Genomic DNA, 288,358 nt, shown 5'->3' with positions numbered 1-288,358 from the left:
TATAGCTGACACACACACAGCAGTCCTGAGGATGGCCTTGGTGGCTGAGGACCCTGCCTGGGATGCAATGACTTGTGCTTCATGAAAATCCCTTTTCACAAAGTCCACTTCTTTGTTTTGTCCTGTGGTGAGGAAGTGTGTGCACGTGTCACAAATTAGTTCCTTAAATAGTCTCTGAAGGAGAAATTATCTTCTTGCTCTTCCTCACTCCTTCCTGTCCCTTCAGGGGTTGAAATTCTTCTGTATCTTCCCCTTTTGGGGAGAGACTCTTCTTGTACATTTAAATTCTCAGGCCATTGCTAGGACATACAGATTCATCTCTCAGAGATGGCGCAGTGTGTCACGAGCCATGTCCTACACTGGACATCTTTAATCATTCCTTAAATTGCAAGCACAGAGGTTCAGTCAAAGAGGGGTGCTCCTTTCTCTCTCCCTGCTGTTTTGGTGCCTGCAGGTCACCTTGCTTCATCCCTTGGCTCTGTTGCTGGAGTCTGCTCCCGTCCTGGCACCGGGCTGGCAGCAGGTTCTTCCCAGCGCTTCATCACTGTCCCTGACGTGTGCCTTCTGCACTGATTCAAAGCTGTTCCTGACAGACAACCTGTGCAGAGAGAGCTCTGCTGGTTAGGAGGTCATTTGCAATTAAGAAATGCCCTTTTTTCTCTCCCCTGCCCTCCCCATCTCTTTTGTAATTTCGTATTTGGTTGTTTCTTTTACTACTTTCTCAATGCATTGCTAAAGCACCTGGAGTTTTATAGAGACCCTTTTTACTCCTAAGTGTTTTAATTTCAGACTTTTGGCATTTTGAGATACCAGGATGTTTCATCTTTCCTCTCTAGAGTTTATTTTTCCATTTAGATGAAGGTTTAATCCTAAATTTCTACTGTCACTCAATTGTTGTCAGTTGTCTCACTTTAATTTGCTGATATTAGCACAACATTCCTATGGGGCTACAAGGTGGGTGTTAGGATAGTTCTTATCTAGCTCAAGGAATTTCCCCACCTAAATTCAGAGCCTAAAATAATTCTGGATTTGTAAATTCTTCGTGTTTTGCTGTCTAGGGACATGGCTTAGTGGTGCACTTGGCAGCTTTGGGCTCATGGTTGGCTTCAGCCTGAAAGGTTGTCACAGCATACAGAGTATTTCTATGACTGGTGGTGTTTAGATTATAAATGCAAGAATTTAATTATGCATATTGCTAAAGTTCTTAATTTATATACACTGTAAGAGTACACTCTCCAGTGATTTTGAAGAGTGCTGTCCATTAGCTGGTGGTTATCTTTTGCTGCCAGTTGGCTCTTACAGTGGGATTTCCAGTGTTTGAGAAGCTTTTAAAATATATTTACATTTTAAAATTTGTGTGAAGGAAAAGACAGTTTATTCACTCTAAAAAAGGATAAAATAAGATAATAAATAAATTATAAATGAAATAAGATAAATAAAATAAGAGTTACAGTAACTAATTTAAAAATATACAGAATGAAATTATAAACCCAGCTCCTAACATCTTTGGTGGAGAGTTATTAGGTCGTATTTTTGCACCAGTCTGCAGTGAGGATGTGTTCTTTTCTAGTTACATAAAAGCTGGAAAGCTCAAATAAATGCACCTGCTATTTGGGCATAGTTACCAAGACCATTTTTGGATTTATATCTATTAAGTTGCCTATATTCTATAACTGTATTTCCTCCCCTGATAATTTAGTCTGCAGTTGGTTTGATGAACACAGGGATCACATCTAGAAATAAAACTGTGTTTTGCTGGTAAAGCTCTTGCTTTAAGTTTGCAGCAGTAATGATTTTTTTTCCCTGCTCTCTTCACAAAAATCCCAAACATTTCAGTTGGGAATGAGGAGGGCTAATGGGAAGTTAATTTTGCCTGCTGAAAAACAAGGCTATTAAAACCTGAAATGAGCAGCCTGTGTATGATATTTCTGATGGTCCTAAGCCCAACATGTAATCATGAAGAAATGGATGTCAGACAGGGCGTAAGCGCTTTTTTCTTTATGCAGCTGAACTTTCTGTATTTATATAAACATATTGATTTATTTGCAGAGTTGCAGAAGTTGACAGTGAGGTAGGTCAGTCCAGCTGTCCTTCTCCAGGGGCTCAGGTTGGTGATCTGTTGCTTCAGAAGGTTTCCTGCCAGCCTGAGCTCCCTGTGTGTATCAGTGGCTCACAGCTCAGTGTTAAGCCATGGAGGAGCCAGACCTGCTTACCTCCAGGTCATGCATTGATTTATTTATTTGCACCAGTGCATGCTGCTGAAATCCTCGGCAGCTGCGTGTGGCTCAGCCACTGTGTGTGTCTGGCTGGCTCCTAAATGTACATTTTTATGGCCCTTGAAACTTGGCACGAGCTGTGTTTGGTCGTCAACAACAACAACAAAAGATTGCTAGTGAAATTAAAACCTGGCATCACTGTTCTAGAGGTTTATCCACAATGTATTGAAATGGGATTTTCTTGCTAACATTTCCTGGCATCCATCCAAAGCCCAGCATCTCATAAATTTATATTATCTCTCTACTCAGTTGACAGGGCTGTAGCAGCTTCTCATGCAGATCACGAGAACAGCATGGAAAAATGAAACCAGAAGACTTTGAGGGGGAGTTGGTATCAGCAGGGAAATTGTAGCAGTTTTGCCAGGGAATGAGAGGGCAAAAGTCACAGAACCACTGGATGAGTCAGGTTGGAAGGGAGCACAGTGGGTCATTTGATCCCTCCTTCCTACTCAAGCAGGGTCATGCAGAGCACAGAGCAGCAGATTGCATCCAGGGAGGGCTGGGATATCTCCAGTGAGGGAGACTCCACAGCCTCTCTGGACAATCTCTTCCCCTGTGTGGCCACTGTATAGTGAAGTTCTTCCTCATTTTCAGGTGGAAATTCCTGTGCATCTTGAAGAGCTTTCAGTACTTGCCTTCAGAAACTGGACCATAGCAAAAGCAGAGCTGAGTCAGGCTGGCTGCTGCAGCTGTAGCTGTAGTGACAGGTTGGGCTTGGACTCGTGGGGCAGGGTCAGCAATTACAGCCTGCCTTGGCACAAAATTTAAATGAGGAAAATGAGGTGCTCTGTGGCATTTAAATAGTCTGCTGTCACCGTTTAGCTTGTTCAGAGGCACTTCAGTCTCAGCATAGTGATTGTGGAAAAGCATATCTTGGTTTTGTGGGACAAGTGAGCTTGCAGTGTAGTCACTGGGAGGCTTGGCCAGCTCCAGGCTTGTGAGAGGCATGCGTGGCAGCTTTGCTCTCAGGAGCTCTGGTTTGGGCTCAGTGAGGGATCTCTGTCTTCCAGGCATGCCAATTCCAAGCCTCACTCTTCCCCTCACTCTAATCCCAAATGCAACAATTTCTAAGCTGCCGTTTCATTTCTCCTCTGTGTAACTTCTAAACATTAATTAACACTGGATATTAAGAGGTCGGGTAAGTCAGGTGCACTGCTCTCTGCTGAGCTGAGGAAAAGTCATATCCACCTGCAGGAAATGTTGCAGGGGGAAACAGATGCATCTTGGTGATAGGAGATGGGAAGGGGATGTTAGGTCATTAATTACTTAGCCTTGAATAAACAAAACTTAATTTTTTGAAAAGTCTCTAATCTAAATGGAAGGAAAAATCTTTCATCTTCTGTGCTGTTTAACTACATGTCAAGTTGGGTCAATTGGGAAACTTTTGTATTCATTCCTGCTTTATGTATTGATTACTCCTCCATTAACTGTTCCAATGCAGTGAGCATTGGGCTAGTTTTAGATGGCAGAAGAGGTAAGGGGAGCTAGACTGCTAAATCCAGGATCCCTGACCCTCTGTATTCCTTCTGGTTTCTCTAGGGAGGATACAGGGCACAATTTGATTTTTCTACAGGTTAAAGCTCATTTGATGGCTGGTTGTTGGGGACTTAAGCTGGGCTTTTTAGAAATGGTATTTGCTTAGCCTGATAATTTTCTCAATTAAAAAAGAGGACTTGGTTGAAACCAAGTGTGGTGAGTAAATGTTCATGGATGTTGGTAGTTGTGTTGGTTTTAGTTTTTTTCTCTTTTAACTCTCTTCTCTCCCCTTTTTCCCTCCATATCTTGGTAAAGAATGAGAAGCTGGTAAGTCTGTTTGGCCCAAAACTAATTTAGAATGGAGCAGTTCGGTCATGGGAGATTGCAGTTCATCCCTTTTTTACAATATAAGCTATGAACTCAAATTTTACACATTGTAGTACCTTTACTCAAGCACTAGACAGCTTCCAGAGAGCAAGCAAGCATTAAATATTCATTTGTAACATCAGAGCCAGGTTCTCCTTCCAGCTGCTTGGCAATTGTGCACTTGGGGTTTTCTGTGGTATTGCTTTTTACTTTTTTAATTGGCTGGTAGTATTTATTAAACAACATACTTTGAGAAATTGCTGAAGCTCCATGCAGCAGAGCTGGGTAGTTTTTCTGGAGAGCTGAATGGTGGAGAGCAGAATTCCCACAGAGGAGGCCCTTGGCAAATATTTATCTTCATATGCTCGGTGCAAATGTAAGGCTGCTTGTGTATATTTTCTGTGAAATGTTATGAAGTTAAGAAAGATTGTTTTCCCAATACAATCTTAAAGCTGAAATACAGTTACATTCCAACATAACAAATCTGCATTTTGTGCATAAATTACTTAAATATCTAGGAGTAGTGAAAAAAAATGCTGTTAAACATGTCAAATGTGATGATTAAGTGACTGGATTGTTAGGAAGAAAGTAGTAATTTTCTGAAAAGCTAAATGAATGATTTGGCACAATGAACTGCAAACACTGCCCAAAAAAAAAAGAAAACTGAGGAAAATTTGCTAGTGGAGGACCACATTTGTAGGCAGTTGGTATTGAAAATGAGAGTGAAAATATTTCAGATTTTCTCAGCTTAATTGACAAACTCATTTATTCCCCTGCCATTATTTTACCTGCTGACAGCTGCGTGGGTGGCTTAGTACGGCTGGGGATCTCACATCACTAATACAGTGGCAGTCGCTGCTGTGAGCTGATTGCTTTGTGATACTGAGACTGTGAAATGCTTCCCAGGATAAACTGCTGCTCTGGACTGGAGCCTGAGTAACTGGACTGCAGATCAAGGAGAAAGTTCTGCCTTCTTCATTACTCGCCTGCACCTTCTATGGACACAACAAATGCTGGAGCCACTTGAGACCCATTGAATTAATGTAGACAAAGGGGTTTTTGGAACATCATTGCTGCTGCTGATGATGTGTGTAAGGAAGGGAGAGATCAGTTTGACTCGTAGCCCAGACTAAAATTTTTGAGTTAGCTATTTAAAAGAATTGTCTTATTGGTAGACTAAGCAAACGTGTCTATCAGTGTTTTTATGTTAATAAATATGTAAACCTTGTCTGCCTTTTTAGAAGCACTTTGAGAAAGACCCTTTTACCCTCTCTAGAGTACACTGTGAAACCTCAGCTAGGCCAAGGGTACTTTCCTTTGATCATTAAATGTGTTCTGAGCTGTAGTAACATGAAATAAAAAGTGAAATCAGAAGTAAAAAAAAAAGTAAAAAGCCTTCTCAATATTATTCAAACTTAAACTAAATTGTGACTTTGTTCTTGGGCTTCACGTAGAGTGCTTATTGAAGCCTTTCTCTGTATTGTTAGGTCTGTACAGAGCTGTAGTCCAACCCCTGGCCACACCAAGAAAAATAGTTTTGAGTAGCAGTTAACCCATAACTGGTTTTGCACATTGCTTTGTGCTGTAACTTGAGATGTGGTTATTCTTTCTGTGTGTTCCCTTGCTGAAATGGGTGGTCTTTGTGAGTCAATGATCAATGCAAAGCCAGCTGTATTTGGAGGGGGATGGAGGGATCTTTCCATACAGTCAGGTGTCCACAGGATGGTGATGAGAAAGGAGGGGAGAGTCCTGGTGATCATCTCTGTCCTCATGCAAAGACTGGTGTCTTGCCTAAAGCTCTGTCCTGTCCAAAGTGCTGTTGTGCTAAATCTCTGCCTTGGTGCAGCTGGGGTTGTATTATCCGAGCTGAGTCATTCCTCAGGGGTACTCAGTGCTCTGGTAGGGCAGGTAAGGGCTCTCCAAGGGCTGTTTCAAGAGTATGGTCTGTGTGGATGCCCAGCCTGGCAGAGATCAGCAGGACTTACAAAGCACACTAGAAATCCACAGCAAGCAAGCCCAGGAAGGCTTCAGCTCCTGCGCTGTCTGTGTTTTCTGTCCTTTCCTGCCCTTCCGTGCTCCCAGCCCAAAAGGAGATATCAGTGTGTTAGCAGAAACTTGAGCAAACACGGCTTGCAGAGCTGACCAGAAACCTGCCTCACATTCTCAGCTTTCCCTGCTGATTATGGCTTGTGCCACTGGAGCAAACCACATCATCATCCATCGGATTTATTCATACTCCTGAAGTTCCATAAAGCCTGTTTACCAGCCTGCCTAATTAAAAGCATTTGGCCAAAGCACTGCTGCCACATTGGTAGCAAAAGGCCCAAAAAGGAGTGGGAGGACCTGTGGCTGGAAGGCTTTGGGGGACCCAGTAACAGCAGACCCAGCTAAAACTGAGGTTTTCAGTGCTTCTGTTTGCCTCAGTCTTGAAAACATGAACACCCAGGTCTCTGTGCTTGGTGAAAGGGATCAAGGAGAACAGCTACCAGCAGCAGATGAGGGTTGAGTCAAGAGTTACTTTGAAGAACCTATGTGAGTCCCTGGGGCTGGATGGGCTGAAACCATAGGTGATCAGCAACCCCTGGGATCAAGAAGCAGAAGACAAAAGCCAGCTAACTTTTTTTCTGGTGGAGTTTGTATCTTATTTCCACAGGAGTACCAGTATCTCTGTGTTTACTGCTTGTGCTTCTTTGAAACTTCATTGCTCTGGATGAAAATTGTAGCAGAGTTGTGGTATAGGTACGTTTTGTCATTCCAGACTTATGCTCTGAGCAGCATGATGTTGACAAAGCATAAGAGGCAGCATCATGATTTGATGCAGAAATTGCATTGCAGTGTCCAAACTGTTTCTGGGGTTATTTATTGTGACTTCTTAAACATGGTCATTTTTAGATAGCTGCTTTTGTCATTTATAATTGAAAAGTCTAACTTGCTACTGAGTAGAGAAATAATATTTTGATTTGAAAGAGGTTTTCAGGCAATTCTCTGTTCTAGGGACCAGTGATATCCTTTCCCATATATACACATAAGTAAGGAAGTTTTTGTGTCGGCAGCTGTCAGGAATGTATTTTGGCTGATGAATGCAGTCTAGTTTAAAGGCAGGATCCCATAGTGGGTCAGTTAAGCTTTATTGGTCTGCCAGAGCAGATTATCATTTCATTTAACCAGAGGAGTCGTTTTCATTGTTACTTTATTGCCAAGGGTGTGTCAGCGTTTCCATTGTAAACCCCCTATTTTCAGGGATTTGAGTAGACTTGAGATTTCAGTGCTCTGGTCTAAAACGTGGGAAGCATGTTCTTCATTCACCAGCAGATATTTTCTTTATGAGATTTTAGAATGGTCAGCTGTTTCTCAAATTGTAGTGAAGGCAAGAGGGTTTTTTCCTCTTGGTTAAACAGATAGGACTATATTTTCCATCTCATTTATTGCAACTGGATTTATAAAATATAAATGCCTATTCTGCTGTTTAAAAAGGGAAGAAAGAGGGAGGAGAAAAAGGAGTAGCTTCCTTCTGCCCTGTTCTGTTTGCCATGCCTCAAACCCTTCCCTTTGGTCTGTGTTTGGTAAAGTCCCACCCACCCTCTCAGTCCCTTCTCTCCTCCTCTTTGCTTATTTCCCTGAAGTGTGTTTACACTCTCACTGCATTGAGTTGTAGGGTTTGTTCTCCTTCCTCCATTTCTCCTCTTTGCTTTCCTGTCTCGTGCTTCCAGCACTCAATTCTGATGAATATGCCTGTATTACCTTTCTCTAAAAGGCAGCTCTGAGGCACTCTTAAGTGATACAACTTACCTGTGGTAAATAGAAACTTTATACTTAACTATATATAGTAATATACTTTGCTGCTTAACTGAAGAACACGTGCGTGACTCTTAGTTGAGTACTGCAATTTTTCAACTGCAATTTTTTCTGAGAAGTTGCTGCATCTCTAGAGCAAAGTGCTTTTGCATTCCTTTTTTTTTTTTTTTTTTAAACCAAATCTTTAATGTAGACTGAAAAAAGTGAAGTGTGATCAGCACAGAACAGCACTGTGGGTTTTCATCGCTGGGTTCTTTTAGTCATTTCCTGAGAGCTTGGTGCAGAAATGTGACAGCCCAGGAAGCAATAGCAAGCTCAGCAAGGCTTCGTGTGCTGTTAGAAGTTGGTGTGCTGCAGGTGAGGGCACATCCTTCTTGTGGAGATGTAGGAACACCTGGTTCTGGGATTGGTGCTCAAGGTCTTCAGGAGGAACGTCTGCTGTTTCTCCATTCACAGCCATGAATGAAGTAACTGGGGATGTAAAATGGTGAGTGAGGAACTACAGCAACGTGACTACTAAGCAGCAAGGAATCTGAGTGAAGCGCCGGAATCCAAAGGGTGGAAAATGAGTGCTTTCAAAAAGCATCATAGTCTTTTTCCCAGGACCTTCAGAAGATCTTTGTCAGAACAAGATGCTGGCACAGCTGCCCTGAAGGACTATCATTGGTACCACCGACTGAAAAGCAAGAAGTTGAATAAACAGATGAGTTTTGACTCAGAGAAACCTCTTGCAGCATACAGATGGCAAACACATCCTTGGCCTCTCTGGAGGGTAAGCAGAAGAGAGGGGTCCTCCAGTTTGAGAGGGGAATGCAGTGACCCAAGTTTTGCCAGAAGTTCTGCGAGTGTGGGTGCTACCAGTGCTGACCATCTCCATGAAGACCCACCTGAGGCACTGTTCCCGAGGATGGGGCGGTTGCGGGTTCCCTTCAGCCGCTCTGTGTCCGAGCCCGAGGCGCGGAGCGGGAGCGCCCGCCCGTTCCTGCAAGCCGTGCGCTCGCTGGACGCCGGGCAGCAGGGCTACCTCCTCAGGGGCGTCTTCTCCTCTCGCTCAAGTGGCTTTGCAAAGATAACGAGTCCAAAAGGGGACCCTGTTAGTGAATCCATAGCTGAAGGGAAGACAGAGGACTATCAATTTCTTTTGAGTGCAGGTAATTAACTCGCTTTTGTTTTGTTCTGTTTGTGTAACAGGTGGGTGTGATAGTTCTTTAAACTGTTTCATAACTCGTTCTTATTAACATGACTCTGATGTTCTATCTTGATTTTTAAAAAGCAACTGAAAAAAGGTCCTTTCCTGATGAGGAAGTGGTATGAAATGTTTTGGTTTGTGCTTTAAAAGGTCCCTTTAAAACAAGCATCACCTGGTGGTAGCAGTAGCATTTCCTTCTCGAGTGTGTGGTACATGCAGTCCTGCAGGCACAGTATCCTCTGTGGTGGTGTGCTGTGCTGATTGAGATATCAAGCCTGCTCCTGCCAGTGAAGTACCAGGGAGAGAGAGAAATTAAGCTGTCTTTTAAACAGAGTTCCAGACAGTAGAATGGGTTTAGTTCCTCATACCAGATTCTCCATTTTGTAATCAAGCAGCTGGTTTGGTGTCTGTTCTCTGGTAGATGCCAAGAACAGCTGTGTTGCAAGAGTTTAGCCAGCTGGGATTGAGGTCAGCAAGATGCCAGTCTGAGATTTCATTTCAATCTACCCTGCTGATAACAACACTCTTAAGGCAGGGTGGGAAAAAAGAGCAGGGGGAAAAGGGATAAACTTGCCTTTTTTTTCAGGCTTTTCTGAAGCTTTTTAGTGGGCTACCCAGCCTGAACCTGGTAACTGATGATGCCAGGAAAAAAAATCCACGAAGTTTAAATTTGTAATAAAACCAAAAATAAACTTTTCTTCTCCTCAAAACCTCAGCATTTTTCAGAGTCCTCCAGATTATAATATTAAAAACCTGAAAACGTCTGGGTACAGTTAAGGCTGCTGGACAAGTCATCAGTATTCAAAAAAAAAAATCAGTAGTAGTAATGAAAGAAGAATATACTATGTCTGCAGGGTTATTCAGTCTTTCAGTCCTAGTGGAATGTCCCTGACAGTCTTGTGTTTGCTATTGGAAGCTGTCACCTTGCTTCAAAACAAAAACAAATGAGCAAAAAGAAGAAATAACTAAGAAGGACTGTATCTGTTCAAGCCTATTTATTTACAGTCACCAATTCATTTCTCCAAGACCTTTTTCAATAGAAATTTGGCTTGATGATGCTTAATAAATTGGGTTGAACACAAGGGGGAAAAAAGAAGGTAACAAAAGTGCTTTTCTTCTTTTTCTTTTGTGTTGAAGTCTTCTCATTAAGGAGTTGGTTGGGTTTTTTGTCTCCTCTTGTATTTATTCAGATTAGGAGCAAAGGTTTCTACTACAGGCTCTCACTGTTGTTGAGACCTTCTGGGAAGGTATTCTATGTGATATGAGCATTTTGGATCAAAATGCCACAATATATGAAGGGTTGAGCATCCTTCTTTCTTTTGTTCTGGCGCTCTTTGAAACCAAATGGTTGTCTCATAATTCACAAGTATTGCCAGTCTCTGTGTTACTGGGATGCTTTGCTTTTTAGTAGTGTGTAAAGTAAACAAAGGAAAAGGATAACTTGTGAGAAGGCACCACTTGGTAAATACTTCATCTTAGTTATGGGACAGTGAGGGAGCCTTTTGGCTCTTTTTTGGGCAGGCCAAACCTCTGTCTGAGCCTACCAAAATTGGTTTTGCAAAGGGAGTCACAATTCAGGAACTGAGAGAAAAACAGTGGGTCTCTAGATTAAAAGTCAAATTCTCTCGAGGGAGGAAATTGTAGCTGAGAAGGTATTTGGGGAAATAAGTTTGATGAAGTCACCTATAAAATCACTTGCAACAGCCAAGTCCTGCTTGGGCGACTTCACAGGAAAACAGAGCTTTTGGTGAGATGGACAAATGCCTCCATGGGGTTTCTCTTCACCCTTTGCCATCACAAATGTTCAATCTCTGATCCCTCAACTGGATGACTGCTTGTGTTTAACAGACCTAGTTCATCCTGTAAGAGGTGCAGCTGTGTGGAATATACAGTCAGAGGACAACTAATTTCTCTCCACTGGTTTTATTTTTCCCTAAAGACTGCTCCTGTGGCATAACTAGCTGGGGCTGCTGGGCAGAGGCTCCTGCCCAGTGCAAGACTGTGAGCTGAGACCTGCTAAAACAGTGGTAAAACTTGTGGGCTCCTGGGGTTTAGAGCTGAGGTCTGAAAAGAGGTGAGAGAAATACACATCTGTCATTCTCAACCACAATCTAGATGCTCAGAAGGGATCTCAAATCTTGTGTTCTTCCAAAAACCACATGACTTTAATTCAGAGGTTGTCACTTAATTTCCATTGACTATTTTGGTGCTTGGATGGGCAGAGGGTGTCTTTCCATGCCTGTAGTCCTGTTTACTGTTCAAGGAAAAATCCTAGAAAATGGATGTTTTCCTCTCCTCAAGAAGCAGAACTTGGTAATACTCATGTAGCTGAGATCTGTAGTTAAAAGTGCTCAGACACTCAAACTAGCAACAGTATGGTGTGAGGCATGGGGTTTCTCTAAAGTATGCAAACAGCTTTACACAAAAAAAGCTTGATCTAAAGCCCCCCAGGAAGTGTCTGTTTGGACAGAAATTCTTCTCAAAATGACTGAAACCCAAGAGACCTTCTCTGTTGTGAAATACACAGTGGGAGAGGCACACTTTGGACTTGAACCAGGAGAACCAAGGGTACACGTTCTGTCTCACTTCTGTCCATGGAGCCAAGTCCTCTACTTCCATAGCCTCACTCAATTAAAAGTATCTCCACTTTCCTCTGAAATACTTGGAGATAATCAACTTTTTTTAAAGTTTGTCTTCCTTCTAATGCTTGCCCGGCCTCTTGTGTTTTCCTTCATCTCTGTGCCAGAATGGCAGAATGGTTCCCTTCTTCAGGAAATAACTCACAAGAGGACCAGTTGTTTTTATGGCAGATGGAAGAGGGAAGTGGGATTTAAAAAGAAAAGAAAAAACAAGATCTGGATAAATATTTTCCAGTTGGTCTCACAGTCTAGGAAGCATGTTCAGACACTGTTTCATCGGTTCTTGGCTGTGGAAATCCCTCCTGATGGATTCACTCATCCTCTTAGGCGATGAAAGGATGATGAACCCCAGGAGAGCTGCATCCTTTGGCTCTGCCCAGAGCCTTGGCTGGATGCAGAGCCTCCCTGGACTGCATGGCAGGCTTGCTTTATCCCACTGCAGCGTGGGTTTGGGGAGGAAGGGCACAGATGGAGTACACAATCAGCAGGAATAGCAGAACTCTTTCCTCTGATGTTCTGCATGGGTCTTCCCAGGAGCAGCCTGGGCCAGGTTTGGGTGTGAATGAAGTGCTTTTGGTGCATATCTGCTGATTTTTAACCACTCCTAGAGCCAGGGATTTGGAACCAGCATTTCCACTGGCATGTGCAAAGCCTGAAGGTAAAAGGTCTTATACTTGCTATTATTATTGTTATTATTACTAATATTATTTACTACTTAGGAAATCTTAGAACATATTAATTTCCTGTGAATATGTTAGTGTGAGGAAGGAGAAGTGTCATTCTGTTAAACTTGTTGATTGAGAACATACCATGAAATGTATAGAAAGAAGGTAAGGAAAGAGCTATGCAGACAAAGCCTTGGATCCCAGGGTTGTGGGTGAGCAGCTGCACCTGTTCTTATTATTTCTGAGTGTTACCAGTGACCCTTTCACACTCTTGAGAATGGGTTTGTGAGAGAGTTCTCAGATAACATTTATTTCACTGTTGCTTATCTGGATCTCAGGGTGGTGTGTGTTTAATTGTAGACTGATGACAAAATAATCCTTCAGTAGAATGCCTTACCTATATCTTCCTTGGATATCTCTGTTTTGGTTTTAGGGGGTGAGGGTAAACACTGGTTTGTTTTATTTAGTGCGTGTTTAGTTTTCACAATCACTCTCTTGTTAATTATAAAGATGATTCTTCAGAATTCCTTCCTTCTCTTTCATCACCTGGATAAAGATATGTTTCTTCAGTCTTGTAATTTTGATTTCAAGCTTTCATTCATTTTATAGAGGATTTTTTGTGCCTTGAATGAGAGAATATTTTATGTCCTTGCTTTTCCAGAATTGTTTGAGGTTTTTTTATAATTCACTAAAGTAATTTGAACTCTATGTTCTCTTAAAGCTCTTTACACTGTAGGTTTATTAAATTTCATTTCTTCCATATTTCCATATAAACTTATATGGGATTTAATAGACATTTGTATTTTCCCATTTATAACTCAAACCCAAGGCAGTTCCCTCTTCAGTTTCTTTCAGCAATTCCCAAAATACAAAGCTGTTTCTTCCTGAGTAGGAATTTAGTATTTATTACTCACTGGTGCAGCTTTTCTGTATTCATGTTTTTAAAACCACTTGCTCATTTTAGAAGCCCTTCTACTGACTCATGTTCCTCCACTCCCAAATCTCTTTTGCGCTTAAGTAGTTTATTTTTGGTGAGGTTTTTATTAGGGAATTTTTACACAATTGAACTTATTAATGTGTTCCTTTAAGTGCTGTGCAAGTGCTTTGTGCTGTGAAACCTGATGTTGATGTTGAAAGGTGTAGTCTTAATGTTCAAACTCCACCTTTAATTATTGGAGCAGATTCAATATAGCTGCTTGTACAAAATCCTTTGTTGTATTAAGCTGTAGTTTTGTGTAGTTATTAATATGAAAATAACATATTGCTGCCCAGTTTCTCTCTCTTTTTTAAACTGTAGTGTGGTCTTGTGCTAGTAAATGTTGTGTTAACATGGTATATTTGAAATTACAGGGATCTGGGGATGCACAGGGAACATTTCTGGCATTTGGCAACTTTAAGTATCATTAAACATCCTCCCCACTACTTCCTTCTGCCTGGTTCATCCCAGGCATTGTAACATTTAATGTGGGCTATTAGCTATAGGCTAATACTATGCAGCTGAATATTTATGAACACAGCACAAGATAATTAGCTGTAGTATCCAAAGCCAATAAAATTATGCTTATCTGATTTTAATTCCACCTAACGGACAGTGTCTCTATGCAAGTAGTTGCAGTCATTTCAGAGTTGACTATGATTTTCATGCATTTAATCCCCAGACTGCTTTGTCAGAATCCAAAAATTCACATTCAGTGGGATGAATGAGGATGTTTATATTTGCAAGAGCTATTTTCTGACTCATGAAATCATGGCAAGTGACTGGCAGGGTGTTATGTTCCAGGTTGCTTTTTGCTGTTTTTTGTGGTCGGTGTCCGTGGGGCTGTGGGATGCTGTACTTTATGCTGCTCGTGCAGAGGAGTCTGACAGCAGGAATATTATCTGTGATTACCTTGATCATGGGAAATTATTGCATGGGAATTTTCTGAGGAGAGGATAATCGTGTCCTGGAGACGTCTTGTCTCCTGTGTTTTCTTAGCAGGAAGAGAGGGGTTTGAAGAGATGCAGCTTTCTTAGAGGCAGCCGAAGAGTGGAAGTGTGGAGATTAGGAGAAAGGGCTCCTGGTGAAGTAAAGCTCTGGGATTTTGGTGGGAAAAGCTTTTCCTTTGATAACAGGCCAGACAGGGTCGAAAAGAGGTGGCTGGAGGAGGAAAAACAGTCTTGGCTTTCCAAAGGAGAAGCTGTGTCTGGAGCAGGCAGATTTGGAGTCTGACAAAGCTCTGTGTTCCAGCTGTGGAATCTCCAGAAGGAGAAACTTGGACTGTGAGACCCAAGGGGAAGGATGTCCTGGAGGGCAGCGGGAGATGCTCACAGCCCAGGCTGTCTGCAGGATGTCAGCACCTGCCCCACAGCCCAGGAGGGGCCAGACTGGTCCTTGCCAATCCCCTTGAGGGGTCAGCAAGCCCAGGCTTGGGAAGTATGGAACTGTGTTAGACTCTCCTCAAAATTCTGTACTCTTCTTAAAGACAGGCCTAAATTGCAGCTGCCAGAAGGTACGGAAAGGGGAAGTGTAGCCAGTGGTTCAGTTCCTGCTAAGCTTATTTGACACTGGAAATGGGAGCCTTAACTCTTCCTGACACACATACATTTGGGGTCTGTAGTGAGAGGGTAACTTCTGCCATGGTAAGATTTTCTTCAGGCAAAGCTCCCTAGTTTGCATTTCCACAAATGCTGCCCGTAATGGAACTTGGTGCAGGATGAGAATTGCTGCGTGCTTACAAAACGAGCGCTTCCTAGGCACAGTGACCCTTTTTTCCTTAAAATAACAAACCCAGAGGAAAGTATTTGGGTTTTAGGCCTTTGGGTTTTTTCCAAATAACGAATGGTGCAGATTTGCAGGGCTAATAGTATGTGATTTAGGACTCAAAGCAATGGCATTTTAGAAGTAAACATGTGCAAGATTATCTCTGTACACTTATTTATCCCATTACTTTGCTATAGAGTTACTTGATTGCTTGCTTTAACTAATTAACTTGTATTATCAATTTGCCTTATGTTTTCTGTGGTGATACTTTCTCTGTGGTAGTTACTCAAGAGACTCTTTAGACTCTTCTGAAATAAATACTTCATAATCCTGTAAAACATCACTTGTTTAAAGGAAGCTGTTTATGTAAACAATAGGCTAATGCATTAAACTCTTGACATGTTAGCATTGAAACCAACTGTCCCCCACATGATTTTGTTCTTACTCTGAAGAAAGCTGAAGCTCGACATCTGGTCTTCTGTGGGTGAGAGAGCTCTTTACAAGTTACAGGATTGCTTGTTCAAGTGAAGTTAAAAAATATTTCCTACAGAGAAGGTGTCAGAAAAGAAATTACTAAAATAGCTTCTTAAAGACACTCATTTTTTAGAGAGCAGGCATTCTCTGACTTTGTGCCTTATGGGAAATAGGCTGGTCATTTTAATCTGTGCATTTGGTATAGAAGATCCTTCTCAAAACATGGGAATTTAGTAAGGGCATGTAGTGATAAGATTAGGGGTTATGATTTTAAACTGAAAAGAAGGCAGGTTTAGTTTCCATATTCAGAAGAGATTCTTCTCTGTGAGGGTGGTGAGGCTCTGGCACAGGGTGCCACAGAAGCTGTGGCTGTCCCATCCCTCAAAGATCCATGGCCAGATCAGATGGGGCTTGGAGCAGCCTGGGGTAGTCAAATGTTTCCCTGCCCATGGCAGGGCCAGGAACAGAATGATCTTTAAGGTCCCTTTCAATCCAAACCATTCTGGGGTCTGTGTTTCTCTGAAAAACCACTTGCCTGAAAACTGCTGCAGAGAGGAGCCAGATGAGTGACAGTGATGTGTGAGAACAGGAGTGAGCAAGTACAGTCAAATGCATTTATTTGTGTCAGCTGCCACTGCACATCACTATTGATACTGTCTATAGGTTTGAGACTTAGAGGATCAGAATTACATGGTTTTTTGAGGTTTGAATTCTAGTTCTTGAGATTTGTTAACTGTGCAAAGATCTCTGATTCTTTTTGCCCTTCCTTGCCACAGACAAATTCCTCTTTCTAAGAGGTGCAAGAAAGTATTCTGTCAAGTCCGATGGCAAGTTGTAAGCAGACCTGCTTACTCCTTTTATGTCTGACTTCAGCTGCTTTTGCATGTTTTACAGGTATTGAAGAGCTTTCCTGTATCCCATATTCTGACTACTCCCAAGTAAAATCTTTTGAAACTATCAGAGGTAGTCTCAGAAAACACGGATATTTCTGTGATGATGGTATGGTCAGAGTTTTAGCTGCATCTCACTCATCCTAGGATGAGTTGCTGTTAATTTTCTTCTACTTACATCTATAAATTTACAACCCATTTTCATAGAAAAAAAATAGTAGCCCTTTTGATGTAGATACTCTTAAAAGCAATTTTCCTCTAACAGTCATTTAGTGACACAGATGCTTTTGCAGGCAGGTTTGGCAGGTTTTGACAAAGTACTACAAAAAAAATCTACTGAACTTCAAACTCTTGCAGTGTGTCTCCATCTACCTTCTCTCTCCAATTAGCTCTGGCTGCACTTGTACACAAGAAGAGGTTTTGTTGGCAGCACAGATCCAGGCAGTGCCCCTGAGAGAGCTGCATGTGAGGGGAAGAAGGTGAACACATAGATCCCAAGAGCTCCCAGTTGCCTTCAGTTATCTCCACTCACGCTGTGCTTTTTTTAACAGTACTGATGGGGTATTTTGGCAGTGTCCTGTATAAATAGCCTCTCTCAGTAACCACTTCCTCTGCCAGCTTTGTGAAGCAGTGAATCCTTGCATGCCTGATGTACTGTGGTGCTGCTTTTGCAGGCTGGGCTGGTGGGTACGTGGTGCTCAGCAAGGGGAGGGTTCTGGCTGCACTGTGGTTTATTTGTAGGTTTCCTGTCAGCCCCCCTGGAGCTGATAAAAGGAGTGTGGTTCAAGCTGCTGATGTCTTGTATCTTAAATGATACTGAGACTTACTCTTACAGAAATTGGGGTGAAGTTTTTAAAAGGAGTGGGGAAGGAAGGGTAAGTGTTCAGTCTGTTGTGGCAGAGACAAATCATTGTCTCAATGTTGTTTTTCATTATTTCCAACTGTGACTTCCACCCCCACTTGTATATGCAACTGTCATATAATTTGGCTCTTCTTTATGGTAAAAGAAGTGTTAGAGCTCACTAGTGTTGGTAAAAGCCTTCCAGTCAAGAAGAGCTGGTTGGCAGCACAGGGCACATCTAGGAGAGTGTCCAGTACCCTGGCAGGGTGGCAGGTGAGGCCCTTGTGCCTTTGTGGGGTTTGGCATCAAGAGGTTTGTATGTCTTTTTATATGTCTTTTTTTGTATCATTTACTGTTACTACATAATCTCAAAAAATGACTGAGGCAGTCACCCTGGTACTTAAGCAAAATCAGTGTATGTGATTAATACTAAGGAAAGAGCAAACCAACACATGTCAGGAAAAGGTGGAGCAAAGTTTTCTGCATCTTGGCCATGCAGAGACAAATCCTGTGCGTGGACAAATCCTGAAAAATCCAAAATCAGGCTGGTGCCTCCTACATCCTGGAGTGCTAGTGAGCACAGCTGGGGAGCTGGGGCTGCTGTGGGGTCTGCTAATGATGTTGTTCCCCCTCCTCACACAGCTGACTGCTGTGTTCACTGCTTTAGCTGTGCTAACAGGGTATTTTCAGCTGCTGTGTCCACACCAGCAGGGAGGAAGTTGCCACAAAACCTGCCCGAGGAGTTTATTATAATGACACTTCCTTAGCTCCTGCTTGGATATACTCTAAAAGGGGAAGAGTTCTTTCCAGGAAATACATTTTCCCCTTCTTCATTGTGGAGTTACTTCTGAGCTTTCTGTAAACGTTTCATGCCTATAAGCAGAAGTGAAGGTCCTCAAATATAATAGCAAAATGCATTGTTATTTTTCTGGGGGGGATTATACATGTAGAACAGGAGTTTTGAGTTACTTTGACAAAAGACATGAATGGTTCAAACATACTAATTGAAAAATTTCTGTTTGCACAGGAACCAAAACAATTTATTGGGTGCATATGTAGCATCTTGTAGAGCCAGCAGCCACCAAATGCAGGAGCCTGGCTGTGCTGTGCAGCATATGTGCCCAGATTTCTGACACCTTCCTACTGTTACTGTGGAAACTATCATTTCCAACAAGGCCCTGAAAAAGGAGGTTTTTTATCTGCAAAAGGGGTCTGCAGATGAGAAACACATACTCCTGTGCAGTATGAAGCCAGCTGGGGCATTGACTGTGCTAGGTTTGCATGGTTGTGCTTGATGTGGAATTGCATGTTCAAATGGATGTTGATGTGCTTATTGTAAGTCTAATGGTAAAAATCTGGATGGGTGTGTTATAAAGGCACTGAGGCATATGGAGCTAAGGAGACCTATCTTGAGAATTAAAACTAGGGAAGGCAAAGGAAAGAAAAAACATCCTTAGAGAGTCAGACATTTCTGAATTATCAGGTACCCAGAAGGAAAAAAGTGACAGCGTAGAGCTCATTAGAGTCCCTCCCTGCCCCCAACAGGCCCGGAATGAATTAAAAACACGTACAGCAATCTCCACTCTGAATAACTTCTGCATGGCTATATAATTTCAAAGAGAAATGCTTTCAGGGTGATGATAGGTTTTGTCTACATCTGTAATGTCTCATTTGTCTTTGGATACCCAACAGCCTTCGCTTTGTTTATTCAGAGCTAAGCAAACATGAAGCTGAATGTGCTTTCCAATGATCAATGTAAATCAATGTGAAAAATGGAAATCATTATAAAACATACACACACATATATATTTAGTGAGGTTTGCTAGATTGATTGCTCCTAAACCTAGAGCTTGGCTGCTCTTACGTGCAGAGAATTCACAAAGAGACAGCCATAGCCCAGGGACAGTGAAGTGTGGTCACTGATGGATAAAATAAAATTCATGTCTGTTTGCATTTTAATGGATTTTAATCACATGAGAGTTTAGGGGGGAAAAATAGATTTTTTTTTTTTTCTTTTCATCATTGTGTCTGATTGCTTCAGGGCTAACAAAAGTGGTCCCAGGTACTGAGATACCATTTTCAGTTCTTGTCCTCTTGTTAGAAAAGGCTTTTGCAAAGACAAGGGATGTGCACAATCATCATTAGTCACTGATAGCAGGACAAATAGTACTGGTCTGTAGATGTGGCAAGGAAAGCAGAGCTTAAAGTTTTTGGCAAACTAAGTAGTGAGGAGGAAATGAACAAGATGCCATGGATGGTTTTTATCACTAGAGATTTACAAAAATAAGCTTGACATCCATCAGGGGTTGGGGAGTAGGGTACCATCCAGCTCTAACCACATGGAAGAAGCACCATCTGTCTCTGGCAAACTACAACCCTTGAAAAAAGAGATTTTTTCCTTAGTCTTTCACTCTTTGGTGCTGCCTCTCATCTGTTTGTCATTCCTGCTGTCTGTGACATGATCTTCATACGTATTTTAAATGTTCTTGCTTTGTTCTGCTGGCAGGGACCAGCTCTGCCCAGTTCACCACTCCTTCCTGCTATGCCTGCTGCCTCATCCCTGCTTTGTCAGCTGCTTCCTCTGGAACTCCATTCCTCCAGTTCCATATTGGGTGAGATTTATCCCTCAACCCCCAGAAATAATTTTTTGTTCAGGAACCATTGCTTAGGCAGCTAAGCCAGGTATTTTGTGATAATACAGTGACTAAAAAACAAAAATAAAGGGAAGGGAGGAGCAGAGTGTGTGTAAAATGCCAAGGTGTTTCATGAAGAGCATGATACAGAGAAGCTCAAGCTTTTTGCACTGCATTTTCTTTTGTTATGTCACTAAGTGGGATGTTTGTGTCTGTTTATACTCTGATTTCTTGTGTGTTTTGAAATCTCATTGTACTCAGTGGTGGAAAATTGGCTGCTTAAGTAAAGGCATGTTAAGGACAGCTCTCTACAGTAGCTGGAAGGAAATCCTTCTTGAGTGTATTGTCCAAGTTGGTTCTAGTTAATAGTCTCTTGGGTATGTGAACTTTCCTTGGCTTCTCCACCCGTCTTCTGGCAGCAAACAGAATTCTTAACATTTCAATTTAAAAATAAAATAATTAATAAAAATCTCTGCTGCCCTTCTAAATTGTTTCCCAATAGGAGTGGAATGCACTTCAGTAATAATTCATAAAATCACTTGTATGGGTTGATTATTCCAGCTGGGGAGGAGATCCCACAAAACAGCAACATAAAGCAAATCTCTTCAAAATATTATAATTATTGTGTTTCTGTAAAAATCCCCTCTCTCTTTCCCCCAGTCTGATTTGGTTTACTGTTATGAGATGCAATTGCTCAGCAGGACTGCTAATTAGATGTTACCAGGCCTGTTTCTGCAAGGTTGTGACCTATAAATTTCTGTTTAGCATTGCTGTAGGACAGACATTTTCTCTCCACTGGTTATTATTTATCCTTGCTGAGTTCATGTGTTCTCCTTCTTGGATTTTGGAGAGGAGTAGCTGTGGCTTTAAAGCTGTGGCTTTAGCCTTCAGGCAGAAGGGGGTTTGGATTTGCCCTGGGGGCTTTGTGCTGTCGGGTTCCAAAGCATACAGAAGGGAGGACATTTGGGAACAAGTGCATGTTTGTGCTTAGGCATTAGATGTAAATATAAATTAAAATATAATTTAAAATATAAATTTTTCAGTATAAGAATCTGGCTTGAAAATACAAATCAGCTAAGAAACAGTGTAGTGATGAGAATAAGGTTTGGCTTTTTTTCACAAGCTTTATATTTTACAAGTTTTGGGGAACAGAGCAGGAGTAAGGAGGAAGAAAGTGAGAAGGTGAAGGCTCCAGGGTAGTGAGTGTTTGGGGTGAGGATGTGGCCTTTATTCATCACAGTCTAAGCTACTGGAAAGAGAAGGAAACATTAAGTAGAGGGAAAATACTGCACCCTACCTCCAGATCCTTTTAATTAGCCAGCCCAAGCTCAAAGGATACATTAATCATGCTGCTTGAGATTTGCCAAAAGTGTGGGGAGCCTGCTCCACCTGTTCAGGTGGTACCTCAGGAACCTTGAGCTCAGCAGGGCAAAAATGTCCAGGCCAAGCTGGCCTGCAAGAAACATCTTTCCCCTGGCACAGGATTAGCTCAGCTGCCTGGCACTGTTACTTCTTGCTTTGTTGCCTCTTTATTTCACAGCTGGTTTCCCACAGCACAGTATCCAAAAGTGGCTGGGGTTGGGATGGGATCTTAAAGATCCTCTGGTTCAAACCTCTGCTGTGGGCAAGGACATCTTCCTCTAGGCTGGATTGCTCCAAGCCCTGTCCTGCCTGGTTTTTGAAACTTCCACACAGCTTCTCTGGGCAATATCATGCAGAGTAAGCAAGAAGAAAGAAATGACCCACTATATTCTGGAATTTTGGAACAAAATGAAGCTTGATTTGCCAATCCTGATGCTGTGTGGTAATGAGGAGCACAAAGCACTCTGAGGCAGGAGGCTGCTGAGCCTTGATGCCAGCCTGCAACTCAGTGTCCTGCTTTGACCATCTTGGTGGTGACCTCCTTATGCTTAACCAAAGGGGATTTTTCTCCTGGCTTCCCTCCCTAAATCAGGTGGAATAGCTGGATTAAATGACACAGGGAAACCAACCTCACATAACCTTTAACTGAAGGTTAAGGGTAGAGCTGATAAAAGAGGTACCACAGGTCATTGCCATACTGCATTAAATGTGGGACTCAGGTTATCTCCCACAAGACATCTCTTTGCATAAATCTAAATATGGCTCAGGATCCCCATTGCACTTTTATAAGATCCAACTTCCTTCTTTAAAGTTTTGTGTCATTATCTTTAAATATGAAAAAAGTCCCATCTTTTGTTTATTAGTGTTGATTTACTGAGATGCATGAAGACTTTTCAGATGTTAGTGAGGAAAATGCAGTGAGGAGCATTCTGGTCCTTTTGCTTTTAAGTAGGTCAAATTAACAGATTTGTGTGTAATTACCTGGTGGTTCCAGGTTCTTTTGAAAACATTTTCAACATGCAGAAGGAAGCAGAGTGGGTCTGTCTAAATAGCAGGGGGAGTACTGCAAGGCTTCTTGTACATTATATTTGAATCTCTTGAGGGGGTCCTTACTAAGTAATTTGTTTTAAGTGGTTAAAATACAAAAGCTAACTTCAGCCTGTATGCCTGAATGACCTGGTTAATATGCAAAAACATGCACATTATTGCAGCAGATTTTAGTGTCCTGTGAACTCTCCCTTTGACAAGGGAAATAAACTCCCCTATGTGAGACATCAGCAGTGCTCACAACTCCTCTTTTCCCTTTTCCCCATAGTTTGTTAAGGCTAAATAACCCAAACTCAAAAGAAGCACCTAATTGCTTGTGTGTCTACCCAGGCATCAAGAAACATTAAGGCTGAAAATAGCTAAAATTGTACAACAGCAGCCAGCTGTGTGGTGGTGGCAGGGTAAGATCATGTAAGATCTTCGTGGGGGGTCTTTTACATATTATTCTTTATTTTTCCCATATACTGTCTTGTCATAAACACCACCACACACAGGAAGGATTGTTTTGGGATAGCATAGGGTTATCTCAAAATCCTATGTTTTTGTAGAGGTGTGTTTCAGACGTGGGGAGTTCAGCAATCCTGCTGTTGCTCTGGGAAATTAAGTTTATAGGGTGGCATTAGTGGCAATGAAAATATCTGCTTTCTGGAAAGAAAGACAAAGGTGAAAGCTTCTAAAAGAGACAGACTGCATGGTGTAGTTCAGGGTGCCCTGAAAGACAGCGTGTTTGGTTTGCAGTCGTTCATCTGCAACTTGTTGTGGGCACTATCTCATCACCTGCTCCATTCCTGTGGCTCTTTCTTGTCTCCACAGAAATGCTTCCCATGCCTCCCTCCTTGATAGGAAAAAGCAGAAGGGTCCTGCTCTTTTGAAAGTGATCTGTGACGGATGAATGTCATCTAGCCAATGCCTTCTTGGCAAGGGTGGGGGTAAAACAGTGTGGTGTTGGTGCTTTTGCCAAGCTCCGTGCACTTCTTGTGCCACACATCTTTAATTTTGACCCCAAGTACACTGGTATGTGGTTTTTTTGTGTGCACCAAAAATGTGTGCAGGAACTGAACAGCTTTTGCTTTTAAATTGTTTTGTTCAGGTTTGTTTTTTTTTTTTTTCACAGCTGCCTTGGGCCAAGGTCCTTTTAAATAAAGTTCAGGACGTTTTTTCTTTTGTCCTCTTCCTGCACCGCTGCAAAAAATAAAGAATGAAGAGGGAACAGCCCACTCTGGATGCCTGCTGCTGAAGAGGCTGTGAGATGGAGATTAGGGGTTGGTGAGAGCAAGCACTGCAGAGGAGAGAACAAGGTGAAGGGCATAGAGCTGGATAAGAAAAGGACCATGCATAAATTAAGAGGAAAAACTGCAGACTTTTTTTTCTCCCACGAATAATTAACTTTTCTGCTATTCTCCATTTTCTGCTTTCTAAACCTCTCACGAAAGCCTCTCCTTGCTTAGGGGAGAAGTGTCACTTGAGAACCTTCTCAGAACTTGGCAGCTATGTAATAGGGGCATGTAATCTTTTATAATCCTCTCCACAGGTTTGTAATAACCATTTCTGTTTTGAGATTCCAAAGTGTTTTGTAGGCCAAGTGGGAATTTAACTGTGAGAGAAAAATGTACTTAATATTCAGGAGCAAAGATGAGTGGTCCTGGCCAGGGAACAAGACCTGAATAAGAAGGAAGAGAAACCTGCTTAAGCATTGAAGGAAGGGTCACAACAATGGCTTCAAGCAACTGCGGGTTATTTGAAATCTTAGTTCTCCTGGGAACCAAATTGTTATTTTACACGGACAGCAGCTTCTGTTGTGGTGATGTCATGAGATTTACGAGGCTGCACAATGAGCCGCTTGTTCGCAGGGTGAAGGGAGGCTGGGCCCAGCACGGGGCGCACCTGCGTGATTTGTGAGGTCCCCACCTTCATTGGGTTGGGATTTCTGGTTCCACTTGTTGAGCCACCAAGTGCACGGTGGTTGCCTGGCTGGAGGTTGCTGGCACTGATCCATGTGAGAAGGTGCTGATTGATGTCTCCCGACAGGCACATCTTTGATGCTGTGTCCCCTGAAGCGGGGTGGGGACAGGGACAGAGAGCAAGGCACAGCGAGGGAAGTGAGGATCAATTACCCTTTGTAAGTTTAGCATTTAGCAATCGGCTATGCAGCAAGTAAGAGGCTTAGAGGAGCTCAGTAGTATTCAAGCTAATTGGTAGCTTTAAACTGCTATTAAGAGCTCCCACACCTTTTGCTCAAAGAAGCTGCTCTGTGACAGCAAGCTGGTGCAACTTTCTGCTTTCTAGTCAGAACTACCCTGCCAGGCCAATTTGAGCTTTATGCCCAATTTTTGCCTCTGCCGTTACTCCTTTGCTCTCCTTTTTTAGGACTTTGCAAGAAAGCTTGAGACTGCTGGCACACTCAGCATCTGCTCACTAAACTAGTCGTAAGATTTTAAGACTTGCGGTTTCTTTTCTGGAACAGCTCCATAATTTTTCCTTTTGAAAATAAAATCTGGGTGAAACTGCTTGCATGGTTGTGGCCTAACTGAATTTGTGCTCTCGGGCTTCTGCAGAGCCCTTGGGTACCAGGGAACACTGAGGCCTTTTAGGAAATATCAGGGGCTGAGGGTGTCCAACCTGTTAGCACAGGCCCTGGGAAAGGTTTGGGTTTGGAATTGCATGTGTTATGGGGAAGTGAGGAGGGCAATCTTGGCTGATCTGTGCTGCAGTCTCAGCCCTGGTGTGAAAACCCCTGAGCTGTAGATAGGCACAGTGATGAGGTTGCAAGAACAGGGCAGATGTAGTGACTTGGGCCCCAGGGAAGCTGGCAGAGCTGTCTGGGGAGCTCAGCTGCTGGAGTGAGGGTGCTGTGCCTTGCTTGCTTGTACAAACAAGTCAGATCTCTCCTAGGGAAGGCATTGAAGGGGTGGGAATGATGTCAGCGAGAGATGCCGTCCTGCTGGGAGATGCCAGGCTTGTTGAACAGTAGTATTCTGTATTTTGTCTCCTGCTGGCTGCAGAGGAGACAGCCCTTGGCTGCTAAGGCATTCACTTATCGAATGGTTTATTCCTTCCCACTTAAAATTGCTCCTGAAATGTTGTCTTAGTGCAGAAAATCCATAGGAAATTTAAGAATCTGTCTGGTAGCTCTGGTAGTGGACAAAACATTGATTCTCACTCTTTGAGTTTTAAAGGTTAACCTTTCTTCCTTGGTGTTGAGGTGAGACTGCTGCATGTGAGAAATTCTGAGCTGCAAGGTGACCCTTCTCCCACCCCATCACAGATCTCAGCAAAGCTTCCCAGCAGCTGCTGGGTTAAAGCTGTGCCTTTAGCTGAGGGCAGCAGAGACACACAGTCCTCATTCAGAGGAAGTGAAAATCCTTCAAACCTCACCTGTAAGCAGTGAACAGCAGATATCTTCAGATTTCCCATCTCTAAATTTAAGAGATTCCTTGTCCCAGAGCTGACATACTGATTGTAGGGAAATGGAAGCACACACAAGCACAAAAATTGCCACAGTCTCATTTTTTTGAGGATATAGGGCATGAAAACTGCACCTGACTGAACAGTTTTTACTTTAATTTCTCTGTGACTCATGAGATTCTTCTCTGGGAAAACCAGTCTTGAGGCTGTGTCTGATCATTGCCACTCAATAAAAGAGCAGTGGAAAGTTAATAGGTTAAATTGGCAAGTTTGACCTATACTAGAAAAATTAAAGGTCTTGTGAATCTTGTGAAGAACGTGTGTTACAATGCCATATACTTTGGAATCTGAGAAAATCATGGCGCTGGTCATGGCTTCTGCCAGCTTCTAAAATACTGTTTTCACTTATTTAAACCTTTTATGACTTTATTCTGTGCAGAATGGATTTTCCAGGTAGTGCTTTGGCTGTAAGTGGTTGGCGTGAGAGCTTCTGAGATCTCTGAAACCTGATGGTTCTAGTAAGCTTTCTTTACCTCCTACCCAGGATATTAGATTCCCATATAAGAATTTGGTTATCATTGCATGCAGCTGCTGGAGGAGAGCAACTGGATTCATCTGAATTGAGGGCTGGTCATTTCATGTGTACTGAACTTTTTTGAGTGTGGCTGTTATATGCAATGGGAAGAATTCACACCAGATACTTACCTCTGTAATAACATCCTACATAAATGGCGTGCCTCTCATCCCAAAGGATCTGCTCACTCTTTCTGCACTTAACATGCCACCTGCTGCACCAGGGATCTGTTGCTGACCACTAAAATGTAGGTATCTTGTAGCTGAAATGGAGCTGTGCCACAGAGTGATTTAGAGGGGCAAGTGAGCACTGCTGGATCTCACAGTAGCTATGAGAAGCTTCCTAGAAAGGAAGCCCACGTTGTGCTTTGAAATAAAATGGCAAAATTAATGGTGGTGTTTCTAAATGTGTGCTGATCATATTTCTAAGTGTGTTGTGATTCAGAGAAAAATTAATCAACCCTGAAAGCATCATGTTTACTTTGTAGCATGGGAGTCTCTGCACTGCCACATGCAGTATGTGCTGAATTTTCCTAATATTACACCTTATTAGTCATGAGCATTGTGTTTTCTCTGTTGGGGCAGTGTGGTGGTTGTCCATACAAATTTGGAGGAGGAGTGTCCCTTCCTCTTCTGAGTGAGTTTGGGCATTGTGATAGGTTTCTCTTTGAGCAGTTGTTTTTGATAGTGTCTGTCTGCACTGGTCTTGCTTGGATCAGAAACCATTGCACGTGGCTGGGAGTTGGTTTGAGAAATGGGAAATGCAAACAAAAGCTCTGTATATCAGCATGAGAGAAAATAGAAGTCGCCTTGGTTGTGCTTTCCCCACCAGCCCCTCGGTGGCTAACCTCTCTCATCCTATGCCCTGTGCAGATGTTGAGAGATTGTCCCTCTTGCAGCTGGGCCAAGATTGCCCCAATGCCTGTGCAGATCTGCAGATCTTTACCTGAGCACCAGCAGCTGTTTGAACTAGGTGCACATACCCACCCAGCTATGTGTCACAGAGCTGCTGTTCCTGTTTATTTTCACCCACATTAGTGACTTCTTTGCATAAGTCCTGCCTTGTTTCAAGATTTGAGGGAACGGAGCATGTTGAGACACTGTGTATTTCCCTTTCTGTAACATCTTTGCCTTGAATCCCTTCAGGAGCTTTGAGGTGGTGGAAGTTTAGTGAAAGGACTTGTAGTTGTTATTTATCTTTGAAGCTTCCTGTTGGTAGTAAGGCTTGTTTCAACTTCTGCTCAACTTGCTTTATCAAGGTTGGAACTGATGAGTATTCAAACTGGACTGTGTGGTTGTGCACAGCTGGGTGGGTTGGGGTTCTGACAAGCTCTCAGATGACAGCACTCACCTAAAATGCTTTTGTCTCATCCTGTCTCTATGGTAAGTACATAAAACAGTATGGAAACATTGGCATTGGGCAAGCAGACCTGTTGTCAAAAGGTGTTAGGTCTCCAACTAATCTCTCTTCAGGGTAAAAAAAAATCTTCCCAGCGTACAAACTTGGCCACCACGTTAGTTACTCAGCTGCTTGGCAGCTCCTTGTTGGAAATACTAGGAACAGAATACAGACCCTAATAAAGTCGAGGAAAATTTGGCAAGTGCTTCAGTTAGCCCTTGATTTCACCATAGGAATAGTGCAGTTCAGAAAAAAGGCATGCCAGGGGTGCTGTTGTCATCACTGGGATGGAGGGTTATTTCTGTGTTTTTATTGATGGCAAGTAGAGAGTGCTTTTTGGCAGAGACTGAAGGCATGAATTTGCCTTTAATGTAGTTTTGTTGGCATGGTTTCTATTCTGTCCTTTTCACTAGCTCTGAGGAGAGAAGATGCCACTTTTCTGATTGTAGGAGCTCTGTTGGGGACTAAATGACACTGAAACATCCATTATCTCTTGGAAATAATTTTCTGATTCTGCCAATTGCCTGCTTTTTTGAAAATACTATCCATTCATGAATGCATTTGGAATTTTAAGGAAAATAATTGTTGCATGTTGGGAATGGAAGCTTTCAGAAATGTTTCCATCTGATAGCACTGTTCTGCTCCATAAATACCACAAAACTGCCATCAGTTTTCCTAAGATGTCTTACCCTGTCCGTGGGGATTAGCTTGGCAATGGCTGCTGCTTTCCGCATTTCCTCACCCTGCACCACTCAACACTTCTGTTGTTGATATGTGATTATGGAATCATTGCCCCTCTCTTTTTCCCCTTCTTTAAAAATAAGCTGTGTACTTCAAGAATAATAAGGTACAAGTTGTCATCTGACTGAAAGAAAGGGAGCTTTGTGGATATTTATAACATGGCTAGTGGCATTTCAGAGCCCTGAAGAAAAACAACACAGTTTCCAGTCTTCAGCAGTGTTGGATGTGGCAGGAGGCAGCAGCAGGGATGTACCAAGAGGGGGATTTTTTCCAAGCTCTTACTTAACTGATATTAGCATTTGAAGGCACATAAGACTTGACCTTTAATCCTATGTGTAGACTTGCTGATCTGCTTACTTGAATGCCTCATTGTAGTGCTGCAGAATGAAGGGATTGCATCAGACCCGAGAGAAATCTTCTGCCACCAGAATTTGCCTGTTTAGGTGTGTGGCTCCATGAGCCCATCCCTCGTGTAACATCTGCAGACTCAGAGCTTTCAGATGCACAGTCCTGATCTCTTCTCTAGCTCCTGTCTGAGGTGGCATTCAGCAGTGAGTGATCATTCATATCCAAAGCTCAAGCCTTGTTGTATGAGCTGACAGAGAGTAGCCCCAGAGTTAGAACAGTCCTGTCCTGTGGTCTTTCCTAAAAGTTTCAGAGTTCCTAGTTACACACAGACTTCTTGCAATTCACTTGTATAGCAATTCAAACCATGGCACTTAATTAGTTTTGTGGGACTTTAGTGGAAGAGGTCAGTAGGTTTTATTACATTCATGTGAAAAGTTGGAGCCAAAAATGCAAAATGAAAGCCAAAGATGAAGAGCACCGGAAGGCAGAACAGGGTTTGTGAGGCGACCAAGTGTGTATGTGATACTGCGCAAAGTCCCAAAGAGTCTTCTGTCTAAACTGGTAACATATTTCAGAATAAATTTTGAAGTCACAGCTGTTGTGAGAGGCTCCAAAGATAGCCATGCAGGAGGGTGAGCTGAGAGATAATTTAAATAGGTGGGACTGACACACCAAAGCTACACAGAGGTCTTTGTGGCCGTGAGGTTTCTGGGAACATGCATTCCCCATCCATGTAGTTTGTGATGTGCTTGCAGTGTCAGCTTGGGGAGAGGACTGGAGTTATGGGATGTGATACTCTGGAAAACCAGCTGGCTGAAGAGAGCCCTTGGTCAGGCTTGCAGGAGCGGTGGGGCTGTGCCCCGACTTGTGTTGTTCAAAAGCACAAACACAAAATGTTATCACTGTGCTGTTCTCTAGGGGTGATTGACAGCTCCAGACACTGGCATGGCATGTCACACTGCTAGCAGCCTGTGGAAAGCTGCTCTGACGTAGCCAACCCACTTGGCAGCAGAGCCATGGCTGGCTCACGGTGTCTGATGACTCAGTTGAGTCCTGGAGTTGTTATTGTGGTGGAAGAAGTCGTTCTGTTCTTTAATTCCTTTGTGCAGCCCGTAGATCAGTTGGATGGTATGCTGCCAAGGCATGTAGTTAGGAGAAATTATAACACAAAGATCTTTTGGGGCTGGGCAAATCGTGACTGTAGATTCTGCGTTGGAGCAGATGGCCCAGGAGGGTTTTCTTTTGCCATCAGAAAGTTCACCATCAGTTCCAAATACAGCTTACTTGGTTATTGCTCAGTGCAGCAGCTGGAGGCACTCTCACTGCCAGCCCACCCACATGAGCAGGACAGGGCACGCACGCCTTCATCCTTTTCTCCCCCTGCTGATTTATCATGTGCATTCCTCACCCAGGAGACCAGATCCCCAGAGCTCTCATCTTCACATTTCTGTTGCACACTTATAGCAGGAGCTCATGGCTTCATCCTTCTCACTCCTCTACTCTCTGTCATGTTTGTCATGCTTAGGCAGGGGTAGGGCTCATGTGCTGCTGTTTGGGAAGCCAGGGTTGAAGCAGGAGCAGCACTGGTTTTAGTTTACATCTGGTTTGGTTTTTGGTTGGACACAATGATAAATGTGCAATTATAAAAGTTGCAATTATGCCAGAAATCTACCTGGAGGGTTCATGTCTATGAAATGGACTAATGCATAACTTGTGGGAGAGTCTTTTGTGCTCCGGGAGTTTGCACAAATGCACTTTTGCTTCACAGAGCTTATGATGGTTTCCCTTCATTATGCTTACACTTGGAGTTTTGGGCAGTTTTGAGACGCGCAGCATTGGTTGTCACTCTCACAAACTGAGTTGTGTCTGAGAAGTAGCAGTGTGGAGCCTGATTCTGCATCTCAGCTTCCTCCCTGAATTATTTTACCTGACATTAAGGGCACAAAGGTGTGCTTCTTTGTTATTCAGAGCAGTAGGAGCCATGCAGCCCTCTCCTTTTTCTTGCTTAATGGTTGCCTATTTCAAGCACTTTCCTGAATGATCACAAAAATCCTAACGAAATATGAGGTTGAACAAGGCACTGAAAAACATCTTCCAAGTCTGGCTCTAGAAGCTGACACATCACTTGCAAAGCAGAGGCAAAGTTGCAGGAAGAGAGCATGAAGATGCTGCATGAAGATGTTTTTGATAAAAAGGGGGCACTTGGAGGGTCTGCAAAGAGGGATTCCTTAGTCCAGGTTTAACGCTGGTGTTTGGGCTGGCTCTCCCTGGAAGATGCTGGGTGATTGAGGATTCGCTGGCCTCTAGTGGTGATGCTTGGGAGGAGCTGCAAGAAGCAGCTGTGTTATCTCTGTGCATATGCTAAATGTGCTAAAAGGCAGGTAGTGCTACAAAACGTTTCAGGTTTGAACACTCAGTTTGCTCCTGAAACACTTAAAGGAGGTCCTGGATTCCTGTGCAGGAAGTCCCTTGGTTCTTGCAGTGTGTTTTAGACCCCTAGGACTTGTAGGATCTACAGTGTCTACATTGAGAATGGATGATTTTTCAATTATTGCAAGTAAACTGTACAGAACTAGAGTGCGAGATAAAAATGAAACTTAGTCTTAAAAAGCAGCCAGAACTTAATATCAAAACTTTGTAAGTTATGTTAGAATGGTTTGGGTTGGGAGGGGACCTTGCTAGTAGTGACAGGCACTATGTCATATGCGGCTCAATCATGAGAAACTTATGGGAAATTTATTTTAAAATTAATTTTAATAGATCAGGGCTGGGACCCAAACAGGTTGGGTTATGGTTTGGTTTGTGTTTTTTGGGGGGTTGTTTGGGGTTTTTTTAAAGTATGAGTATTTGTAGCTGTGTTGTCTGTGGCTAAATGAAAATGCACAATTTCATCAAATGGATTCCCCACCAAAAGGTGCTAGCAAGCCCTGCTCGATTATGCCCATCCCTTTGAATTTTTCCTTCCCTTCTTCAAGCCTGCCTTCCTTGATCCCTGTCTTCCTTCCTATATCTCTCTATCCTTACTCTCAAATAATCTACTTTATTAAGATTTAGAGTACATTCAGGGCCATACCCCTTTGAACCATGGTGGGAGAAGGGAGTGGAAGGAAGATTAAGTTTTCATAAGAGCTCTTGGTTTTTTCAATATATTTCAGCCTTTGACAAAGACATTTATATTCATCTCTGGTATTGCCATTTTTGTAAATAAATATTTGTAGCACATGGGTGCCTCCCAGGATTCCCATTTTGCCTTTGGAAGTTCTGAAACAGGCTCCACTAAGCACAGAGTCCAGTTTTGGTTCAGATCTCACTGCAGAACTCTGAAAGCAAAGAAGGTGGTTGATGCCATGTGCTAACAACATCGTGGTTTTCTGTTCCCAGATGTGAAAGGACCACCCACCCACAGACTGTCCTGCGGCCAGTCCCCCTACACTGAGATGACAACATGGGAAAGGAAATACTGCATCCTGACAGACAGCCAGCTGGTGCTGCTCAACAGGGAGAAGGAGGTGAGACAAGCTCACTGCTGCCTCAGTATTTGCCCTTTGGCTTTTATTGGTGAAAGGAGAAGGCAGGTTTCTTCATCTCCCCTTTATTTCATTCACCAATCCTTTGAAACATGTGCAAAGGGGAAAAGGGAATTTAAAAGGAATTTCTGTACTGCAGGAGTGACAAGACACTGGAGCAGCTTGCCCAGGGAGGTTGTGGATGCCCCATCCTTGTAGGAATTCAAGGCCAAGCTGGATAAGGCCTTGAGCAACCTGGTCTAGTGGGAGGTGTCCCTGTCTATGGCAGGGGGCTGGGACTAGGTGATCTTTAAGGTCCTATCCAACCTCTCACCATTCTATGAAAAGGGGAGCTAAGCTATCCTGTGTATGGATGGCATGATGCACACAATCATAATCCAGCTGGCCCAGATGCTGGTGGCATGAAAGAGGTGACAGCAGCCAGAGTGCAAACTCCCTCCTGGAGTTCTGCAGCCTGTGTTTGTGTGCCACTGTTTCTTCCTATGTTACTACTTCTTTTAATGGCAGTTAAAGCCACCACAGGTATGTAAACCTGCCTCTTTATGTCAGTGCAGACATAGAGGTGGGAAAAAGAAAGGCTTTTTATCCACGAGTTTTATTCTAATACTGTAGTTCCCTATATTTGGAGATGACCTGAATTTTTGTGGCTTTTCTTGATTCTTTTGAAGCTTCTGTATATGGCTGTTACAGACTGCTAGTGAGACCTGTTTCTGGTGTAGAACAGAATATTAGTCAGCTGTGCTCAGGTTTATTTGCAATGAAATATTGCCTTGCATAGAGGGAGTGGGAGGAAATGGTTTAGAGAAAGACTTGAGTTATTAGAAGGGAGCAGTGTTAATGCTGATGTGTGGGAGAGGTGATCAAACACAGGCAAAATGGAAGGCCCATTAAATGGTATTTGTTTACTATGTAATTCCTTTTCTAGTCTGACAGGACTGACACCTGAGGGATTGAAGCATGCACTTTAGAAACTTAAGGAGATGTGAGAATCATTCCTAAAACTGTGCTGTAGCAGCATAGCTGGACCAAAAGGATGCATCTAATTAAAGAAATGTAATTGAAAACAACAATGGCTCATATCACAAATACTTACCTAAAGGTGGTAATCATGCACTTAGGGGTTCTTTTTCTCCTACCACAGACAGCTGAAAGCATTTTGCTGGGAGTAAGATGAGTCTTTTGACTAGATCCTGAGGAGTAAATGTAGGAAGTCTGATGTATCACATCATTATATTCTGTGTTTAAATAGAGTTTTTTTTTCAGAAGCTGAGAAAATTCAATATCAGGCTATAGAGGGCCTGAGGTTTAAGTGCAGCAATAACCCAAGAAAGTAAGCAGTAGTGTAAATTCTTTCAGTGTGCTCTCAAAGGAATTTTCCTGCACTACTCAGTGAGAAATAGCTTGTTTTGGGAAATGCTGCATGCAGATGGGCCAGGCAGACATGCCTGTGGTGCAGGTGCTACTCTGCATGCTGATATGGGATTTGCTTTAGAAGCCTGTAGCCGGAGTCAGATTTGCCATTCTGATTTTCAAGTAATTTGTGACTACTTTCATTGTGAAATGAAAGGAAAAAGGGAAGTCCTTGCAGAGCCATGAGTACTCAGTAGGAAAATAAGAGGTTGGTTTAGTCTTGCTTCTGTGAGGCTACACAGCAGTGTGCACAGTCCCTTACAGAAACATACAACATGTGGAACTGCCAGTCAGGAGAGAGACACAGGGCTGATACTCTGGATTTACACCTTCTTCTAATTTTTCTGAACCAGGAGGATCCCTTTGCAGCCTTCCTGAGAAAGGGGAGGGGAGGCAATGCAGTTAAATTTTTCTTGGCAAATCATTCAGAGCTGAAAGAGGTTCTATGAAATGTGATCTAGAAACAGGAGGGCACAAAGGCCTGAGGCAGCAGTGGCATGAGATGCTTGTCAAGAGCCTAAAGATGGAAAAGTCTGTACAAGGGGCATCATAAAAAGCTCCTGGGTGGGACCACCAGTGTACAGGGAGCCTAAGCCTAAGCAAAGCCCTGGTGAACAAAAAAGAGGGAGGTCACTTTAAGAAAAAAAAGATGATTATGTTTAGAGTAAACTGGTTGGAAAGGTGATGCTGGAGGAACTGTTTAGTTGACTCAAACCAGGCAATAGGAAACAGGAGCAGGAGAGATTGCTGCTCTAAACATGGTCATTACTGATAGAGTGAGCAGATCAGAATTCCTTTGGGCTGCAGAAGAGGACCTTAAAAAAGTGTTCAGGACAGAAGGACACCCACCAGTGAGCAAGAGGGTGTGGGGGAAGAAGGAAGAGATGGCAGCAGCAGAGTGTCCTTGCAGCCCAGAGGGAGCACTTGCGTCATTGCAAGGCTGACATAACTTGGAAGGTGTAAATCTGAAACCTTTCATTTTGTTCTCTGTGCGTTTGCTTTGTTACTTCATGGAATAAAATTCAAGAAGCTTGGCCTGTGTGAGTCTGGAAGAAAATGTGTATATACACTGCTTTGTAAAATCCTTCTGCAAGTATGTGTGTCCAAGTCAGAAAATGAAAAACATATATAAAATGTAAACAGGTAAATGGAAGAGTTCTCCATTGTTTCAGTTTTGGTTTTTTTTTCAGTTAGTGCTGCTAAAATACAGCATTATGAATTGCAGATTTTTAAGACTAAGGGAACACTACAGAAATAAACAGTGTAGTAGAGAATTAATTTCTCATAGCGCCCCATCACTATGGATTTATTGTCAAGGCAGTTTGAATGAAGTATATGCATGAGAAATTTTGTGATGTGCAAGAGCAAGAGTAGGTTGAAAATCAGAGGCCTTTTGAAGTGCAACTTGATCCAAAAATACCTGTAATTACTTAGACAAAAATAGTCTGGCAGTATCATCTTGTGTAGCATAGAAAAACATTAATTACTTGACAGCTTGTCAGCTTTATAAAATGAGAATAGGTGAGACTGAAGAATGAAAATTATTAATGAAAGGAAGAGATCAATGCCCAAAAAGTAAGTAGAAAGAAAATTAATCCCTGTAGGAACGTGAGAGATGACTTAGCAAATAAGGAATCCTGAGTTACTGGAGATATGCAATTATTACAACATATCCCAGTGTGATAATATTTAATAGCATTTTCTAAGACAAGGAGAGCAGACCTAGATTGATGCCCATACAAATCAGGTATTTCTTCTACAAGGAAGAATTTCCCTATCAGGAAGGTGTAGATGTTTTTATCTGCTCTGAGAAACCTGTTTCATCACATGGGAGGAGCTGTGAGGGTACAGTAGAAGTGTCTGTAAAATCAGAGCCATTTAAAACAGGGAAAGGGAATGAGTGTTCATGAAGAGTGGTTCCAGACAGACAACACTGTGACAAATGGCTGCTCCTGGCTTTGGGCTGCTTTTAGATGGGCTTTGTCAGCAACTGCAGAATGTTTTAGTCTTGTGTCCACTTAGAAATGAAGATGAACAACACTTTTCACTGTGTTAGACTCTTCCCTCCCTGCACCCAAGCCTCACATTTCTTCTTGGATTTAGAGGTGTTTTTAATCAAGGGCAAAGGATAGCAAAGACCAACATTCCCTGTGACAAGATCTGCTGCTAACTGCTGCTGGTGGCAGAGGCCAGCAGCAGCAGCACACCTGAGATGTGTTTTCCTACTCTTCCATCTCCTGTGACTGACACCAGTAGTGGTTTGACAGTGGTGATCCCAAAGGAGCAAACACCCCTGCGTGGGGCCCTGGGGAAAGTTCTTCCCAGATCCCACTGCCCTCCTCCAAGAACTTGTCACATTGGTGGTCTTACAGCAAACATCTTTCACCTGTAAATAAGAGTTTGTCAAAGCTTGAAACCAGCCATAGGATAAGATTTGCCTCAATTCCCAAGCAAATTTAATTATTTAATTTCCAAAAGCCCAGAGAAATATTTGTTGTCAACATTTTTAAGTGGATTTCTGTGTCAAAATTTTAACTAGCTTCTAACTTTCTGAAGGAAGGTAAAAATTAAAATGAAATATTCAACTGTTTTTCAGACATTATTCCAAACTTCCTGACTGTTAGATCAGAAGAGTCTGCAAATTCTCAAGTTTATGTCTTGAACCACTCTTTCTGTTCTTGAAAAACTTATCTGCAATAAAGACTTTTTTGTCACCTGGTTTTTTTAAAAGAGACTTAGTGTGCCTATAAGAGACATTAAATGCTTAGAAAGCTCTTACTCTTGTTTATTCTGAAATCCCCTCATCATCAAGCTGCTAGAAATCCCCAATACAGACTCTTTATACTTAAAAAGTATGTTTGGTGGCAGGTGAACTGGGATGCTGTTCAAGGATTTAGAGTCTGAGCTCTGAACCTATCCTCATTAAATTGTGATACTTGTTACAGAAATGTGACTTGTGTTGAAAATGGTTAAGATTGCTGAAATGGTCAGCATCTGGACTGTCCCTATATACCTTTTTGTCACAGACTTAACACTGCTCAGATCCCAGTCCTGAACCAGCAGCTTCAACATGTCATCTCAGGGTCAGAGAATTCCCTGGTTGGTGAAGTTTCAACAGAGGAAGAAGAGGATAAAACTGAATGGGGAAGAAAACAAAAGAGCTGCAAGGCTGAATCACCATTAGAGTCCTGACTCTGCAAGGCTGTGTCATTCTCTTCAACCCTGTGCTGAACTGCTTGCTGGAGTGCCAGGGGCTGGATGAGTGTTGGGAAGGTTGCAGTTGTCTGCCTTGGTCTTCACATGGTATTTATTTGTGCACTTCCTTGTGTTTTGGTTCTTCCCAGCCATGAATCCATTTGTCCAACCACAGAGCACTTTATACAACTATTTAAAATATGTCTAGTCCCAAGAGATGCAGAGCTGCTGACCAAGCTCATTTTACATGTTCACTAAGCTGTATTTTTTTTAGAGCAGGCTGGTCTCATGCTAAGCAATAAATACTGGTCCTGCAGTCTTTGAGTTAGTTCTTTTTGTCAATACAAACTGAAGCTATGGTTTTGGAGAAGTTTTTCTGTAACAAAAACATTTTTAAGTCAGACTCAAGGGGATCTTTTTGAGTGACTTTGCTGCTTTAGTCTATCTTGTCAATTAAATTGGAAGATGTATATTCTCTGGTGTAGAGCAAGTGATATAGCATTAAAATGTTGTTCCTTTTACAGTTTATGGAATTATTGAGTGAAATAAATCATAGCAGGTTTTTCTCAAGCCACTAAACACTCAAAAAAGCAGTTTTTGCTGGTGTGGGCTGTACTGCTCTAGGACTGCACAGCTACACCAGGGGACTACTTTTAGTGTGTATCCTGAGCATGTGCTCCTGCTCTGGGCAAGTGCTTGGTCCAAAAGAGCTGAGTGACCCAGAGCTGGGAGCTGAGCCCTGCTGCTAAGGACTCAGTCCCTGCCTGATGGCCAGTCCTGGTTCTGGTGTGCAAAAGCAGGTTTCTGTTCACTGCTTACTCTACTATACAGCAGCCTGTGTGCTTCTCCCAAGGGCTCAGAGGATGTTGTGTGCAGAATCAGGCCAGTCACAGGGTCCCCATGGCTAGCCAGGCTGACATCAGGGTGACAGTAGTGGGATTTTTTTTGTGTCAGTGGATTAAAAGAATGTTCCTGTCAATCCATGTCTGAGAGCCCACAAAGGTACTGAAGTGTGCTTGGCAAGAGAGACTAAGTTCGTTTCTCAGTGGGAAAAAAAAAAAGCCTAATAGTGGGTAAATCAACCCTGCATTGACTGTATTGGTCTAGAGCAAGCAGGTAGATGTAGGTGCAGTGAGTTCACTGTGACAGGAGTGTGGCAAGGGTTTAAGGAGTGCTGAGGCAGATGAGTGGTATGACTGGTAATAGCTGATCTGGAAATAGGGCTCACAGCATCCTACCAAAAATTTGCTGAATGAAATCAGGAGAGGCAGAGGATCAGGAGAGTGTTTAGAAGGAAATAAGACTAAATGGTGCCTCCAGATGAGAACTGAAAATTTAATATGTAAATTTGATGTAACAAATGTGGCATAAACCAACAAAATTAGTCACTGTTTAACTTACTGATGTGCTTTTGCAGAGAGATTATATAGCTGTAAAATCACCAGAGAAGACAATAGTCTGGTCAGAATAAGCACCAGGGGTTTGGGAAACTTGTATTGAAAAATGGGCAGTGTTCAAAGGAGACAAATAGACCAGGATAGTAATAAATAGCATTAAAAACTGACCTTAAGGGGATGCTAAATGCTTAGAAATCAGGAAATGCCAGAACTAGTGCGCAAGAGCCCTTGTAGCGTGCAGCCTGTTTCTAAAAAATCCAGTATCTCTGAGATCTTTTATAACCTTCAGTGCAAATGAATGATAGCTTTTTGTTTGCTATGAACACTCATTTTTCAGAGTTGATTTAATATATGAAAGGATAAGCAGTGCAGGAAATAGGACAGGGGCTTCTATTCCTTTAGGTGCCAGTGTCTTATTAAAAGAAATTGCCATGCAACATGTACTGCAGTTGTAGTGTTGGAACCAAAGTCCTCATCAAAAGTACACTGAGATGTTTTGTGCCTCTCTCCAGTCCCTAGCTGCTGAATCTCCCTCATCCTTGAGGTTTCTTCCAGCTGTTGGAAAGCTCGGGGGGCCGCACCCAGCCACAGGTTCCTGGCATGGTAACAGGCATCAACAGCTGTGGTTGCCCCCAAGAGAAGCTGCGGTTGCCACCAACAGAAGGTGTGGTGACCAGTACTGCAGTTACCTGCGTGCCTGCAGTGGTGCAACTCTCTGGCTTGGAGCGACCACACATCCAGTGGTTCCCCAATCCTGAGCTCAGTTGTTACCTGACCATGCAAAGACCTGCTGGAGCATAGCCAGAAGCGCCATGCTCAGGGCTGTTCATCTTTGGAGGAGGCTCTCTGCAGCCTGGGGCAGTGTGCACAGCACCTTTGTCCACCATGTAGGTGTCGTGAGTTTTGTTTCTGCAAAGTCTTGCGTGCAGCCATCTGAGCAGCAGCCTCTGCCTGGCTTTCCCAGGTGGAAGCAGCCGTGGGTTTGGCACTGGGGAAGCACTTTGGAAAGGCAGGACTGCTTTGTTAGTTGGGATGTCAGAGGCTGCTGACACCTGCTCGTGGCCATTGCTGGCTTGAGTGTGCTCTTCACTGCCACGCTTTCCCAGGGAGCCTCAGAATTTTGTGTTCAGGCTACAAATATCAAACCATGCCTGAGAGCTATTGATTTACTAAAATAAGAGTATTGGTCTATTACTGATACTGAACTGTGACAGACAAAAGACTCTCTAACAATTTAAAGTTAGAAAGTGTATGTTTATTCAGGGCTGGGCAGCAGTGTGAGGTAACCCTCTAATACACACTGCAAAATCACAGGTGGTCACAAAGTTTATTTATTGGCAAAGGATTCAAACAAATACATATTCATAATAACAGCCCCTCCCATCCCCCGCTTGAATAGCTATTAAGCATGCATGATTGACTTCTTAAATTAAGTCTGGGGTCGTTTTTTGAAGGGAGGGGTCTTAAAAGGAAGAATTAAGGCAAGTCTTCCTCACCCTAAACTCTTGACCTTTTCTATCACTGACAATACAAATGATTTCTGGGGATAGTCCAGTTTTTCAAAGAATGGGTTTCTGGTTGCATTTCTATGTTTCTTTGGGTCTGCTTACTAGTTTTGTCTTTTCTCATTGTAAGCACAGCTGAGCAAACATAAAATGACAGACAATCAGTTATTTAAGTTTCAGCTAACTACCTCAGTACTAGAAAACTAGTTCAGTTTTCCTTTTAACTTCTAATTATTTATAGCAAGGTAACTAAAATCCTGGTTTTCTAGATCAGTGTTTAGCTCTGAGCAGATGAAGTCCCCTGTCAGGATGGCATACGAGCAGCGTGGCCGGGTGCTGAGCTAACAGCTGGCGGTGTGCTTTTCCCGCAGGTGTCTGCAGAAGCGATGCCGGAGCCGCACGATGCCTCCCGCGGGCGCTGCCTGCGCCGCACGGTCAGCGTCCCCTCCGAGGGCCAGTTCCCCGAGTACCCGGCAGAGGGGGCCGCCCAGCTGGGTAAGAGAGACCTTGGCCACGGGAAAGAAAGAAAGAAATCGCTGAGCTGCGAGCTCGCAGAGGGCAGCACCCTGCCCGAGCAGCCTGGCTGGGTGTGTAAATGCCTCCAGCAAGGTGACTCCGAACAGCAGGGTTTATCCAAATACCACAGAGATGGCTGTGGGTGCTGGAGGAGCATGGCACACAGGGAGCTCTGGAGGTGTGTTTTTAAACCCACTAGGCACCCTGGGATTTAAAGGTGAGAGCTGGTGGATGCACATCAGTGGGAATGCAGCTCTTGCACATGGCTCTAAGTGGTTCCCACTGGTTTAGAACTGTTAGGTGGTTATGTTTTACCCCACCTCTGGAATTTCCTTTGCTTCATATTTTTGCAACAAGCACCAAATAATAGGTTTTTCTCTAACTTACCTCATGCCTCAGGGTGCAGTTCCTAAAAGAAGCAGCCATCTGCTTGCTGTTTGCTGTGATTATCCATGTTGAAATTTAGGAAAAGCAAAAAAAAATATAGATATTAAAAATGACAGACAAAGGCTCTGTTGCAGTGGTTCCCCAAATCCAGGTTTGGCCCAATTCTCCCTCTTTTCCACCCTATCTGTGGCTGCATAAAAGCAGCATTCCAGCTCTTCCCAGAAAAGAAGGAAGAGGTAGCAACCACACACAAGTGAGCTCTTCCTTCTCTTCCCAGCCTGTGCAAGAAGCTTTGTTTCACATAGGCTGGTGAGACTTAGGAGCAGTCCTTCCCTGGTTCAACTGTGAAAAATGTCACTCCTGGGAGAGTGAGCTATGAGGAATAAACATGCATCTGTAAATAGTAAAGCAGCCTTGATAACTGCTATCAAAGGTAAAGAGCAGATAAGGTATTTTTCATTTCACAGCCTCAGCTGTTTTTTTTTTTTTTTTTTACTAAGGATTTTATTTTGCAAGTATACTGCACATAAGTAAGGAAAATCCCTCTCTGGTAGATAGTTAATTAACACATTTCAACTGTATTGCTTATTTATTTGTACTTGTCAATAGCACTGTTTAACTCTTCCTCATTTGAGGAAGGCAGATAAAGTTCTTTTTTTTATTTCTTAGATTTCAGATTGAAATCTGAAAATAAGCAGGGTAAAGTTGGGGATCTAGGAAGGAAAACTGCAAAATACTTTGAGATGAGTGACATGAAAAGAGCCCTGGCTGGATTTTTGGTAGCGTTTTCAAATGCACCTCTAAATGATCATCTTGTTTTGCCATATGAATAAATGTTCATTCTTGTTTGGAACTAAACCTGATATTAATCATGTTTACATAGTGTTGTAGGCAAAATACTTACTCCAGGTATATAGCTAGTGAGGTGAATGAAGAACTGTATTGCAGCCAGTCTGCACTAGGCAATGAATATTATTTACAGCTACACAAGCTACAAAGACCTTCAAAAATCTAAGGTTTAAATGCTTTCTTCCTCTATACCATGTGCAAAAAATTAGTAGATTTTCTAGACTTCACTGAGCATCTCAATAGCTGGAGATCCCAGTGTTATGTTTTTAAATGGAACCTCGTAACATTCTTGATCTTTCTTGAAGGCTGTAGAGAATAGATGACTCTGCTATTTGGTATCTGCCTTGCTGTGTATTTTGCTTCAACTTAGATGCAAGTGGCATCTTGTAGTGTGTTATTTGATATATGCCTGACAAGATGACATTAAAAGCACAAGATATCTACCTGGTCTTCTCCATGTGAGAGCTATTACTGTAGTGAATACAAATGTCACAGAGTGTGTAGGCAAAACAATTGGGCATGCAATGGGAAAAATTGAGCAATGTCCTTTCTGTGAGTATGGATGGGAGTGAGAGGGAGGGAAGGTCATATATAATCTCAGATTGCAGTGCCTTAGGCAGTTCCCTTGTTCTCACATCCCAGTTAAAAACGTCTCTTGTCATGATTACAGAGTTCCTGCTAATGAAAAAAGTGGGTTGATAGGAAGCAGTGGGAATAGCTTTATGTCAAGATGCTGAGCCAGAGGACACATTAGTGAAGGGAACCATTGCACATCTTTATGCAGAGAAAGAAACAGATGGTGGCAGCCAGGACCTATCACAAGCAGTACAGATAAAAACTGCACTAAAATAGCTTTGGAATGGACACCAAAAGCTGAAAGGCAGCAGAGGCAGCTACAGTATCTGGTAGAGAAATTGCTATGCAGAGCTGATAAGAATATCAAGCTTGTCCTAGGGAAGCATGTGGATAACATGGCAACTGCAGGCCTTACATCTGACAGTGATATCTGAAATTACTCCTTGCAGAAGAGCTCCTTAGGAATGGCTCTAGTGCAGAGGTGAAGGCATAGCAATAACATTTGCTCTTTTCCCTAAGTAAGGTTGCCATACTTCTCTTGTGATTTGCTAATTAGTAGATTTATTTATTAAAAATTAAAAAAGGGGATAAGGCCTTTTTTTATTTGTAGCAATAAAGTTATAAGTTGTCTGAGAATCTTTTTGTTAATGGAGCAAATGGAATACTGTGTGTTCTTCAAGGGCTTTGCATAATCAGCAGTAGCACTCATTCTGCAGATTTCTGTGGCATTCTTTACAGAATTATGCACACATCCGTGGAGCACCATTCCTAGGAAGTGTGTGGGAGAGAAACTACCCACGCTCCATCTGAGACATGGAAGCAAGAGCTGTGTAACTCCCCAGAGTTCAGCATTAAGTCAAGTGTGCTTCACCCAAGGGCTGCTGAAGTCGTTCTTGCTGTATCTTTCATTTCTCACCCTTGCTGCAGGGTTGGCTCAGCTGTTTGGGAGGCAGCTGCTGCACCACCATGGTTACAGTCCCATGTACTAAGATAGACACCAATTTCCACATACTTCAGTACAGCAAGCCATAATTTGTGATGGTTCAGCAGCTGCCAGAGAAGCAGCTGAGCCATCCCTTCTGTGCAGGCAGAAACCACTGTGGTCACCCTCAAACAAGGGCCAGAGGGGCAGACAGAAAAAAAACACAAGATGGAAAGTGACTTGTTTAAACACTGAAAAAACTAATAAGATAATTTAAAAACTGTAACTCCAGAGGCATTCAGCATATGCTGCTAGCTTAACAGCTTGCCCTCTGCTTTTAGGCAGTAGGAGGTTGTTGCTAATGCTGAAATTCTTAATTCCTGTCTGGAAGATAGACTGTACACTAAGTTGTGTCAGCAAGCCATCTGTTAAATATATGCCATAAAATTTCCTTGGTGCATAATTCCCATCATTGTAGTAATACCTCTATGAGTGAACAGGCATACTCTAAATATGTCATTTACTTGCTAGGATTTCATCTTGGCAGCACTTACTCAGAGGAGCCTCCATTCAAGATAGCTAAAAATGTAACTGTAATTTCTTCCTAACTCCAGCTTGACAGCCTCTAACCTTCTTTCAAGTGTTATTTGCAATGGGCCAATTCTGTTACAAAGTGTGATTCAGGCCCTGGAGACCAGCACCTAAATGTCACAGGAAGAGGAACTTGAGCTGGCCCATCTCCATTTTGCCTCTGTTTCTGCTTCAGATCCTGCTCTTTTTCTAACAGGTGTATTTTTTCCTGTTAGGGAGATTGCGTCCTTTTAAAGGATTGTTGTTTGTAATAGTTTGTTGGAATTAGCCCATTCATATAGTAAAAGCATGATTCAGATTTCCACCATTCATGCTGTTTGACAGGCTAGTAGCAGTTGCCACTTCCTTTCCCAAAATAATTGTCTTCTCTCTTGCTCTGCTTCCTTCTTGCCACCTGCTCACTCTAAATGAGAGTTGTTAAGGAGACTACACAGCAAAAGTTTGGATTCTGGCAGCTTTGTGGCATTAGTAAGAGATTTTTTTTTTGTCTGCATATGTGAATATATGAGGAGGAATTGAAAGTGATCAAAGGCTTTTTGCTGCTTTTTTTAAAGTATTAGGAAAGAGCATCATCAGGGAGGGTTTTTGAGATTCTCTGATGCTTGAAAAGGCTAGTGGTAATGCAAATAAATCTTCATTTTATATTTGGAGGTGACATCATGCAAGAAAAAGGACAGTTGAAACAAGTTAACTCGGCTTTTTCTCAGTCTTAATGTGCCTCTCTTGAAAAAAGGTTGCTGAAAGGAGGTCAGAGGTGAAGATGGCCCTTGCATATTTTAGTTTTGTCCTTACCCTGAGTCACTAGCAATGAGAATGAAGCACTGATCTGTTTTGATGCCAGGCCCAAATTGCATTGCTACCAGGTGAGCAGTTAGCTGGGCAGAAATCCTGCCTCTGTACTCTCCTAAAAGTCCAGAGGCTTTGGAATTGGAGTGAGCAACAGAAGATGAGTTAAGCAGTGTCTTGTTTCATTGCTGCATGGTGTGTACCTCTCAAAACAGTTCCTGCAAGTCTCTGCTGAGCCCTCCTGCCTGGGGAGGATTGTTCCAATACCCAGCCCATGCTCTTTCTTCAGGTAAAAACCTGGCAGGAGAGAACAGACAGGAGCTAAAAAGATTCCTGGGGTGATTTTAATAACTGCTGTTTCTAAGACAAAGTTGTTTACAACTAAAACTATCAAAGCTGAGCTTTGCTTTCTGTATATTCCAGCTGGAATGAGTATTTGTGATGAATGAAAAAATAGATTTACTCTGTGCTCACCACATAATTAAGAGCATTGTACAGTAAGAGCTAGGATAAGTAGCTGAAAAGGGTTACTAGTTTTAGAGGTGGGAGAGAAAGATAGTTTTGGAAGAAAAAGGATTGTTTTGTGACCTGCTCAGTGGAAGAACCTGCAATGCACCAGTTTTTACACTCAGTAAAGATTTTTATGTCCCACTAAGATTTATTTAGGAGATACGCAGGAATTTGATATAACGTAAGTCCTGTAACTTCTAAGAAAACTGTGTGCCAACAAGAGGGCTGTCCTTCACTCTCTACCACTCAGCTTGGCCTACAAAGATTATCTGTTAGAAAGTAGGGATGAAAAAATGCAATTCATAGCTCTTCTATGCCTCATCTGTAGGGATTTATGATATGTCTTGATGAAGTAATTTTCCCAGTAGCACTACCCACTTTTTCACCCTGCTGCCATGTGCAAAATTCCAATCTACTGTCAACTGTTATGCATGGCAGGGATACAAAACAGGGCTTGGGTTTAGCCCTCAGATTGAGGGGTGTGTTTGGCAGTATCTCTGGCAGAAAGACGGATTCAGATGTGCTGACTTGACATGTTTGCAGCTCTCTGTGTTTGCCCGACCTGGGCTTGCACGAGCGTGTTTGTGTGTACCTGTGGGAGATTCCCATCCTTCTCTGCAGACCCAGGAGAATCAGACGCCTTGCTGCCAGTTCCCTTTATCGTGTAATTTAGCAAGCCTCAGTGAATGGTTGGAGATTTACTTTTTCTTTTTACCTGTGCTTTGTAGCACAAACCTCAGTTGCAGTGCCCCCAGCAGCTGCAAGGTGATGCTGGCCTGAGGTCGGGACAGGGAGCATGGTTCTGCACCCTGTGGGATGTCACACCAAGTGGTGTTTCCACAGGCTGCAGGTGGTCCCATGCATTTTCAGCCCCATAGCTCCATCCTCTGCTTTCCTTCAGCCCAGACCTGCCAGAACTCATGTGTGGGAGCTGGGATCTGAAGCCTTTGGCTCATGTAATTACACAAACAAGGGTTTGCTGACAACCACAACCTTTGCCTGCTTCACTGTCTGGTGCCTTGGGTCATGATCTCTTAATGCTGTGACTTGGGGATGAGTAGTAGGGAGTGTAACTATGCCAAGATCAATTGAAATTCTAAAACTTTTAAGTCTTTAGATGACATTGTTTACCCATCATGTTCTATCACAAAATGCAAATGCATACAAACCATGAGTTGCCTTTTAAAAAAACCTCCTGTGAAGCCTCCTGCTCTTGGACAGGCTACACAGGGAAACATCTACTGTGTGAAAAGTGCCCTGCTATCTTTTGCATCCACAAAAGAGGTTAGGAAACTTTGGGAAAAGCCCTGAAGTAATCTGAAATTTGGACAATGTACAGTGCAATTTGCCTGCCTTGGAAGGATGAAGAGTTTAGACAACTCCACTTGAAATTAGAGCTGACTCCAGGGAGGCTGGATGTAACAAGCAGGATGCCTGGATCTCAGTGACATTCCCCTGGGCAATTGGAGTTATTTGTATACAGAAAATTGCCAAGCTGCTATCTTTCTTCTTCTATAACACAAGCGAAGCCAAAGGATTTTGGTTTGTTCTGAGTGCTGCTGAAACTTTATTCCTTTGCACACAGATCATCTGTGCTGAAAGCTGAGTTTCATCATGAAGCAAATTTTATCTGTTTAGATCTTAAACCTTTTTAGGGCAGAGATAAGGGGTAAGAACACATAATCTCAGCTTTCTAATATTGACATATAATCCATTAGGGCTTTTATTTTCCCCCTTGGAAATGTATATTACACCCCTGCCTACTGCTTCTAGAGCACACACAAAAAAATAATTTCAGTGATTTTTAAATGTTATGTTGAGAACATAAAGGACACTATAAGGAAAGCATGTTGTGCCATGTAGTAATTTCTAAGAACTGGTGGCTCTTGGGCCATCTGGGGCAGATTTGTTGCCTGTGTTCTAACCAAACCTTGGTTTATTATGGAGGACCCTATGATTTTCCTTTGTTTTCTCAAGAACAGCAATAAAAAATTATTTATTAAATTCTTTAGTGAAATCTACCTTAAATCATACATGAACTCACTGTGGATTGTTCGATTGTGTAGTTTCTCTTTTCCGGTTGTTTATCTTGTAGCAAAAAGTAATTACACTTCACCCAGCCATCAGTAATGACTGACTTTTTTCCATCAGTAATGACTGGATTAACACTTAATGGAAGATTAGCCTTCCTTCCTACTGCCTGAATTTCCTTGTCTTGTCTAGAGTTAATTTGAATTGTTGACCTAAACTTAAATGTACTGATCTGCTTCAGAGTTTGGTATTAGTTTACAGAATTAGCTGTTGATCAGTTTGTTGCTTTAGTATAAATTGATATTGATAAAAAATACAAATATTTATGAGAGTGGATTAGTTGCATCTAGTTTGAAATCTGTATGAAATTAAGTGTACAAAGCTGTCTCTGGTGTGCAGGGATGTGCACATTCCTGTCTCCCTGCTCTCCCACCCTCCTTGGTGCTGCTTTTGTTGCTTGCCAGGGGAATCAATACAACTTCACACAGTGAGGTCATGCTCACATCCTTGTTGTGTTGGTGGGCTGGCTTTGAATCTGACCTGGGAGATGTTCCAAATTGCCCCCAGTAGCAGCCTGGTGTGAGAGCAGCTTGGGTTTGATACAGAGCTGCTCTCTGTGCTGGCTTTGATGGAGCCAGTGCTCTTACAATAGCAGTGGAGCCACAGCCCAAGCACACACTGGGGATTTTATTAACCTGCTACCCTTTGTCAGTGTTCCCTCTTTCATGGCACATGGGGAGGAAAAATTAGAACTGTATTTTTATCTGCAAAGTGGGCAAAACGTTTCAGCAGCTCAGCAGAGAGAGATAATTTACTTAAAGGAAAATTAAAAAGCCACAGAGGAAAACTGGGCTATTGAACTCTACTGGAGTTCATCAGGAACTCTTCTACCAGGCACCTCTGTGCTGCAAGTTAATCCTGGATTCCCAAAAGCAGCCTTGGAGCTGGAGAGGACTGTACATTCTAGCAGTGATCAGTGCCCATTAAGATACAATTGGTGTCCAGTAAAGTGCTTTTGGCTACAGACTAATAATTCTTGATGCATGTTTGAGGCTGCTTGATCTCGTGCTGAAGGGTTTTTCTGCTTTATTTTTTTGTCTCTGTTGAAACTGCAAATATTTCCTTGACCTTTCAGTGAGCTGGATGTGGTTTAGGTGAGGATCTGGTCATTGAAAGCTGCTGTCATCTCACTTGTTCCTCCTCACCAGTAGTCTTTTCCACTATTCTGTGGCATGGACAAACTAAAGCAGTAGCACAAAAGTCCTGTTATTTGAACCAAAGTCACATAATATTGTCAGAGCTTTCTAATAATTTTTATTCAATGTCACAGTCTTTTGGAAACAGCTCTTATCCCTAGACTTTGCAAATTGCATTTCAAATTTCTGAATCTAGAATTCTGAATCTAGATTTCTAAAATAATTCCAAGTACTTGGATAATCTGCCTTTCTCACCTGTAATTTATTTACTTATTAATTGCTCCATTCACTCTTTTTATGTAAGTCATCAGCAGATATCTTTGCTTTAGTCAAACAGATTCTTCAGCATTGCAGAATTCTTTTTTTGAGGTCCATACAGCAAGTTGGAGGATTGACAAAAATAGCTACCAGGACTGAACCTTCCTGCATCACTAAAAATGGCTTCTTTGGGAGAAATAGGCAGATTATGGCCATTTTTCGGAGCTGAATCTAAAGTTTTGACCTTCTGTTAGAACCTGATTTTAAAACGGAGATTCCTAAAAGATGGGGGGAAAAAAGCAAAACATGGAAATAAATCCAGACAAATTACAAATAAATAAATGATTAAAAAGAAAGAAAGCAAGAAGTCAGGATTTGCCCATAAAAGCACAAGAACCCTTTGAAGAGATGTACAGGCTAACTTTCACATCCCAGTCCTAAATTTTTCCATCTTTTCTCTGGTGCCCTGTGGTGCACATGAATTGTGGGTGTTGCTCCACCCTCCGGAGAGATGCTTTTCTGTGGTGATGCGGATGCTGCTGGTACAGAGCTCTGGAATGAAGAGTGCTGTGTAATTACCAGAGCATTCATGGCTCTCTGCCGTGGGGTGGGCACACAGAGCTGATCATGAGTGCTTAGGAGCTGTTGCTGCTCTTCTGCAGAGTCTGGCTCCACCATGATCCCAGGTTTTCACTACTGATTCCAATAATTAGGCATTTCCAAGCAGCAGATCAAACCAATTTGTCCTTTGGAGGGACTGTATATTTTGTTATGCTGCTACTAGTGACAGATTTTTGGGGGAGAATGCCTTTTTATTTGGAGTTTCTCTGCTGTTCCAGTACTACTCTTGGTGCAGGATCCCTTGATGTAGTTAGTGATTGGCTTTAGAGGGCTAGGGGGCAGTAACAGTTTTTTATAGTTTATTTTGCAGGCAGTATTGTTTAAGCACACATTGAGTAAGTTTCTTTCCCGAGGGCTAGGCTTGCTTTTCCTGCAGATTTTCCACCTGAGCCTTGGCAGGAGGTAGGGTGACCATAGCTTCCAGGGGAAACACTGAGGTTGTGGGAAATTGTTACCAGAGATAATGTGCAGAAGTTCATTTTAAGTAACCCTGCAAGAAAAAAGGTGGTGGAAGAAAAGAACTGAATCAGAGGAGAATATGGTATTGCAACTAAACAGCAAAATTAGAGAAAATTAGGAAAAAATAGAAGAAAATTAAGAATAAACAGAGCACTCGCTCTTGGTGACAACAAAAGGTAGAAGGGAGCATGCAGCCCCTCAGTTCTTGGCGAGCAATTTTAGCCTGTTTAGCAACAGGCTGAAAAACTTCACATTCTTCTTGTGTGTGTGTTTGTGTGCTCTGGTGCCCCTGGCTGGCAGGTGGGACCTGCTGGAGGGCAGACCATGGGCTTTTAAACACGACACGCTCTTCTGTTGGGATGTCACAACGTTTAAAGAGATGGTATGTTGGCAGCAGCTACCAAACTGTGTAGGGTTTGGCTTCTGTGCCTCAAAAAGCTATAAAGAAATAAAAATGCTATGCCTGGAAGTTCAGCTCTCAGCATTTCTAAAAGAAAAAAAAAGAACAGAGCTCAGGAAAAGGCAATTAGTATCAAACTTCACCATTTCACTCCCAAAGCCACAGATCTTTGAATTTAGAGACAAAAACAAAAGGCAGTGCGGAAAACAAAGAGGGGGGAGGGAAGTTTATTGTTTGCTTAAGTGACTCTTGGGGCTTTTTTTGGTGCTGTGTATTTCCTAAGCTGTAGAAGCATTTGAAGTGGGGAAACATCTTCAAAGGTAGTGCAGTTTTTCAAACACATTGAGATGTAGTTCCTGGTCCAGCTCATGAGATATTTTCATGTAAAGCGGCTTCTTGCACTCTGGGCAGCGTATGCAGTGATATCACCCTCTTAAGTTTCCCTGTAGCTGATTTTAGCCTCGGAGTCAGCTGCTTGAAATCCCTGAATTTCCTCGGCATCAGGCGGGTTTTCAGAGGAGTGCCTCCTCCTGCCCACACCCCTCCCACCCCACCCCGAGTGCTTGCGCTGCCTCTCGGCTCCCCTGGGACAGGAGAGATGCGGTGTGTGCCCGTGCCGGGGGGAGCGGGTCGTTTTTGGGGAGCATCCCTCGCGCTGGGAGGGCAGGCGGCTCTCGGAGGGCGGCTCTGGCTCAGCCCGAGCCCAGGAGCTGCATAGGGAGGCTGGCTCTGGACGGCTCCGGCTTTTCTGCATTCCTGCCCGGCCGGGGCAGCGAGGCGGCGGGAGAGCGGAGAGCAGAGCTGCGCTGCCTTCCTGCCCGGCATCCCGGCACCACCATGCTGGAGCTGGCAGGATCCCCGCAGAATGCAGCGCACAGGTGAGCCAGACCCTCCTGACGACAGAGGACGGATTGCTGCGGGGATTCCTGCGCTGATCCCAGCCAGGCGGGGCTGGCTGGGAGGCACAGGAGTGTTCTGCTGGAGATTTAAAATTACTTGACTCAAAGCAACTAGAAACTTGCAGGGATTTTATCTACGTTGCATGTTTATTCCTTATTTCAGCTTTATGCAAAGGTCTTTAAAGAGATGTATACCTTGGTACTTTTCTGCTCGCTGGTACAGAAATTAAATGTTAGTATTAGAACAACATGAACGACAGGTTTTTGTAAGCCGCTTTCAGAGCTAAAAATCTATTTTATTACCACTTAAATCATGATATTTATTTTCTCCCTCTCACTGAAAGCCCTTACCTATGTCAGTACATTTTTAAATGACATTGAATTTCTAGGTAAGGCCAGACATCATCATTCAAGGGCACACTGTGGGAATATTTGTCAGTTCTTACTTGTGGCTGGCTTTATGTGATGTTTCCAGCACAGGAAGGATGTTTCCAACCTGACTTCCTGTCCCCCAGAAAGTGATGGTAAATCAAAGTTGTTTAGGGAATCCTACAGGTTGCACATAAACAAGATTTGTTTTCCTTTCAGTATAAAGGACACTGCCTTAGCAATGCCACTGGCTTTTCCAGCAGCTTTTGTCCTAAAATGTATTAAGTGATAGCAAGCTAGAAAGCATGTAAGTTTCCTGCCTTTTGATTTGGTTAAACATTTTCCAGTAGGTACAAAACCAATAGATGTTGTCTAAGGAACCGGGGAATGGAATCTCCTGAGTCAAATGTTTTCTACCTTGGAAACCTCCTTTAATAGGTGCTGATTATGACATTCTCCTTCCATAGACAGGGTGAATACTAATTTACTAGCTTGGAGAGAACTGTTTTTGTTAGCCTGAACCAATAGGCTTGCTCTGCAGCTTCTTTTGAATTACATGGTCTGAAAATGAAAACCTTCTGCCTTAGCTTTTTTTTTTTCAAACAAACACGTGTTTCTTTGAAAAACAAGCAAACTTTTGGCAAACTGCTCAGAAAAGTTCAAGGCACCACCAATGCCTATGCCTTCCAAATTTCATTTAGGTGATTTTGGGGTAGTTACCACGAGGTTGCCTATAGAATTTCTTGTCTCCTTTTGGGGCTCTTTCATACGATTAGCATGTTAATAGGGTAGAGAATTAAGAGTACAATACTGGGGAGTTGTGGAAGGCAGATGTGAGCAGCAACTTACATTCCTGCAAATTCTTCATGTTGTGCCCAGCTTTATCTGATACTCTGTTGGTGCTCTTGCTCTTTTTTCTCTTTAAAATCTCCAGGGAGTGGGGAAAAAAAGTGTAATTGCAATGAATACTTGTGGTGACTAGTGTCAGAAAGATCTGTCATGGTTTTCTAAAGCTCATGGGAACAAATCAGCTTCATTTGTGCATAAGCAGGAGGAAGGGACATTCTGTTACACTAAGCCTTAACCTTGCCATTTTCTGATACCTGGGAGTCAGCATAGTGTGTAATATTGGAAGTCAGAGAATCTGGGGATGCATCAAATTACAGGGTATGGATGGCATTTGTAAATGCCTTGTTGACATTAAAAGACAGATTCATTTTCCAGACTGTAGAGGTATGTACCTTTTCCAAGCTTCAACTTTCCAGAAAGGCAACACCTTCCTTTTATCTAGATTTCTTGGCTAATTGGCATCAGACAGCACAAATGTTTTTTAGGAGAGCTAATAATGATGGGATTTGAAACTGGGCCAGTGGCAGAAGGGAGACCTCATGATCCCCTTCCATTTAATTTTCTTCAGCTATGGGTGACTGCTTCTGGTAAGGGAGAGGGAATCTGTACAGGAAGTCAGCAAGCAAATGGTGTAACTACAGGCAGAGCTTATGGTTTCAGCACTATCACCTCCACATGTGAAATTGTCTACAGGCTAGGAGTATATATGTTACAGATTTAATGGTAAATGATGGTGAAGTTGTTGTGGTACACATGAAAACAAAAATTGGGTTCCAGAGTAGTAGCTGTTCTCTGAGCAGGAGGTGGCAGCTACGAATGGCTGTGGTGAGTCTGTGTGGAACCATAGAATTATTAAGGTTGGAAATTATCTCCAAGATCATCAGCTCTAACTGTTAACCTGCCACCTCCAAGGCCACCACTAAATAATATCCCTAAAAGCTGCATGCACACATTTTTTAAACACTTCCAGGTGACTCCACCACTTCCCTGGGAAGCCTGTTCCAGTACTTGACCACTGTTTCAATGAAGAAATTTTTCCTGATGCATTCGTGCCTAGCAGAACAGTGCTGATCCTTGGGCAGTGGGACTGCTGTGGTAACATATGATATTGCATTCTTCTTCTTCTGCACCTTCAGTGTGCTCAGCAGGGACATTAGGAGGGCAATGTTGTGATGTGAACACCAGAGAAGTGGAACAGCTCTGCTAACATGTTTCCTTAGAGTCATGTCTTTGGGCAACCTTCTAAAGTGGCACCAACCACAAGCATTGAAAAATCCATGTCTGGCTTAAAAAGAGGGGATTGCAACTAATTTTTTTTTTCCTATTTATTTATCCATTTTCCTAATTGTTTTGATTCATTTTGGAGTAGGCTTGTGTCAGATTTCCAAGTTTAGTCTCACTGAAACTCTGACAGACAGGTCCTTTTTCTAGAATAGATTTTGTAATTGTCTCCACATCTGTTTGGTTCCAGGGGTAATGGCTACAGAAAAATGCCAACTGTAAAAAATAAAGCATAATTCTAATGCCAGCTTTCACAGCATTCATGCTTTTAAAGCCCTGGCCTAGTATGTCTCAAGGTCATTCCAAAATGCCAGCTGTGTTTTCTCCAGAGAAACTCTCACCAGAGTGTCCAGGAGGAAGCTCTAAGATATTGCATGTTGGAAATTAAGCCCATGAGCTTAAGATGGAGGACTTGGTATGTCCTTGTAGGAATTCCTTAAATTATGCAGTCTCTTCCCTTGCCCTGCTTCCTTGCTTCACCACCAAATCTGGTCCCTAATCTGTGAACAGATTAAAAAACCCCTCCATATGTTGCCTTTCTTGCACCTATCTAGTGCTTGGCAGGGCCTTGGGCTTTGGCAGTTGCTGTATTTTGGTGCTTATGCAGAGATTAACATAGTCTTCCTATAAACACATGTGGAACTGAGTGGTAAGAGGGAGGGAGACCACATGATTCATGGGCAGGGGTAGGGAATCATATTGCTGGTCACAGCCACTCATTCTCTGGAATGCTTCTGCTTTTCTGCTGCCTGCCTGGTAAGTGCAAGCTGCCTGTTTTTGGGCTACTGCACACTAAGAGGTTTTTGGTGGTGGTTTTCTGCCTCTTTATGTGGCATTAGAAGTGCAGGTAACTTTTTTTTTTTTGTCTGTGCCAGTCATGGAGAGTTCAGCTCCCCCCTGATGGGGTTGGCAAAGCTTCGATTTCTTGATACATAAAGGGAGCAGGCAGTGACCTCAGGGTGGAGTAAAGCTCCCTGCTGGCACGGCAGCCTCAGCCCTGCTCTGCAGGAATCGCTGGTATTTAGGTTGTGCTGAAAGCAACAAGTTGAACTTGTTGTGGGAGTGCTACGTAAGGCTGTCACCTGGAACCAACCCTTGTAGGAAGAGGGTAAATAATGCTTTAGTTGATGGGGCAGTTCCTGTGTGATCTGGCCAGAAGTGCCATGGTCAGTAGATCATCACATTGATCAGGGTGAATGTAATCCCACAACACTTGGAAGCCATCCGTGTGGGTGTCAGGCATTCTGATGGAACAAGAATGTTGCAGACTGAATAAGATACTTATTTCTCTCTCATATTGAGTTCTCTGTCATGTGAACTGTTTTTCTCAAAATTCTAGTTCTCTGTTATCTATGTGATAATGTGGAGTCATAGAAGGACATGAGACCCCAAACCAATCACCACCCAAACCCCAGCCCTTGCTAACTTTTCTTTCATTTGTTTGCTTGTTGGAGATGTCATCCAAATGAGTCTAAATAAGAAAAATAATTCCTGGGTGTTTCCCTGCTCTGGTTGAGCCTGTATGCCCAAGGAAAAACAGTAGTTCAACATGAATGGTGGAAGCATGCCAACAAAACTGCCTTAATCAATTATTTTCACAAAATACATCACTTGTGAAGATATGAATTGTGCAAACTATGTGGCCTGCAAGGTGAGCAAGAAAAATTCTTGGGAAAAATGTCATCTTGTGAATGCCAGGATCAGAAATTAAGTACCCTTTACATTCTGCTTATTAAATATATAGCTGGGTCTATTCATACTTTAATACAAGATGTCTGTTGACATGAGGCATATTTCCACAGTCTGGAAAGGCACTCCAGAGTGGATGGCTCTGCAAATAATGTCTTGGCCTAATTTGGAATTAAATTTGCTTAATATTTTTGGAGTGGTCATTAATGGTTCTTATAAACTTGCTGTCATACTAGTAACTTAGCTGAATCCCTTGGCTATTCTGAAGATACCAAGGAAGTCGGATTGAGCACAAAAATGTAATTAAGTTGGTGTGAAAGTGGGAAAAAATAGTCCATGGTTGTTCATCAGTGAAGTTCTGAAAATCCAACAGTTCTGCCTGGCTGGATTACCTGTATTATTACATACGAGAGAGCTTCAAGTAGTTAGGCCCCCCTCCTGAGTAACCACTGGTTAAAGTCTCTGGTCTCAGCTGGGCTGGGAAGGCTGGTGTTGCTCACCCTGGAAGTGAGGAGAACAATTACCCAGCTAAGTGACAATATTACATCAGTGTGCAGAGGTTGTCATCTGCACCTGGGTAAGAGCTGTTGAGAGTGAGTGTAGAGATCAGTGACTGTGCTAAAATCACTTCATTAAGCAATCTGAAAGGATAAAACACTAGACGATAATGTGTATGTGTGGGCTGGCACTTCATCAGCATGGTTTCACTTTCCACAATAAATGAACTGGCTTGAAGAGACACTTGAGTGTCCTTTTTTTTTTTTTTTTTTCTGATTAAAAAGGGCTTTCTGTGTACTTTGCCATGCTCCAATGGGGCTGTCCACATCTTCTGTCTGACGAAAATCTGCTATTGATTTACACTGCAGCAGAATGATGCTGCTTGTAGCTCGTTCATAGGATCATGTCACAGCACTATACACTGCTTTTGTTCAGGTAGCTTAAGCCAAAAAGGTTACCCATGTTCCAAAATAGCTGTGAATACTTCCATCATGATCTCCTTATACTGATCGAGTTACTCAGCCTTTTCCACTGGGATCCTCTTGAACTAGATCACAGCTTGTTTAGGAGGCTGTTATATTGCAATGCTGCTCCTCAAAGCAAAATTACTTCCATTATAGATAAGCATTTAAAATTATTTAATGAAGGAAATGGAGCCTTGTGCAAATAGAATTGAAGTTTTTAAGTGTCTGGGATACTTATTTTAAGCTAGCTGCTTATTCCATACTGTGGCATTGAAAATAGGATTGGAAAGTTAGTACTGCTTTGCATTTTTCTGGGGTAAAGTGCCTCAGATAACTCCTGTTATTTCCTGATGGGCAGGTATGACGGTGAGTAGTTTTGCCTGACACATGAAATTGATCCAGGGGTTGGAGAAACAAACATTGTTTCGTATTCATTCCTAAATTATCTGTAAGACATTTTATTAAGAATGACTTGGGTGTACAATATCTAAAGTATATTGCTGTGAGGACATCATTTACTGACTAAAGCAATATCCATCAATCAGTCTGTCAGCACCTATCCCTAGTGCATGTAAGACCCATTTTTCCTCCCCTTGAAAATGCCTCATGCAGAGAACATTAATACATTATGATTTATAATACCACCATGACTATGTGCTTGCAAAGCATCTGCATCACAAGGCATCTTTTCTCTATTATTTGCATATATTATGAATTCTCATTTAGTAAAAATTCTTGTAGAAAACTCTGAGACTCGTGCTTTTGGGTAGTTTCACTGATCAAGAAAGCTAATTTTTAAATTTAAAGGACAGTAAAGCTGCTTAGCTTCACAGGTTTCAGACTCAAAGCTTTGGGAGAGTGACATTTGTCACAACTGCAGAGTTCAGTCAGTGGCTGTTATGCAGGAATTACCAGGGAGGGATGTATAGAAGTTTTAAATTATTGGGTTTTTAAGATGCTCCAAAGCAGAAGGGCTTGGTTTAATTTTCAGGCTTGACAACTCATCTGCTTTTAGAACTCAGAGGTGAGGAAGATAAACCCAAACACTTTGAACAAGTGTTCTGATATTCTCACCTGCTATGCTGTGCATCTACTGCTGCTAATTTTAGAAAGCAGTCTCTCAAGACAGGTATTATCTGCCTCTTGTCCCTGCTTTTTGATTGGTTTTTGGGTTTTTTTAATTACTACTTTGCTGACCCTTCCCACCTCTCTATATTTTCCATACTTCTACTCTGGTCAATAGAGCCATTTGTATCTGGATTTGCATTGGTTCAACAAACTCCCAGTGTAGGTAAGACCCACAGCATGAAAATGAGTTAGTCATGTTTTGAATAGTCTTCTCATGCTGATTTGCATTTTGTCTTACAATCTGGCCGTCCTGGAAAATTTTGACAAGACTTTTTAAATGGGTTTTGGAGAGCTTTAGAGCACAAGACCTCCTTTAAGACAAATTTAAGAAGCTATTCAAAGTGCTGTGACCAGCACTACATCCCTCCTGCAGCTGTGGAGCTGTGTCTCTGGCTTTCTTGCACAGCAAAAGTTTGAAAATCAAAATCAATGCTCCAGAGGAGTCTGAAGATATGTTTGAAGGGATTGTTTGAAACTAAATATTCAAAGCAGAGAGGACATTTCTGATATCAGTGTTTGACAATGGACTATCAAAGCATACAAATGTCAGCCAGAGCCCAGTGGTTGGGAGATGAGACTTGATAAATTCAGTCTTGGAACTAAGGAGCAATTTGCTAAGCAGGAGTGGAGTTAACCATTGGAACAGCTTATAGGGGATCAGACAGGCTCTTTATGTCTTTGCCATGTGTGGTGACAATTGGATGTCCCTTTCTCTGGAAGATGGGTCTTTGTTCAGAAATAATTCAGTGCATGGGTGAAGTCACTGGGTGGTATTCTAAAGGTGCTTCAAGTCAGGTTAGATGCATTTGGTGTTTTGTAATGTCAGTGGCTCTTTGACATCTTTCCTATCACTTTAAATTTCCAGGATTTCTAGGGGGACTGTGTTCACTGTGTTACTTACTTTCTTGTAATTCTTGCTTTTGTAATTCTTGCTTTTATTCAAATGTCTATCTCCACCTCCTGGCAGTCCCTTGCAGGCAGGTGACCTGCATGTTAATGTGACTTGTTAAACCACACAAAATGAAGATAAATAATAAGGATTTTTGCAGGTTTTTCCCCTCTGTGGATTTCCCCAGGAATGTTAATTCACAGGAGGAATCTGCTTATCAAAAACTTCACTGTCCTTTCAGATCCTAGTTGCATCCTCCTGCCTGAATTCTTTATCAGTTCTAGTTTCATTTTTTTACAAAGTTTTTTTTTTCTATCTTCCTGTATTTTAAAATACTCCAATAAGCCAGTTTCATATTTGATATGTAATTTACTTCCCCTGCTATCATAAACATTTTAAATTATTGGGAGAGATTAATAAAGCTAAATTATTACACAAGATAAGGCAGCCAGGGAGGAAAACAGGATCTGTATCTTATTTGTACTCCTAGAGAGGATGCAAAATTGGTAAGCATTCATAGGAACTCAATACTTATGACTCTGTTTTCTCTAGAACCTTTTATTTATAGAGCTGGTAGCTAATATTGCAAGTTTTTAATGGAAAGACACACAGGTGATTGTGAGTACAGTATTTGATTAGGGAACTAAAAGGAAGGAGTTGAAATTTCCATTTCATATTGACCAACCAGATGGACCAAAATATCTATCTAATCCTTTCTCTAAAAGTTCTTTAATTCCATTCTTATTGCAAGTAGATTTACATCATCAGTTTGCACAGTCTTAAAGAAAAGGTTCTACTTGTGGAAGTTGGATGAAATATTATCCTCCCACACACAGAGGGAAATTTGTTGGAACCATTCCTTTTGTTAAAAAAAAAAAAAAAATCAGCTCTTTTTGCATAGATGGGAAATCTATGTATTTTATATAGGATTTATAGATGTAGGGAACGTTTCTGAGTTTTCATCCCGGAGATGGGAAGCAGATGCACTTGTTCAGTGGGAACAGGAGGACAGCTCTGCTCAGTCTGGCACACTGCTGTGGTACCTTGCTCCTGAACCGCCTGTCCCATGTTCCCTCATTAACTGGGGGTTCTGTACAGCACATGCCCTGCTTGGCAGGTGTTTTATGAAAATATCTGTCCTGCACAAACAATACTTGCTACGGTTTGTCTTAGTAATTGGAATTTTCCTCCCTGCTGGGACTTGATAGCTCTTTTTTTTTTCTTCCTCATTTGTTGGTCAGTATCTAATTTTTTGCTTTGCTGATCTAATGGCTTTTTGGTGTAGCTTGGGCTTTGGTCAGTGGTCAGCAAATATCCTTGTTTGTAATAGGGATTGGCAAGTGTATAAATTATTTAAAATAAAGACAGGTTTAGAAATTGGTGAGCAAAAGGCTTCTGTCTCTTTAAAGGGTGCAGTTTGATCAGAGCATCAGCCCCAGCCCCTGAGGACAAAGGCAATTTTGATTTGTGGGGCCCAGGAGTCCCTCACTTACCAGGATTCGTCACTGCTCGTGCATGTGTAAACCTGCAAAATGCCCTTTTGTGTAGAATAAATCTTATGCTGTAAATCCTGTGCAATTAAATGTTACCCTTCATGAAGTCACAGCAAGGAGTCTTCACTGCAGGGCAAGCTCGCTGTCCAGGCAGGGCAGAATTATTTCCAATTTAGCTTTTTATTTTTTAGACAAATAACCACCCATCAGCTGATGGCTTCTTTGAGCCTCCAAGATTGCTGCTGTCTCCTTACCTGTCTCTGCTTTGCCCTGCGGCAGTGGGGGCTGAATCCAGCAGGGCTGTGCTTGTTCTGGGTGCCGAGGAAGAGGAGCAATTCCCCCTGTCCTGCTGCTGGGGAAGAGGAGCAGCTCTCTGTCTCCTGCTGCTGTTGGCAGCCAGCAGCAGATTCCATTATTGCCGATCAATGCCGCCGCCATGCAAGAGGAGGGGAGAGGGAGGGGTGGGAGCTTCCTATTCACAGATTGATCAACCTGCCATTGCATGAACAAATCCATTGCAAGGAAGGCTGGGATAATAGCTGGAGCAGGAAGGGGCTTGTAAACAGGGGAATGCAGGCTCGTCAGTAATGGGGAGGGGATTTAAATTGCCTCTGAGCTTGCTGTTTTTTCTTCTAGCATAAAGCACAATACCTGAGCCTTCAAACAAAGCCAACACTGTGAAGAATGTTAGAGCTGTATTGCACTTAGCTGATGAGCTATTGTCCTGACTTATTTGAGCTTCTTCGGCACTGATGTGTTTCTACTTTTTACTTAAGTTCATTCTGTCATAATCTCCTGCCTCTTCTGGATTTTGGGACCTCAATTTCTCCTACTTCCCCTTTTTTGCATTCTTCCTATTCCTGCTTGGACTGAAACCTGACACAAAGGGACAAGTACAAATCCCAGTTACTGCTCCCACCCATGCCTGCAGTGTCAGATGTAGGGTTGAGAGAGCAGGACGGGATCACACTCTCATGTTTGTCAGTGTAGACAATAACTGGAGTACGTGGATTCCAAGACCATCAGCTCCTCCCCATCCTTCCTACCCTGCTTCGTTCACTTTCTGTGTTCTGCATGGAAAAGTTTTCTGGCTGGAGAATAAGTCTTCTTTCTCCCGGGCATGTGGCCGAATGGCTGGATAGCAGCACGGAAGATGAGAAAAGCCTTCTCTCGTTCCTTGGTACGGTAGGGTACAAACTGTATTTTTCGGGTTTTAACACTTTAGTGGGAAGGCTTTACAACTTTGATGCTTAATTCCTTCAGTCTTTCAGTTACCTGACCTTATTTCTTTTTGAAAGCTGTTAAGTGATGTGGTTAATTAAATGTGGTTACAGCCTGTTTGAAATAGTTACAAACACACTGGGCAAAGGTTACCTTTGTAAATTGGGATGTGCCCTGCAGCAAATGAACTGAACTGGACTGACTAAACAATGTTACTTTCTGTTTTGGTTTTCTTCTCTGTGCCACTTGGCAAATTGATCACTGGGTTCAGTCCGCTTCCTCTGATTTCAGTCAGCTAACCTGACTTTTGAACTGTGTGATGGTAGCAAGGTAAATCGGGGGAGACTGCTCAAAGTTTCTCTTCTTAAGAGAAATGTGCAGATGCATTTAGAATAAAAATTCTAAAGTGGTGTCTTAACTCTAGGACCATGTTTAGGGTTCACTGACGCCTCTCGGATGTCTGCAGTACATTGGGTCTTTTCCTGTGTTGGTAACAATAATTCTCACTGCTCAGGCACAAAATCCTGCCACAGTGAGCAAGAAGTGCTGAGGCTCAGAGCAGCTTTCTGGGCCGTGGAGAGGAACAGGCAGGAGCTGTTGAGCTTTGGTGTGTTGTTTGGTGAGCCAGTGAGGCTATCCCAAAGGATTGCTTTTTAGAGAATGCCTCTATTCACAGCCCTTTTACAGACAGGAAAAAGACTGGTTTGGAAAGCTGTGGCTCAAGGCTGTTGTTTAATAACGAGAACAATAAATATTGGTATCATACTAATGTGTGTTTAAGTCATAAGCCTCTAAACAAATTAGGCTGCAAGAACAAGTTACCATGCATCAGCTGATCGATGTTAATTGTCTGTGTGCAATCTCTGCAGCAAACACAAGGTAATTTGAATTAGCAGGAGCAGTCCAAGATCATTAGGAACTAACGAGGACATCAGCATCTCCAGGTCATGGGCAGCAACTCCTTGTCTCTGCTTTTGTGTTGACACCTTTGTCCGGGCAATTTGTTTGACGGTGTGTGGAGTCAACCATTAAGGGAAGTTTTAGAGGCTGCTGCATGAGGAGGCCAAAAAGGAGCAACGATCCCAAATTTTGTACAGCCACGTACATCGGGCAGAGGATACATTGAGCAGTTTAGGGACATGCATCTGCTGCATTTCTGACCTGGTTTGCAGAGCTGGGGTATTTGTTCTGCTTCAAAGTGTGTGCATCACTCTAAGAACAGCTGATGTTGTCCTCTCTCAATGCCATGTACAGTTTCCTCCAAACTTTCTGGGAAAATAAGTTGTGGGAGTTTATACTTGAAACCCCAAAATTATTCTCTCCTATGATGTCTGTGCCCCTTCTTCCAACCTGCTCCTGTATTCATCTGGTTCACATGTTATGTCTTGTCTTTTAGACTGTAAAGTCGTTTAGGAATCAATGGCTTAAGAATCTTTTAAGTGACTGAGTATCTAATTTAGGTTGCTTTCTATGCACCTTCTATACTGGGCACTACTGCAATTACACCTTTTTTATATGCCAGCACAATGCAAGCGTCTAACAGCAACAGAATTGCCTGTCTATAAATTAAAAATCTTTTCTAGTTACCTGGATCATCTTTCAAGACTTACTTGATGCACTCAGTCCCTAGTAAAGCACAGTATTTTCTTTTCAAACGCTTGCTAATGGACTGTGAGAGTTATTGATCATAGTTTGTATCTAGCAGTTGTTTGATGCTGGAGTTCTACAGCCAGTGATCTTTGGGTTCCCTTTTCAGGCTTGGCAGCTTTTGTACACTTCAATGTCCTGAAACTTGGTTGCATTCACTCTGATGTATCTTCTTGGGACTTTTTTCCCCCTGTCTGGTTGCCTTGATAAATGTGGAAAAGCTATCTCTACAAATTTTCCATTTTTTCCTTTAAGTTATACCTTGCAGGATTTGCGTAATGTATTTTAGTCAAAATACAAACTTGGATTTCAGGACTTAAAACAGGTTGGGGGGTTTGAGTTTGCTTTTACCGTAGGTTTCTTGTACAGGCATTTAATGAAATTTTTATGACAATCTGTGAATTGGGCCTAAGTCTGAATTCTCCCCAAGTGATCAAAATGTGAGAGAATGCTTATTGCAAGATAAAACTTTAACATTTTTATTTTGATATGAGGCTTCCTATTTCACTAGCTAATACCCATTTGAAAAACACTATTGAGACACTTCTTCCTCTTCTTGTTCTTTCTTCTATATCTGCAAATAATTCCTACCTGATGTGGCTGTCCCACAAACCTGGGAGGTTTAGTATCTGCTTCTCCCACCTGGAGAAAAAGCTCTTCACAATGAAAGTACAAATTTCCACCACAGCAAATCTTTTAAGTGGCCACAACACTCAGCAATAGGAAATTTAGGTCAACCCCTAGAGCCCTGTGGTGACAAGAGGTCACTGAGGCTACACCACTGTGCAGAGAGGGTTCCTTTCAAAGGAGGGCAACCCTCACCACTACTCCATGTAGTAAGTGGCACCTGCCTTACACAAAACTTCCTCCTGGCCTAAGAACAAGCTTTGATGTTGCTGAGGGTAGAGAGTGGCTCAACAGGATGGGATAAGAGACCTACCTGCATTGTATCCTTGGGCAGTTCCCTCCTCAGGGGCATCTGCCACTGCAGAGTAATTGCCTCAGCTAATTTGAAACTGACTGTTGCTATGTAGTGTGTAAATACTTATTTGGATAAATACCTATTTAAGTAAATATTACTGTTTATCACCAAGGTATCAGGTGATAAAAGTGACCCATTGGGATGTTTACAATTTATTTGTTTGATGGTATTGAGGAAAGTGTCCCTGCCTGGATGATCTTTTAGGCCCATTCTATCCCAAACCATTGTAAGATTCTGCAATTTTTTGTTGAAGGTTGAAATGGGGAGGATCTGTCAAGTAGGTTTTCTTTCCTTTTGCCTTTTTTTTTCTCTTCTTCCCAGAAACAGAAGAGCTGAAAAGGGTTTCAGATTGTTTTGATGGATAAACAATGTGATCTATCTGTAGCCTTGGTCCCTGAGAGTGAGCAATGCAAAAAAGCAGTTGTAATTTAATACTAAGCTGATGAGAGGTGCATTGATTTTTGTAGCAGGTGAAGATTATGCAAGAGTAGCCTCAAGCATTACTAGTGGAACAGGGGAGGGAACTGTATAATTTTTTTGCCTGGTGGTGACAGTATAGATTTCTTTCATAAGACTCAGCAAAAATACTGTTCTACAGGCATCATAGCAAGTTGCTTCAGCTTTTGATTCCCAGTTAGCATATCTCGACGATTTTGTTGTATCTGGGTCTTCCTTTTCCTAGGGACTAAGCATATCTATTTGCTGTTGTTTTTTAGAAGGACAAAAGAGGGAAAGGAAGTTTTGAGTTTTTTGTTCACTGCAGGCACCTAGTGAATATTTCATTTTCCCTTCCCCATTTGGTACACTTCTGTGATGGTGTGAGAAAAGAAGAAACTCATTTTACTGATGAAATGTCAACATTTTATTTGCAGAAAAGTTGGATTGCTGCTGGGTGGATGTTGGGAAGGAGAGGGAAGGCAAAGGGAGCCAGGCACATTCCTTGTGGTAGCTTTTAAACTCTATTCAGTTTAAAGTTAAGCTCTTTCCCAAACTGCCCCTCCTGCAGAACGTGTTGTGGAAAATAGGGGGGAATTTGGGGTCGTGTTTCCATTTATGACTCAGCAAAGTTAACAGTCTGTTTTAAATTACTGGAGCAGCTTTGATATGATTTCCTGCGCTTGAGAAGCGGAGGAAGCCAAACCTATTATGTTACTCATTACTAGTCAGTGTAACATAAAAGGTGCTCACTCTATTGCTGTTCCAATGGAATATATCAATCCCATTTGCCTTTACTACATGGACATATCCTACCTAACACAGCTCTGGGCAGAGCAGTACTTACAGGTGCTGCAGAAAATAAAGTTTCCCTTCATTGAGGTCAGGGAGGCAGCTGGTGATATTAAAGTGCACTGTCAGGTAAAACTGGCAGCACTGCAAAGGCTCCTGAGCTGGTGGGACTGACTGACTCAAAAAACCTTGGGCTGGCACTGGCCCTGCTCCAAGTGCTTATTTCTCCAAAGGTGCCCTGATGGGGACTTACCCTCCAGCTCTGGAGCAGGTGGTGCTGTAGGAGAGGCGGCCTGTGCTGCTCCGGAGGAGGGCTCTCCCCACAGGGGATCTGATCTCTCCGTCACAGCTCCCCCGGCTCTGGCGGGCCGGGATGCGCTCGCTCTATGCGAGCAGGGCTCGGGCATCGCCCTCACAGCTGGCTGTGCCCTCCCAGCTGCCTGTGCCCTCCCAGCTGCCTGTGCCCTCCCTGCCGGCTGTGCCCTCCCTGCCGGCTGTGCCCTCGCAGCCGCCTGTGCCTTCCCAGCTGCCTGTGCCCTCCCTGCTGCCTGTGCCCTCCCTGCTGCCTGTGCCCTCCCAGCCGCCTGTGCCCTCCCAGCCGCCTGTGCCTTCCCAGCTGCCTGTGCCCTCCCTGCTGCCTGTGCCCTCCCAGCTGCCTGTGCCCTCCCAGCTGCCTGTGCCCTCCCAGCCGGCTGTGCCCTCCCAGCTGCCTGTGCCCTCCCAGCCGGCTGTGCCTTCCCAGCTGCCTGTGCCCTCCCAGCCGCCTGTGCCCTCCCTGCCGGCTGTGCCCTCCCTGCCGGCTGTGCCCTCCCTGCCGGCTGTGCCCTCCCAGCCGCCTGTGCCCTCCCTGCCGGCTGTGCCCTCCCAGCTGGCCGTGCCCTCACACCCGGCTGTGCCCTCCCTGCCCGATCCCCATGGAACTCACCACACCGCATGTTGTGCTCTGCCCTCTTCACAGGACTGCTCTCCCTCTTAGTCCTTTCCCCAAGCAGAAGAAGGGTCTCAGTATCAGCAGCTTGCTTTTTTTAAAAGATAATTACCTACCGAGTGAGACACTAATACTGCAGGGTCCGGATTTCTTCACCTCTCCTCCTCCTCTATGCTCCATTTTGTCAGTCTCCAAGCATCCATGGAAGAGATGTATTATAACTCTGCTGAAATAAAAATCCGGTATGCAAAGACATCACAAGTAATGTTATCCCTGAAGAAGGCTTCTCTCCTGTTTTTTTTTTTTTTTTGCTTCGGCTCTTTGGAGGAGAATGCTGCTCTCGTGGCACCAGCTGGCTGTCTCTGCCCATAAACCTTATTTTTTGCTGCTGTGAATCAGGATGCACAGGGAAATTTTCGGTAGCGGAGGGAAGCCGGCAGTTGGGCGTCTGTTAATAGCCTGAAAGTAACTAATGAGGAAGTGCAGCCGGAGCGATTGATTGAAGAGCTGCAGTCCTGTGTGCTGCTGCCTCGCTCGCTCACTCCCGCCAGCCCCGGCAGGGGAGGGCGGACGGAGACACCGGCGCTCCCTCCAGTGCGAGTCACGATCCCCAGGGCCGGGCGGCCAGGAATCGGAGTTTGAGCTGCATCTGGCTCTTGAAAGGAGAACGGCAGGAGTCAAAATGTCACTGCCTAGAGTCACGGCTTGCTCCTTTTCTTTAAGGTTCAGAAGATAACAATGGACTTTCTGCTAGGAAGTGATTTTTTCCCTCCCCATGTCGGGGGGTGTTTTATGAAGGTGGATTCCTTAAAGTCTGGCAATTGAGCTGGAGATGGGCAGCACTTGTGATAAAGGTATCCGTATGCATACATATGCATATTTAGCTCTATATAAAAATGCATATATGTGTGTTTGTGGAGAGATTTTTAATGCTGTGTGGAGTTTGTTAGCTATGATTTCAGTATTTGTACTAGTCAAAGACATCAGTGCAGCTTTTATGAATATTCGTGCTCATCAGATCAGTCTGCATGGATTTAAGATGCCAAAGTCGTGTCTTAGTAAGGTCATACTACCAGAACGAGGAGAAGTTGACCTGGTTTTTTTTTTTATCTGCAGAGATATATATGTCATATTATCCAGGCACTTCTGCTGGTTACATGCTTTGAGCAAGTAGTGGGATCATACATGACTGAACTTTGACCTTTGCCAAATTAAATTCAGCTGGGACTAAAACTGAGCTTCCCCGGGTCTTGATTATAGTTATGTTAATTACTGCACTGCTTCCGGAAAAAATTAGAGCTAAAAAAAATAGATTTAAGTTCTCTGAATACTGTCTCTCAAACAGTAACAGAATATTAAGTTTGTCCGGATATTGATCTTTGCCAGCACTTTCTATTTTAATCTCCTACAGTCAAGTCACATTTACAACCTTGTATCTGCCATTGTAGGTTAGTAAGTGAATGAGACACAGGTAAAAAGGTGGGTTAATTCAGCAGTTTAGTAATGCACTCAAAACTTTCCTTAGGCTTCTGTCCTACAAAGCACAAAGCCTGACTTTTCCCCACCCCTGGGCACCCATTCACCACCTTCTTCTTCTCTTCCTCAGAGGTCCCAGCAGAGAGATCTCCTCGCAGACGGAGCATCTCAGGGACCAGCACCTCTGAGAAAACCAACTCCATGGACGTTCCGAACACTTCTCCTTTCAGAGTACCAGTAAGTGTGCCTTCTCTGCAAAGGGGCATTTGTCTCATTGGATGGGAGGAGGAGATGAAAATATCAGTGTACAACCAGTCTGGGGGAGCCTGGGACAAAGGAATGTTTGCTTAATATTTCCAGTTGACCAAGAGGTTTTGCTATCAAGTGTCATATATTATCAATAAGATTCCTGGTAGATTCCCTAACTTGTTCCTTTTCATTGCCTTGATCTAAAGTTGCAGATTGAGAAATCAGTGTTAATGTGGGCAGTGACCTATATAAATACTTTTGAAGTCTCCTCCTGGGATTGCATTCCATATTCAATTTTGACAAGGAAACAAGTTCCTTTAGTGTGTGATAGCATTGAAATGGTTTTGTAATTTATTCAGAAGCTAATGAAGTTTCTGCAGGTGTGTTAATTCCTCTTTAACTCTTTGGGTTTTGTCCTGAGTTTGGTTGGCTGTGAGTCTGCATGAGAGTTGCTCAGCTGCAGCCTGGATTTTGCTTGGGTCAGTCTTCATGTCCAGAAGCACAAAGTCATTTTTACTATTAGACTGAGGACAAATACTACAAGTTAAAATGAGGTGCCCAGTAATTTTCAATAATATTTCTTCATGTTTTAAAATATCTTGAATATTACAAATGTTTTCAAGCCCTCCTTTACTTTTGGCAAGTAATCTGATGACTTCAGAATAAATCTTGCATCATGTCATTTTAAAAGTAAAATTAAAAAATGGCCAAAAGATTTAATGAGAGTTATTTAAATTATTTAAGGATTAAGGCTGGTCAGAGTGTATAAAATACATGGTGTTTAAAGCAGCCTTGTGAATTAATTCAGGCCCTTTTCAGAGTCATGGAATAATACAGATTGGAAGAGAGTAGATAATCTCCAGAGGTGCTTTCCCACCTGAGCTATTCTGTGTTCTATGAATGAACCTCTGTCACTTCAGAGATCTGCTTTCTCGATAGTACTTGAGAATAGAGGGCCTTGGTCTAGTTGTATGTGGCGTTGATAGAAGAATGTTCTGTTATGTCAGGTTCTGAGATTTTGATACTGAGTCCATGATCACAGAGTTCCAGAAAGGTTTCTGAACTCTGAGAACCTTCAAAAGTCTTACCCATGTCTTCATTTATAAGAAATTCTGTTTTCTTTTCCTTCATCTATAGGTAATAGCCCAAGCCTTTAGATGTATAAATCCATCATAGTAGCTTTGTCTAACAACTGCAAACTGTGTATCAGAAGTGTTTGATGACTATCTGTATTGTTTATTTTATATGCCTTCTTTTTCCCTCTTTTTGTACCATTCCTTTTAATGATGGTCCTATCTCTTAAGTAATGTTTTCATGGTTCTCTAATTCTTCTCTAATAGTTCTTTGATACTACTTAGCTCCCTTTCAAAACAAGAACCCTGCAGAATGCTTATCATTTTCCCTGGTGGTGTGTTATGCTTTTAAGATTCTGGCAAATAGGTTCAGGAAGCAGTACCTGGCTGCTTTTCTTGGGCAGAAACCAGCAGAAAGCTAGAAGCTATTTGTGCCATGTGGAGCTGGATTCTGCTGCTTTGTCTGCCTGACCACCTGTACACCCAGGAGCATAATGCACCCTCCTGTCCTCCTCATGGGGACAAGGCTTCTGGCTTTGGAGGTTTTGTTCTGAGTAACCCATTTATACCCTGTTACCCCTAAATGGGGTCTGAGATCACCCTGTTTTAAAAACATGGCAGCTTGTGAGCTGTTTAAAAGAGCAAGCTGCAATTCGAAGTCAGCTTGCATAATGATACAGATGAGCTCAAGCCAAAACTGCTGAAACCAAACACACTGTTAACTTGGTAGATTGGCACACATCTAACAGGTAGCTGAGAAGCTGGGGAGGAATCATGTTCATGCCTTTGACTGATAATAAGAATTTCCCAGCTCTCAGAAGGAGGAAAGGTGACTTGGGCGTCTCATGAAAGTCTCAGTCTTGGATCAGTGATCTGAGAAGTGCTGCAAGTGAAGGATGTAAAAGGTGCCTGTAATGGCTTCAAATCTGTGTCTTTGAGGCTGTCCCTATTTGACAGCAATTTATTTTACATATAAAGGAGATTAATAGTAAGAGAACTTGCTTTTTTGTTTTTCCACATTTTGTCACCTACGGTGCAGGTTGGAGGGCTACAGGCAGCTGCAGAATAGTGCTGTCTCAGTTATTCTTCCCTTGGCCCTGACTCTGTGCCATACCTTGTCTACTCACTGCTTGGATTTCTAACAGAAAGCAGCTTAAGGCAGGGGACAGCTTAACCTTCTTCCATCCTGATGGAAAATTATGCTGAGACTTTCATAATAAGTTGCTTTTACAGCTTTTTAAGTTTGTCTCTCAGAACAGCTATTTAAAAGCTGTCTTCTAGCATGTTCTGTGCAGGTTTTTTCCTTTCAAGCACAGGCAGTGGTTCTCAGAACAAGGCATCTGTTTTTTTAATGCTGCTAATTGGCATTGCTTTAGCATCTGGAATTTTGATTCATAACAGCATAATTGCCTTTAAGCAAACATTTCCTTGACATTTTTTAAGTAATCTATTCAGTGGTAGTGGTCAATGAGGGATTTATTTTTAAGGGCTGATATGTAAAGTTTGAGAAATTTTCCTTTTTACCTCCTGCATGGGCACTGGAGGAAAAGATATATGTTTAAATTTACTAGTGTGTGAAAAGCACAATTTCAGTTGTTACACTCTTCCCTAGATTGAACCACTACGTGGACTAGCATGTCCTACGTGTTTGTGAGGGTGCTGAGGCCCTGGCACACATTGCCAAGAAAAGCTGTTGGTGCCCCATCCCTGGTAGTGTTCAAGACCAGGTTGGTGGGGCTTGGAGCAACCTGGGACAGTGGAAGATGTCCCTGCCCATGGCAGGGGACTGGAATTAGATATCTTCCATGCCAAACCATTCTATAATTCCATGATTTATTCTGGTTATCTCCCACCAAGGGGAGTAAAGGGGATTCTGCAGATGTTGACACTGCACAATACATTCAGAGAGAAGAACTCTTGGTGCTTGTCCTTTCTTTTTCCTCCCCATTGCCCCAAATTTTCTTGTCTGCACTTGAAACTTTAGCCTCCATCTAACTTCAGCTGTGTACATTGATGTTTGACAATTGCCAGGTGTGTCAGGAAGAAATACTGAGAGAGAAGGGAAGGGCACAAAAGGTAGGAAAATGAAGATGAAGACATATGTCTACTCACATATAGACAGATATGTGCTGTTTATAGATACATATATAAGAAAAGTTCATGTTTTAATAATGGATATTATTAGACTGAACAAATAGGGAGGCAGAGGAAGCTGGCTCCAAGTAGGCACTGTGACGCATAGGTGGGCGAGGAACCAGCTTTTCCCTTCCCACACACACCAGGTCCTGGCAGTGCTTGGGCTCCGTGCATCCCGTTCCCTGCTGTGGCACTGTGGAGCCCTGGTGGCACTGCTGCAGCCTGACACATTCCCTCATTGCTCTGCTGTTGGAATTGGGTAAATATGGGACTGTCCACATCCTCAGACCTCCTACAGTGACAGGATGGAGAGGAATCTCTAAACTCACCCTTTCAGACTCTCACTGCACTCTCCAGTTTTGGCTCAGAGTTATTACAACCAATATGATTCATCCATGTCTGCTGGCTAATGGAGAAAGAAAGATGAGAAAGGGGCAAAGGAACAAGTGCTAATGAGACAGGAAAGCCAGAGCACAATCTTTGAAGTAAATAAAATGATTTTTATAGGAACCTTGATGTAGGATACTTACAGATTGCCTTCCTTGGTTTGTTTCTGGCCGAGGGTATAATTGAATCTATAGAAGTGCTGTCTGCCTCTTTGCTCTTTAAGAGTACTGCTAAATGGAACAGAAGACAATGCATCCAGCCCGAGTGAAGGTCAAAGCTTGATGAGATCTCGTGGCTGCCCAGCCTTATCTTTTATGCAGTCAGCAAGACAGTTGCTTCTCCAGAGCACTGCTCTGCTCCTGCCGTGCTGCCAGGGTGGGACAAGTCTGAGCTGTGCTGCCCGTGTGACCCCATGACATACAATACACATTTTTAATTCTGCATCAGCACCAATGCAGAGATGGAATTGTTGATTTGCGTTAGTGTGAGGCACCATAGCATCCCTCATGAAAAATGCTGTGTTCAAATCTGTCCCCTCAATAGAAATTTACGTTTTTTCTTCCACTTTCTACTCTTTACTTCTTGTGACATGTTGACATGTTTGTTTGAATCTGCTTTAGTTTTTATCACTTTCCTGTGCTGTGATGCTGAGTATTCTGTGAATTCTGTGTCAGAAAGCATGAATGGGTGACTGACTATCTCCAGGATGCTCACCACGCTTTCATCTGTATCTTTATTCTGGGGTAGTGCTGTTCATAGGCTCTGTAACTTTTACAATGTCTTGCTGCCACAGCAGATTTGTTCATTGCATCAAACTTTAGGGTTGCATCAGATGATGGAGATATCCAGGCTCTGACACTGTCTGGTGGACCTCAACAGCAGGAACATTATTCTCATGTTTGGTGTAAACCTAATTATAATTCCTTTTATTCTTTAGTTAATGCAGGGAAGCTATGAATGTACATAACTTTAAACACTGCTCACATTCCAGTTGTCCTTGGCTTAGTAGTGTTTAAATATGCGTCGACTCATTTTATTCTTCACCTCCAAATCATGACTTAGTCAAGTTATGCAAAGCTTAATTAATGCATCCTCTCTCTGCAAATGAGTCCTTCTGGCCCTTTTATCACTTTTCTTGCTCTTGTGTTTTGAATACCCTTCAATTGATTCTCCAAGTTCTGGTAGTAAAGTTCACAGGAATGTGCGTTACCAGTTTCTAATTGCTCCTAACCCTTTGTGTTATTTCTCTGTCCTCCCTGGCCCTTGCTTCACCTCCTAATTTAATATAGCTCAGTGTAATTAATGTGCTGTTTAACTTTCCTTCCGGATGATTAACAAGGATGTTAAGCAGAAGCAGTCAGGCCACTATCCCCACCACATCCCATTGGACCCTTTCTTCTACCTTGATACCTTATCACTTGTTGTAATTACTGTTTTTAGATATTCCTGCAGCCATTCCTTCAGTTTATGTTATGAGCTTTAACAAAGTTAATTTTTAATAATTTTTTGTAATTAGCACATGTGCCGCATTATCAAAAGGTGTTCTGAAGTGTTGGGCTGCTTAGTGGCTGCATGCCAGGAAAGGAGCCAGGGTCAGAAAATCATTGCCTGCCCTTCCTGACAGGCTCAGGTGACCTATTTCTGTTAATTTTTTGTCACTGCTGTTTTGTTGTTCTCCAGACAGCCTTTTTACCTTTATTCCTTAATTCCTGGATAGGAGCTTTTAAGGATGCTCATTCTATCTGCTGTTCCTGCTATGGGCAGTTCCCACAAGGGCAGCCAGGTGCTGTTCCTAGTTGTGTCCATGCTAAACACTTTGCTGAACTGGGATCTGAAAAGCTGATGTGGCCCTCTTGGCTGTCCGACAGCTCTTGCTTCTTCATTATTTTTTCAGTATAATTCCCAGTGACTTGGAAATTTGATTCCAGCAGGAATTTTGCCTGCACATCGTGCAGAGTGCATGCAATCTTACTATGCATTTTATTAACAGGTGTATTATCAATGTACCCTTGTTACAGTATCCTCTGCATTTCCTTGGCTTTCTTATCACTGTTCCTAAACTTGTTCCTCCTATTCTGCATCCCTCCTGTGGCTGTAGACCATTTTTCATTGGAAAGTTGAAATTGTTATCTAGCCAAATCTGCAGTGCTGTCCCATCAGGGGAAAAATATCTTTCCTGATCCTTGCTGTTGATCAGCTTGTGTCCTGAAGCATGATTATTGCTCATTCTTGTTATTTTTAAACCTGACTAATGCAGCTACATATGCTATTCTTCCTTATATAAACACATAATCCTTTTTTAATCTTGCTGAAAAAATTTGTCTGTATAATATCTTGTAGTGGTGAATTGGATGGGCTCATTTATAGATAGCATTGGGAAAGGTCTCCTGACAATCAGTGAAACGTGCTGCCTCTCATGTTAAATTGCCCTTTGGTTTACTTATGTAACAGGGTTCATGAGGAGCTTAGGTAATTTCCATTCTATTTGTTTTATGCATTTATAATCCCGTCTTGCCTTTGTTCCTAAAATAAATGGTTAGTCTTTAAAACATATCATTTGTAAATCCCCCTCTTGTCTACCTTTAATCAGTTTATACTTCTGGAGTTCTGTTTTGTTCTAGCTTTCTTGCTGAGATGAGAAAATCAGAAGAGTGATGCATTAGTGTGAAAGCTACGGCAGATTTACATAACACCACTCTGCTTTTATTGGGCTTTATCCTCTGTTTGTAAATTCAAACATGCTTTTTATTGTTTTGTGCCTGTGCACTAGCCACCTCTTCAGTGACATATTGCCAGGTTTTTTGACGAGTAGATGGTGGAACGTGACTGTTGTAAGTCCTTGTCTTGTTCTCTATATTACCTCCAAGGTGTATCTAGGGTTGTTTTCATCTGCTTTCCTACTGTGTGAGTGGTTGAGAGTCTTTTCAAAGGGAGTCACTGCTAATATTTTAATGCTGAGTGTTACTGGGCTCACAAGCAAACTTAACCTCCTTGCTAGTTAAACTGGCCTTCTGCTGTTGTACGGCAAGGAATAGTAAACTTCACCATTTTGCTGCTCATTCCTGGAATATCCTTCTAGTTTCATCTTTCCATTTTACCACCTGGTGACTGTTCCCTGCTTCCTTGCCTCCCCATAGCTTTACAACATTACTGGCACAGGACAGTGTTTTCACTTGGCTATGACACTATTTTTTTTCCTGATAGCTGCTTGTGAACAGCTTAAGGAATGAAATGCTTCATGTCCTCACCACACATGTTAGTGAGGAGGCAGTTCTGCTGTCATCCACAGTCACTTGAGGGTTATCTTTGTACCCATCCATTCCTTCCCCTTAGAGAAGATGAGTCTCATAGCTCTGTAAATGAAGTTACCCACCTGGTATTATTAATAATGCATTGCTGCTTCTCATCAAGAATTACAGATGTTCCAGATATGTTGCAAGACTCAAATGCTGTGTGTTTGTCCCCAGAAAGAACCAATGTAGGTAATGGCACTGTGTGTAAGATGGACCTTTTTTGTTGCCCATTTTACACTTCTTTTAGTGCTTTGAAACTCCCACTAATACCATTGTAATTTATCAATGGCTGATTTGTGTTATGGTTATACACAGTTTCATCCATTCATGGCTGAATTAACCTTTCCAAAAACAAGCCAGGACAATCATTATTTATTATGCATGGGATGCTCTCCCTGGAGTGAAGAATCATCATGTCCATAGGGAGCAGCAGTTCAGGAGTTGAGCAGCTCTTGCTTGGGCTGTCTTTGAATTTGTCAGACAGTTCCTGTGCTGCTCTGCTCAGGTTATGGACGAACAGCCAGTTGGCATCTTCAGCTCAAAGTGAGCTTTACCTAAAGCCAAAACTGCCCTCAACAACCACCACCCCTGGGGGTGAGAGTTTCTGTGCTTTCCCTGTGCAGCTATGAGGGGAAGCTTCCAACAGCCTGCTGAATTATCCCTTCTCCTGTGGAGATTGCTTCTTGGCAGAGCAGGAGAGTCGAGTAGCTTAACTTCCAAATGAGATGAATAGAATTCTCAGTGGGATTGAATTATTTTTAGATGTTGTTATCATTGGGTTTTCTTAGGCCAGTGTTTGATGCTTTTGGATGAAATGGCAAACCTGCCCAGACCTATTCCTGATGGCATGTGTGGTTGTGCACCATCGCTCTCTCCTCATCTCTCTTTTCCATTCCTGTTCCCCTAAACCTGTGATTCTGAGGGCAGCTTGTATAGAGCTCCATCTTGTTAAGTGTGAATCTCAAATCTGTTTTTCAAATTTCATCCTAGCTAGCTTATCTTACCAAATATTTTGTACTTTTTTGGTTAAGAACATAGTCTCATCAATTCAGGCACTTTGGGTTATAATTTACATCTTTTTGTCTGAGGATGTTTCTTTAAGTAGTAAAATTCCCAGTGTTTTTAAAGAAGCTCCATGAAGATTCTTAAAGCTCAGACACTCCATTACATTTAGGTGTAAGAACCGAACAAGAGTTTGTTATGTGTTGAAATAAGTATTTAGGAGCAATACCTAGACAATAAGAAAAGCAATAAAGATGTTTTTGTCTTTTTAATGGTGCAAGCTGCATTACAAATACTGGTGGGGATTTCTTGTCTATAGGAGTAAAAGGAAATAAAACTTTCGGTTAAGTAGTATTGTTGCAGATAGAAGTTTATTTTTTCATCATTACATCTTTTTTATATCGGCATTTGGTATTTAAAAGCGTTTCCTTTGGCAAATGGAAGTCGAAAAACTCTGCTCAGTTCTGGCACATGTGAATTTTTCATGCTGCTCGCAGGTTGTCCATCTGTAAGCACCAGCCCTGCATGAACTGCCAGCACAGAACAAATATTGCAAATGTTTTCAACTCTTTTGAGGATGACCAATAAGCACACCATTTGTTTGAATAATTTTTTGTCTTTAAATATGTTCTTACCCTATTAGGGGTTTTTTTTGTTTGTTTGTTTTTTATATAGTAAATTCTGGATAGCCTTATTCAACCCCAGGTAGAACATTTGTTTCATTAGGGTATAGATTATGTTCAATTAAACCAAGAGTATGTTCCATGTTAAAGCAGTACCAATTTAAAACTGTACAGGCACACAAAAATGAATATTCACAGTCCTTCTCTGAGTGGGATTGGAATTATTCAATATAAATACTTCTGGACCCCTGCTGAATTGGGTCAGCTTTGTCTTATTTGCCCTTAAGGGGAAAAAGCCATGTTATTTCATGTTTGCAATTTGAGTAGACTGGGAGGTACTGGACTGAAGCCAGAGTCCACCAGATCTGAATCCCTGTGGCTGGGTTTGTTACCTTTTATGCTGAGAGATCAGAATATACAAAAGTGCCTTTGAAAGTGCTGCACATCCTCTACTTGAATTCCAGCAATGGCCCCAAGAGAAGCCCTGGAGTATCTATTGATTACAGGGTTTTTTCAAAGGCACTTTTTCAATATCAGGACCAAGAAAAGTGCAGCATCATGGGCAGAGTGTGAGTGGTACACACAGCTGGAAACACTTCTTGCCTTTTCACAGTACCTTTTCCCCCAGCACATTGTATGCATTTGTGAGGTTTGTTTTTTGTGGGTTTTTTGTTTGTTTGTTTGTTTACTGGTGTTTTCAGGGGTTGTTTGTTTGTAGGGGGGTTTGGGGTTCTTTTATTGGGTGATCTGTTTTTTTCCAGTATTTAGATATCAGGCCTTTTCCACTTTATCAGAAGAATGTAGCACCTTTCACCCCTGAGGAGCCTCTGGCTGGCAAGAAACTGAAGAACAGTCTTAAGTGTAGCACTGCCTTCAGATGCAGAGAGCAGATTCCCCTTCCTTTGTTCCCTCTGTCTCCAGAGGTTTTCAGTACTTGGCTAGACCAAGTCAGAATTAGGCTGACCTAGTGTTGGCAGCACACTCCCATCGAGCAGGAGATGATCCCAGAGGCTCCCTCTAACTAACATGGCTTTGGGCTGTGATTGTTGGGTGAACAGTTGTAGTTTGAAGACAAATTCTTTGAAGATTTATTTTATTTTTAGATCCTAAGCAGATTTTTGAATTGAGCTTTGCTTCTTTCCAGTACTATAACTGATATCTGAAGCCACTGTTGTGTGTGAAATTTTCTATTCTGGCTAGCCAGATTATTGAAATTATGAATTATTTTAAGATGTAGCAGCTATATCTAAATTGAAAAGGAAAACCTGGCTACAGTTGTGGGCTCAATAGAAGCTTTTCATATAATACCTCTGTACTTTTAAGCTCTCCAAGAATTAAAAACATGGCATGTAGAGGGGAAATAGGAACAAACAGTGATATTGAAGATTATTCCTTATTAAATGGTAATTGTGGGGTTTTGGTCTCTTGTATAATAGTCAGAATCCATTTAAGTACCCCAGTAATGTGAATAGTGCTAATTATTGCAATTGGAGGGTCTCACCTCCTGGAACTGTCACTGACAGTCCAGCCCTGCCTTCCTTCCTGCTCAGAGGAATCCCAGTCCAGCCTATCCTGTGACTGGCATCAAACCTCTGTGTTTGGACTCAGTGACATTGCATTCATTACTGTCATCAGTTTCCCTGTTTCACTTCTGCAACTTCTCGTTTTAGGGCTTCTTCAGTAAGCGCCTGAAAGGATCCATCAAGAGGACCAAGAGTCAATCCAAACTGGACAGGAATATAAGTTTCCGTCTGCCCTCTCCCAGCAATTCCGAGGACAGGTAAGGTGGATGTGTCCGCAGAGCAAACACACAGCACGTGAGTGCACTCAGAGGAGAGCCAGCAAGGGGATTTATTGTCCAGCTGGCACGAGGAGGGGGCTGTGGGGCTGCCTCTGGCACGTCACAAGTTTAGTGTGCAGTGTACTGCTGATGCAGGATGGAAAACTGCTGCTCTTCACACCTGTCAAAAAGCTCAAGTTAAGCAGATGGACTCTGGTACCTTTTCCTGCATCTGTTTCAAAGAAGCTTCAGGCTTCCAATTTCATGATACAAAACCGTGGGATTGATCAGCTGGAGAGAAATTTGCCTTGCTGCATGCAGTGCTTGCCTGCAGGCCGGTGCTGTGGTGAGATGAGGAGTTGTGCTGGTGTGAGCAGGGTGGTTCTGCCAGCGCTGGCACAGCCCAGAGATGTGCAGTGCATTTCAGGCACACTGGGGACCCTTGCAGTGTTGGTGTTTTGGTTATTGCAGTGTTACCACAAGGAACAGATGATCTGTTTTTCAGAAAACTGGAAAACTCAGTAATTTCTGACCATCTCAGTGCTCTATTTGGTATGTCTTTGCTTGTTTAGGAGATCCAGGCTGGGAATGGGTTGTATATGAGGCAAGCAAAGGCTCTTGCACAGTGTTTCCTAACTATTTGCAAAGTCTCTTGATTGTTTTTATTTAGCATATTCTGCGTTACATTCCATGGTAGCCCAGTAGGAGAAGTAGACAGAGTGAAAAATAAGTTGGCCCGTACTCGAGGCCACGGCAGGCTTCTGTGTTTTGACATTGTTCCATGCATTTTCCCTTCTCCTTTAGCTGAGCTGAATTCATTAGTTGTATCTGTCATGCTGTGCTGCTTCAATCAATGGTGCTGCCTTTTCCATCTGAAAGGCAGACTGTAAAATCAGAGAGATAGCAAGGCTGTGGATGTTGGAGGTCTGTTAACATCAGGAGTTACAGAAAGGCCTGCTGCTTACCAGATGTGACTAACCATCTAGATGGCCTTGCTCCTGTAGTCCACCTGGGCTGCTTTGAGGCAGGTTTTCCTATAAATTTCTATTTTCAGGGTGTTGCAACATGGCTATAAAAGCTACTCAGTAAGCATAAACATCTGAAATAATGCCACTAGGTAATCAAGTACTGTTACTTTTACTGTTGTTTAAAACCAGCTTTGCTTGAATTTTTGTAATGCAAAAATTTCTTTGACATAAATAATCTGGTTGTCTTTCTTGAGCTTGGTACTCATGTTGGATACTTGCTTTTGTAGTGTCAGGGAAGCACTGTTGTTCTGGGAAAGCTAATAAATGTAGCTATAATTATTTCCTATAATCTTTGGTTTAAGACATGATGTTACACACAGCAAAGCTGCTTTCTCTTATAAAGCAGACCCCCTTCTACTCAACTAGACTCAAAATGAAATGTGAATTTTCTCTGATGGCCTGAAAGCACAAAAGCATAAAATCCTGGTTCTTAAGCACATTATGGCATTATTGAACATAGAGCTAAGTCTAAATTTACAAGAAGGAATTGCCACTCTCTCACCTTTTCTTTTCCCCCCATACTGTATAAGCCTCTCGATCTGTAGCAGTAAGAACTTTCCTGTCCTGCCCTGGTGAGTCAGCCCTTTCCTGTTTCAAGCAGGTGATTCTAGATGATGTCATGGTGTTACACAGGTTTTCAGGGCCAGGTTGACTGATAGCATCTCCCTTTTCTTGCTCTGACAAACACAAGAGCCCTGCCTTCAAAGAAAGTATTATAAAGCTTTAAAAATTAAAACCCTGCATGGATTAGAAGGAAATAGAGGCTTCTGTCATACTGTCTTTTCATGCTTTTGGGGCATTTGGGACATGTCAAGAAAGTGGAGATTTTATAGATAAATACCTCTAAAATTCTGGATAAGGAAGATTAGTTATCCTGGTGCACATCAAGATTTGGGATATTGTAACATTGCATGCTATGCTGGATGATGACAGAGGATGGATGCTGTCTGTTCAGAGTTGATTTAAAACAGAAGGGAGTCAGGAATGCTGTAGGGAGCAGGGATGGAGATGAGTTGCAGATTTTTTTGTAATCAGATTTTCTGTTTCAGCAGAAAGCAATTGGCCAGTGTACCTTTTCTGGCTTTTAACTTTATTTCAGTGCGTCTGAGTTAGTGGATAGGGAGAGAAGAGACTTCTAGTGCCCCTCTAGAAACATGGATCAGCATCCAGGTATCTTGTAGAAATAAATCCATAATTTCTCTGTCTGTAATCCACATCCCTCCTGTTACTCAGGTTGTTTGCCTGTGGTTTTTTGTACTTGAATACACGTGTTGTCTTTACAAGGCACTGATGTGGCAGGACTTAGATTGTGCTCCTTTGTGAGCCACGGCAGGTGGGAGTGAGACTCTTCAATGTGTGGTCAGTGCAGCATCTCACCAGGTTGCCAACAGTTCTCACCATGAGGTGACCTGGCACCATGTCACTGTAGCATCTTTCACAGATTTTCCAGCCTGTTTCCTCCTGCATCCTTCAAGCTTTTCAGCTCACACGTCCATCTGTAATGTTTTCTCAGTGTTCATATATAAAACACATTAAAAAAGCGTGAGAAAAGACTTAAGGAAAATTTTGTTTGAAAAGAGAGACCAAATTAATATTTCCAGTTTGCTCCAGGAGGAGCAGCAGTTCTGTTTACGGAGAGGGAGCGAAGATGATTGCACTGGCTGCATATGGTCTCGGTGACTGCAGCAAAGCTCTGCAGACAGCTGGGAGGGCTTTGCCCTGTTGGGATTTAGTGCCACGTGGGAATCCTCCTGCTTTGCTAAAAGTCATTTCATGGCATTATGAGCCAGTCCTAGCAGGGCTCGGAATGGGCTCTTGCAGGGCACGGGGAAGCAGGTAGCCATGGCTCTGGGCTTCATGGTCAAACGGTACCACTCCTCCAGCCACAGCTTCTTCTACTTTCGGTAAGTTCCTGCTCCTCCCTCCTTGCCTCTTTGCAGAGACAAAATAGCACGGGTCGTATAAATAATAGAAGCAAAACCTGCCGTGTTTTTCAGGCTCATTCTAATTTAATGTCCGTTTTCATAAAAAAGGGTGGGGGATTTTCACCCTCATTTAGCTGTCAGGATAGAAATCAGTGTTACACAATGCGCTATTAAGGCTTGACTCACTCCCAGTTTGCATTCATTCAGCATATCTATTCCTATCAACACTGGAGTGTGGGGAAAGGGGTGTGGAGTGGTTTGTTTCTGGAGGGATGCCTCACTTGTGATTTGGTGAACATATTTCTTTCAGCAGTTGTTTGCTTTTTCACTGAAAACTGAACAAGACCCCAGTGTTTGTCACAAACCTTACCCTTTGCACTGAGCTGCTCTCTCCCACCTGCAAGCTCACTTGACCCCTTTTTAAATACTTATTTCTTAATGGCTGATGCTTCTTTGCAAAGCCCAGGCTCTTCCATGTAGTATTCACCTGGAGTTTAGCAGGGAAATGAAACTGAATCAATTAAGTGTTTCTGGTCCAAAACAAACCAATTGGAAACATTAATAGGAGAGACAGAGGAGAGAGAACTCTCCTGCTGTGAAATTCAGCAGCCTGCTTGGCTGAACCCTGAGAGGTGTCTGTTAGACAAGCTGTGATCTGCAAGGAGAGCGGACACGCAGGGAAGGGCTTTGCAAATCCAGGATTCTAACAATGAGGCTTTGGGTAGGACCTTGCTAGAAAAGACCAGAATCTCAATGAAAGACTAGAATATACTCAGAAAAACCTCAGAAAAAATTGCACCTGAGTGTAACTTGCAGATAAATAAGTTACCCTAATTTTCTGATTTAAAAAAAAAAAAAGAAATTAATAATAAAACTGGTTAGACTTGTAGAATTGTTGACCAAGTAATAGGGTGTTCAGATAATTGGCAGTTGGAAAATGAAGAGGGGTGTGGTGCAAAAAAATGAGCGTTTGGACAGGGAAAAACCTGGTGCTGGAGCACGAGCAGAGCACGGGTGAATGGCAGGTGATGCTGGAGACGGTAGGGTCCTGTTCCACAGGGCTGGGAGCTGGGATAACAGCAGAAAGTTCTCTGCATTGCAGTCCAGGCTCTCTCCTGTCACTTTGCAGAGTGGCTAAGTATTGAATTCAACTTTCTGCTCTCAGGGAGTGTCTCCCAGCACATGGGGATTGCTGGAATTATTTGAAGCGTGCAGATGAACAGCTTGGTGTAACGCCAGCTGGAGACTTGGCTGTAACTGGGTGCTTGGGCTGAGTTCTTTCCTTTCACACCAGTTTGGTAAAGTTCATTTTTAAACTTTTTTTTTTTTTTTTAAATCTTTTGGATTATTGATGTCCACAGGCTTGTTTTACAAGTAATATAGTGCTCTCCTGGGTAAGCTCGGTAATTGAAAGTCTTTTGTGCCTTGTAGGTTGGCTTTTAAATAGGTCAAAATCAGCAGGAGACCTTCATAACCAGAGCAATTAGGATTTTAACGCTTTATTCTACATGCTTTATAGACAGTTGAATATAATAGAACTTTGCTAATAAGCTGCTGTGCCATGGGCAGCCACTGAAAGCCAAAGGTTTCCAGTTCTCGGCTTACAACTGAGATTTTCCTGTCATGGAAAATTACTGAATTATGGTGTGCAAGGAGAGAGGGTCAGCTTGGGGCTGGGCCAGCAAGATGGGGTGGTTGGAGAGCTCTTTTTCAGTGGCTGTCGCAGGCTACTGCCAGGTCAGTGGTTTAGGGCATTGTCTGGGCTCTGATTTACAAGGAAATGATGCAGCTCTGAAGATCAGTACTCCAAAACATTTGAAAAGAGGTGAGAAGTTTAAAATGTTCCTGACATGCTTCTCCTCTGTCTGTTTCTCCTATGGGAAAGAAGTTATGGAAAACTGTAAGAATTATTTGGTGCTTTGGTAACTGTTTGAATTCCTACGTAGTTCCTTTGCAATCTCTGTTGCTAACAGGCATAGATAGAAAAAGCAAGAGGATAAAAAGTTGATCGTGGGAGGTTAGTTGTAATTTAAAACAGGATTTGTGTTGTTAATGGAGCTGTTTAACAGAAACAGATTTGTGCAAAGAACCCTTCCCCCACTTTTTGCATGTGTGATCTTCCTGTTTACAGTAATCTGCTTCCCTGGGATTACCTCTCTGCTGACAGAGTCTGAGCAATACTCATTTTCCCAGTAGCTTCCTACCTAATACAGGAAGGACCCTGTTAATCCTGCCCCTTTGCTGGACACTGGGACATTAATTAGTGGCATCTATGCCAAAAGGAAGCCAGCAAGCAATTTTCTTGTTACAGATTCAGCATATTAGATGAGGCCTTAAAGGAGCAGAGAAGTATTATTTCTGCAAAATTATTGCCTGTATTGATTGGGATGCTGCTGATATAGGCACAAGTGAAAGATTTCTTTGCAGATCTATCAATAGATGAAATCTATACTGTGGTGCTCACAAATGTGTGTAGTTGTTTTTGTAAATGCATGTGGTTGCATCTAACCAACAGCTTTAGGATGTTCTGATGTTTATGGAAGATAAAGTGTCAATTCTAAGCCACTTAATCACTTTATTGAGCTGTTTTAAATATGGTAACTTCAAAGGAGTGCTGGAACAGCCTGACATTTGTCTGCCACGGGACCCTGAGTCAACAAAACTAGCAATGCTCTCTCCAGCTGCTCTGCAACAAACCCAGATGCTCACAGGCCACTAGTTAAAAGAGCAATAGAGCAGAAGAAATGCTCCTAAAAGGTGTGACTTGTGAGATGGGATGTGCAGGCATCTGCTGTTTGTACCTGCCTTTGCCCCTGCCTTGTTCCCAGAGGCTGTTTGGAGGCTTTCTTGGAAGATTCCTTGCTCTCTCATGTTGCCTTTAATGTCTGGATCTCCTCAAACTTGTAGGAAAGGACAAGGAGGAACTTCTCTGTCTGGGAAGGTCGCCTTAGCCACGCCTGCAGAGCAGCCTCCCCTCGCCTGCTGCCTCTGCTGGCTGCCAGCCCCCCCTAATCTCCTTAGGGGATGCTGTGCTTGGCAACCCAGGAGTATGCAGGAGCCTCTCCTGGCACCGTGGAGCCAGTGGGAGCACAGCTGACAAGGAGGGAGCTTTCCTCACCGTAGCTGTGGCTGCTCTCCTGGCCCCAGCCTATCTGCCTGGCACGGTGTTCCTCTGAAATCTGTAACCTGAGGCTTGAGGAAGAACTCCTCTTGGATTTGTTTGTGCCTTTCTTCCTCTGCAGGCAGGGTTTGTTGTCTGAGATGTAGCAGAGAGCAGGAGGTCTGGAGGGAAGGGCTGTGCCATGTGGCGCCGCTATGATCTGGGGATGCTCTGCTCAGTGGCTGTACAGTTGTTTCGTGTAGGTCTGCTTGCCTTGCCTTGCTCCAAGCGCTGCCTCTGCTTAATTGGAATTTGCAAAATATCTTTTTTTTTTTTTTTTTCTACTTTCTTCGGTAATTATTTCCCTTTTCCTCCTCTTCCCCCTCTTTGTGTTCACTCCATGCTTTCTTCCACTGACCGGGAGCTGGCTGCAGGCTCCCTGTACTTTGTAAGGACAGGAATTGCTCAGAGTTTGAGGCAGGGACAGAAGCCAAGTGACCTCAGCAGTGCTTTCTTGAGAGGAGAAATTAGAGAGGATTTTGCAGAGATGACATTAAAGTGGCGTATTGTGGTGTGTTTATTTTAGACTTGCCCTACCTTAGCTGCAGCGAGTGCTCAATTATACATGGCTGAGGTTTGGGTTTGCGTTGGTTCAGCTGCTGCTGGAACCTGTTAGAACAAAGCACAGCGCAGCCAACGCTCCTACCGGGACTGCTGCTTTGCATCTGAAATCAGTGTCTTTGGAATATTCCTTCCTTCAAAGGGTTTTGCTGCCTGAACTTAGGTCATTCAGTATATTAAATGGGAACAAAGTTTTCCCTTACTGTTTAATAAATCTTACTGTGTGTGAATCTGCTCCAATACCTTCAGTGTTTCTTTCCATACAAAAGAGCAGCCAGGTGAACTCTGCTTGTTACATTGCTTATATCCTTTGTGGTACCCAAGGTTTTGTTAAGCAGCTTTATTAAGATGCCTTTTCCAAATGTTTGGGGGGGTTTTACCTCTGAGTTCCCCTATAGAACTGCTCACAGGTAGGAGGAGTTTGATTTTGCAAAGGATAAAGAAAGTGAGGAACTTCTTTTTTTTTTTTTTTTTTTTTTTTAACATGTGAGAGAAGTATACAAAAACTAATTATTTTTCAGAATTAGGGAAGCTGATAGAGGTAGCTCTGTTTTTCTTTCCTCTATAAATAGCATTTTCTAACATTTTCCATTTGATACTGGGAATTGAATCAAAGAGGAAATACTGTGAGGATGAACACAGGAGCACTCTCTGAGTGATCTGCTGAGAGCTGATGTCTCTCTACTTCCACATCTGTTCCTTGTGCCCAGTCACACTTGCTAGATGGGCAGCCATATTTATGGACTCGGCTCCAGGGATCACTGAACACTTCAATATCCTAACAAAATCTAGACTCTGCTAAGTTGGGACTCTGTGCTTTTCCTCCTTGTTGGTCAGCTGTGAAGGATTTGACTGAATTCCTGCCACAGGAAAAATAATATGTGTCTGCACATGATGTTTACCTTGAAATGCGAGTTGTGCCTCAGGTGTTATATGACTGTTGCAGAAGCCTCTAGGGCAGGTGTCAGTTTGGAGGCAGAAGGAGCAGAGGTGAAGCCACATCACCTTTAAATTGGGCATGTTTGACAGCAGAGCTCCCCACTATGCACAAATGTTGTATTAAATTATATTGGGAGAGTACAGAAAGGGTTAAAACATTGGATAATGTCACTGTTGATTGCCAAAAGTTGTGGCATAGTGGAGGGAGGGAAATGTCTTTGAGAAGTGTTCAAGAACTGGTGGGGACAAAGAGAAAACTGCCTTGATAAAAAGATGCTGTGAATTTGGGAGATTTCAGCTCTGGTGGAGCTCAGGGATTTACAGGACAATCAGCAGGAAAGGAGAAGAATATATGTTAGTGAGAAGTTAAAAGGAAAAAAAAAGTATCAAAAAAACTGAAAATTCAAGCTGGAAGAAGCAGCTGAAATAGAAAATGCAAAAGGACTGATTTGTGCAATCGTGAAGTGGGAAGGAATTTGTGTATTTGACATTAGTGAAAAGATTTTTTATCTTAAAAATCAAGTGTATTGTGGAGGGTCATTTGCTCTAATGAGTAATCCTCATTCTGCATTGGTTACACATTTAGGATCCATATGCTCTTTGCTGCTAATACACAACATCTGTCTACTAATCTAGCTAGTAATAAGTACTTTCAGTATTACATCCAAAGCTACCTATAGGCTTTTCTTAAATTTCAGCAGCTAAGTTCTGAATTTTTTGCTGTTGTTCTTTCACTGACAACTTGGCAGCTATAATTTCTAGGTCAGTGGGAATGGACTTCCTAGGCTGGATATTCCCTTGGGAGTCTGGGGTTACTGGCCTAATGTTATTTTCATAAGGTTTGCAGACTAATTGTAGAAATTGCTCTGAATAAGCACCGAGACAAGCTGCAGCTTTCTCTGGGATCTTGCCAGCTCTTTTTGGTAATTGTGAGAAAAAAGACATTTCCTTTCCTCCTTGTCCTACAGACCACGTGAGCTGCCCAAGCTGAAGGAGTCCCGTTCCCATGAGTCTTTACTGAACCAGAGCAGTGCCGTAGAGACTCTGGACTTTACAGCAGAAGAAGGAGTCATTGTCAAACCACTTCACAGCAGCATCCTTGGACGAGACTTCTGCTTTGAGGTAGGGACAGGCTCCAAACAGGCAGCTGCCAGTCCCGCTGAGCCCTTGGAGAGCACTGCTCCAGGACTTGGGGACTGAAAAACAGAATAGCAGCTGCTTCTGTGCTGAGGTTTGGGTGGGGGCTGTTGAGCCACCATGTGACTTTTAAAGTCCTTGAGGCTAATGGCATCAGTCACTGAGCAGAGAGAAATCTTTTTCAATTACCTGGTCCTCTAATTGAAAAATCTCTTCAGTTTGATAAATGTCGAAGCATTTGTAGTGTGCATGCAAATATATGGTTGATACATACAGCACAATGGCCATGCAATAGTATGTACATTAGCTGTGTGTTCGCCCTCTCCAAATTCACCTAAAATTTAATTTAGAAAATTTACTGTAACCAAGAAATGAGATTTCCAGTCAGAGCCCCTTTCCATTAGCTCAGTGCTCTCCAGTTGCCAGAGGAGAAGCTTCAGTGGCTGTGGACGTGTCCATTGCACCGCAGAGCAGGATCCAAGGATCCCTTTGCTGTTTCAGCAGAGGCTGCAGGCTGTGGCTCCGAGATCTGCTCCCAGAACAGGCAGAAGCCGTGTGTGTAAGCACAGTCCTACCATCACAGCTCCAACAGTGCAGCCATGTGTGTTTGGGTGCAGCTGAGGCCACGTCACCTGTCATGGCAGGGGCAGGTCACTCTGTCTCCAGCAGGATTAGTCAGATGTGTTTAAACTTCTGGAACAAAGATCTGTTTACAATCTGTAAAATTCTGGCAGTAAACCTGCGTATCAGGCTCTGGTCCCTCTGGATGCATCCAGAAATTGTTCCTGTTTGCTTCAGCCTCATTCTTCTGGTTGGAAGCACTTTGCAGCTTGCTTAGGCTTGGGGAGTTGGGTGGAAAACACTGGCAACAACTTAGTTCTGAGGCTGTTGCCTCAAACTGCTTTGTAATTGTGAGCACAAATGAATGGAAAGAGTAAATGAGGCTTGTCAGGCCACATAAGAGGAGAAGAAACCAAGGTGGTTCCCTAGTAGGGGAAAGCAGAGCTGGCAGGGCTGGAGCAGAGCACAACTCCCTCAGTTTGTTTAGGCTGTTGCTGTCAAATATTTTGTATTTACAGAAGTCATCATGTCCAGTGTGTTTGCCTTATGTTAATGCATTGTCAGTTCTATCTTTTACACTGTTAGTAACCAAATCATCTGCCCCTGGGCCTTAACAGGGAAATCGGCAAGCTTTAATAGCCACAGATCAATTAACAACTGTTAAAAAATAAAGATTGACTGACTGATTAAAGCTTTGTTTAAAAGTCTTTAGGAGTAGCCTCTGGTGTTCATATTTTTACATAAATTCTTTAGTTTCTGTAGTTTTATAAAACCTCAAACTTCTTTTTCTGTCTGTGTTTTGTGGGCCTTTTATGCTCTCTGCCTTCTAGGCTGCTGTATTTTTACCTCCCTTTTTCATATTTACTTTTATTACTCAAGCACTGTTTATCTTCCTCCTTGCTTTTTGCAGCCTCTTCCATGTCTTCTAAGCTTGCCTGAACTCAGTCTGTCACTTATTTGTTCCAGGTAACCTACTCCAAGGGCAGTAAATGCTTCAGTTGTTCTTCTGCAGCAGAGAGGGACTGGTGGATGGAAAACATACGCAGACTATCGCAGCCAATGAAGGTAATAGAAACTGCAAAAATAAGATTAGTGAGGGAATGGAGGTGGTATGATTGGATTTTAGTCCAGTGTACCAGGGCTTGCCACAGATGCATCCTCAATTAATTTAGTCTGGGGAGCCGTCCGCTCATCCGTGTGTCTAAAGCTGCCATGTGCTATTCCAGGGAGGGCAGTAGGTCAAACCTTTAATGAGTAAATACACACCAGCGTGCTTCCCCATCCCTGCCCCACTGCCAGCTTGGGATGCAGGCTGGATTTCTGAAGCCATGTACCTGGGAGAGATGGGGCATGGCTTCATAAGGGTCATGTTTTAATCTAGGGGCAGAGATAGGGTGGGAACCCAAAAAAAACAACATTAAACAAATTGGAGCCAGAGTGAGACAGGGAATCAAGTTACAGATCAGCTGGAAATATCTGATAATTCACTCCACAGCTGCCATCCTACCTCCCAGGGACAGGCTAACAGTGCTCTGGGATTCCTCATCAGTCTGGCAGCTTTGGACAGGCTCTTGTGCAGAGTGTTTGTTTTTCTAAAGCATTTCAAATACAGCTTTTGAAGAAGAAAAATATTCTAGTCCCCAACACTCTTGATATACAAAAGACAGCCTTTTGTCTCTGTTTTAGAAAATGTCCAGTTTTCTAGAGATTCTGATTCTCCCTGGATCAGACAATCTGATTCTGAATTCTGACTCTGTCCTTACCTCAGACAGAAAAGGCAGCCCTTTCCTGCTGCTTTAGAAGATGAAATATTCAACTTTCAGGGGTTTTGAATCAAAACCAATATCTTTCTTCCACACAGGACAATAGCCGTCGAGCTGAAAACGTGCTTCGCCTCTGGATCATAGAGGCCAAGGACCTGACCCCCAAGAAGAAATACTTCTGTGAGCTGTGCCTTGATGACACCCTCTTTGCCCGTACCACCAGCAAAGCAAAAGCAGATAACATTTTCTGGGGAGAGCACTTTGAGTTCTACAATCTCCCACACGTTCAGAGCATCACAGTTCACATCTACAAGGACGTGGAGAAGAAAAAGAAAAAGGACAAGAACAATTACGTGGGCCTGGTCAACATTCCCACGGCCAGCGTGACCGGTCGCCACTTTGTGGAGAAATGGTACCCAGTCAGCACCCCTACAGCCAACAAAGGCAAATCAGGGGGGCCTTCCATTCGGATCAAATCCCGTTACCAGACCATCACCATCTTGCCCATGGAGCAGTACAAAGAATTTGGGGAGTATGTTACCAGCAACTACGCCCTGCTGTGCTCCGTGCTGGAACCTGTGATCAGTGTCAAGAGCAAGGAAGAGATGGCTTCTGCCTTGGTGCACATTCTTCAGAGCACTGGGAGAGCCAAGGTAAGCACAGGTGGCTCATGTTGGAATGACTGTGGCTACTGATAAGGGATTTCTGGTGGAAACTGGGGGCCCATGAGAATATGTTGTGTACAAAGTGTAAGCAGAAGGACTCTATAACTTCATGTTATTCTGAAAATTAGCACCTACATTTGAGTGTTCAGGAACCTTCCCTTGCGTTTCTAAAATCAGGACATAGGTTAAGAGATAAGGGAACAAGAGGGTGCTAAACTGGACAGTGCTTCTATAAATAAGCCTGTGATACAATGAGCAGGGAGTGCCGGCGCTGAGCCAGCACTGAGTCAGCTGATCAATTGCAGGATCGATTTGGTCAGCATTTGAACAGCCATTTGGGGGATCTATACCAAGTTAATGGTGATCCCATCTGCCCCAAGGATGCTGTTAGGACTTCTGGGTGTACACTGACTTCTTCAAATGGATTGTGGGAGAGTATCCTGCAGGTCGTGGGAAGTTCTGGGAAGCATTAGCACACATTGATCTATCTGGCTGCTGCCTGCCAGGTGCTGTGTGAGTAGTGCCATGCTGGAGGCAGCTTCTGCCAGTGAAACCAGCTAGAGCAAGCAAAGCACGAGTCAGAAGGATAGAGATGTGGAGGAATGGCTGTAAATAACACCAAGGGACAGCCTCTTCTTACTATTCCAGAAAAGGTCCTTTTTTGCTGGCATAATTGCATGCCCCTTGAAAACATCTCAGGAGGGCTGGTGCTCTGTGACTGTGTGTGACAGGAACACATTCCTTAAGTTACACAATGAGAGAAGTTGGTAGCTCAGATTATGTTGAAACCCTGCTGGTAAACAGGCTCTGGATTGCTGTAGTGCCAGCTGCAACAAGTTGATAAATCAGTGTTTTAACTGCATTCCCGGTGTGTGAAGTTTTGAACCTCTATTTACAGGAGGCACCAGGTGCCTCAGGCTGCCATAAAGCTCCTAAGAGGGTATTTCCAGCTGTACTTCTGCTGATGCGGATACAGCTGGATGTTCCTAGTTTGTGCCAGGTGAAAAGAATTCTCTCAGATTTTGTTGAAAAGAAAGCAAATAATGGATTGAAAACCAAGAGTACTAAATGTCATTGACTGACATAAAGTTAACACTTTAATAAAATAAGTAAGGAAATAAGTATTACTGTAGAATTAAGCCCATATCAAGAAATTATTCTCTGTATCAAGGCTTGCTGACAGTTCCTGCCTGGACAATTGAATAAGGTTCAAGTTAAGCCATGTAGATAACCAGCAAGTTTTATGTTAACTTCTTTTTTCCCAAATCCTAAAGCACTTTTGGTTTGTGAATTTAATTTATTATGCCATTCTTCTTATTTAAATATCATTAAGCTGTAATAAATAACTATCATCAAGCTGCATCACTTCCAATTTGGATTTTTAAATCCATGTTTGTGTGGAATATTTTTATAAAGATAAGGATAAATTTAATAGCACAGTTTCTTTCAGCAGACAAAGCCTTTGATAAACAAACTACTGAGAGATTCTGTTCTGGAGCTAAACTGAAACACAAGCTGAGCTGTAAAGGTTTTTTTTAGAGATTTTTGCTTTACCCTTTATAATTTGTGATCTCTAGCATTCTATAAGTATAATAAACCCAAGAGGACCCATAGCTTTTTCCTCACGTAGCAGCTGCACCCCTTGTCTCAGGCTGGGAAATTATTTATTATCCTGAGATATCCTTCGTTCTTGGCTTCTGCAGTTTAGCCTGGCAGGACTGAGCTGGTTAAAATCACCTTTGCCATTTGACCTTTTTTCCTCAGGACTTCTTGACAGATTTGGTGATGGCTGAGGTAGATCGTTGTGCAGAACATGATGTCTTGATCTTCAGGGAGAACACACTTGCTACCAAAGCTATTGAGGAGTACCTCAAGCTGGTAGGACAGAAGTACCTCCAGGATGCACTGGGTAAGAAACTCCCTGTCTGCCTCCTGTTTGCACGGCAAGGGCTGCCCCTGGGAATATGGGATGGGAAGGAACTTCCTCAGCACTCAAATTGTCTCATACACAGATAGCACACTGTCCTGCTCTCAATGCCCTTCCTCTATGGGGAGAAGGGTGCTCTTTCTGCCTGCAGGAGTAGCACCCAAGGCTAGGAAAGCTCGATTTGATGTAGCTGAGTCCCTCTTCAAGTTTGTATTACCACGTTCTGTTTTTCTGGGTAACTTTCTTTTGTGTCTCTAGCCTGATAAAGAGGTATAAAACTGCAATTTTTTGTGAGCAATGGTGGTTGTTTGATGTGATACACAAACAGGCTTGAAAAATGGTTTTGACACATAGACAAGGCCAGGGAGTGAGACTGCAAGGCTGCCCAAGCATCCCAGGACAGGAGATCAAGGTGCATCCTGTCTGGGAAGCCTCTTGCCAGTGTTTATCCTGAGTGCTCATTATTCACTCTCATTAAAACTGCCTGGCCATCCTGTGATCTCCTACTCCATTCTCTCCTTGGGGTCTTCATACCCACTGTTACATGTCAGGGTGGACTCTGATAATTTTGTTACTGTTCCCCCTCCAGCAAAAGGTTCTGCTCTAGTCATAAGCCAGTGGCTGGGGAATTCCTGGCCACACTAAGATAGCAGTAAAGGGGACCAAACCCAGGCTCACTGTCTTCCGCAGGCACACCACAGTCGGGTTTTAGCAAATCCCCACAATCTTCCTTACCCACAGTTGCACAATGAGCCACCCACCCCCTGTTGTTTCTGGGATGAAGAAAGCTTTGGAAATTGATGCAAGAGAAACAAGATCAGGCCAAAGCCAAGTCCCACACCACATCCTTTCACAAAAAGGAAAAAAAAAGCCAAGCAGCTTGCTTTCCCAGCAGTGTCACTTGTCCTCAGCAATCCCAGATGCTGGCAAGGCATCAAGGAGATAGCTGGCTAAATTAGTGCTCCAAGGGTCAGTGTAGTCAGCTCTGGGATTATATCCAGTTTGGCCATTTCTGAAGTGTAATGAGCCTGTTCTGGTAGTCCTACTCCCCTGGGTGGAACCACTGAGTGTAAGTCACAGTTGTAGGCTCTCACCTGGTACGAAGAAACGAGCAGCCTGGTACTTTGTGCTGTGCTTCCCAGCAGGCTGAACATCAGCTGTGGGACCAGTCCATTACAGCTAACTGCAAGCTCCTTAATGTGCAGTAATTGCACGAAATATTTTAACATTAATGACTTCTAATACATCATTTAGTGCTGAGTGATAAGATGGTAAATCATAGGCAGTAGAGATGAAAAATGCCCCTAAGGCCGTCCAGCTTGTCTAGAGCTCAGAGCAACTTTGCTCATGACAATATCTCAATCTAATTCTTTGTCAGGTTTTAAATGTCATTTTACTCAGTTGCCCTGTTTGAAAGGATTAACAACACTATGGTTAGTGTTAGCAATGTAACATATCTGTAAGGGAAGAATCTTGTATCTGATTATATCTTGTGGGCCCCAAAGAGTAAGATTCAAATGTGTTTAAGGATAAAAAACATTATCCAGTAAACAAGAGTTAAAACAGAATTGGCTCAACGAAAGTGATGCCAGCAGTTTTGCAAGAGATTTAGATGCCCTCAGCAGAAATGTTCTGGACCCCATCACCATAAAAAAAAAAAAAAAAAGAAAATGTGGTGCCTGCTTGGTTTGCAACAACACCAAGATGAGGTTTGGGAAGGGGCTGCGAGGTGTTAAAGGGTGTTTAGGAAAGCAAAGGCTAAAAACAAACACCTTTTGCACAAATAAGCCTTGTGTTAGCTCAGTACAAGTGAGATCATCTGAGGAGATGAACTTGAAAGACATTAAATCATTAAACCAATGTATAAAGGGTTTTTCCTAGTGGACATCAACAGTTTAAAAATCACTTGGAATGCCTGCATATAGAGGAGGGAAACCACTGAGTAGTTTATTCCAGTCTGTCAGACAAAGCCAACTTCATGTGGTTTGTATGTGAGCAGTTTCTGTTGTGATACCGAAAGAGTGACAGAAATGCCAAGGAGCTTGAAAGATGCAGGCCATAAAAATGCTGTAAGGTGTTGAGAAACACCTTAAGAGGTTGAGAAAATTAGCAGCATCTAGCTAGTGCTTGGGTATTACTCTTATTCAAGAGCAAGGTGACACTTTTTAAAATTTAAAAAAAAGACAGATTTAGAAATAAAATAAATACATGTCATTGCCAGCACATTTCCTGGGGAAATTAGGAAGACAAATAGCACACAGCTTCATTCCTAAGACTGTGGATAATTTCACAGTTGATAACACAGTTTGAATACCAAGTCAAATCCTCCTCTGTGGGCCATAAGGGAAGTGCCTGCAGGGTTGCTAAGCAGAGCCATTCTGTTTTTGCACCTGTGCTTGGGGACAGCAAGGGCATGGGAGGCTGAAGCATCAGAGCCGTGGCTGTGCTCTGCTGGGAAAGGGCTGGGAGGAGCCAACACCTGGGCTGGAGGCTGAACTGCAGACACCCAGAGCACGACAGTAGCTGCCAGGGAAATCATAAGCAGGATTTAAAGGTGTGTCAAGTAGGCTTTTCCTGTAACTACCGTGGTTCCTCATCCTCTTCCCTTTTTTCAGGGGAGTTTATCAAGGCTGTGTATGAGTCAGATGAAAACTGTGAAGTAGATCCCAGCAGGTGCTCACAGAGTGAATTAGCAGATCATCAGTGCAACCTGAAAATGTGTTGTGAGCTGGTCTTCTGCAAGATTATCAATTCTTACTGGTAAGGCATCTTCTTCCCTCCCTTTGTCCCCTGTTTACTCGGAGGTGCCCATTCTCCTCTGAGGGGGAGGGAGCAGCAGTGGGACAGGGAAGGAGCACAGCCCCATCCATCTTCCCAGGCTGCCTTTGTCCCCTTTCCTCACTGCCTTCCTGCATGTGACTCCCGACTGCAGGTGGAATCTGTGCCCAGACCGAGGGGTCCCAGCCCACAAACCACACCCTGGGGGCTTCTGTCCAAATCCAGAGGGAACACATACTGAGTGTGACTGCATAAGGAGAGAATAAAGTGAGAAGATAATAGCTTAGCTTGGACTTAGCATAAAAAGCTGCAAGTTTTGATGTGTACAGAAGACTTTAAGACCCTTCAGATGTGTGGAATTGAACAGGAAATCACAGAGAGGAAGCACTGGCAGAGAGATTTCTATTAATCTCTGTTTCTGAGTAGCAGTGGAAGAAGTGGGCCTTTCTGCTTTGGCATGCAGCAAAGGCACAGTACTGAGAGCTTAACAAGCAAGGTAAAACTGTCAGATATGGAGATGAGCTCAGTTTGGCTCAGTTTGTTTTCAGTATTCTAACACCTTGTTTGCTCCAGGGTAGCAATGGATAAGTAGTTCTTAGTGTGCAAATCAGCGTGTCTGGAAAAGGCTGCACTTAACACATATGAGCAAGGGGTGCTTTAAAGACTGCTTAAGTGCCACCAGATTAAATGGGGATCTATGAATAGAGGCCTAATGACATTACCTAGCCTAGAGAGAAAAAGAAAAAGCAGGGGAGGTAAAAAAAGAGCTGACGTTTTCTTACAGTTAAGTATTTTGGGTGACTGATCACCAGTTCAACTTTTTGCATCTTGTTGCCACTGGGATTTTATTTTTCTTCTTTTTTTTTTTTTTTTTGCTTTTCAGTGTGTTCCCTCGTGAGCTGAAGGAGGTGTTTGCATCTTGGAAGCAGCAGTGCCTGAACAGGGGCAAGCAGGACATCAGTGAACGGCTGATCAGTGCCTCTCTCTTCCTGCGCTTCCTGTGCCCTGCCATCATGTCCCCCAGCCTGTTCAACCTCACCCAGGAGTATCCTGATGACCAGACCTCTCGCACGCTCACCCTCATTGCTAAAGTCATCCAGAACCTCGCCAACTTTGCCAAGTAGGTGGTGCCAGGGAAACTGAAACCTGCGGTGTGCCCGATTCCTAGTTGTGCTCACAGGCAGCTGGATCTCTGGCAAACTGAAGCCAGCTTTAGGAAAGAAGGAATCTTCTCACTTAGATGTGAACACTCGAGACACCTCAGATTCTCCTTCTTACACACAGATTGGAGCTGTATTGAATTCTGTGTGGAGGACACAGCATAAAAGCAAGAAGAGTCATGCACTAGCATGTTATTGTATGTGCTGTTTCAAAGGGAAAGAAGCCCGTCCCTACCAAGGATCATGATTTTCATGCTCTATCCCTCCAGAATTTGCAGCTGAATGATAGAAAGGGCATAGCACTTCTACATGAGAGGAGAGAAAGAATATCTGTGGGAGGGAGTGGGGAGAGATGTGATTTGTAATATAAACAGTGAGGTAGTAATATTTAAGTAAGTACAACAAAGCACTGAATCTCTTAAATTGTCTGTGTGGTTTTTTAACTCCAAGACTTTAAAATCTACTGATTTTGGTGGCCTTTTTTTGTTGTTTTTTTTTTCTTAATACTTCAAATCTTCAGAAAGGCAGGTCTAAAGTGGTGTTTAAGTAATGGTCTGTAAGCACTTGTACTCTGTATATTGTTGGAGGTTATTGACTGGATTTCCCCCCACTTCCCTTTCCTGCAGATTTGGTATTAAGGAAGAGTACATGGCCTTCATGAATGAATTTTTAGAACATGAGTGGGGAGGAATGCAGCGTTTTCTGAGGGAGCTCTCTAACCCAGATACCATCTCGAACATGCCTGGATATGACGGCTACATCGACCTGGGCAAAGAGCTCTCCGTGCTGCATTCCCTCCTGTGGGAGGTTGTGTCCCAACTTGATAAGGTAAAGCTGTTTGGAGGCCCTGGAGGGCGCGTCCAGGGATGGTACCATAGCAACAGTAAACACTAGGGAATATCAAGGGAAACCAGGAGTTTTGGAGGGGAATGTTTGATAGTGCTATTTCACAACTGCTCCTTCTGTGATTTCAGATCAGGGCCTGTAGCAGGGTATGTGTGGTGATTGGGCTTAATTAGCAGTGCAGACACTCCACAGAGCCTGTAGGAAGGTCAGGTGCTGAAGGCATTGCTTGAAAGGGGACCTGAAATTTCCTGGGCAGCCGTCCTTTCTCCTAAGTGAGGCATTTGGACAGGAAAAGGCCATGTTGCTGTGCCCTTGTGGTGCTAAGGGAGGCGCTTTGCTTCACACCAGGCCCTCCCCTGGTTCTGATGGAGGAATGAGTTGGCCCTGCAGAACTGTTCTCATCAACAACCCCATCCAAAGCCTGCTGAGATGTTCTGATTTCCGTAATCTTTGATTTTGGCATACAAGGAATGCCGTGTAAAAAGCTGGATCTGCTCCGAGGGCAATCCTGTAGCAAAGCAAGCAGCACTCTGCTGTGCCCTGTGCCGAGCTCATGTGCAGTGTCCAGGTTTGGTTCTCCTGATCCCAGTGGACACCACCAACAGTGAACACTGCTTCCATTTAGCTATAGAAGGAGGAAAGGTAGAGCTTTGTTCTTCCTTAGCTATGTGGGTTTGCAGGAGCCAAAATCATTAAAATCTTAGTAGCAGAGATAGTAATAAGGCCCAGAAAAGCTGAACTGTGAGTCTTTTTCCCCAAGTGCTTGGAACTGTTCCATACTTCAATTTTTAGAGGTGCATTATTTTGTCCATGTTTCATGTATATTCTTCTTTCTTTTGAAACTGGAGAAGTAAGGTGAATAGCAGTGCACTCAATTTTTATTGCATTAGGGATTGCCAAAATAGTTATTGGCTGTGTGTCTATCTTTTCACTGTATATTATTTAAAAGGGAAAAGTCTGAGCTTGTTGCATCATGGTAAATTGAAATGCCCTTGACTCAAAAAGACAGTCTGTATACTAATCTTAGTTTGATAATAAATTTTGATCTTGTTTTTCAGTTTACCTCATACATATACACAATGTACATTCCAAATGTATGGATCTGCATGGTCCTTTCTGTAGGTTAGATGAACACATCTATCCTAGCAGGCCCTTGGGAGCTGATACAATGGTTTCCTAAAAAGAGAATTAAGGGGTAAAGTTACATGCATTATGGCTCTACTGTAGGAAATGACTGGGAAATGAGAGGAGCCACCTTGGAAATTTTAATAGCCACAGTGCTGTATGAAAGTGTCTCTAGAGAGACCTTTCTCTGGAGCCAAACTGGCTGAATACCTGCTTATGGGGAAAACAAGGGTATCTTTGAGAAGAACGTTGGTTTTGTGGCAGAATTTTAATTTTTTAATAGATCTGCAGCTCCTTCACCTTCTTCCTGCAGACCCAGGAGCCTGGAGATGCCCTGTAGCTAATCTCTCAGCAGTGGCCCAAAGGGGTGGGAAGCCAGGGCCTGGAGGAGCAGCCTTCCTTGCTGAAGGCCAGCTGCTCTTACCCTCAGCCTGGCCAGCACTGAGCTAACCTGTAATTGGAGCCACACATTTCATCCCATGCTGATGGGGTGATAGTGGGATGAGGATCACTGATGTTCTCATGCAGTTAATTTTCATGTTTGGGTAGGGAAGAATGGCTTAATTAATGGTTGATAACAGTAAGAAAGGAGATGGCATCCATGCAGCATACCAAAAATTAAAGGCTTATGAAATTAAAACCTTCCCTTTCCCCATCACCCTCAACCCCTGCAATCCTCTCATGATCCCCCTCATCTGTTGGCATGCATTTCCTTTACCATGTGACACCCTTTGCCTGGAAAGTTCCCCCCACCAGCTGAATCTTTGAATGCCCTTCAATGAGCAGATGCCGTAGTTTTCACTTTGACCTCACCCACCTGAGACTCAGTGTGCTTTGCATGATAGTTTTGCATTGGAATGGCAGTAGTTTTGTTTTATTAAGCATGATTTTTATTTTTGGGGGTCAATCCTAATTTCTTTTCTATTTCCTTTTCTTTCCTCAATGTCTGCTGCACCCCGTTTCGTCTCCTCCATCCATGTCGTCGCCGTCGTTGCGCTGCTCCATAACACTGCATTGCGATCCTGGCACACCCGCACACAACCACCCACCCTCCTTCCTTCCACTCCATCCCTCCGCCTCTGTGCATCGTTACCAAAAAAATCCAAACAAACCTGGCGGATGTCGTGGTGCTTGTATCCAATTAGGGTGAAAATTCCTTCCTACAGGCAACCGTGGCAAAACTGGGACCTCTTCCTCGTATTCTTGCGGATATCACAAAGTCCATGACCAACCCTACACCCACTCAGCAGCAGCTGAAGCGTTTGACGGAGCACAGCTCCAGCCCAAATGTTGCTGGAAGTCTCTCCTCAGGACTTCAGAAGATAACTGAGGACCCCACTGATGGGTACGTCCCAGCCAGGGCTCGAGGGCAGCTGTGGGGTTGTTAAAGCTGCAAAGAGTTGGAACGAGATGATCTTCGAGCTCTCCTTCCAGCCCAAACCATTCTGTGCTTCCAAGGGCTGAGGGCTTCATCCACCTGGCTGCCCTGCCCTGCTGTGGAATGGGGAGCTCAGGCCTCTCTCCCAGGGAATACACCATCCCAGTAAGAGGTGCACAAGGTGGCACTGGCTGCCTGGAGCTTTGGACTTACTCAGGACTCAACTACATCTCTAGAGTCAATGACCTGAGCTGATAAAAAAGGTAGTTCTGTGATTTACTGCCAGCCTGAGTGCATGGTCAGCCATCGTGTTTCCTTCTGGCCATCAGGCTGCTAATGGAAAAACTGAGCTGTAGGTAAAACTTATTACCTGTGGAACAGCAGAAATGGTCCCTCTTGTGTTTCATGCAGCTTTTCTCACACTGTAACTGCTGTTAATCTGGAGCTGTGACATGGCAGAGCTGCCAAAGGGCTTGGCTGCTGCAGGCCCAGAGCAGTACCTGTGCTGTCAGGTACAAGGGCCAGTTTTATTATGTGCAATTCTCTGCCCCCTGAGCTCACATCCAGCTCTGAAGTACCCTTCACACAACTCCTGATGAATTTTAAGACCTCCATAATACACATTCATAGAATTATTAAGGTTGGAAAAGCCATCTAAGAGTATCAAGTCCAACCATTAGCCCAGCACTGCCAAGAACACCACTAAACCATGTCCTCATGTGCTACATCTAAACACTTTCTAAGGATGGTGACTCCACAACTGCCTGGGCAGCCTGGGCCAGTGCTGACAATCCTTTGGGTGAAGAATTTTTTCCTGGTACCCAATTTAAACCATCCCTGGCACAATTTGAGGCGATTTAATTTTGTCCCATCTCTTGTTACATAATGGCAAAGGGTTAAATGGCATCTGAAGTCTTGCTAGAGACAGAAGTGACTAAGGGGGGAGGATATAGTGAGAATGGTTTAGATTTCACCTGTGAAAAAAAATGAAGATTAAGGACTTTTTGAATCAAACACAATTCTCCAAGATAAGTGGTAATTAAGGAAGAGTGTGTTCTGACTTGCATACAAAGAGCTCATAAAAGGAAGTCTGGCTCCTTGAAGCTTTCAGTGGGGGGAGGTAAAGTGAGGTAGAAAGACTTCTCTGGGACAGATCTCCTAGGGTCTTGGCTGCTTTAAAAAAAATTTACCAGATTCCTTTCCTCTCCACAGTGACATAAACAAGATGAAGTCTCCAACTCAGGAGAATGTAGATGGACATTTTAGGGGCAAGACCTTACTGCTGGTTCAGCAGGCATCCACCCAGAGCATGACCTGCTCAGATAAGGATGAGAAGGTAAGTGTCTTGCCCAACGGACGTAGCATCTCTCTCATGGACCTGCAGGACTCTCACACTGCTCACAGCGACACTGCTTCCATGATGCACGACGTGCCTTTGCGCCTGGCGGGCAGCCAGCTCTCCGTCACCCAGGTGGCCAACATCAAACAGCTGTGGGACACCCAGAGCACCCCCCAGAGCGCTCCCCAGGTCCGGAGGCCGCTGCACCCGGCATGGAACCAGCAGGGCAGCCTCCGGCCTCTGTCATTCCAGAACCCGGTTTACCAGCTCAACAACCCGAGTCCCGCCACGGCCAAGGCCTCTGAGGACTCCAGCCCCGAGAACCTGAGCTCTGCCAGCTCCCGGAGCCGCAGCAACAGCGAGGACTTCAAGCCCAGCGGGCGCAGCAACAGCAGCCTGGAGGACTCGGCCAAGCGCAGCTCGCAGAGCGAGGAGTCGGCGCGGCGCCCGGACCGGCACATGCCGCTGGTGCTGCCCCGCCAGAACAGCAGCAGCCAGGCGCAGATCCGCAGGATGGAGCAAGCCGTGCTGGGCACCAGAGCCAAAACGCTGCACACCATGGCGCACAGCCCCTCCCTGCGCAGCACGGGCAGCGTGTCCGGGGCCTCGGGGGCCGCAGGCACCGAGCCCGTCCAGAACGGCAACCGCTCCCGCCACCAGTCCTCATCCTCCAGGGAGAGCCCCGTCCCCAAGGTGCGGGCCATTCAGCGGCAGCAAACACAGCAGGTAAGGAAATCCAGGCCTCTGCTTTGGTGCTCAGCCTAGTGCTGCTTGGCCTCCAAAGCTTTCTTGACCTTGGAGTCGAGCTGAATCGAGTGTGGCAGCAATTATGCCAGTGGCCGTAGTGAGTGTAAGGAGCAGTCGAGCTTGTCACCCTCACAAGCTTGGCAAGCCACCTTACCTGTGACACTGGGATGCTTTTGTACTAAATTAAAAGAAAAAAAAAGAACTGTTTTCCATTTACTAAGGTAGCAGCAAACCTGCTGAAAGAAACCGAACTGGAAAATTTCCCTGAATACGAAGGAAAAAAGCCAGGAGCAGCTTTGTTCCAAATGATGGTTCAGATTGCCACGTGAGACTGCGTTTGCCCTGTGGTGCGAATTTAAAAGCAGAGCTACCTCAAAACAGGGAAGTGAACAAAGATAAAACATCACAGAATAGCTGCTGCCAAAATAACAAATAAGCACAGTTGTCTAAAGTGTGGAGAAATCCATATTTCACCACAATGAAGCAGTCTCTTGCTGATCCTCAAAAAAGTGCTGCTTTTTCATTAATCATCCCAAACTATGAATAATGCAAGTTTTTTCTGGAAAGGAGTGCTTATATCTACCAACTCCTAATGCACGTTATCAGTTGTTCATAAGCAACTCTAAATTAAGATTTTCCTGTCAAAAGGCCAACATTCCTTTATCTTTAAAAAAAAAAAAATTAAAATCCTGTTGTGATTTGCTGTGTATGAAAATATTTTCCTAAATTAGTTTAATTTTAAAGAGGAAGCGAGTATTTCAATGCTACAGTGAAGGCAGAAAACATGATCTGCAGGTCAGAGCTTTTGCAGGGGGAAGGCTTTGGGCTGTGAGGTGAAGCTGGCAGAACAACCTCTGCTCTGCTCTGTTTTCTTGGTGTTCCCTGACATTGGAGCTTTCTCAGGAAACTCCTGAATGTTACAGGAAAACCTGGGTGATGCTTGGGAACCCAGGAGTAATCAGGGCTTCAAAACTACTCTTGAAGTAGTTGATATCTCAACTTCATTGAAGTACAAGACCAAAAACACTGAATCACAAACCAAAGCTCAGTATACCAAGTTAGTAATACTCAAAGAAGTAATTGTTCATTATTTGAAGTGTGTGTGTTTGTGTTTGTGTCTTCCTGCAGTGTGTTTTACAATGGAGCATGGCTAGGTGAAGGGTGTTTATGGAATACAACCAGGCCTCGTGTGGTTCTGGTAGCACATTTTAGGCCAATAATAAGGATAAATGTGAAAGGGATGTGCATCCATTTATTTTCCCACTGTACTTTCTATACTAGTTGTTTCCACTGGATTCATTAGAGTACTTGCTCCTGCTTTATTCAGAGAAATCAGTTTGTTCTCTCCTTCCCCAGACCCATGAACAATGTCTTGAATGGTGCCAAATTGAGTGGCCAACATTTTTTTCAAGGCAGATTCCATTGCGTCCTTTTAATTGCAAATCTTGTGGAATTCTGTTCTTGTTTAAAAAAGAGAAAGAGAAAAGAGAATTTGGGCATGTTCTTTCTAAGCATGTTTTGTGGGCGTTGTAATTATTAGACTCTGTTCTCTACAAGTCCCATTTGTTTCTGAATATAGAGCTGGGCTCTTTGTTTGCTAGGAGAGGTCACTTTTTGCCTTCCATTTCCATTTAGGAGGTAGGTGGGAACAGAAATGTCAGTGTGTTCCTCTGGAAGAGAGGCAAAGAGGGGAATTAATCATGATCCTAGCAGACTGAATTCTTTTTTTGCCCTTTTTTAGAGAGTAACTTGTAACTCATTAGCATGTGTGGCCTGCCATCCGCGTGGTCTTTGAATTTGGCTTTCAGAATTTGGCTGCTGGAAATATTCTGTCCTACACTAGGAATGTTGTTTGGCCAGGTTTGCTGCTGCTCAGCAGTCTGGTGCAGGGCTGGGGATGTACTTTATAGTCACCTTTCTCTGAGTCCCCTGTAGCTCCAGTGGGTGGTGACAGTGTTCATCCGTTGCTGCTCCTGATTTCTCCAGCGATTCACAGCCATGAACGGTCCGTGGTCTCCTTTGCTTTGGCTGCCTGACAGCAAAAGCCGTCAAAAAAATCTGAATTAAGAAGCTTTGCCAGGCTGCCTCACTGCACCTAAGGGGCTGTTCACTTTCCTGGTGTGAAGACTTCCTTCTAGGGAAAATGCCTTTGCCTAAATCCAAGGATTTTGCCTAATTCTTATGCTTTTTATTAGCCTTTATATTTCTGCTGAGGCTTCTTCCCATGCTGGAGTGTCCATGACTGCTCAGGACAGCTGAGCTGTGGGAGCACATCCAACACCTGCCAGCCCTGTCTTCCTGAGCAGGAGAAACACAGCAGGAGGGTGACGTGATCCCTGACTCCTAAAGAAGTTGTTTCTCCCCCACGGAGAGCTCCTGGCAGAAACTGGGACTTCAGAAGCTCCAGCCAGGGAGCACAGTGCACTTGGGTGCACACTTCAGGGAGCTGAAGAGATGCCTGGGCACAAAAAGAAGCTGCAGTTGGAGAGAAATTGATCTTTTGCATTTCTCAAAAACATGAGACAATGTTGCTCTTTCAGGAGTAATTATGCTAATTCCTGCGCTTATAAACTTGCCTTTGTCAGTGAAAATTGCTTGGAATTTATAGCAAGCCATGCTTTCCCCAGTGAGGCAGAGAGTTTCTTGAGTCTTTTCTTGGCTCCCTTTTTGGATTCCTTGAAGAGGAGAGAGAGAGAGAGAGCCTCCAAAGAGGTTGGGCATTCTTCCAGTCAGCACAACTGGCCCTGGCAGGGTAGCTATGCTGCAATGGACCATCCAAACCTGACAGGCACTGCCATGATCATGTCACAGCTCCCTGCCACATTCAAGTCCTGCCATGCTGTCCTGGATCCAGGCTGTGCAGTCCCATTCTCCACTGTAGTCTGTCCCAGCCTGGCTGAGGAAGCTGCTCCCAAGTTCAGCTCTTCAGCACTCCAGGAGTGTCTTACCTGAGCATGCTGTGAGCAGAGTTTTGTCACTGTGTTTTCTCTGTGCAAGAGAAAGCCTTGCTGACAGTGGGGCAAAGGAAATAGGTGGATGTGAATAGGATTGGGAAACAAGAACTTTTTCAGAGAGAAGCCCACTTGGAGAGGAAGAAAAATTTCTAAAGTGCTTTGGTTTTAGAGGGATTCAGGTGGGTGCTACAGGTTCAAAGTCAAGGCAGCATGGAGTATCCCTGCAGGAGATGTTTTGGGGACCTTTGAGGCTGCCAGATCCACGGATATCTTTCTCCCCCAGCTGAACTGGGTTCCAGAGCTGGTTTGTGTGCAGTTTCTCTGGAGGATGCTCACAGGTGTGTCTGCCCCAGGTGCAGTCGCCGGTGGATTCAGCCACGCTGTCCCCAGTGGAGAGGACGGCTGCGTGGGTGTTCAACAACGGGCAGTACGAGGACACCAAGAGGGACACGGCTCAGAGCCTGGATGAAGCCAAGCACGCTGAGAAGGTAGATGTGATTCTGCGTGCAGCCGGCTCGGGGAGTACCACTGAGTGCTGTGCACGCCACAGCCAGTTCAGAGGGATTTCAGGCCCTGCTGTCACAGCATCAGACATTCTCACACAGGTTATGTTGGTTATAGTGATCACTCACTCCGTAAATAAAGTAAATCAGGATCGTTTTCCTGACTGAGCATAGCTTAGGACATGCACAGGGGCCATGCAGGGCTGCAGCTCAGCTTTCATCAGTAGCAGCAGTCAGATTTTGTCTTGGGCTTCTCCTGAGGCAAATGCCTGTCACCCAGGTACTGCACAGAAATCTGCATGATCTGTTTTTGAAAGTGCATGTTTTTTCAGGAGTAGATCCCATTTTTCCAAACACAGTTATAGTAATTTGTTGCTGTGGGGATGGAGTTGTTGTGTAAGAGGTTTGGTATTTTGAGAAGGCAGGGAGTGAGGAGGAGAACATTTAAGAAGCAGAAACACAGGATTGTTAGGAAAGGTGAATGAACCCAAAACAAAGGAATATATTGAGATTTGTGGTGCTGTTGCAGAAATGATTGCCTACAGAGACAAGAACAAAAGCTCAGCCAAGTAACCTGAAAGGCTCTGGTTTGCAGCGGCTGGTTTGCTCTGACCTGCCCTGATTCATTAGGTCCTGAAGAGTCCCACACAGCTCTGGGTTTCTAAGTTTGGGCAGCCCAGGCTATTTCTGCAGTTGAGCACTGTTAGCAGCATCTGCCTGAGAACTGCTGGAGTCTGGAGTAAGGCAGGATGTGACCAGTCAGGGCTGAGGAGCCATGGCAGAGCCCTCTGACTGCTTGACTTGTGCTGCAGAGTGATACCCCAAGCGTGTGAGCAGCTTGATGCCCAGTGGGAGCCCACGTGCTCCTTCTCTATGGTCGCCCCTATGTTTGCTTCTCACTTACTTCAATCACCTTATTTTTCATTTAAGAAAAACAACAACCAGCGCTCCCCTAAAGAGCAGCAGAGCATTATAATGATCTGATCTCTTCTCTTTCCTCCTTTGCTCCTGATTTCCTGCTGCCACCCTGGCCCCCCCAGTACGAGCAGGAGATCGCCAAGCTGAAGGAGCGGCTGCGGGTGTCCAGCCGCCGGCTGGAGGAGTACGAGCGGCGGCTCCTGGTGCAGGAGCAGCAGATGCAGAAGCTGCTCACAGACTACAAGTCCCGTCTGGAGGACAGTGAGGACAGGCTGCGCAGGCAGCAGGAGGAGAAGGACAGCCAGATGAAAAGTATCATCAGCAGGTGAGGCTTTGGGAAGATCGGGACTGGGTGGGACGAGCGGCTCCCCTGTGCCATTCCTTCCATCCTTATACCTGAAGGAATGGTGAGGCAGGTGTGGAAACTTGCCTGAGATTGTCAGGACAGTAAAAGAAAACATTTAGGAATTTTTAAATTAGGTCTGTGTTATACTTACTATAGGTCTTTATTTTTGTTGATATTTGGAATTTGTACATGAGATTAGTTTTTCAGAGCAGTAGCATTTTTGGCAATGTCCATTTTGAAAATAACAAGGTTGGGCAACTGGGAGTGTCAGATAGAGAGATAAGCTTTCCTGAGAGCAGCAGAATTCTTCTCTTGGGAGAGCCAGGAGAAGCAGAGAAATTGAACCAACATGCCAAAGTACCTGAAACACTTGGGAATAGTATTAAACTGTCCTAATTTGTCCCTCTCTTTTCTCATCAGACTCATGGCCGTTGAAGAGGAGCTGAAAAAGGATCACGCTGAGATGCAAGCAGTCATTGATGCAAAGCAGAAAATTATTGATGCACAGGTAGGTAAAGAGCATCTCCCAGAACCTGTGTGTAAAACCTGTTATTGGCCCCTCTCTCCTGCCCCAGCTCTGTTCTCTATCTTCCAAGCCGTATCAGCCCGCAGGGTCACACATGTCACTCTTTGCCTCTGGGAGACAACTGGGGCTTTAATTAATACTGTCTGACCTGGGCTTTGAGGCAGCCTGGCAACAAATCCCAGGACTGATCACATCTCCAAAACCTTTGCTACTTTGTGAGATCCCGAGGGAGTAAAGGAATAGCAGTGCATTGTGTAGATGTTGTACCAAGTGTGGGCCTGGGACCTCTGGGAAAGCTGTGTCTCACCCCAGCATAGTTCAGCTGCCATGTGCATGCATCTCAGCTGTGCCAGCAATAGCATGGCTTTGGACAGTGGAGTCCAGGAAAGAGAATGCTGCAATGGAGCATTGTCCTGGGAATGTCATATGTGGCATTTCACCCCACTGGCCATCCCTGGCAGCCCTGGGGAAATGCCCATTTCCCACCAACCTGCAGCTCCCACCTTGGTGGCCCTGGGCAGCTGTGGGGAGGGAACCCAGAGGGACGTGCATGTCGGTGTATCCTGTGGGGTCATTCCAGCTTTTCCTCTGTGTCTGTGCTGATCCCACAACAGAACCTGGGACTGGTTTGTATCTGCCTGCAGTCTTACGTTTGTGGTATTTGCACTTGGAGGGTCTCTTTCCTGCTTCTGGACTTTTCAGTAGTTCCAACTGGGAACTTTCTTTAATAGTTTTTTCAGGAATAACCTAGTTATTCCCTACACAAAGAGTGGTGGTGAGAGTCTCAGCTGAACATGGTTAAACATGGCATTGGGGTATTAGAAATATCTGAACTCACGTGGAACTGTAGGGAAAATAAAAGCAGCAAAGAGCTGTGTTTTTTGGAGATAGGCATAGTTAGGGCATCTTGCTGTTACAGACATGGAATGGCAGCTCATCCAGACAGCAGCCTGGATTCTGAAATGGGTGTATGCATTTTTCATCTTCCTCAAGAAGGTGGAAGAGAACTGTGCAAACATGCAAAGTGATTTTTGGAGAGAAGAGATTGTGACTGAGTAAGAAACTTGCCTGTTACCTGTGTGTGCCAGGAAGCTCTCAGCCTTGGTTGGTTATGGGCTAGCAAGGTGAAGCATGGACCACTGTGATCCCCATGTCACCAGCTGGCAGAGGGGACCATGCTGACTTGTGAGACCTTCAAACCATCATGGCTGGAAGGATGTAGTCCTTTATCACACTTCATCAAGTGATGCAGAATTTATCACTTGTGGTGGAAACTGGTGAAAAAACAGGAGCAAAACAGCAGCATTAATGATTTCTCTTTTTCTTGGTCAAGCAAGGTCACTGGCAGACCTCAGCTGCTTCACTGTTAGGCAGTGAATGGGGGAAGTGCAGTTGTCACTATCCTTCCTCAAGTACCTGAGCAGAGGAGGAACTGGTGAAAGATTCAGAACAGACTCACCAGGGGAGCCCAGGCATCTGCTGGGTTCTGTAGCAATCCCTTGAAGTCATGCTTGGAAGATTTTATTTGGTCTGATTCCTTCAGTGGCTAGAAAAGCTTTTTTTGTGTGAGATTTGTGTGGGACTGGAGCACAGCTTGTTGCACCTGGCTGAAGAGTTAAAGGCTGCCAGCAGCAGCAGTGACCTGGGATCCTGTGCTTAGGGACACCAGCCCAGGATGGTTTGAGGGGTGCAGTGCAGCTCCCAGCGCTGCCCCAATGCACAGAGACTCGAGCTGTTCTCCTGGCTCTGGAGCCTGAGCAGGGATAGGTCTGGCCAGGCTCTCTCCTCGGAATGGTGCAGCTGCAAAGAGAACTGGCCTAGTTGCTATTGCAAGTGACATCTCCACTGTGTTAAATTACAGGTCATTAATGGGGATGAGATAATTCCAACAGGCAAGTAAACCAAATCAGTTCTCTAGCTGAGCAGTACCCAGTCCTGGCCCAGCACACTGACCTCCTACCCATTCCAGCTCCTCCTGCTCCCTGTGCCCTGAGCGTGTTAGAGATGTGCCTGGTAGATCCAACTTTCCTTTCAGTGAGAAGATGCCTCTACTCACCAAGCTCGTGCTTTTAAGATTATTTTCCAAGTGTGGATTTCTAGCTGTTTGTAGATGGCTCAGTGAGTGCTCAGCAGTGTGAAAACATCCAGCCTTTCATTCTCAACTCTTTGGAAAGATTTTTTAGAAGTTTTTCAGGAAAAGTTTCAGAAGGAAAATTTTCATTTTAAATTGTATGTTCCAGGTGAAATACAGTCAGAGGAGTAGGAGTTTTGCCTGCCTAAGGAGCACATTCCTGCTCAGGCAGTTGTGTTCTGCAAGGTTCATTTCAGCATGGGAGGAAAAGGCCTGTAACTCCTCAGCTCTGTGCTCTCCCTGCTCTCCTCAGCTGGATTGGGGTGAGAGCTAAGGCAGGCCTTGTGCCTCGTGTCTTCTCCTCCTTCTCTGTTGGTTTTACACAGAGCTTGGCATCTTCAGGACTGTAACAGAAGCAGGACTTAAATTCTGCTTTGTTTTTGCACCCAAGCACTCACCCCTGTGGGGGAGCCCGCTGGGAAAAGCAGACATTGCTGATTAGTGCTGTAGCAAGCACTTATGTGCTGGGACCCGAATCCCAAGGTATGGACTCACGTGTGGTAGCATGTGAATCTCCTGAGCAGTGTGTCTGAACTGTTCTTTAAAGTTTATGCCTTCTGTGCATCATTTTTCCCTCCATTTTGTTTCTCAATGGGCTGGACTGGGAAGAGTTCCCATGTGCAACTTGTTTTGATTGAGCAAATTAGACATTTTCCCTTCTTAAAGAACAAAAGCCAAGTTACCTTCCTACTGTCTCTAGCACTGCTTTCTGCAGCTGCATTATTATTATTCTTTTGGATAAGATGGAAATTGTCATCTCTGATCATGCCAACAACTCCTTGGCTTGCCCCTCCAGTGCTGTATCCCACTGCAGATATCCCACTGTTCGCAGGCCAGGTCTGGTGATGGGTTAAGTTAAGCAGCACACAGCCCTGAGCTGTCTGCTCTGAGTGGAGGCTGGCACGCTGTGTGAGAGGACAATCAGCCAGGCACATGGATTTGTGGAGCCCAGGAGCCCCCCGAGCTGGAATGGGTCTAGGAGCAGCGTGTTCCGTGTTTGTTCTTTGTGTTCTGTCGATGGCATCTCCCCTCCACCCACAGTGCCCTCTCCCCCTCACCTCCAGTAACCCTCAGCGTTAGCTTTGGCTGCTGCTTCTCTGTGTTGCTCTTGCACCGTCACCGCAGGCTGTCATTATCTGCTTTTCTTTTTTTTTAATTAATTATTTATTTCAAGCATCCCATGAGTTTACTCTGAGCACACTTCATCCAAAACACAGAGACAATGGTCGGCAGATACCACTTGCACTTTTCTCTGCCAGATGAAACCCCCTCCCACCACTTTTATTTTCTGCTGCCTGTTTCTGTTTTTCTAATGTACTTCTAAAATATAACATCGAAATTGGCTACCATTGTTATTAACACCAACATCCTCCTACTCCCCTGTGGCAAGCCCCGCCTGGCTGGGTGGATCCCACTGCAACTCGGATTCGCCGCACAAAAAGTGGCGGAGGGGCGCAGAGGAGGCCGTGGCACCCAAAACCAGAAAGAGGCAGACAGCCCATGTGGCCAGGAGTGCTGGCCCAGCTGCCCTGCTCGTGCCTGGGCTGTGCAGCAGCTCTGACGTCCGGGCTGTCTTTGCAGGAGAAGCGGATCGTGTTCCTGGACTCGGCCAACACGCGCCTGATGAGCGCCCTGACGCAGGTAAAGGAGCGCTACACCATGCACGTCCGCAATGGCAACCCTCCCAAGCTTTCCATCACGGAGAATGGTGAATTTAAGAACAGCAGTTTCTAATTCTGCAGGTGCTGCCAACCACCTCCGTGGAGGAGCAAGACGGAGCAGAGCCAAGACCCCTCACCGTCACTGATTGTTGCACATAGGTCTTCTGTAAAAGGAAAATTGTATTGTTTGAAGATTGTATTGTTTGAAGATTGTTCTAAAATTGTTTTAGAATTGTATTTTAAAGTTGTATTTTAAATTGTTTTAAGATAGTATTGTACATTCAATAAAATTGAAAAAGCAACTCTGAAGGGTGGGCTTTAATTCCCCACTCAGGGCCAGGAGACCCAGGCTGCCTAGAATAAGTCCTTGTGGATCACTGTGTAAATAGAGGGAGCTCTTGGGTTGTGTACAGAAAATGCCAATGTAATATACCAAAAGGAAGTGAATACTGTAGATTTTTTAATTATTGCTATTTTTTTTATTATTATTATTATGTTGTTGTTGTTGCTGTTATCGTTGTTGTTGTTGTTTTTCTCTTGTTGAAAGCACTGCAGTCCTGGGAGGAGGAAGAGGGGAGTGTGTGTGCGTGTGTGTTGTGGGTGAGAGAAGTGAGCAGCGGGTGACCCGAGACAACTGGCTGATAAAACAACGTGAATAGAGTGAAATTAATTCCATAGGAAAACTCAGCAGCTGGGTTTATTCCCCTCTTCCCCAGCTGGTCTTTAGCTGAATGCAAACTTGATAGCAAACGTTTTAGCAAGAGAACTGGCTCTTTGCTGTGTCCCATACCTACTTCCAATAGGACTCTGTCATAAAACAGTCTTTCTGAAGAAGGTACAAAGTGGGAGCAGCAAGCTGGATTCCTGGAATTTGCACAGTCAGGCTTCCTGTCAGACAGAGGGAATTTGCAGGATTTTGTGGTAGGATTCTTTCTTTTTTACCCCAGTTCTAATGCAGTTTTATATTTTCTGTTTGGAGGATTTACAGACCTGTAAATAATTTTTAACAATTTCTAGCCAATCCCCACCATATGCCCCCTGCAGCAGCACCCTGAATTCCCTCTCTGCACTCCATCAGGAACAGACAGGTTAATCCTCTCGGGAAAGGGCTAACCAAATGTGCATGCCCAGCACAGGAAATTCCATATGCAAAAGTCCCTTTTTCTAGAGGATTTCTGTGTTTTAATGCTTGCTTCTTTTCACTGTTTCAGCCACTTTCTTAGCCAGTGTAGTTCCAATGAAAGGTGCTTTCTGCACCTTTGTTGAAAGATCTTCCATTTCTGCTGAAATTTTCCTTTCTCTGGATACTTTAAAGGGATGGGATTTTTTGAGTTCTGTTCACAGCAGTTTTTTCAGGAGTTTTGACTAAGCTTTCATCTTCAATTCCTTTCAGTTGTGTTTCATAGAAGTATGATTCCAGACTATGTGTGAATGGGATACCACTCCAAAGTGACCTTCTCCTGGGAGATAGTGACATTCACAACCTGTAACAGATGAACAGTAAATGGCTTGGTATTGTCAATTCTCATGATTTCATCAAGTGCCACAATATTTAATCTGAGAGAGGGTTCGCTTTTTTTTAAATCCAAGATTCTTGCATCAAGGGTGAATTTTTACTTCCAGCTTTTGCTGTGCATTTCTGGCCTTCAAACTCTCACAGCAAATGAAATTATTGCAGCATTGATTGAAATTGCTAATTACAGAAACATACAACAGCAAGTGTGATTAACCATTCATACATGCTGTGGAAATTGAAAAAGTTTACTTCAGTTTGAGACAAAACCTTGAGAGGTGCCTCAGTGTGGGATTGTCTCATGAAAAGCACAGGAGTGTCTAAGCCAGTTCCCTGCACATGAATTATTGGCAATATCGAGACCCAAACCTGGTGTCTGATCCAGGTTTGCCTGGTTTTTGGGAAGGAATGAGCCCCAGCTCTGTGGCTGATGCAGGAGGTGGCAGAGCAGTGTGTGTGCTCCGGTGTCACAATGCCGAGCTACCATCACCACCCATGTGTGTTCTGTGCATCAGTGCAGAGTCCCCTGTGCTGTGGGATGTGTATGCATCAATCCCACCCGGGCCTTCTAGAGCACAGCAGTCTGCAGTGACCTGAGGGTTGGGATTAATGCTCAGCTGCCCTGGCTCCTCAGCCAGGATTCAGTGCTGCCACACCTGGAGTTGTGCTCTGCATTGGCTCAGCAGTGGTTACTTTTCCATACTTTCTAAACTGTCTTCCAGCTCTAGATCCTTTCTGACCTCTGATATTTTATTCCTCAGACTGTGCCTTTGAGTTCCTCCTTTCTCCCTTCAGGCATCACAGCCGTAGCAACTTCTCCTGTTTGTGTTGAGCTGTCATGTGAGGGCCTCTTTTACACAAACCCTTTTTGTGGGCTGTTTCTGTGGGATCTGCATCTCCTTGTAGCCATGTACTGTAATTGCACAGCTGTAGCGTGGGGCAGCATGTTCCCATCCTTTTCAGGGTGGGCACGTGAGCTGCTGCCTTGTGGCACCCCACGGGTGATGTTGTGCTGTGACTGAGGTGTGAGCGAGTGCCCGTGGGGCTGCACTGACAGACCAAGGCGCTGTTCTAGGAGAGTTATTCCAGCATTATTTCAGGAAACACCTTTCCCCAGAGCTCCCCAGTGCTCTGGTAGTGTCTGAGCTCGCTGGCCGAGCTGCATGGTTTGATGTTGAGGGCTCTGAGGTGTCCACTTTGCTTTCTGCAATAGGGGCAACACTTCAGCCTGGATTTTTAGAGGGGAAATAATCCCTGCCCCAGTATTGGTGAGGTCTTTGGTAGTGCATCATTCCAACGCTGTATCTTCTCCTGTGTGAGCTTGTAGAATGTTTGTAGCAAAAAGCAGTGGCTGTCTCAGAGCCTGACCCCTCTCTGTGGTCTCACAGCTCCTTGCTTAGGCTGGTGTTTTTCTCTGCTCTTCCAGCTCCTCCCCTAAGGTGCCAGGTGTGCTCCTTCAGCTCCCACCACTGAGAAGTTGCTGCCTTGTGTACCCCAGAGGGATGAAAGTTCCAGAGACAGTGCTGCAGGACTGGAATTGATCTGCTGCAGCACAAAACACTGCTCCTGAGTCCTGCAGGCAGCTGTCTCTCCTAGTTTGTTGCCAAGCAGCCTTCCAGAAAAACTTTCAGCCGCCTGAAGCTGACACTATGTGAAAATGCCAGTTTCTATTTTGTCCAGACTGCTAAAATCCAAGTGGCACTAAACCACGTGTCTGTTCAGGAGCAGGAGCCCTGCCTGTGCCTGATCACGTTTGGGTTTGGACTCGTTGCCAGTGGCTTCTGCAGCAGTGAGGGAGTAAATGGTGCCATGTGTGAGTGTGATGGGGAGCGTGACAGATGCTGGCTTTGGGTTCACACTCTGAGCAAGGGCTGATGGGCTGTGTCTAATGCTGTGCAAGGAGCTGCTGCTCTCACTGGGGAACAGATGAAGTAGTGCAGGAAAAATTGGATAGCCTGGTTTAAGAACACTTGTGTTCCTCAGACTGAACAGGAAAGTCACCCCATCCTGGTTCCAGTCTGTGCTGGCCATGTTGATACCTTTCCAGGAGGGTTCTCTCCAAACCTCAAAACCCATTCCCTGGGCTTCTTGAGTGCTCAAGAAAAGCTTGCCAGCACAGTAGGGCAGGGGGATGGAGCAGCCTCCTGTGTGTGGCCTCTTGGCAGGTTGTGTGCGGTGTCTGCAATGTGCGAGGTGAGCAGGGTGACAAGGGACAGGCTTTGAGAGGACAGAGGGAGCAAGGCCTAGGGACAGCATCCTGTAAATCCCTGTTCTTTGCAACTCTAGGAATTCAGGCCTTTTTTTTATGGAAAATAGATTTCACATCTAGGAATTACCAAATGTTACTTTCCTGGTGTATCAGAAATAGGCAGCTTTTTACAAAAGCACAGATCCATACAGCTACACATTTTGTCACATTCCTTTCCAGTGGCACAACTCAGTCAGGGAATCTACAGGAGCATGGAAAGGGACATGTGTATTGTCTAGTTAGAGAATATGAGGTGTATCCACTAATAAATTATTTATCCATCTAATAAATCATCAAAGAAATGGGGTTTATTTTGTGTTCATGTAATTGCTTTGGTTTGGCTGTGAGTTTTTCCCCCATGATATGTTCATTTCATATTTTGATGCTTGCATAAACCCACCAGCTTTTAACTTGGAAGTCCATGAATTTTATAGCCATGTCCATCAAATGTGTCAGCAATACTTAACTTGTGTGGATGAATTCTGTTGTGTTCTGCAAAAATGTCTGTGTTGTTCCTGAGAACGATTCCTGTCCGAGTTGAACCATGATGTGCGTTTCCATCAGTGGTGGGCATGGTCAGCCACAGGTATCCAGCTGAGTCTGCCAGAGGAAAAAGAGTTAAATTTAGGGTGATGTTTTAAAGTGTTTCCTTCTCCACAGTAAGTTAACTCCCAGGAGAGTGAGCATGTCCTTACAGATCATGCCTGCCAGGAATCCTACCTGCAAAAATAGATTTTCTGTCTCAAGGGCCTTAATAAGAGTGTTACTACACAGAACTGTTCTACAGTGATAGCTCTAAATAATTTATTTTTTATTTCAACAAAGTACATCTTTAAAAAGGAATAAACTTGTTTTTCAAGCCGTATTTTTATGCTTGTAGCACTGGACTGTTTGGTCTATGAGATCCATTTCTGCATTTCATTGCCTGGGTTTGTTCTAAAGAAGATTTATTTTTGTTCTGTGAATAATTTTTGAAGGTTCTTGTAATATGTACAGATATAGATACATTTGAGGACTTTTATTGATATTCCTACAAAGAATACAAATAAACTTTAACTTTAAACAGTTTGGATTCTAAACTTATGCTGATTTAAAGTCCCTCTCTTTTCTGTGCTCAGGTTGTGTTTGTGTAAATGCAGAGGGTGGAGGGGAAGGAATTCTCACTGTGACAAAATGTTTGGGACAGAGCAGCTTCTGCCTGGAGCAGCCTGAGCAAACAGGATCAATTCCTGTGTCCTGGAGCTGGGAATATCTGGCAACAATTGTGGAGTGAGAGAGCGACAAGCTGTGGAGACACGGAGAACTGCTCCCTGCTTCCTTTGGCCATGGGGGTTTCACTGAGCCGTGAGAAGGAGATCCCCTCTAATAATTAATGTGGTTATTCCCCTCACCCAGGCCAGTGGATGTCATCAGCTTGGTTTTCCTGTCCAGCCCATTCCTAAATTACACATTCTCATACAGCAGCCCAAAGCTGAAGCGTTGGAGGCATGGACATGCAGAGGGATATTATTTACAGGCTCACAGCAAATGCTGGTTTCTAAGATATTTACATTAATTCTTCATATGTGTATGAAATCTTGTGTCCAGCGAATGGCAAAACCTTCCACAGTGAACTTACTGAGTTTAAAATCCGTTCTCAAGGGGGTCTTTTGGGAAAGTTTATTTTAATTTCTCAGCCCCTGTGTGTCCCACCTTGCTTCTGCCTGGGCTGCCAGAGCTGTGCCCGGGGCTGTGTCCCTGCAAAACCCACGGGTGCCCGGGGCAGGGGGGCATGGCCAGCAGGAGGAGCAGCTGTAATTCCCACAAATTCCCTTCCCACAGAGCCCCAGCTCCCCTGCCCAGAGCAGGAGGCGAGGAGAGGCTGGGGAGAGGAGGGATGGGATGGGATGGGATGGGATGGGATGGGATGGGATGGGATGGGATGGGATGGGATGGGATGGGATGGGATGGGATGGGATGGGATGGGATGGGATGGGATGGGATGGGATGGGATGGGATGGGATGGGATGGGATGGGATGGGATGGGATGGGATGGGATGGGATGGGATGCAGCTCTAGTGGGCACTGTGATCCCAGTGCCACATCTGCTGTTATGGTTTGGGGAAGGGAGGAGGGGCAGAATCACCAGGAGAGGGGTGGGAAGGAGGAAACAAGAGAAGGCTGTGCCGAGGGAAGGTGAGGTGAGGGGTGAGGTGCTGCACGAATAACAGTGAGGGTGCACTGGGATAATACAGCAACATTCTGGGCTTTTCTGTCCCAAACTCACGTGTTATATCCTGCTGAGGGCTTTGAATTCCACTTTACTCTGCTGTATAAAACTGTATGTGAATGTGCAAACTCTTCTCTCACTTCCAGCCACTCTGGACAGAGCACACAGGGCCCTGGAGCCTGTCCTATCACTCTTGCAGTTCACTTGGGAAATTCCTTGAGAGAATCTCCCCTCCAAGAGTCCTCCTGCCCTAAGGATGCAAGTATACAACCTTGACTGATTTCCAAGGATGTGTGCTGGTGCTTTATGTGAAGCAGCAGCTGCTGCTTGGATCCATTAGCAGATGGAACAGCAATTTGCTTACCCTGGGATATGAGTGTCAGGAGGAGAGAGTCCTTGGTCCTGCCAGGATCCATCTCACGTTGCTGTCCTTCACCTTTCTCCTGGTCCCACAGATTAAATATCCTCATGTCTCCTCACTGCTTTTTGTTGGGAGGGGTAGATCAAATATCCTGGTTGTAGGCATGAAACCTGGCTACCTGTCAGTTCCTCCTGCAGTCAGCATGAATTCCTTGCCCTTACTCAGCTCTGTCCTGCTGATGCAATTGGAAATGCAAGTTCTGTGGACCTGAGCCCACGTTTCAGGACCCTCCTCAGCCCAGCTCCATAGCAAAGCAGCCTGGGCTGAAATGGAAGAAATTATTGCCAATATTGCAGATTCCATGGTGGCTGCCAGGAGCAGGGCACCCAGTATTGATGTTCCCAGCACCCTCCAAGTTTTCCCAGCTTTCACACTATAATGAGACCCAAAGAGCTCTTGTATCACGAGTGGAGGGGGATCACAAGGGACAAATACCCAGTGCTGACCCCAGTGAAGGATGATACAGTGATGACAGAATCTAACTCAGAGGGAAACATAACCTGCACAGAGATGAGTGACATTTCTCACTGCCATTTCTCTGCTGTGCAGGCTTCTGTTGACAGCAGGATGCAGACAGTGGTAGCAGTTCCTGCTCTGCTTGGCAAGAAGCAAGTTCTGCCTGCAGTGAGGGGGGAGGAGGAGGAGGAAAAGTTAGAGCTGAGCTGCAGGATGCAGTTACTGAGCCCTTCCCTCCCCTCATGAGGGTTAGACGTGGAGCATCCATGCTGGACCCTACCTTAAACTCCACTGTGGATTGTTACTGTTGGAGGGGCTGTTCTGAGGATTTCCCTTCCTCCCTTAGAGGACAGGGCTTGCCCTGCCCTGTCACGCACCCTGAACATTCCACAGCTGTGCAGAACATCCTGCTGCAGAGCCAGCAGCATCTCTGAAAGGAGGAGCTGCCCTTACCAGGGACACAAACTAGGAATGTCCCTAGTCAGAACCAGCTCTCTGTAGGCTTTGAAAAGATGCTGGGTGGATTTCAGCTCTCACCAGTGAGAGAATTTAGCTGCAGTGTCTGGGAGCACAAATCCCCTTGGACATGGGGCCTTGCCCTTGGGTTTGTACCTAGAACATGTCCCTTTGCCCTGGACCTCAGGTGTGGATCTGTAGACTGTGTCCCACATTTCAAAGCTTTGTTCCCGAGTGACACGTCTGTGTGCACTGGTTCCCTCAGCACTTTAAAGGGACTTTTCCCAGGACTCAGGATTTCCCTGGTAGGAAGGATTGGTAGAGGACTGACTTCCCTTTTCCTCAGTACCAGAAGGTACTGCAAACATTTGGTTTATATTATTGGATGATTATTAGGATCAGGAAGGCCAGAAGAACTCAGGCCTGATGGAGACTGTCATAATTGGGATTAAGTAGAGACTTTTAGATTTTTGTCATTCTTTGGGAAACTGAGTGGCAGCTCCCTGTCATGCCAGGATCTGTACTCTGTTGGGGAGAATTTTGGAAGTCATTGCTGCAGCAACTAGTAAGGCTAAAAATGTGGATAAAATACTTGCCATCTCCTCTGGGGTTGACTGAAGGGCAGAGAGATTGTTGCTCCCTCAGTTACATATTTTTTGTCATGGGTTTTTGTTGGGGTTTTGTTTGGTTCGTTGGTTTTTTGTTGGAGTTTTGTTTTGGTTTTGTGTTTTTGTTTTTTTAAATAAACACTTTCCCTGTGGGCAGATTCCAGATTGTGGCTTTGGGAAAACAGGGATCTTAAAATGGAAAGTCCATCTGCCCCAACTGCTGACTTGGCAACTGTGCTGCTGGGATCAGCCTGAAGGGGAAGATGGAAAGGCTGAAGGAAGCCGTGCCCCGATCCTGCTCGCAGCTCACAGCAGCCGTGCTCTGCTCACTCACAGCTCACGAGCTGCTGGGAGAGCTCTGCCCGTGTGCTGCTGTCTGGCAGCTTCTGGGGGGTTTCCTGAGGGTGTTTGCTGTGATTATGTGCTCTGGAGAGCTGCTACCATATCCCCAGTTACTGCTCCCACTTGGCTGCAGGGTTTCTCCTGCCCTGGCCAGGGACAGAGGCTCGGGGTTATCAGGGGAGTTCACAGTGAGCAGCAGTGGTTGGTTATCCCAGAGATCAGAAATCCAGGGGAAAAGAATCATCTACTGCCAATAGTGCTGACGGTTGCTTTTCAAGTGCTTTTCAAAACTACTAAAATGAGCTCATTAGGCAGGAGCTGCTGGGCCCTTGCCTGCAGACTGCAGCCACTCCACTCCCCAGAGGAGCTGGGTGGGTCCCAGCCAGGGCTGGTGTCCTGTCCCCAGCTCTGGTGGAGCACAGCTGCTGCCCTGCCCTCAGCCCAGGGCAGGAATGGCTGCAATGCTGCGGGGCAGGAATGAGCTGCTTTGGCAGATTTCTCCTCGGAGAGCAGCTTGGATAGCCCTTGGTCAAAAATACACAGGCATCTGATTTCAGGATGATTTTAGGATCCAAGTTTTTGGCTGGTTCTGGATGTGAAGATTTCGGTGTTTCCCTGGTGTTTTGTCTCTGTTCAGCTTTCCTGGATTCACACCTTTCCTGCAGTTTGCCCAGGTGTAGGACTGTACTGGTATTGATTTATCCTCTCACTGGGCCAGGCCTGGTCTCATGCCCTTCCAGATTGGGGCTATTAATACCAACCTGGCCTGTCCCTGGCCCTAAACAGTAAAAGCAGTTTTTGCTTCAGATATGTTCACTGCACTCCTTGGCACAAGGTAAAAGGGAGGTTATTGTCCCACAGTCTGGAGCATCAGTGCCGGTACTTTGGCTGCTGACCCACCCCCCTAGACTCAAAGCAGGATGTAATCAAATAGTTTGAAAATTTTAAAACATCTGCAGTTGACTTTGATCAGGGATTTGAAGGTGAGATGTGCACCATCATATTGAGACCATCCTGGTGGGCTTGTTGGAGTGGTGGCCCAAAACTGACAGAAAACCTGGAGGAGCCCAATGACCTGGAATCTGCTTAACTTGGAGCTGGCCCAGCCCAGTTTGCAGCAGGCTGACTGCTTTCCCCGTGGGACAGGAGAAAATCCTGTGAATCAGAAGTTTTGGCATCGTTATTTCAACCTACCTGTAGTTCTTCCATGCGGGGATTGGTGATTTTACTGCCAAGGCTCCACAGGGAACCTGCAAGTTTTTCATTTCATTTTAGTCTCTTTAATAGCTGTGTGAGTGGTGGATGAGTACATACTATACTAGTGCTCAGTTTCTCCTCTTTTCTCATGTTCCTGCTGCACTTTTTTTGTCTTCTTAGGGTGGGTCACAGCTATTGGAGGGGCCTCTACTGGAGTGAGTCTGGAATGAATTTGATAAATGATTCCTACACAGGCATGACAGGAACACACTCATTGCTAGAGTGTTTCCTTAACCACTGCTCCCTTATCAGCATGAAAAACAAGTATGTGGAGTATCTTGGGCAAATACACTTGTGCAGATGCTGGGAGAGCTACAAGCCTTATCAGCAAACAGGTTCAGTGGTAACATTTGCAATTCAATCCACTTTGGAATGGCTGTCAGTAGAATGCTCATCTTTCCTGAAAGCCTGAGGCCATCCCTGCTAACCTGAGAACACATCAAAATCTGGTGCTGTGACGGTGTCCATGGAGACTTCCCACTCATGCTGCCCTCTAATTTGTGTCCCACTGAAGTAATAAGAACATAAAAAGCAGGACAAAACAGATGCTGCCCCAGCTAAACAAATCTCTCGTTCCTACCCACAGGGCTGGGCTGCTATATTTCTCTTAGAGAAGTGATATATATTAGGAAAAGTGAGCTAATGATTAATGGCTGTGCAATAATGTGCTGATGTAAATAAAAAGCCTGACATAAGAAGTGGGCATAGAGCAGTAATGACAGGCTTTGCTCATATCCATGGGGATGAGCTGGAAACCTGTGAGAATTAAAGGCCACTTCAATCCCTGTGCTCACAGAGAGCAGCACAGCCCATTTCAGCAGCAGGGCCTCATGGAGGGGAAGTTGGCTGGTAGGAACTGTGGTGAAGGATCTCTCTTGGGCTGTCAAGCAGCTGCCAGAGAATGCTGTGGTCCACTCAGAACCTGGGCTCTCAAGGAATCAGATCTTAATTCTGGCAGAGGTGACAATTATTTGTGTCTGTAGCCTCCACATTTGTATTTCTGAAGGCTCTTCACCATGGAACCTACTCCCTCATGGCAAATTGTCACCCCAACAAAAAAGGTCAAGCTTTGAGACTGAGTAAGAGCCTCATCTTTCTGTGACCAAGGGGTGGGAATAGGGAATATTTCCTGTTTGGGAGTTGGGGTCCTTTCCCCATGAGGGATATACAGCAAATCTTGCTACCTCAGCTTTGGATGGATGCTGATAAAACATGGAAAGCTGCTGTTTTAAGTGGACGTCAGATTACCACCAGACTGGGAGGTAAGAATATCTCTGGAAAGCAGGGCAGTAAATTGTCATAAATTGCAGTTCCAAGACCTTGATTAGCATTTATTGATTTTGACCTTGGGATGAGCAGCACAGATATGCTAACAAGACTGTGGAGAATGCAAATTTGGGAGCTGCCTTCAAACATGTGCGTGGTGGTGCAGCAGGAGTGCTGAGACCAGCACCTTCCCAAAGCATCTTTGCTATGAGCAGGGAGAGCTCAGGGATAACTTCTGAGGGTCCATGAAATAATGGCAGCAGGGGCTCTTTGTGTGGCATTCCTGTGGGGCTTTACTGGCCATGCACAGCATGGAACCAGGGACAAAGAACAAGGGTTAAGGGAGAGTCTGGGCATATAAAGCTGGGAGCAGAGGGTGGAGCAACAGAACCTGGGCCCAATGGGCTGAGGGAGCAGGGGCAGAGCGGGGGCAGGAAAAAGGGAAACAACCAACAGGATTCCGGGGAGCAGTGGATAGGAAGGAGGGCCAATAGGCAAGTCAGAAGCGGGGAACATTCCAGATCTGGGGAGGAAGACAGGGATGATAATTGATTAATTAACCAGTATATAGTAACTGGGTAATTAACACAAAACTGTAGAGAACTGTGGGAGAACATCACCATAACCTTTAGAGGGTTGTTTCTTCCCAGCATCCTTCACCAATTCCTGGGATGCAACACATACGAGGACCAAAGCACCTTGGAAAACTAATGGAATGGGCTGGAATAAAAAGAACAGGATTCAGGTGTGGGAAAAGGAAGGAAAGCACTGCAAGTACAGACACTTATAGTAATAATACTGTGCCTGGGTTTGTATGTAGTAAGTAATGATTCACTGTGCAGTAGAGCACGACGGAATCCCACCTGGCCTGTCAGACAGACAGACAGCAGCACAGGAACGCTGTTCCACAGGCAGCCGTGAGGACCAGAGCCATGGAGCACCTCCCAGTCTGCATCTCACTCGCTGGGATACAAGTTTGTTACATGTGTCAGGGATTTGAATTTCTCCCATGTGTCAACAAAAATCTTAAGGAGAATGAACTATAACATGGGCTGGATGCTTTGCTCACTGGAAACAGGGCTCTTTTTCACTGGAAAAAGAGACTCAGCTTTTGTGCCATCTCAGGCAGCATTTCGGAGCATGCTAACTGAACATTTAAGTGTGTTATTTCAAGAGGGCAGGATCCTCTGAGGATGGGCTTTTGTGGCTCCATCCAAAATGTGTGCTAGGCAAGCAGGACAGATCCAGCCCTGAATGAAGGAAGTTTATCTGCATGTGAGGATTTTAAGACCATGTTCCCAGCAGAGACCTTGTGCTACAACACCAACGACTTCCACCATGGAACTTGGTGTATTCACTCCCTCTTCAGGCACCCAGTTTGCCAGGAACAGAAAACCACAGAGAAGCAAAACTCAGGATTGTCTGCATTGTACACTGTGAATTGTGGAGGCAAGAACTTAGGTAAGACATGTTCCTTCCCAGTATTTCGTGCCTCTCTGGTTTTGGAGCCAGACAAGACTGCTGCAGAGCTGGAGGCAGACAGGAATAGTGCTGTAAAATCCCCTGAGCTCAGCTCTGAATGAAGCATTAGTGGTTTAAAGCACAAATTTATCACAGTCACCAGAGCATGCAGATTTGTGAGGTGACGTAAGCAAATCCAAAGGGATACTGCACTATCCCTGCCCTGTTCCTGGGACACACAGCTGTGGCTGTCAGGAGCAAAATCCTTTATGTTTGCTTCACTGTTGGAGAAGCTGTTTTGTAACATTCTCTCTGAAACACTAAACACTAAAGCCAACTCATTGCTTCTGTTTTAGAGTGGGAGAAACCCAGTCCAGGGTGCAACATAAGAAGTGTGAGCCAGGGCCTTTAATCCCTGCACACTCCCAAAACTTATCCCAGGGAGAAAAAATAGGAAGGCCAAGAAGAACTTGGAAATTGCTGCTGTTCAGAACTGGCTGTGTATATTTTCTCCTGTGCCTGCTAACGCTGGGATCTTCTGCATCAATTGCTTCTGCAAATCACACCCCAAACAGGCCTGGCCCCCTTCCATGCCGCTTTTATTTGCATTCCCTGAAACACGAGCTCTAACAATTACATCTTTTGTATTTGCATACACCTTCTGAATGCTGGTGAGATGATTGCAAAGGTCAGGCTGAGTGGTGATGTGCAGCGAATTTAAATAGATCAGTCTACCTCAGATGCTTGAAGAAGAAGAAATCACTCTGGGCTAGATACTGTCCTGATACACATCTAAGTATACTGGCACTGAATAGTGCAGTGGTCCAGAAATTTTCAGTCCTGTCTTGTCCTCTCCACACTGTAATTTTAGAAGTCACAGCACACAGTCTCAGCCACTGCAGACACCAGGTAATGCAGGCAGGAGATAAGGATCACGTAGCTACACCAGATTTTGGATGTTTATGTCTCTTCCTTAACTCATGGATCTGCAAAATAGGGATGGAAAACTTGCAAAGACTGAAATATGTGCTCTTTTTATCGCTGGTTTCAAGGTAGAATGTAGATATAGAACTGTTCAGTGAATCTAGCTCAATTATTTTTTTTCTGTTACTAAAATGGTTTCAGCATTACAAGATTTTAGCAGGGACTGCTTGGGTTTCATGCTCCCCAGTTCAGCTTTATGCTTCAGAGTGTCTGTTTTCAAAGATTATTGTTCATGCAATATCAACCAAGTCACCATCACCTCTGCTGGCATGTGGAAAGTGTCAGTGGCAGCACTTCCATCCCCTAAAGCTACACCCTTCCTGCTGCCCTGTATTCCATTATCTCCGTGCAGACATTCCTTCTGTTTACCTGCCATGTTCCTGCCCTGCAGGCTACTTCTACAGCAATTTTCCCCAACAGTGAAGCCTTCAGGTGCAACCTCAGTGCCTGTGGTAATTGTGTTTGAAGGTTAATGTTTCATAAAAATATCAAAGTGTTTCTGCCCCTCAGCCAATGATTTTGGTAGAAGCCAGAGATTTTTGTCTCATTTGTTGTGGTATAACAGTTACATGCTTGGCAGCTGGATGCTTGTTTCTATCCAGAGTTTAATCTATCTGCTAGAACTTTATTAAAATATGAGCTGTGGGTCTGGCAATCTTTTGGAAGGTGAGTAGTTCTGAAATGGCTTTTTCTCCCTGAAAATTCCCCTGAGTGCCAAAACAATATTTGGAGTTGTGTCATCAGGCTGTATTTGGCCAAAGACTTACTGAAAGGCCAGAAATTAGGGGCTTGTGCTAGTGACTAAATGGCAAACTCCAAAATATTTATCTTCTGGCTTTGCTATATGATATAGCAAAGGGAAGATTGATATAGTAACTGTTCTGGCTATAAAGTGAACCCTTTAAAAAATTTACTTGTCACGTCTCTTGCAGGTTTTGTTTTCCCTACACAGCCTGGGGGGGGGGGGCGGGGGTGGGTGGGGTGGAGAGCCCACCTTCCATAAAAATAAAAATTCCTGCTCGAAAAAAAAGACTTCCAGTTGACAAGAATCTCCTAAATCCCCAACAGCTCTACCCAAAAGGTAGGGAGATGGGCACAGATGGAGGAAGGGTTATTTCAAAGCAGAGGGTTAACAAACTCCCTTGGCACTGCGTTTGTGCTAGCAAGGGGTCATATTTTGAGAGGTTTGATGATAAAATGCTTGCTGAATTCATATGGAACAGAAGCAATCACCTTTCCTTCACCTTCCTCTGGCTGCCCAGACTGGCAGTGGTAGGTGTGTGCTAGAGCCTCCTTGCACTGGCTACTTCTCTTTCTACTGCAAGTGAAACTATAGCAGTGTTTTACTCAATGCAATGTACAATTTGTTGCTGCATATAAAACTAGTTTGATCTGGGATGAACTGGAAAATTAAATAGCTGCTATAAAATGCTGTGAAATTCTGGTTTTACAAGTTAGATTTTGCGTGGGAGAAGGAAAGATGGCTGCATTTTTTTTCATGTTGTTTGTGTATCACTTCCAAGCCTTAATTGATGAGTGTGATATGGTTAAATAGCTAAACATATCAAACCAGTCTTGTGGTGAAAATTTTATTAAAATGAAAATAAATATGGGCCTATCTACATAGGTGAGAGAGAATACACACACAAGGCAATGCTTGAAGTGAATAGGTTTGGAAGCTTTTCAGACTGGAAAAAACACCCAGCTTTGCTTACATGCGGGACACATTGGTTAAAATATATTTCAGCTTTTGCATATGTTTTTGAGTATTTAACTAAAAATGAGGCATTGCATCTAATTAGAATCTCAAAACTCACAGACAAATGCTGTAGGCTCAGTGCTTTGAAATATAAATAGAACCACAGTACACATACTGATATGGGGGCAATAAAGAGGTAAAAATGTGACATGCCTTCTGAAAAGTTGAGAAAGAGCACCTGGGGCAGGTAGGAAGGACCAGAGCAGTGATGAGAAATAGAATAGAGGGCTCTAACATTTTACACAGGATTTGAGTCTGTCTAGTCCACAACCTGCTGCCCAGAGTCACAGAAGCATTTCAGTGCCACTCCAAAGCATCCTGCATGACAGGGACACTGAGGGGGTTTTGTGGTGAGTGAAGAGATGGTATTTGCCTGAACTTGTCACAAATTTGTGCTTTAGAGCCTGAGAGTTGCTGATACAAATACAAATACAAATGTGTATTTGAGCATTAATTAGGTCAGACATGAACTATTTCATTATTGGCCAACCAAGAGAGCTGGAGCAAGCTTTGAATTTCTCGAGGTTCCTTTCATTAAAATTGCATCTTCATTTAGAGAACCATTCCCTTGAAAACTTGGGCAAGAAAAATGTTCCTTAAAAGCATCCCCAATTCTAAAAGTTATTTGCGAGAGTTATATCAGCAAGCAATGTCTCTTCAGAGAAATATGAAAAGTCGTTAAAAGGCAGGAACAGGAGTTAGGAAAGAGACATTTTACATCCTAATCGCTCCCAGAATCACTGCAGAGAGAGACAAAGTCATGGTGCTAAACCCAACAAGCTGGTTGTTTGGATGATGGTGAGTGAAATGTTCAAAATTCACAAATCCCACAGAGGATGGGTGATGGCTGGTGCATGATCTCAGAGTCACGATTAACCCCCAGTTTATGAAGGCACAGACCACAAGTGAAACGCCACTGTGGTCTGGAACAGCTCGGGCTGTAAGACGGCAATGCCCATCCAGAGGCGTCCACCTACAAACCCAGTGGTGTCCCTGCCGGGTCCCGGAGCACAAGCAGAGGGATGGTTCGGGAACAGCTCATGACCACAGGGTGGAGCTGAAGCCCTTTCAGTTCATGCCTCTCCTTTCGTAACTCGGCGCCGTGGAGGAAAGCTGCGGCTCCGGGTGTCCTCATCCCCCTTCGGAGCGCTCATTATCCCGCTGACCTCATTCTGCCGGAGGGGAGGCCAGGGAACGCGTTTCGGGGGCTGAGGGTGCTCCAACAGGGCGCATTTGTTTGGATCTCCGTGTCAGACACAGACAGGACTTGTGATGAATTTGTGGCACGGCCAGTCATGTGAAACCATCGTTGTCTCTGAGTGCCTGTAATAAAGGCTCTGACCTGGATAAGTGAAGGGAAAACACAGCTGAGAGGAACTTACCGGGGTGAAGAATGTGTATGTTAAACAATAAGTTTTCTTTGTTTTTCAGTTCGGCTTTTCTGCTCGAAATGATTTTGAGTGACAGCACTGGATCCATAAAGGACAAGACGAGAGCTTGGATCTGGGCAGGCGTAGGGAATATAGGACTTGTTTTTAAAACAAATTCCAAGCAGATGGGCAGGGCAGCGGGAGGGCGAATGCTGTTGTTCAGATCGCTTGGTGCTCATTATTTGTTCTTTGTCCCGTCCTTACTTAGGCTCCAGTTCCCTGTTTTCCACCTGCAACCAGACTCCCCTTATCTCCCTGATTCTCCTCCTCTCCACTGCCCTTTTCCCACTGCTGGCTCGGCGCAGAGCCTGATCTCCTGACGGCTCGCCATGTGATGGGGACTATTTAAGAGCCTTCTGCTCTGCCCATCCTGGCTGCCCCTGTCCTGGAGGGTGCCTGCTGTGCAGCCGAGGTGGCACTGTGGCTGTTTTATGCACCTCCTTGATGAGAGCTTCCCGAAGAGTGTATTCTGGTGGTCAGGGACCACCATTTCATGATCCCTGTTGAACATAGCTACGGTGGCTGAACATCTCCATGCCTACAGCCTTGAGAGCAAAACCATCTCCTGTGGGTAGAGCAGAATCCAGCTGGCACTGTGGCTCTGAGCTCTAGTCCTGTAAGGGTCAGCTATGCCAGGAAAAGGTGGAGGTGTAGGTCTACCACAGGTGACCAACTGTGCTTTTGTTACCTCAATTTTGTTCAGGCCATGAAAAGACGCATGGCCAACAGCTGTGACCAGTGAAGAGCTCATTTTCCTCTCGTACTTGTTACTGCTGTGCTAGTGGCAGCAGTGCCCTTTATGTCCCAGCAGCAGAGACTGTGCCCTGCCCCGCCCCAGGTGACATTTAATGTGCTGATGAAAGTGGTTACAGTTTACTCATCCAGCTTTGTCCAAAGTTTCTGGGGGTAACTCCCAGCTGGAAGGTGCTGATGGACAGCTGTGAAGCAGAAATCTTGAGCCAGCTCTGCCAGAAGTGCTGGATGTCGGTCACTGGCCTCAGAAGACTGGACAGCTAATCCAGCAGAAACACTCTTTCCCGTTGGCCACATTCTAATAGGAGTTGACACAGCTCTGCACGTACAGGTACAGCTGTGGAAATATCCCTGGTTTTCACTTTTGAAATACTCCTGGAAATTTTCAAGATGTCTGAAGTTTTCCTGTCAGTCAGTAGCTCCGTGTCAGAGCCCATTACCAGTCCCACCTCCCCTCTCCTCTTCACTTCCTCTGTGTAAACCCATGTCAGAATCAGCACACCAGGTTCTCCCCCACTCCTGATGGCTTCAGGCTCCAGCTGGCACCATTCATTGAAGGAGTCTGACTTCCCTGGTTTTGGTCCCTATTTCCTCTGTTTTGTGTTCTACTCTGGCTCACTGCTGATACAATTAGAGTAGACCAACATAATGTATCATTAGGTCATGGTATCAAATCCAAGTGTAATACAGTTTATGGATTGAAATTGAAGGAGGGATCTTCCACTACCATAAAAATGTTCAGATGTGAGGGTGGTGATGTGATTGTAATCTTTGCATCTATTCTCTGACCTAGGTGATGATGAAAAGGGATAACTATTACACTTATTAATAATTTAGGAAGCTAAGCAACAGCAGCTGGAAATTAGGTGTCAATTTTGCAGGATTTCCACAGAATGAATAAGGGTGAAAAATAGGTCAGGCACAGTTATACTTTTGTCATTTTGAAGAGAGGAAGGAAATATTTTTAGCAAGAAGAAAATGCTTTCTCTCCTGGCTCTGCAGCACAAGTAGGTGCCCATAACTGATGAGGTTTCTCACACAAGATTGCTCCAGGCCTGACAGGTCGCTGATGATCTCCCTGAGCACTCACAGGAGCTGGTCTGTGTGTTTCTGTGCTGGCAGTCTTGCTGTGAGGGTTTCAAGGGTTTCATTTTCTCTTTTTGACTTAGAGGATTTGTAGCTCCACAGGGCTGTGTTCTGCCATGGATTGGTGTCATTTCTGAGTCATTTTCCCAAGCCAGCATCTTAAAACACTATTTCTTAAAATTTATTTCTCTGAAAAAGAAAATAAGTGAGCAATACTCACATATTTTCTCTCTGTGAGACAAGAAGGGTGTGGTAGTCCTATGGAGAGCTTGGGCTGATACACAGTTGTAAAGGTTGGGAGAGATACAGAAAAGGGTTGGAGTGCTGTGCTCTGTGCTGTCCATTCTGCTGCAGCTTTTATTGGCTCTGAAATAGTTCTCTTGGTTTTTAATTCCCCCATCTCCCTTCAGGCTGGCAGTGTGAATAGTGGGTATTTAAAACTGCTTTCAACAGAGCATTTACATTGTTTATATCTAAGAGTACTTTAAAAATGCGAAGCTGAGTTGTGACATTGGGTGTGCACTTTCGGCATCTCTCAAGAGTGATCATATTAAAAAGATCAAGAGATCAAGATTAAAAAGGAAAACTTCAATTTGTAAAAATATATTACAATTCTAGCTAAGGAAAGGCCACTTTTCAAATTAAATATGCTTAAATCACACCACTCAATTATCTTCCAGTATACAGCAGTACAATATGGATGTAGCAGCCAATTAATTGCTCTGTCTTATTGTGCTATTTTTTTCCTGGGTAGCTTGAGGACCTCTGCAACTGTTCCTTTAGTGCATTGTGGCCAGTGGGGCTGTTGTGGTCAAACCATGTATTACCAAACCATTTATTACCAAAACAGAAGCCACATGCCTTCCCCACTGTGCATTCATCTCTGCACGAGCAGCACATCCATCACTGGAAAAGTAGTTGGGAGCACCTCACAAGACACTGTAGGCTCATCTTCTGATCAGTTGGATTTTTTTTTTATGCACCTCAGGTTTTGCAAGTCACTTTTCTTTTTCCAGTCCCACAACACTTCAGCAATGTGAAGCTTGTAAGTATTTAGGTGAGTGCCGGGTGAATATTTCCCCAAACACAGCTGGTGTTGGGAGTGGCATTGATGTAGTAATTTTTTACTGTTTACCTAACAGGATGGTACTGTGACTGTAACTAGAGAGCTCAAATGCAAATAAGTGTGGAGACAGAGCAGGCTAAGAAGGTAGGCCAAGTCCTATCATCTTTCCTTTCTATGCCAGGGGACAGTTTTCCTGGGTTAGAAAAGCACATCAACAGAGGGTTTTGCTCTCTATCCCATCACCGAAACCATGCGATCCATAACCACATCAGGAGTAACTTTCCCCAGCACTGATAAGCTTGGGTCACTTTGTATGTCATATTTGAGTTCATCGTATCACCTTGTGTTTCAGAAAGGTATATTCTAAGTCGTATTTCTAAAAACCCCCACTTTTTCCTGTAGCTTTGGGATTTTAATGGGGATTTACAAGGCGTTAGAAGCAGCTGTTATTTCCACAGTAGGTATGTTCTTTTCCAGCCTCGGCTCTGAGCAGCAGGAAGTGTTCTACATTATAGAAACTTCAGTTTTACCTAAAGCTGGTGGGCAGAATTCCTGCTGGATGGGTTCCAACACACGTGTTTTACAATGATAGCGATCTTAGGGTTGCTTTTTTTAAAACCATGTTGTTATTTCTGTGCTTTTGTATAAAATTAATGATTCTAAGATGCCTTTAAATTTCTAAAAAGTGAGTTGTGAGTGCAGCTTTTACAGATTGTCTGTCGAGAAGGATGTACCAGTATTACTCTTTGTCCAGAAATATCAGTATTTCCACCTGATCCTGTGAAGTAACACCCAGTACTGGCTAGTTTTATTGCAGTGAGATTATGAACATTATTTATATGTTTTATCACAGGAACAAAACTGCCATTAATTCATCTGGGCAATATCAATATTTTGTTAATAAAGTCTCATTTTAGTGTTTGGTCAACCTCACTCCTTAGGTTAACTTTCAGTGCCAGCAGTGTTTACATAATACATAAATACACTGGTACCTGAAATAATGTGGTGTTTTACTTCCTGAATTCATTATAGGCTCTTAAGCACTTAATCAAATTCCTTCGGATTATCTTGTGCATCCTCTTCTGCAGGCAGGTTTGTATATCAATTTGATCATCTTTATCTGGGGACTGCTTTTAACCTGAGCACATATGGGATGTATGTTTGTTCTGCTCTTACAAATCCTGGGGAGTTACATTTGCTCTTGGGAGGATGGCTTGCCATGCGCTCACATTTCAAAGAGAATTAGGGTTTCTTTTGTTTTAAAGTAGGCCCCAAATAATATTTTATACTCTTGATACAATTACTCTGCATTGCATTGCAGTAGTTGCATTTCAGATTTCAGTTAATTCCTGTTTGTTTTTTACATAGTTATAAAGCTTTCTCTTTTTTTACTCTTTTAATTTGTAAACACTTTAGGATACCCAGGAAAAATGTTTTTAATTATAAGTAGAACACATTTTTAATGTATTTGTTTTGGTGTTAAATTCCTTTCCAGTTTGTGAATGCAGTGCATTACTGCACATTGTTAGCTGTTGGCAGGCCTGACACTGAACCCCTTGTACTGCTTCTTATCCACGTGTGACCACTTTTTTGTGACTTCCATTGTGAAGAAAACCTTTTCCCTCTGTTTACTTACCCTTACATTCTGCCTGCATGCACTAGTATGTGTTTTTAGACAGATACACTGTCTTTCTCTTGCTTCTCATTAGATATTTTTGATTGTTCAGCTTGCCAATGCAGCAGCAGTTTCTCCTGATGTCTCTCCATGGCAGGATCAGAGCCAACAGGAAATGTGACATTGTACATGGTACTCTGAACATTCCTGGCAACTTTAACCTGTTTATTAGGAAAAGTGAAAAAGTGAATAGTTCTAAGATATGAATGTGTAAGAAACATGAATGTATGTGTTTAAATTTGCACAATACTTTGTATAAATGAGAAAAGTGGAAGAGAAAACTATCCATTTTAAAGTCTCATTACTTTCAGATAACCCATTTTATCAAATTCTCTGTCCTGTGATATTTTTGAGGTGTTAGACTTCTCTCTGTCACATAAAGGGCATGCAGCTGGCAGTTTAGACTTCTTTTATTGAGGTGGTGACTGCTGGCAGTACCTCAGGTTAGATAAACAAACATGCTCTGTTCACGTGTTTTAAAATGTAAAAAATCCAGCAAATAATTAAGACAGATTGTTGACTTCACATTAGTGAACTGATAATTTCTCTGTAGAAACAGAGACTTTTTTGGGTTATGCAGCTTTATTCTGTAATTCTGTAATCATTTTTATCTCCTGTAAGCAATGGGTCCGGATTAGAATTCATGGCAAATGCAGAACTAGCCAAGCAAATATCCTTTTCTGCAACTCAAAAATCCCATTTTTTTCCTTGAGGATCAGAACATCCTCTAATGCTATTTGTAATTTCAGCTGCATAGCAGAGTTAGAAAAGGGCTAATACCATACAGCTGGGTCAAAGCCCTTGTATTACCATGAAGGTTTAAGATCATCTAAAGGCCTAATCTTACTGTACTGTGATTTCCTTCTTTGTTGCTTTTGTTTAAAACATATTTAATTTTTTAAAAAGACTGTGCAATTAAGAAATCCTTGTGCTTCTAAGAGAGATTGCTGCTGCCAGAAGCCAGAAGATCCAACACCCATTGTGATTTTGGGCCAAGCTGTCATGGATGAAACTCCAGAGAACACCACTTTTGGATAAGGTTTAGAAGTGCTTTGATGTTTTTCTGTTTTATAGACTTCAGCTATGTGAATCAGAATTTTGTGAAGCTTTTATTTGGATTTTAAAATACAGGAGAAATAAGACAAAGAAACTTCTTCCTATTATTTATGGATGTATTTTTTTCTATAATAAGCATTGAAATCTGGATTAGACCAAACTGGAAAACACACAGGAGAGACTCATATAATATAAAATCTACTCTGCCCTTCCCTCTAAATTAAGTACACTATAGTCCCATTGTGTGGATTCTTCAAGAACTAAGTGGATCTTTGGAAATCCTTAGGAGTCAGGTGTCCGTGAAACCTGAGCCAGATGAAGCATCTGAGGGCTCAGAGTCTGGAAGGGAAAACCAGCAGCAAATTCCTTCCAAATTTGAACTATTGGCTGTGTTAGCAAACAAATTGGGCAAGGGCAAAAGGCATTGGCTGTGAGCTTCCGTGGCAAAATTCCAAGGAGTTTGAGTCTTCACTGTTGTGTGACTTGAGAATATTCATATTCCTTTTTCCTGACCATCTCGTGAAAATGTTGGAAAATTTGGTAACTTCACAAAAGTTGCAAAAGCCATCAAAGTCATGTACTATCTCCTTTCTTTCTGGTAACTCTAGAATAAGAAGGCAGGGGTTTCCAGGTGTTTTTGCACGGTTTTGGAAGGGTAATGGCCACATCCATCCTGTAGCCGGGTGCATTCTCAGCCAAGGACAGGTCAGGTCTGCTTGGGAGCCTGGCCACGCCTCCAAAGCTCGGTGTTTACTCCTTGGGAATAAAGCTGTGCCAGAGCTCCTGCACAGCAGCACAGCATTTCAGTGCAGGCCTGGCTGTTCCTCTGGCAGCCCTACGCACAGCCATGCTGCTTGGTGACACGACATCCCAGCGCGATCCCTTCACAGCCAGTGGAGCTGTTTTCGCTCCCACTGCAGCCACTGCAAGGGAGCAGGTGGGAAGTGGAGTTGGGCAGGGTTGATCCTGCCCCAAGGCCCTCAAGTATCACAGCATAAAGCCAAGCAGTTGTAAAACTGTTTGGCTGCAGAAGGATTTCCCAGGTGTAGGGGGAGCTCTGGAAAAGGCACAGCTGCGTAGACAGCTGGGAATTACCCTTATTTCTCCAACATAGGAAAGGGCAAGGAGGGAAAAGGGCATGGCTGGAACACTGCTGCGTTCTGCAGATGCCCTGCAGCTAAAACAACTTTAATTTGCTCCTTGGCTCCCATCTGCTGTCTGGGACATGAGGAATCAAGTAATCATTGAGACAGACCTATCTGTTGTGTGGGGATAGATGGGACAACATGTCAGGGCTGGGTCGTGCATGTCTAGACAAGCACACTGAGCTGTCACTGGACTTGGCGTGCTCAGGTTTTGCTCAGCAGAAAGGCTCTGCAATGCCAAAGGGTTCAGAGGTGGAAAATTCTTCCTCAATGTCCAGCCTACTCCTCTGGGCAGAGAGGAGAGTGACACTGAAGGGACAGCTCGATGGGATGCCCAATGAAATGCAGTTGCATCAGATTTGAGACACTAAATCTGACTGAGGACAATCTAAATCTGAGATCTTTAACAAGCTCAAAAACTATCAATGTTCATGGAATTGGAAAATGAATTGGGTTAACATGATGCATGATCTGTGAGATAGTTTTGCTGTTTGGAGTCCAAGTACTATTTACATTTATTTTCTGGCAAACATTATACATTGTCATGGATAATTCTTCCATTTGAGTGTTTCAAATGCGTCTGCCTCCCTTATTTGTACCATGAAATCCCTAGCTGAAAATAAAATTATTTTTAAAAAATGGTGGTGGCTTAGAGAGTGACCTGCAAACAGAACTAGGTATGTCCACATGTCTTCCAGAAGTGCTAAAACACAGACCATCAACTGCTACTCATATAAAGGTACATATAATGTATAACTAGCTAAGTGCCTTGTTCCAAACTTAAATGAAATGGATTAGATTAAACCTCATTCACTGACTATCTTATTTTACTGTATTGAATAATACAAAAAGTTACAATTATCCCTAGCAATTTTCTTATGGGAAATCCTTCTCTGCAATTATTCACCAGAATAATTATATTAAAAACAAGTTATTGAGAAAATTAGTTGGGTAATTTCCAAAAGAGTTCAGGGGAAGGAAGATTTCTTTGAATTAAAATTGCATTAATTTTGACTTCCTAAAACTATGTTGTTTTCCCTGTCCCACTTGGAGAAACTTATTTCAGACAGTCTTCTGCTCTAATGTGCAGATTTTGTCCCCTTGGTTAGAGATTCTTCATGTCCTGATCACTCCTGATACTGTTCTCAATGCTTGTTTGAAAGGTTCTGTATTTTTCTTTCCAATAGAGTTGTATAGAAATGGGTAGTCAATTAAAAATGTACATGCACTGAGTTGTATGTATGCATGCAATCCACAAGCTTAGAGTATATTTATTTTATGTTTGGTGAAAGAAGCAGTTGCACACCTCTGTTTTGCTTAGAATGCTTTTTGTTGAAGTCGTTTCTCTCTTCAGTATCGTATTAAAGCCTGTATTTCCAAACTCTTGACCTAAGTCAAAAAGCATTAGCTGTTTGTCACAGTTACCAATCTCACTCAGATGCTAGATCTAGGAACAAAAGGCCCAAACACAGCTGTGTTGAAAACAGCAAAGTGGCTTTTTCAAAGGACTTCACCTGCAAAATTGGTGTTCTTGTGACCTCTGAGATCTGGCTGCTATTTACTGAGTTCAACTCAACGTTTCTTATGTGTTCTTAAAGGGTTTTAGTAATGCAGGGCTCTGATCCTCAGTCTTGTTTCTCCTATTGCACTGTCTTACAACAGAGGCTCTGGAGAACAGGATGCCCTGGGAGGGGGAGGCCATGACCTGCAATATGACAACTGATGGCACCTGACAGACAGTTGAGGCCCCAAGTCCCTTGGGTGACTTGCTATCACTGGGGAGACTCCAGCCTCAGATTTCCTATCCAAGACCTCTTGAGTCAAAATATTGCTCACCTCATTTAATCACCAAATCACACTGCCATGCTGCTGATGTGGGAAAGAAAAAGGAGTTTATTTGTGCGTTTGGAGGTGGTTTTTTCCTAGTTTGAAGATTGTGGCATTCTTTCACAGGAATCACTAAGGGGTTTTGAGAAATAAGTTTTTAAATGCCTGTTGACATTTCAAGGATGTTTGTGCTACACTGATGCTGAGTTTCTGCTTAACATAAAACTCTGTGTTAATACCCTGTGACTTCTGTAGCGTAGTAAATCTGCCACTTAGAGAAACCATTCTATTGCTGTTCCTATCATTAGGTGTGTCATTAGGTGAGCTCAGCAGGGCGGGTGACACCGAATGGCGCTTGCTGTTTCCCGAGTGAGAACCTGATGGAACAAGATCTCAGCCAGGAGCCCCCATCAGGGCGAGCATTAGACAATGAGATGTGACAGTGCCTGTAATGCCAGGATATCCCTGTGCAGGCACAGGGAGTTGCTGGGCACTGGGCTGACAGCCCGACCTGACAAATGGTCTGTTTCCTGACAGCCTTTCTCTGCATACATAAAAAAAAAGCTTCAATGTAAATAGGCAGGAGCACAGCTTTCTCAAAAACTCTCACAAATTTTAATGTCAATGATTTTTTTCCAATCTTCTCTCACTCCTCAACAAGTTCCTGGGTTGATTTTTCTTTTGATAAATCAGAAAAGACAAGAGAGCAAAATTAATAATTAATAATTAATAATTAAAAAACCTTGAAAGTACCTTGACATTTTAAACGGAGGGAAAAGATGATTGCAAGCTGTCACCCAATTCTGAGTCCCCCTAAAAAAGCCAAAATTTTTATTTGCAAATCCAGGATATTTGGAAGCTCTGCAGATGTTGCAAAGAATGGTGAAGAAAATGGCAGTACTGTTCAGCAGGATTCTTTTACACCTTTTAATTGCCTGACATAACATGGATAGCAGACACTGCTGCTCCAGGAAGAATCTCTTCCACATCCATAGTTTCTTCCCTCTTTGCATGACTGTGTGTGGGAGGGGGGATTAGTGCATGGCCATATGGGAGGGAGCTCATGCAGAACAGTTTCTTACTGAGCCCTGCTGCAGGAGCTGTGGAGAGCAAAGGGAGCAGGAAATGATGGAGGAGGGGACAGGGCTCCAATGACACTTAAAGGAAGGGATGCAGAAATCCCCTGAGGAGCTGAGGACATGGAGGATGTGACCCTCCCATATGCCTTGCAGACCCCAATTGGAGAGGCAGCCTAAGTAATTTATCAATGTGAACTCCAGAATGTTTTTTTTTTTCAGCTTCATGGGATTTTCCACTGGACATGAAGGATAAGTATGTATATTACTTTATAGGAAACTGAAATTAAGGTTGGCTGGTTGATAGATCTTGTGTAAATCAGAAAGCTCGATCATAGATTTATGTTCATAATATATTAAAGTGGGAATCAGCTACTTTCAACAACATCAGTCCTCCTTCTTGGGTACCAAGAGCCTGCAGATTCCAAATATGAAGGGTAGGCAAGGGGTGGGCTGTGTGGGAGCAAGCCAGGACTTTATACTCTTCTTCTTTCATTTATCCAGGATCAAATCCTCTTCTACATTTCTGAGGCAGCTGCAGACTTACTGACCTTGCATTCAATCAGTGACCCATCAGTACTGCTTGGTTTAAGAAAGCTGTTCTTAAATCAGCATTCATCCTTCTTCCCTGTGGAAAAACCCCAATGCTCAAATGAGCTTTTCATCTATAGAAGGAAATCTCAGTGACAGAATTCTTCAGATTGTCTCAGATCAACAAGAGAGAGAGGTCCCGCTGAAATCTGACATATCCTCTGGGATCTGTGGGAGTCAAGGACAGTTTTCTCCAGGCAGGCAGCTTTTCCAGCCAGCTCCCTAGCTGCATGGTCTTTCTCTGAGACACTACATGGGAACTATGCAGAAGAGATAAAATGGTTCTCTGCCAATTAATTTTTCCTGGCATGTTTCCATGGGCCTGAAGAGCAGAAAACGTGAAGAAGTAGGAGGGAAGATCTGGCCCTGTGCATTTTCCTGAAAAGCTAGCTCTGCTACACACAGCTGCTAGCGGTTCTCTCCCTTTATTTTTTTTTCCTAATAAAAAGAGAAGCATGAAGTTGCTTAATTATTTTCCTAAGGATTTTTTCTGAGCTATTATGAATATTCCGTTACTGCTTTGCAAGTGCTGCCTGTTTTATCACACAGTGGCATTTTTATTCTTTTTATTCTCACAGGTTAGTAGACCAGCTAGGAAGTCAAATTGCCCTCATTCTGTTCTGCTTATGAAAGATAAGAGCTGGGAACTGGGTAATATCTTCTCAGTGTACTTCTGTAAGCATCCATCCATCCAACCTGTTGCCTTTCCTCATGGCTCATTGTGCAGCAATTGGTTTCAATACCTGTCTCCAGTTACTTAATAGAAAGAAACCAGTAGAAGAGATTTATTAAATTGAAAGGGGAAAGTCTTGAACTATGTCTCCTACCTGTAGGGATCCAAACATAAGTACTTAACTCAAATGGGATTAGAGGACACAAGGGAGAAACAGAAGACCTTTTTTCTAAGATCCTATCTTAATGTTCTTTTTCCAAATGTGCAGTAACATAAATTTCACATATGCACATGCTGGTCATAAAAACGCCAGATACTAGAACCAAGGCATAATGAACCTTAACTTTATGTAAAATAGATTAAGGAGAGAAATTTCTTTAGTAAGTGACGAGTTTATGCTGTGAAGCATCACCAACAGTAAGGCTTGCACTGTCAGTACATTATTATACATGTATGTGTCTAACCATTAAAAAAACCTTCCAAGCTCTTTGTTTCCTTTGCTGAACTATTGGTTCTCTGGCACAGTGTCCCAGAACCAAAGTACGCTGCATGAAAATGCATCTAAAGAGAGAAGAAACTGTCACTACCTGCAGATGTGTGTACCTACCAAGTGCACTGGTCTCCCAGTGTCACTACAGGATGATGATGATAATGGAGGGAAGAAATTTCTCTCTCATTCTCAGTAACATCAGTAGAACAAAGCACTTAAACACACTATTTCTAGTTTCTCTTGTTTTACAGTCTTCTCTCGTAATTCTTTTAAATTCTTCTTCATATAATCCTCTTTTATTTTTTGATATGGATTTTAAGCCAGAAGGAAAAATGCAAAATAGTGTTTAAGCTAAGGATCTATTGCTAAAAGTATTATCATATTTTTCACATTTTCTATATGCTCTGCTTAATTACATAGTACTCGTATCCTATTCAATTTTTATTGTCGTATGCCCATAATAAAGAAAAATTAAATTAAATTAATCTTCTAAAATCTGCTCCCAATACCAAATTTACATTATATCGTATTTTTCTTATGTCCATAAACCCCACCTGAACTATTGTTGAGATAGAGGTTCCCAAATTCACTTTGTTTGGACAGTATGCAGAAGTCTAGAAGAATGGAACTTGTGAAGGACTGTTGGAAAACTCTAATTTCTGACTCAAGTCCAGTATGTGCCTCTTCAATCTTATCTTCTATACTGAAAACTAAGCGTATGTTAAGATACATCTAAACACAAAGCATCGCAAAACAACGTAGCTTATTTACCCTTCTCCTCCAGGGAGAACAAGATAATAAGTTGGTCCAATTTTAGTTGCTGTTCATAATGTGCTGAAAAGTGTTCAGATTGCGTGTTGGCAAAAGCGATGTCATAGAATGGTATAGATGGTATAGAATAAACTACTCCAATCCCATGTTATGGCAGAATAATTGGTGGGGAAGTATTTTCTCCTGCAACTCCGAAAGGATAATTTATAATGAATGTCTAGTTTTTCAGGGTTTAATAATGCTCCTTTGAGTCTCAGGTATCACTTTTTCTGGTATTACATGACATACAGACGTATCTGGAGAGGACATTTTAAAGTGATGAACTTAGAGTTTAGCAGTGTTGAATGTTTACTTCTAATGTATTTGTAGAAGGTATTAACCACAAATTGTTAAAAACTCTTTACAAATAAGTTTCATGGATTAGGTTCCTTGTCTTCATGATGGATGGGTCCTCTCTTGAAAAGTAAAAGAAAACTCTGGAAACGAGGATTTCATCCTCTCACAGAGTCAGCATGTGTCTTGTTTAGGTTTTTGAGACTCAGATTTCAATATTTAAATAAATCTTTTAATCTGTCCAAGGATCTCAGTGGGAAAGGATGATATGCAGATGATTAGCTTACACATGTCAAACTGGCCATAGACTCAATCAGACCACAGTAAAACTTAAGGTGACCACCAGCTAAAGTTCAGCCATTGTATTTTTGAAATGTGCTTGCTGAGTGTACTTTGAAGCCTTTCCAGAGTATACAGGAAAAATCTCTTCAAAACTTCAGAAGTTCAGAAACCATCTCCAGCTGAGTCACATTTATAAACACTGGACCGTTTTCCAGGTCAGATGATTTTTCTCAAGAAACAGGCCTTGCCTCTGTACACACGGACTTATTTACTTTCAAAATATATTTATTGGTGTGGTTTTTTTCATCTATCAGAAGCAATTCTGATGATTGTTAAAGTGACTTTTCAGCATGGGTATTATAAGGATGTGAAAATGTCATTATTATCCTTTCTATTTAAAATGAAATTTTGAAAACTCTCTACTTTCCCCATAGTATTTGTATTGGTAAGAAAAGTCTTTCATGCCTTAAGACAGAATTTGGATCTAAAAATTTTATGGATTAATTTTATACATGGATTTTTCAGTTTGGGTAGAAAATATTGAAACCTTATGCAAGTGTTTTCCTAAATGCTGTCTTTTCCTTTTAATGTAAATTGTCTAGAACAGTGTTTGCTAAGTCCTAACATTCAGCATTTTCTCAATGTCCTGACTCTGTAACTGAACCCAATCATCCTGACAATACCAAAGATACACAGAAAAAAACGCAGTCCTTGGGGTAGCTGAGGCCTTGCCTTTTTTTGTTCATTTGAAAATGAGTGAGTATACTATAACTTTATTTTCTAACTTTCACTGAGGCAGGTATGGAGCAAAACATCATCCATCCACCTAAAAAAAACCAACATCCACCTAATTCCAGCTCCCAGAAAAGCCCTGGGGCAGGCAGCAGCACAATACCAAAGGGATTACCAGGAGCTCAGACTTACAGACAAGATGCACAGACTACAGCAGATTATGGCTTGCTGCTCTGCTTATCCCAAAGGTATTCCTAAGACAATTGTGTAAATTATTCTGAAAATGCTGGCTGTAAAACAGTGTAGTTTGTCTATCTTAGTAATTTAAGCAATGGTATTTATTAAATCTAAAGCTGAACTGCCTGATTTTCCACATCCTTCATAGCAAATCCCTCCAGTACTGCATGGCAAGGCCTTTAATGGAACTGCACCTCTTTATACCAGTAGAAATTATAGGCCTAGATTTTCAGACAAGGATTATTACCTATGGATAAAAAAACCATGGTAAATTTGCCTTGTTATGCATTATTTCTGAAAATATGTCACAATGTTCTGCAAAGAGTTCAAAAAATTCTGGTTTCCCATCTTTGCAAGCAGTAACAATTATAATGGTAAGGGATAGAAGTAGTAGAGTAAACCAACCAAAGGAGCAAAAAGACTGAAAAGCAGAGGTACCAAATCCAATTACTTTCTATGAAGTTCAAGGGAATGATGAGGTGATATCCATAACTTCTTCTATACAGGAGAAAACAACAGCCCATGAAAATAAAATAAAGTTTGACAAAACTAGAGAAGGGATGAGGCAATTTTTTAGTATGACAGTATTGTCATTGCATCAATCCTCTCCTGTAACAAAATGCTCAGTGCATCTCTAATACCTTTCAAGAGTTTCAAAGCTCCAAAGAAACATTAAGAGATGGATTAGGACTGACCATTCTATGGCTACAGAAGGTGCTGGATGCAGAGCAAAGTGCTCCCCTTAATTGATGTGGCCTACATGAGGACCAGCAGGCTGCAGTCTTGCCCAGAAGACAGAAGCACAGGATCTGTGAAATTGCTCTTCTTTGGTTCTCCTCACACTGAAAAGAGAGCAAGCTGTGGCTCTGTCCTTCCTGCTCCTCCATGTTTGGACAAGGAGAGGTAAGTACAAAGCACATCTCAAAGGAACACAACTATCAAGGCTTCCCACAGCGCAAATAAAGAATTCTAGGAAGTTTCCTTCTTTTTAAAGCAACATGCTTCCTCCTGATCTCCCCATATGAGATTACCTCTCAGTGATAATTTGACTGATTAACTGAATGGTATTTTAATCTGCTCCAAATTTATTGCACTCCATAACAAAACTATTTGAATATATGGGTACAGTGTTTCCTGTTGTACAGTGAGATGTAAAGATTCCTGAAAACTTCAGCTGAGCATCTCACTAGTAACATTCCCAACCACAGAAAACAACTGAGAGCCAAAGGGGTTATGGGCTTGGTTTTCCAGGTTTTTTTCAATTGTTAAAGATTTTGCTCAGAAATTGAAAAATACCTTTTTTCTTTTCCAGATAGTTGTTTAATCACTGCTTAAGGGTGAAAAGAAGTGCATAGGAGCAGATGGCAAGAACATAGGATTTAAGTAGGGACAGATGTAACCATATTAGGGAGCCTGGAAGATAAATCTCTTGAAATCTTGTGGCAGACGTGATCATTACTTTGTTTACATAGATGAAATATTACTTGTTTCAATTAACAGTTGCTGCTGACCATATTTGGTATCTTTCCCCTTCAGATGGTCATTAAAACCTGTTGTAAATCATCATGTTTGTGCTACTTCCATACTGTGCATAAATCATGCAGCCATCCCAGCATCTCCATCCTTTATGGAAAATGTGTAGATAGATATTTATACAACACAAAAAATGGTGCTTGCTTGCTTTTAAGCAGTTTACCAGTAGTGATGTGCTGTCTCTGGTGATGTACCAGGAAGCAGAAAAAGAAGGACATCTGCATTCAGCCTCAGTACTGCCAATCCGGGCTTTGCCTCTGGCTCCCTCCCCAGTGCTGCCAGCAGCGTCCCCGTCACAAACGGCTCAAACAGAAAGCGTGGTTCAGTTCCCTACGTCTGCAGAAAGGCAGCACAGTAAAGAACAGCATTCTTATTCTGTGGAAAAATCCATAGGTTGTGTGCGAGACAGTGAGGAAATAATGCGTTATCCGTGTGCAGCTTCCTCGCTGCTGAGACGTGTGGAAGAGCCTTTGCTGACCCTGGGAAAACAGTGTTTTACAGATGTAAAGAGGAAGTCCTCTTAAAGCGGCTGTGCGAGTATATACTCACTTTACATGCAAATATATCTATATTACATGTATGCTTGAGCGAGTTCAGAAGCTGCTGCTGCTTGGATACACCCTTTTTAAAGTCGTGATTTTTAAAATATTAAGAAAAACCCCAAGCTGGTTCAGACTGCATTTGTGTTGTTCTAATCCCAACTCCTCACTTCATCATTGCTGGAAATGAGAAACAAGCAGAGCTGAAAGCCTAAGGAGGTGTTCTAGCGTTAATCACAACACCTTTGAGAGCATATATTAGCACATCAATTGAACACAGTGAGTGAGAGTATCTACTCTTCAGCATAGCATTCTTATTAAATTTTTTCTCCTCCAGCTCTAAACTTAACACATGGAGTGTCTAGTGTGTATTTGAACCAGATTTCTCTGGTACAGACATTTTTATCAATTAAAATATTTTTTATGCTTGGTTTCAAATTTAACTGAATGGACTGAAAATTTCATTTGGTTATGATTGAAGCAGGAAGCTCATCCTCCTTATTAAGGGGTAGAAGCTAATATATGTGCATCATGTATTAAGCAAAAACATCCTCCAAAAGGAAAGAGGAAGAGGGTGATTGTTACAGCAATGTTATATTTATCCAATTCTGACTTTTATTTTCCCCTGTAACGAAGGCAAGGACATCGCAGAGGATCACAGATCAAAAAGTATGAGTATGTAGGTGTGAATGTCACAGACTGTACACCTTACTAGAACCTGGACATTAATTGCACAATTAATATTAATGGCACTGCATTTATAAAAGACCTATAATATACTTATGCTTACCTATAATATATAGGTAAGCACTCTAAAATCAGGAAATAACAGAATTATTAACAGATAATCAGGAAATAACAATTGTGCTGCAATTGTGAGAAATGATTACACAGTTTCAACAAAAATTGATCCATTTTCTTTTCATAAACTGACAACTAAATTTAGCAATATTTTGCATTTCTTTAGTGTTTCTCACCCTAATGTACTTGTGTGAATTAAGTGCAGTCAAACTCATGGAGAGGTTATATAAATAAAATATTTTCTACTATATTCTCCTTCCTTAGGGAACTATATTCTTGAGCAGACATCCAGTTGGGACATCTTATATCAAATTGATTTTAACTGATGACTTTTTATCATAATAAGTGTTTCTAGATTCAGGCAATGATAGAACTTTACTTAGTGCCAAGCAAATAGTAATTAAAGAACTAGGTACCAAAATGTAGGATATAATCTTTCAAATCATTTGTTACAAGATTAAAAAGATACTTCTTGAGTACTTTTCTGCAGTACTCAAGAAGCTAGGATGAAAGGCAGCAAAATTAATTTGATTTTATAGTAATGCATAGTTTTAATCCCAGAGCATGGTATGTCCACTCATAATAAAGTACTATTTCTCCTTTTTTCTTAAATTACAATCTGTGAATAATCTGTGTTATAATCTACACAAGTAAAGCCGATTACATTAATGTAAGGTAAATTACATTAGGAAAGTTTTATTCTAAATTGCTTGTGTTACCTTCTGTTAATGAAAAGAATATAATAAACTGTACTCTGCTGGCATTTTTATAGACTTAAAATTTACATCAACAAGTGCCCTGCACTGCAATGTCAACATTTTGTTACAGCTGCTTCTGCAAGCATATTGCAGTTTGTGTGTGGAAGCACACACATTTGGGGCTCCCTAATGGAAAAATGGTTTTCATGTGTGAAATTAAAAATAGACAGATAAATTTCCTACCTCTCCTGAGTAGATTATGTTGAAGATGCAAGATGTTGCTTTCAAAGGGAAATGTTATATCCTCTATAATTTGGGAGGGTTGGGTATGATGAAGCTGACTACAGTCTTGTAGGGAGATGCAGCTTGTTGGGCAGTCAATTATAAAAATAATAATTCCTAATAAAATCTAATTTATGTATGTCCAAAAAATAACCTCTGAGATCCATAGAAAATAATTATTGAGAAGAATATTGCAAGCTGGCCAGACAAATACCATTCCTAAATTTGCTCTCTTGGGTGAAAGTTGGTGATGGCAAGTGTGGCATCCCATGGGCTGTAAGACTTTCAGCTGTGTTTATCTGGAGCAATTCCCATGACTGTGTTGGTTCAGGTTTGGCCCTCTGCACCCATTCCCTCACAAGCTGCCAGTCACAAGGGACAGCAGTTTCCTGTCGCTTTTGACAGCAGCTTTCTTCATTATAACTGACTATTTTGCCACATATTTTCATCTAATCATTTCCTCTTTGCACTGCTTCCTGTGATTTGAATATCTAACAGCATAGCTGCAACATTCAACTAATAATATATTTTAATGGAATATTTAGGAAAATGGGGAAGATCTATACCTATAAAATAATAATAAGGAACTTCAGCTATGTGTATAGAGTTGGCAAGTGACTATTGGAAGGTGGTTTCTTGGAAAAGATTCTGGAATCATAGGTGAAATGCAGGTAAACATGGGGCTCTGATGGAAAACTTGAGTGAAATTGGGCATTTCAGTTTCACAGTCTAAAGTACATTGTCCTCTCTGCTCATTCTGTAAAACTTTTTATATGAAATTATGGCAAGACAGACAACATTTTCATGTTTTCTCATTTTGTCTCTTGATGTGTTGCATGCATGACTGTGTTCATAAACTGAGGCGAGATTTCTACTGAAGCACTGCCTGAGCATTTCTTGAATGATCTCCTTTGCTTTAGATCCCTCTGTGATGCCTAGTCAGAATTCTTTCCTCCAGTATCCACTGCATTGTACTGATGATTATTTATCAATATTGAATGGCATTATAGTTTCTTACCACACAGCTAGGTCACTCCTAGTATTTTCACAATCTGCCCCAAAATTTGGAGTAACATTGTGTCTCCTACAAATGTTGTCTCCTTCTGTACCACTTTTTTCTAGATTATTTTAAGGGCATTTACAACAAAATTAAAACCATCTTACTCTTGGATTTTCACCACAATTATGAATGACTACACATTCTCCTGTTCAATCTCTGTTAGTTTTTGGTCTATGACATTGCTTTTTTCCTCACAACCCATCAGGCAGTTTTTCTGGAAGCATTTAGTGAAATGTAAAATGTCTTTGAAAATTCATCACTTAACCCATATATACACCCCTAAGCTTGTTTTACAAGATAGTTTGTCTCCCAGTTTAGCAAAGGATAACTTACAAAAAATATCCCATTGCTTCTCCCTTCTGAGGTGTTTTTACTACTTTTCTCTTATTCCTCAATTATTTTAGAGCTCTTTTTCAACCTTAACGACTCTATGATTCTATAATGTTTTCTTATTTCTATATTACAAATTTTTGTGTTTCCAAATCTGGTGAAACATTCTTTCCATCAACTCACCTGTTGAAAACCTTGCAGCAGGATGGCATTTGGCATTTTATTTTCCTTTCATTTATTATGGTTCAGAATGAATTTGATACTGTGTCAGATTACTGTGGTAAAAAAAACAAACCCCAAAACAAGAAGAAACAGTGTTCTCTTTCTAGGCACAAAGCTTTTTTTTAAAATTGGGAAAATGGCACTGTACCTAAAAGTAATGCTTTTCTTTGCTTATTGTCAAACTTGTGCCTGTAGTTTCACAAATCCTTCCTGTCTTGTTTCCCTGCCATGGATTTAAAAGCTAGTACTCTCCAGCCTTGGACTTGTTTAATCTGGACCATGGTACCTGTATTCTCACCAGTCTGCAAGTCTATTAAAAATCAGGCATTCTGCATAGCAGGTGGCTCTGTATTTCATTAAAACCCATAGCAGGTGGCCACAGATCCAATGGCAGCAGTTCCAGTATAGGAACAAATTACCAACTCCATCTCCCACGGATGTGAAGGAAGCAGTGACTGCCTTAACTCCACAACAGGATGAAAATAAGTCAATTCAGAATTTAATGGGATTAGGCATTGCTTTCAAAGCATTCAGAATATGTATAAATGGTAGCTATTAATTATTGCAATAACTCACTGGGGCCAGAGCCTGCCTGGCTGAGGCTGTGGATGGGAAAGTGGCAATGCCGACTCCAGTCCTCACTGCCAGCTCTGCCGACTGAAGAGCAACTCTTGCAAAACCTCGTGGTTTTCCGAGGGCTTTCACTCCAGAAATGGCGCGAACACCTGGAAGGCCTCGCTTTCCCCCCATAAACTGATTAATTATTCCCTAACGACTGTGGGAGCAGAGAAGGAAATCTTAAGAGTCATTGCACTGCATCCCTTCAGAACACAATTTTTAGCAAAGTAATAGTTTTTATTTTGGGGGCACTTTCTCTCCTTGCCGTGTTTTGGCTGTTTAGGGAGCGGCGCCTCAGGAACAGCTCAGCCTGGATTAAAGGTGTTCAGAAGGGACCTTCTCGCTCCCCACAGCGCCCTGACGGGACGGTGGGCGGGGTGGGGGTCGGGCTCTGCTCCCAGGGAAAAAGGGACAGCACGAGAGGGAATGGTCCTAAGTGCGCCAGGTGAGGTTTAGGTTGGACAGCAGGAGGAATTCCTGCTGAACGGGTGAAGACGTAAACGTGAATGAACTTGGCAGTGAGGGCGCAGAGCACTGGAACAGCTGCCCAAGGAAGGCGTGGAGTCTCCCTCTTAGGAGACATTCCAAACACGCCTGGACGCGTTCCTGTGTCACCTGCTCCAGGTGACTCTGCCTGAGCAGGGAGGTGTGACTGGATAACGTCCAGAGATGCCTTCCAACCCTCACAATACCAGCTTTCTGTAATTAGACACTGGAACGGGCTACACAGGGAGGCGGTGGAGTCACCGTCCCTGCAGGTGCTTCGAGACGTGGCATCGAGTACCTGGTCCGGTTGACGCGATAGTGTCGGCCATAGATAGGTTGGACCCGCTGATTCCGGAGGTCTTTTCCAGCCTCGCTGGTCCCGTGAGGGAGCCAGCGGCAGAGCCGCCCGCCCTCAGCGCCGGGCGTGGGGCGGGAGGAGCGGCGCCGAGGCGGTGCGTGCGCAGCCCGCGCGCGGCGCAGGGAGGAGGCGGGTCGGGGGCTCTCTGCGCGCATGCTCGAGCGGGGCGGGCGCCCCCCCCGCCCGCCTCCCCCCCACCCCGTGTGTGTGTGAGTGTGTGTGAGTGAGGGACGGAGGGAGCGGGGGAGGCAGCGGGGGAGCGTGGCCGCGGCCGCCCCGCGTCTGCGGAGCCAGGGCCGCGCACGCACCCGCGAGACACCGCAGCCACTCCGGCAGCACCTCCGAGCGGCCGCCCCGCCGCCATCCACCCGCCCTCCTGCAGGTGAGCTGCGCTGTCGCGGCGGAGAGGAGGAGAAGGAGGGAGCCGGCGCCCGCCTCCGCGGGGCTTATTGTCCGGCTTCTCAGAGGAGGAGGAGGAGGAGGAGAGAAGAAAGGAGGCTTCACCCCGGCTCGCACGCCGGGCCTTGCAGGGCTGTTGCCGGCCGGGGATTGGAGGCGCTCCGTCCCCTCCCAGATCCGGGGAGGGTCCCGGCCCCCCCCCCGGGCTCCACCGCCCACCTGCCGCCCCTCTCCTCCTCCTCCTCCTCCTCCTCCTCCTCCTCCTGCTGCTGCTGCTGCTGCTCGCGCGGGGGTGGCGGGGAGCGGAGCCCCTCCCGCCGGTGTGTACGCGGCGGGGCAGCAGCCTGGCTGCGGGACGGAGGGATGCGGAGCTTGGGGAGAGATGTTCGCCCAGCCGGTGCCTGACTGCGGGGCTGAAGAGTGGGTTATAACGTGGACACCCCGCCCTTGCTGTGTGTGGAGCCCTCGGGGACGGGGCTGTTGGTGCGTGGGGCCGCGTCCGCGCGTGGGGCGCCGCGGGGGCCGGAGGGCGGCCGGGGCGGAGCGGAGGCTGTGGCGGCGAGATACCGCTATCCATCGGTCCTGCCCGAAATACGGGCCAGGCACCGGGCACGGGGGCAGGGAAGCTCGGAGGGATGGGGACACGAGCGACAGGGCATGAGGGTACGAGAGACAATAACATGGACAGTGGTTGTAAGCAGGGATGAACACCACGTCGCACCACTTTCGTGTAAACCAGGGTAATTTCAGGGCATGATACCTTCCAGTATACAGGAATCTGCGTTAGAGAATGGACAAATAGCTGCTGTTATTAGATATGGGGCATGTTTAGCAATATTTCTTTCCTGGCAGCAGATGCTGGAAAAGCGTTTCTCTAGATACATTTCAAACCATGATGGGTGGTAATGACAGGTAGTAAGTAGTTTGGAGTAACTTGCCATGTGGGTTTAGTAGTAGTTACAGGCCTGTTGAGATTCTGTGGATGTGTATATCTGTAGGTTTCCTCTATGGACACTCTTGGAGAGATCCCTCTGCTGAAAAAAGGTGCTTTTGTATAGGTCTATTCCTACAGCCCTTCATCTGTGCCTCTACTGAATTAGGAGCTTTGCAATCACAGATGGCTAGAAGAGGTGGAGTCTATTTCTTTTCAAATGGGATCGGTAGATAACCAGGCAGTCAAATGTTTGATAGGCCTTCAGCTTTTTAGATTTTCTCAGGATTGGAAAATATGGGATGCACAGTGATTATTTCCCCTTTTTCTTTTATCACCGCTTGCTTCTGCAGCTGACTTCATTTTAGCTGTACTTATGTTGGTGTTTATTTCTGAACAAATTTGTTATAACATTCTGTTTATGCCATATGTTTATGGTGGTTTGTGACACCTATTGCATGTTTTACTGGTTATGCGTATTTTATTTAATGAACTTCAACTTACTGAGTGTTTAAAACATTATTAACAGGCTTTAGAAATAATACCTGGACCAAAGCCTGAAAACTACTGATGTGTTTTTTCATGTATTACTGCACAAGCTGTACTGCCTTGGACCATGCTTTTGGGAGTTGATATGATCCACATGGGTGCCAAAACAGCTGGAGTGAGTTGGCACCATCAAGTGCCACAGCATAACATTGTGCAGAACTGGATAATTGTGATTTTTTTCCTTGCAGCATCTCTTATTACCCTGGAAAATATTTTATGTTTCTGGGCTGCACAAGTAAATCCCGATTTTTGGTTTTGGTTTTTTTTTTGGTTTTTTTTAAAGTTAATTTCTGTGGTGGTTCTTTTTTTGTTTGTTTGTTTTTTAAGGTAATTCCATGCAGAAGCAGAACTATTCCAGCTTTCCACAACCTCTGCACATCCCTGCTCATGGGTTGTCTGCAGTCCTGCTCAGAAGTTGGCTAAAGCTGGGTCACTGGAATTGAGAGGGTGCCCTCTGGTGACATCTGTATTTGGAGTTTGGGCTTCATGTAAAGGAATGCTCTGGCTAGTCTGGAATTAAATATTCCCTCCAGCACCCCATTCCCCCCAGCTGGGGGTGTGTTCTGCCCTGAGGTGCTGGTGTGGCATGGCTGAGATGGGGGACAAGCACTTGTGAATTCATGTGGAGGATGTGCAGCAGTCCCTTGGTGTGTGTGAGCCCCCTTGTGAAATACTCTACTTTGTAATTTATTTTGCTGAATTTTAATAAGAAATGTTTAACTCACCCCAATGGAGACAATGCCTCCCCCAAGAAGACCCTCTTCACGAGGTTTTTCTGTTTACTCACCAGTAGGTTTTTTTTGGTTTTTTTCAATGTTGTTGGTGTTGTTTTTTCTGTAGAAATGTGGGGGGTTTTCTGCAGAATTTTGGAGAGGTCTTTTCCTTCTCACACTTCTGTCTTGCCTGGTGACTGTAAATTAAAAATGCTAATGTTTTGATGTTTTATTGATCTTTATGCTGCTCAGCACTAAGGAGCAAGAATGAAGATACAGGGCTACCTTTAACTTAGACTATCTGTAAACTTTGATTTTTGAAATTGACTGTGTTTGTATCGAAAAGTAATGCAGTCATTGTGTGCTAATGTTCTGCCTGATGTGTTTTGAATATTCAAAGATTTGAATTGACAAGCCACACCTCCATCTTAATCAGTTTGTTCCACTTTTTTTTTTTTTTTCATTGAGATTAGGGGTTAATATTTTCCTTTATATTTGCTTGAAGCTGAGTCATTTGAGCTCCTCCTTTCATTCAATAACTAAAGATGAGTTGAAAATATTCTTTAGGGGTGGGGAGTGTAATTAGTTGTATTTTTTCAAAGTGTAAGCCACCAAAGGCATGATATATTTCTCTTCTAAGTGTTGGTTTACAGCTCATTTTAGAAAACAGACTTTGAAATGTATTTTCAAAATAATAAGGAAACTTTTCTGTTAAAAACCTTTGCATTTAAATACCTGGAAGTGCTGCAGTAGGAGTCATCTTCTAATATAAGTCTGTCTGTCATAGTTAGTGCATGAACAGGAGCTTTGTGGGCTTTATGTTTTGTCTGTTTATGAATTAATCACCTTAAAAGATTGCTGAAGTGAGTGTTTCTTAATGATGCATTTAGGCTTTTTTAGGTAGATTCTCTGTGTGCTCAGTTGCCTGGAATGTGTGGATGTTTGACTGCAACTCTTTTTCCTTTATAAAGATCCATAAAAGTCTTGTAGGATTCTAGGGAGAATGGCATTGGAGTCCTAGCTGTGGGCAAGCTGGTTGCACCTGGGCTCCTGCCCAGCAGGAAGGGGCCATCCAAGACTGGAGCTGAAGCAAGGCAGGGTGAAGTGTGGAAGGGATCCCAACGCTGGTTCTGTGCATCAGGAGGAGCTGTGTGAAGTGGAGAAGGTGGAAAACAGGGAGAGGGTGGCCCAAAGTCCCAAACAGGGAGGGTGTATCATGCATCTAGTGTTGTGAGCACTAGAGCTGTTTGCTGACTCAGAATTTAGAATGGCATGAATGATGGGCATTGTATTAGCTTGTGGCCAAGGGAGGCTGTTCCCAGTCCGTGTTTCAGTTTATAGGAGAGTTTATCTCAAAAAAAGGGACCTGTTCTGTAAATCTTACAGTATAACAAATAAAACACTGGTAAGTCTGGTGAGTCACCACAAAGTATTTTAAAATGCAGTGTTCCTGACCTGCATATAACGTTGATCTTTACACTCTTGGACTCACTGCTCTGAGGTGTGCCACTCTAGTACACTCTCAGCTGGTGTTTTCAGAACTCCCCGTGGGCTTCCAGATGGGTTGGAGACTATCATGTGGCACAAATGGTGTCTTCCTTGAACCCATGGAGATCCCCCGAGTTTGCTCATGGAGTGCTTCCTTCCTCTGCCCTGTTGTCACTGTAACTTTCTACATGTCAGTAACTTCAGCACAAAAGCAGCTCGATGCATAAGGTGTACTTTTCCATAAGGATAGGATTCCCTTTCTCTCCCCATGTCTTTGTTGTCCTACAGTCCTGACTACAAGAATGACAGTTTAGGTAAAACTGGGAAAAGATGCCGCTGTGTACCTTGCAGTGCCTGGAAGCTTTGCCCTTCTTTCTATAGGTCTGCTGTTTAGATGTGTTTTGGCTCTTTGTATCAACTGCATCAACAAGTCAAGATTTCCTGCCCCAGAAACTCCCTGGCTGTGCTGCAGTGCACATCTTTGGCTGGCACTGAGAAGTTCTAGAGCTGCTTGGTCAGGATATCAAGAAATGCTCTTATCAGTCCCTCCTGAGCATCATGCTTGTGGTTTACAAACCTGCCTATTTCTCAGTGGTAAAGAGCAGCGTCCTTTGTTAAAGATTAAGGCTGTAACATGGCAGTTGATTTGATACCAGACGTGAGAAAGCAACACATCCTGCTGCTTGATGGTGAAGGAGAAGCCTTACCCTTTTATCTTTTGCAGGCTGATGTTGCTTGCAGTCCCCTGTGATAGGATTGATCTTGATTCCAACTCTTAAGAATTGTTCTGTTATTCTGTTTCTTTGAGGTGCAGGACTTGTGGCTTGTTCTCCATGCCTGTTTTAGAATTTCATTTGTATTTAGACTTACACATACATTCTGTAGGCAAGGGAAGCTTGAGTTTGGGTGTGAACATGTGCCTGCCCTGTTTTCTCTGGTCTGTCTGAGGAGACTGTGAGTCTCTCCCTTGTATTTCAAGTGTGACCACAACAGTTAATGTAGCTCAGTGCCTCATCAGTATGTAGTTGAGATTTGAACATGGATTAGAACAAGCTGGCTGAAGTTCAATCCAGATAAAATATACATGATGATATGGATGTAATTATCAGCCTCCCTAATTGAAGGACTGCATTTGCCATTTGGTAGAAGCTTTAGTGCCCTCTGGTGACTCACGTTTATTACTTGTTCTTAGCAATCATATTGAAGCAGTAAAATCAGTTTTTTAAGTCTTTGACTGGAAGACTGTGACCTCCCCTCAGCTGATTAGACCTGGAAAATTTGACTGGAAGTTGTCTTTGCCTTTCCTCCCATGGCTTTTAGATAGTATTGCAATTCGTAGTGCAAGTAAGGAAGTATAACAAGCCTGGATCAGTTAAGGAGTTGAAACCCAAGGCATAAGCAGACCTGCCAGCGAGGGAATTTGATTGTCAAACTTGCTATGAGCTCCTCTACCAAAAAGTGGTTGGCTCAATTTATTAATTTCTTGGACCTCATGAAACTCTTGACCTACGCTGCATGTCCTGTGTGTTCGTCAGCTGTTGAGGGCTGAAGTGCTCAGAGAAGAAATAGGTAACAGGGTTTGCAGGGGAGGAGCTTGAGATGCCCTGGCTCTCATGCTGTAATTCCATTTTAAAGTGATTTGGATGCAGAATGTGGTGCAGAAGGCTTTGCTGGCTTTGGGGCTGCCTCAGTGGCGCTTAGGCTTTGGGATATGTATGTGTCACCTCGTTTCCTCTTTAATGGAGCTGTGCTATTGGCAGCATTCAATTAAGTCTGAAGTGACCTAGGTCTGGCTGTCCATGCTCTGACTATTGCTGTAGTAGTGTGGCATTAAAAGCTGTTTGATTTGTGCATCCCTCATTATTCATTAAGGGACAGCTTGGAGACTGGAATCTGCTCTCACTGGAGTGGGCTCAGATTGATTGTGCCGTGGAAGGAGATATTGATCTTTTTCAGAAGTTGAAGGTGTATTTCTTAGATAATAGTGGCTAGATAAAACTGGCAGAGATCCTGAAAAAAGTAATCTTAATGCAGTTTGTAAATTGGATTGCTTTTATCACATTATTAATGTGCCCAGGGTTTGGGGTAATTGTCTAGACTATAGCATTATATTTTCATTTAGAATTAGTGATAATATCACAGAGTGACTGGACCCAGACCAACAAGTGAATAAACAGGACTAGTACAAAACATATTTTCTGTGATGACACATCCTTTTCAGATTAATGTGTAGGCAGGCAGAAGCCTCCAGTGAAAAGCTGAAGATCTCAAATTACTGTTTTTCTTTATTAGCTTCATATATTAATTTGTCTGAGGAGGTGTGTAAGCACAGGTAGACTTGTGGGTTCTTGTGAGTGTAAAACTCAAATTTATAAACTCTGTAAATGGTTGTTTCTCATCCACTTGTTTTATTGCCAGGTTGTGTAATCTTCTAATTGCTCTGAATTTCTGTTGCTTGCTTGGTAAGTTTGGCATCCTCCACTGTTGTAACTAATCTAAGTTGCTTTGTAATTAAATTAAGTTGTGACCCCATGTGCAGTGAGGCAGCTTATTTATTGACTGCTCACTTCTCACCTGGTATTGGCAGAAATAGAGGGATAATGCAGTAGAGAGAACTGCATCAGGTAACGTACCCAGCTAAGAAATTAAGCTTTTTTCCCCGCCTCTTCCCTTCTTGCCTTGTTTGATAGTTCCCCCAAACTGTTCACTTCAGCTGTACAAAATCTTGAGCTAATGTCATGGCAGAGGAAGGAGCAGGAAAAAGCATTAGTGGTGGAGATGACTGGAGAGTATAAAATCAAGTTTTCATAAACCAGCTGAAATCAAAAGTGGATCAAATGACACTTGTATCCTTAGCTTGGTGTGCAAGTCTGGGAGCTTTTGAACAAACTTTGTTTCAGATTTTGTGCAGAAAAATTTTAGGCACTTTAGGATCCTTGTGGCACTTACGAAAATTCCTTTTGCATAGAGCTAAACTCTACCATTGTTGCATCTTCTACAGCAGGCTGGTGAAGTGAGTTGAGACTGATGATGGTATTGCTGGAAACTTGGTAATATAGCTGATCATGTCTTGAAGTCTGAAGAGTATTTTGGGAATTCCAAAAGCATCTGCAGTTAGTAGATGTGAGGTGTTAGGATGCTGGAAGCATTGTGTAGTTTTCTACGTGTTCACTGTGGATTTCAAAATGCACATTAATTTTAAGTGCCAGATTAGTAAAGGATAAAAGGGTCCAAAGATTCAAGCTGCTCACTCTCCCATTACTGCACCACTGTTTTGTGCTGTCACTAATTAGTAGCTTTAATAATATGAAGTGTATTGATAAAGCACATGGTTACATGGATGACTCATAATTGTTGTACTTCCTTTCCCACTGTCATGTAATTAACTTTCCCTGTGTGGTTGAAGGGCACCTGAACAGTGCTGCTGTTGCTGGCAGGTCCAGACCACTCTACCTGCAGCCACTTTTCCTATGTGCTTTATTGGTAAGTCTACCTGAGAAGGGGCAGCTATCTCGTTTATTTTTAGAATATTAGTCATGTACTTTTACACTGACCAGGTTGTTTAGGTATTAGTCATCAGCCTTGTCTGGTAAGTACCTCTAAATAATTTTGATACTATTATTGATCAGACTTCTACAGAAATATGCCAACAGGTATTTTGGAAAAGAATGGATAAGTGGAATCCATTGAGTTCAGTCCTTCCATGCAGTTGAAGAGATTTGCAAGTATTTACTGGAGCTCAGAATGCAAAAAGTATTAACAAGATTTCTGCTTAGATACACATGAACCCTCTGCTTCTGAAATACATGAGTCTGGTGGACAGTGAGCAGCCTGCAACTTGAGGCATTTGTTAGGGTAGGCAAAACCTGGCCCTTGCAGGTCTGCCTCAAGATAACATGAGGTTAAACATTACCTAGCTATAAGTCTTTGTTATTATTGCCTTTTAATATGTCATTCACTGATGCTGGCAGGTGTGTGGTTTCTTAGGAAACTGTTTTCTGTGTTCTTTATATAGTAGCAAATGTCCCTCTGTGGTAGAAATGTTTTTGCTACTTCATGCTTAAAAAATGCTTTGCTCACCACCTATTGCTGATTTTTTGCTATGTTGATGATACATAATTTCTTACAATTCTCCTTTGGGGATTTTTTTTTCCCTCCTAGGCTGGGCCTATTCTGGATTTATTTTGAACAGATTTTGCCAGGTAGCTCTTTGATAATAGATTTTGGTATTTGTAGTGATATGGCTTGCTAAATTTTTAATGATGCTTTAAACAAGGAGATATTGTGTTGCATTGGACAAAGGAAGGTAGCAGTACCAAATCTAATTGCAGTACGAAACTGTGATTCTTTGATTATTTGTTGTACCTTTAGATAGCTGTAGGTATGCTGGCAAAAGATGATTTTATTTGTGGAAGTTGTTCAGCTGTACTGCCAATATCTATTATTAAAGTGGTCGGGTGTCTACCTGGAATAATTTTAAAGGAATTTGGAGAGGAAAATGATGTTAACCAAACTATAGTCAGGAGATGAAATGAAAAGGCAAGCTTGATAAGTTTTCACTGTAGATGGGTGCCAGAGGCTCAGTTTTTTATAAAGCTGAAGGCACATTAAAGCAATATGAAGTGAAAAAAGCTACTTTTCAGGTACAGTATTTCTTTTTTACCTTTGAGGAATGGCAGGTAAGCTGGAGTGCTCTAGGACCTGCTTGTGAGCAGCTTCCTTAGTGCCTGCATGTAATGACTTGCCCTTGTACTTAATTAACTCGCTGGCTTTTTAAAAAATGTGGATAAGGTCTATGTGATGAGAGAACTTGAACTGTATTTCATGCTGTGACTTGCCTTTAATACTTCTGAAAAGTCAATCTTGCGATCTTGACTCTTTTGTGAAGCTGTCTTTAGTGGTAGGAAGGCTTCTTCAATTAGGACCTAGTTCATGTTTCAGATAAGGCAATTTAATTTATCTTCAAAGAGGTATTTCTATAGCTGTGAGTAAGCTGGTATTCAAGGACACAGTTTAGTTAAGAAGAGAGGTCTGAAACTGTTTGAGACCATCAGTTGGAACTATTCTAATTTCTTCTGGTTTTGGTCAGGAATGCCATATGACTGGGAGGGAGAGGGGAAAGAAATAATCCACGTATTTGTTGTTGCACATTGCTAAATTATTTTTTTGTGTGTACAGTGGAAAGTTATAAAGTATTTAAGGTGACATTATATCAGCTTATAGAAAAACTTAGCAAGTATGCAGAATGGGTATGAATTCTTAAGCATGCTGAGATTAAGAGGAGTAAACAACATGCACTGTGGATTTGAGGCTGATGTTTTTCTGTTGAATAATTCTTGATCTGAATTTTATCACTTATAAGACAGTAAAGACATTAATTGAAAGGGCATTGTTGAGGCCAAAGTCTTTTATAAAGGGTAGGTCTGGAAAATGTGAAATCTCTTGTGCAGGTCTGTATGTTGATACGATTCAGAGGTGTGCTGTGTTTGTGTTGCACTGTTGGACAGATAGAAATCCAGTTGGCAACTGTTAAGTGATACTACTAAAAAGAGAAGATAGCCTCTTGCATTATTTATCAGACAAATATAAGAGATGTCTTGATAAGCTCTTGCAACCACAAAACTTTTGTTAATTCCCTCATTTGTAAACAAAAGTATATTGTAGCAGAATTTAGACCTTTATTTCAGCTGTACCTGTTTGGTTTTTTTTAAAGGTAACTCTTACTTTCCTGACTTAGGAAATGATTTTACTTACTTCGTCTCTTTTTATGAGGTAATAATCTTAAATGAAAGACAGAACCAGGCTAGTAGTGGAGTTAAAGGAGATGGGCAGAGGTGAGATCTCCCCAGGGAGCAGGAAAAGACAAGCTTCTCTTGCTGCCTTGGGATTTGCTGGAGTTCTGTGTTACTTTCAGGTGTCAGATTTCTGTGTCTGACACTGAATGTGGTGGATCTTCTTGATTATACTTGAAGTGAGGGAGGGAAGATGAGGAGAAGTGATGGACTTTAGCAACTGAAGTTTTTGTTGCTTGTCTCTTTCCCTGGTGTCATCTTTCCCTATTACATTCCAGCCCGTTAATGGAATTGGATATCTTTTTTCCCCCAGGGCAGAAGGGTGTGTTTCTATGATCTTATCATTAGACTTGCTGATCACTGTTTCTTTGTGGCTTTTTCTGTATTTCTGGTTCTCCTAAAGTTGGTAGAAGTGCTTTGCTTATAGGAAAAAAATTGCTGTATTGTGGAATTCATAATCAGCATATTTCTGATGATGAGGAGGATGATGATTTTTAATATAATAATGCTTAAAATCAGAGACTGTATCACAGAAGAGATAAAGGAGTCTTGCCTAGGGTGGGGATTCCATTTGTGAATTGTGTTCTCTTTTGGATATGGGGCTGGGTTGAGCATGTGCTTGGGTTCCAGGGTGAACTGATGTTGAATTGGCTTCATTTGTTGGTGAGGGAGCTGGTTTATGCAGCAGTCTCTGGTAGAGCAACCCTGCTGTCTGATGTTTGCCAGCTCTGTCAGGTTAATGATGTTTATTAGCTGCACAAACTCTCCTGGAAAACTCTGCTCTGCTGTTTGTGAACAAACTAGATTCTTCTGTCAGAAAGACCCTGTAAACCCCTAAATAAATATTGCATTTAAATAGGTAGTTATGTTGCCTGTTTTTGCTTAGGTAGTTTTTGTTGGCTGTCTTGGAGGTAGTGAAAGATAAATTTGTATAGGTCATTAAAATATCTTTGCTTTTAAGTGATAAAGCTGTTTGAAAAATATCACCTGCCAAAACACACTAGCCATGTTGGGGCTGGTGACTTCAGGGTATTTCAACAGTAAAATGCTAATACCTTATTATGATGTGGCTGGTTCTCTTTTATGTTTAAATAACAGCATGAACCTCCCCTACTTGGCAAGCTGAACATGAAACTAAAAGATTAAAGTGTTTTCAAAGTGCAGCCAAGGTATTGACTTTTTCAGCCATTCTTTCAACAGGTAAGAGGCAACTTGCTTCCTGCTAGTATAGAATAGAGAAATGCATTACTAAATTGTGTTTTGCTTTGGTTTTTCAGTTTGATGATATGAATGAGCTTGACTTTAAGACAATACTGTAAGCTCTTAATTAGTTTAGTTTATACAACACATACCCCTCACATATATATTTAATGGGGTTCCCTGTCAGTCTCTCCCAGCTGAGTTTGTTTCCCAGCACAGCTTTTCCTTCACTGGGGCTTTTTTGTTGCTCAGGCAAGGCTGCTCCCTCTTTGGTGTGCAGCATCCACTCATTCTTCTAATGTTGATAGATTTCTTTGTACCTCTGGAACAAGAACAGTTTAATGACAGTAATGACAAAGCAGTATTAAATCCTTGTCCAAACTGTAACTTAGGCTACTCATTCCAAGTACTTAGAAAAAATTGCTCAGACCCTTTCTGTTCTCTGTTAGTCATGGCCATTTTTTCATGTTTTTTTCCTCCTATTCAAGGTGAATCTTGCATGAGAGCAAAAATGCTTGTCTTAGCTAAGCTACATGTTTACATGACTGCATTTTTGTATTAAGGCAGCAATACAGGACCCTGATTCAAAGAAGTGTTGTATTTTGGTTTAGATGAGGTGAAGAATTTTGTTCAGTTGGTTTGTCTAGAATGACCAATGTCTGTTGCTTTCGAAAAAGCCAGTGTTGTTGGTTATTCTGGACCAGAAGATGTCCCTTCTGCAGAAGGACGAAAAAAGGTGTTCGTGCAAAATTTAGAATTCCTGCAGGGTTTCCTGCCAGAATTTGCCAGGGGACAGGAATCCTTGCCTGGTAGATGTCTTAGGATCTGGGGATCTTTGATTTAGTTCTTCTAACCATGGTTTCCCTGAGCTTTCTGCTACTTTATTGCTGTGAAGTTTTTGGTGAACCTGGAAAGGAAAGCAAAGCATTTTTCAATCATTTTGCTAAGAGTAGAGATTTTGGCTATTAGTATTAATGAAATAGCAGATGGGGGATTCTTTTGGAAGCTTGTAATCTGTGGGCATTTTAAAGGTAAAGTTACCATCACCTCATACTCATCTGACAATGGATTTTATATCCCTATTAGTGATTACCTGCCCTATCATGCTATGTACTTTTCTTGCATTATAGCATTCTAGGTTTACTTTTTATCAGCTAAAAGATTAACAAAAAGATGAATATAATTCTCTTTTTAGTTAGATGAAATGTTAAATTGAGTTATTTCCTTTAAAGGAAAGTGTTATCTGCTGTAAATCAGTCATTTCTATTCAAAACACCATTTTCTCTCAAATCTGTCTCAACTGTATTGTGTTCAGGATACTTCTGTCATTAATCTTGGATCCAAGTTTCCAGCTTGCACATATCTGCACTTAAATCAATCTTTAATGTCTGCTTTCATTGATTTGGCAGAAATGGACCCAGCTGTGTTTCATAAGCTTAAGAATATATTTGAGTGATAATTATCCAGTCATCCACTGAATAGCTCAAATATCCAAGTAGTTGGGTAGGATATCACTTGTGAACATACTGTGCTGAATTCATAGTACTGGAATAATCTTAAAAATTCTTCTTGACAGTCTGTATCAAAGGCATGTCATTAATCTTACCCCTGCAGTGTCTTTCTTTTGGTTTTGTAACAAGTATTTAGGGCTTGCCTCTACTGCCCTTAGAGGTATACAGATTATTTTGTATAGCTGGTTCTTACTCTTTGCCAGCTGTGCTCTTCAAATTAATGCTTGTGCTGCTACATCTGATTGTATTTTTTGATGTCTTCTGGAAAGCATTGTATTCTACACCAGTTACACAAGTTCTGTAGATATTTATTATGTCATTCTCTCTTTAGGCAGATCCTTTCATCAATAATGTAGATAGATGGCTTAGAAATGGCTCCAGCAGGGCTCTCATTTATACTGCCCATTTACCTGAAATCACATTGAGATTTTTCTGGTGACTGGACTGTTGTTGTTAGTGCACAAACAGTAGATGGGTTTACCAGAATTTCAGGCCCTCAAAGTAAATTCTTGTGTCCCTTGGGTGTTTAAAGAGACACCATTGCCCTGTGGTCTACTATAAGTTTCTGTTTTGATAACAAGAAAAAATTCTGGTACCATCTTAAAAATACATGCTCCTCCTTCATGAAAATGTTCACTCTGAATTATTTCATTTGAAGCAAACATATTCTTGGTCAACAGTTTCAGGCTCTTTGGGTGGGTCACTGGTGGTCAGGTCATCTGATTGATGGAGTCCTGTATTTGAATTAACTTGGTTTCTAAGTTTCTATGTAACTTGGTTTCTGTCATGTTTTATTAGGCAGATGTTCTGGTAGTCACCAGTTGCTGACTGATCTTGGGTGGAGAAAGGTATTTAACATTAAACAATGGATGTTTGGGTCTTTATCTGTTCTCTCTTGAGTCAGCTGATTTACTGAGGCCCTTCCAAAGGGAGTTAGAAATATGGAAAAGAGGTGAATGGGATGCTCAGATGGATAAGTAACTGGTTTGTGTGTTGTTTGCTTATTAAGTTGTCTACCCTGGGCTTGCTTCCATAAATGAATGCAGGAGATAGCGACAGAGGCAGAAGATCCAGCTCTCTTCCCCAAATGTCTGTTGTAGTTTCCCATAACAGTCATCATACCAAACAGGTAATTCACAGGCTGATGGATTTTTTTCCCTGTTAGCATCATTTCTATAGCAACGGTGCATATTGATGCAGAGACCATCACTGAAATGTTGCTATCCCAGGTTTTATTGATAAAGTCTGTACTCAAATCTCTGAAAGCTGAATTTCAAACCAGACTAAGATACTGTGCATCCTCTTTGAGAAAGGTCCTTAGTGTCTATTAGTGGCTTGATAAAGAAATGCAGAAAACTGTTCTCGCAACAATATTTTCTTCTGAGTGATAAGGTCAGGCATTCAACAGGGTGGAGTTTCGTCTTCTTTTCCTTAAATGTCAATTTTTTTTGCCTTACTGTACCAAGCAAGGGTGCAGTCAAGGCTGGTGGATGTACCAAATCCTTAATTTTGTGGATTTGGAGCAACAATTGGGACTTTCTTATTTCTCTCTTGTTGAAAATATGTCCTAGGAGGATTTGATCATCTTAATTTTGGTTTGGCTGTTTGCAATTTTTACTCTAGCACTTAATGCCTATGGGAGTAGGCATGGAAATTTGAACTTTCTTTACGTGTGTGTCTGATGTGTAGGTTTACACAGAAAATTCAGTGTGGATCCTCAGGCTTAGTTTTTAACAGTTTTTTCTTACATGTGCTTTTGGCATGTGAGTGGTGGTGATTCCTGGTGTCAAGAGTTCCTGTAGTCTGTTTGCAGTAACAAAACTCAGGCTGTCAGTTGTCATTCCTGTCTCAGAACTTACAAGTGTGCCATTGTACATAAAATTATATTCAAGTATTTTTCTATTTATTTTCTTTGCCATCTTTTTACTTCTTATTCTTGAAAATAAATAGTTCCTTTAGAAATGTCTCAAGGTTATGTCTTCTCCTGTTGTATGTCTTTGGGGCAAGGAGGGATTCTCCTGGGGTTCCTCACTGAGCAAACCTGGATTTCTTCTTCAGTATGAAAACAAATTTTGCTCAAAGAGGTTAAACTTCAGGTTAGCTTTAGTTGTGGGAGGGAGGTGAGGAAGGTAGAACCTTACACTTTTGATGTACTTTCTGTACTAAAAGAATTCCCTACTGCTTACTCTTTTGGCATGTGGGAAGGAAACCAAGCTATGTCTCATAAATTGAGTTTCTCTCTTCTGGTAGCAATTGCAAGCAATAAGCAGATCCAAGGGAGTAAAGCTTTATTCTGTGCACTTTTCTCAAGAACTGCAAACAGAGGCTTCTTGGTGATCTCTGATGATTTGTAAGCAGTTTGTGAGCAGGAAGTTCTTCAGGTTTTGTGCAGTTATTGTCTTAGTGCAGCAAGATTTTGTCTTTTAACACTCAGACACTGCTGGAGAGGCCTTTTGTTAGCAGAAAACCAACCTCTTACAACCTCAGGCTAAACCTAAATAGCACGCACACATGTTCACATTTTTGGCTTACTCCATTTGTTGCCTGCAATGATTCTTTTCCTTCTGTTTGAGTCATGCCTTTGTGAGGGCCTGGATCTGCCACTGCTTGCAGCTGTGTACCCATTCTCATACTAAAATTTGTTGCCTTATGTTAGAATATATCCCAGTCAAGTCTTGGCCCTGAGTCAGTCCACTGAGGGAAGCTGCTATTGAGTGGTGGAAGTCAAAGTGGTAAGGAACTCCTTCCTATTTGTGTGTAACTAACCTGGAAGAATTTCCATTTTGAGCTGAGCTTCTTGATTGCTGTTCCAAGTTGATGACAGACTGAGATAATGGTTTGAATTTTGTAATGGGATTTGGTAAATGAGTAACTTGTGCCCTGGAGAAGGATATTCTAGCTTTCAGTTTTGGTTTTTCTTTCTTTATCTCATCCAAGGAAATGGGAGCTACAAGTTGTACCAGTTCTTGAGATTAAAAAGGAGAGCACTGGGTACTGGAGAACCATGAAGAAGAGGCTTAGATAGCTGGAAACCAAGATATGAATGAGAAAGAGCCTTGTTGTTACCTTAATATTATCTCTCTATTTTTTTCTTTCTTCCCCAGCCTCTTTCGGTTCTCAAAGTTGAGGAATGAGGTGCATAAAAGCAGCAATAGGATTTATTCAGAACAAATTATAGTGAAAGTGCTTTGTGAATAGTGTCTTCTTAAAGAATAATAATTTTACTGAATTGACAGGTAAAGCCTTTTCTAAGGTAGAAAAAGATAATCTGATTTTAAATGAAGCTTCTTTTTTTATTTAAATCTTCAGTGTCAAACCTAATGAAAGAATTTTTTGTTCCCTTTGTTGCTATTCTGTGGATTCTAATTTCATCTGTCTTGCAGCATAACCAGCTGATACTGCTATGACTATTGTGCAACAGATGCTTAGGGAAAGAATGTATGTGTGACAGAAGTGAGCTGTGTGAGCACAGAAGTGCTTTGAGTTTCCAGCAGGAGTCTGTGTCACTGGGTCAGCTGTGCTGCTCCTGCAGCAGCGTGTAACACTGTTTTCTGTCAGGAAAGAGTCCAGAATGGACTTAAGCAGCTGTGAGATATTTGCTATAAGTGGTGGTGTCTGAGAAGTGTTCAAGAACCCAATTGCTGTTATTCAGATTTCGAGCATAAATTTGCATTTTATTCTTATGGTTTATCTTCCTGATAGTTAAACCTGGCAAGTGTGTCCTCATGCAGATCTCAGTTTCACACCATAAGTAAGCTGAGGTCTCCTGGGTTCCACTTAGGAAAGAAGTTCCACTGTCTTCAGAATACCTGCAGAACACCTGCAAGCCCTTCTGTGCATGCATTTAATGGAAAAAATTCGTTGGAAACAAGGTCACCAGAACTACATAGAGTACAGCATCAGTGTCTCTTCCAATACTTTGCAAGTAGTATTGGCATATAACTAATGCAGATATCTGGGTCTCATGTGGCTACTTCATGCTTACAGCTTTAGTGGCATCATTTTCAGCTGAAATTCACAGCAGAAATTTTACAGTAGTCATGTACAGTAGTACTGTAATGATTGATTTCTTTTTTTCCCCCCATTCTACTGTCTATCACATAGTTTTATTTGTCCTGTATTATATTGCTTTCCTGTATTTCTCAATGGTTTTTGTTCTAATATTTGTAGTGGTATTGCATATTTAATAACTTAGTAATCTGTTTTTTTTTAATATTATGCTCCCCTATCTGTTTTTGTCATGTCTCTACCCAACATGTGTCTTCTTGTGTTTCTTGTCTCAGTCTTCACTAGTGGTAGATTAGGCAGTGCTTTGCCAAAATTCACATATCTGGAGATTTCATAGTGTGTGAGATTTTAGGTCTGGGATTTTATTATTTTCAGTGATAAATTTCCTGCAGGAGAATGGAGTAGTATTAAGTTGCTTGAGCTTTTTTTTAAATGTCTTTTGTGGAAGTTACTATTTTTATCAGTTTTCCTATCTTAATATCATCATGCTTACTGAAAACTGAATTAAAGTGTGGCTTTAGGTGATTTTAATTTCTTCTTTAAGGATGTGTACATATGGTCTTTATTCATACAGTGCAGTGATTTGAGTGGGCTTCTGCTTTGGTGGCTGGAATATGAAACAAGTTTAGAGTTTGGAAGGTGCAGTTTGTTTTTTCTTTTTTGTTCTTTGCCTGTTCCTTGGTGACTATACTTCATTGAGGAGCTTTTATGTTCTTTGAGTCTTGTTGCTTTGGTGTGGAGTGTGTGCTTTGCTCTTTTTTTAGTATGTTTGGTTTCTTAGGGTTTTTTGTTGTGTACTGTGTTGGTTCCTAGCAGTTGTCTCAGCTTTTACCTTTGAGACGATAAGTTTTCCTGCAGTCTCTAGTTTCCACAAGATCAGGAGCTCAGGTTCATTGTGTCTGGAACTGTTTTTTTTTGGTCCCTGAAATCTTTGGTAGTAGTTCTGGATTTATAGTTAATGATCCATGCACTTTTGTTTTCTTAATGGGGATCTGTGATCAAAACAAATGACACATTGTATTGACATTATGAATAAGAACAAAGAAGATATTGGTCATCTTGGGTCTTTAGCTTTTCCTAAAACTTCACTGTGTTTGTTTCCTCAAAGCTTTTGTACTGTTCTGGGCAGGAAGTTTCAAATGTAATTTTAGGTTTGTCTGTTAAAATGCTGTTACACAGTATTTTTGGGACCGTGTTTGACCCAAACTGAGCCAAGAACATGTGCTGTGAAAGGGAATCAGGTGTAAGTATTCTTTTAGACGTATGTGAGAGTCCAGTACTCTCTGCTCAGGTTCTTTCAGATATTCCACACATGGGGGAATTACACGTGGGGGGTGTAATGCTTAATGCTGGGTTAACCATTTGAATATAGCTGATGTTACAGAGAATTTTTGGTTAAGCAGTGTCATCGAAATACACTGAAATCGCGATACAAATGCAAGTTCAACTTAGCAAACTCCAACAATTGCACTATACAGTTGCAACACAGTAGCAGAGAGGTTGCCACTTCTGGTCTCTGGAGTAAGCTCACTGTCACGATGCTGCTGTCCCCAGTCACCAGGAAGGAATTCGTGGGTTGAAGCCAGCTGAAGCTCTCTGAAATTCCTTGGTTCCGTGTTTTGTAGAGCCACTTCTCTGCTCCTCCGTGCTGCTGTAGCTAACCCCGGGACACAGTCACTGTTAACAAAGAGCTCGGGGAGAGGCATTTACACCACCAGTTGATTCACTCAGCTGGGATGCAGTCAGTTGATCTGCTCCACTGGCAGGGCTGTTTATCTGAAACAAAGGGCACTCTGCTCCCCTCTGTGCTGAGATCAGGCCGGCTCTGCAGCAGCTGTGCTCAGGCACACCCTGCTGCTGCCTTTGCTTATCCTCCCCGAGCTGCCTTCCCTTTGAGCGGGATCTGCAGGTCAGTCGCTGAAAGGGAATGATCAGTAGCACAGCCTTGGGTGGATTTGCAGAAAAGTTCTCTGAAGGTAACAGACACTGCTTAGTTGTGCTGGCTTTGGCTGGGATAAAGTTAATTTTCTCCATCTGGTATCTGGTGTGGGCCTGTGTTTTGGATTTGTGCTGAGAGCAATGTTGATAATACAGGAATATTTTGGTTACTGCTGAGGGCTTACACAGAGTCAAGGCCTTTTCTGCTCCTCATCCCACCAGCAAGTGCTGGGGTGCATAACAAATTGGGAGGGGGTATAGCCAGGACAGCTGACCCCAACAGGGTTATTCTAGGCCATATATAATAACACAAATCTGGAGAAAGAAGGTGGGATGACATTTGGATTGCCTTTTGCCTTTCCTAGTCACTGTTACACAGGATGGAGCTGTGCTTTCCTGGGGATGGCTGAACACCTGCCTGCATGGGACACAGCAAATGAATTCTTTGCTTTACTTGAGCACATGGCTTTTGCTTTCCCTAGTGAGCTGTCTCCATCTCAACTGATGAGATTTTTCACTTTTATTCTTCTGATTCTCTCTGCCATCCACTGTGGGGGAGTGAGCGAGTGGCTGCATGGGGCTGAGTTGGTGGCTGGGGCTAAACCACAGTAATAGTCTAGGTATTTTCATTGTTTGGGTGTGATGAATATTTGTATCAGTATTTTTAGTTTGCTTTCTACTGTACAGTATGAATGGCATGAGGAGGTAGGAAGATACCACACAGTCTGTCAAGGCTTCAGTGTAATTCACTTTTGATAATTGAATATACAAGGTAGGCAGTGAACACTGACTCACTATTGCAGTGTGGTGACAGCCATTCCACAGATGCTGCTGTGCTGCTCTGAACTTCTCTGCTCTTGATCACTTTCTGATATTGCTGTTCACAGAATATTTTGGTGTTGAGCAGAGGGATGGTATAGGAAGCAAATGATTTAGGTATTCTAGTGTGAGGATTTTTTTCAATATTTGTCTCAAGTGGCACATTGACCAAAACTGTTGCTGTGACTGTTTCTGTTGTGGGAGCAGTGATACACTTTTGAAAACTGCTAGACATGAGAACATTGTCAAGGTTGCAATATATAGTTGATATATATATAGTTGATATATATATATATTTATAGCAGTTCAGTACTAATTCAGCTCCTTACTGTATCTCCACAGAGTGTGAAAAAAGTATAAATTTATTCAGACATATTCTTGTAATACAGCAATGGGCACAAAATTATCAATGTTTGGACAACTTTGTTAGGATACAGCTTGATGGTATATGTTATATTTTGTAAACTCCATTTCCTTTGTGTGGAGGGTTTTTTTTTCCAAGTGATTTCCTACTTATTAAAAAAATAAATTTAAAAAACTATGTTTGTGTGCTTCACAGAGGTCACTTCTCAGCATGGTGGCCCACACCTAACTAAGAGACAGAGTTCTCAACTCCCATGGCATTAACCAGGTAGAAAAGGAAAACCTGGATCAGCATGCAGCACTGCTGTACCTTCCAGGCAGATCCTCTGAGGTGGGAAGTCGGAAATATGAGGAGGAGGTTCCTGTGGGTGGCTGTGATTTATGTGAGAGTCATCATTGAGGAAACTGGGCTTTAATATTTGCTGATAGAGGAATTAGTTTGCTCTTGTTGGTGTGAAGCTGAGCTGCCAGCTCCATAGACTTCTATGATATGTGTAATTTTCTTTTAATTAGCACCATCCAAACACCTCAAAAAAAAAAAAAAAAAAAAAAAGGCCCCCAGAACCCAAGTTTTTCTTTTTTTTCTTTTTCCTTGCACAGCCTTTTTGGCTGCCATTAATTTAAGATTACACAATTTACTCGTACCCTCCATAATTGTATCATACAAAGCCAAAGTGTCAACTTTCCAAAAAAATTCAGTGGTTAAAAAACCACCAAATATTTAAAGAGTAGGCATTTTTTAGCAGAGGAGATTACTTTGGGATAAATGTACCATTTTAAGCATGTGGGGGGGTCTGAAACTGGTTTTGAAGATGTGATGCCTCTGTTCTCTACTGTCATTGTGTAAATGAAACTTGCAATGGATCAGAGTTTTATTTCTGTGCTTTTCCCTTCAGTAAATGAAAAAACTGTAGGACAAGGCACTGGGGAGCTGTGCATTTGGCAATATTCCATAAGAGAATCTGAAGGGTAATTCGGATGGGAAAGGACAGGACAGCAGTGACACTCAGAAGCCAGAGATGAGATTTTTTTTCTTTATGTGGTCTGTAACTTAAATCTTATATGCAGTTAATTGCACGTTTAGTGGAGGAATTGGTGTTAATTAAACCAACATGGGCGGGAAGTGTAACATTAAAGTGAAATGTAGCATCCTCTGTCCTGGGAATGAGGCGTTTCCCTCACTTTTTCCTAAACAATAAAGGGTGGAATGTGGGTGGCTGTCCTGAACTGCAGAAGCACAGCTCAGATGGGACTGGTAGTACTCAGAAATACCTGGATGCTGTAGTGTTTGACTAACATTTTCCACGTTGCCCTCTTTCATTGCTTTCCTTTCTGTATTGCATTCTTAAGGTGACACTGTAAAATTTGAGGATATTTTATTGCTTAAATATTGCTCTCTTTTTTAGGATATTTTCTTATTTAAATATTGAAATTTCTTGCTTTCCAGGCTTGTCTGTCTGACATACGTGGTTTAGGTCACTTTGAGATACAGCTTTTCAAATTATTTTATTTCATTGCTTAGAGGCATTAAATATGAACTGCTGTAATACTGTTTTGTCATGTGTAATTACCCAGTTATCTGTTGCTGTCCATTTATTTTCAGACCATGCAATAGCTGAATTAAACCGCAAACCAAAAGTGAATTTTGTAAACAGCGGCAACTTTGGAAGCAGTCATGTTGTGCTATAGACATAGATCCATGGAAACTGATTTATAGTAGTTTTCACACTAGAGGGCACTAACAGCTCATTAATTTAAGCACAAACCAGTTTTTACTCTGTAACACTCTGGGTTTGGGTATTCTTACTGTTTTTATAGTGGATGCCAAAGGCTTCCACTTCTTTGCAGCCTTTACTCCGAAAAGTCATAGTATTCATGCAAGGATGCATTAAAAGTCAGTGTGTGGAGTTTTCCTTTGTGTGTTTTTCTGTTCAGGGTTTTTTTTGCTAAGCAATAGTTTGGGTCATTTTTGAAGAAAAGTATAAATTCTAAATTCCACTTGTACTTTTAATAGCTTTCAATGTAATAATTTTTGCTTGAAGCTGGTGAAGAGTCCTGTAAGATAAGAAGTGATTGGATAGTACCTTGTTAAAATTACCTAATAGAGTTAACATCTGGAATATACTTTTTAAAGTTGGTAATAGAAGGAAAAGCATCATATGTGAACTGATGTTGCAGATTTCAGTCTTTTAGGGCTACTGCCTATATTTACATATTCCTGGCATAGAGAAAATAATAGGGGAAAATAATATGGTAAGTCAATGCTGCCAGCGACTGATGGCTCTTAATGGAACCATCAGTTGTTTATGTTGGTTTTAAGTAGGTAATTTTAAAGTACAGGTTAGGATCTAAAGTCTGGACCTCAGAGTGGTGTAGCCATTTTGGAAGTCCTTTATTTTTGTTAAGGATTTTAGGCACTGAATCTTGATTAAAAGCCCTGCAGAAAGTGGTTTCTGACACGTTTTTGCTCTTTGTAGGAATGGTTATTCGGTTGCCTTGGAGATGATCCTGCTGCTGTAAATGTAGGGCTGAAGATTAATGGTGTGGGCAGTATGGACCTAATGAACGGGCAGTCCAGCAGTGTGAATATTGCAGCTACTGCCTCAGAGGTAAGGACTGAAAACCTCAGTTACTGGGTGACTAAGTACTGCATTTTTACTTTAAGTGCACTAAAATGTAAGTTTTTCTTTTAACAGCTCTTGTCCAACAGATTCTTGTTCTTTGTGTAAGTTTCATACACCCCAGTTTAGTGTGAATGCAGTGTTAAGTCCTGAACTTGGCAAACCAAAATAGAGCATGAACTTGCATATACCATAGCCAAAGTTGCATTTTTCCATGTTCTCTTCCATCACATCTAGACAAGAAAGCTTTTCTTTTCAAGTTTTAACAAGAATAGATGCTCCTAGCATGTTAAGCTGGCTTGGCAAGGCTGGTGGGAAATGTTCTTTTCTTTGACAGGTACTTGTGTGCATGTACTGAGGAGCAGTCTGACACAGCAGCAGTGGGATAAAGCTGTTCCCTTTATCTCTTGGACTATATTCTGGCATAGGTAGGGTTCCCTCCTGCCCATCAAAGCTTCTGCCCTCTAGAAATGAACAGCTTGTGAGTTGAATGTGTGCATCAGCCAGGCAGTGGAGATTGACCTCATCTGCTGATGCCTGTTATTTTGAAGGGAATGTAGTTTTCCATTTGTCAGCTACTTGTTGAGAAATAGACTTGGGCTGAAATTGTTCAGTACAAAGTCTGTTGTGATGAGAGCCACAAAGTCCTGACTGTAGTTGCTTCCTTCCTCAAATCTCTGGATTGTACCAAAGATGTTTTGTTCATTTGCATATTTACAGATGAGTTTTGATAGCTGCTTGTGTGTGGAAATGAGGAGTACCACAAACAAGGTGAAAGGAAAACTGGGGTCTTGTACCAAAAGGAACCAAACAATCTCCACCACAATTTCACTACTATTGTCAAGAAAGCTGGCATCAGTCTCCAAGACCATTGCATGTTTTTATATAGATTATTTTACTCCCCTTATAATTGCTTCATGAATTGTTGACTATTTTCTGACATGCACCTGAAAAATTTTCTTGGATTAAAGCAACCTTTTTACCTAGCAAGATAGTCTTGAATGTTTATGTGATGTCTGATAAAATTGGCTAAAATATATTTTGGCAAAATTACATGAATTTGCTTTAAGCAAGTGGTATTTTTTTTTTAAATCTTGACTAAGAAGTAGGAAAGAGGACTTGTAACTGAAATGTTTCTGTAAGCACACTGGTTACTGAAAATGCCTATCTTGTTTGGAGTTTTTGGTGGTGTTTTCAAAGGCAGATTTTTTCAGAGAGATTGTGCTCTCACAATCTAATTAGAAGTGAACATCATTATTAAATAAGCATTTTCTTTATAGGGTGTCCTTATAACAAAAGTGCTTGAAAATCGACGTGAGTTTATTTCAACCAGCTGAATTCTCAAGGACTCATGTCCATGGCCTTGAAAGCTTGCAACATTAGCAGTAAAATATCACAGACTGTCAGAAAGAGCCTTGATTATGTGGCCACCCCAACAACCCTACCCTGTGCATCCCTGGGAGCATTGTCCAAACCCTCCTGGAGCTCTGGCACCCTTGGGGCCATGCCCATTCCCTGGGGAGCCTGGCCAGTGCCCACCACCCTCTGGGGAAGAACCTTTTCCTAATACCCAAGCCTAACCTCCTGTGCCACAACTTCAGCAATGAATAAATAGAATCTAGGTCTGCATCTATGTGCTAGAGGAAGTGATTGCACATAGCACAGGTGTACTGCTTTAATGTGAAAACTGTATATGAAACCAATATAAAGTGCTAATTTTTTGAACCACATTTGTGTTTTGCAGGGAAGCCAAATCTTTATTTTGTAGATAAATGTTCATAGAATGATATCCTAGGACCTGGTATTTTTTGCAAATATGAATTACTGTAATTTAAAAACAACACTAAAATTCCTTCTGCTAAATGTCTTCAAAAAGAACAAATGTAGCTCAGTGTAATTTTTGCAAGCTCCTAAATTTTTAAGAGAAAAAGGAAGAGACTTGATAACTATTCCTTTGGGGCAGACCTTGTCTTTTTCCTTGCCATCATGATATTTTTTCTGTTTGAAATTCAGTGTGACCGTATTACTTTTGTTGATATAGTTGCTGTTATTACCTTTCCTGTCAATAAAATTGGAATTTAATTATGCACTGAAATATAACTGTTGTGTTTTGAGCAATTCCTTTGAAGTCATGGAATTACTGGGATTGGAAGAGATGGTACAGCCCATCTAGTGCCACCCCCTGCCATGGGCAGGGACACCTTCCACTATCCCAGTCTGTTCCAAGCCCTGTCCAACCTGGCCTTGGACACTTCTAGAGGTGAGGCAGCCACAGCTTCTCTGGGCAATCTGTTCTAGGTCCTCACCCTCACTGCAAAGAACTTCTTCATAATATCTCATCTAGCCCTGCCCTCCTTCAGCTGGAAGGAAGTCCATAGAAATCCAGATGTCACTTTGAGGGTCTGATGTTTTGCAGTCCATGTGAGGAGAAAGTGTGTTCTGTGACTGAATTTGAATTGATAATTTACACAGTAGAAAAATTATGTGATCGGTGAAGTTTAAACAGAAATTTTGCTTTTGGGAGTGTAAAAAAGAGAAGACAAAAAGAAGAGGAGAGGTCTAAAATATCCTCAGTGTTGTTTTTTTTTTTTTTTTTTTTTTTTGTTTTTTTTTTGTTTTTTTTTTTTGTTTTTTTTTTTTTTTTTTTTTTTTTTGTTTTTGTGTTTTTTTTTTTGTTTTTTTTTGTTTTGTTTTTTTGTTTTTTTGTTTTTTTGTTGTTGTTTCTGCAGAAGAGCAGCAGCTCTGAGTCCTTGAGTGACAAGGGTTCAGCTGAACTGAAGAAGAGCTTTGATGCAGTGGTATTTGATGTTCTAAAGGTTACACCAGAGGAATATGCGGTAAGCAAGTCCAGGAATTCTATTTACTTTGTGTGTGAATCTCCTTTGCAGCTTTTCCTCTGCTTCTCTATTTCTGTACTTTTTTGCCTTGCTTCTGTCATGCATGGGTTTTGAAAACAGATCCTGTTCTTTAGTTCTTCCTAGTCTCTATTCTGTTTGGAATTAAGAGATCTTTTTGGGCTCTGTCCAGGTATTTTTCATACTCTTATATGTAGATAGGCAAAAGATTCTTTATTCTATGTGATGCAGCTTAATTCTGACATTCATATTTTAGTTGCAAGGCTATACTTGATTTGTATTTGGATTTTTTTTCCAGAGACATTTTAATTCTTAACTCTGCTAATTCTTGCTCTAGGAAGCTTTTCTAGTTTTCTTCTTTTGGGTGCACAGAATAATGAGATGTTTAACTAAAACATTGGGTGATTGTTTTGTTTTTACTCCCTGTAGAGGTGAGGACAGCAGATGGTCCCTCTAAGTGATTTGGGTATGTTACTAGAAAGATTGCTAAGCTCTTAATGTATTTCTAATTCAAGTAATGAGATTCATGAGGAGTTGTCCTGGGGAGGTTATTGATGTGGAGTAATATGTGTTGCAAAATATTCCAGTTTAGTTTCTTTTGGTTTGTAATTGTTCATAACTATTTCAGTTAATTATTGGCTCAATTGATTTTAATGAGAACACTGAAAATTTAAAGCAATTGGATTATGAAGTGGTACTTACACATTAAATTCTTCTTGGCTAGAGATCATAATTAATTATGGGATTTATTCCTGACTGAGGCTCAAGTCATGTGGTTTGGGCCTCTTCCTTGCACTTTTGTCAGGAACAGCTGGGCAATAAATCACCTACTTTCCATGGGAAGATTTTTTTGGGTCTGGCTATCCTTCTGGTTTTATCTTATGATTCCTGTACATAAAGTAAATCCAAATACTTAGGGAATTTGGGGCTAGGGACATGAATTCAAGTGAAATTATGCATTCAGGTCAGAATGAGTTTGTTGAATGGCTTTACTATTTACCAGTGGTAGATGCTGTTGGGCAGGAGAATAGATCAGTCAGTCTCTGTGGAGCTGCTGTCACTCACTTGGACAGCAGAATATACAGAGGTGCCTTGTCGGAGAATTACACTTCATAATCCTTTTGCTCCACCATCTAATCCTCCTCCTCTCAAATCCAGCAACCTTTGACTCTGTGTGTTCTAAATGTTACTTACTTAAGAAATCTTTGTTAGATAAAAATCTATATTGAAATTCAGTGTTTTTCCTGTTTCCATGTTATGCCTTGAAGTGGGTAGAGTTCTACTCACCAACAGGAATCTTTTAATTAAGTATTTCACATTACAGTTATGAAGCTGTGCCTGTATTTTTGGTTTCTATTACTAAGTATAATTTTGCTGTTCTCTTGGTCACTCAAAAGAAGCATCTTTACTTTTAACCCTTTTTCTTTTTAAAGTATCTAGTTCTTCATAGCAGGTTTGATTTACTGTAAATCAATATTAAACACCTTGCATGTAGAATTCTGAACTACTGAACAAAATCATCAGTATTCAGTCCTTTGGCAAGGAAATAATTAATTTAATTTCTTTTTCAATGTTTCTTTACACAGCTGCACTTCTTTGTTAATATTTGTTCCCCAGGCACAGGCATCTGCTTTTCAGCTCCTTTTTGCTTTGAGTGCTGTCTTTTTCTGATCATTCTTGCTGAAGGTTGTAGAAATAAGTAAATTTGCCAAAAACTTAGGTACCCTGGAGGAAAAGTGTCTTTGACCCTTAAGATGGTTTTCATTTTTGGCCACTTCCTTAATCTTCCTGGGTTTTGTCCTGCTATAACAAAGGTGTAAAATCTTCATCTTGGTTTCAGTGTGGATGTGAAGGCCTTCAGAGTGATGTAATAGGTCCAAGATCTTGAGGGTGCAAAAGTGTGTGAGGTTTTCTGGTGGTGGGTAGTAACTCTTGGGTTGGACATGGATATGCTGCCAGTTGCATTTTCAAGGTATGAAAGAAAGCGTCTTGTTTAGTGATAGCTCTTATGAAATGGATCCAGTGCAGGCTACAGACATGTCTCTGGAACAGCTGAGTGTATACTGTTTAAAATAACAATATTATGTATATGGTACACCATAACATGTATGATACCTCTAACAAATACCTTAAGAAAACCTTCAAACCCCCCAAAAAACCTAAAAAAAAATCCCAAAAAAGCCCCAAAATTATATATATATATATATATACACACATATATAAAATATATGTATCTCATTTTAATTTATTTTAAAGTGGTAGAAGGATGAAGTAATTTGTGGGCTACCTAAGTAGCTTATTGATTGAGAGGAAAGATAACATGAAAAAGCCAGTAAAATAGCAATAAAAGTAAGTTGCTGCACAAGAGGTAGTTAGACATCTGTCCAAATAATGGTTAGGAAACCTTGGCTCCAATGGAAAAGAGTTCCTGTACAGAGGCAGTGGAAAGGTGAGAGTTCACTGATAAAGTCAGCATAAATTGTGTGAAGTCCCATCCTGTACCTTCTGTGATTTGCTACATTTTGATCAGAATGGGTCACTGTGCACAGATGGGAGAAGTACAGTTATGCCAGAGGAGGAAGAACAAAAATCTGAAAGATAATCGTGTCTGAGATATGCTGAAAATAAGATCCACGTGATGATTTCAGTACCAATGAGAGAGACAGCTGTATTTTCAGTTCCCACTGTCTCAGAGACATCATTATTATTTCAAAACTCTATCTGTTAAGTCATTTAGTGGGTAAGAGACAAGTTGGACAACAAAAGCTATCACTTGTAATCTTGTATTTTCAAGAAGCTACTACCATGCCAAGGAGAAACCTGAGTGCAGATATTTGTGGTGATTTTATTTGTGTATTATCCCATTTGGCAGTCATCTAACACTATTCTGAGCACACAGGAGTGCTGTTTTGTGTAATGGTCCTTTGTCTCATAAGCAGCCCTTCAAGGGGGTCAATCTGAACAGCAATGGACATTCTCATTGTAACAGAGATGTAATAATCTGTTACAACTTTGTTAGCAACTGGGTGGTTTTAATTCTTCCTAAGGTTGGAGGCTGCTTTGGAAAGGGCTGAGTTACAGAAATGGGTGAGATCTTCAGGCCCTGCTGCTGCTGTTGCAAGTTTATGGTTTGCTTTATCACCTTGTGGCTTACAGAAAGCTTCCAGGGGATGTATTGAATACCTGAGTGTTGCATAGATTTTGGGGAAGAAGAACCCAGTCAATGAGTAGGAAGTGGACACATTTAAGGATTCAATGGCCAGCTTTGTAGATGGAACTACTAAGGAGACCATCTCTGATTTAAAGACCTGCTTTTAGGCTGGTCACTGCTCATTTCTTTACTGCTGGGCTGGAAGCCACAGCCAGGCTGGTGCCAGGGTTGCCCTGTGGTGTCTGGCCCTGCTGGGGAGGCCGTTGTGTGTCCAGGGTCAGCATGGCTGCAGTGAATGCTCCCCATTCTCATCCAAGGGGGCAGTGTGGTTTTGAGCACACAGGGCACAGTTCTTGGGGGAGGCATCTGTTAGTGCTGCAGTGGCAGTGGAAAGGGGAGGTTGGTGAGGCTGAAGGAAAGAAGGAGAATGCTTGGGGACATGAGCTCCAAATTAAGGTGCTGGCCAACCTCAGGTTGAGGAAATATTTATTTTTTGCTTTACAGTAAATTCTTATTTCTTAGACAGCTACTGTTTAATTATTAGACTGTTTATTACTTTTTGACTCATTTTTCCATTTTATACTTCAACTTAGCCACGGTGCTGTAAATATTTGAGGTAGAATTAAGGGAAGCACAGCTGTATAAATCCATTGCTTTTTTTTCCCACCTAGTTATCTGTGAAGGATTCTTTATTCTTTGCCCTAGTCCCTGGAAGTGCTATGGAGTAAGCTCATGCTAAGATGTATGTGTATTTCTTCTTTTTCATTCCCTTGAAGCTTTGTCAAATGGTTGTTGGAAGAAAATACTGCTTATTTTGGAAACAATGTGCAAATAGAGTATATTTAAAAATGATTTCAATGAAAAAAGGAGGAGTTCTCAGAGACCTTCTTATGATAGTGAAAATATCAGATTATCTACATCCTGTTAACTTTACTTTGCAGAATATTAGAGTAAATATGTTCCCAATGAGAGCGAGAAACAGCAACTTAATTATAGTGTGTGGAGGAACTATTAATGATACACGTTTTGGAGTGGACTTTGTGAGAAAGCAAGTAGAGCTTCAACACAGGAACTTGAATCCCCTGTTGTTCATTCTGGACAGCAGAATTATTCTTCTGCTGATGTTGTGCTTAACAGATGCTTAGGTATTTTTTCAGTGAGGAAAATATCCTGGCAGCCCAGAGAGAAAATGCTAAGCCAAGTTGGAAGGCTTAAATATAATTCCTTCTAGAAATTCAGATTAAGGAACAATTTATGAAGTGCTGCTTGAACCAACATGGCTTCAAGGAAAATCAGGTAATGGCAGTATTCTTCAATGACCAGAGTGCAGACATTTGACTTGTTCATCTCAAACAGAAGCTGAGTTTCTTTTTACACTGAGGGTTTTCTGTATGGGAGAGAGCAGTGGGGTAAGTGCCCTGACCTTAGGGTAGGTACATGGCAGGAAAACTTGTAGTACATACAGCAAGTGGCCTTATAGAAAGAGTTCATGCTTGAGAAGGACTAGGTACTAGAAAAGTGGGAATATAGCCCAGGTCCAATGAGAACTTTCATATAAAAATGTGGAGAGGAGCTTAATGCAGTGGTTGTAACTGGAACTATAAGTTCTTCAGTTACAGGTTTTTGTGGAAGGAGGGTAATCTATGTGTCCTCATAGAAAAGAGAAAGAATCAGGAAATATTTTATTTCACTAATATTTTATTTCAATAAATTTATTTCATTAAGCTTCTTCATATTCCTCAAAGAAACAGCACACAGAAATGTAGTCCTGAGTTGTTTGAATGTAAAATTTCTGACCTGGCAGACCTCCCCAAGAGAGGGGTAAAACTTCTTTATACGAAGCTATGTGGCAATAATTTTGGTATTTCGAAGCACTTAATTGTTAACAAGTCCAGCTTCTCAACACTCACAAGAGCTAAAATATTTTTACACTTGGCTATTGGAGACTTCCCAGGCAAGGTCTTCTATACATGGAAAACTCTATGGCTGTGAAGAGGTGGGGAAGTGTCTTCCAGCAGCCATTCCAGTGTGTTAATTGGAAAATTATCATGCACCACTCTTAAAAGATGATTTTGTCTTATACAGCTCTTCAAATGGTTGAGAATTGGGAAATATAATTGTGATATATTAAAAACATTCCTTTTCTACTCATATTCTAGAACCGTTATCTAGGATCTAGGGCAGACAGAAACAAAACCTCCATTCAGCTCACCCTCTGCAATTTATTATCTAGATGAACTTGGTAGAGGTACCACTTCTGGAAAGAGAAAAGACCAGGTTTTCCTATCTTTGTTTAGTCAGAATGCTTATTTAAATGGTAAGTAAGGGCAAGTTCACAGTTTTGTATTGCACATGTAATTATTTTTATTTTTCTAAAATCTGTGTAGCTGGCAGCTCCAAAACCAGAGAAGTTATGGTTGGCGTGCTTCATGTAATAAGTTGATTTGAACACTTATAATTTTTGGTTGGAATATTAAAGCATTAAACCACATTTGGGAGAGGGAAGCTTTCCAAGAATTTGTATTGGCTGGGTTCAGGAGCTGAAGCGAGAAAAGTTAAAGCATTGTATCTCTCTCACTAGCAGAAACCAAATTAGGGACTTTGTTTATTGGGTTTTAAATTTCTCTTGAGATGGTCAAGGCAGAAGGTTTTTGTTGCTGTTGAGAGTTGAGCCATGGCACATAACATAAAACTCATAAATTATTTTTGAAGCTTTGTCATTTCAAGTGCTCTGTCATTTCAAGTGTCATTTCAGTTAGACTGCCAGCATTTCAGTCTGCTTTATTTACTTAGCAGTGAATGAGCACGTTTTAAAAGAGTTAAAAATTCAGTTGTTAGACTTATAAATATACTTATAAATATGAGCAAGTTAATGTTTAAAAAAATATGCTTTGTTAAACATAGTTTTAGACTCTAATATGAGTTACACTGTCAAACTGAAATGGCATTTTAGCAATCAGCTTAGATATTCAGCTCTCAGTGGCTTGATTCCTTTGAATTATGAGCAATTTGCTAAGCCCTGGGAACTCATAATGGAAATTTCAAGCTCACTTAGAAAGGAACTGCAGTAAGGAATGTTTCTTGAACAAATGCTTCTGTGATACAGTGTTACTTAAGCTTTTAATAAAAGCAAAAATGTGTCAACCAAGCTAGGAAAAAAACGTGTCAGCTTGATATCAGCATGGTACTAGAAAATAGAGGTTTCTCTGTTAAAAGTTCCAGAGGTTTTATAATTGTCAGACTTTTTAAAATATTGTAATGTACTTGATAGCACTTTCAAATATTTTTAGTAATGAGCATTAATCCTGAACCTTGACACTTGTGTGTTTTTTCAGTGTTGAAATCTCATTTTTAATGTCTCTGTTTAAAATGTATGCATTCATTTTGATACATAAATTATGGTGTGAAGTTCTAATAATACTTTTTATTCCATAAGTATTTTTTATTGATCCCATTTTAAAGCAGTAATTTGTTTAGAAGTCACTGCTGAAGCAAGTCACATTTAGCTAAGGCAGTTCAGGCTGATGAAGAGGATGGATTCTGGAGGGCTAGCAAGAAAGACATTTATTTTAAAGTCTTCTCTCTTCAGTGTGAACAAAGAATCACTTTCCTGTCTTATTTTTGTTGTGCTGTTATTGCAATCTTGTTTTAATGAGGAGGATTTGCAGTGAAGCATTAATAACTATTGAAATGCCTGTGTCTTTTGTAAGGATCTTTTAACGTGCCTTCTATTGAATTTTATTGAAGTGCCCATTCTTTTCATTTCACCTTCCCAAACCGAACCAATTTTCCTGTTAATTTGCTTTACTGAGAGCATGATGCACCCATTCACCCACATATTCACCAAAAATACCATGTTTCTGCTTGATAGACTCAAGCACACTGGAGACTGGAGATGGAGTTCTGTGGCTGCTGTTCCAGGACTGGGTTCCTCACTTTCCAACCACTTTCATCACAGTCTGTAGCTCTGCCTGGGGCTTTTGTGATCCAAGGGCAGACCTAACTCTTGACCTTGTTGACCTTCATGCCACTGGCCATTGATCCAGCCTGTCCAGATCCCTCTGCAGAGACTTCCTGCCCTCCAGCACGTCGACATTCCAGCCCCACTTGGTGGCGTTTGGGGGAAAGAGCAGAGCCCAGGAAAGAGATTGTGTGTGTAAAAGTGGAACATTTAAAGGGCTTGTTACTTCCCTGGTGTTTTACTGCAAAATACCAGATGAATCAGGGTGTTGGTTACAAATGATATATATAATTTTTTTTAGGTTTGTCATTGACTGTCAGAATTCCTTTCTAAAAACACATTTACAGGCCAGGATGTGCTACCAAGTATAAATTTGGTTGTCTTTACATCTTGCCTCATTAGAGCAGGTATATCTCTGTACTTGCTGACTCTCACCTAGAGCATCCCAGTTAAAGTTTTCCTGCAAGGCTGGCTTTCTCTGAGGCACTGTTCTGCCATCCACAGTGGTGTCCAATGGCAGTTGCAATTTGTGAGAGTCACAAAGCTGTCAGTGTGTACTTGGAGTATATATATGGAGCACTGCTGTTTTCAAGGAAATGGGAATAAAGCTGTGCAGCTGACAGCTGAGGGAATAGAGCAAGGTCCCTGGATTCATGATTAAAAGAAAATTTGTGATACCTAACTCGGATGGTATTGGTATTTCAGGGCTACCTTTGAATGAAATGATCTTTTTTTTCTGGATACATAGGCTGTCAGCAATCCTTAAATGTGCAGGATTAATAAACTTAAAATAAGGCTCTGTGAATATATTTCAAAATGCAAAACCTGGTCTTTGACTTTACTCTTTTCAGAGCTAAGCAAACATCCCAGAATGAAAATGCTCTTATTGACTCTACCTTGCTGAAAAAAAGATGACTGTGTTTAATTTTAGCTGTTGCTGAGCAACTGAACAATTGCTTTGCTTTGGTACTCAAATGTAATTCAAGTATTGATTAAAAAGTTGTAGGGATGTTTCAGAAGAATTGTGTAGCTGGAGTGACTCTCAGAGTTTGGAGAGAAGCTACCCTTGAGCAGCTGCAGTCAGTTCCTTGTCTTCTTGGGAAGGCTCTTGTATCATGTTTCTGACTTCAAGCTCTTACTTGCCTATATAACTGCAGGATTATGCTCCTGAGAATAATTTATCATAATTTGTTTATTATTTGTGTATGTAAACCTGGGAAGCATGTGTTTCTTTGCTTTTGCAGGATGACCCTGTGATAGAAGCTGAAACCTCTGAAATTACATACAAAAAGAAAGCCAAATAAGAAAAGGAAACAGAACAATGCAGTTCTTAAGCAGCACAGCACCTAAATGGAATGCAAGGTTAATTTTGATTTTTAACTTATTTTTTTTGAAATTTTTATTCCAGGGTCAAATAACATTAATGGATGTGCCTGTATTTAAAGCAATTCAGCCAGAGGTAAGTATTTCGTTAGCTTTTCATTTTAAATAAGAAAAGTGATGCCAGTGTATAAATTGTAGAATTGCAAATTATATATCTGTAAATCTTAATTTTTGTCCCAATTCATATAGCTCTGAAGCATATGGTTTTTTAACAGAGAAATATCTGGAACTAATAGTCTGTTTTGGGACTAATGTTAGTATTTAATTCAGCTGGTGCTGGAGATGAAGCATGTGGGATTTAGTGTTTCTGAATGACAAGCATCCTGATTTGATAATTCTGATCATAATGTTATATATATCTATATATATATCTATATATATATCAATGTTATATATATCAATGTTATATAGCTTTCAGCTGCTGATACCTGTTTTAATACTTCATCCTCTCCTGTGTTTCCATAACTGCTTCACTTTTCCTTTGGCAAAATGAAAACAGTTGTGGTGGCATTCAAGATGTGTGTGATCTGTGGATACATTGGGAAAATACATTGATGATTTGTGTTCTCTTGTTTGTTTTTATGAATGTCATATTGCTTTCAGATTTAACTGACTTGAGCTCATTTCACATCTCCACAGTGACTGTAATAAATGATGAGTTTTTCTCCTCATTTCTGTACCACTGACATTTTCCTGTGGGCATTGTTTTGCACTTTTGAGGGTTTATTTTTCAGTTTATTGTCCATTTTGTCAGTACTGTGGAAGTATTTCTCAGGTCATCAGTCACTTCAGTCCATCACAAACTATTTCGCTGGCAGCAAGTTTGTTATGTCACTCTTCTGACATGCTAAAGAATATTTTGCTTCAAGTGGAGAAACCTGCTCAATCTCCTGGCTTTGATTATTGATTTCATAATTCACGTTACGTGGGAATTTTTTTGAAGGCTGCTATTTGATCTGTACTTGAAGATGCCATGATTCAACTTCCATAGTATTTCAGCAGGGTATTTCCCAGCATTTGTGGATCTGTATGTAATTTTTGGTTCATTTTTTGGTTTGGGTTTTGGAGTTTTTTGTTGGTTTATTCCTTTGGAGAGCTTTCCATTTGATCTGATTTGAATCTACATCACAGCAGTACTTAACATTAGCAAAAGTAGTACACAGACATACATACAAGGAAAACATTTAAAAGTGCAGAACACTTTAAAACTTTGGAGAAGAGCTTTTAAAAAGGAGAGATCCTATTAGAAGATCAGGATAAACATATTCTGCCAGTATTAGGCACTCCAAAGCTTTCAGAAAAAATATGAGAGTTTAGACACCTGTATTTAAAAAGTAATTATTTATAAGAAATCTCTATAAGAATAAGAAAAATTTAATAAGAAGAATTGGTGTGATGCCCTCACTAGAAAATATCCACGAGGAAGGGTGGCTGTTTGACTCTACACACAAGCAGCTGAAGGTTCTGACAGCGTGCAGGTATTACTTGTCCATCAGTGGTTCTTTGCAGTACACAGAAGCTGGTGGCTGTTGTCTCTCTAAACTGTGTTAATTCTCTGAGGAAAAGGGCTGTAAAATTCAGTTCTCACATCAGAAAAGGCTGAACAATTAAATTTCTTTTCTCCTGGTTTGCAGAAGGGAATATCAGGCGTGGAAGGTTTAGTTTACCTCAAGGCATCTTGACAGCAGGTTAATGAAGTGTTGTAGATTTCTGAGATTCCTTCCAGTTTCTGCCAGTCTCTGCCATATCCATGTCTTCAATCTACTTGTAAATCTTCATCCATCCCTTGGCATGTACACTCAAGCATTGTGGAGTCTGTAATTAGAAAACAAAACACTGTTGAGCTGGTTTCACCTATATAAAAGGGCTGAAAAACTGAATCTTCACTGGGTGACTGAAAGGCATTGGGGTTTTTTGTTCTAAATACTGATACTGAATTTCACAGCTCTTACCTGTATGCATGGTGAGAGATGATGAGCAGTATTTTTCCCCAGTGTGATTTACAAACAGGGTGTTTATTGCCATTTGTAATTCACCAGCAAATCTTCATTACATGGATTGTGAATCTCCTTTTGCTTCCAAAACTGCAGAATAGTATCTGAATGAAGTTTTCTAATCTTTAATGTGTGTTCATTTATTTTCTTAAATAAGGTTTCTGAAAGACATACTCAGAGTTGCTTAATTTTATTAATTGCTAGAGATGAATTTTCATCTTTAGTCTGTGTGAGCAGTATTCTTTAAATATCTTTTAAATTACTGTGTTACACTTTCCTCATTGTTAAAATATTTCTTAAATTATTACAAGTGGCTTTTTTTTTTTTTTTTTTAATAAAAAGCAATACCATAATTTCATCTTGGTTATCTTTAAAAAAAGTGCTGAATAACATTTTCCAAAGCAATATGTAATAGTTTTTCTTTTAGCATCAAAATCCATGAACATGCTCACACATACACATGCTCACTTATATACTTTGGCAGCTTTTTGCCTCTATTTGTGGCAAGTAAATAGAATTATTTCTGTTTACATTCAAATTTCTTAGCGATATTGTGGGTTCCCATGTCTGTTCAGGTTCCTTCACACTGCCCACTACAACTCACCATTTCATGCTTGGTGAGAAAACAGACTGGAGGCTTAGCGTTGTCCACAGAATCTGTGGTTAAGGAGAGAGATGGATCCTTTTACATTTGGGGTGAGCCAGAAGCAGGGACTTGAACCATTACCATGGTTAGATACTCTTTAGTGACACGATCCTCTGCCAGAGCTCTATGCAGGCTGTATCACTCCTGGATTCTGGACATCACCTTCATTCTTCATTAAAAGCACCTGCAAGTTACTCCTGAGAAAGGAGAAGGAATTACTGTTTGTTTGTTAATTAATAGTTAGTGGGCTGCAGTGTAATAAATAAAGATTATAAAGAGCACACCTCTCTGACATAGACATCTATGTCTATGAAAGCAGCCAATTTGCATTTTAATTTTTAGAGGGAAAAAAATACAGAGTTCCCTCAGTCAGTCATGAGATTTCCTTCTATTCCCTGGGAATGGCAAGTGTTGGTTTTTGTTCTCTCTCTCTCTCTTGTAGTTGTGGCTTTCTAGAGAGCAGTGACTGTAAAGCTCTGCTTTACTCTAAAAGAAGGGAGTCTTAGATTTGCTTGGCTGTGCTCTGGTACTTGTGTTAACATTAAGTAACAGCCACATGACCCCTTGCAGAACACATCAGGTTGCTTTTTTTTGGAAAATCGAATTACTTGCTTTACATGTTTTAGTACATCATCTGAAATTATTTGCCCATATGTGTTCATATTGAAAATCTCTACTGGGTTATTTTCTTCAGCCTTTTCGTCCCCTCCGCTCAGGCTAAGCAGAAAAAAAATCACTTACTGAGTATTCTTAATCTCTGCTTACTCTTTAAGTTGTAGAATGGTTCCATTGTTAATCTTTGCTGCTCCTCTCCTATTTTTGAAACTTTCCCTTTGACCTAGATAAAGGTTTTTGTGAGAAACACATTGTCACTCTGCTGTGTAGTACTGGCTATAATTTAAGTGTTCCCACAGTATTTTTTTAAGGAAAATTAAAATGTTATATATTCAAAAGGGAATGAAAACCAAAATGAGTTACAGAGAAAGTTCAGTTTTTGTATCTTGATCCTATGTTGTTCAGCTTTTCACATCAGTTTAAATGTACCACATTAAACAAGAAATTGCTGGTTGTAGTGATGTAGCTCCTGTTCCTGAGCTGACTGGCAGACTAAGGAAATAATCCTGGGGAATACTTCAGGTTTGAAACTTCTGGTGGAAAAAGTGGAATCCTAAAGGAACATGAAGAAATAGAGTAAGTAAGAAATAGGCAGCACAGCCTGTTTAGCAGAAAAGTGAGTCTTTTTATAGAAGGATATGAGTGGTTTCTCAGTTCTGGTGTGGTATGTGTGTCTCATTGCCATCGTGAGTGCAGTCCAATGCAGCCTTGTTGGGACTGTGTGGGACCACTCCAGGCCAAATCCAGGGAGGGCAAAAACCTTGGTGGCTGCTCTTCTGCTGTGGCATCTTTGGGCAGTGGGATGGCAGTGCCAAGGGCAGGGAGTTCACACAGACAGGTTCTAGAGAGGGGCAAGAGGATTCTGATCAGGGGGCCCCTGAGGCAGAAGGATCAAGTGGTCATGCTGGGAAACCTGACAGGCAAAGGAAAACCACTCCACTTTTAGTTTGAAGACAAGAGAAAAGGTTGGCTACATGAGAGAGAGGAGTCTTGCAAGTGGGAGGAGGAAGTGTTTCCTACACTTCCTAAAGGAAGGGGAAAATGCTTTTGGAATCTCAAAGCTCTGTTCCTCTCTTGTGTCTGTCCCTCAATGGTGGAGTGGTTGTCACCCTAAGCTGTTGAAGAATCAGAAGTGATGGTGCAGGTTCTGAGTGCCTGTGTGACTGTGCCTCAGCACCACTGGAAGATGATCTGGATGGGTGTCTTCCCAGGCAGGAGCAGGATCTTCTGTTTTGCAGTATTCTCCTATCTGTTGCCACTGATTTCTGTACCCTGTGGGCCCTTAGATGTACAGGGCCAGGGCGATGGGGAGCTTCTGCCCAGAATAATGATGAGTTTTTCACTCAGTGATGAGAATTGCAATTGAAGGACGTGGCCTGAATTTCTTACAAATTCCCATGTTTTCCCTAAACCTGAGGTGACAACTAATTTTTCCCTGCTGTTAAGGAAGGGTTATCAGATGCCAGTGGATGAATATCCTTGTGTTCCTCCTAGTGCAGAGCTGTGATTCCAGTGGAAACTAGAGATGCTGAGGGATAGAGAATGTAATTGAGTCTCTTGAATGGCTCCCTTCTCCAGTAGCCTGCTCTCCTTTGGAACAGGAGTAATTCAGGATGTGTGGTTGTCTCATGCATACTCACTGAAGTGGAGCTGTCAGTACAGGGGTGTGTGCTTTCCTGTGCTGAATATGCCGGATTTTCCAGGGTAGATTTAGGTGGTACAACTTTCTACTGAAATTTGAAGGAATTGCCCTAAATACCAAGCCAAAAATTCTGCATTCTTTCCAGTGTCTGGCCAGGAATCTTTGGGTCTTCTCTAACAAATACCAGAACACTACAAACTTCAAGTAGAAGAATTCAGGGTGCCTCTTAAGTGACCTGAGAGTCTTTAGTAGTTTTGGGACATTAGTTGGAAGGATGCTAAGAAGTTTCTGATTTTAGAAAGTTTAAAAAATTACAACTTAGACTATCCAGATACCAAATTCTTTTAAACCGTGTCTTAAATGGCACAATTATTAGTTACTTGTTGAGTCATCTTACCTAAGTTATATGGTAGCTGGATGTAGTGTGAATCTAGCTTCAGTGAGGAGTTTTCAGCATGGTGGTAAAACTGAGAGCACTTCAGAGTGGATGATCTGGAAGGAAGACATGAATAAGTGAAAAGAAAGGGCTGTATTTTGCTGTTACACCACTTGAATAATTAAGTTGTGTCTATATTGATTATTTTTCTTGGTAGTGCTGTGGAACAGGTGTTGAATGCTGTCTTTGCATCTATTCATGTGCTGTTGTATACAAATGGAAGAGCTCATTTTGGTACATTTAGTTATTTGTGATTTTAATAAAAAACATATTTGTTGAACTTGATAGTAAATAACAAGATGCAGTTTCCCAAAATAGGCTTCTTTGGAAGGGAAAACTGAAAATAGTGTTTCTTTTATTATTACTGCAAATTATGACCCTTCTTTTGGTATTTCTTTAATGCAATATGCCAAGTTAAAAATATGGGACATTTAGATTGAGTTAACTAGGTGTATTGTCTCTGAATATCTGCAGTAAGTGATTAAATACAAAAGGACATTTGGCTCTCTTGCTCAGATTCACATTTAAAGCAGCTTTTTCTGTGGCAACAAAATTAGGAAAGCTCTAATTCAGCAAATGATGAATTGTAATAATCCAGTAAACACAATTCAGAAATTATACTTGTGGAATCTCAATTTGTAGAAGGAATCAGAATAACTGTATAACTTCAATGTGTTGTTGCTCTGTTATTTTAAAACTTAAAAGATTTGTGTCTTTATATGCCTTTGGCTCTGAACATGTGTTATGCACTAATTTAAAGAAGTGAATTTTCATCCTTTTTCTCCCAGGAGCTGGCAAGCTGTGGCTGGAATAAAAAAGAGAAATACAGTTCTGCACCAAATGCTGTTGCTTTCACCAGAAGATTCAATCATGTGAGTTACTTTTTTCCAGCATTATTGCATGTACACATTTTAGAAAGTTTGTGGGATTAAGTGTTCTGGCACATCACTTTTGTTTTGGATCACAGCTGATTACTTGACAACTTAAGGAAATCCTTTTTGCAGATACTTTATCTACAGGATATGCAGAAAGACCAAACCAGTGTTGAAGAAATACTCTGTTTTAAGTAGCAGCAATCGATGAAAAGTGCATGTTTTCCCCAGAACTGCTGGCTGTCTTTTACATAGAGACAGAATCATAATTACAGGTTAAATGCCATACAGGATTTCTGGGTTAGTAATTAGATGTCATTTCCTTCTGTGTTAGTGGAGTGTCTTATGCTTCACATAGATGTTTTTGTCCCTAGAAACAGAAGCCTCTTGTCAGCATTGGTACCTTTTTAAGTTGATTCTAGGCAAACTTTTAAAAATTCCAAACAATTTTTCTGTAAAAAATTTGTTCTTTAACTCTGTATTTGGCATAATTTTTAGGTAGTATATTTGAGATTTATGTTTTTCTTACTCAACAATTTCTTTGTATAAAATCAACTACTAAAAGAAGAACAGAATTCTCCTGTTCTCCCCAATTAAAGCTAGATGAGTCCAGCTGTGTAGTTACCCAATCATTTCTCAAAACTGTGATGCTCTTTTTAAGTAATGCCATATTTTCTCTCTCAGATGAAGTAATTCTATTACTCTCATTTCTCCTCTTGTAAATGTTTTTAATCATGTCTCAAACTTACAAACTTAACCTCCATACCGGTTTCAGAGAGATCTTTGTTAATCATCTCAGACCAAACCTCTCAATTTTTCAGTGTTTTTTTTCCTATCAGTTCTTGCATACTTTCTCACTTTTCTTGATTGCTTACATTGAGGATATGATCAAGTCCTATTACTTTCACTGATGGCACTTAGGATATTTCTTAACATACTGACTGAAATGTTTGTCTGGATTTGGGTTTTGGACACTTGCCTGATTCTGCACTGGAATGAAGAGAAAATGTTACACTGCAAACTTTTTGTGACTGTACCATCTATTGAGATCTGGGGTGTTTGGCCAAAAATTTGGGAGTTCTTGGTGGGTTTTTGTTGCTGTTGTTGTTGCTGTTCTGCATTTAGTTGAAATTCTCCTGATCTAGCTTTTGAAGTTTCTTCTGTTAGAATGTATAAGCTAGTTTAAAAACACTCATGGTTTTGACTCTAATCTCAATTACACGCCACTGATTTCAACATTTGCTGCCTTGCTTATTCATGGAAGTTGACTCTTCCAAGAAATGTTTAGTTTTGCTGAATATTGTGGAATGTTTTTGTAGTAAAAACCATTTTAGACTGTATAACTTATCAAGGACTGCACTGCTCAGTTGTTGTTACATGCTTTACTGAAGAACTGCAGGAACTGCCTGAAGTCAACTTCAGACATACTAAAGAATTGTTAAAATATGCTCAGTAGCCAGAAGGAAGGAGGGGAAATTTTATCAGAGGAGTAAAGACCTATATCAGCCTTTGTTCTGGCATCAAGGAAGCCATCAGTATAGGAGCAGAGAGGGAAAAGGATAGATATTGTTTCTGTTCCATTTACCTGGGGAGTTGTAATGCTCAGTCCTAAAATAAATAATTGGGAAAGTCATAGGGACTTCATGTGGCCTTCTCAGGCAGGAATACATGTCATCAAAATTTTGTTAACCTTTGAAGTTTCACTGGGTTTAAATTAAGCATTATGCATCTGTCTCTTCCCTTTTTGCCCTCAGCTTGCCAAAGGAAAACCATGAACAGCTCTCACTTTTTGCATAAAATAATATTTAATCAATAACAGCTGCTTCACAGCAAAATGATGTGCAGGTAGCATTTTGAAAGCAGTGGTGATTCTGTGCAGCTGATTACATTCCACTGAGGATGAGGTCAGGCAGTTCCAGCAATTAGTTATGGGATAATTGAATGTGGTGTCTGTAAAAACCAATCAAGTTCAGGGAAAGGAAATCAGTTGAATCCTTCCATGCCAGGACTCTCCAGTTCTTGGAGAATTCATTGTTGAGTGGTACTCCATATAGATCTAGCTATCTAATATTAACCTTTTAAAAAATATGTAACTTTTTTATTTCACTTTACTTTACTTTACTTTACTTTACTTTGCTCTGATCTCTCATTTTTCAGATTTCTTCTGAAAGTGATTTGTATACTTGCTCTTACTGGTAAACCTGTCAGAGTGCACAATTGCAAAGTTCACTTACTAAGATCATTGTCTTACCTTTTGAAAATAAACTTTTATCATATGTTTCAAATAAACAGTTTTTTTAAGGTAACTGTTTGTGTAAAGGTCACTTTTGGTCTCTTGGTTATCAGAGTCCCTCAACTGAAAATCTGTCTTGAGCATTTTATTTAAATGGGACTGGAACTCTGCTGCCACAGAGCTTAAAATATTAGAGAAATTTGTTAGCTAGATTCAGTACATTGGAACAATTTTAAAAGAAGAGATTGCAAAACAAAAATTTTATATTTTGCTGACACTGTTTATGGGTATCTTTTGGGGTTTTTGCATCCTTTTTTTGCAGTGGATTTAACTGGGATTATTGGAAATTAAGGAATGGAGTGGTTAGTATGCATGGAAGATACCTGAAAGAAAAGTCCAGAAACTATTAAAGGGATATTCTTGAATTTGTCTGTCTTTTGATTAATACAGAAAGCAAAGATAATTTTGGAAGCAATGACTATGAACTTAAAAGCACCAGTATAACAGAATTGGAATTTCAGATAAAGCAAGCATGTGATAATTTAAAAATCCTAACTTGTGATTCAAGAGCAGATATATTCAAAGTTGACCTTAATAGAGAAGAATAAAAATATATAGTTATATGTCAAGGTTTTAAATGCTGCCTTGAACTGGTATCAAAGGTATTGATACACAAAGGCTCAGAGTCATGTAGCTGATTGATGTTGGTACAATAACATTTAAATGCAGCAAGAGAGGAATATATGGAACAAATATGTATTATTTATGTAAGGAATGAAACAGAAGAGTTAATTTATTGTTTTTTCAGTATGTGCAATGCATTAGGTTATGGTGCTCTCTAAAGATACCAGTTAATAGACAAGACCAGCCATAACGCAGTGTTTATGTCAGTAAAAACACATCAGAGAGGACTGGAAGTGGTTGAAGTGGAAGTGATTAAGTATGTTTAATTCTGTATCTCCTGCCTACTCTGTCACTGAAGGGACTGGAGGGCTCTAAGCTTTGAAGGAAATTTGTTCTGGTTTGTTTGGGTTTTTTTTCTTTTCCTGCAAGAGCTTGGAAGTGTTGAGCTGAGGTCTGTCTCGAACTGGGGCAGAAATCAGGCTTCCTTGGGCACACAGGAGCATTTGTGTGTCACAGTGTTTGTGTCTCTGTCATACCAGTGAACTTCCACAGAAGTCAGGACTTACAGAGGAAATCAGGGGCTGTTTATCCTGATGAAAATGCTGGAGTGTTGCTCTGTGTTCTGAGCAAGCGTGTCACAGTGTGGCCCATCACAGGCATTCTGTTACATCAACAGTCTGTGAACTTAAAATCAGAGATTTGAGATCTTAAGGTTGTCTTCCCCAATTGTTCGTTCTGTTGAATATTGAATGTTGTGTGTGTGTTGTCCTTACCTGATTCTTTATGATACAGAAATCTGTGCTAAAAATTTTAATTCCCTTGATCTTCAACAGGAAAGTGTCTCCTTAAAAACTCATTGATCAGTCAGGGGAAATAAGTTCTTTTTCTCAAGCTGTGTAGAGCACCAAACTGAAGTCAAGCTTTGTATGACAAAATTTTGAAGTACTGTCAAATATTTTAGGTATTCAGTACTTCTGTATTTGATAGACTCAAAGAATATCTCAAGTTGGAAGGGCACATAAGGATTGTTGAGTGCAAATCCCTGTTCCTGGCAGGACTCAGTAAGGACACCTTCAGAATATTTAAGAAAATACTCAAGAAGACCTACATATCTACAAATTTTTGTTTTCTAAACAATGAAGAAAGTGCAAGAGTTTAAATTCTCTTTTTCTCTCACTACTCCTGAGATTGTCTCAGCACTTGGAGCCCAGTCCTTAGGGGTAGATTATTCTGTAACTAAACAAAGGGAATGGCAATCTCTGTCATTTAAATACAAGTACTGTTACTATGATTGTCAGATTATTACAATTTGATGATGTACCATCAAAAATGAGACAGTTTTTTCCTATTTTCTCCTTTTAACTTTAAGCAGTGGTTTCAAAACATCTGCCATTTTTGAGCATGGCAACATGCTGAAATTTTTTAATCACATGGAACCACTTTTTGTTTGTGAGGATAGCACAGTTTGTCAGCAGATATTTTGCTTTGCAAAAAAGAAAAGAGTAAAGAAAATGAAGAAAAATGAAAGGAAATGGAAACCTGAGCTCCATGGTTAATTCTTTCCTGGCTAATACAATCTTAGACAAACAGACCAAAGGAAAGTGATTCTTATGCAAGATGCTTGTGGGGATTTTTTGTGGGTTTCTTGTCACTCTTCCATTTCTCAGTTCCAGAGAGCTGTTGTGATATAATGTCCCAGTTTTCATCAGATCTTTGGGGCTTCTCTGTCAATCTAATAATTTTGGAGGTGTGGATCTTCTTGTTCTGTTTTCTGTCTTAGGAGCCATCGTACTGTACAGAGTCTCATTTTTCTAATTGAGATTTTGGCCAGGAACCTGAATGCATACACAGCGTTTGTTTACAAAAAGTAGTTTAGCATCACTTAAAAATCAAAGCAAAATGACATGTTGCAAGGTTTTCATGTGTAAGAGTAAGCTTAGAGTAAATTTCTTCATACACCATTTTCAGTAGTTTTGTAAATACCAATCATGCTGTATCTTGATGATAATTAATTTTTTCCTGACTCTAGCGAATACATGAATAAAAGCTGCAGTATTTGTTACCTTTTGCTAGTTCTTTGCTACTGCTTTATTACAGTTATGACAGTTTTTAATTTTTATCATTCTTTGTGAGGGCAGAGGGTGGAAGGGAGCAGAGAAGAGAAAACAGTGAAGTTTATACATATTACCAGATACTTTTAAAGTACAGCCTTTATTAGACATTAATGTAAGGATAAAATGCAGCAACTATTCTTTATACTGAATTTAGCAGGGTTCTTACACAGCAGTGAAGTCAGTCCTAGAGAGCTTAACTAGGAGTATGATATTGTGCTGTACATCAGCAGGTGATTGGCATAGCCTGAAATAAGAGTATAAACTAGAAGCTAGGTTATGGCAGAGCTTCCTACCGTACATTCTTACTTTGTTCAGGGTTAATTTTTTTCCAAGATGTTGGACATGTCAGTGAATTATAGTTGAAGCTGTTCAATTCATGCAAGAGTTAAGTAATGCAGCTTTGATGTTATGGGAAAGCAAACCAATGGATATGATTCAGTGTTAGTGTTTATATTCCTTAATCTTGTAAGCTTTTCATAACATTTCTTTATGATTTTATTTTCCTTGGAGAGCACTGTTCAAAGTTTGAGCATTTTGCCATTTGCTTTATTTGTGATCTCATCCTCAAGCTTATCCTGAACTCAAGTCTGTTTCCATAGATCCTACTTCAATAAAAATAAATAAAACTTTTAAAAGTATAGTGTTGAAACTTTGTATTTTAAAAAAAGGCATCTTTTTTTATTTTAGGTAAGCTTCTGGGTTGTTAGAGAGATTCTGCATGCGCAGACTTTAAAAATACGAGCTGAGGTTTTGAGCCACTACATCAAAACTGCAAAGGTAAGAATTGGTATTTTGAAACAGGTGTGGGATTCACCATGATCAAAGGTTTTATAACCTGTTTGGTCAGTTCAAAAATATTTGTGGTGAGATAATCGTTTGATACCTGACTTAGCTGGGGTTGTTTCTGTTGACATCAGTAACTGTTTGTCTTCTGTGTTGTCACAAAATGTACAGTCAGTTTAAGCAGCATTAGTCAGAGCAGAAGTGGTTTGCTTGCTTTTACCATTGGAAGGAAAGCATCTTTTATCTCTTACTCAAGTAATGTCAACTTTTAAGATGGGGTTTGAATAACAGACTTTGATTCAGAAGACATTTTGAAGGTCTCAATCTTGCCTAAAGCCTTTTGGACTGACATTCATAAGAAAAGGGTCAGCAAATCTGGAATGACATAGAGCCCTTCAAATAGAGGGAAACTGCTTCACAATAATGGGAAGAACAGGATGTTTTTCAGGTTTCTGCTGTCAAATGGTGGCAGCCTTTTACTATAGCTGACTGCTGTGACACCCCCAGGTTACCTGCAAAAAAAAATATGTAAAATATTTGTTAATAAATTAATTTTATATTCAAGCACATTCCCTGTCTTGAAAAGCCCTTTCTATTGAAGCAATATTTTACTCCTGCGGGATTTGACTCTTAACTTTGGGCGAAGCAAGAACTGATTTTGTAGGATTCCACAGGCTTTGCTCAATGATCATGCTGTGGTCATGAAGTGTTGATGATCTCTCTTAAACATGCTTTGATATTTGATGAGTATCTTCATCTCATGTATTTTTAAACGTAAATTCTTGTGTTTTTGTTTGAAATACAAACGTAAAAAAGTTGGATTTGTGATCCGTGTCCCTCCATAGCAGAGGGAGGTTTAGCTCTGTGTGGCCATAGTGCAGAACAGATGTGGGAAGCCAGGTGGGCTCAGGACTGGTTCATACTGGGATGGGACTGGCCAGTGCTGGGTGTTGCAGGCTCAGCTTTGGGTGCAGCACCCTGAATGTGTGTGACCTCACCAGTGTCCTGCAGGCTGCAGTGCCTGCTGGAATGCTCCTGGCTTGGAGGCAATTATGTTCTCTAACAAACAGATAAATGAGCTTTGCTTACCTGTCAGCTGTAAAAATCACAGTTGCAAAAAGCAAGCTCTGTATGAGGTGTTTCTTATATCAGTTCATTTAGCTCTGTGCTTCTTACCTTGGCTTTGCTTACATATGGCTGCTGACATGAAGTTACTGCAGTGGGGGCTGTTGGAAGGAGTTATCCAGAGCTATTATCAAAGCAGCTTGGTACCAGAAGTCATACTAATTACCTCTTCTTTAGAGGAGCTTTTAATGCACTCCACAGTGAATTCCTTGTGCTGGCAACCTGTGTATAGTTGGCAGTCCTTAAATAGTATCTTATCTACAGTGCTTAATGCATGAAGTAATTAGACCTAACAGCTGCATTCCCCTGAAGTTCCCAGACTGGCCTGGTTGGTGATGACTTCTGTTTCACTGCTGGCAGCAGCTGGGAAAGCCCTTCTTTTCATTTCTGATCAGCTGCACTGTCCTTTTAGTCAGGGAATTTTATTACCTTGCTTGGGACATGTGTGTGAGGAAAAAGGGTTGTTGTGTAAGTGGAAGGACAAACTTCAGCAGGACTGCTTGGAAGGACAACAGGACTGTGGTGTATGACAAGCATCCAACCCCTTCCATCTTGCCACACAAAATACTGATTACCCTTTACACTTGGTTATTAAAGAATCCTCCCAAAAAAGGATGAGGAGAGGGAAGCACTTCAGCAGAAGGTATGGGCAAACTTCACTGTCCAAACTTCCCCAGCAGGACATGCTGGAATCATGGGGTCTGAGCGCCCAGACTGGAAATGCTACTGGGGTGCCATTTAAAGTGGCATTTCTGACTGCTACTTGAGAGGAGTTTGTTCCATAAAAAGCTGTAAGTTTCCTGGCAAGTGGGTTAAGTGGAGAGATAATAATTTGCCCTGTTCCAAAACTGTTAGCCAGAAAACCATCCTTGGTTTTGGCTTTCATCCTTCCAAATAGAGGCTCTCCTTTGATGTTCAGTATTCAGCCAGTATTCCTTTGGTTAGTTTTTTTGTCCTTTTGCCTCTTGAAGGGCTTCCTAAGCAAGAAGTAAGCTGAGTTTCAAATAGGAAAAAGGATATCCCCCATTTTTTTAATAGGAAGGGCTCCTTATTTTTTCTTGCTGGAATCCTAACCTACCTTGGTGAATATGTCAAATGAACTAAACAGGATTTTAAATACTGTGATTGAATATCATTTCTCCTTAGCAAAGTCTCTCTGTTAGGGGTAAAACCTCAATTTGGGTGCACTACACCAAAAATGAAGGTAGTTTGGATCTCTGGGAGCTCACAGTTATCAGAACAATTGATGTTGCGGAAGAGCTTCAGGAAGAGCGTTTTCCTCCAGACTATTTCTAAGCTTTCATGACAGTAGTACCAGTATTACTTAGCCAAGGCAGTGGATAGTTTTTGAGACAGAGGGAGAGGAAAAAGAAAAGGGAGAGAAATACCAAATGCACTTAACACAGTGCTTTGTAGAGAGTTTTTAAAGGAATTCTTTTACCCTAATGTTTTTGCTGTTCAATTTTGATTGGGTTGTTGCTTTCTACTAGTTAGTTGTCATATCCCAGAAATGGCCTTTCAGTGAGAGGGGTACTCCAGGTATGTGGCTTTTGAAATTTAGCTCCTTCATTTCATCCTGCTAAGATATTTTTTAGGTGCTTTGATGTAGCCTTGGTAGTTGCATAAACTTCAGGTACTGACATGATTACATCATTCACCATTGGATTGTCCTTTCTGGCATGTTATTTTAAAACACTATTGAATGCTATGAAAGGAATTTGTTGGGTTTGAATGTCAGAAAATTTCTGGCACTTCTAATATATTCCCCAATATGTGTGTCTATGTAGATAACTTTAAGGGTTCTCTCTGGGCTATGAAACAGCTAGTTAGTCTAATCCAAAACCATAGAGATGCAGTAATAAAAAATTAGGAGGTGCTGTAAAAGTGGTCTGTGTACACAGCAGTTCACTCTAACACTTCATTTTAGATCATGCAAGATTTCTGCATCTTTGTATTGTTATTTATTATGTATTCATTATTGGCAGCACTTGGAATGTTGTTGATTGTTACTATTGTTCTGGTTTTTTGTCCTCAGAAACTGTATGAGCTGAATAACCTCCATGCACTCATGGCAGTGGTGTCAGGCCTCCAGAGTGCTCCCATCTTCAGGCTGACCAAGACGTGGGCGGTAAGTGAGCAGCAGGACAAGGGCGTGGGTTCATTTGTTCTCAGGTAAATATAACATTCTGAAGCTTGTTTTCAAGGATGCAGCAGTTACTACAGAGAGCTTTAACTTTGTTCTGCTGCATACATAATGCTTGTAGTCCCTCTGAAGTCTATGGTTTCCTCTTAATTTTTTTTTTCCATTCTGCTGTAGAAATATTTTCCTCTGAAAAATAGTTCCCTGCAGATTCTGCTAAATGCAGAGGCTTCTCTTTTGGCCAGAAGCTATTTTGTATTTAGTTCCTGGAAAATTCTGAATGCCAAAGCGGGTCATACTTTAATCATTTAGGGGTTTATACTGTTGGAATTATATTTTTTTTTTAGCTATGGAGAGCAGATGTTCAGAAACTCTTTATTCAGTTTCCATAAAGAGATTTGTTGTTTCTCTGTCTGATAACTAACTTTAACATTTTTAATTATCCTTTCATAGTTACAACTCCATTAGACAGTATATTTGTAGTTCTGCCTTTGTACAGTTGTGAAAGTACAATATTCTTTGGAATAATTATTTGTCATCTGTTTTTTGACTGGTATTAATATTGTTTATCATTATATCCTCAATAAGAAGAATATTAGGAGTTACTTTTGTTCATTGATACTTCAGAACTTAGAAAACAGTCCTTATTCAGCCATATATTGTGTAGTTTCTCAGCTGTTTCAGATGAATGTGACATTCAATGTGGCAGAAAAAATGAGGTGATTGAGATGCTCCTGTGCAAGGGATACATATAAGTGGATTACTAAAAAAAGATGAAAGCTTTCACTGAACACACACCCGTGCATCCTTGCAAAAAGTGTATTTGTCTCATAACTGTATGAAGATGTTGTTCAGTTGATAAATCTTCCCAAAATTGAATATAATTCACTTCTTCAAAGATACTAATCTAGAATTCTGATCACATTTTGCAAATGCAAAATTATGTTAGACATTGCTTCCAAATACCAAAAATCTCTCTGAGGAAATCTTAGTGAAATTAACACTTCAAAATGATCTCAAGGAGAACTTCTGGTTTTTAGATTTTATGTTGAGGAATTAGTTTTATGTAACTGTGAGGATGAGTTGATTTTTAAATCTCTTTTTGTACATGGCTCAAATTAAATGTAACTATTATCATATATGAATAATAACCACATTAGTTACTACCATGATGATGCCATTCAAAACTAGGACTCCCCAGTTTCTTTTGATGCTTGTTTATGCACTAGTTTGTACTTAGAAAGTTTGTTTGCTCTTGACATACTTTATTAGTCTTTAAAGTTCATCCCTCTTCCAACCTCTGAAATTCCAGGTACCTTCTTCCACATTTCTGCAGGTGTTTGATTCCTCACACAATCCCAAGCGAGTCTGTGCTTTTCATCATCTTACATAAGCCTTTGCAAATTCAAGTTGCAGGGTAGCTCCCAGCAATGTGCACTGCAAACTGATTTAGTTGTCCTTCTCTTGGAAGTTCAGCTTATAAATTCCTGAAGATAATTCTAAGCCTTTGGCTTTCTGTGTGTTAAAAGCAAGAAAAGACACACACCAAGCCTTTATTTGAGTCATGAAGGCATCTGGGTAAGTTACACAGGAACTCTCCAAAACCTTCAACAAGGAGGAATTTCTTCTCCATTTCTGATATGGTTTGCAGCAGCCCTCAATCAACTCAATTTACAAAGTCAGGAAAATAGCTGCAAGTATATTCACTCCCCCCCAAAAAAAGCCACCTTAAATGGTTGGAATCTAGAATTGAAAGGAGCCATTAAATACTTGCTTGGTAATCTAATGTTCCTAAAAAAGATGAAATGCATGTCTTCTGACGGTATGTCTGAATTTGTCTGAAATTTGTCTCGCTCATTGCCTGCACACACTCTGAACTCTGGAGAATAATAAGTGCTGCTTTTAATGTGTGATTTGCCCCATTCAAAACTTGAGAAGAATTGTGAGCCTTTCCAAGAAAGTTCACAGAATAGAATATAGCTTCTCTCCTTTTAATGTATAGGAATTCTAGATGACCAGTGAGGGTTTAGGCAATAAAGCAAATAATCATTAAACGTGTGAAGTGGGGTGAGCCAGCATTCTGAGACCTCATCTCTTTTTGCTGGCATTTCAAGAAAGTTGTATTCAGTGCTGGCACACTATAGCTAGAAAGCCAAGAGCAATTTAGAAGGCTCCAAATCCTTCCCTGCTGCTGTAAACTGTCAGCCTTAGCTTTTATTGTCTCTGCATATGTACTGCTCTTTCCTGTTCTGTCCCAGAGACAGAAGAAGAAACACTACTTAAAAAAGAAGTGACTCCAAAACTAAGGACTAAGATAAAGGTCCTTACTTGGCCCTCACAGAAACACTTCTTATGTGCTGGGCTTCTCTGGAATTTTCATCCCTGGAGGTGGAAGCATGGCATGAATTGGCCTAGGAGCACCAGGGGAAATCATGCAGGATCAGCTCGTTATCAGATGATCCAAAGAACCGGAAAAGATAGATCAGACTTGATTAAGAGTGTGTAAATCAGCATGTTTTGAGGAAAATGCAGTTCATTTCATTCAGGTTTGAAATCAGGCCATTATTGTATCTGTTAGTCTTCTTGTACCTTTCAGTCTGCACAACTACAAAAACCTTTCAGACATTGAATGACAGCAGAATGTTTTATGATATTATTAGAAGCAAGCTGATCCAGGCTGATAAAACAGCTTTGAGAAGGTGAACTTTGAAAGATGAATGTCATGTTTGGGTGTTTGGAAAGGAGTCATGTCAGTCTGCTGCTTCCTTCTCCTGGAAGAGTCTGAAGTTCTAATGAATGGAGAGGCTGTTCATTTGAGTATTGGAACCTAACCTGAATTAAAGATGCAAATTAATTGCTGAAATTTCAGTGATGAGTATGCCTTGGGAGACCATTCACTTTCAACTAGTGGCTTTCTCCTGAAAGCCAGCAATAAGTTTGTCTTTCTTCATGAAGAGTTGGATATAGGAAATGGAAGTAAAAATAAATTATTTCAACAGTGAATTTGCAGAAGGGAGATTTCACTTCTGTCAAGCTCACCTAGGTTGATCTTTAACTGAAGTGGAAAGAGGATATGTGTAGAAATTCAATGATCTGACCCATGTAAGTGCATTCTAGGGGAAAAATTGTGACTGGGTCTTGGAACACTGTATCTCCTGCCAAAATGCTTGGTGGAAGATCACCCTTTGTTAAATACTGACTCTAAGCTGAAGTGAAGACTTTGAGGTAGTTTTGCAGGAGCAGTTCAGGAAGATGTTTGGAAAATATCTTAACTTACTTTCCCCATCCTACAAAGAGAGCCTGGTTGCTTTTAACTGTATCAAGGGAAGGAACTGGAGACGGGAGGAATGGATAATGAAGGAGAGCCATGACTTTAAGTTTTCTGTTCAAAGTGGACATTTCTGTAATATTTAAGAGCCAGTAAAATTTCCAGTTGGCAGATGAATACAAGTCCATGAGCCTTCTGTAAAAAACCATAGATAAAATCCTTACTCAAATCCAAGATATGGCCAATACTAGCCACTGTGAAGAGAATTGACTCCATCCCATCTCAAGCCAACACACTTACAGATAATCAGAGTGAAAATGTTATTGGCATGAATACTGCTGATGTGGACAGCACATGAAATTGTGATGTGTGTTAGCTAGATTTGTTTTTTGGTAGCTTGTATTGTGCCAGGATACCAATGTTTTTACTTGCTTAATTTTTAGAAGTATTTTTTAATTTAACACCCAGAATTGTTGCTTTTCTTTGTAAACTTTCCAAGTGCTCTTCTTTAAGGAAAAAAGGATGTAATTTTGAAGCAGTTAAAAAAAAAAACCAGAAAAATCCAGCACACCAATAACAGCAGCAACAATGGGGAAGTGGAAATCTGTGCTTGTAAGGGTAAAAGAGGAAATAATAATGATCAAACTTAAACTCATCTGGTTTTGCCTTCTTTTTTTCTTTGCCTAGTTACTGAGTCGGAAGGATAAAGCCACCTTTGACAAGCTGGAATATGTTATGAGTAAAGAAGATAATTACAAAAGGCTTAGAGACTATATCAGCAGCTTGAAGATGACTCCCTGTATTCCCTACTTAGGTAAGCTGTAGCCTATTTCTCCAGTAATTATGCAAGCTAAACACCAGCTTTTAAGCATTCAGGAAACTCCGAGTACTTCAGTGGAGAATCTACAGCCCAAGCTGATTCTGGACAGTCTGTATGTGGCAGGACAGAACCCCAGAAAGAAAAAACCTCTTAAATCTCACAAACACTGCAGGTTTTACATCCAGCATCAGTTTTCTGGGAAACTATTTTGCCACATGTTGTACAGATACAATGACTTCTGGAGAAGTACTTCCATTGTTATGCCTGCCAGTCCTCCTAAATACTTGACTGTTGTAGTAATGATGGCTTGTCATTTATGAGGAGCTATAAATCACAAGCCTCTGAGAGAAATATAGATCTTAGAGTTTGGAACATGGTAAAATCTGGAGATATTGCTGTATTTATTATACACCAATGTGACAAGAGAAACTGGGTTGTTATAATTGACTCAGCCTTATGGAATAATTATTAAATTAGGTTCCTGTGTATCTAAAAACTAGATAAATACTTTTAATATGTGTTGGTTTTGTTGTCATGTGAATTTAGTGTTACTTAAACTAAACAGACATTAAAATGCTAAGTGTGCTGTGTTTAATGTAGCTTTTGTTTCATGAGATGTTGATAGTCACACAAAATTAAGGAACTGTGTATCAGGTTTTTTATATTTTTGCAGATAATAAGTTGCTCTTACAATTCAAGATGAGCTCATGTGGTCATTAAGGCCTATTAAACTGTAATCTCTGTTCCTGAATTTTGATACTTCCTTTACTCTGCTGGGCTGTTAACTTTTCCAGGATTAATTGGTTGAATTTTACATGCTTCTACAGAAATAGAAAAAATGCTTCACTGTGGTGGACCAGATTTTCATGCCCTGTAGTGTTTGTCATTCAGGGCCTGAATTGAAAGGCAGAAAAAGGAAACTAACCATTATGTAATGTGATGAACCATGGAGCTTTCCCATCTTGTGTACATGGACAATATAGAGACTTGATATGTAGTTCTGAAATGCTTCTTATGCTGATGCTTTTTACCTGTATGCCATGATTTTTGAAACATGAAACCAGCATCAAATTGTTTTCTTGCGGTTGTAGAAATCCCAAGCTAAATATTGGGAAACAGTTTTTAAGTTTCATGAAATATATAATTCTTTTCTATTGAGAAAAATAGAAATGCTCTTTACTGTGACCTGCTGTAGTTAAAGCATGTGTTGTGGCCTGAATTCATATGATACCAGTTCTTACTAGTGACATAAGGAATGTCCTCAAGCGTTTTTTAATTCTCTAAAGGAATAGTGATGCACTATTAGTGCACAATTAGTGGTGCACTCCTAAAATTTGTGCAGTTTTAAAAAGTGGCAAAAAAAATTACCTTGATCTGATCATACAGTCATGATAAATCTGGATCCATTTTGGAGGATTGATAGTTGAGTCTAAGTTTTCTCATTTGATGAAAGCTTTAATCTCTGCTAAGACCTGAGTAGATTTGTTATTTCTTCAATTTCCTTCCCATGGCATTTTTACTAATACTAGAGTAATTTGGAACAGAAGTAACTTAAACTGCTTGTTTAACTTAATGTTTTAAGCTTCTCAGTTACAGGTTACAATTCCTAAAAGGAATACTTCTATAAGATTGCTATAAGATTGTTAAGGGAGTAGTGCTGCTCCTGGTAGCATGTAGGGAAGCCTACCTAGAAGTCTGCAGATGAAAATGGTGATCATGACAAGGGGATTCCACAGGAGGGCGATTCCCTCTCATGGTGAAAGGAGGAGTGGGGATTCTTCACTCCTGGTGGGGAGAGCCAGCAGCTGCCAGGCTCACTCAAAATGCTCTTTGGAAGAGTGTAGAGCATCATACTTGCCATACAACTAAATCTGGCATTGTAAATCCCCTCTAGAGAAACACTGGCGCTGGTTGTGGAGACCTCTGTTTGGAAGGTCATAGGGAAAGTGAACGTATAAAGGAATTTCAGCTGCAGTTTCAAGGATGAATGTTTCACCCTTATGCAGACAAATGATGTGGGTATAGATTTTTTCATGGCCCTCTTGGCATTATAAGATAAATCTTAAATGCTTTCTCAGTGTAGGTTTTGCAATAGAAGTGAAGCCACAGAAGTACAGATTGTTGTCTTATTTCCACAGCTCCCCCTCTGTGGGTAAGAGGATGTGCTTCCACATTTAACTGCAGAGGGGGGAAATGAAAATGTTTCTCAGCTCCTTTCAGCAGTGATTGTGGTGTGATTCCAGAATTCTAGAAATGTAGGTGGGAGCAGCACATCATCAGTGTGGACTCAACCTACTTAAATGTGAGTGTGAAAAGCTGTGCAGCACCAGTAGAGATGGCCCTTGATACATAGTATGGGATATGTCATCAGTGTTGCATCACCCAGACAACTAAAGCAGCCAGGAAAAATGGGAGCTATGTATGTATATTTCACCTTAGAATAAAACCCTGATCTTCAAGGGAGTCTTATTCCAGAGTTCTGATCCATTTGAGATTGCACAATGAAACAACTGAGCCATATCTTGAGAAGTAAGATTTTTATTTAACTAAGCAGTACTACCTTGTGAGATACTTTTCTTATAGCTGTCTTTGAGGAGTGATATCCAGAAAGAGAAAAGCTGAAAACAGGTTATTAATTATTCATCTGAGGAATATTCAGCTGCTTCAGTGATAGTGCTTGCAGTAGATTTTGGAAATAGATGTGAAATAGATGAAAATAGATGTTTCAGGTCTTGTACAAGTTTTGAACTTTCTTGAGGTCTGCCTGGTTAAATTTGGACTGATGGTAGAGGAATGGTGAAGGGTTTATCCTTCCCAGACAGACTGCTTTTGAATGCCCAGGGCAAGAAGCCTGAGGGATGCTACAACCTGTCTTGAAAATCTTTCAAAAGAAAAAGTGTGAGAGAAAACATTGAACTTTTTAAGTCATTCACCCTGCTTAGAAAATTCAGCCCAAAAGCTACAAACGAATAGAGTCACAAGCATTTGAAAGTGAATTACTGTACAGAGTATGAACCAACCTGAAAAAGACATGCTATGTTTTCATTCCTCATAATCTTAAATCTGCAGCTTAATTAACTCTTCCCTTTCAGAGCACAGTCTGAGGTTTCTGAGTGGATTTTGTAATGTTTAGTTAATGTCATCCTGCAGCTTTAAATTGGGGAAGGCTCATTTTTTAAATGTCTAATATATAAGATTCAATTGAAAGGCTGAGTGCAGGCTAATTTTACTTTAGGGTTTCTGCAAAGTACACCTTTCACTGAGTGCACTGAATAAGCAAACACTGTTTTCGTAGCAGGCAAGAGATTCTTGGGGTAAAATACACTCTCTGCCAAGGACAGGAAATCTGCCTGTTGAATGAACTAAAAGCTGTCAGAAGTGATCATTAAAGGAATGTTTTGGAGTGCATTTTCCTCTTTTTTAAGTTTACCTGAACTGCTCTTCTATCCAGCTACCATAGAGAAAAAAGGACAGACTATAGAGAGTCTGAATTTTAAGCATTTGCGTTTGCAATTAGAAAATGTTTTGCAGGATCAAATGAGACCTCAATCAATGAGGTCTGATATTTGTAACAAACAAATATTCCTTTTATGAAGAACAATTTCAGAATTGTAATCATAAACATTTGTGTCAGTTAAAATTCTTGGAATTTGGGAATGGAATATGCTGGGACTGATTCTCCACCACTGCCAACCCCAATTAAATATTGGAGGAACTCGTTTGCTTTGATCTCTGACCAAAGATTTAACTACAAGCCTTGCACCCGTACATTATCAATGAAGCTTTATCTCTACTCCAGAAAGTGTGTTCTGAAAGTAAAATGCTGTTTTTTTCTCCTCTGAATTGCATAAGAGGCTTTGCATAGTAATTGATATTGTCTAATTTAACATAACAATAATACTAGATTATTCTTATAGCTATTATGGTTTCTTACTTTAAATAGGGACAAAGTTCCTTAAAATCCTGAAGGCACATATGAGTTGCTAAACAAACACATTGGTTACAATTCAGAACAGTATATTCAGTTTTACATAATATAAAATTAAATTAGGCAACCTGTATGGCTATAAGTGCAGTTATTAAATAATTTTATATAACAGGAAGAAGGCTTTAGTTCAGAGATTCTGATACCTAAAGTGAATGTTTGGTTGTATCTTATTTTGGAAATATCTTGTTTTGAATTAGCGTGCATAGTTTTTGTTAAATGTTGGGAAAGTATTTTCTAATTAGTTTCTTAAATTACATTTTAATTCCAGTGGAAATATGGTATCTAGAAGCTAAAATTTAGTATACACAGTATCAAAAGTTATATAGGTGTAAGGAAAGGCAAATGTGTCATAAGAGCAGCCCAAGTTTGGGATGAGCACTCTCAGAGCTGATTTCTAACCTTTGTTTTACTGTGGGAGCAGAAAGCTGTGTTAGAGAAAAACTTCTAATATTCAGAGACTTATCTTGATAACTATGTGTGAATACTTGGTCAGCCCTCACCACTCCTAATTGGAGCAGGGAATTGTCAAGTCATGATTTTAATACCAGGATTTCAGTTTTCCCATTTAAGCTCTAAGTTTAATTAGAAAGCTTGAACATGGAGGTTAAAAGTTAAAAAATACCAAGTAATTTGGTTGTCTCAAGTTTATCAATAATTTCATGCAATTAATTTTCTTACATAGGTAACATTGTGCCTAAATCTTTACCGAAGGTAGGACTTGCAGATCTTAGCAGTGTAGAGAATTCCCTAAGAAATTTTATATTTAATTTGCCTCTTCATTTGAAATAATTATTTGTTGCAAAAATCTTTCTCTGCTGGCTAAGCTAAAATGTCTCCAATTTTTTATGTAGGTTCTTGGAGTAAATATCAAACAGTATGTGAAGTCAGATTTTTCATCAAAAGTAATACCAACATTTTTAAATAAATTGTTAAATAACTAATCAATTTTCACATTAAAGCAAGACAATGTAATTTCACATATTTACATTTAAGAGTTGAGCTAACCTGAAAAAGCATAAGCTTTTTGAACCAGAAAAGCTTATATCTTGTCAAATATCTGAAATTTTTTACCAGTTTTGACTGTTTTACATCAAGCATGTTGATCTTGAAAAGAAGATAAATATGCTTTGCAAGCATAAACATCTGCTTTTGTGAATGTGTGTTTAAAAAAAACAACTGTCTGTCACAGTAGAGAAGGATCCTAATAAAGGAGAAGGGAACATGATGGGGGGAAGAAGACAGGAAAACTGGAGACCTGCTTTTTGCAGGGGCAAATTGTGCAAAATAATGATTAAAAAGTAATATTTTATTTTTCTGGAGCTCAAACACTGAGAATTTTCTATGGGAGCACTGTGGGATTTTCCTCCTCAGTCTATAGGTCTGATCATCATCTGAACTGCTTTCAAGGAGTAGGAACCCCCCCGGTACTCAGCCCAAAATATTCCATCCTGGTACTTGCTCCTGTAGTGGCCCCCTCGGTACCAGACCCCGTTGAGGTTGGAGTGGGCACACGCGTTGTACCACCAGCCGCCCTTGTGGAAATGAGCACAGTTTCCTGTGGAACAGAAGGACATGGGTGAGCTTCATCTCTAGACAGTGGAAATGGAGATTTACTAAATGTTTTCATGTTGTAGCTTATTCTCAGAGGCAGCTTGGAAGTACTTCACAGCCTGTTGTGCAGTTCTTGCTAAGTTACAAATTCTGTTGTAACAGCAGCCATTGCTGGAGGGGTGGCTGTTGACATGATCTTTAATGTGACAGGAGAAAATGAAGGATAGAACTCTTCTCAGCCTGCCAGCACTGCCTGTCCATGAGCTAACACCCAAGGAACTCAGATTATGTGCTGTTTAGAAATACTCGAGCGGAAGCAGTGTGAGTTGATACAGCTCCGAGCAGCATGCGGGGCCACAGCTCCACAAAGAGTTGCTTGTAACTTGTGTTTTTACTGTTACAGCCTTGTCTAAGAGTTTGCAGGATTTGTCCAGCTTTATGGTTATTGACAGCTGAGGAAAAGTGCTCCCAGCCTTCCTGTTCCTGCAAGGGAAAAGCTGGTGGAAATGAGAAAAAGGGATCTTTAAGGAGTACAAAAACCAAGTGATGTTCCCCTTTCTTACGTATTGGTACACAACTAAACCTTTGCACACTTGCAGTTCCCTTGCAGTTCACTCTTCAAAGGCTTTAGTTCCTGGTGATTCTGTGGCAGCAGCACTGCTCAGAGATCACCTGGACAGATATTCTGATTTCAGTCACATGCAAGTGATGAACTAAACAGAAAATTGCTGGAGATTGTTGTTGGTGAGGGTAATAGATTTTGAGTTTCTGATGGGTGTAGGGGCTCAAAGGGGGACCTGCCAATGTGGTTTTTATTGTCATTGATTTGAAGTGCTTTCCAATAGGGTTATTTTATCATAATTGGTGTACTTTTTTTGTCCCGTACTGTATTTTTTGACATGGTGTCACTGGTGGAGCATACATGACTCACTTTTCACAGGCACACTGCTTTGCTTACCTGAATACATGTCCCTGTCCCTGTCCAGTGTTGTGAATTGCTTTCCATTGTGCCATATCATGGAGTCCCCGGCGTTGCCCTGGTACGTGCCCAGGCGCAGCCGGTAGAATTCACTCTCGGGCTCCAGGCGGAAGCTGCTGTACTCTGCATAGACCTTCTTGTTGCTCCAGTCCTCCAGCTCAATCAAGAGTCTGTAATTATCCTGATTGGTGAGCATGTACGTGTTTTCCAGTCCCAGCCAGTACTCTCCATCAATGTTTCCAAATCCTTTCTGTGCAGAAGAAGATCGGAAGGTGCCGTTAGCTTAGTTTTCTGTGTTTGTTAAAACACTCATAGCAGGAGTGTGATAAACCAGTGGACCTTGGGTGCTGAAAGCCTTTTAAATGTCTGAATGACTTCACCCCATGCATTTAAGTGCTTTATTTTGCTGCACTGGGAATGCTAAGCTGCAGTAATGCCAGCACCAGTAATGGTGGCAAAACAGCTCTGTTATTGCTGTCCTCCTCTTTTTAAAATGAAGGGAGGGAGAATAAGGAAACTGAAACAATATTTCTTGACAAAGCTAAGGGGATTTGTAATAGTGGGTGAATAATGGAATTTTAGGTTATAATTCCAGATTGAAAATTTATGGATCAACAGTGTCAATATTCAAGGCACATAACTTCTTGTTACTTCTATATTGCAGCTGGTAGTGTTTTTTACTGTGAATTTAATCACACTATTCTTCTGTGTTCTTTAAAGGATTTATTAGAAATTAAATATAAAGACATCTTTTCTCTCAAATCACAGACTGCCAGGACAGTAGCTGTGAAGTGATATTTTCTCTCTGCTGTCTGCTTTCCTCAAGTAAACCAGTGTTGTTAATATTTGTTGTTGCATTAGGTTCAGAATGTTTATGACTGCTTTATAAGGCACTCCATAACTGCCTTAAAACATTTTACAACATTTAACAACTCCAAAACCAACTGCTCTGAGAAGTAAACATAATTGCATAATTTGCATAATAATTTTGGGGTTTTTGTTTGATTATTGAATACTTGTTTTAATTCTTATTGATTTAGGGATTAACATTTGAATCACAAAATTCGAATAATGCACGAAGCAAAAATCCTCACGTTAATTTGTGTCCTATATGTTATTATTATTACTACTATTATTATTGTTATTACCCAAATCAAATGATCATCAAGTTTACTGTTTAGCATGTAATTACTCCAAAGCATCCTCTTGTCATCCTAGACATTCTGCCTGCTAGTGCATAATATCACAGTAACACACAGCAATGTGTTTCCTTTCATCATCCTGACATCTTTAGATTTCTAGCCTAAATTTAATAGATGGAAATAACTTCCTTTAATTCATTATTAGGACTATTTTTAAGTTGAGCCCCGAATCCAGCAAATCTCTTAGTGTGTTTGAATGAATAATTTCACTGGCTGAGTTTGCTTATTCATAAGGAAGACAAATGAAGCTTTACAAGTACTCATTGTAGTTCTTAGTTTCTTTAATAAAAATCATGTGTTCAGTTAGAGCTTTGTAATAAATTACTTCCCAGCCACTGTCTAGAATAACGTGTCTCCCAGTTGTGTTGTGCATTACAAACCCAGGGTTGTTTCAGCCAGATTGGTTCATACAAAGTTAACTGTGCATTCAGGAAAATAGGAATTCCCACTGAAATATGTTTGCCTCTGAGGGATGATCACTCTTTTCAATTATCTTTCTTTGCCCACTGATTTTATGCATTCTGGATTTTACCTTGTAACTGTCCCAGTTCCTGAAAAAGTTGACAGATCCATCTGTCCTCTTCTGGATAACTGCCCATCCACCAGGGTCCAGGCTGTTCTCACACCAGAGTTGCATTGGCTCGTTGCTGTTTTTGGGTTTGATCATGTAGATGCCACTGTTGGTGTGCCCAGCTTCCCTGGCATGTTGGCAGTCTTTGAATGGACCTGTTGGAAAAGAGATACTGTAAGCCTTCAAGCTTGGCTGTGCAGTGCCCATTGTCCAGGAATATTTTGTAATGGAAAGTCAGTAATTCAATCAAGGTATAAACCTGCCGTGGAAAACAGTGCAAAAAGTTACTGTCTGAGATTAATTATATACATAAATAAATATGTCAGTATCCTCTCTCAATACATTTTTTAACAAAAATTTCATTTTGTTAAACAAATTATAGATTTTGGTTACCAACACCTGATCTTTTTATCTGCTGTGGCAAAGATTTATACTCTGGCTTTTGATATTGAAGAACATTATGAATATTGTTTTTTTACAAAGACATCAATTTCCTTCATTTGGTGCACCAATTTGAAACTGATGTAAGTAAAAACCAAATATAGGATACCCAACCAACCCTCCCTGTTTCTGTATATTACTATACAAGTAGTTTGAGAACTGCTGTAAGAAATATTTACTGCCAGAGTCTACAGACATGGAATTTAGTCAGAGAGAATTCTTAGGCTGCATAATTTTCTGCTACTATGTACCTAGCCAGTTTGAGGATTAGGCTGTTAGCTGTGGATAGGAATATTTTTAAGTTTCATGTCATCCTGGTGTGAGATGTGTAGATAGATACTGATGAAGGAAATAAGCAAGCAATGGAGAAGGATTCTTGAGCAGCTGAAAGGACTCACATATTTGTTCTCAGGGCTGTGGTTGCACAAAATTGCTGTTGCTGTTGTGAGTGCTGCTTGAAACCTCTATTTTAGTCTATGTGAATAGTGGTTTTACAAATAACACTTAGAGAATACCATCTGGTAATTCTCAGGGAAGGATGCAGCTTATATGTCTCTGAAAATCTTGCGTAGTTTGCCTTTCAATTTTTGGTAATTTTTTTATTTTCTTCCTTTCAAAAGAAGAATTGTTTGCATGTCATTACTTCAGTTGATTTCGAGAAACTGGTAATTTCCTAATGAAAAGCAAAGTATGTTCTGATGTCTAGTTAGTGGTGGATGCCCTAAATGTATTTGAAAACTCAGCACATCTGAAAAATAAATTAGGTACAGCTTCCCTCTCCTTCCTGAGAGTTTATTTTCTCGAATATCCTTGGAAATTCAGAGACTACCCATCAGTCACAGAAACAGCTCATGTGCAAGATAGCATGGAAGACATGCTGAAAACATTTGTTGAGGTTATTCTTTAATCAAAAGTAGAGACTGAGGTAAAGGGACCTTCACTGCTGATGAAGCCTGTGTGACAAAAGCAAGCTGAAAATCACACTTTTCTTAGATTTTCAGGTAGTAGTTGCAAGTTGGACAAGTATGTAATTAGCAAGAAATCTGTAAAGCATAATTTGAATGCATGAAGCTCATGTATCTAATGAGGAGTACTTAGAGCTTGTGGCTGTGATAGGAATGTCACAGGCACTGAGCCATTGCTGTAAGTGTTGCAGCACTGTAAGGATTGGGATGACTTTGTCATTCTTCCATTGCAAGCAGTGGCACCTTAGGAAATGCATCCTGTAGCTTTTTTATATAAGTGCTTTTTTTCCCCTCTTGTTCACAATTAAAATGCCCATGTAGATTGTGAATATTGTGGGATTTGTCCAGGGGAGAGAGTATTTCCTGGACTAAGCTGGGCTCATTCCCATTCCTTGAACTGTCTGAAGTAAATTTGGGTGCTCTGTGACTGAACAGGGATGTTGTTCCAGAAGTATTTTTGTGAAACAGTTGCTGCTTTAGGAAAAGTATAAACAAGTAAGCCTTATATTTTGTAATGTTAAGCAAACATTAAGAATAGCTTAATTAGATCTGCTGTTATCTGGGTATTATCCCACGTGATTATCATTGGAGGAGGACTTGAGCACTCATTTTTCCATGAGAGACCCAAGCAGATGTTTGGGGTCATTTTAAGTAGTTTTTAAGGCAGACAGAATTGTACCAGTTAGTTTATGTAATGCTTCAATCACTTCTGGAGTTCAGCTGGCTTTAAGTTCACAGGATGCAACTCATCTGCTTTGATACTCACTTTGTCTGCATGTATTAACATAAGTTAGTGTTGTGGTAGAGGTAAGAGTCTTCTGCTCTGAATGTAAGGAAATCCAACACATCCCGTAGTTTTTGGTGTATAGTCTTGAATCTTTTTACTGAAGTAGATTCTATAATTATTTCAAGTTCACACTGTAAGAACTGATCTTGTGGAAATACTGAGGTTTGTGAAACTGAGAGATTTCTTCACAGTGCTGGTGTGGGTGGACTGATACAAAGCATGATTTTCTGTTTAAAATCTTACAGGTTTTATAAATTATGTAGGGAATTAGTATCTCATGCATATCTAGTCTTTTGTAACAGTCTATGTACACTAAGTCATTGAGACAGTGATAAGCCAGAAATACTCTGCGAAGGTGATCTGTTAAATATTTCACTTCCAAAATTGTGGCTTAGATGTATGATTTAGTGCAGATCATATTCTGTGCTAGATTAAGTGAAGTACAGAAGGAAAGAAATTACATATTTTAAGTTGAAAGCTTGATAACTTGATGGCTGATTCCCATTTTGAGATGCCAAATGTTATCTCAAGCAGATGATACAGAAGTTGTGCTTGTGCAAGCTTCGTAGATAGGGTTTTTGGAGGCATCAGTAGAAGAAAAGTAAAAAACAAAATTGGACATGTATTTAAAATAGTTATATTGTTAACCAAGAGGTATTAGGAATTATTGTATGGGGCAGGGTGTGTCTAATTTTCAAGTACTTAACTAACTTGAAGCTACTTTTTGCAAAAACAATGGCAGTAATTTTGGTGGTCACTGGTTATTGTTCCAAATAAGGGTAATTGTGACAACTACAATTCACAGGTACATTAACCTTCCTCAATTTTTAGAGCAAGTTTTGTACAAAACAACCACCATACTCAGAAAACAGAACTTCATCCTTTTGTTCCCCATGTATTTTGCATTTTTCTCTTCACTCATTATATTCAGATGCACAATGACCTTTCTGACCCATCTGCTGCATGCAAGTATTTGTGAGTAGGTCCAGGTATTTATTCTGGCATCAGTCTTTAGCAGGCCTATATCTAATTGGAACTGTCTAGTTTTCATTGGTCCTTTTTGACATCTTTATACATTATAAAAAATCTTTATCTTATAACTGTAAAGATATTTCTTCTATGGCATAGTTTTGATTCTGTGCACCATGAAATCTGTTGACCTTGATTTTAAATGTCAGGGATAGTGACTAGGCATTGCAATTCTCAACCATCCTTTTCCCAAGCATTGCAAGAAACTTAAATTTCCAACTCAAGAATCAAGTATTAAAGGAAGATGAATAATGTTACAATAAGCTTCCTAAAATTTCTTTGTATTCTCTTCCAAAAATGGATTCAAAGTCTGAACTTCTAGCGGTAGAGGGGTCAGTGAACATCAGGATAGATAATTTAGAGGATAATACTTAGTTCTGTTGCCTCATTTTGTATGTGCAGCAGGCATGTATTGAGAAAAAGATGCATTTAGAACAGAACTTGGAAGCAAGGGTTTGCTGGGAAGCAGGAAGTTGTGGTTTTTTTTAGAATTATACTTGTGCTGTCTGACCAGACATCAGTGCAATGCTTTGATATGAACTGTTTCCCTTCTGTCATGATGTGCCACTGAAATTCGCATGACATCTGGCATTTTGCTTGGGCTCATGCCTGAATTTTCTGCAGACCTTGAATAAAAATAGTTGTTCTTCAGATCAGCAGCTGGTGGGGTGTAATGCTGCAGAACAGTCACAAATGAATGTTTGGCTTCATTTTAAGGAACCAAGTTGAACTTTCAGCTATGACTAAAGGCAATTTGAAAGAAACAAAGACAAAACAGCCACCTAAACCTAAAACCCCCCACCAAAACATTTTGCTGTGCTAACAAAAGCCAAGAGCAAGCGCTCAAAGGGATGTCTGAGAAACTTGTTTTTCTGAATAGTTGAATTTCTTTTAAATAGCAATTCTGTCAACATTTCAATAGTGAGAAACATGATAGAGTTCCGGGCAGCTCAGAGGTAGTTAATTGCGTTGTCACTAATTTTGATTCCTAGTGATACATGAATTTATCTAATGACCAGAAGAGTGTAACACGTGAAGGTGGAATACACTGTCGTGAATGTATTTTCATATTTATGGCTTTAGTTTGCCATCTCGTACTGACAACAGGTTACTGGGAATGTAGTTACTGATTTTAAATTTTCAATGCTGAGTGCCTCTAATTGGATCCAGCCTTGATTCAGTTATCCTTTCAACTTACCACTCTTGAATATTTCAACTAAACACTTAGAAACTCATTGCATGACTGTGTTGGTGGGTTTAGATGTTCATTTCAGTATAAAAGGATGAAAATTCTTCTAGTAGAGTTTTCTTCTGACAAATGTTAGTATTAAGGACAAAAACTTGAAATTATGTAATTTGCTTATGATTAATTAACTCCTTTTATTCACTCTTGCCAGCTACTGTAATGTATAGCTAGGACACATCATCAAAGAAATGGGTGAATATTAGAAAGTTTATGCTAATACTGAATTTTCATATTTTTGTAACTCAAATCCAGCTGCAGAGAGAACCCCAAAAACTTTGTGTCTTGAAGGTGAGTATTGTTCAGATTGAATTTCTGAGTAGCAGACATTTCAACAAATTCATCTTTGGGAGATTTAGGCCATTTGGCAGACTAAATCTTTCCCTGGGAGGTAGAAGGGGGTGAGAAAATCAGGAGCAAGAGCAAACTATACCAGGTACTTTCAATTCTTCCTTCAGTTTCTATGGTCGGGACAGTTTCTCTCAGAAGTGGAGACAGGTTAAATAGATAGTGGCAGGTCACTAACTCACCTTCGTTAATCAAAGCCAGAGGTGGTAGTCTGAAAGGACTCTTGGTGGGAGAAGTGGCGGGGTCAGGTGGGGGCCGTACGTCTCTGTCCCGGGGGTAGCCTGGGTCTCGCTGGATCTCGTTGCCTCCCAGCAGGACGGGGGTGTAGGCCTGGCTGTTGGGGATGTGCTGCGGCACCACCTGCACCAGGGGCGGGGACCCGTGCGGGTCCTGGCGCGAGAAGATCCTCAGGCACTGCTCCTCCAGCAGCGAGATAGTCACCGACTGGTTGTTTACCAGGTTGGTTAGCGCTGCGTATTTTACCTCAAGCTCCTTGTATTTTGTTGCCATCTTCAGCATTTCTGTTGTAACATTAAGGACTTTGTTTTCCAGCTGGGAAAGCTCAAGTGAGTTGTCGCGTTTCCGAATTATCTCGTGCAGGAGTTGCATGTACAGTTGGGTCACGCGCGAGTTCATGTTCCGGCTTTCTTTCCTCAGCAGTTTGACTTCGTTCACAATGTTTCCGTCCACATCCACCACCAACTGCAAAATGTCGATCTCCCGCTTCTGCTTGGACAGCACATCCTTCAGGTTCTCGATGTCCATCCTGGTGACTTCATCTTTCCTGTTCCCAGTGCTCGGGCCATTCGTGTTCACGCAGATCGGCCCCGTGATTTTTTGTTCTGGGACCAGGAAGGTGTAACCACATTTCTTCCCTTCCTCTCCCTCATCTGCTGAACGAGGCTGCCTCTGCTGGGGCGTCTTGCTCAGCGTGGATTGTTCCGCACAGCGCCCGATGGACAGCAGCAGGAACAGCAGGACACCCAAAGTCCACTTCAGTAGCTTCATTTTAAAGCTGGTGTGATGACTGTCAGGAGCCTGTTGAACAGATAAAAGATAAAGTCATTAAATCAGAAGCACAGCTAAGGCTCCTGGACTTTTGAACTGCCTAAACTGATGGGTTTGCCATGCTTGTGTGTATGTAGCCAAGCCTTTGGAATCTCTTGCTTGGAGTTGGTTTCCATTAAATTTGCTGGCTGTTTTGAGCAGCAAACTAAAATTTAGGTACAGGATTTAGTAAAGGAGTTGTTGCAGTGGGTAAGTTTTCAGATACAATGTTGTGCTTAGATTCTGTGTTATACTCCATTATCAGTTGACTGCTCAGGTCTGTGCTCACTGCAATTACCTGCGCGAGGTTATAGAACATGGAGTGCTTTCAGAATACCTTCCTGGAAGGGAAGTAGGGCGACAAAATTATTTATATAAATGTTGGAATTTGGATTATATAAGCTTTTCTGGTCCGCCTTTGCCTTTAATATAGATACATATAATTTGTTAAATAGTATAATGCATACTGATTCATATATACACCCATTTTTCAAGTTTATATATACACATTTTCAGTAGACTTGAAAAATGGATTTTTAAGACTATTTTTGGACATGAGTGTTATGCAGAAGGCAGGAGATTAGATATTGTTGCAAACATCGAAAATTACTCTTTCAAGTGACTTTGAATTTGTAAGACAAGCTTAGAACACTGTTTGCTCTGCATACATGATCCTATTTAGTTACCTTGAGATGAATGTTTAGAATGGTTGTCACACTAATTTTGTATCTTTGAGAACATCTTTATCCAAATAATGCTGTAGTATCAGGTGTGTTGTCATTATAAATACCATACCAAAATGTTTCATTGATCCTTCAGAGAAAACTAGGAATTTCTTTTAACTCTAAAGAATTAAAGTGCAGTTATAAAGACCCAGGAGTGTTTTTTGAGACCTTGTTTTTAGCTTTAAATGTTTGGGATTATAGACAAAGGTAGCACTTAAATAAGGGAAAAAAAAAAAACAAACTTCATTTTTTTATAGTTTGTTTGCTTTTTGAAGCAGATCACTCTTCCTTTCTCAGCTATTGATCTTGTTTTCCTTTCCAGAGCCCTTTTGCAAGTCTTTGGATAGCCTTTCTACAGTGGCCTTTGGATAATTACAAAGAGAAATACAGTAAGAGTAGGGAAAGTTAATTACCCTGCGGTTCCTGCTAAGTCCAAGTTTAAGTGCATTTGGCAATCCTGACACAGTGATCCCAAAGGAGAAGCAGAGCTGTGCTGCTTCCTTTGCATTCACATTACAAATGATAAGGTGACTTTTGTGTCAGGTCCCTTTTCTGAGTTCTGTTACTGGCTTTAATATTACTATAACAAACGGTGTCTGCTCAGCCTCAGAAACCTGTCAAGTCTTTGTTTCTTAGCTTCACTAAGTCCAGTGGTTGCAAGCTTCAAACCATGATGTACATGAAGTCAGGAGCTAGAGCTAGGAATTCTGCTTAAATGTTTGGTAACTTTTTGTTTGTCTGATGGTTGTATTGCAAGCCCTGCTTCCAGAAGGGGAAGAAAACACATTTAACACGTACTAAAAATCCTTTCTTACCCTGCATAAATGGAGGGAGCACATAAGTTTGAGGATTTCTTTTTTTAAATACTTTCTTCTCTTAGTTTGCAGTAATAGATATTTTTGTGCCTACTAGTAAGTATTTTTATCTAACAGAAAGCTTAATAGTTTTATTGATATTTCTCTGCTGAAACTGCAACTTTGGTTTAAAGAGTAAAAAGAAATGTTAGGAAAAAGTATCACTTTTCTCCAGAGCTGGTTGTGTGTTTTTCTTCAGTAGTTTCAGACATATAAAATAGTAATCATTTGGACAGTGCTCAGATTTGGTAGTTCATTAGGCTAAATGTTCACATGCGTCATGGGAAGCACATGGGATACTGTTCTGTGTGTGGTTTCTAACTTGACAAGGATGAGCTGAATTAATTGTCTGAAGTTTAAAACCTCTTTGCATCTCCTAACTTACTTTTCAATACTTTTGCATTTACTATTTACAGATTGAGGGAAAGAGACTTCATGGCATGTGGTTCCATAGTACAAGTCCAGTATTTTGCTGTTTTTTCACAGTGTATAATAGGTACTTAATAGTCCAAGAAAGTGAATAACATTTTAGTTCTTGGGAATTTTAAAGACCCTACAGAGTAACTGAAATAATGAATGGCTGGGGATTTTTTCCCATGGCAGCACATTTTCCCCCTGAAATTCATATTACTTAAATGAATCTTTCAAAACTTTGAAAAGAACTTTGCAATGCAGTCTACATTGTAGCCATGTATTCTGCTGCAGTCTGTTTTCTGCATTTCTTTTAGTATTAAATGTGTTCATTTACTGTGTACTTTTTCGCTTATGTGTTAAAGTTTCAAGCTCTGTGTCTATACATGTGCTGTCAGACCATTAAATGAATTAAAGGGTCTAATACAGCACAGCCAAATCCAGCAGCTGCATAAGATTATGTCCTAGAATTTGAAATTCAGAAATACCTTGTAGTAAACTGAGACATTCAGATAAGCAAGGATGAGTTCCTTCTGAGAATCTACCTAGTGTATGTGCTTCCATGGAAATGCTGATGTTGAAAAAATTAAATGTCTTAAAGTGTTGCTTGTCAAGTTTGAGCAGCTTAATGCCTAACTTGTTATACAAGAATAGGTTTTGAGCAAGATATTTACCTGGAGTTTTAATCAGCTTAGAAGGAAATGAAAATACTGTTTCAGAAATTTCCTGATGTTCTGGGCAAGCAGCTTAAAAAAATAGGAGCTGTTTATCCAAAGTATACCAGAATGATAGCCTAATATGTAAGACCTAAATGACAAATTAAAATTAGAGTTGGGAAATAGTTCTAGGGTTTTTAGATCAGACACATTTTGTCCCGAATTCCCAGGTTTAGATGTTTAGGTAGTGGCAGAACTGTTAGGAGACAGCTGAGGCTCAGGGAGCAGCTCAGACAGAACCAAAGTCTCCAACTCTCCCTGCAGGTTTGGAGTCACCTCTGCTGAGGGGCTGCTGGTTCAGACTGTGGAAATGCAGCAAGGGAGTTTGTGATTACAGATACCATTGCTTTGAAATACATTATTTATCTCTTTATTAAATGCCGTGGTTTTTAGGTTAGAGCAAACTGTCATTTCAGTTGATTCTGTCATGTTTCTGTGCCACTCAGTTTTGGGTCTCAGATTTCTGTAGAAGTTTCATTATGTATGTTCTGGCCTGCTGATGTTTTATAGCCTCTGCAGAGGAAAATGTGCAGTTATTCACAGCAACACAAGCTTCTTCGTCAGCTTGTCAGAAACACTCAGAGCTGTGGATAGGGCTTCTGATTTCTTTCTTTTTCCAGTGATCCCTGTGCAAAAAAAAAACCCAACTTGCTTTCAAAATTACTTTTTGATTTATTACTTTTAAAAGTGTTTAAAGGTACAAAATTCCAATGTAAAAGAGCAAAATAAGCCAGTAACTACTATTTCTAACTGCTGTAACAGACTGTGTTATCCCCCTGAGAAATACTGGAATCGCAAATACAGAGTTGCATGGATCAGAATGTGGGGAAGCTGGTATATATTTGGCATTTTTTAGCTTTCTGCACAGCAAACTATTTGTTCTTTGTTGTACTGCTGTGACTCATGTTCAGCAGGATGTAAAATTTGGAAACTCACATCACAAATTGGAATCTGTTCTTCCAGAACTAACAAAGGCTCGTTCTCCCTGGGCAGTGTAGGGTGATATAGGCGAATGTAACGAAGCTGTTGCAGGTAAATGGGAATATAGGATTCCTTTTGTTTGGAAAATGCAGTATCAGTATTTACGTTTATTCCAAATATTTATTAAAAGAAATATGGTAAAGTGATAAATGTCAGCAGTGCCCTCTTAGATGTAACAGGAAGAGAAAGACTGGGTTCTTTGAGAAAGTAAATTACAATACTGAGACTAAAGATGCTCTGAACATGATACCAGCTAATCAGGGAGCTCTGTTACTGATGTTACATGGACTTCATTTTCTGTTGAGCTTTGCTTTAGCAGCTGAAATTAATAAGCCCAGCTGTGTTCTGCTATGTCTGCACACGCTACATGATATTTTTGTAGATTTTTTTTTTAGCTTAAAACTGGGTCCATGACATTAGAAGTAATACTAATGTGGAGAAAATACCCCTTCTATGGGAGAAATGTTCCCATGGATTTCAGTATATTTCTGTATTTAAGTAAGTTACTTCTCCCTACATAAACAAGTGCTTTTCCGGCAAGTCCCTCTGCCTCTGCTGAAATAACAGGATTGCTTTCAATTGTATTGACTGGGATCCAGGAATAATATGTTCTTGGGTTTTGTTTGTCAGATGCATGATGTATTGAGTCAGAATTCTGCTTCTGAGATTACCATGAATGCCTTTCCTGAAAGGAATCAGAATCTAAAAATCTTCAAGGGGTTTTGAGGTTGTCATTGAAAAGGTGCCCCTTTTAAAAATGGTAACTTCTTAGTAATTCTCAGCAGAAGAGTCTTGTTAATTTTGTCATAATAGATATTCTGAGAGCATAGCAAAATGTCATGGCATTTCCAGATTTTTTAGTGAAGCTTTTTTAGCATGGGGGTTCCTTTGCGTTTGTTGGCTGCCACTGTGTGTGTTTGCACTGTTTCAGCAGGCAGGTACAATGCAATGCTGCATTTTGTGTTTTGAAATGTGTGATTCTGGGGCTCCAGCATTCTGCCTAGAACAGATACTAAAGATATTAAGCATCTTGTTATGCTTGGAAATCGTACTTCATTCATTGGTGTATAAATTTTAAGGACTAAACCAACAGGGCACATTACAAAAAGCAAAGCCCAGTAAAACAATGAATAAAGCCTGACAGTGCCATGTAGTTAGTCCTGAAGTTTAAAGGTTGAGAATTTCCATTCTTTTTAGTAAGTTCCTTTAAAACTTCAAATAGTGTGGGTTTTTTCACTGTACTTCAGATTATTCTTTAGGCAGCAGCATAATATTAGTATTACATTTTTTTTTTAAATAAACATTTCAAAATTTGAACTCCTGATGCTGGAAGGCAGCAATGAAGAGAGAGTTAAAACCTTGTATACAGCCAGTTTATTGCTTTAAAATTATTGACTCAGCTGTTTTCATTTGTGGAAGATTTAGGAATTGTTCTAAGCAGCGTAAATCAAACCCTTGGCTGATGCTGAATGAATGGAGCCTGGTGTCCAAAGCACATTATGTGCTTCAAATGGGGGTTGTATTGTTGTTGTTTAGATGATTCTCCTCCTTATGTAAATCAGCACAAAAGGATAGTAAGGAAAAGGGCTCAAGAACCTGGAAAGGATCCATCTTTCTTGTTTATCAAGGCTGCTTCAGACTTTTTTCCTCTGGTAGCTACTAAATCTTAATTAAGTTTGTCTTCTGTAACACTTTGTCTCTCCTTTCAGCATCAGCCCCCTCCTTCTCTCTTACTGTGTCAGGCAGCTCTGAGTTTGTAAATGCAAATACATCAGTTAAGTTCATTTGCATTGTTCCTGGATTATTTACTGTATTTTAATTTCCAAGTAAGCATGAAGAAAGTTTTCTATTCTTTTCCTATGTATAAGTGACTGTTTTTTGGTTTTCATCTATACTTTTCTGTGTGTAAACAACTTTCTTCTTTTAATCATTGATTAGCAGCAGCATTCATCTCCCTCCCTTCCCCTAATGAACTGTAACAAACCCCTCAATTTTCCACTTACTGTTGTGTTGCTTTGTACACTGCATTTTGTGTTTATGAAATGGATCTTTATTTAGAAACAAACTGCAGTTCAATTGAGGTACAAATAAGGAAGGTATTAGTGTCTGTTGCAGCGATGTCTTTGGATTTTCAGCTGCACAATTGATTGTACTACAAACTCGAGTATGTTCTGAATCAGTGTGTGACTCTGGTTTCTTGGTTGGCTCTAGGACTCAGGCAATTCTACTCCTCAGAAGTACCATAAATAAGAAACGATATACAATGATTGCTACTTACAGATGTGCATTGATTTGCTTGGGACTTTTCACAGTGGTTTTATTGAGGTATCCATTTTCTAGTTCTAGTAATGCTAGGTCTATGCTCTGGTGTTGGGTGAAATCCAGCTTCCCTGAAATCAATAGGATTTTTGGCTTTTGCCTTCTGGTAGGATCAGAATTTCACATGAGTATGTTCACAGTACCCAAATTACATGCTTAGCAAAGAATCTGGTAGTGCTAATTTGCTGTAACTGAAGATAACAATACAGCTAAACAACCAAAACTTGTTCATCTCTACAACTGGAACAAGTTAGTCTGTGCTCTTATGCAGTGCCTTTTTCTTTCCAAAGTCTACCAAATGCCACAAAAATGAGTCTTAATGTTAGTTGTCAAATGTTTCTCAGGCTGAAAGAGATTTGTTTCTTCACAATTGCATGTTGAGGGAGATGTATGTAGCATTCAGAAATAGCTCAAAATCAAACTCGTAAGTAAGAATAACTTTAAAACTTACCAAGAAATAAAGTCTTCCAGCTGGTTTGCTTCTGTGGCAGATGGAAAATCCAGAGGCCAAGTTGCTTTTGCTTCCTAAATTACCCGATGGTGTGGAGTGTTAATCTGCAGCTGGAGCTGAAAACTGCTTTTGTCTTTCTCTGTTAGATCCAAGCTGTATTGAGGAATTGGGTTTCTCCATACGATAACCAAGCTAACTAATCAGTTTAAAAAAAAGAAAAAAGTAAAGCTCCAGTATGTGTTATTCCAGGAGAGAAAGAGACATGTTTTTTGAAACTGCAGTGTTTAATTCTCACATGCAGAAGTGCTCTAACCAGCTACAGCTGACCCAGATTCCATATACATCACTTTTGGACAGTGTTTTTTTAAACAAACACACGCTCGGCTCAGCCGTTCAGCCCACCTATGATGTCACCGCGAGCACTCAGAGAGCAGAAGAAACTCCTCCTTCGGATTTCCTATCCATACCCTCCAGAAAAGGAGGGGGTGGGGAGGCTGAGAAGTTAGGAACAAGGAAAGATTGTTTGCCAGTAGAAGGGAGGTACCATATGGCAACGGACTGTGCAAGAGTTCAGCAGGCAATTACAAATCAAACATTTTTACTATGCTGCCTAAAGATGCCTTTCAAGTTATTACAGTACTGGGCTTCATTTAGAAGAAAGATTCTTTCAGGCTGATAAAACTCGATTTGTGTTCCTGGGAATAAAAGGGGCAGCCTGGCTGGATACAACAGGAAAAATGAAGCATTTGTAGTCTAGAAGAATGTTCAACAGAATGTCGCATTCAATTCTTGACGTTCACTTAATATGAAACAGTTACAGTTGTTAAAGGCAGGAATTCTCCAATAGGCAGTGCCAATTGCATTTGAAAGAGAATTACCCTTGTATGCATTGAAAATTATTTTAGATTTCACAGGAATGTATCCAATAGGTTTAGAGAACTTTTCTTTACAGAAGGCTTGTTTTTGATTTAGCTTAAGGAAAAGATCAGTGCAAGTCATTCAGAGGTAATTCTACAAATACACTAGTTTATAAAATCCTGCATAATAGTGCAGGTGCCTGTTACAGTGTATTTCCTTATATATAGTTAATAAGTATGATTTACTTCCTTCGGTGGAAGACTGAGTGGGTTTGGGATTTTTAAGGCTTGTTTGGACATGGGTTAGTAAATTCAGGTTCAGGACAGCTTATGCACTCTAGGTAGCATAGCAGTTAAATGCAACTACCTGATGTTTCTGATTATCCTTTCTGGTTTTTAGCAAACTGTTTCTAGCAGAACAGAAAATTGGGAGATTTAGTAGTATATCAGGTAATGTATAATACCTTTTTATTCACTTTTTTATATGTCACCTTTCAACCACAAGTATTTTAATTTGTTTTTGTGTGTGCACACACACGTGTGTGTGTATGTGTGTTGCTTTTGGAGGGATGCCCAGAGTTTCCCAGCTCACATTTGAGGACTGTACTTGTTAGGTGCTATACAAACACAACTGCTGTTCTTGTGTGGTTGTATTAATAGTCTTCCACCTGTAAAGCCTTGTTATGATTTTAGTTGTACAAGAGGTGAAGTAAAATATAATTTAAAATTTTCCCTGTTACTGAAACGAGCTTCTTAAATGATGTTATTTAAGTTTGTGTCATTTTTTAATTGGGATATCTGTGAAAGATGCAAGGGATGCAGACCAGTTCCTTTGAACAGCAGAGTTGATCAGGATATGCTTTGCTTAGTTGAGACAAACGGGTGAAGTTCAAGAAATGGAGTTGTAGTTAGAAATAAAATAAACATTTTATCTACGTTGGTAGATAAATGCTAGTTATCCAGCATATATATATATATATATATATATGTAAGGAGGAGGATTTTCTTCTCTACATCAGGGGATTGAAGGACCAGTAAGGTTGCAAGCAGTGGGAAGAAGAAGGCAGGTAGGGAATATGAAGTGACTTATGTAGAAGGCTTTAGGATCTTGGGAGCTGTGAGTATTACAAACTGTGGGATTCATTCATTCCAGTCTGGGTGCCCATTTTCCCTAGTTAATCTTTCCCATGTTGCTGCAAGTTGAGCTTGAGTTTTTATTCAGCTTGAAGAGTTATGGGTATGATTTATCTTTCTATTGTTTATTAATTGCCACATTGGAGGAATGAAGTAGTGGACTTCTTAAACAATTAATTTTGATAGTGTATTTTAGCACTGTGTGTTTAATATGCTTCATATTTGTCAAGGGAGTAGTAAATTGGTGCTGTGGAGAAGATGAGGTTTATGAGTGGCTGTGCAGGTCCTTGTAATTACTTTTAGCTTTCTAAAATGATTGCCCGGGTAAATCAAAAATCCTATTCTGAGACAATGCTTTTGTCAACCTGCTTTAATGTTACTGCAAGCAAAAATTCTTCATAATATTCTTAATGAGGGGGTTTTTTTCTGCTTAATGAAAGTCATTAAACAAAGAAACTTTTCATTCTTATCTCATTTCAGGTATTTATCTGTCAGACTTGACATATATTGACTCTGCCTACCCTTCAACAGCAAGCATTCTGGAAAGTGAGCAAAGAACAAATTTAATGAACAACATTCTTCGAATTATCTCAGATTTGCAGCAGTCCTGTGAATATGGTAAGCTAGTGTGTAAATATCACTGTGTTAAAGAGAAGAACTTGAGAAGCTTTAATTTTTGTCTGCTGTGATGCAATTTAATTAAGGCTGGACCTGTGTGAAGGCCATTAACACCCTCCTTCATCCTCTCAGCCCAAAAGTCTGGGTTTATTCTAGTATTGATGGTTAAGAGCATCAGGGTGAGGAGACAGAAAAAAATTGCCTTTCTCTAATATCAAGCAAACTGCAGTATATATTTTCTGATGATAAATGTGTAGTAGTACATCATACTCAAGAGTAGTTTTGCTGGTATTTATGAGATGGTATCCCTGTGTTCATAATTTTATGACTGAATTCTAAAAATAGGATTGCTTTTGGAATAGTACTTCTACTGGAGATAATAAAATACATTAAGCTTGTCTTTTGGACATTGCCCTCACAGTCCTCTTACCATTCTACTAAAGTCCTAATGCTGTGTTTGTGATGGTGGAATGTGAATTAGCACAGGATTGTGGCTTTTCTGAAAGCACAGTGTAAAGAGAATGTGGGCTGGGAAGGAGCTCTCAGACAGCCATCCATGTTCCAGTTCTGGGCCTTTGGTTTGGCCAAGGATGTTGTCTCACTTTTTCCTTACATGTTGCTTTGATGAGCAACTCTGGGGTTTATATGTGTGAGGAGTGTCAGCTCAGTGCATGAGAATTGCTATGAAGTTTTAAAATTTCAGTATCATTAGGGCCTGTAGTTTGTACCTCCATCTCACATAAAAAGGCAAGAGATCTGAATGTGATCAAATAGTTTCTGGAAAAAAAAAACTTTGTTTACCAATGAGTGGCAGAGTGTAAATGAATGCTATCTGTTTTCCAGATATTCCTATGTTGCCTCATGTCCAAAAATATCTGAACTCAGTTCAGTACATAGAAGAACTACAAAAGTTTGTAGAAGATGACAATTACAAGTAAGTACAAAATGCTATAAACTGACCATAACTTACTACAAAATTACTTCCATAACTCAAAGCCTGTCACTTGTGACATTGCATTTGCACTGGGGAATTGAATTCTATTGTGTGGGTGTCCCTGATGGCAGGGGTTTGGAACTAGATGAGATTTAGAGTTCCTTCTGACCCACACCATTCTGTTATTCTATGATTATGCACCTCAGACACACCAGCTGTGAGCACCTGTGTTTCCAGCAGGATGCTGTGCTCAAGGCACTTTCCCACATGCTGAATGGCAGATCTGCTTCTTTTTCTGTGCCAGACTGCACCAAGCCCTTGCTTCAGGCTGCTTTGGTCTGCTGAGAAAGACTTTCTACACGTGGCTCACCTGTAGCACTGTTCTGTCATTAAGAGGAATCATGTGATTGGAGATGGCTTAAGTCATTCTTCATCAGAATAAAACCATCTCTGCATCCAATCCTAAGTTTTTACTGAGGTGATTTAAAGCTTTCATTTGCAGATAATACTTCATTTTATGCTTTTCTCTTTGATTAGGTTATAAAATGTGAGTAAAATGTAAGCACTTGATTTTTGAGAGGCAAGTTCCTGTTCATTTCTGTCTCTGCCTATTCCTCCCAGCCTCCCACCCAAGGTTTCTGTCTTTAATTAAAAGATTATTACTGTATTAAGTGATTTGGCATCCAGCAAAACTGGGGGATGGAATTCTCTGGCAAGAGACAGGAACTGAGGATAGGAAACACCCTAAGGCAAATCTGTTGCCTATGAAGGAAGGTTTTGTTCATTGGCTGATGTGCTCGAGGAGGTTCCCCACCCATTCCCATCCTGCCCGCCTGGGAAGTTTGTCACCTCAGAGGGCTTGAATTGGTTGCTTGTGCAGTTCCCTTAGAATGGCAGGAGGGGGATGCTTTAGGAACAGCTGTGCTTTGCCATTTAATAGCCCTTAGTTGGATTTACTAAAAGACACCAAATGGGGACCCTTCAGTTTATGTCAGAGGGCAGTTAACGAGGGCTCAGTTAACAAGGAGACCCTTGGCTTCTTTTCTGAGGTTTGTAAGTTATTCTCTGCATGTCCCTGAGGAAGCACCCAGCTTTACCTTTTTCTTGGGCTGTTCTACAGCCTGATTTGGGAAGTGTCACTTGTCTGTCACTGAGACTAAAGCTCTGGTCAAGCATTTGAGGGAAGAAAGAAAAAAAGCCAATCCAAACCCAAGCTTCTTACCTGCAGTGTCTCCTTAGTACATTGTATTCTGAATTCTGCTCTCCACCTTCCTTCACCTTCACTGTAGGACTCACTAGCAGTGGGAATTTGCTTGATGAAGGAGCTGCAGTCTCTTCATCCTGTACAGTCCATGTTTTGGTAGCAGGGCAATGACTGGAGACAATGGCACATAAATCAGAAGCATGGCTGCTGTTCACAACGTCTGGTTCTGCATTGATGGGTTTTGTACATCTCCAAGCTGAATGTTTTTATGGCCGAGGACTGTATTTGAAGAATTGTTCTTACTTAAGAACAACTGGCTCTTCTACTTTTCATCCCCTAAGGTGTCTGCCAGCAAAAAGGTTGAAGTTAGAGAACAGTGACTATGACTTGAATGCATGTGTTTTGTTCCTAAAAGATTTCATTTTAAAAAATTAAATGATAAAATTTTAATGAATCGTTGCTATACTGTCTGGGAATGGGAGGGAGAGGACCTGTCAAACTTTAAACGTTTTCTCTCCAAAATTTAATATATCCTTTTTCAGTGTTAGTAGTTTTAAAGATTTTAGTTCTGCAAACTGTGTGGACAAGATATACTTAATCTTCCTGGAATTATCTACTCCTGTAGTTTGCTTTCTTTGTGAGCCTTCTGGAAATGGCATTAAAAAGTTACAGAAAAACCTTAAATTATGTCTGAAATCAAGTTGATAATTTATTTTCCAAAACACAAAAGAGGATTTGGGCTTTTGGACCATTAAAAACAAAAGGCTTGGTGCTTGGCACACTCGTGCACTTAATATAAAAATTTAAAATATTAAGTATTCCAAGAATAAATATTTCAGCCAAGGTGGAGGGAGAAGTTCTGTATTATTTTCATTTTTATTTTTGCAGATTTTAGCTGGAGTAGCAGTTTCATATGTGTGCCAGCTACCCCGAGGCACTGGAGGTTTTGGTGGTCTGTATGAACTAAAGCAATAGGCAGGAAAAATCAAGTTTGAATATTGTGTGTGCTAAAGATAACTCTGCACTGTTTGTATTACCTTCATAGTATTTCTTGCAGTCACAGAAGCAGGCAGCTTGCAATCATAAATTTAAAAAATTCGTCTTCACAAACTTACATTTTTATTTCCTGATGAAGTAATTTTTAATGTTTCTTTAATGCAGACTTTCATTAAAGATAGAACCAGGGACCAGCACACCCCACTCTGCTGCTTCCAGAGAAGATTTAGTAGGTAAATGCTTAATAAATGTAAGAAGACCTGAGGTTGTCATGTGCATTATTTTAGAATTGCAGATGTGGAAAATATTTACCTGAGGCTATAAAGAAGTGTGAAGTTTAAACACTGCATGTTTGTAATAAAAAGTCTAAAGGTGATCTGTAAAGAAGGAGCTGAGTAATTTTTTTAGGTTCTTGTATGTATTGTGGCACTAAGTTGTTAATGTCATTTGGGGTGAAGAGCTATTAAATATTCATTCTTTGTTGTGTCTAGACAGGAGGGCCTTCATCTAAACATTTCATGGCATAATATGCTTCCAAAAATGAACATTCTTCTTGGTCAATGCCAAAAGTGGTTGAAGGCAGGAGTTTGAAAATGTAGAATCAGTGAGAAGTGCCCAGCATTGGTGTAGTGAATGCAGCCACCTTTAGGACTTGCAAAATATTTTCACTGGATAGTGTCTTTGAACTAAGTGTGTTTGGTTTTAATCCTGTGCAAAAACCCTGAAGTGCAGGGGGTTTAATTATCAATAGAACAATGAGTTTTATTGCAATTAGCACTTATAAAGGGAGTTTAGGCAGTTTTGTGCAACTTCTCCATGATTTTCTAAGAAGTGACCCTGACAGTAATTCTGAAATTACTTGGGAGTAATGTCTTTTTTTTCTTTCCAGGCTCTGAAGTTGGAGCATCTCCACAAAGTGGACGGAAAAATGTTGCAGCTGAAGGAGCTTTGCTGCCACCAACACCCCCTTCACCTCGGAACCTGATACCCCATGGACATAGGAAATGTCACAGTCTGGGATACAAGTCAGCATTTTACTTAACCTGAAAGTCCTGAGCTTTTTTTTTTTTTTTTTTTTTTTTTTTTAAGTGATGTATCATCTTTCAATACAAAAGCTTTGCTTGTAAAAAGTAGCATGACTTGTACACAGTGCTTCACTTACAGAGCTATTTGTGGCCAGGGAGCAAGCTCAGAACTATAATGCTGGTATCCCAACCAAAGAGAAATTAATCAAAATAAGAAGGCTGAAGTTTTGATAAGACTAGTCAATGAGTTAACCAGAATGGCTCTTTCTGAATGACAAAACTATCACTTTTTAGTAATTCAATGCCACCGTAGTTATTTCAAATTCAAAATTTTATCTCTACTTTATTGTTATTTTTACAGGAAGACATCCTTTTTAGACTTTCTTTGTAGACTAACTCTGTTTAGTAATGGCTTCAGGCTTTTTCCATATAAGTGTACTTCTTATAATATCTTGATGATTATCTTATTTCCCTTGTCATGTCTTTAAAATGCAGGACTGTAGCTACCCATTAATGAATAGCTTCTATTATGTAAATTCACCTTTAATGAGCTAGAATGCAATGCTGCAGATATGCTATAGAAGACAAAAATAGCATAAGATACTGAAAGTAATTGTTAATGTACTCCTGACTTCCTCTTTGTTACATGAGTTCTGTGCAGTTTTAAAACTGGCAGTTGCTATCGATAATTTATTTGTGCACAATTGCTTATGGCTTGGCCATGATTTAATTTGGCTTTAGGAGCACAGTGCGTGCAGTCCTTCAGGATGTTAAAACACCTCCTAAGAGGCACCAAAGGCAAGGTTGTAACAGCTGTGTCCTTGTTGGTTTCTAGTTTCATACACAAGATGAACACCACCGAATTCAAAAGTGCGACATTCCCCAACGCAGGACCGCGGCACCTGCTGGATGACAGCGTCATGGAGCCCCACGTCCCTTCCCGAGGGCAGGCTGAGAGCTCCACCCTCTCCAGTGGAATTTCAATAGGTAGGAGCTGCAAACACACCCAAAAGCCTGGGCTTTTAATAAAGATTTTAGCACAATTAAGTGGTGATTGTGCCTGCAGCAGTGCTGTTCTAAAATACTGTTGTAGAATGAATCTGAGAAATGTAGGGGAAGGAGAGTGACTTCATTTATACAACATTAACTGAGAAAATATGAAAAAGAAGATTCCCCCCCCCCCTATTAATGATACAGCTTCTCGTACTCCTCTTCCTCAGTGGAGGTGGAAGGAAGTGCAGGACATGATTTTCTGTTATCTCCCCACTCCCCAAATCAATTCAAGTTTAAACAGTTTTATAGTGGGATTTCTATTTAAAATGCCATATTGACTTGATAGTGTGAATTGCTGACAGTTTTAAGAGCATAATTTCTAAATGCTTCTGACTTTGACAGAAGATAGAAATCTAATTTTCAAATACTTGAAAATGTCAAAATCTAGTAAATTTTGATAAATTATTTATCTTCGTATATTTAGGGTGGTGCTTTTTTTGAGAAGTTCTGCTTCCTGAGTTTCTTCTGTGACAAGAGGTGCTCTTTTTTCCTGTTGCACATAGATCTTTTAACTGGAGGGAGGACAGGACACAAGTGCTTCTCAAATCCACCTGTTTGCAGCCAGGGCTGACAAATGCTCTCACCACAGTCACTTTTCTTAGAATTATTTGTTTGATAGAATTCAATGGTGTTCAATTTTTATGCATTTATGGTGATGAAAGACGCTTGCAGTGCTTCACATTTCTTTGGAAAATTGAATTTTTAAAAGCAGTTTTGGTTTTTAGCCTTTGTGGAAGGAAACAAGGTCACAGACTGTCAGATGATGCTGCTTTCAGGAGCTGTTCATATGTTTTCTTGAGGAGAAGGCCATATGAAATTAGACCAAAGTAGCTGGTCTAAGTGAACCTGTTCACATTAGACAGCTTCCACTATTTAATGTGCATTGCCTGTCTCTGTTCCCTGTAGGTTCTTTACTGTGGCAAAGTTTTCCTCTTCAAAGTCATCCATCAGGAATGGTGCTACTCCTCAGCATCCAGGCAGCTTCCATTCCCAGGGATTGCACAGTGCAGGAGAACCAAACTGAGATGTATCATTGTCCTTTTCTCAGGGCAATGATTTGTGGATGTTTTCTATCTAAATGCCTAAGAAATTCTCTGTAGTCAATCCTTTTTTCGCTGGTAAATTATTTCTGTACCTCCATTAGAGCCTAGCAGGGAAGGTTTGCCAGAGCTGACAGGCAGTTTTTCATAAGGTACAGCTGAGAACTAGTCACCATTTATATATTTTGGAGAGTATAGGATTTTCCTACTTTGTCTCCTCTCTGAATTTTTCAGTTCTGTTCTCTAGATCAAGCATGACCTGACAAGCTGGAACAAAATTGCCACTTTAGAAGACTTGTATAAATGACTTGGGCATTTTGTGCAAGATCAGCATTTGTGGTTAGAAATTCCCCTCTCCCATTCTCTTTCACCTCCAGCTTCCCCATACTCAGTTATATCACTGTTTTGACAGTCCAACAGTGTTGTTATTTTTGCTGCTTCTTGATGATGAAAATTTGAATGACACAAAAGGTTTGACAGAGGTTCTAGAAATACTCATGGAAGAAGAGGGTAAGGTCTGGAGGTTTGCAGTATCTATTACTGCAGAATTTTTGGAAATGTAAGTTGTCTGGCATTCTGTGCTGCTGCCTCGGCAGGATTTAAGGAAGTTGATTGAAGCTGCTGAGTTCCTCCATCGTGTTTGAAGTAGTCTGTTTACTCAGGACTTGGAATTAGTACAGTCACTGCAGCAGGGAGGAGGTTTATGGTATTCTACAACACAGCTTCAAAAGACAGTCAGGAAAATGTCTCCTGAATGTGTGCACTGAAAGGAGTGTTATTCCTCACCTTGCCCATAAAGGTGGATTTAAACCTGTTGCTCTAGAAACAGGACTACCTTTTTTACATATAAGCCTATATAGGACTTGACTTTTTCGGATAAATGATCCTTCTTCAAAGCATGGGCAGAGTTTCTGCTATGTCAGCACCTTGAATGTGCCTTTAACTGTAATGCTGCTTTTAATCAGCGTGTTTTGAGGGCTCAGAGGTGTTTAGACCTTTCCAGTCCTTTCATATTGGAGGATCTGATAGGATCTGCCTCTGTTAAATATCAAAACACCACCAGTGTAACAACACTGTCCATAGGAATCCATCAGCAAGTCTGAGCTAAATCACACATTGAAGCAATGATGGATGTTTTGGTTATGCCATGCTGAGAAGGGCTGACAGTCCATTCTGGGAATGGTGCAGAGCATGCCATGGTTTTTACATCAATGTCATTAATATTTCACGTATGAAGAATTTACTGAGTGGTTTTCATTGCAATGAATGATTCCTAAAGCAGCAGCAATGCAGAAAGTAAGACAGGTATGGGGTTTGCTCAAAATAGGCCAATCTGTGATGTGACAGCCATGGTCAGAGACCTTTATCAGATTATTTTCTTAATTTCAGCAATTGGAGGCTGATTATGTACATTCAGCTCATTCTGAAAAGAAACAAAATATAAAAATACTACCAAAGATACAGCCTCTTTTTTACTGATTTCTTGTTCTTGCGTCAAAACAGTTGTTCCTAGTGCTGTGGAACAGTGTTCCATAACTGATGATCATGTCTGTGCTGGAATCAGGGAGCTGTACCTCTGGTTCTGTTGCCATCCTCCTATAATATAAATAGGTGCTTGTTTTCTGGACAGAAGATTTTAAAAAGGTGAGAAATCTTTTTCAAGCAGTGCCAGGGCTATCCTAATAAGAAAGAAGAAACACTTGTCCAGTCCCATATACAGTGTCGGATGGGAAATGCTCTCTTGAATTCAGGAATGTAACAGGAGGAAATAATCTCTTGTAAGTTTTAGTCATTTATAATGTAGATGGCTGCATTTGAGCTGATTACAGTTGGAGCTCTTTATAATCACATAGAGAACTGAAATCCTCAAGCATATAATTCATCTCATTCTTAGGCAGGTGGCTAAAAAGAGTTTACATGGCTTGAGCCCTTAAAACCCCATTTTATTTCTGTTGATTGCAGACACTTTTGAGAGACAACACGTGAAAATACAGATGAATAGTTGTCCAAGTTTAGGACAAAACTGGGGGAAAGCCTCCAAAGGAGCCCCCCAGAGAATAAGCCCCCCTTACAATTCCTCCCCCCCACTGGGCTCGGAGAGAATTTTACTCGGGGGAAAAAGTGGAAAAAACTTGTTTATTAACAAACACAAGAAAAACACTTCCCAGCAACAGGAAAGTACAATCCCAGATGACAAAAAACGTTTTCACCAGTGTGAAAGACGGTCGCTGCTGGGAAGGGCGAGAAGCTTCTTGGGCAGGCTCCAGAGGCAGTTTCTGATGCTCAGGTCCTGTCCGGAGCCGGTACAGATCTTGGAGCTGAAGGAGAGAAGGGGGAGGGGAAGGCAGCAGCCGGGGCAGAGCCGAGGCAGTGCCAGGGCAGCAGCAGCGGGGCAGCAGCAGCGGGGCAGAAGCAAGCGAGCAGCAAGCAGCAGCCGAGCAAGCCCAGCAGCCCAGCCCCGGGGCACCACCCCCCCGGGGGGGGAAAGGGCACTGGCGGCAGCTCCATGCAGACAGAGAGGTGTGGGGGCGGGAGAGAAGCAGACACAACACCAACCCAGGACATTCCACCCCTTATCCCACATCGTGAACGTTACACACGATTGGGATATACACCCACTAACTACAACGTAAAGCTTTCATCCGACTTGCTCAAACCTTCATCACTTACACATTTCCTCTCATTTCACTTATTCAGACCTTCAACACTTACATATGTCTTTCTGTCTCATCCTACAATCAGTTCTCCCTGTGGTACACACCGTGTTGTTCCATCTTCCTGCATTATCCACCATATGCATCCTGGTCCTTGAGCAAAGACAATCCCACGAATAGGTTTGCCTGTACTCGAGGCAGGATTAACCCATACTGCCTTTCCTAACAAACCTCTGACATGGGCCACTGGGACTTTATCTCCATCCACTGTATTAAGGGAGTCAGACTGGGCAGGACCTGCTCGGTTGATGGAACCTGTGGTGTTAACTAACCAAGTAGCCTTTGCTAGATGTTGTTCCCAGTTTTTAAAGGACCCCCCACCCAATGCCTTCAAGGTGGTTTTCAGTAATCCATTGTACCTTTCCACTTTACCTGCAGCTGGTGCATGGTAAGGGATGTGGTACACCCACTCAATACCGTGTTCTCTAGCCCAGGTGTTAATGAGATTGTTCTTAAAATGAGTCCCATTGTCTGACTCGATCCTCTCAGGGGTGCCATGCCTCCACAGGACCTGCTTTTCCAGGCCCAGGATGGTGTTGCGGGCTGTAGCATGAGACACTGGGTACGTCTCTAACCATCCAGTTGTGGCTTCCACCATGGTCAGGACGTAGCGCTTGCCTTGGAGGGTCTGAGGCAGTGTGATGTAATCTATCTGCCAGGCCTCTCCCTACTTATACTTGGACCACCGCCCCCCATACCAGAGGGGCTTCACCCGCTTGGCTTGCTTAATGGCAGCGCACGTGTCACAGTCATGGATAACCTGAGAGATGCTGTCCATGGTTAGATCCACCCCTCGGTCTCGTGCCCACTTGTAGGTGGCATCTCTGCCCTGATGACCCGAGGCATCATGGACCCATCGAGCTAGGAACAACTCTCCCTTGTGCTCCCAATCTAAGTCTATCTTCGACACCCCTATCCTTGCAGCTTGATCTACTTGCTGATTATTTTGCTGCTCCTCATTGGCTCTCTTTCTGGGGACATGGGCGTCTACATGGCGAACTTTTACAGGTAGTCTCTCTAATCGAGTAGCGATGTCTTTCCACTCTTCAGCAGCCCAAACTGGTTTTCCTCTGCGCTGCCAGTTCGCCTCTTTCCACCTCTTCAACCATCCCCACAGAGCATTGGCTACCACCCAGGAATCGGTGTATAAATAGAGTTTCGGCCATTTCTCTCTCTCTGCGATGTTAAGGGCCAGTTGGACAGCTTTGAGTTCTGCGAATTGACTAGATCCACCCTCTCCTTCAGTGGCCTCTGCAACCTGTCGTGTGGGGCTCCATACAGCTGCTTTCCATCTACGATTCATCCCCACGACGCGACAGGAGCCATCAGTGAATAGAGCATAGCGTGTTTCCTCTGCCGGTAGCTCGTTGTATGGTGGAGCTTCTTCAGCCCGTGTCACTGGTTCTTGTTCTTCATCAGCGACACCGAAACTTTCACCTTCGGGCCAGTTTGTAATTATTTCTAGAATCCCAGGACGATTTAGTTTCCCGATTCTGGCACGCTGAGTGATGAGGGCTATCCACTTGCTCCACGTGGCACTGGTGGCATGGTGGGTTGAGGGAACCTTTCCGCTGAACATCCACCCCAGCACCGGTAGTCGGGGTGCCAGGAGAAGCTGTGCTTCCGTACCAATGACTTCTGAAGCGGCTTGGACTCCCTCATAGGCGGCCAAAATTTCCTTCTCCATTGGGGTGTAATTGCCTTCAGACCCTCTGTAACTTCTGCTCCAAAATCCCAGGGGTCGGCCTCGGGTCTCACCAGGCACCTTCTGCCACAGGCTCCAGGACAGGCCATGGTTCCCAGCTGCAGAGTAGAGCACATTCTTTACCTCTGGTCCCATCCTGACTGGGCCAAGGGCCACTGCATGAGCGATCTCCTGCTTGATCTGGGCAAAAGCTTGTTGTTGTTCAGGGCCCCAGTGGAAATCGTTCTTCTTGCGAGTGACCTGGTGGAGAGGGCTCACAATCTGGCTGTACTCAGGGATGTACATTCTCCAAAAGCCTATGGCACCTAGGAAAGCTTGTGTCTCCTTCTTGTTAGTAGGCGGGGACATAGCTGTAATTTTGTTAATGACATCAGTAGGAATCTGACGCCGTCCATCTTGCCACTTCACTCCCAGGAACTGGATCTCACGTGCAGGTCCCTTAACCTTACTCTTCTTGATGGCGAAGCCGGCTTCCAGGAGGATTTGAATGATTTTCTCTCCTTTCTCAAACATTTCTGCTGCTGTGTTCCCCCATTCGATGATGTCATCGACATATTGTAGATGTTCCGGAGCCTCACCCTTTTCCAGTGCAGCCTGGATCAGTCCATGACAGATGGTGGGACTGTGTTTCCACCCCTGGGGCAGTCGGTTCCAGGTGTACTGCACGCCCCTCCAGGTGAAAGCAAACTGAGGCCTGCACTTTGCGGCCAGAGGAATGGAGAAAAACGCATTGGCAATGTCAATGGTGACATACCACCTTGCTGCCTTGGACTCCAGCTCGTACTGCAGCTCCAGCATGTCCGGCATGGCAGCGCTCAGCGGTGGAGTCACTTCATTCAAGGCACGATAGTCCACAGTCAGTCTCCATTCTCCATTAGATTTTCGCACAGGCCAGATGGGGCTGTTGAAGGGTGAGTGGGTTTTGCTCACCACCCCTTGGCTCTCCAGCTCACGGATCATCTTATGGATTGGGATCACAGCATCTCGAGTTGTCCTATATTGCCGGCGATGTACTATTGAAGTGGCAATTGGTACTCGTTGCTCTTCTCCTTTCAGAAGTCCTACTGTAATGGGATTCTCAGCTAGTCCAGGCAGGGTGTTCAATTGGCGGATGTGTTCTGCCATTACAGCCGCTGTCCCGAATGCCCACTTAAGGCCTTTTGGGTCCTTAAAATACCCGCTCCGAAGGTAATCTATGCCCAAAATGCATGGGGCCTCTGGACCAGTCACACTAAGATGTTTCTTCCATTCCCTTCCAGTTAAACTCACTTCAGCTTCCACCAGGGTGAAGTCCTGCGAGCCACCTGTCACACCAGCGATAGAAACGGATTCTTCCCCCACGTATCTTGATGGAATTATCGTACATTGGGCACCTGTGTCAACTAAAGCTCTGTACTTCTGTGGTTTTGATGTGCCAGGCCACCGAATCCACACAGTCCAAAAGACACGATTTTCCCTCGCCTCACCCTGGCTAGAGGCAGGGCCCCTCTAAGCCTGTTTATCTTTCTTTCCTGGGGCATGCATCTTAGAAGTTCCTTCGAGAGGGTCAGACATGTCATTATCACTATCATATTTGGCACTTTGGGTACGGGCAACAGGAGCGGCTCTCCTTCAGATGGAACTTCCTCTTTCAATCTTGCCTTCCTTCAAATCCCTCACCTGTCATGCCAGAGCAGCCGTAGGCTTTCCATCCCACTTCCTCATGTTCTCTCCAGAATCCTGCAGGAAAAACCATAGCTCGGCCCGGGGAGTGTACCTCCTCTCCCCATCGGGAGAACATCTACGTTGAGTGCCAGGACGTCTAATTTGCACAGCTGAAATTTGGAGGAGGTCCTCCTTAATTTCCTCCCTGAGCCTCTTATGATTTTCCTCTATCTTGTCCTCTAAATTTTGCAAGCGTGTTTCCACGGCGGCGATTCTGGCATGGGTTGGGCCATGCCAGCATCCGCGTATGCCCGGAGCTTCTTCGCCATGTCCAGCACCGTTTCATAGATCTCTTCCCACTTCATTATTGCCAAAGCAGACGCGTATTCAGATGGCCCGAGTCGCACCAGCTTCCTCCACATTACAGGGGTGCATGGTACCAGGTCTGGGTTCCTAGTTGTTATATCATCTGAAAAAATAATCTCCGCCACTGCCAGCTCCCTCAGACGTTGGATCCCTTGCTCTATGGTTTTCCACTTGGTCTGCTGCATATACAGGTCATCGGCACACAGATATCTTTGTGCCACGCTGTCTAAAACACGTGCCCAGAGGCTTTGAGGGTTAGCCTCCCTCATCATACCTTGATCGATGACCGGATCATGAGACAGGGATCCCAAATGTCTCACTTCAGTGCCATCTAGGATGGTAGCCTCGCCTGCCGCATCCCAAAGCCGGACCAGCCAACTAATTATGGATTCATCAGGCTGCCTTGTATAATCCTTTCTTAAACCCCGAAGATCTTTTAGGGAAAGGGACTCATTAGTAGTCTCTGATCTCACACCCGTTGTTTTAACTCTTGATTTAATATCAGGAGGCGTTGAAGGTCCTTCTCCTGCATCCTCATCATCATCCTCCACTGGCCGATCGGTCTTCTTGGTGCACTTCCCACTCCTTGTACTGGTAGCCACAGCCATGGGTTGAAGCTTGCTTTCTAATTTCGTCCCTGTTCTCGAGCCTGGGGTGTTAACTACAGCCTGAGTAGCTGGCAGAGTAGCTATGTTATCTCCCTGTTCCCTTTCCTTTGTTTGTTGTTCTCCACTATCTAACAGGGTACGATAAGCATACGCCAGAGCCCAGCTCACTGCAGTAATCTTTTTTTCCCTAGAGCTATTGTGGCATTTCTCTTTCAAATATTTTACCACCTCAGCCGGGTTCTGAATTTGCTCATGTGAAAAGTCCCAAACCATAGGATCAGAAAATTCCTTTAACATCTGGCCCAGGTCCTGCCATTTTCCACACCACTCAGGACTCCTCACACTTTGTCCTGCTGCTAAATCAGGAGTTGCACCAGCACCTCTAGAAATCTCAGCCTTGATTTTATATAAACTGTAAACTGTGTAGAGGAAGCTTACAACATTAAACATCAGAAAGATGATCTCTTTAATACTAAAGGAGAACTGCACATATCCTAATAACAATGTAAAAAATTCAGAGGAGACAAAGGGAAGCAAAGGCTGAAAAGCCTCCTCCCCTGCTTCTCCTCTAACAAACTGGATGCATATCCATAACCAGGATCCAGAAGATATCCCTGGAACCGATTCCAGCATCTTCATAAACCTCTTACAAGCCATTGCAACCAAGCCCAGTCCAATCAATATTTTGGTCATTATCCCTCTAGTATAAAAACTACAATTAAGGGACAGTACTGGAGCTATTTCCGGGCAGGAAAATAACCCCAGAGATCAAAGAGGCATTAAAACCTCAAAAAACCCCAGTATCCAGAACCACATACTGAAATCCATTCCAAACAGCATTATATACAGTTACACAGTTTTTTCCACTTTCTTCGGTTCCCCGTACGGGCCACCAAATTATTTGTCCAAGTTTAGGACAAAACTGGGGGAAAGCCTCCAAAGGAGGCCCCCAGAGAATAAGCCCCCCTTACGATTCCTCCCCCCCACTGGGCTCGGAGAGAATTTTACTCGGGGGGAAAAGTGGAAAAAACTTGTTTATTAACAAACACAAGAAAAACACTTCCCAGCAACAGGAAAGTACAATCCCAGATGACAAAAGAAATGTTTTCACCGAAGTGAGAGACGGTCACTGCTGGGTGAGAAGCTTCTTGGGCAGGCTCCAGAGGCAGTCTCTGATGTCCAGGTCCCGTCCGGAGCCGGTACAGATCTTGGAGCTGAAGGAGAGAAGGGGGAGGGGAAGGCAGCAGCCGGGGCAGAGCCGAGGCAGTGCCAGGGCAGCAGCAGTGGGGCAGCAGCAGCCGGGCAGCAGCAGCCAGGCAGCAGCAGCAGCAAGCAGCAGCCAGGCAGCCGAGCAAGCCCAGCAGCCCAGCCCCGGGTCACCACCCCCCCGGGGGGGGGAAAGGGCACCGGCGGCAGCTCCATGCAGACAGAGAGGTGTGGGGGCGGGAGAGGAGCAGACACAACACCAACCCAGGACAATAGTGCTGAAAATGTCTGTTTTGTACAGGCAGTCCTTAATATTTCCTTTCAGTAAATTGGGACAGATGCTTTTACTTGCAGTGGAAGTTCACTGAGAACCCCCACTCACTGCTATCAGCCAGACCTAAAGCTACAACGTGGTTTTGTTCTTGGAGGGCTGTGTTTGGATGAGGTCACTGTTTTGGTGAGGTCACTGTGTACACTCTGCCCTCCTGAGGTGTGAGCACTGCTTTTAGCTGGGTTCAAGGAGCCACCTGCACACTGGTAACACCTGTTCTCTGCCTGTGTTTGCATACTGTCACCTCCTCAACTAAAAGCAGGACAAATTAAGATGTTTTTATACTCAGAAATAGCATGACATTTCCTTTACTTCTAAGATACTAAGATATTTTTCTAAATAATACATGCTTCTCTATTCATTCCCAATTTTCTTACACTTCTAAAGTATTTATAGCTTAGGTGTGCTCTTAAGTATCTTTCCTGGAATGTTCAGCTTGTTTCATTAATGTTCTCAGAAGCTTTGGATTTCTACCATTTCGTACAATTTGGCTCTGCTACATTAGTTTGTTTACAATGACAAAATATTCAAATAATTCTTAAGAAGTAAAGGGATAGTGAAAAATAGGCCCCTCTTTTATAGATTGCTTCTGTGTGACTTTTCTTCTTCTAGAGCATCTAACCTAAAGGATGGAAAGTCATTTTGCTAAGGAAGTTATTCTTTGAGAGTGCTGTCTCATGCATATCACTTAAAAATAGATGTCAAGGTATGAACACAGGAACACTGTTGAAATTAAGATTGTAACTTGAGGTGTTCAAAAATTCACAGGAAATAATTATGGATTGTGTTTGTAACAGTGTTGGATGAAAATTCTTTTTAAGCTTTTTTTTTCCCACTTACTTTTCCTAATCTACAATTATATCAATGAAAGCTCTGAAAAAACTAGTACTCTTGAGCATTTGCCTTTGTGTGTTGCAATTACTGGAGAATAGCTTTGGCCTTTGTTCTAATGCAATTGGAGGAATTAATGCTGCAGAATCAAAGAAGGGTATTTTAAATCAGTGTGAATTAATGTAAGAAAGTGTCTTTGTAAGAACAGTACATTTCCTAACCTAAACTGGCATGAAATACATATGAGAATATCAGCATTTTGATGAATTCCTCTGTTAAGTCACCACCTCAAAGTTACTGAATTCTACATGGGATTTTATTTCCCTTTAAATAAATGAAGTATAGGTGTAGGTACACAGTGTATGCATTTGCTTTCAGGGGTCTTGGCAGCCTGTAGAGTAGGGAAGACCTTCACATAGCTGGTGTTTGATTCTTTAACCTCTACTGTGCTGTTAAGGTGTGTAGGACCCTGAGTCATCCAATCAGATTTCAGATAGGGTTTCAGGCAGAAGCAATATTTATTTATATTTCCTTTATATGAGTATATGGATGATTTATTTATATATTTCCTTTATATGCTACATGGATGCCTATCTCTTGTGTTAAAACCTGGTTTTGCTATTGTGAACTATTACATCTTTAGGATGAATTTAGTAACTGTATAGTATTAGAAGTTAAAAATGCACATGAAGGTGCCTGGATTTGAGAGGAGAAGATACAGTCTAGCACTCCAGTTCTTCCCCAGTCTTTCTTGATATTGTTTGGTCCAAGGCTCATGCTCTGCTTGTGTTGAAATCAGTGTAGTTGTACAAACTCCCTGTTTCTGCCCCATCTTTATCCATTTGGTTATTTGTTTTTGCTGATTTTCACAATGAAACTCAGTGGTGGTATTAAAAGTTTCTATCAGTTCTCTGCCATGATATTGCTTGAGTCCTCTGCCAGAGTTCCTACCATCTGTATTTGGTTAATTGGGGAGCCAGGGTTAAGCTGCTTAAACTTTTCAGTAGTTAAATGGCCATGAGCTATATATAAGGATTTGTGGTGTGGTTGTGAATTGACCAAAGCTGAACAGGTCTTTCAGGGCATGGAGCCCATCTCTGTAGTGTTATCTGAGTTGTGCTGTGCTGCAGGCATTAACGTTCAAGCCTCTTGACCAGTTTTGTGTGTTTTCACAGCAGAATTTCAAGCTCTGCCGTCACCAGCTCTGGAAACACGGTGTAACCGGAGCCAAGAGAGTGTCAATGACAGATTTGGGAAGGGGAAAGAATTTTTAGCCTGAAAACTTTTTAAACTCTTTGGGGTTGGTTTGTTTATACTAACACCTGTTTAACTTTGGGGACTAACTTCTGGATAAAGAAAGCCTGTGTTAAGTGTTCAGTATCCCCAGACTTGGGGCAGTGAGTGGGTGCTGTGACCTGGGGAGTGGATGTGGGGTAGCACAGGCATTCCCTATCCTGTAACTGAGAACCTCATGCTGTTTGTGTGGCTGGAACACAGACATCTCACAGACATGCATCTGCGTGTGCATATCTGCAGATGTGAGCAGAAAATTCACATATGAATGGAGCTGCAGTGCTGGGGCTCTGCAGACAATCCTGAGCCTTCTCAGATAATCACTGGCACAGTTAACAAAAAAGCCATCTTGCCAAATGCTGTTATTCCTAAGACAGGAAAAAAAACCTTCATAGAGATTTTATTTTATTTCAATCCTGCACAAGAAATTTATTAGCAATGAAGAAAACGAAGAAGATAGTGCCTTGTATTAAAGTGGCTTCTTACATAAAGCCAAAATTTGTTTAGAGCTAACAGAAAGGGCTTATCCTACCTAGGATTTGTTATTAAGTTAACCTGAAGAACTTACTTGAGGTTGTTGGAAAATCTCAAATATTGAGTACATACTTGAGAAGAATTTAAGAAGGTGATATATTTTTAGAGTACTGAATGAATGAAATATTTCCAGTTGAGGTGACACTCAAATAGTGCACTTAATGCTTAAACAGAACTTGGCTAGACATCTAACTTTTATTAAGTTAAAACCAGTCCCTTTTACCTCTGTTTTGTTTTGGAAGGAGGGATGTCGCATATTTTCTTTTGCTTTTCAGGAAAGGGGTGTTTTTAATATCAGAACTTGTGTCTTGCAAAATATCTCCTAGAGGCTTTTAGAAACTTAAGAATCCTGTTGGAGATGTTTTTATATGGATGTTAGAGGAATAGTCAAATGCTAAAATTCAGCCTTTTCCAGGTTTCTGTTACAATTTTTACAACCCCTGTGGGCATTAATGTAAATAATAAATCAATTGTTATGTTTCGTCCAGTGTTTTTTACAAATTGATGTTCGTTTTAAGAGTAATTGGCAATTTCTGTATAGTTTTATCTTTTCAAGTGAAACTTTTGGTTTACAAAGCTCCCAAGTTCCAGTAGGTTTTCTCACTGTACTGATACTGTACCAACGATTGTCACTTTGTGACAGGTGACATTTTAGCTCTTGCTCTGGATTGCTTTGCATTTTTACAAAGCAACACTAGCTTTTAAATATTTCTGTAGGGTACTTAGCCCTGCAGTTGAGTACAACTTTATTAGCAAAGCTGATACAGTTACCATCAAAATGTCATTTCAGGTAGAATTTTAATGTATCAGCAATGCAAACAATAGCTTCATAATACTGTCTTAGCAGGGGGTTTTAATTGTGTGGATTTATCACATCTGCCTAAATTAAGCAGAGCTCTGGTCATATTAAATCTGCACTTCTTGCTAACATAAAGCTAAATCTAAGCAGTAGGAAGAAAATAAATAAGATTCTAAGAATCCCTGATGCTTTCAGTGCTGACTGGATGACTTGACAGAAGTTGCTTCATCATTTTGCAGGACAGATTGATCCAAGTAACCACAAGGAAAACTTCAATTATATGCAAGGAAAACTATTTCCATGTTGGGGTTGAACTGTACCATCCTAATTGTCATTCCAACTGCTAAAAGGATTTCAGCACCTTAAGGTCTAACTGTAAAAGATTCTAACTACAAACAGCCTTCTTCAAAGACAGTCAGCTGGGAGGTCTTACCCAAAATGCCTGCTTAAAATTATCACTGAATTGTTGCATCTGATTGTGTCTCCTCATCCGCAAACCATGCTACTTGTTGACTTGAAGAGACTTCATGTATTGCCTTACAGAGAATGCAACTGTGGTTTCATTAGGATGAAATAAATCACTGAACTTTTCACTGTAGAATTTGCTGAAAGTATTGAGTGACAGTTGTTTTTTTCCAGGAAATAATAAGTTCTTTGCAAAGACTGCTACTGTAACAGCAGACTCCACCTGGATAGGTTACTCCACTTGCTACTCCTTTTTTTCTTGGGTAGTTCATGATTTACCTGGTAGTCTTTCTGTATAGAAGTGCATGGTATAATGTGGAGTTGAACCTACACATTACCTTTTTCATGTTGAAGGTCAGGTGTAAACTGTGCTGAGCATAACTTCTGATTATTTTTATGGTCACTTCTTTGCTCACCTGCTCTGTGGCACCTGAATGTTTGCTGATAGATCCAGTCTGGGAGGGTCACTTGAAGTGCAAGCACTTACTTAGCTGTGGTATAACTGAGTCTCTTTGGTCACTTGTCCCCACACTTTAGAGGAAGTGTAAGTCAAAGGAGGAGTAACTGCTACTCTTCTGTGGATAGAGCTGCCTGCTGCTGTAACCCTTCCAGCAGCTGGATGCTTAAGGACCAATGACCTGCAAATGGAAGTACTAAAAACTTAAAGGCAGTTCTAGAGAGTAGTGCAAGTTATCTGTTGAATATTTTACCTCCCTGCTTGCAGCCCTTTATGCCTCAACTGGAACATCACTTCTGTATCTGGTAGCTCCTTCCACTGCACAAAAAGCTCTTACTGTAGTGTTGGTGTGAACCAGATTAGGACTTTCCTTTAGGAAAAATTTAGAATAAGCTGAGACCAAATTATCTAGTGTCCCATAGTGATGGTGTTAATATGTCAGTGTTGAGCTAATGTTTGCAGAACAGGCATCTCAGTTGAATTGGCTGGCAGATAAAGGGATATATTTTCTCTTAAATTTTGCACAGAGGGAACTTCAGCCCATGCTGAGATTTTCATGGCTCTTGGCTGGAATTGCCCTGCAGTGTGTAAATCTTTATTGCCTCCATCTTTACTCTGTGGATATCCAGACCTACTTTGTACACATTATTTTTCAGGGCACCACTTTTCCCTGCTGAATTTCTGTGTAAAATTACAGGGAACTGGTTCCCGTTTTCAGCTGCTGTTTCTCTGAGGGAACTCTTAAGTAAGGAGCATTGGTTCAGATTTTTTTGTTTATTTGTTTTCTGGTTTGTTTCAAAATAATAGTGAATAAATTCTTCCCTTTATATATGGGTGTTCAGGCAGCAGAGCAAGTTAGTGTGCCAAAAGGTGGCTTCAAGCATTGATTAACATTGAATTGCACTGATATTTAGGCTTTGGGATTATCTGGAGCCAAAAATGTTGGTTTGAAGTGGTGAACAAGGATAATAGCTCAGGTGGGCAGCTGGGCTGGTCCAAAAGGTGCAAGCAGCAAGACAACAGCTTGGAATTTTGTACCGAGGCTACTGACTTCTGTTAACAGCATCTCTACTGATAATTGTTTACTGATTTTTAAACTTACAGATAACACTCACCTTGTATCTATATTTAAATACTCATTTTACAGACTGATGTGATTTTACTGGAATTGTAAAGTTACTGTCTTATTTATGGGACTGCCATGAGTGGATGCATCAGACTTTTGGAGTTAGGGATTTTCCTCTGTTTTTAGTGTTGAAAATAAAGTGCTTGTGGATTAGTTTACAAAGCACAGAAGGAAATAGTATTGTTGGGATCTGATCAAGTAAGTGGGAGATCATCTTAAAAAGTTGTTTAAGGCTTCTCAAATCATATATTGGAGATTCAGCAATGAATTTGCACCTCTATGTCATGACTGTGTGTGACTTGATTAAGATTATTTAAATGAGTCATCTGTTTTTCTGAATGCAGACAAACCTGTGTTTAGGGTGTTCTTTATATTTTGAAAATATGGTCCCCATTTATTAGTGCTTCTTTTCTTCAACTTCTTGATGTGGAATGAGACCCTGTCCCTTCAATTTCCATCTCAGTTCATGTGAAATTCCTGAAGCAAATCACAGAGTGTTTTCCTTGTAGTATTTTACTGAAGTATTTTTGCGCATTTCATCTTAAATATTCTGATATTCAGAATCTCAGTTATTCTGATTTGTTCAGATGCAATTGACAGAGATGGTTTGTAGATGAAGAAATAATATATCATTTGTTGTTATATTTCTCTAGGTAGCAGTGATGGTTCTGAGCTCAGTGAAGAGACTTCTTGGCCAGCATTTGAAAGGTGAGGAAAACCTGTACTTCTCTATTCACATTGTTATTTAGAGTCTTTCACTTGGTGCTGAAAATGATGCTTTATTTTACTGCACTAGAGATCTTTTGTCTGTAAGAACACTAAAAAGCTGTAGTAAGTTCACTGGATCCATTAAAGCAGCATAGAAACACCTTATGCTCACTAATAATTAATAGGGCTTTTATCTAATTGGGTGCTTACTCAGTGCACACATCCTTTAAGGAGCTGAGCCAGAGAACCCTTAGTCCTCAAAGGTTTTACATATGTGGATATCACATGTGCTATTTGTGTTTGTCTGATTTTCATTTTCCCTGAGAGACTTCATAGTCCCTTTCTTCCCTTGTTATTGACATTGTCACCTCTTTTGTCTCTCTCATCCTCTTTTCCCTTCACTGTTACATGGGAAGACACAACAATGGCTCTTGCTAATGTCTGATTTTGTGGTCCAGAATTAACAAGCTGTTCCTTATCCAACACCTGCGAGTGCTCAGGTGGAACTGACCACTTCAACCCGTTCTCATGTTGTATTTGAGAATGTGGAAAAAGACAAACAGCTGTACTGTTTACAGTTTAACTCAGAAAAAGGGAATATTCACCTTCCCACAGCTGAGTAAGATGCACAATACAGTGCATTGCTTGCTTCTATAACACAATTTCAGGTAATCCAACAGCTTCAGAGTTGCCATGGATAACTTTTGCTACCATGCTTTTTTCATTTTTCGTAGGAATTTTTGTCAAAAAGCTTTATCTTTTTAATTGGAAACTGTTACCACAAACATATTCTGATTGAACTCATCAAAGCAGTTAATTTTGGAAAAGGTCTTTGAAAACCTCTCTGTGCCAAAGGTGGATGCCTCATGCCTTAAATATGAATACATACATGAGGAAAGGCCCTTAACAGTTTCATTAGGTTACATTCCACATGAGCAGAGAACACAAGTGGGGTCAGAAAGACAATCGCTTAACTTGCAGGCTGCATCACAAACCACATACAACATTCAAAAGGTTTTCTTTCTTTTCCTTCCCTGCTGTCTTATGGAATTGTGTATTGGTATCAAGTTGTTTCTCAAAGATAAAAAGTCATAAAGTTAGAAAAAATGGCGAACTGAGTGGTTTTACCCAGACCACCATAGGAAACTTTAGAATTTAGGTTTAAACTTACAAAAACACTCTTCAGAATTCTTGTGTGAACTTCTGAGACAAAGCAGGGGCTTTTCATCCCAGTGCTAATGAGAACTGGCAGCCCCAGGCTTCCTCAGTTAAAAGGTTTGCTCCATGTCAAACAGAAGATTCCTCCTCCAAATTCCACTTGCCTTCTGTACTTCCCTCTCTCCTGAGAGAGCTTTTGGGAACCTTGTTGGAGGTTTCATGTGTTTCAGGGTGAGTTCTCTTGCCTGCTTCCAGGGAGAGGGACAGAGTTCCTTACAGACATTCCCAACACCATGTGTGAAATTCCTAGAGATCTGTGGCACTTAAGTCTGTTTCTTGGTTTATAAGATAATGAGGCATGTTTTAAAATTGAATAAGTAATACACTGAGGTGCAAGTGTCAGATTTTAAGATAACTAGAGAAGGTCTCTCTCTGGTTTTGGTCTGTACAGTGAAGCACAGTGGTCTCCATTCTTTATAAAGACATTTAAGTGAGGGAGAGGCATTAGTTGCCTGGAATTATCAAGTCTGGCAAATCTGGGATACATCCAGTGTTAATGATTATTTTCTATGTAGTGCAAGTAGGAATTCAGTATTTCTCAGTGATTTAGGAACATCTTTGGGTAGAAAGGCTTAAATCTGCACCATATGCCTTAAGAGGAAGAAAACAATTCTTCCACACACAGATTCCCCAAGTAACAGAAAGAAATGTAAAATGTATTCTTGTTTTTCCTGGCCTTTTTGCTTGTCACTGGGGAATGCAGAAGGGATGAGAACAAGAGCCACTGATGGTTTTTAAGTGCAACAGAATCTTAGTTTGAAACTTCACAAAGAGTTTTCAGCATTGGGGTGTACCTTCAGGCCAATCAAAATTGCTAAAGGAAGGATGAAAATTCCGAGTCCTTACAGTTACATCCTGTTAAGGGTAGTGTATTAAGTGGCACTTCACTGGTTATCATCCTGAGTGTCTCTGAATAGATTTCCCTGAAATAGCAGGATTCCAAGATGGTAAACTCCTTGTTATGCAAAAAAAACCCAAGCTTAAAGGTAAGAAGAAAACATACTGGATTTGCATGCCAAAAATAAGTATACAAAAATAAACAGCTTATATTACTTTTTTTCTTTATTGTTTTATATGCCTATATCTTAAGTGTGTTCTAAAAAATAATTTATAAGTTCAAAGATATCTGTTATGTTGAGAAACAAATGATGGCAAATTGTGGAACAGGTTAGCAGATGGTAATTCATTAATATCTTTTTCATAATAAGGCTTTTATTTAACTGCCTGCTCCCACAGCATTGCTGGTCTTCAGTCTGTAAACAGAATACAAGCAACTAGAAAAATGGATTAAAAAATAGGACTTGAGAACAAGGTGCCTCAACAATGCTTATGTTGACTTAAGTGAAATTCAGTCAGTTAAGGGGATCTGATTCAGAAAAACAAGGTTCAGTGTAGCAAAGCAGTGTTCAAAAGGCAGGCCTGAGGCACAGTTCTGGAACAGGGATAACAGGAAGGATCAGGTAGATGATTTTAAGATGTGAAGCTTACAGGTAAAGTGTACAGCATAGATGAAACTGGAAAATTGAAATTTTGCTGAAGCTTGCAGTTCCTTTCAGCCCAACAGCTTGTGTGTTTTCATACTTTTAGAAGTTGAAACTGGTTTTGTAGTAACATCTAAAGTCAGATTTCAAGATAAGTTTTATCAATACATTTATTTAGTCTAAGGTAAATGCAGACTTTACTCTAAAAATGTGTTTTTCTTCAGTGCCAATAAAACACTTTAGTATTGTGAGTTCTGACAAACAAGAACATCTGATGAAATGAAAAACCATACTATTTACTTCTGCATGCATTTTTCTAAATAAAATTATTCACTTTTTCTTACATGGAAGAAGTGGCTTTCTGATATGCACAGGAAAAAAGTTCTGTGCTGTTTTAGCAGTCATGCTGTTTGTGTGAATGAAAGTATATGTAATACATCCAATTTATAATGGAATCCAACAGGAACAGGTTGTACCATTCTCTCGGTCCGGGGACAAGAGTGTCACGAAATGGCCATCGAGGCCACATGAAGGCCAGCAGGTACAATCCCACTGCACACAGAGGTGTCAAACCTTCCCTCTGCTGTTGGTGATTTGGTTTGGTTTAATATTTAAGTGGGTGTTTTCTGATGTTACCTTTCTAACTTATATGTCAAAATAAAGGTAGAGACCTTTTCCTTCAGACTCAAAACTTTTCCCTTCAATGACTTACTCAATATCAGCATAAGGACTGTTCATTCCAGTCTGCAAATCCAAATTCTGAAACACTGGATCTTTCTATCAAGGCTTAAAGATGTTTTGCCAGGGTACCTTTTGAACTGCCTGCCACTTTGGAGCAGTGCTAGTAGTTCTCATGGGGAAGCAAAGCTGCTTCTGATGCTAATGGATGGCATTCCAGATGTTTTCTTTGCTGGCAGTTCTGTACTGAATTTCTTTGCTTCTCTTCCCTGAAATCAGAGAGATACCTAAAATGAATGACACATTGAAATTGCCCCCAATTTAATATACATAATTTTTGCAAACTGACAGAGTAACATAATTCCTCATGGATACGGATTGTCTCCAGCTGTGTAACTGTAGTTGGGAAAGAAATTGCCATTAACTGTGAAACCTCTGTCATGTTAAGAAGCAAGCATTGTCTCACTGAATTAAACCCATGTTCACATCTGTCAGTGTCCAAAATTGTCTCCATATCATCATCCTCAGTAGGTGCTGCAGTGAAAGTGTTTGCCACGTTTCCAGTTTACTTGGGACATAAGATGGATGGAACAGTAAATCCTGGCTTCCTTCACAATGATTTTCGGGTGCTGTTCAATCTGTTGTCTTTTCCAGAAAGCTGCTGGGTTCAGCATTTTAGTTACCTGTTCTGATTGACATTTACTGAAATGATTCCTGTTGTAACTTTTCTCTGATTGGAAATTTTTTGAAGCCAGTCAGCTTTGTCATTTTAATCAAGCTCAGTTTTCTTTCCTCAGTGCTGTACCTGGCCTTTGTTTCAGCCCATTGCTCTCCGATCCTTCGTAGGGCAAATGGTCAGTAGAGCACCAGTTGCATTAAAACACCTTAAAGCTGTGGTTTGGGTTTCTACTCTTTATTCCTGCTCCTGCCCACTCTCCTTGCTTTCAGATATTATAAGGATTGTGCATGTTTGAGCTGTGCTTTGTTTTTGATGTGCTAATGGTTCTGGTGTTTCTAACCAAAAAATAGTCAAATCTTTCCTGTGAGGGCTGAAGGAGAGGTTTAACATGTACAGCAACTGTACCAATGTACTTCAGATGTTTGCTTTTTAAAATTAATTGTTCTTGTCTTTCAGTCGTGTTTTGAGTTTTAATTTTTTAATTAAGGATTACCTGCTTGGCTAATTAATTTTTCTGATCACTTTTGCTTGCGAGTGTTAATTCCACAACAGCAATTCCTTGTAACAGCCAAAGTCTTTTTCCACAATGAAGTCAAATAAATAAAAAGTTGACATTTTCAAATTACAATAAAGGTATTTGCATTAGTTTTTGGTAATCAATGGAAAATTACTTTAGGAAAAATATTTTTTCACACAGCTCTTCACATGCTCCTTTCAGCTCCCTAGAATCTGAAGATTTGGCTGTTCATTTGTATCCAGGAGCAGTTACTATTCAAGGTGTTCTGAGGAGGAAGACTTTGTTGAAAGAAGGCAAAAAACCTACAGTAAGATTTTTTTGTTTTAATAAATTAGTTTTCTCATTTTCTTCCTTTGCCCAGTTATAAATACAGTAAAATGGCCATTGGGCAACTAGTTCAAGTGTCTGAGATCTCCTCTGCTTTGCTGATTAAGATTTAGGGTCATTGCCAGAGTTTCCATTCTTCCATTTGGTGCATTTATTCCATTTGTAAGTCTATACACATAATCTAGGAAGTAGAAGAGAAGAGGATGCTGCATAAAATCTTTTACAGTTACTGATGACTTTAAAATTGAGAGAATCCTATTTTGTCTTCCTTAACATTAGGTAAGTCCCAGCAATCTATCAATAGATTATAACCCATAGCATTTACATTGCAAATACTTGATGATAAATTATAAATCAAATAAATATTCAGGACAATGGGTGAAACCTTATGGCAGCACCTAAGATGGAAAAGGAAAGGGACAGAGGTACTCTGACTCCATGAAGTGTTGTGTAGGGATTGTAGGAAGCATAGAGCAAGATGCAGAGCATTTTTCTCACATTAGAGAGGAAAGGCACTCGTTCTTTCTGCTTTCTGGAGTTTTCATGCATTCATAGGCCTGCATGAATAACAAACAGCAGCTTTGGAAACATGATTGATACTTGGCTGGACAGTCAGTGCTCTCATGTTCTTGCAGGATGGTGCCTCCTCTTTCACAGCTCAGTATTATGAAGCATTTCACTTATCCATTGCACTTTTGGGTTTGTTTTTTTGTTTGTTTGGCTTTTTTTCTCTCCAGGTAGCATCTTGGACAAAATACTGGGTAGCACTGTGTGGAACCCAGCTCTTCTACTACGCTGCAAAATCCCTGAAGGCTACGGAGAGAAAACATGTATGTAAACCAGGCATGTTCCAGTATCACCTGCCAAAACTAAAATGTGATTTCCTGGTGTAAACACTGAGAGTAATTCAGGCTTTGCCTGATTTCTAGTCAGCACTATGCTCTCTCCCAGTCAGTCAGTCACCTCATACGGATATACCCCAGGGAAATATCATTTACATTTATATGCTACACCAAAAACATCTGCTTTACATCTGCCATGTGTCTCTGACTTTGCTGGTTTTTTAGGAAAGAAACCATGTCATTGGTCTGTCCATTTTCGAAGGCAGAAGTTTTGTCTTTGGATGATTTGAGTCTTGCAGCATTTTTTCATGGTTTGAAATCCAAACAAGCACTGATGAGGAAAAATTGGAGTCACAAGATACAATTAAACATGTACTAATTTCATCTGTGTGGTAAAATTAGGCCATTTGATTTTTTCTGTATAATCCTGCAATCCATTGACTGCAGTGGAGTAGCAAACATTCATCTGCTCAGCAGAGAGCTGTGATGTCAGATGATGCTGGGGTTCCTTTTATTTGCTGTAGCTTGATCTGAAAGAAGCTAAAACTGCTTTGCTTATGTGGGAAGGAGCAAGAGAATTTTCTGTATCCATCCCACAGATGTTAAGATATGCATTGTTCCTGTTTCATGTCCCTGACTAATTATAATGATTCTCTTAAGAAACTGGGTAAAATTTGAGATACTTGAAGGAGAGTTCAGAATCATTACTTGGTTGCCTTGGCAGGTGTTTCAGGTTAATTTGTGACAGCTGTCACTGTAGAACATTTGCTTTGCATAGAGCTTATGGAATTTTGCAAACTGAGTTGTGCTTTTGGAATCCTTGTAAGGGGGACAAAATACCTTTTTCTTATCCTAACATTTTTTATATGCAGAGGGTAGAGATTTTGAAGCTTAACATTTCTGGTTCACAGGCTTCTGGATATTTGAAGTTGCTGTGTGGAAAGTTTGTGTATAAAGTTCTCTTAATCTAAGAGAGTATTTCCCACTTTTATTAGAAGTTCATTAGGAAACTGTATGCTAATACTTAAAGCAGCTAATAAAAGCTAGTTACTTTCAGAACTATTGATGTGGTTTCATGGCCATCCACCACTACTAGCTTTGCTGAGATAAGATTGAAACTGATCCTACTTAATTTGTCTAGCCCAGGCTAAAGGCTCATTAGCCAATCCTTCTGACTTCTGGGTGTCTTGGGAGAAGTGTGTGTATTCGGATGCATTTGTTTCTGGCTTCAGTGAAAACTTTAGGGAAGGATTCCACCTCATTAAAAGGAAAGAGCAGAACTTGCAAGCTATTCTGAGTAGAAATGCAAAGTATTGAAGAAAAGGAACTGGGAGAGAACTTGTGCTGGCATTATGTCACTCACAGCTAGTTGCCTGTTTTTTCTGGAAATACTGAGAAATGGAAAATAAATTTTTGTGGCAATGTCAGACTTTGTGTTCCTGTTACTGCTGTGATTCCTTCCTTTGACTTTGTGCCAAAATAGCATTTTGTTTTCTTTCAGAAATAGAGTATGTATTTGTAAATCTCCCTGGTTCACTGTTCTTTACAAAATTATGGAGGACTTTACCAGACTTTTATATATTAATTCAGAAGCTTTTTCACCCTTCTGTATTAGCATTTTAAAACAATCTAAATAGTATGCAGATTTAGAGAACATGAAAAAATGGCTCAGCAAATTAAAAATTAAGTACATTGAGTTCACATTGTTTACACATTTCCTTCAGAATAACAATTTCAGTAATTTAAATAGTCTTGCCCTTTATTTTTTTGCAAAAGTAAATGAAGGAAAAAGGTAAACAATCTGGTACCTGATCCTTCTGAGTCTCTGTTCCTGCAAAAGCCTTACTTTGCCTGGAAATGCAGTCACATCCATTTAGAATGCTCTTTCACACATCATTTTCTAAACCTCTTGAATTGACTTCTGATATTCCCCAAGTCACTGATATGTTGTGACACCTACAAAATCTAAACTGCTCATGAACAGAGGCTTAAGAAGCCAAAATCCACCTCACGTGCTTGTGTGCTCGTGTTTCTTTGTCCAAGGATGTTCCAGTAAAACCAATATGGAAGTTTGCAGAGAGAGGTGAGGAGGTGTTGGAGTCCAGGGTGGTTACAGGGTTTCCCATTAGGAGCCTTCCAGCCTCGTGGCTTGCAGATACTGAGAGGAGTTTAAGCAAGGAATTCCCAGGAGAAGGAGGAAGAGGAGTGGTAGTTAAAAACTATTTCTGCTGGAGAACTTTATTTTAGTAGTTGGCTCTATGAAGTTGGACTGAACTGTCCAGCACAACCTTAGATTTGGCTGTACACAGCTCATGTCTTGCTTTCAGCTTCTCAGGGCAGCAAACAGGCTGTGTTCTGTTTGTGGTTGCCAGGCCAGTCGTGGGGCTCAGTCTCTGATTTGGTTTCCCAGGTGCTGTCCAGGTTAATATATTGTAATAACTATTTACTACAGTTTGGGTTGTCATTTAGTTAAACAAATAGTTTGGAGTGAGTAGTCACAGTGAACCTCTGCTTCAGAGGTTGTTATAACACAGAGCATGACCTTTATGTTGAAATCAGGGTGGGAAACCTTGTAACTGCTGTTGAGGTTGAGGGATTGGTTGAGGGATTCCAGTTTATTAAACAGGATAATAATAGGTGCTCAGTAACTTGTTCAGCTGCTCTGCCTGTGTTGTACTTTGAGCCTGGCTATTGATGGTTTAGCTTTCCATCCATTTCACTACAGAGTTACTGTACAGAGCTTCTGCTTTGGTTCTGGAGTCTGTGGAGATGACTTGTCAAGGGTCATGCTTCAGTTCACGTTTGGTTGCATTTTCAAGAAAAGTTAATCAGGAGAGAATGAACTGCAGATGATCAATCATCCCTAGATAGCTAGAGCATGAGTAAATGCTCCAAATACTGTCCAGTGATATTCCCAAGAGGTTCACTCTGCAAAATGAAGAGATCCAAGGCTAGATTTAGGCTTTGGGGTTTTTTACTTCCCAGATAAAAAGGATTATGCCATCTACTTTGAAGCAGGTTTCTTTTCCAGAGATTGATATATTGGAGATTTACCTCAGCAAAATATTCCAAGCATCTTCTGGAGCCATTTAAACATCTGTCTTTTCTGCTTCCTTTCTCAAGCCCTCTGTGACATGGAAAGGAACGCTGGCAACAAAAGAGTCAGTCTCCTGTATAAAGTTTCCTGGCTGGAACTCTCATGGTAAATGTGTCTTGATTACAGGCATGCTTTTGACCATTCTGCTGCTGCAATTGCTCCAGGCAGCTTGGAATGCACTGACACTCAAAGCTCTTCCAGGCTTATAATAGCCAGCCTCTTTGGAAAATTACCTCATAAAAATCCCAGAGTAATTTCAGCAAAAGGGGCAAGAAATCCTCTCTTTTAGACACAGACAAGCCAGCTCTTCTCCTGCTTGTGGTCAAAGGCCAAGGAGTGCATCCAGCATTGTGTGCTGCATCTCCTAAGAGTAACAGCATAAAATTGGCATTGAGTTTAGTGAACAGGTTTCAGTTATTACTACAGTAATGGAGAATTGTCTATAAATGAGCATGTGCACTTGAGAGCCCAGAGATGTAGTACAGCACAATCTGAGAGGAATGTGTGGACAATGGTTTTATCCAGTATGCTAAAATGGAACTCACAGAGAAACCTCTGTGAAAAACTATAGCACTTATGCACATTTAGAAAAGGGCAACAGTAAGAAAAGCCACTTGAGCTTAGACTTAAAATAAGCACCCTGAAAAATGTGAATACACCTGTAAAATAACTGTTTATAGTGATTGGTCTGAAAGCTCTGCCAGTTTCTGTGACAACATGGCATGCATGAGAGATTTTTACATGTTTATAGGTACTTGGAAAGCAACAGACTTTTTATGCTTCATGCATGAGCACAAGCTCTGGTTAGTTCTAAGCTTTCCATGGCATGCTATAATCAAAATTAGATTAATTTATTCGCAGTCTAGAAAACTTGGTACTTGTGGCTCAGGCACTTTCACTGAAACACCCTAATGAAGAATGCTGTCATTCTGGTAGGGATGTTTGGCTACTGTGAAAATTATTTGAATATTAGAAAGTTGTAGAATCTCAGCAGGAGATGTGGAAGAAGAGATTTATAGGTGCCAAAATGTTGGAGTGAAAAGTCTGTTCACAGATTAATTCAGAGTTTTTGATTCAAAGATTTATGTATAGAAGCCTTTGAGCTCAGAAAAACAACAACAGTGAAAACCAATTATGTGAACCTAGTGCCAGAGCTGTGCAGTTTTCCATGTGTATAATAAGAGTCATTCCAGTGGCCTATATTACAAAAAGCAAATAGGAACCAGGAACATTAAATTACAATGAAGCTTTCATTCCCATCATGTTAACAAAACCGACTTGCTGTTAGCAAGGCTGTGTGCATCAGCAGAGAATGAGCTGCCCTGGGGGACTGTGTAAATGTGGAATACAAATCCAGCTGAGCACAGGGATGGAGAGCTGACATGTGTTTCAAGCAATGACGGATTAATGCTGGCAGGAAACACTTTCCTTGTGTAAAGCTTTTCATTTTATGGAGAAGCACCATGATTAACTGATGCTTTTGAGTGAAATTTTTGGAAAGTTTGGATTTCATGGCAGTGTCATGTTGGAGTTAGATGACCACGACTTAAGGCCGTGGGAAAACCCTTACAGTAGTAGTGAGTGGAAAACCACCCCCAGAATCCTCCAGTTCTAGTATGTTCATAATTGCCAGAAAGTTCTCTACTTCCCTTGTGATCATTGGTTCCTTTTTGCTGCGATAATTTTAATATTCCTAATTGCCCTTCCCTATTGGACCTCCTCCCTAAACTCCACCCTAATTCCTCCCCTCCTCCAAGTTTATAAATATCCCTGCCATGCTCTAACACCTGCATTTGTCCATTTGCCTTCGTGGATGGAGCTAGCCTCCCTGTACCATCTTTCCCAGTTCATTCAGTGCAAACTGTTGGGCATACTGTTTGTTGTTCTCTAGTATTGAAGTTTTTTAGTTCCCAAACAATTAGTTCAGATTGTCTTTCTGCATAAAATCACCAAGTTCAGTGCAGCCTGCAGCCCTAATGCCAGGCTAGGAAGGAGGATGGGAGACTGCAGTGTCACATACTGGATACCTGTTGGGATATACAAGTAAGATAGGAAGGCCCAATATGTTGTTTCCATGAAACTCTAGAAATAAGTGTTCTTCAAAAGGAATATTTTGATCTGTAATCCATTAAAACTGCTTTGTGATTAAAATTTCTGTCTGTGTGAAAAGGACCTATTAATACTTTAGGACTAATTGGAAGTTTGCATTTTTCAGGTACATTTTAAGTGTTGTGTTATCATATTTTTTGAGACAATGTTGCCAATGAGTATAACAAATGCTTTATATATACTTCCTTTTTTTTAAAAGGGCTCATGAGCTATATCCTTAACTTTATTCCCTTTCCTTGTCTTTATTACTTTTTTCAGATAAAATGTCTTAATTTTCGCTACAGGCTGACATTACTTACTGCCTCCTCAAAGTAATTTCAGTTCCTGGTTGAAAAGGAGTTACAGTCCTCAGTGTAATGAAATCTTACCTTATAGAGCTTTGTAATTTACCTCCTCCTCTTTTGAGGCTTTACATCTGTCCACCTCTGTGAGTTACTTAACTTTGGTGTGTGCATACAAAGAGCCTAGACTCAAACTATTTTGAACTTGGTTTAAATGCTTTTTCTTTCAACTACTGGTCTAACATTTGTTCATTCCAAGTTCCAATGAATTTTAAATTGGGTTTTAAAATGTAGCCAGTTGTGCAAGTCCCCAGACAGATAAACTTACCTGGACAGTGGCTTCAAATTGACAATAGACAGGGTTAGATGGGATATTAGGGAGAAATTCCTCCCTGTGAGAGTGGTAAAGCCCTGGCACAGGTTGCCCAGAGAAGCTGTGGCTGTCCCAGCCCTGGAAGTGTTCAAGGCCAGGTTGGATGGGGCTTGGAGCAGCCTGATCTAATGGAAGGTGTCCCTGCCTGTGGCAGAGGGATTGAATGAGATGATCTTTAATGTCCCTTCCAACCCAAAATACTCTGTGATTTCATGATAATTCTGTGACCACCTAGGTTTTCAGTTAATCTATGGCATAGATTAGAATAACTGACATTAGACTTGCAGTGGAATTTTGTTTATAAAGCAACCGTATTCCCATGCAGAGAACATTCTTATATACTCTTAATTTGCTCGTGATACCTTCAAATTTGTTACCAGTAACTCTTTCCTTGGTTGAACCAGAGTTACAGGATTGTAATACTAAAGCAATAGTTCTAAAATGAAACAAAAGTAACTTGATGCCTAATGTTGTGCATCTGCTTTGTGGCATTATGTAGTGGGTTGACATGACACATTAGCATGAAGAATAAAAGTATTTTAAAAGTATAGATTAATTTTAATTACTTCAAGTCGCAACAATCTCAAGGATGTTATATTGTTTCTAGTAATGCAATTAAAGAGAGATAAAATTGTTGTGCTAATAAAGAGGTTGGAATGGGGATTCACAAGATAGGAGGAAGATGCATTTAATAAGGATGAGCATATACCAGAAGTAGACTTTCTGGGCAGAGGAGTGAGTTAAAGCACTGCAGAGGGTGTGAGTGCAGGGATTCATGGAAGAGTCTCTGTTGGACTCAAGGAACTGGGAAGAGAAGACCTGGCAGCTGAAGACATGAGAGCAACTGAATGAGTTAGGAGTTGGGGCATGGATGGGACTGCCTGAGCAAGCAAGGAAAAGTGAATTGCCTGGGTCTACTAACAGGTAAAAAAGAAGGCTGGGGAGAAAGGAAGCTTATGATTTGGAGACAGGTTGGATTGAATGGATGAGTAGAACCTGGAACTGAGAGAAGCATGAGAAGAAGAAAATAATACTGTGACCAGGTGAATGAAAAACAGTGGGGTAAGGAGCTGTCAGGAGAGGGACTGGTGTAGCAAAAATGAGGTCTTATTGAATTTACATCCTCACTTCATCCACTTACTTCATCAGGTCATCGTATTTAATTACAGAGTTGTGTTATCTTGTCCCCAAGACTCATGTTATGTGTAATCACAGTGTACTTAATAATTACTGCATGCTAACTGTGAATAGCACGGGCAAGTTCAATTCTTCTGTTTGTGAAAAGTGGAGGGAATAGTTTTGCATTTACTAATAACTTTTGAGCTATACTGTACATTCAAATGTGCATTAATGAGGAATGCTGATGGAATCGTGCAGTGTGGATTAGATGTCTAACAAGCTTTTGGAGATTGATATTCCTTTAAATTTATCATTCAGTGTCTTAAGTTCTGTTTTCTCTAGTTTCATACAGCCTTTGTTAATTGTCTTAATCTTGTGAAGTGCTCTGCTTCATTTGAAGTTACCCAGTCTTTAGCATTGTCAGAGAGAAGCTGCCCTGCTGGGTACTTGTTCTGTGCAGATCTCTTGTTTTAATTCCATTTTCATCTCTGTTTGTATTTCCAGTTCAAATCCACGCCGAGTAAGAGCGTCTCAGTGGTGGGCTGGATGGTGATGATGGCAGATGATCCTGAGCATCCAGATCTCTTCTTACTGACTGATTCTGAGAAGGGTAAACAGTGCACTGATTCCCAGAATAAACGTTTTCTTTGATGGGATCATTTGTCAGCAACTAAATGAGCAGTGGCAGGTGACATCCCTCCAGTTTCAGCTGCTCTCCAGCATATCCTCTTTTTAGAATGGTATGGGAGCAGTAACCCATGGAGAATCCTTAGAGTCTTCATTGAGTTGTAAGAATTCTCCAAACTCTTAACAACCCCAGATGTGATTGTAATTGGAAGTATTCATCTGTATTCTTTTAAACTGTATTTAGAACACTTTGAGGTATTTTCACATGTGTGAAAATGTAAGTAACAATAAAAAAAAAAAAAGATTCAGCTAACACTAGGTGCTTGAGCAGTCCTTTCTTTCCAAATGAAAACCAAAACCCAAACCATCTGTTCAAATGTAGTGCCATTACCAGGGAAAACCCCTCAGATTTTGACTGTTATGTTGAGAAACCTGTGGATTTCCATTAATCCCAACACATTGCCTGCTTTCAGCTAAAACACTGAAGAAAATGTTACTTTTCCACAGCACTTCAAATTGTGCAGAAAGAACATTATTAGAACTTCTGATAAAGGAGTTTAAAATTATTTATTGCTTTGTCTGCTTCAAGTCTTAATAGGTTTCATTTCCAAACATCTCTCCTAGCACCACTGCTATGAGGTATAAATTGTGAGTGCTTGTCAGCTTAAACTCTGCAACAGCAATCTGAAATATTTTTGTAACACTTGACCTTCCTGAACCCAAACAAGCACTGTGTAACTCCAGCCACTGAAAATACTGGTCTCAAATGTATCAATACATTTAGGAGTGATTTTCAGATAATTTCAGGTGTAGCTTTCCAGGGTGCATTTCAATGATATCTTGCACTTCATTAAAAAAATCATGATACTGCAAACAAATTGCAGTAATGGCAATGAACAAAACCACTTTTGTTTTGAGGGATGTTTTGTTCTTTCTTAGTTGACACAGGCATTAGTTGAAATCTGGAATGTTTGAAAGGAAGAGAGGCAAGCTGAAACTTCTCTTCAATAGGCCAAGCAATTTCAGCTATTCCAGACAGCATGTAAAGTTATATGGACCATCTACTAGTAAATCTTCTCATAATATTTCAATTTAGAGGTACTTAAATATGGGTAAGATTTAAGTGTTTAAAAAGGAGTGCTGTTTATGTTTCTTCATCAGTTTTTTTTTCTGTTTCTTAGGAAATTCATATAAATTTCAAGCTGGAAACAGAATGAATGCCATGCTCTGGTTTAAACACCTGAGTGCTGCCTGCCAAAGCAACAGACAACAGGTGAGAGCAAGACAATGAAAAGGAATGAGCTTTTAAGAGCTCAGAGCTGATGGATCTTCAAGCTGACCAAGCTGTCACTGAGGGCTTGGTGTGTTCCCTGAGCAGCCACTCCACCTTTTTCACATGACTAATTAGCCTTGGCTTTTCTGTTTGGCCCTTTGCAAACAAGTCCTCAGAGGTTCTGGGGGAATGAAGAAAGATTTGGGGCTACCTTGAGACTAATTTAAAGCAATTGGGGTAATGCAAGAAATGCTCTAAAATGTCTGTCTGAGTGGCAGTATTTTTGTCTTGCCCATTTGAAAAAGGCTATTGCGCAATTATATAAAAATCTGTAAACTACAGCATTCAATATAAATTCCAGATAACTCTCCTAAAGTGCTTTTTTTCAGGTCATGGATATACATATTTTCTGCTGTATTTTGTATTCCTAAAATGTATGGGAAGAGTAGTTTAGCCCTTGGTACATTTTCCAGTCTTTGAAAGCAAAAGTAGCATTTTCCATGAATCAAAAGGGAAGAGAAGACTGCTCCAGCCCGTATTAAATGCTGTTCTTGTATAAATTCTTACTGACCTTTTCAGTCAGCAAAATCCTTTTTAAGCTACTTTGTCTCCTTGAACTCTTCCTTTTCTTTACAAGTTTGTTTATGGAGTTCCCAGAACAGAAATCCTACTGAATTTCATGGGGAAACAAAAAGGCTTTTCCAGATCCTTCTGTGCTTTCTTGTTCAATTCTACCTCAGAGGGATCTTAAGAAGTTAGGAGGATTGCAGAAGCTCCTCTGAAGGTATTTGAGACAGTACAAAGGAGATAAATTGTGTTCCTGGCTGGAGAAATTGGAGATAGTAGCTAATAGTGGCAAACAGTTTGCAAGTAAGTGGTGAAAAACCATCCCCTGAAGACAGCTCTGGTTCAGGAAGGGTTGGCAGTACTGTTTATTGCTGTTAACAGTGTAACTGCCTTAGAAAAATTGGATGTTTAAATCTGTTTTCAGTGGAATATGAACAGGTAGTCTAATAGTAATAGCTGAATAATAGTAAGAACTATTTTAATAGATATTGTTTGTGATTTTAGTGGTGCAGCTTTAGCCCAGTTGAGCATTCTTGCTTCTACAGGTAAATGATAAATGCAAAGCAAGAAATGATTGATTCATGCAGACCAAACTGACGATTTATTGACAATTATTAGCAATGTGGTGGCTCTTTAATAACCTGACTAAAGAAGAGATGTTGCTGTCAGACAGATTCCTGATGGAGAGAAAATGGGGATATAAACCAGTGTATTGCACACATTAGCTTTATTCTTCATGAAAGGGAGTGATAGCTGCAACAGGTATTCAGGTTTGCTATGGGAAAAGCCCAAACAAGTGTTTATGCATCATTTTTTAAATTAGTTTTAAAAAGTCTAAGGGCCTACACCAATCACAGAATTCTGTGTGCCAAGAATTTTCTATCTGGGGCTCAGGTGAGAGGATTCTCCTTGTCTAGTAGAGCTGAGATTTGTCATGTTAAGGTTGTTTTGCTGACAGCTTAAATCTTAAATGTCATCAAAATTAGGAAGCTCTATGGCCTTACAAGAAAATTATAAATCTCATAGCAGTTTAATATTTTTTATTATACCTGGGGTTTCTACAGCTCTAAGTATACTGCTGGATGATGGATGCAGTCCTTTTCCCTTTTTTTGAAGACAGAATGATATGCATTTCAACAAGGTGTCTAGTCTGTGAAATAGTTGAACACAAGTACTATTACCTGAAGTAAATTTTTCTATCATTTATATTTTTGTTTTCAGGTTCCTGCCAACTTGATGACCTTTGAATAGCAGGCAAATTCAAAACAATCAAAAAAGGACAATTTGAAACACCTCATAATTGAGAACAAGGTCCTGATGAAAAATGTGCCAGCTGTATTCTGTGCCAGAACAGAACCTTTCAACGCAATCTCTGAACTCTGGAGCCCTGAACAAAACCACTAATGGTTGGGGAGTGGAGTCCCCCAAATTAAAAATGGAGTTGCAACATGAATTGCTATGGACCATGCTTCGTTATGTTCTCAGAACTGACCTGTGGAAACCACTGCCTTAAAGAGTGAAAGGAAAAACAACATGAAACACCAAATAGTGTGTGTGAAACTTCTGGCGGTGCTGTGCTTGAGTTAAATAGATTTAGCTAGTTTTGAGTTTCTTTTAACTTTATACTAATTTTGAAAATAACTCACCTTTTTAGGCATTCTTAAGAAAACAGGTAAACTGGTATTTAAGAGTTGTATCAACAGCTGTGTATGAACCAGGTAAAAGGTACTACATGTTCTGGAGATGTTGTTTAGGCTATACCAGGAGTCCTGGAGGGGAGCTTGTCCCAGGCACAAGTAGCCTGGAGCAGTGTTATTTCTCTCAGACCTGTAAGTATAAGAAATGTAACACAACTGCAAGTTCAGAGAAGCACTGAGCTTGCAAACTTTGGTCCTGTATGGGAGCCAGACTCCCACAGTGGCACAGAGGCTGAGCCAAAAATCAGTTTGGTACGTTTTGTCCTAATTCCTGGTTAAAAACACTTGCTTTGGGGAGGGGTGTGTGTATGAGACAAAACTAAAAGCACTGTTGGGTCAGAACTGAGTGTTTCATCCCATTTGTTCCTATGCCTGTGACTCTCCTACACAGAAAAGCTGAATGACAAAACAGCAACACCCAGGTACAGCTCACTGAGATGTTTGACTTTGGGTATCTGCTAATTATCAGTTAGGGACCACTCTTAGTGTGTGGTGTTTCATAATATCACTTCAGATGGACATTTTAAAAAGATAGAGGCACAATTTCAAGCTTTCATGTTCTCATTTGGCAATAATTGATTTTAGTATCTGTCTTGGTCAAAGTAGTTGACGTTGTGTGGTGTTGATAACATGGCCTAAAGCAGACCTTACATACAGAAGCTCTTTTGATCTTCAGGCAATTAACTAATTTATTAGAAGGTAGGATAATCCAAGGAGAGAAAAGGTGTGGGGCCATCAAAATTCCACCCTTGACAGGAATGATTCTTGGTCACTGAAATTACTCACAGAGAAAAACATAATGGTTGTAAAAAGGGAGCTGTGCTTTATGTGTGTGTTTGATGCTTAAGACTTTGATTCTTGCTTTATTGGGGTTTCCTTGACATCACCTAGTTTCCTGGATGCTTTTCATTTCCTGGATGGTCTTTCTTTAATCTTCAAAAATATGATCTTTGTAAAGCAAGGAAATATTGTCCAAAATATGACTCTGATATTGGAACTTTGAAGTTTGTGAAAAACTAGTAACTGCTCCATTAACATTGTGGTTTAGTGACCATAAATATGCTTGCAGATTCCACCATGAATTCTCCTTTTTAAACAGATACAAGCTACCTACCAGTCTGTTTCAGAGTTCTCTGAATATCTAATAAAGGTTTCTACTAGTAGTTGTTATTTTGAAAATGTATAGTTTGTTTCTTGCATCTGAGTAGAAGCCTGTAAATTCACATTTGAGGGGTTTTCCTTTCCAGAGTCAAATTAGTCGCGTAGTGGAAATTATTAATTTTTGATTTCTGGCTGGCAAGAAGAAGGATAATCCAGTCTCACAGTAAACAAAACACAAAAACCTCAACCACTTGGTGATGTTAAAGGGTAATAGGGTGGTTTATGTTTCCAAGAATTGTTCTGAATTGGCTCTTGGTAGAAAGAAAAACAGTAGAATGATGCTTCTGTTGAAATTACACCACAAGGCCTATGAGAATTTGGCTTCCCTTGCAGTTTTTTTGTTGCTGTTTTTTATATAGGGAATGAATAGTCTGTTCTGAAGTAATGAATTTTGGGAAGGGTTGCTTGTGCTGAATCCCTCTGGAATTCACACATCTCCCAAGTTTACCCACGTTGGGTGTATAGTAAAGACAACATCCCCACAGCCAGCAGTGTTACTTAGTATTCTTTGCACAACTTGAGTTTTGTTTTTTTGTTTTAAAACTTACTTAATATGTGTTTTCTTCTCAATTACTAAGTGTTTGTTTGGGTTTTTTTTTAACAATTTGTGCCCTTTTTTTAAGCATTGTGGATAATAGCCTGTGGATTTTGAATTTTTAAATAAGCTATTCTAGATTCATTGCAGCATAACTGTATCTGTTCTTTTGTTAATGAAAGGAAACATGCAACTGGGAGCCACAGCCTGACAGACCACAGCTTTGCTAAGGACAGAGCCAGGTCAGGACATGTCATTTATTACTGCATTTTTGCATTTTTCCAGCTGTTTTGAGTTAGGTTTTTATGCTAATAGGATGGTGGGGAAAACAATTCACAAATCATCCTGTAATGAGTTGTTGCTGTTACCAGCTTTCATTGTTCTTAGGCCTCCTACTCCTCCTTGTTTCTGCCCTCAGATCTGCTGGGTTTGTGTGGGAGAGATTGAATATTATGGGAGGAGTTTCTTAAAATGTGTAGCCAGAATAACTGGAGTGAGTAATGACAAGACAGGAAGTATTTTTGGCACTTGTTACAGTGAGTAGTTCAGTACTTTCCTGGTGTTCATGGCCACATAGTCCTGCAGGGCAACACAAACACTGACATTTCCAGAGCCTGAGATAAATGGTGCTCAGAAAGAGGTGCTGGGTTTGTTCCCTTAGGGAAAGCTGCCTCAGCTAAGCTGTGGAAAGACTCAGACAAGTCAAATGACACACTGTAAAGAATGTACTGATGCTCTTTTTTTGGAAAAAAAAAAAAAAAAAAAAGTTAAATAACTGAAACTATTGCTGAGAAAACAAGGAAAGCAGCAAGCTCCTGGTGTTCAGGTAAGACTGTCATCCAGACTGCTTCAGACAGTTGCCAGTTTCTCTTTGATTTTTGTTTGTAATGTGTTCCTCTAATTGTTTTTATTGTTAATAACTGAACCACTTCAGCTATTATTTGTCACTTTATCCTTTAATGTTTTGATTTTGAAACTAAAGATATCCCTTGCAATTCCTTGTTTTGGCTGGATTTGAGCAAAAATTACTTAGAGTAGCTCTTCTAGCAAGACTTCAAATGTGAATATTAATTATCTGCTGACTGATAACCAGTCTGTTAGCTAAACTAAAAGTTTTGGGAAGGATTTAGCAATGGGGAATGTCTGTTTTATGAGATACGTGCATTGCATTAAAAATATATAGCACTGCACTGCTTAATGCTAACTTTTATCTAATTAATCTGTGCTACTTTTGGCTAGGATTTTCAAACCTGAGTGCTATTCCAGTGTCCTTAGAAAGCAAATAATTTTTATAACTTTTATTTTAAAAAAATTCTGGTAGTTTGGATAAACATTGCACACCCCAGACACTTTTTCATTTCCAAATGTCTATTTCATGCCAGAGGAGTATTACTCAAGCTATTATGATTCATTAAGTATTTAGGTGCACATTATAGGCATTAAAACTACAAATACTAAATGAAGTCACATAAATACTTAATGAATGAGCTTTAGCACCGAGCTTTAAAATTGTGTTTAGAGAAGTATGCACATTGGAAAACATTGGAAGCAAAAGGAAGCATAAAAAAACACAGCAGGGTTTTATTAGTTATCTACTCCTCACTAGAAGTAAATTCATCTAATGTAATGTTTCTTGCAACACCAGCCTCCTGTATTTGCATTTCTATATTTTCAACACTAGTTCTCCTCTGTTAGTGTCAGACATAACACATGGTGACAACAGATCCTCTCTCTCCCAGCAGAAGTAATTGCAGGTTTTTGTGCTGCTGAAGGCACATGAGAAGTAGTGGTCCCTTTTGACAAAGGGCAAGTTGATCTTATGGTTTTGATTAACTGTAACAAATCTTGTCCAAGTCAAGGTAAAACGTGGGATGCTTTTTCTTCTGGCTCTCTCAGTGGCCTTTTTCTTCATAACTTGTGTTTTTTAATTTTTTTTGTATTCTTACCAACACTAGTAGTTCATGGCCAGCTCTTAGTGCTGCCTGCTGCAGCATCAAAACCCCAAGACTGGTACTAAATCCCATCAGTGAATTGTCTGTTCTTCCTACAAGGAGACAGCTGTGAAAGTTTCATTATTATTCTTTAATATTAGCCTTTTTCTTTAATTTTTCTCTAAAAGCAGCTTGTGGATAAGGTGGCTTGTCTTGGGAAAGTTGCCATCAAAAGGATCTGTGTGATTGGACATGGAATTCTTTCCTAGAGGTTATCCCTTCTTTTAAAAACCTTCATTCTTATTTGTATTGCATGAAGAGGGTGAGTGCTTGGATTTGAGGGGACCTTTTGTCAGTGCCTTATTATTAACTTGAAGACCAATTCCTTTATTTCAGTGGTGAGTCCCACGTTGGCAGACTTGCAGGCTGTGACCTCAGTGTTCCAAGGGGTGACATTCCTGACAGCCATTGCATTTCTGGAGCAATCACTTGTTTTGGTCAGCATAAAATAGCTGTGGCTTGAGTTGCTTTAGTATTGTTTCTGTATTGGAATAGCCTCTTTTTAGGAAAAATTCAGAGGTTTTTGGTAGCTTGGACTTGTTCAGCTTTTATCAGAAGTAGCTCAGACCTCTTAAAAATTAACTTTTTTTTTTTTTTTTTTTGATATGTCTCTTGAATAGGTTTAGTGGGGAGGGGAATGAAGAGCATAGTCCAAGTTATGATCTAGACCACATGAGCTCAAGAGCTCACATTGTTAGAAAGGAGCTTGCTCTTGTCTGTCCCACTGAGGGGCATTCTTGGGAGACAATTACCTTGCAAGCTTTTTGTTAATGTAAAATGAACACCACAGGAAAAAAACTGGGAAAGAGGGGGCTTGGATAAATCTTAGTCTTAATATCCCAAAAGCTCAGTTTTGTATATTGTATTTCCAGTGCCAACACTGTGTAGGGAGTACTGTCCTTCACTGAAATAACTGCTAGAAACTGTTTTAGCAGCAAAGGCTTCAGAAGCTTTGGAAGGGAAAATGAAAGAAGGAAAGAATATGTTGTTCTTAAGCAAGTAAATATTTGTTTTCCTGGAATACATCCTTATAAAAACACAGCAGTTTTACTATAGTCTTTTTATAAATTCAGATGTTGGAAGGGTAATTTGAAAATGATTCTTATACTTTCTAAGAATATTCAAAGAGAGCAGAAAGGTCAAGGGAGAAAATACAAATTACTTGCTTTAGCTCTGGCTATTGCAGAACTGAGCTAAGTTTTCTCCAAGTTACTAAGTTGCTAAGGAAAAGAAGGTGTATAAAGTGTAATGAAATGGCAGTTCCTGCAGATCATGGCACAGTTCTGGCTGGTAGCCTGGTCTTGCTCTTGAGTGACTAAAACCACCGTAAATAGGCTGTTTCCTTTGTGTGCTTGATTATTATTATTTCTCTTTATTTGGGTGGGTTCTGGCCTTCCTGTGTTTGCTGAAGTAATTTCTTACCATTCCAAAGCTGTTCACAGCAAAGCAGACAAGCAGTATAAAGCTGAAATAAAGGGTTCTGGGGTGCCTGGTTTACTTGCACTTCTGGCTCCTTGTGTGCAGGAGTGTATCCATTCAAAAACTACTGTACTGGAGTGGGAAAAGCACTAGGAAACATAGATGTGTTTTACAATAATCCTGTAAGGACCAACCATCACTGGAAGGGGGATCAAGGTGTCATGCAGTAAACACAAGCCATTTTTAATGTTCCTACTGGCATGAGGCATTCCAGGGATGGAGGGATTGCACTATGATCTTGCTGAGTGATGTGCAGTTTGGCTGTCCTCGAGCCTCTTCCTTCACTTTTTTAATACTTTATTCTGTGTGTGCGTGTGAAAATTGTGTGTTTGCATAAGCTAGTGTAAAACGAATTTAAGAACAGGTTTCAAAAATCTTTCCTACTGAAATAAATGATTTAAAAGATGACCTGTGTCTGAAGTTTTGATTTCTCACTTTAAAAACTGCATCCAAACTCCAGCTACGTTTTGCAACATGGAATTTGACTGTCTTTTGGAATGGTGCTGAGGTTAGATGGAATTTTAGTGGCATTTTTCAATGAACCTCTGAAATGAAGCATGTAAAGATACTGTTGTCTGCTGGTGCAAAAGGAATATAAAGACTAGCAGGGAAGTACAGTTCATTTAAGAGATACATATCTGGTCTCAGAGATTATTCTGTTAAATGATGTTTTTCTCTCCTTGGTACTTTACCAGATTTTTTTTTTTTCTGTTGTCACTATACTTAAAGCTATGGTAAATTTAAACTCACTGAAAGCAGTCATCAGGCAGATTGGCTCTTAAGGAGCAGCTACATGGAAGATAAACTGAAAATGAAGAACAAATGAATAGCATGCAAAGCTCTGTATTTCCTTAGCTCTTTCTTTGGTGTTGCTTCCCTCCTCTGTGCCTTTGTAATGCTGTGGAGCCTTACTGGTCATACAGCCCTGGGGGAAATGCTGTGGGTCAGGCTGTGAAATGCTTGTCAGAGTGTGAGCCTTGGGCTCCTTGCCTTTTCTCCTTAATGGAACCATTCCTTTCAAATGTATTTACAAAGAGAGAAGGAATAAAGTAGATTTTTGTAACCCCCTCCTTATTTGTATTTCCAGATTACTGAGTTTGAGAAATGCTGTGTGCTCAATAGTGTGAAAAGAAACAAAAAATTAATGAGCTGGTGACTCCTTTTCTTCTCCTTTTCTCCTCCTTCTCCTCCTTCTCCTCCTTCTCCTCCTTTTCTCCTCCTTTTCTCCTCCTTTTCTCCTCCTTTTCTCCTCCTTTTCTCCTCCTTTTCTCCTCCTTTTCTCCTCCTTTTCTCCTCCTTTTCTCCTCCTCTTTCTCCTCCTTTTCTCCTCCTTTTCTCCTCCTTTTCTCCTTTCCTCCTTTTTTTGATTTTTTTTTTTCTTTTTTCCTCCTTTTTGTGGCAAACGTTTTCAGATAAGCCACTTTATTAACTTGAAAGCTGACTCAACACTCTACAAGGTGGAGGCACAGACAAAGCAAAGATATTCTTGGTTCAGATCCTTCTTGGAAAAGACTTTCTCTGCCCTGTTTGAATTGCATCTCTGTCCAGAGCAGGGATTCCAAGTCTGGCTCTGTTAGCTCCATTGTTCAACTTCTCTCAGTCAGGTTCTTTCTTGCCTTTAGATGTTGAAAGGCTGTAGCATCTCTGCAGAGCCTGGTAGAAATGGCTGGAGTCAGAGTTCTTCAGCCAGTGTATTTTTTAATTTTATCCTTTTTCCAAGTCAAGGAGCATGTCCAGGACTCCTTTTGTCCCTTTCCTTATGTTCATGTGTCTCAGGCTTCTGTTCACAGGAGATGGCCTCCAAATCCACAGAGTGAGAAGAGACATGGGGGGAGGGGAAGGCCCCTGATCCCTTCCTTGCTTCCCAACTGGAATGATTTTCATTTTGGATATACTTCTGCTATCTTCATGCAGGTGTATATGCTGAGTCCACCAACTGAATGCTCTTTTTGAAACTGTAAGATTTGAAAGAATTGAAATTGCCTTGGTTTTGTAACTTCATCTTCAGTTTGACTTTTTTTCCTTTTGCTTGGGAAGAAACCAGAGTGTGGGGAGGGGATTCACATCTGTGGGAAAAACAGAAAAAACAGATCACAGATGTATGAAATAACCCAGCTGAAAGCAGATGATTGTTTTCCCTTTTTTTAATGCTAGTTTTTGTAAGTGAGAATGTTGGGTAAAAAAAGTGGAAGCAGAAGACAGCCAGATGTAAACAGATGATACTGTTTTGGCATAACCTACATGCTTTGACAGAACAGAGCAGGGTTATGGTTTTTATATCAACAAATAAATTGAATACAGAAGACTGAATCTGTGCTTCTTATTTGTGAGTAATATTTTTCTTAGTTTTATTAGTTTTTTGCTTTAATTGAGCATTAATACTGAAACATACATCCTTACATGGGTAATACTTATCTTTACCTCATTCAGTTTCCCAGTTCTAGTTCAATTTGGTACTTTAGGACTAAATACAGATCCAAAATAAAAGCTGCTTGTCTCCTGAGCTGGTACAAGAGACTGTTAGTTGCTGTTGTGCAAAACTTGCCTTTACTGGATGTCTTCATCTTGCTCTGTTAGAGAATTGTTTTTTCTATGATGTATATAGTGTGATAGAGCATGTCAAGCACCTGATGAATAATTCCAGTGTATAAGATGATACTGTTTTAATTCTGAAACATTGGAGAGGACCTGCTCAAAGGAGATCTGCAAAGGGCAAAATAAAAGCAAATGTTTTTCAGGTTAAAAATGTGTGGGATTTATGTGAATCAAAATACAAAATGAGTCCAAGCCATTTATTAAGCTAAACCTTGTACAAGAACACAGCCAGCAGCAAAGTGCTAATCTATCTTTCATTTTCTTTTCAGGTAGGAAAATGTGTCACTTTCATTTGGAAAAGGGATAAGGAGCTGAATTGTTCTAAGGTCAAATAATACAGCAGCTAAACATTTAACCAAAGCACTGCTTGTTGGAGATGGCATGAGACAGCCAAGGGTAAACTGTGGCCTGTGTTTCTCACTGCCTGACTCTGCAGATCTGCTGTAATGTTCCAGAGTGACTGGAATACTGAAACAGCTGGTGAGAAGAGGGAGCCATTCCCTCACACAGGAGCAGTCCCAAAGAAGTGGCTCAGAGACAAACTGATGGTGGTGTGAGTAGTTCATGATAGAACTGGGAAAAGCAAATGCAAACCCTGAGTTCTTGGTGCTGGAACAGCAGTTTTCTCTTTAATGAGTATAAACATGAATCTAAGACTTACTCAAAGCAAGACAGTCAAAATGGACTAGTTATGATCTATTATGATTTCTTGATTTGGGGATACTTGGTGTTGGAAAGCACTTTATGAACTTCTGATTAGAATTACATACCCAAAATATTGTGTATAGGAGTTACCAAAGCTGGGTCACTCTCACCTCTGTAATCAGATCCCCATCAGTATTACATTCTATTGTAATAAATAAGAGGACTTTTGTTCGCCTGACAGGCCTTAGACCTTGAAGGAATATTGCCAAAGACTTGTGAGGCCAGGATGTTAATTGTTCTGCTTTGATCCTCTGACAGACCTTGAAAAAGATATCGCCAGAACTTGTTAATTGTTTTGCTCTGCTTGCTCGCTTGATAGGCCTTAAAGTAAAAAAAAACCAGAATGTGTTCTGCTTTGCTTGCATAATCACATATTGTTTTAAGTGCCAAGAAAGGAGTCAGTGGCTGAGGAAGACTACTCACCCTCATCCCCCGACCACCAGAAGGCAGAAAAAGACCCCCTAGCAACTGGAGGAGCATGCGCTGAACTACTAGAGGAGGAGCACGTAACCCAAAAACTGAACAGCTTAAAAGAAACAAACTAAGGGGGTGGGGTGCGACAGTTAGTGGAGTGAGACTCCTCTGTCACCCGGCGCTGATTTTGCTTTTGCTTTCTGTAACCAATAAATCTTTTAAATTGTTATTCGATCTTTTATGGCCCATTGCGCTCATTTATAACACTATGATGTTACACCAGTGCTGCTTTTGTTCTAATTCCCTGTCTCTGACACCTGTATCAGGGGCTTCAGAGGAAAGAGTAAACACACAGTGAGTGAACTTCTAGCCAGGTAAGTAAGTTCTCACTCATAATGACTTATATGTATTGACAGCTTTACAGTTTCATTTTCTCAATTTCATTCAATAGGAGAATGGCTTCATAGTAAAAATGTCACTGCTAATATTTTGTTTTCTTTGAAAAGAAGCTGCAAGAATATGAGAAGATACAAGATGAAAAAGAGCAGAGTGAATGTGGTACAACAGAGTCAATCTCAAATCTACCCCAGACTTTGTGTTAATTCTTGGTTCACATCTTGTCAGAGACATCTGTATACGATTACTTTTAGGAGTTAAAAAAGTTCATGTAATATCAACACAGGGCTCTTGCATTCAATTTTGCATTTGATTTCATAGAATCACAAAATTATTTGGATTGGATGGTATCTTAAAGGTCATTTCATTCCACTCCCTGACATGGGCAGGGACAACTTCCACTACCCCAGGTTGTTCCAAGCCCTGTCCAGCCTGGTCTTGAACACTTCCAGGGATTCAGGGGCAGCCACAGCTTCTCTGGCCACCCTGTGCCAGGGCCTCACCACCCTCACAGGGAAAAATTTCCTCCCAATATGCTATGTAACCCTGCCCCTTTACCAGTTTGAAGCCATTCTCCCTTGTGCTGTCACTCCACACCCTTGTAAATAGTCTCTCTCCATCTGTCTTGTGAGCTCCCTTCAGGTTCTGAAGGACATATGTGAGAGACCTTAATTGGAATGAGGATACTATTTCATAGTTGTTTATGTATCTCCTAGCCATTATACCAGAATAGCAAGCATGTTACATCTATGTATCTCATGAATATTTACTAAACAATATCTTGCTAAATCCTCTCTGTTGTGCTGCTCCTTTTCCAGTCACATTTGTCCAATGTGAGCTGAAAAATTCAGTACCTTGTTGGTTATAAGATTCCAGGGGAAGCTGTTCCTCAAGAATGTGGTGATGCCTTACTGCCCAGTTCAGAGTATCAGCAAGCAGTTCATATGATTGCTCTTCCCATGGGATTCACCCATCAGTTTGAGTGCCTTCCAGAGAGGGAGCTGGTGTCATCCTGTCCTTGTGCTGCAGATGGGGAAACTGAGGCACATCAGAGAAGCAGTAAATGTGTTCACTGTGCAGCACTAACAGTGCCAGGCTGGAGAATGATATCCAGTGCATTTTCCAATGGGTCATAGGTGCATAAAATAATCAAGGAAGAACTTGTCAGAGCATGTCTGCTCTGGTGCTTCTAGCCAAAATCTATCAGCTACCCTGATTTAAATCACTTTTTGACACTGATGATGTGTGGAGGTAGAGCTCATCAGTGACCTTGCTGTGTGTCTCAGGCAGTCAGCCCAAGAAAAATCCAGGGCAAGGTAAATAATTTAAATTATTTAGGGCAAGGTAAATCACTTAAATCCTGGTAGAGCCAGGGCTGTAGGTGGGTGTCTGTGGACGTGGAACCTCAGGGATTTTGTGGGGCTCCGTGCCAACAGAACCATCTCTTGCACTCAAAGAAGCTTAAAATATTAAAAATAAAAACAAGTCTCTAGATAAAGCTCCCTGAGCTGAAGGGTTTCCAATAGCTCATCACTAATGCTCCCAAGGTTAATGATGCATTTGGATGACTGAGCCCACTGCTCCTGCTCAGTCTCCTGCCAGTCTCAGAATGGGTAGTGCTGTGTTCCTCTTGCCATTCTGTCCACATAAATGTGGCCAGGGAAAATATGAGTAAAATAGTTTATTCAAATAAAGCAGTAAGGAAAGATTATTTATTAGGTCAAAATTTAAAGGGAAAGTATTAAAAACTCTCAATTCACCCCCATATTCTGATCCTTTTCAAGAGTAAAAGGAGGTCACAAATCCTAAAAGGCTTACACATTTATTATTTTCTCTGAGTGCTTTGTGTTGCCGTTTGATCCTTGAAGTGCTGCTTTTTCAGTGCTGAATGTAAATGACTAAATATGGGTGGGAGGGATCCCTCCTGTCACACATGTAGCAAGAACTTCCAAATTAGGCTTTTGGGATGCATCAAACTGGTTCACCTTGAGCTCATTCAGTCCTTTAGTTAAGCAAGAGTTCTTTAATATATTGTTCTGCCTGTCACTTCTAGTTAGATAATGATGCTGAATGCTCTGATAATACCAACCCAGCATTTGTTCCTTCAGTGTCAAGGATATGCAATGAAAATGTAATAGGCAGTAAGATTAAAGTAAAAATATGCTGCTGGCAAGGAAATAACAAATTGGATTAAGTCAATGCTGTTTTGAATGTTGGTAACTAGATGAATTTTAATTTCTCATGGTTCTTTAAAAGAGCAATTTAGGCACACAACACTTCATATTTTAAGGTTATGTTACTGTTTTAAACCTACTTCCTCATTCACTTTAGTATTTCAAAAATATATTATTCCCACATTGTGAAACTTGAAGCTGCTCTTTACGCATATCCTGGAATGCAAGAAATAGAAAAGAAACAGAAAATAAGAGAATACTGTCACATGAGCAAATGTGTATAATCTGGCTGTAAATAAAAGATAGGTTTCACACCATGAAGGAGGGCAAGTTTCTGTTCCAGCTCCTCAAAGGAACAGTGGGGAGCAAACCCAGAAGTGTGGGGGTTTTGTGGGGCTTAATCAGGTCATGAAGGAAATGCCACAATCACTTGGGTGTCTGCAATGCCATGAGGCATAGCTTGGCAGTGTGAGAAGACTTGTCTGGGCTGTGGTCTCTTATAAACAGTCTCAGACTGTAAAATATTGAAGCAAAATCGATCTTCTAAAGGTTCTTTTTAAAATAATGTATTAGTTCAAAAAACTGAGTCCAGTTGTACTGCAGGGCCAAAATGGTGCACCTCTGAAACCTGTCACTTACTGAGAGCCCCAAGTTTCCTTTGGTTGCACCTTCTATCAAAATGTTAGTTTGCAAAATGAGAATTCTCATTACAATATCTGAACATCGAAGAATCTGAGGTTTCAAATACCTCTGAGTTGTTTATCCTAATTTAAATCATGAAAATAAACTTTAACTGATATACTTTCTCCAGAGCTGGACTCTGGTTCCTTTGTTGGTATTAAAGCTTAATCACAGCAATGGAAAACAGATATTTGGTACTATTAACTTTGTATAATTAGTTACAAGCTACAGAAAAATGCTCTTTTAATTATCCCTGAAAGATCAGGCTGAGATTTTGAAGTCATAACACATTTCTTGTGGTAACCCAAATTGAAGTCATGTGAATCAAGAACTGTAAGGGTTCCATTAGCACACATGGAAAGTGGGATTGGATCTGTAAAAGTATTGACAGTATGTCCTGTTCCTATATTATTTTTTAATTAAAAATTAAACCAACCTTTCAAGTGGTTTACAGTTAGTTGACAGAGCCAACACTCTTTAATTTCCATTAAACTGGAGCTGCCACGCTCTTCATTCTAAATGGAAATAGTATTTTGCTGGTGTGACTAGTGAGCTTTTTTCCCTTCTGCCACTAAAATATGTTTGTACTAGAGTGATTTTTGACAGGAAATCCCTGTGAATATGTTTGTCCTGGTAATCTGCTGCTGCTTTAGATGAAAATTGCTATGCCAGTTAACTTGTGGGAGGATAAAACTTCTTTATTTCTGTCTACTTAAATCCAGTGTATGCTGCTAGATATTGGAATAAATGTGGTTAGTTTCTGCATGGAAGCCTGGTTTAGGAAGAGGTGTTTCATCCCAATGCACAAAGGCTGTTTCTCATTTTGTTGTGTTTTTTTTAAAGCAATATCTATCTTTTCTGCTGAAATGTGTCCAATAACAGATGTGCATAAAAAAATTTGGGAAATCCTCACTACACCTCAGACTTGTGCCTCTGTCTGTCTTTCCCCAGCCCTCAAGGAAGTCGCCTGGCTGTGCTAGGCTTCCCTCAGGGCTGCTTTTGGGGATCCTTCTGGTTGTTGTCTTCCAGCCTGCTTCAAAACCTGCCCCTTCCATCTGCTCCACAGCAGCTTTTTAGGCAGAACCTGTCCAGGGAACAGAATAAAGTCTATTTTTCTGTTGCCACAAGAATTAAAGGCTTCACCAGCCTGCAGCAGTCCTCAGTAGGACCACTGTTACCTGTGTTTTCCAGCATTGTGAGAAATGTTACTGATCCTAAATGAAAAAAAAAAAAAATCAAGTTTAGCTAATGCAGAGCACTTAGTTGATCCTAGCACTCTCAGACTCCTGAGAGTCTGATACTTGAGTGCATAGTGATTTTTTTTTCCTTGATACAGCTTTCATCCAAAAGAGATTGCCAAATGCTTTCTGGATCACACAGAAAAACAGAAATTGTTTCTGGCACCTTTTGGATCAGCCAACAATAAACAACAGGTTTACCCAACTCACAAAATACAGAACCTTATTTTCTTATGACAACACCAAAAAAAACCCTACCCAGTTTAACCTGCTGCTTACCAAGTTTACTTCTCTTCTTACAAAAATGGCCAGTGGTTTTCTAGTAATTTCAGTGGGCATGACTTAATAATTTGTGTTTCTGGTGGAAGGTGGTGGTGCCTGTGGTGTGTATTTCCACACTGACTGTGTCAGTGATTTAGGAGACACCTCACTAGCAAAGTGTTTGGAGAAGCAGGATGTCTGTGAGAAAACCTTCCCTCAGCCTGGAAGGGCTGGAAAGAACAAACTCCAGAAATGTATTTTCATGAAAGCCACTTGGGGTGTGTGTCTGAATTGGTGTAGGATTAAAACTCACACACAGTTTTTTCTAGAGCTGTGTTTCTGTGGCAGATGGCAAAATTACCTCTTTTCTTTTTAATTTGAACCCTAGGAAAAAGTAGTGATGTACTTCCAAGCTGTGGCAGTGAGGCACAGTTTCTGTGGGATCTGCTGGCTCTTCTCCAGGGAAGGTTTTCTTTTTGCCTTCTGTTTGAGCACCATTTCTCTCCCACTGGGAGTTCCTGGGGAGCAAGCACAGTTTGCCACGTGTTGCAGTGGGTGGGCTGTGATAGTGAAGACCCTGAAAGCCCAGGCCAAACACACTTGTGTTTCCTTATCTTTTCCTTGCTTTCTTCCTAGCTCCTTCTAGTCTTTTTTTTTTTTTTTTTTTTTTTTTTTTTTTTTGAGGCTGGTTTGATGTTGTAATCATTTCAGATTGACACAATTAAGCAAAATTCCACTTCAGATTGCTGGTGATCCCCCCTCTGTTTTATATTAACACTGAGAATTTGTCTGGTTGAGAGACTTTTTTTTTTCCCCCTCCCCTGCCTGAGATTGTTCAAGAAATGTTGAACAGAGTGCTTAATGATTTCCAGGGCTTTCTCTTGACGTTTTAGTTTTGGAGAATGAGCAATGCCTCCGCTGGGGACTTCCCTGGCAGATCCATGTCTGAACAGCCAGGGCTGGCTTCCAAGAACATAAAATTCCAGCTGCTTTTCCATCCAAGGCAAGGTTAGTTTAGTATCCCCCTTCCTCCTGTGCCTTTGCAGCAGGAGATACTCTAGCCAACGTATTCGTCATGTTTCTGAGCCTCCCTGCTGCTTGATTTATGCAGAGAGGACTGGGGAGAGAGACTGTAGAGCTGTGGGGTGAGCGTGGAGTCCCTGCAGGTGTGTGGTGGGCCAGGATGGCTGGGCTGGGCTGGGCTGCTCCTTCCCACACAGACACAGACTGGGCTTGTGCCCTGCAAGCTCAGCCCCACCAAGCACAGCCCTGTCAGTCCCATCCTGCTGGTGGGGGTGAATGCTGTCAATGCTGGGGTGACAGATGCTGAGACAGGGCTGGTTCTCCCACCTGAGGTCACTCTTTGTTTATGGACAGCAGTGTAGGGAGATACTGAGGTTACAGGTAGGCTTCAAGGCTTCAAGAAAATTCACATTTTCAGTTCTGTAACAGACTGTTAAAGTCTCTCTTGGCAACTGGGAGCTGGAGTAGGTGGCACGTTTGGAATTTCCTCCCATTCTGACCTAACAACTGACCAAGCTGAAATCCAAACTGATCAGTTCTGTTTACACCTGAGATTATTCTTGCCTGTGTCTCACCTGAGCAGGGTAAGGTGTGCCCCGTGTGATTTCTCAGAGTTGGTTTTACATGTGCAGCTGCCTGATAAAAGGCACCACAGTGTTTCTGGAAACCCTGAGTGCAGCCAGGCTCCAGCTGGTAAAATTGTCATTGTCCACAGCCTAAATGAGCTGGAAATTTCCCCAAGTGGAGAATCAGGTCCGGTGTGCACAGCTAGGAACCAAGCTGAGCTCAGTAACTATCTGTGCTCAGTCCTCAGCCCAAGCCAACTGCACACAGCTATTTCTCCTAGGTAGCAGCAATGTCCTCTTGTTTGCTTCCATCCATGTTGTCCCCTGCTCTCCTTACCCTCCTAACTCAGCACTCCTCACATCAAAAGGAAAAGGCTTTGTAGGTGAAAACTGATCACCTTTTCCTGATGATTCAGAGGAAAACTTTGCTGCCTTTACACATTAACTTCTCCAACAGTGATCATCATTTGCTGCAGACCTTTTCACAGAATCCCAGAATGGTTTGTGTTGGAAGGGACCTTAGAGCTCATCTCCTTCCAGCCCCTTGCCATGGGCAGAGACACCTTCCACTAGACCAGGTTGCTCCAAGCCCCAACCAATATTTCCAGGGATGGGGCAGCCACAGCTTCTCTGGGCACCCTGTGCCAGGCCTCACCACCCTCACAGGGAAGAATTTCTTCCCAATATCCCATCAAACCTGCCCTCTGACAGTGTGAAGCTGATCCCCCTTGTCCTTTCACTCCATGCTCCTGTAAATAGTTCATCTTTTCCTTGTTTCAGAAAGAAGTATGAGTTAAACTTGATGTGAGTTCAGGAGAGAACAGCAGTAGGTATTTAGATTGCTTCATTGCTTCATAGATAGCACTATTACAGGCCAGAAAACTTAAAGAAGGATTTGTTTAGCTCTGTTTTTTGTCTCAGGCTTTGTGGTCAAAATTTTTCCCCACACTTGTCTACAGATCTGTACTAGAACCCAGATTACCAAAATGCTTTCATTTTGGTCCTTTTCTGCCCCTGTGTATTCAGCTAGTATGGTAAAATGTTTTGTTTTTTCTTTTTTTTTTTTTTTTCCAGAGTCTATGAGATCATTCAAGTATGGAGACTTGGCAGCTTCTCCTTATGTACAAAGACGGCTGTTTAAATGTCTGAGTGTCTTTCTGGCTAGGGATAAATTATTTGGTGTGTTAAATTAGGATTTGTTGCTTTATCTGGCATGAATAAGGTTCGTTTATTATCAGTGTTCCATCATGATTTACACTGGACTGCATCTTTGGGGTTTTGCTTCTCCACATTTTATTACATAAAAACATAGGTATTTCTTTTAAACAATTTGCTTATAGAAAGGACTGCAGGAGCAAGTTAATGTGGTTGTAAGGCCAAGAAAAGGCATTGCAAGACAGCAGATAAACAGGAGTAAAAGTAATGGTGGGACTGGAAAAACAAGGTGGATGTTTGCTCAAGCTTAACTGGTCATTTACATAGTGGTTTGTGTAGAATTTAATGGTCACTATAAACAGTGTAATCCATGGAAAAGATGTACAGGCAGTTTTATAAACATGAAGAATTCTTGGTGAAGGTACAATTTACAAAAAGAAGAAAAAAGGAAGAGGAAAAATGGTTAATACTTTAAAAATTCTGTTTTAGTTCCCATAATGCCTTGTAACTGTTGAGAGGAAAAAAATGTATTTGGTTCTAAAACGATGTACCTAGATGGTCTATCATTTTTTCTGGCTGTTGTCAGTTTAGAAATTGGGTGCCTTTTATACACACCAGTGACTCCTGGTCTGGAAGCCTCAGCCTTGGCTGGAGGAGCCATTTGCAGAAAGCCACTGCTGGAACTGTGTTCTCTTGCCAGAGCCAGGTATGCCATGTGCAGTCCTTGCTCAGGGTGGGTGCTCTGCCCTGCTGAATTGCTTGAAATGCTGAAGGGATGGAATAAATGCTTTTTTTGAAAATATCTTTAATAAGCATTACAGCTTGATTTACACCATCTGGGTTTAACTTGAAATAGTGTTGCAAAAAGTAGAACATCTGTACATACAAGCTAGAAAAGATTAATAGATCTTTATTTGCTTCTAAATCCTCCAGTATAGATTAACAGCATAGACCACCTCTCTCTCCCCCTTTTTGTTTAAGTTACACAGGCAGCCAGCCCATCTCTAGTGATGCTGTAGCACATAACTGCCCTGGCCTGGGCCTCTCTATATTCACACAGGGCAAACAAGTGTCAGTCAATATTGGCTTACATTTCTTCATCTCTTTTCTCCCACAGTGACTGTACACATGCCAATCACAGTGCAAGTCTGAACTTCTATTTTGGGCAGTATTTGAAAAATGCTAAAAGCAGAAGGATATAGTAAATATATACAATATATACAGTTTCCAACACTGTTTGGTCTTCGTGTCAGAAGAATCAAGAAACCAAGATATTGCTGTTAATCACAAGGTGGGACGTGTCATTAAAGCCCTGTGCTTACCAAAGGAAAATCATCCATGTTCATCCCTTGGCCATGTTTCAAACCAGAAAATAGGAATGTCAAAATCTGTGCAAAAAAATCTTTCTGCCTTTAGTGGTGACTTGTTTCAAAGAACTCAAGAACTCATCTTCTGTCTGCACAAGCAATGTTGAAATAAAGGGCTGGAGCAGTGTCCTGGCCTCTGTGTGTGTGTAATTATTCTGGCCTCTGTGTCAGGTACTTGACCTGCTGCCTTTTTTCTTTTCTATTTTTCTCTTTTAGCAGCTGAATTTCTTTAGCGTTTGTGTGGATTAATTTCCAACATGAAATTGAGTTAATATTGGAGACTGGAAGATGAAAGATAAGCTAGTGGGAGGGGGAAAGAAAAATAGAGCAATAGCCTAGAGGGTTGCCAACAAGAACTAAAGGAGTAACACCAAACAGCTGGCAAAGAAGCCCGTGGCTTCTTTGATAGTCCCTCATCACAAGTAATAAAACACCTTTGGAGTTGTTCTTGACCTACTGGTTGTAAATCCTAGTGTAAAGCTGCCTGTGTTTCCCAAAGTCCTGGGGACCTCACAAAAGCTTCTGCTCTCCCAGAGTCCAGCCTGCCCTGCACAGGGAGAAGCAGAAATATCAAGGTGGGAAAAGTGGGACTCACTGAATTTCCCACTCTCTCCTTCAGCTTTTGGTGTTGTAGAGATCTCTCTGAATGTGAAGCCCATATTTTAAAACAAAACACTAGCACATTCAACCTTCCTCACTTTTGCTGCGAGTCACTGCAGCTGTGGTATGCATGAAGCTGCTACTGTCGTGTCATTTTTAATGTGTTTCCAAATGTGCCTAGAGGCTTGGGGAATTTCTCATTTCTTTTATTTGTATTTTTTTAATTCCGGCTGAAATGCTCTGCTGTTTATGTTTAAGCAAAACCTCCAGCAGGAATGAATAAAATCAAAGAGCATCATAATGTTGAAAGGCAGGTCAGAGGCTGACAGATAGGTCTGGCTGAAGGGGCCTTTTCACAAGGGATGGGCAGGCAGAGGTTTGGGAACAGAGCAGCCCCTTTCCCCTCCTATCTCTCTCCGTGCTCTTTTTCCCTGTCACTGCTCCTGCCCCACATCTATCTCCTCGGCCTGAAGCTCATGTCAAAGCCAGGGTTTCACCAGCTGTGGCAAGTTTCCAGCAGAGTGAGCCCTGTTCAGCCTGCTCAGCCCCTTGGCTCCAGGAGCAGCAGCGCTGCCTTGCGCTTGGAGAAGCTGCTCCCTCCATTTTCCAGTGGAATATCTGATGAGATTTCAGTTTCCACACCACAATGCCCTTTAATTCGAGTGCAGTTTTTAGCAGCCTGTTTTCAGCCAAGAGCACGAGTAGACGCTGAGGGCTTTTTCCCTTTGTTAAGCTCCCTGTGTCAAGTGACAGGGTGTCACATCCTTGGCTGGGGAAGCCTTCTGGCCACAAACACCGGGGTTTGCGAGGAGCTCCTGCCTTTATCCAGGAAAGAATCCAGCGAAGTGAGGCTCACTTTTCACGGTGCCTGTCTGTGCCTCTCTCTGCCAAAAATATGCAAGCCACGCTGGGCAGCAGTGCTGCAGCAGGGCAGACTCACAGCATATCTGTGATGGAAACATGATGGGAAAAGAGGTTTCACTGCAAGGAAAAGCAGCTGGCAAAGGGGAAAAAACCAATTTGTGTTTCCTTTTGCTTCTTGTGTTGTGCATCAAAGACCCATGAGAATTTTGCAGGGAGTAGAATAAAGGAAATTATAAGGACTTCTTTTACAGTGTAAGATGCCAGGCTTCCTTACCCTTTTAATCCTGGAATACTAGACCCTTAGCTATTCAAGAGAATGTTGGAAAACTTTCCAGCCAATGTTACCCCAAGTTAGGGGTAGTACCAGCAGCAATGGAGAGTCTGTGCTTAGATGAGACCATCAGTTTCTGGCAAGCATTTACCATCTTAGCAAATATTTTTAACTGGTTGTAGAAAAACCTCCTGGGAGCTGCTTAAGGTCATCTGCTGGTGCTGTCTACCAAGTCATTTTTGCAATAGGTATTTTCTCAAATTGTGTCTGGTAAATTAGATCTATGGGTCATTTAATAACATAGTATATAATTCAGGGACTGGAAAGATGCCCCTTCACTTTTTCAATCTGAAAAAAAAATAAAATAAAGAATAAAAAAAGAAGATGGGATATGGGAAAACTGGAAAATGGAAAAGGGAACACTTACCCACCACACACACTCTTTCTACCATCAGCCTGCTTGTAGTCTCTGCTCCTGTACCTGGCCAAGCTAAAAGTATCCATCTGAAATCCTTCCTGGAGGAGATTTTCATAGATGCCTCTTTTGGCCCAAGATCAAGCTGTTTCCCAAAAGCCTCTGTTCCAGTGTTGGCTTTCAGGCAGGTGTACAGACAGCAGACACTGCTGATTTGCACCATCATTGTGGCACACCCATAAAACAGTATTTGGTTCCATTTTGAACATCTCTTGCTGCCAGGAGATGAACCACAGCTGGAGTTGGAACTCTGAGTCTTCTCTGTGGCCTTTACATCTGGTAATTTCAGCTGATGTAGTGCTGCTTGTAAACTGCTGAGGATCTGTACAGAAATACTTCCTCACCTGCAGAGCTGCCTGCAGCTCTGGGGTCCCAGCATAGGAAGGACAAGGACCTGATGGAGGTATGCAGAGAAGGCACCAGGATGATCAGGGGGATGGATGTGTGAGGAAAGGCTGAGGGAATTGAGATTGTTCAGCCTGGAGAAAAAGCCTTTGGGGTGACCCCATTGTGACCTTTTGAAGGGAACTTAAAGGAGAAATGGAGAGAGACTATTTACAAGGGTGTAGAGTGACAGGATAAGGGGGAATGGATTCAAACCAATAGAGAGTAGATTTAAACTGGATATTAGGAAGAAATTCTTCTCTCTGAAGTTGGTGAGGCTCTGGCACAGGTTGCCCAGAGAAACTGAGGATGCCCCATCCCTGGAAGTGTTCAAGGCCAGGTCAGACAAGGCTTGGAGCAACCTGGTCTGGTGGAAGGTGTCCACTAGGTTTGGGATGACTTAGATTAGATCTTTAGGGTCCCTTCCAACCCAAACCACTCCATGGTTCTATGTCAGAATGCTTTTTCTCTCTCCATATTTCTGGCCATCAGATTAAGCAAGAAGTGTTCATTATGCTGCTAGTTTTTCACTGATTTTGAAGGTTAAGTATTTATATGAACAGCTGGTTTTATTGGCTTGGAGTTCTGAGCCACTGAGGAGGTTTCCTACTGATTTTAACTCTTGCAAGCATTAGTTATTTCAGGTTATTTATAGTTAGGCTTCTGTGCTTGGCTTTTTTTAGAGAAGGAAAAAACAAAACCAAAAAGAAAAGGAAAAAGCCTCCAAAACTGTGGGCCTAACACATCCCTTCTTGCTCAAGCAGCAAAACCAAGTGGGAATGTCTGGGTTATTTCCAAACTCCACTGATGTGTCCCTCCTTCATCAAAGCAGCAGGATGATGTCACATTCAGCAGCTCAGGAGAGGATCAGTGCTTGCTGCATCCAGCTCAGCACACCCAGAGGTGACACCATGGGCTGATGGCCCAGAATAAGGCAAAGAACTACCTGACATTTGCTTTTTTATATATATATAAATGTATGTATGCCTTTGAAGAGCTGCTTTTACAGGCTCTGAGAAGAAGAGAATTTTTTAAAGGAATTTTGGTTCCTTGGGAATTTCTATTTTTTAATATTTAATGATTTTTTCCTTCATGTTTTCCTGCAGAAGGTGAGGCTTTGGCCACAGTCTTGATCAGAAGCTTCATACTGTGCTTTACTTGATATTTCTACTGTTTCAGCAGATTAAAAAAAAAAAAAAAAAGGCCAAAACTAATATTTGACATTTCAAATCTGGTAATGTCTTTTTTTGTTGTTGTTTCTCCTTCCCTCTTACTCTTTTCATGGTGAAGAAATAGTGTAAAATGTTCAACATTTGTTTCCAGGTGATCTGTTCTTTTTCATCCTTCTCCTTCCCTCCCTGGAGATGGAGGCTCCTGCCATCCTTTGAGATGTCAGGAGTTTGGGAATGATTTATGCAGCAGCATAAAATGGCATTGGACCATGTAGGGAGGGTCAGACATATGGTAGCAATGATCATATACAATATATACATTCCCCAGTACAGCAGCTTCCCTGCCTGTATTTGAACATGTTATGACAATCTTTCCTGGGCAGCAAAATGCTTAAAATTTCATTGTGTATTCTGATCTTATTCAGGTTTGTACCATGTAGAACAGGAACAAACAAATAACTATTTTCCTTGACCAAAATTAATTATGTACATTTTGGTGTGGAAATGAGATTACAGCCCTCATTTTCTTTTTTACTTTACTGTAGCTGTTGAGTAGCAGCCCCTCAGGTCTCTGGTAATGTAGTCTTCAGCTCAAACAGGGATTTTAAAATATTCAAGCGTCTCTCTCTCATGAGGCTTCTTGTTTCCTATTTGTTTTGTGTTGCTAAGCAATGCATTTAAACCCCCAAAGTTAAAATTTACAACTTTCAAATTGTCCCTCAGCCTTATTCTCCAAACCTCACATCTGTAATGGGTTTTCCATCTGACAGTTTTCCCAGGTCGCCCCATCCATCCTCAAGTCTGCAGAGGAAAAAGCCTTGTGGTTGGGGGGTGGGGGTGAGTTCTTTTTTTTTTTCAGCCTCCATCTGTAATTAATTTCTTGCAAAGTCACATCTGTCCAGTTGGGGCAGGGGAAGTGGGGAAGGGGAGGTAAGGAGTGAAGTCACTCTCTCCCTTTCCCAGTAAAATGCAGGATTTGGCATGCGTGGCTGAGGCTCCTGGGGCATTTCAGCCTCTCCCTCCCACCCCAGCCCCAGGGCAGGCATGGCAGAGGGCAAAGGGCTGCAAGTTCTGCTGTGGGCAGCTTGTGGGCTTGTGTGCTGCTGCCCACATCTGACACCGCAGTGTTTCCACTGCTGGGATTGCTGCAAAAGCTGCTGGCATCCCTTGGAAAACTTCCTTCTGTCAATATTTGAATTTTCAAAAGCCATACTAAATAGCTGCCATGATGTTTCATTTTTAAAGACTTAAGAAATAGCCACAGTGGTCCCAGTCAATATTCCTTCTCTGCCATCATCCAGTGCAGCTGTTCCAAAATATTTTTATGTTCTGCAGACCACCAGGTAGCTCTGAGCAGGAGCTGGGCTTGCTGTGAGGCTGGTCCCCTGCCTGTGGTGCAGCAAAGCAGAAAGAACCAGCTGCCTTGGAATGGTGGAATTGCTAAGGCTGGAAAAGACCTCTAAGATCAAGTTCAACTGTTCCCCCACCACCACCACACTGTTCACCTCTGAACTGTGTCCTCAAGTGCCACATACATGCTTGTTGAACAGTTTCAGGGATGGTGGTTCTACCACCTCCCTGGGTAGCCTGGTCCATGGCTTGACAACCTTTTCCATGAAGAATTTTTTTCCTAATACCCAATGGAAACCTCCCCTAGTGCACTTGAGGCCATTTCCTCTTGTCCCATCACTAATTAACCTGGGAGAAGAGCTTGACCATGGCTATAACTGCCTGTCAGGTGGTTGTAGAGAGTAATAGGGTATCACCTGAGCCTCCTTTTCTCCAGATTTAACAGCCCCAGCTCCTCCCTGCTCCAGCCCCTTCCCCAACTCTGTTGCCCTCCTCTGGACATGTTGTTGTTTGTTGACCTTTGCTTATGCAGGATATAAACAAGAAAACGTTAGAACATGAAAATCCTGAAATCTGGAAAAAAATCTTCCCTGTGAGGGTGGTGAGGCCCTGGCACAGGGAGCCCAGAGAAGCTGTGGCTGCCCCTGGATCCCTGGAAGTGTCCAAGGCCAGGCTGGACAGGGCTTGGAGCAACCTGGGATAGTGGAAGATGTCCCTGCCCATGCCAGGGGGTTGGAATGAGAGGATCTTTAAGGTCCCTTCAAACCCAAACCATTTTGTGATCTATGGGAAGTTGAATTCTAAGGCATTTGTGGAGATCTGGGTTTCATCTCTCTGTTACTTTAAGGCAAGTCAGACTCCAGGGGTGTAAATTGAACTGCACTGATTCAAATGCCCAGCACCTCCTTCCCACCCAGTGCTCCTCCCTCACTTGGTCCTGGTGGCACAACCACTGGGAAGTTGGTGAATTGGATGAGATCATTAATCTTGGTTAAATATATACTGACTTATTTTGATGCCAGATTTTTTTTTAGTTTAGGTCAGTTCTGCAATTCAACTTATTGCCCAGCCTCACAGGCCATGGTATTGGCACATCTGAAAGGCTGGCAGAGGGGTGAGAGGATAAAAGGTGAGGAGTATGGCAGGGGCAGCTTAAATTGATGGTCCTGCTGAGAAACATTTCCATTTGCTGCCTGATATCTGAGGCAGAACATGTTCTGTGCAGGGCTAACACAATGTGCTGCCTGTTACAGGCACAGTCTTGAGTGCTGCTTTCAGGAGGGCTGCTTTGGGATGATGTCCCTAACATTGATAAGAAATGGCACATTTTAGAATAATATGATAGAGAATTAAAGTGCTGAGCAGTAAATAGTTGTAGGAACTTCCTGACTCAGGGTTCATCCCAACATCCAACAGTGCTTCCAGCAACTCTTAATTACAGGTCAGAAGGGGACCTGTGATATGAGTGTTGCAGAAGGCTGGACCACTGAAGAAGAAGAAAGCTGCTGGGAAGAGGACTGCTGGATCAGAAACAAGGCTGAGGGAGATGCCAGGGCATCCCAGCAGGGCCCTGCAGAGGCACTGGAGCTGCCTCCACCCGGGGCTGGGGATATTGTGTGTCACAGCACACATCTGCCACGGCTGCCAGAGCACAGTGGGACCTTGTTCAGCACAGCCATGGCAGTAACGTGTCTGGAAAATGATTTTTGGCAGAGGTCGACTTAAACAGCTTTGTTCTGCCTCAGAGCAGCTCTTGAACAGCTCTCAAACACTGAATGGGTCACAGCAGGCCCTTGGCATGCCAGAGATGCTTGTGGTGGCCATGGAGGGAAAGGACATGGAGCCCTGAGCCTGTGGAAGGCTCTGGATCCATCACCTGCTGGAAAAGCATTGCCCAGCAGCAACTGGTGTGCCCAGCACCACCAAACTGGGAGCAGATTTACAATGGTGATCCCATGGCAGATCCCTCTGAAATCTCCCAGACCACAATGACTATGTGTTTCCATCTCCCTCCCCATTTTAAGACATTTTGTTTTAATTAAATGAATTTAATTTAATTAGAATGAAAAATATGGGCAAAACTCTGTGGTGGCAGCTGCTCTCTGAGGAACAGACTCATAAAAATAATGTGGTGATAAATTAGTCTGATTCTAGCAAAAAATGACCCAAATTTGAAATAACACTGACACCCTGTGGAGATGTTTGGTGGGACCTTCTCCAGGTCGTGATGATCCTTGTTCCTGATACTATTGGCCAGTGATTAGATTCATTCATGTCATCTTTTAGAGAAACTTTTATTTTTTCCAATGAAAGTTTTGTTGTCTTCAAAGTTAGATTAAAAAGTAAAAACCCTTTATATCTTTTTTACTAGAAATATTTTTTTAGTTCTGTGGGTAAACCACAAAAGCTCATTTACCAAAAAGAGGATGATGAGGAATATTTTACCAAAATCTGAAGAATGTGCCTGCAGTGGGTTGAGTTTCCTGAAGGACTTTCTTCTGCACAGCTGGAAGAATTGGAGGGAGCTGCTTCATGGCAAGGTGAAGTCAGGGTGCTAATCATTTCCTTTCCAGTCTGGACTCTTGTTTAAAAATGTAAGAGCTGCAAAGTGTAATGGTAAATGTGCATTGTGAATATTCAGAGCAGCAGCTTTGTGTTTGCTCTTGCTGTGAGTCATTCAGAGGATGGTCTGGCTCTCTGGAACATGTCCTGGATGCCTTCCTGTGCTTGTGCTCTGGGCTGACTCTGGGCAGAGAGCATCCCAGTTAAAAAAGGATCAGTTTCCCTTCTCACTCCAGATGGAGCACAGCATCCCCTTCACATCAGGATTAAAGATCAGAAAGAAGAGGATGGTGCTTGAGGAGGCTCCTGGTGAAGTGAGTGCAGCCAGGCATTGCAGGGCACTCAGGGGCTGTTCCATTCCTCCTGTGCTGCCTGGAACACCTGGAAGTGCACTATTCACCCTGAGAGTTCCCTGGTCTGATTGATTTCCTCCAAGGGTGATAGGATGTTTAATTTCCAGATGTTTACATTGTCTGCAGAAGGGGAAACTGAGACAAACTGAGCTGAGCAGAGCCAGAATATGCAGTAGAAATTAGTTGTCATACAAACTCAATTTTCTAGAGCAGGAGTTGTTGCTCTTTGTGGGTGAGCAAGGTTGGATATCATTAGCTTTACAGGTCAGGAATCATTTTCCCACTGAAGGAATGGGGCTGGTTGATCAGCTTCAGTTCCAGACCCTCACTCCATCCTAGAGGAAGTTCGAGTGTGTCAGTGACTATAAAGACACCACCTCCCATCTCAAAATCACAGCAATTCCAGGGCTGTGGCCAGGCTGTGGCATGGGTTTCCCTCACCTTCAGCCATGTCACCCCTCCTGGAGCTCTGTGCTCTCATCCTGCTGGGATCAGTGAGCAGAGCTGCTGCCCTGGGAGCAGTGAGCTGCCAAGCAGAGCCCCCATTTCCAGGTGAGATCCTGTCCCAGTGAGCAAGGAAGGGATTTCTGCACAGAGCCAGTGTGTCCATTCATAAAAACCTTTGAGATTAGAAGAATTCATAGACACTTAAAAAATTCTTGTGGACAAATCCAGCTTCCAAGACAGGAGGTATTCATGGAAATAGAATTAGACTTGACATGTGAATAGCTGAGCTTCTAAAAGACTGGGCTTCCTCTCTCCTTGTCCCTACCCCACTGAAAGTTCTCCTGGTTGTGCTCCAGATGAAAAAATCACAGTTTTGCCAGCTGTGCATGAAGGTCACAGGAGCTGCCCCTCTGCCAAACCAGCTCTGGTCCTGAGGATTGCTGCTCCTTTCAGTTGTCTCTGGAATTTGCTGCCACTGAACAACATCACAATCCTCTGAACAAAAGGGAAATTCACCCTGCAGCAGGTGCCTAGAGCCCTGAAGGGAAATCATCAAGGGGGTTATCTGTAAGGAAGTGTCAGCTGGTAGCCATGGAGGACACTCAGCATCAATTACTCCTTTACTAAGGCTGGGTACATTGAGTGATGTCCTGAATCACCAGGAGAGGAATTAGAAGACTTTTTTATCAAAGCAGTTCTCATTCTGTAGCTGTTGTATTAGTGGCCAAGTTGGGGTCAAGGTCAAACAACTTAGAAGTTCTCCAGGTCAGTTCCAAGGCTGTGTTCAGGACCCTGACTGTGACCCCTCTCTTTCACAAGGCTCACATGAAGAAGGAAGTACTTTCATAGCAGGAATATGATAAAGGTCACACATTAAAAACAAATCCCCATGTTCTGATGACAGCCTGAGGAAGTGATAGAACCATCTCTGCACAGCTTACTTGGTTTGCTCTAAAGTCAGCTCCATTTGTGATTTAAATATCTTGAGTTACTTTGGGCTAGCACCCATGTACAAGAGAAGGTGCACAAGAGCCTGGCTGGTGTGTTGTCACAGCACAGTGACTTGTTTCAACCCCTCAGCTGATCAGAGCTTGATTTGTTGTGAGAAGCTTGAGAATTGCTTTAATGCAGTATCTCCAACACTTCTATTATTTCTAGAGAAAAAGAAAGGTAAAATCTTGGTACTGTAGGTACTGCCCCTTTTCCTTGGCACCATCT

The 288,358-nt window shown here is 41.6% G+C and overlaps 3 protein-coding genes across 26 annotated transcripts in view; 2 read left to right on the top strand and 1 right to left on the bottom strand.

Moving 5' to 3' along the window:
• The window catches only part of RASAL2 (RAS protein activator like 2), a 162,764-nt gene extending 48,282 nt beyond the window's left edge, over positions 1-114,482 (top strand). For 2 of the 20 annotated variants that reach the window (XM_056497376.1, XM_056497380.1), the window contains exons 2-19: positions 32,241-32,368; positions 40,265-40,388; positions 67,166-67,272; positions 77,469-77,578; positions 86,160-86,313; positions 87,856-87,954; positions 88,751-89,305; positions 91,082-91,226; positions 93,860-94,004; positions 94,906-95,142; positions 95,809-96,010; positions 98,320-98,498; positions 99,744-100,596; positions 103,925-104,059; positions 105,115-105,317; positions 105,759-105,846; positions 109,577-109,636; positions 109,738-114,482. In XM_056497376.1, the coding sequence (XP_056353351.1) occupies positions 32,241-32,368; positions 40,265-40,388; positions 67,166-67,272; positions 77,469-77,578; positions 86,160-86,313; positions 87,856-87,954; positions 88,751-89,305; positions 91,082-91,226; positions 93,860-94,004; positions 94,906-95,142; positions 95,809-96,010; positions 98,320-98,498; positions 99,744-100,596; positions 103,925-104,059; positions 105,115-105,317; positions 105,759-105,846; positions 109,577-109,636; positions 109,738-109,815 (3,602 nt within the window). In that variant the 3' untranslated portion in view covers positions 109,816-114,482. The other 18 variants (XM_056497374.1, XM_056497378.1, XM_056497375.1 and 15 more) reach the window with 15 other exon arrangements.
• A 32,432-nt stretch (positions 114,483-146,914) lies between these two features.
• On the top strand, positions 146,915-266,495 carry RALGPS2 (Ral GEF with PH domain and SH3 binding motif 2). Of its 4 annotated transcripts, none has more exons than XM_056497736.1 (20): positions 146,915-147,168; positions 168,975-169,106; positions 171,848-171,955; positions 180,494-180,544; positions 186,590-186,673; positions 192,332-192,421; positions 195,588-195,680; positions 199,648-199,774; positions 222,860-222,997; positions 223,841-223,931; positions 226,297-226,364; positions 227,021-227,156; positions 227,992-228,143; positions 243,982-244,036; positions 247,199-247,276; positions 248,811-248,916; positions 249,674-249,766; positions 257,262-257,367; positions 258,566-258,657; positions 260,446-266,495. In XM_056497736.1, the coding sequence occupies exons 2-20, from the start codon at positions 169,050-169,052 to the stop codon at positions 260,473-260,475; spliced, it is 1,755 nt and encodes a 584-aa protein (XP_056353711.1). In that variant the 5' UTR covers positions 146,915-147,168; positions 168,975-169,049; the 3' UTR covers positions 260,476-266,495. The 4 variants fall into 4 exon arrangements, with proteins under 4 accessions (XP_056353711.1, XP_056353713.1, XP_056353714.1 ...); XM_056497737.1 differs by lacking the exon at positions 146,915-147,168 and adding an exon at positions 147,370-147,668; XM_056497738.1 differs by lacking the exon at positions 247,199-247,276.
• Positions 202,310-220,892, bottom strand: ANGPTL1 (angiopoietin like 1). Of its 2 annotated transcripts, XM_056497744.1 has the most exons (5): positions 220,389-220,892; positions 213,067-213,922; positions 208,033-208,226; positions 206,278-206,548; positions 202,310-205,323 (listed from the first exon to the last, which is right to left on the bottom strand). In XM_056497744.1, the coding sequence occupies exons 2-5, from the start codon at positions 213,890-213,892 to the stop codon at positions 205,136-205,138; spliced, it is 1,479 nt and encodes a 492-aa protein (XP_056353719.1). In that variant the 5' UTR covers positions 213,893-213,922; positions 220,389-220,892; the 3' UTR covers positions 202,310-205,135. The 2 variants fall into 2 exon arrangements, with proteins under 2 accessions (XP_056353719.1, XP_056353720.1); XM_056497745.1 differs by lacking the exon at positions 220,389-220,892 and having other exon boundaries at positions 213,067-218,250.
• Positions 266,496-288,358: the final 21,863 nt, after the last annotated feature.

This window comes from Oenanthe melanoleuca, chromosome 8, assembly GCF_029582105.1.
Source record: "Oenanthe melanoleuca isolate GR-GAL-2019-014 chromosome 8, OMel1.0, whole genome shotgun sequence".
Lineage (NCBI taxonomy): Eukaryota > Metazoa > Chordata > Aves > Passeriformes > Muscicapidae > Oenanthe > Oenanthe melanoleuca.
The sequence above is the reverse complement of the archived record's forward strand: the minus strand, read 5'-3'. Positions and strand labels throughout refer to the sequence as shown.

Bases quoted from the DNA above. Each gene is read 5' to 3' on its own strand.
- RALGPS2 (XM_056497736.1), top strand. From the start codon at position 169,050: ATGGACCTAATGAACGGGCAGTCCAGCAGTGTGAATATTGCAGCTACT. The intron at 228,144-243,981 runs GTAGGAGCTGCA...ATATTTCTCTAG, and splicing joins CTCCAGTGGAATTTCAATAG to GTAGCAGTGATGGTTCTGAG. The intron at 249,767-257,261 runs GTATGTAAACCA...TTGTATTTCCAG, and splicing joins AGGCTACGGAGAGAAAACAT to TTCAAATCCACGCCGAGTAA.
- ANGPTL1 (XM_056497744.1), bottom strand. From the start codon at position 213,892: ATGAAGCTACTGAAGTGGACTTTGGGTGTCCTGCTGTTCCTGCTGCTG. The intron at 208,227-213,066 runs GTGAGTTAGTGA...CTTTTCCAACAG, and splicing joins TCTGGCTTTGATTAACGAAG to GTCCATTCAAAGACTGCCAA. The intron at 206,549-208,032 runs GTAAAATCCAGA...TCTTCTGCACAG, and splicing joins GGAACTGGGACAGTTACAAG to AAAGGATTTGGAAACATTGA.